At 47.9% G+C, this 288,358-nt stretch overlaps 1 protein-coding gene across 1 annotated transcript; it reads left to right on the forward strand.

Annotated features, from left to right (window-relative positions):
- Window positions 1-45,516: 45,516 nt before the first annotated feature.
- Window positions 45,517-207,918, forward strand: MMP16 (matrix metallopeptidase 16). Its single transcript, XM_033126614.1, is given in 11 exon segments — window positions 45,517-45,967; window positions 124,892-125,040; window positions 133,671-133,793; window positions 141,528-141,832; window positions 158,256-158,417; window positions 160,229-160,274; window positions 160,276-160,441; window positions 179,844-179,982; window positions 188,618-188,768; window positions 194,724-194,839; window positions 199,465-207,918. Coding segments are annotated over 11 exon segments (1,824 nt in total). The 5' UTR covers window positions 45,517-45,835; the 3' UTR covers window positions 199,800-207,918.
- Window positions 207,919-288,358: the final 80,440 nt, after the last annotated feature.

Below are 288,358 nucleotides of genomic sequence, written 5' to 3' on the forward strand. Positions count from 1 at the left end.
CAAATACAAAAGAGAAAGAAAAGTTCCAAGTTGGTTTCTTAATTCATTTGCAACTTTCAGGATTAGAAAAAAGTGCAGCCACATTGAATTCTGGGAGAAAGAAAGCTTACATCAAGTAATTATTCAAAAATATAGGAGATTTCAGGTGGAGGTACTAAGACTGTATTCACCTTCCCTCAGCTACTCATAGGGCAGGGGTCACCTCTGGGAAAGGAAAGTGTGAAGTGCTTGAAAGCTGACCCCCATTTGGAGCTACACTGACCCTCTGGCCATATGTGCCCCGTTTGTTTTCATCACCGATGCGTGTCCTGCCTCTTTAAGTGGGATTCTCCGACCGGGCAGCAGCATCTCATCTCGCGTCTCCTCCATAAAAAGCCCTCTGCAGCTCACACAGACCTCAGAATGCACCCGTGTACGGGCCGATTTGTATCTGGGGCCAGATCCGCAGAGGCACCTACAACTCATTGTACAAGTGATACCAGCTTTTTGCAGAAAGGTCCGTGAACTCTATACAATTTTATGAAAAGAAGCAGTGAAATACGAAACTGTGCTTTACAATATTGTTCCTTTTTGTCTGCCTGTGTTATTTTAACAACACCATTGGCAGCCCTGGGATGTTAGGAAACAAAAACCATGCCATATGTGGTTTGCTGATTTTTGAAGAAAATTGGTGTATGATTTTTACCTAATAATACCTTTAATCAGCCTATAAAAATAGATTTGTGCCCTGGTAACAATGGCACACCTAAGACCGGATCTGGGTTTCTAATACCATTTCTTCAATAAAAGGAGCTTGAGTTCCTCCTAGGAATTGCTGATTCTGGCGGGAGCCTGGAATATCCAAGATGAGGCTGAAGCAGCTTGTACTAGCAGAAAGGAGGGATGTGTACACACACACACACCATACAGGCACACACACACACTCACACACACACACTCCCCACACACCATACATACCACACCACACACAACACATACAGAAACACCACAGACACATACATACAACACAAACACACATCACACATACTATAGAGCAGACACACACTGTACACACATATCACACCACACACACATATACACCACACATACACACCAGACACACCATACACACATACCACACCACACACACACATACCACACACACACACAAACACATACTACACACCAGACACACTACATATACCACCCCACACACACACACACACACACAAATGACACACTAAAAAGCTCCCTTTGGCAAAGCTGGACCAATTTGGGCAGCAAAATAAATAATGTAGCGTTAAATGATAACCCAAAAAATCAGATTAACATCGATGAATCTACACTCATTAAATAAATGATTGAATAAACAAGTGAATGGCGTACAGACAGCTCTCCCACGTGGGAGAATTCCAAATAAGGTATGCAGCTATTTCCCCTCACCTTCTCAGGTGTAGGCCTCACAGAGCGCTTTCCTTCCAGAAGCGGGGCTGGAGATGGGAACCCAGAGCACAGGACCACAGCCAGACTGTGCAGGCTCCGCTCACAGTGCTGGGACATGGCCGCCCCACGCGCCCCTGGTGTGATGTGAGAGGAACAGGGGGACGGCACTGCCCTCTGTGGTCTTCTCCCCAAATCCATAAAGCCTGTGAGACCGTGAGGGAAACACCACACACACCCAAACTGGAAGTCAGGCTGAAATACCTGAGCAGTGCTCAGGACCGTCAGGTCATCAAACACAAGGACAGTGTGGGAATCTGTGACAGGCTCGGAGCCTAGGGGACATGCTGGCTGTGTATCACGCACCCTGCAAGGGGACCTGGGGCAGAAGGAGGAAGGGCGTTAGGAAACTATTGTGAGAATCTGAGTAAGGTACGGGCTCGAGTTAAAATAACAGATCAACAGTGGTTTATTAGTTGTGACAAACGTCTAGACCCACATGTCAACACTAGAGAAACTGGGGCGGGCTATGCTGAAACTGCCATTTTCACAACTTTTCTGTAAGTGTAAAGCTATCCAGAATACTTGGCTCATTAGATGTGTTTTTCTCTGTGGTTATTTATAGAATTAAGTCCTATGTGAAACACCTTGAACTCTTTCAAAGACATTGAAGATGTAATTCAAGGAAAACACCCCCCAAATTTTATGTTATGTCCTCTGGAGAATTCCACATAGGGCACCTTTTAAAGGTCGCTTCGTGTAGTAGTTGAGCATTTGTAACTGTCTTTTCTCTTGGACCTCATTTTTAATTCCCATGCGTTGTAAACTTCTGGGAACCACAGCCTTACTTCTGTAAGCACAAAGATACGCTTGCAGGTTGCCGTGCAGTGAAGGAGACAAATCCCATCTGTTTATCTTTTTCGAAAGCACAGAGAAAACACGGTATGTGGCTGAGCCCGGCTCTTGTTTTCCATTTCCACTGCACCTTAGTTTTATTCATGAGTTGCCAGGCTTTGTGTTTGTTTTTTTCTTAGACGAGACTTCTGCTTTTTATTCCTTCTTAGGATTCAAAGGTACAAACTCAAGCAATTTCTGTGCACTGCACATGGGGCTTTATGATGAGGGGCTCACCTTTTCAGCCAGGGGCATTTTACATCTGAGGGAACTCTGACACTCGGCCAAAGCCCCACCAGAGGAGGTCGCACAGAGATCAGAGGACACCGTCCTGTAGTAACATAGTAACGGCTCCAGGAGCAGCCCTGTGAGTGCCACGTGCATTTTCACAGTTATTCAGAATGGTGACAGCACACAGCAGGAGGCACATACCAAGGGCAGGAAGCTTCTGGAAAGGCAGGATTTCTTTCTGGGCAAATGTACACTTTTCTACCAAGCAGTCCAAGGACTGGTCTCTTAAAAAAATATGAAGAAACTGAAGATATCATGAAACAGTACTTCCGCCTGATTTACGGATTTGGCTGCTGAGAAAACAGGCCTCTAATAAATGGATTTGTAGTTCTGTCAGTGAATGAATGTTGAACAAATTTTCTTTTAACCAAAAGAATAAAACTACACTTATTCATTTAAAAAAATTAATTCTTTATTAGCATTTACTCTCTTTTAATTAGGTCAACTATTATTTGCCTACCATGTATCTTACATCATTTTGAAATTGTGTTTGGTGCTCATAATTCCAAGTTTAAAAAGACAGGCAGACATTGTTCTTTTTTTTGGTTTATTATCTAGCCAGTATCAGAGACCCTGAACACTCGTAAGTGACTGCGCACGTAGGTGGATATTTGGACCTCCAACTGTTTCCATATAGGTGAAGGTTAACAGGTCAGGGGGGACTAACAAAACTGAACACTGCATCCATGAGTAGACGACAGGTGTCTTAGGTATTACAACTCTTAGGAAGGAATCTAGACATAATACTGCCTGTACGTGGGGTCATTAAGAATGTTGCAGAAAACTCATTGCACAATGATATCAATAACCACGCAGACCCCAGCTGCTCAGACAGATGAACGGCTTTCAGTAGATCTCGTGGGATCCGCCCAGCAGCCTGGCTTTCCCAGCTCACTGCAGTGAGGTGCCTGTGTGAGGGGTTCTGTTTGACGGCAAATCACAAGACCTACCTGTGTGTGCCGTATTCAACGGGAAAGACGGACTGTCTCTGATAAGAGAATCGTTAGGTAAGGGGCCTCGACGGGGGTTAGTTTGCCAGCAGCCAGTTTGGCAAATTTACAATGTTCACAATTATTAGTAAGACTGGAGGAAGTTTAATAAGATGAGGTAGACTTAATGGCTTTTGAAAAATGCAGTGTCTTTTTTTCTTTGTGCTCTATATATGCATTTGTGCTTCAGTGTCAGCCACTTATGAATCAGAGTCACACTGGAATAGGTAATAATATATATTTCCTCCATGTAAATAAAATCTGAGTAATTTAGGATTTCTGATGCCCTGAATAGGAAAGCATAAATTTTGACACGCCTCGATCTGAAGTTCAAAGAAACCAGACCCCGTTCCTCCGGCTTTGCCTGTCCACTCCCCCCACTCAACATATTTTGCTTCAAGAGAGACTGAGTTGGGAGACACTGGTGAACTTAGAGTTTTAAAATATTTTCTAAAGCTTTTGCAATGTCTTAAGCCCATACCAGGGCAGTGTTTTCCTGTGACATGGGAAATGTGCAGTATTTTAGTCCTGTCTCATTCTGATCTAAGAGGGGAGCCCTCCAGTGTATAAACGAGATCTGGGGAAGCAGGATGTGGGCTGAGGCTGCATAACCCTTTGGGAGTCTTAGTGTCATTCACATGAGAAGCGACGAGGGCTGAAAGAAGGGAGCAGCAGTGAACTTGGAGGAGAGGGATGGGTTTGAAAGATATCTAGAAGTTGCTGTCAATGGCAGGAGTTGGTGAGGGCATGTGGCTTAGGGGACCGTGTTCCCTGGTGGGTGAGGTTTCATTCCTAGAACAGAGGGCGCAGAGAGTAAACGAGGAATAGACGCACGTGTGTGTGTATGGGGCAGACGTAGGACAACTCTGACTGCTGAGTTTGAGACAGTCATCCATTCAGCAAATATTTACTCCACATGTGCTGTCACACACTGTGACAGAGCATGGGGACGCAGGAGTGACAAATACTGAAGACACATTTATGCCCTCCCAGAAAGTACACAGCCTACCTCAACGTCAGTGTCCAGTCTACAGTTGTATAAAGAAGGCTAGACCCTGGGACATGGGAAACTGATTTATGCTGGAAATGGCAAAGTCGGAGGTATTTCTGTATAGATGAGAAGAATCAGAGAGAATACACTGCTCTACAGATCAAATCTTGCAGCACGCCAGTACAGAGAAGACTGCGGAATAACTTAAAAACACAGACATGAGACAGAGTGAGTTATTCAAAATACTAAGTTAAATTTTCATTCTAACAACAATTCATGACAATGGAGATTCTGAATAAATAAACATGTCTTACACATCTGGGCAGCTTTCCTCAGAACCTCGGAGGTAGCGAACGCAATCAGAACAATGCTAGATCTGTGATTCTCTCCTGACGGATCCAGGCACAGTTTGCTTGCTTATGCGTTTTGTTGTTGGTTGGTTTTAAGAAAAACCTAATGCAGAAAACTGAGAATATGCTGATGGTCCTATTTCGTGGCCCTTTGGCCGCTGTCTCCTCCTACTGTGGCAAGCGTTATTTTGGAGTCTGTTTATCATTATATCTATATGCATCCTGGATAGAATTTGAAAACAGTATGTTATTCTAATCACTCTTCAATTTAGAAATTGTTTCAGTTGTCTTTAAATTGATAAAAAAAGGATATGTTGTATATGACCTGTGGGGAGTTTTTTGTTGTTGTTTGTGGAGATAGTATGTTTTCATTTCTCTTGGATAATGTTCTAACGATAGAATTGCTGAGTCACAGAATAGATATGTGTTTTAACTTGATGAAAGATTGCCAAAAGCGTGGCCAACGTTTTAGAATCAGTGTAAGTTTACGAATAAGCCAACAAAGATTTTGATTAGGGATTACATTGAAGTAATCAATATCAAGAGAACTGACATCTTAATAATATCGACTCATCTAATCCATGAATATGACATATCTCTATTTATTAAGATCTTTAGTACCTCCAGTAATGTTTTGTGTTTTTCAGGATAAGGTTCTTGCACAAATTGCGCTATTTGTAAATATTTTATGTTTTAAATGTCATTGTAAATGGTAATTTTGAAACTTCTTTTCTAATAATTTGTTGCTTCCATAAGGAAATATACTGAGTTATGTATGTTGATCTTGTATCCTGAGATTATGGTACATTCCCTTACCAGTTCTAGTGATTTTGGGGCTGGATTAATGGCTGCCTCTGATTACACAATCATCTCACTACAAATAAGCAGTTTTACTTTTTCCTTTTCTGACTGCATGTCTGCTATGTCTCTAGCTAGCCTTTGGCACTAGGCAGACCCTCTAGTACAACGCAGGGCGGAAATGGTGTGTGCAGACGTACTCTGCCTCCTTCCCAGTCTTATAGGGAAGGCAGGCTCTATTTCATCATTAAGTATAATGTCCAAGTCGGATTTGGATGTCATAGCTGTGTGTGGACCTTATAAAATGAGTCAGGAAGTCCTTTTTCTAAATGTTTTCTGAAAGTTTAAGATTAGTGTGTCTTAAATGATTAATAGGGTTTCTAGTAAAGTCCTCTAGGATGTTTGTCTGTGGAAAAATTTTTAATTACACATTAAAGTTTTTAAATCAGTAGAGGTCTACTAATATTTTCTATTTTTTGTACATTGTGTATTTTAGTTAAGTGTGCTTTCCACGTCTAATATTTCAGTTTTATGGCTTCTCACTCATATGCTATACTGGTAATATCTTCCCTTTTGTCTTTTAAGCTAATTTTAAATTCTTAAGTTTTATAATTTTTTTACATTTCTGATAGGTTCTATAAATCTTTGTGTGTTGTTTGATAAAATGGTTCTCTTCAAATGTCTTTTTATTTGGTTTGTTTTAGCTTATGAGCTCTTTTTTCCTGGGGGTATCAGCTACTGTAATGGGACTGTGGAATAGCGAAACTTAGTCGACTTAGCCCCAAACAGTTTGGGGAATGGGCAATGGATGGCCAATGGATGGTCCTATGTGCCACTGTCCTTGGTTCCAGGGAGCCACCGTCAGCTGCTCTCTACCCAACAAGATTAGTCCATGGTTAGGGTTGCATGCTTTCCCACATCCCTTTTATAACACCCTTTTGCCCCGGAAGGAGGAGAAAACAATCCTGGATGTCAATTCATCAGCCATGGTGCTCCCAGGGCAAGAAGGGGGAGCAACTGTGGGAGTTAAAAAGATTCACCCCCTGACTTTCTCAAGTGCCCTCAAGCACCATCCTAATTTTGTTCCTGAGGACATTTGAGCAAGAGCTTTGAATAACTCGAGAAAAGCATGATTAGAACTTCAAGATGTTTTTCCTACTTTATCTTCATACATCCACGCCAGGCTTTCTCCTGCCTCCAGCCAAGGTCACTGCCCACAAACAAGTTTAAAGATCTGCCATCCAAGGGTTTCTGAACTTTCTATCTTGATTGTCAACCACTTTAACATGAAGCTTTGTCCAGGGAGCCAGTTAAGGCATACATTTTATAAAATGGAAGCTTTAATTTGAATTCAGATTTTGAAAGCCTTAAGAAAATTCTTATCTCTGATTCATATATACTTGACCTTACATATTGGAAATATTCAGGAACTATTGATATCTAAACAACACCATTTAAATAAATGATATATTAAAAAGATTAAATTTTGTTAGTTAAAATTGTCAGAACGATCTGGAAATTAAGCTTATTTTGTGCATTATTATATTTCATTGGTTTTAAATCCATTCTGTTGTTTTGGGGTTTTTTTAATGAGAAAATTTTCAGAGATTTCTTACTCAAATTTAGAATAGAAGTGAATTGTGTTTTCAAAAGCATTTTATGTGAACACGTTTTGTAGCATTTCAAAGGCAATGCAGAGAGAGAAAGCTTGGAGAGCATGTGGGCCCGTTAGTAAATCACAGCATAAGCTAGAGAACAAAGCAGGGGTTGGCAGCTATGCAGATACAAATGATAAAAACAACAGTTACAAACGCCTTGACACCAACTGACAATGCTTGCCTGAGTTAGGTTACATCTGCTTAGAATGAACTTGCGGAATCACAGAAAATGAGACTGAGAACGCACAGACTGAATACTCTGAAGTCTGCTTATGCATTTAGCATCGTGCCCCGTACTTCTGGGTGCCTTGTGGCCCTATTTTCAAGGCCTCCGTATGTCTCCCACCAAATCACTGGAACGGAAATTCTTCTAAACTGTAAAGTTTGGGAATCGTATTTTTCAATTAAAAATTCTTTTTACCAGATTCCTTTGAGATTTTCATTACTTACACTGTATTCTGATTCCTTCGTTGCTTTTGCCAGGCTAGGAGCCAACACTCCTCATTTTTCGTCTTGATCTTCCTCACTCGGGTTACTGCTTCTCCCGGAGTCTGCCCTTGTTCATCCTTAGCCAGCCATGACTGGACGCTTCTAGAGCATCATTAAAACTCAGGTGCCCTGGACAGAGCCAAGGCATAGCACCCGGGAGGACATGGCAGATTTTAGTCACCTGGGTCTGTGGCAAGTGAGCAAGTAAACTGTGTTCTCTTGTTGAAGTATGAGGAGAAGGGTCTGCTCTGTCACTGTGACCTATGGGTAGTTCTTCCCAGTTACATGAATCAGCAGTGGTTCTTCCCACGAGCAGTGTCCACGTGGGCCCCAGACATCTCGGCGTGTTGTAGGGAAGAAGCTGCACACAGTCGGCCGACGTGTGCGTCCCCTCCCTCCACACTTCCCTCTGTCGTGCCTAGAAACACCGGGAATGGTGTGCCCCTAAAACCTCAAGTTCTCTGACAAATCTGCGTCTCCGTGAAAGTCTCAGCAGGCCCTGCAGTACAGGGAAGCCAGAGAGGCTCAGCACTTCCTGATCACACTGCTGTCCTCGTAGAACACCTCAGCCACACGTTTGATTTCCAAAGGACTAAATCTGGCTGCTTACGAAAGTCTGACAATTAAGTCCGCGAACTTGTTGCAACAGTGTTGATAATCTTTTTTTGATATCAGAGGGATGATTCATTATGAATTTGTATCAACGAGACAGTTAACCAAGTTTACTATTTGGAAGTGCTGAAAAGGCTGTGTGAAAAAGTTAGACAACCTGAACTTTTGGCCAATAATTCGTGGCTCTTGCATCACGACAATGCACCAGCTCACACAGCACTGTCTGTGAGGGAGTTTTTAGCCAGTAAATAGATAACTGTATTGGAACACCCTCCCTACTCACCTGATCTGGCCCCCAATGACTTCTTTCTTTACCTGAAGATAAAGGAAATAGTGGAACGAAAACATTTTGATGACATTCAGGACATCAAGGGTAATACGATGACAGCTCTGATGGCCATTCCAGAAAAAAGAGTTCCAAAATTGCTTTCAAGGGTGGACTAGGCACTGGCATTGGTGCATAGCTTCCCAAGGGGAATACCTCGAAGGTGACTGTAGTGATATTCAGCAGTGAGGTATGTAGCGATTTTTCTAGAATGAGTTCGTGAGCTTAATTGTCAGAACTTGTACGTTTTCCCTTGTTGCATCTCTAATAGGCATCTCCAAAAAAATCAGGAAGATAACTGAGAGCATTAAAAGTGGTTAATTTAAATCTGAATCCTCTTTGGGGAGTAAAAATAAACAAAAATCAAACCTAACACTACTTTGGTAAAGACTCAAGGGAAATTGATTATATATGTAACTGTGGCCCAGTCTCTCATTATTTTTGTGTTCCAGTTTTGAAAGTTTAAATACAGGTGTAAGTACAGCTCCAAGATACAGCTCCCTGTCATCTAGTTCTGAGACTGAGTGAAGATGAAAAAAATTACTCTGACCAACCTGTTTTTACTCATTCATATATCAAAGGATTTTACTTCATTATCTCTCATAATGACCATTACTGGACTCCCAGGGCAGGACTAAAGAAATCTTAGATAGCACTGATGAATTCACAAAGGTTCAACACATGAGCACCTGATATTAGATTTTTATAAGTTATAGATAAGAAAGACCAAATGGTGTGGCCAAAGAATGTGAAATTTAAAGACGATTTCTGTCCCTAGGCTGCCACTGAAATTGTAAGTGAGCTAATACCAGGTCCCAGCTGTCTTGGCCCCGCACTCAGCACGGATAGGACAGGGTAGAACTACATTCATCATCGGGTCAGCTTCAGTTCCAAAGGGTCACCGTTAAATCCGAGATGATTGTTATCTGTGTCTATCCCAGGTTATCTGCATCAAATCTCCACACAGTAGGTGCTGTGGGGACTTAGGAACTTTCCTGGCACCCTTGAAATCATACCACATGGTTCGTTGCTTTCTCCCCCAGGGAGTAATTCATAAACAAGATTCTTTGGAACTAAACAATTCTCTTTATCACATAAAACACAATAACAAGAAATGTGCATTGAACTGAGTATATACATGTAGGCATGCGGGCCCTGTCTAACAGCTGTTTCCACTCAGACAAATCACTTAGCCTAAGCCTCAGTCTCCTCATCTGTGAAATGGCAGTGACACCGCAGATATCACAGCACTATGTGAGTTATAAGGATGGGTACACGTCATGTTGTGCAAATGTGCGCACGCCACCTATACGCATGATGACACCCTCGGTTATCAAAAGTACTTTGCTACTTGCAAATTTTCACTTTTTTCCAGCTTGCTTTTCAGGAGTGTTTCATTTCTCCAGGATACCCATTTTTCAACTGAAGGTGCAGCATATAATTTAATAGATCATCTCATCCCGAATAACCCGTTTGCAGTTGCTGTGCACATTTGGCATGGCTGCACAGCGCTCTCCACTATAAACGTCACCTGTGATCGATACTGTTGGCTATGAGGCCGCGGGCAGCTCTGGCCCAGGCAGCAGGTCGTCAGCAGGCAATTTTGCAGTGTCTGAGCAATCTACAGGAAGAACTTACTCAGCAGCAATACCAATTGCTTTTACTTAGAATTTAATTTGTATGATGAGTGCTTAACGCAAGATTTTACTCTTTCCACCTCCTCAATAGCTTCCAAGAAGAAACTTCAGAGGCATAAACAAAGGGAGATGAAGAGGCAGAAACTTAATAGGAGACACAGTTGGGCCATGAAGGGCCAATTCCTTCTTTAGCTTCTGTGGCTGCCAGACGCAGCCCGTGCACACATTTGATTATGGTGGTGGATATGTCATAAGTACTTTTTTCCTTATCTTTTAAAACTACATTCTTCCTTAAAAGTGACAAGAGATACACTCTGATACTGAAAGCATAAGGAATATGCTTAGGACAAACACAGCCAAGGTAAGAGACTAATTCAACTATTACATCCACAAATAAGAAGGCTCTCTGAGCACATCTTCACGAGGAAAGATGGTGCTGTCCATGTAAAGCTTCAAAAGATGTAAAGCGCAGTGTAAAATCATCATGTGACAACACCGGAGTGCTGCAAAGGTCAAGAAGAATGATGATTGGCTGAGGACTGGTACGAGTTATTGCAAGTGAGGCAGTCAGGGAAAGTGCCTACTTTGTGGTCCTGGCCAAATTCTAAACGTGCAGTTCACAAGAAACACGGTGGGTTTGGACGGGTGAACCTGTAGATGTACTTTCTCTCCAGTTTATTTTGCTACTACAGGATTTGACCTGTATTCTAAAGCGTTGTCAATAACATTGTCATTGTAAGAAAACACAATACCACGTACCCCATCTCCCATAACTCTTTCCAGCAAACAGAGAGCTCTGTGTATAACGCAGGTGCTAACATTTAGATTAGGTAGACTGACATCAATTAAAATACAGAATTTTAATTAATTTCCTAAGTCACATTTTACAACCCAAGATTGCTTCCTCACATCTAGGATTTATATTCTAAAATGGGGAACTGGTTTCATGAATGAAGTAGACATATTGCATGTATCCCAATGGTGTTTTAATAAATGTTTGTGGCAGTCATTATTGACCTCACAATATATTTGTTAGAAATGGTGCAAAATCTTATGCCTTTAATTTAGCATATAAGCCAAGAGTTACTTAATTCTTTTAAATAAGGACTGTTTTTTGTGGTCATTGTTTAGGTTTAATGTTCAGGGAAATAAAATAAAGAATGCTTTATTAAATTTTTCTAGTTTTTATGTAAGCTTTCTGTTTAAAAAGATAAGTACTATGTGTCTTTTTTTTGGTTCTAAAAATTATTAAAAAAATAAAAATCTCATACTCTGAATGCTGATTGTAGTCCATAAGGTAAAATGTACCACGTTTTGAGTGCACTGTTCATTGTGTTTTTTGAATTTATTAATATCCCTTATCTGTTCTCAGCATAAGCTTCACAGTGCACGTGTAAATTAATGTTGAGTCTGCTTATCCTATAAGATATTACATGGGTTTTCCAACATTTTTTAAAACTTAGTCTAATAAAACCAATTAAGTCATAACATTACAATCTATTGGAATCTATTCATGACTTGAAAGATAATTCCTTCATTAATTTCATATTATTATATTAAATCTGATGAGCGGAATAGCTAAGGGGACAGAGAGTATAGTAGATACACCAGAAAAAAACACTGATTTCAATGCTATTAAAAATTATTCTTAAATATAGTCCAGTTCCTAGCTTCAGGCAATACTTTTAAATGAACTGAAAATAATCTGTTTCTCCATTTCTTAGTGCCTTGGATGCTTTTTTTCCTCCCTGGATATTATTAATCATACTAGGCAATAATACTAAAATTGTAGAAGATGGGATAATTAAACTGAATGTTTAATTGACACGGAGAATCTGTTTTAAAAATATGTTATTACTGATGGAGACCAAGTGTCCTCTGAAGGTGAGCTCTTTGCCAGTCTTATCTATCACAGAGAGACCTGGTTGAGTGGTAGCAGTTTGGAGGCAGGTGATGCTTGTGGTTGCAGAGGCAGGTGATGCAGAGTTACAGATTTAGAAGAGTGATGAGATGTGAGTTGTCTGGTTGTCCAAAGTACTATGACAAAATAAGGAGCCTGGAGGAAACCAGAGAGGTTAAGGAAAAGCTGAATCACAACTGAGACATCCCAGAGCAGTAGAAAGCTGGTGACCAGAAACACTCGCTCCTGGGAATCCCATGGATACTGCCATGGGCCTTCCAAAAAAGGGATGAAAATGCCTCCGTATTGTCAGATTCTCCCACAGTGAGGGCAGGAGATGCCTATTTGATACTTTGGGAAGGCGAGTGCTGACCACTGTTATGTGTTTGAGGTATAGTGACCTGCAGCCGTCAGGCTTAGTCATCCACGTCCTGGGGTGTGCAAGCCCATTACTCTTGAAGTCTTCATATTTGTGTTGCTTCATTAACGGCCTGTATTCATTTGTTAAAGTCTGTCTTCTTCTCAAGGGTGTCAGGGGCTAGCTTTGTCAATTTTGTCTTCCTCTCTTTCTTAGTTACTAGCATAATGCTCAGCTCACAGAAGCTTTTAAATAAATGCTATTGACTTAAAGAAAGAATGAGTGACTCCCAAGGGTTTTCCTGCTGCTCGATTTGGTGCTGGGGCTTCAGGATATATTTCTAAACCCCTAAAGAATTACATCGAGGGTAGGATTCCCCCAGGTTCAGATCCCCCTTGTGGAAAGTACAAAATAGTTTGCTATTATTTGCTTATTTCAATAATAGTGAATTGTAGATTAAAAACAAAATGCAGCTTATTCAATTTCATGCTGATTAATTGAAGTTTCTTGAATTGCTAGTCATATCTTTAAACTTCAAGGCACTACCTAAAATTAAATGAAATTGTTAAACCTCACTGAGATCTCTCAGAATATTTTACACGCATTATCTCATTTAAATGGGCCTCATTAATGCACTTACGACTTGGCATCTGAAATAAGTGAATGAGAAATGATGCACATATGATATGCACATATCACTTCTCAGTGGGTTCATGGTGCCTGGAAAGCTGTGCAGATGTGTAGGTCATGCGGAATAAAACAATGGCATTTAACCACTGATTGTGAACACACACGGCATCCAAAACATGACACACAATAGGTCCTTGCTCTTCCCATCTCTTTTCTGTGCACAGAATCCTCCTCGAAAATATGTCTAGGAATCTCTTTTATTGTCTCAATCCCTGTTTCACTAATGCCACGTTCTTCTGTGTCTTTCCCTCGCTCCGCATTTTCCTCACCCTTGCTCAGTCCCAGACAGAGCTCTTTGGGACTCAGGTCCCGCTCCCCACATAAGAACGCAGGACATGGTGAGGCCAGAAAGGAACACCCACAGAGCCATAGGTGGGGGAGTCAGACCACTCTATTCTCTCTGGCGGCCCAGCGAGACACACGCAGTAGAAGGCACACTACCCACAGTCCGCCATTCACTTCTCTGCCTGCCAACCAACCAATCAACGCAGCCCCGCAGGTACATCAGCAGCCAGTTGGCTAACCGGTTACAGCTGACGGCCAGCCAATCACAGTCCACGGCCATTCACCACCCGAGCCAGCACCTCCCCACGCGAGGCTGAGAGCAGGGAAACTGCTCTCTGGGACTCTGTCCCCCCAGAGCCTTCTCCGCTTTGTGGAAGGAAACATAGATCTGGCTAAGAGCAGTCTGGGGCATCACAGCACTCCCCCTACAGGAAGGCAATTCCTGTCTTATTGTTAATAGTTCTTTTTTTTTTTTTGATGCACCATTATGCTAAAAACTTCTCCCTAACACTGTACCAGTGACTGACTTTCCATGACAGTAAAATAAGAAAAGGGAGAAAAATGAAGCCAAAAGAAAAAAAAAATTCTCCTATCACACCCATGACACAGTCCTTACAGGAGTCATCAGGGGAGGACGAAACCTTGTGAATGTGAGAAGTGCTTCACGGAGCTCCAGGGTTGTTGTTAGGAAGACCATTGCTCCTCGTGGAAAAGCAGACTCCGCCTAAATTCCTGGTTGTGTGAATTGGCTCACGCAGTCCGTGTGTAGGGATGGCGTGGGCACAGCCACGTGTCCCCAGCGGGCATGGGTCTGAGACGGCGCGGGGTGAACACCAGAGCGCGCACGCACACTGGGTGGTACACGAGCAGTGGGCTGTGCGTGCGGCACTTCCGACGACCGGCACCGCCCCAAACACGGCACCGGATGTGAGCCCGGCGCGCCCCACGTAAGCTTTGATTCCCGGGACACGCACTGCAAAGCGGCACCCACGTGGAGGACGGCGTCACCCATCGGAACAGACACACCACCCACCACTGGGCCAGAGAGGAGTCTGCGCCTCGCCTGATGAGGCACCTGTCGTGGAGAGCTGACACGTGACCATCCGGGATATTTGGCCTTTCCTCTTACCGCGCTTTAAATTCCCGTCTTCTGTCGTGAACTCACCAATGAGGAGCGAGCCCGGGAACCGAGGCCCCACCCCCCCGGCCCGCGCATGCGCCGCGCACATGCCCTCTGCCCCGGGCTTGCTGTGGACCCCAGAGCGTGGCTCCGCTCTCGTCGATGAGTAACACGCTCGCGTTTCTTTCATGTTTCCTAGTGGCGATCGCTGCAGGGCGCTTTGCAAGCGCACGAGCCTCAGGGGCCTGCCAACCAGGGTCACTGCGTTAGAAAGGGGTCCCTGTCCTGTGGGGGCAGCTCCCGCGGGGCGACGCCACAGGCATTTCCGGCTCTAGCGGTACTACCGCCGGACTGGCGAGGGAGACGTGCGTAGGAACGGTGCACTGCGTCAGTCCGCACGCACAGCGCGACGTCCCCACGCTGCGACGGGCTGGGCGGTACGTAGGTTCCAGGTTCAGGCTGGGGCGGTCCGCGGTGACGCCCAGGCCTGTGGACCTGCCAGTGCCGCGCGTGGCGCCCTCAGCGCTGCTTCGCGGCACAGCCGCGTGACGCAGAGCTGACCCGGCCGCGGGCACGGGCTTGTGCCGCCTGCCCTCCCACGCGAGCCCTTCCCAACGTCGTGTTAGGAGAGACCCCCACAGGCCGGCCTCCTCACGCAGCCAAGCGCTTGTTTACCGGTGTCTGGGCCCAGGTCCGTGGTCCTGGGGCCGCCCGAGCCCCGCCGCTCCAGGCCCACCTGAGCCCACGTCCCGCCCCGCTGTGGGCGGGCGGCGGTTCCTCGTGCGCTTGGGCTCGGCCTCGGCTCCTCGCTGGGTGCTGGCCGCAGACACCCCGCCACGTGGGCGCTCCCCAGGGAAGGACACGAGGCGGCGGGGCAGGACGGAGCTGGTGTCAGAAGTGACTTTCGCTGTGTTCTCGTCCGTGGTCCGTGGAGGCAGCTCGCTGGGGGGCGCCGTGTCCAGGCGGCGATGCCGTGGAGAGGCCGCGCTCTGCCAGGCGTGCTCACGGTGTCCCCTCGCCTCCGTTAACGCGCTGGATCACGTCCTCAGCGGACTGCCATCTGCCGTCGCCTCGTTTCACTCTGCACGGTCCTGTAGCAGGACGGGGCCGCACTACCCCGACGGCGGGACGGTCCCTGGAAGGCTTGATGGCTCCGAGGGCCCAGCCCTGCCCAGGTTCGGCCTCAGTGGGGGGAGATTCCACCGAAAACCTTTCCAGGTGGGGCAGGCATCAGGCCTCTGCTTCATGCACTGGGGCGCTATCCAGTGTTTCAGTGGTGTTAGCATTGCGGTTGGTACTTGGTTTTTGGTTGGGCTGTGGTTACAAAGTTGTGTAGATTTTGAGTGATCTACACAAGTCTATTCTTCCCATACACTCGGATATTTTTAGTGCCTGATTTTTCAAAAATAAGGATTTTTAATGTAAAGAATGAGTCTATTTCATTATAGTAGTATTTGTTTCAGGAGAATGACGTTTTCAAATGTTTTGCAAAATAAATTTCTTATGGATGATGAGTAGGCATATGGCAATGAAGGGTCACGATTTTATTTATAGCTCTGTGAGAATAAAATGATTAATTCAGAGAATGTCAATACCTGCTATAATGATTCTAGCAAATATTTTTCTCTTTTTTTTGTTATTTAAGAAAACAAACAAATCTGAGACATAGCAATAGTTGACTTTTCTTGTAACAGATTTACAGCTGTGATTACTTTGGAAAATGAAAGGGCCGAATGGCTTTAAGGCATTTTTCCCCTCTTAGTTTATCTTGTTTTATGTACAAGGTATTTATAATCATCACTCCTTAACAGTCTTTGAAACTATTCTCTTAGAATCTGACATTGGGCATACAAGTGTAAAATTTGAAAGTGGTATTTCTAGTTCTTTGTATGTACGAGTAAGTATCCTCAAGTTATACTGACCCAGGCTTTTTCTGATGGGTGGCCGTCTATGGCAGCTAAATCACTGGAATGGAAATAAATACTGCACTCAACGCTCAGCTCACTTTCTTTTTTAATTTGTTGTGTGACCCTGTTTTAGCCAGCTTGGGCCGGTGTAATAACATGTCACAGACTGGGTGGCTTATAAACAACAGAAATTCATTCTCACAGTTCTGGAAGCTGGAAGTCTGAGATCATGGTGCCTTATGGTCCCGCGAGAGCTCGCTTCCAGGTGGAAGATACCTCATTGTGTCCTCACCTAGTGGAAGTGGGGAGGGAGCTCTGTGGACCGTATCCTTACAAGGGCACTAATCCCATTCATGAAGGTTTGCCCTCATGACCTAACTACCTCCCAAAGGTCCGACCTGCTAGTGCCGTCACCTTTGGGGGTTAGGATTTCAACACATGAGTTGGGGGACAGGGCACAAACATTCAGACCATAACAGAACCTATAAAGTCATTGGACTTCGCTGGGATTAGTGTTGTATTTCTGGAACATGGAATCGGAAAATCGTTCCTGTTGTCTTGATTAGCTTATTAGCCTATACAAAAGGTAGATAGTAGGCATGGGCATGTTAATCAGGCAGGATTTTTAATTTTTTAAATTTTTTAATTTTTGTTTTTTTTTGGTCTTTCTGTGCAGTTACTTGGGCTGGGCAGGCCCAAAAGGGGTGGGCATGAGGAAATCATTGTAGAGAGTATTGATCTTACATAGTAATCACCTGTGAGGATGAGCTAGAAAATTAGGAAATTTCTCTTCATGTGACATCTGATGATTCAGTTTGCTGAGAATTATTAGAAAGAGAAATTTAGAGTATTATAGAAAATAACCTTGCTTTGACTAAAAGCATACATTAGAATGTAACACATATCCACTAAGACATTTATTCTTGTAACACAGTATGAATATTTTTGCGAAATACTTTAAGATAGATCAATTTTCATATACATCTGTAGTACATCGGTCAAATTTATGCTTGTCTCTTCGGCTGTCTCTGTAGAACTTATGTGGTGCCTATGAGGTTGACATGAGGGTCTCTCTAAAATAATTTACCGTTTCAGAAACGTATTACATATGAATTAAAGGTGAGTGTTAGTATGTACTAAGTTACAAAGCTACCGATGTATTTCTGTTGTGTTTTGTTGGAGTTGTTGAACTTAATTTTGCAATTAGTGTAAGGATCATTTTATGTACAGCAAAAAGGAAAAATCCCTCCAGACTGCAATGTCATTACCATTGGTACAAAGAGCTGAGTCAGACAAGGCACATCTGAAAAAGACCAAGCCTAGGATTCGTGTCACCAGTCAGGCCCTGGAAAACCTACAAGGAACATCCTGTGAGGGAGGTGTCCCTCCGCCGACTGCTGCAGTCTCCTTGGTGGCTGAGGGTGACATCTTATGAGAAGCACTTATGGCCGACCTTGAGAGTCAGAAAAATCCAAAGCGTACTTCTGCTGAAATTTTCAGAGTTAAATAGACGATTAAAATACTCTTAAGGTCACCTTCTCTCAGTTACATGGCTAGGTTTCCTTTACGCAGAAGTCAGGCACCGTCTTGTCAGTTCACGGGGAACAGAAAAGCCACTCTGGATTTGAATAAATGAGCGATTCTCCAAACCTTACCATCTTCCTTCTGTGCCGTGGGAAACCCAGGGCTGTGCATTTTGCTGAAACCATGATGGCTGCAGTCATGTGTCTAGATAGAATGATTGAGATTTGCTATAAGAATGTCACAGGCAGCTTCGTGTTCTGGGAGATGAGGGCTGAGCTTCACTTCCTCACAGTGGGGACGTTGGGTGCTCTGTTTAAAATTGGCCTTCTCTGAGCAGAGATCAACTAGATATCCAGACACCAGGCCCTGAAAGGTAGCCTTATGGGACGTGATAAGAATTTTGTACCTTATCTTCCTCGTAGGCTTGAGATAATGAAAAAACGAGTCATAACTGTTTTCCATTATTGAGAGTGCAACACCTAGACTGGGACAAATTACTTTATGGATTGATGATGTCACATGAGCCTAGAGCACATTTTTGAGCATCTAAAGATTATAAAAATGATGGTGATACTTCCTTCACAAATGGATTTTCACTTGTTCACACGCAAGCTAGTTACTCTGTGATATAATTAGGTGTAACTATTAATACATTTTATATGAAGTATTAGTATTGCTTACAGAAAGTTTCAGTAGATGGCAGATAATGTTGGCTTTGATTTGATCAATGAATGGCAAGTATTTACCTACCAGATTCCAATAATACTGTCCTTCTCCTCTGGTTTGCCTTTGCTGTTCTGTTAATAACACCTCTTTCAAACTTCTCACTGGGAATCATCAAGGCTTAGTCTGGGATCTTTGCTAATTTTTCGCCAAATGCTCCTCAACACAGTTATTTGTTTCCTGGCTAAAATCTCCCTCACAGACAGTGCCTTGGGAGCTGGTGCTTTGTCATGATGCAAGAGCCATGAATTGTAGGTGAAAAGTTCAGGTTGTCTAACTTTTTCATGCAACCTTTTCAGCACTTCCAAATAGTAAACTTGGTTAACTGTTTGTCCAGTTGGTACAAATTCATAATGAATGATCCCTCTGACATCAGAAAAGGTTAGCAACATTGTTGTTACAAGTTCGCGAACTTAATTGTCAGAGAGCATATCCTTCCTATAACATGATTGCCTTTATTTCTCATTTCACCCTTAATTTATTAGAACTTAAATGAACAAAGTAAAGTGCTTCAACTAATCTTTAAACTATTGGACGATAGGAAATACGTATTTTCTGTTTTTTTTCTAATAGGATGAACATAGCATGTTTGATGCTTGGCTAGTATTTATTATTAGTTGATCAGTATTTTTTAAAATTACAGATGGCTTCTCCTCAGGAATGGAAAAGTAGAGCACATTTTTTTCCTGCTGTGTTTATTATATGTTTATCTTTACAACTAACACAAAAAGAGCAAGAGGGAAGGGAGTTTGTTTATATCCTGTAATAAGGTATCTTTTAATTAACAGCTTATGGTTATACTTGGCATTCTCTCCTGTGACACTGGAAAAGCCTTTGCTTACATTTGACCTCTGTGTGCTTGTTAATTTAAAGATACTTATAGACAGTACGACAGCATTCTTATCTTCTTACGTGTTCTGCTTTTGCCTCTACTTTTTGACGTGTATCTCATGCCTTTGCTCTCAGTTACAAGACTGCTCATTTCCTACTTTGGCCACCATTTGAGTGAATGAATCTGCCTCTGTCTCCACAGATCCATACAGACAACATTTAGGTCTCTCTTTACCCACCAGCATAACCATAGAAGACTTGACTTTGGTCGTGAACTCCGTCTGAGTTTGTGTAGTAACAGGTACGCATCGATACCTTCCTTGTAGGCGAGCCCCTGAAGCAGCATCTCAGTGCAGACCATCCTCCCGCGCGCCTTATCCGCGTTTCTTACTTATCCATTTCCAACAGGGACAAGTTTTACCGGTCAGCAGCGAGGTCTTCCCGCAGGTCAAATGAAGGCAATGACAGAAAAAAGGAATGTGCCCAAGTAAAAGAAAAGAAGTAAGTCAAAGCATATTGGTAGCTTAGATCTGCTCCCCACCATTACGTGATTGCAGAAAGCTCCCGGGCAGGACTGAGAGCTCACTTTCGAGTTGCTGCAGGGAGACGAGCAGTGTGCTGGTGGTGAGGCGAGCAGTCCATTTCTGAGGGCATAAGACTTGACTGCAATTGTTTAAAAAGCAGGTGTGTGCGTTTCTGAGGGAGGTGACATTCCTGAGGGGTTGATTCCAGCCTTCCTGCTCTAGTTCATACGTATCATTGATGCGTCATGTGAGGATATTTGCGAGAATGCTTGATACACCTTTTTCTAATTAAAAGTAATCTTATGTCCAAAGTCTCCATTTTTCCAAATTATTATTTTCTCCATAGCAAGTATTGAATGCCTACGATGTGTCGGATGGGCAAGTGTCACTTATCTTACTGTCCCTCGCAGTGGTCCCTTTCTTCCTGCAGGGGGGCCACTGCCATCGTGTCCAGGTACAGAGCATGGACCTCGCCCAGATGTTCTGGAGGGAACGTCTGAGTTGGGAATTGGGACGCTGCCTTTACAGGTAGTGAGTATGCTTCCTGGTGCTGTAAAGCTTAAGAACTCCGGGGTTAGTGGCGCAAAGCATGGAGTCCCATTCTATTTACCAGCATGTTGTTTTCATGGGGAAGATCTACCTCTCTATGCTTCAGGTCCCTCAACCTCCATGACAGAAAACAAAAGGATCCAAGTCACACTGTGTGTGTGAGGACGAGGAGACAGTGAAGTGCGAACAGAGTTCCTGGGGTGTTGTGATGCATAGTAAGGCCTAAGATCTGCACTAATTAGCTAGGCCGTCATGGTAAGCTAAGTACACCCAGATTCTCTTATCTGCATTCTGAAATGTAGTGGAATTTTAAAATTTAGTAAGAATTCAACAAATTGTTCCTCCTTTCTGAATGGTGATGGTTACTGAGGCCTAAATAGCTAGAGGGAAAATAAAAACTAAAGTAGGATCCCACACTGTCAGAAAACTATTTTCTAAAGGAAAACGACAGATGGGGGCAAAGGGAAGACTGTTTCTGGGCTCCATCTATCTTCTCTGTGTGCTTCTGGCAAGTTCTTTCTCCCGATAACTTGTTTTTGTACGTAGAGGCTGCTGGATCTCATCATAGTGACCCAGCGATGATAGATTTGGACTGTGCATTCATCCTTTTGAAAGAAAATATGAACACATCCTGAGAGTTTTCAGGTTAGCATAATTACACGGCTGTCAGTTTTCTCAGTAGAAATGAGAGAAATGATGCTCTGTCTTTAGTTTGCCCTTCACAACTTCCCCTTTATTATCTTTCTGCCCCAAAATTTGCGAAGAATCAGGAGTTTCCACTGAGCAGTGATGAGTAGATGAAGCAAGTTGTTCACTGTCACGAGCCTTCTGTTCCAGTGGCTGAGGGTCAGGATGTTACAGAGCAGAAGTAAACACAGGCAGACCGATGAATAAATAGGCAAAGAGGGTGATTTCAGGTTGGCATAAATGCTAAGAACAAATGAGACAAGGTAACATCGTGGAAAGTGATGGGTGAGCTGCTCTAGAGTAGGGCACCGGGAAAGGTTCTGTGTGGGTGACCTGCTCAGAGGAATTAGTACTTGAAGACGCTCACATTAATGGGATGGGATGGGAAAGGGCGTTTCAGACGCGCACTAAGCCCATAAGTGGAAATGAGCTGGTCGTTTGTGAAGAAAACCAGTGGCTAGAACAGTGAGCAAGTGCTCCAGCATTGGGCTCGGAGGGACCAGGCACTGCGTCATGTGGTCCGAAGGCCACACGACGAAGGCCACACAACACGGGGTTTTCCGTTTTCATCCCAGGGTAAGGCACAGTCATTGGAGAGTTAGAGCAGTGGCGTGACATGATCTGACTCATGCTTTAGAAGGAAGAGTGTGGCTGCTGCGTAAGTGGTGCAATATTGTGAGGCCACACTGGAGGTGAGATGCTGTCAGGGTACCACTGGGTGGCCAGGTGCAGGGCAATGGTGCTGTGGGTGTGGGTGGGATTGCACAGGTACGTGGAGGTGCAGCCAGGGAGGTTTACTGATGGACTGAGTGGCTCATGACGGGAAGGGAGGAATCAGCGAGGAGCTAGATTTGGGGAATAAACAAGCGGTCCAGTAGCATGGCCCATTTATTGATCGAGGAAGGCTTATTTTAAATCTGAACAAAGTTTGTGCCTCAGTAGCGATTTCCAGGAACAGATAAATTTGAGAGTCATCTATGCAAAGGTTGTAACTGAAGTCGCGAGACTTCATAAGATGGTCTAGTTAGAGTCTAGCTAGAGGAGGAAGGCGTCTGGACATTGTGACATTTGCCTCTCTGCGGGGGGAGCCCCCAAGGTGCAAACGTAAGTGAGGTAGGAAGGAAATCGGGCCCCTTGGGTGTTGTCGGGGCAGGGAAAGTGTGTCTGTGGAGCAGGAAACTGTCACCACTTCTGTCATGCTGCTAAGAGCCCAGTAAGAGAGCAGTGAATGGACCGCTCGTGGGACCATTTGTAATCTCACAAAGAGCTTTTTCATTGGAGTTGCAAGAAGAAAGGCCTCAGAGGAGTAGGTTGAAGAGAGAATGGGAAGTTAGGAAAGGGAAAGGGTAATAAAAATAGACAACTCTTTCATGGGAAGTTTGCGTGAAAGGGGAAGAGGAAGTGGGGCAGTGACCAGGACCGTGAGGCTATGTGACGATTTGTTTAAAAGAAGGATCATATTAAGTCATATTTGCATGCCAGTTGTCATGATCCAGCAGAGAGAGAAACAGAACTTGCTGATGCAGGAGAAAGAAGACATACGAGTAATTGCAGAACCGATATTCCTGAGAAAAACTAATGGGAATGGAATTCAGGACTCAGATGGTGAGACCGACTTTAATGGGATGGAAATCTTGTCTTGTTGTAACAAGGCTTATCTGGGATGGAAGCAGGTAGGTGGTGGCCTGGGTAGAGGCCTTGTCCAGAGGTGCAGGGTAAGTGAGTCACTGAGCGTGGAGAAGCGTGGACAAGACAGAACCGCTGTCCTTAGAGCGCTGATGACCAAATGCCCATGAGAATCTGTGTATTTGTGATTGCATGAGATCCACATCAGTAATGTTTTAAGTACATATTTTGGCAACTTTACCTGCTTTGATCATCCGGCGTTATGTTTTGGTCCTTGAACTGTGCTGGTGCAGACACACAGATCCAAGTTCATCTTATTACACTCCCCCCTCCCTGTGGTCACATGTTTGCAAGCTGCTCCCACAGACTGATATGGCCTGTCACTTTTTCTGACACCGTTTAAATCATAGCAATGGTTTAATAGTTTCCTAAAAATGACGCTACCATTAATTCACTTCCTTAAGGAGCAAGTTCTATTTTAAGGAATATGTTGTGTTCAAAGGATGTAGAATATTTGTGTATGAATAAGTGGGAGTTATGTCTCATCCTAGGAGACGCAGGGATCTATTCGGGCCCAGATAAGAACATGACAAGAAAAACCGTATGGAGTCGTGGTTACCATCCTAGTCTCAACACCAGGCCGATCCCTCTTCACATCCCAGAATCGCCAGGCTGTCCAAACTTGCGAGCATTTCTGAACCATGTTTCCTAACTTTCCCATTGGAAAATAAGGATCCAAGGAGCAGGTCCAGTCTGCGCAGATCCCTCCTTGGCCGTGTTTTACACTGCATTTCCTCTGCTTTTTCTGAATTCTCCCCAAGGCCTGGAGAACAGCTTGAGATGCTGCATTTACCCTGTAGCTAGAAGGGAATGAAATCTCTCCCAAGACTGCAGTTGTATTGCACAAACAGCTGTTAGAGCTGGGGAGCTGGAAGGCAGCAACTTCTCCTTAAAATCTGAACTTGAGATTGGCAAGCGGACCTCAAGTTTGGTTCCTCAGAAGCAGTTCGCGGTGACATCCATTTGGTTAGTATAGCAAGCCATGCCTTTTTTTCTGTCAGTCTAAGGAGTCAACAGACAGCTTGAAGTGACTTTATAGTCACTTGGGGAAGATCAAAACATTCCACATCGTCTTCCTACTTGTTTTCAGCGGAAAGTTCCAATGCACCAAAATCCCTTACCTCAGAGTAGTCATACTTGAGATAGCTGGAGAGCAGAGCCAGACAGTATTTTCTCGCAAAGACTGCAAGATAAAGATGCTGCACATGCGTGTTACAGTTACATCCCTTAGTGTGCACAGGCTAGGCCCTGCCCATCGGCTGTGAACCAGGCTGCTGGGGGCAGTTCTGGGAACATGGCAAAGAACTGATTAGCATGAGCTTTCTACCGTGTGCGGTCACGTTATGCGTGGGGCCGTTCATATGTCTGCAAGGGCAACAGTAACTATGCCATCAGGCAACAGGTTGCTTGGGACCAGAAACGAAAGTGGAGTCAATCCAGCTGAAGCTCTAGCCTACAGCTGATGGGGCAGGACAGTGGAAACACGCTGACTATGGCTTTCTGCATGAAAAGACCATCCAGGATGGAAATATGATGCTAGGGAGATCATTCTTACTTGGAGTATTTGTGACTAAAATCTCAATCCGTTCTAATATTTGTCCAATTAAATCAGATAGAGGCATTTTGGCCGATAGTCAGCCTTTACATTAGGGAGCAATATTTTTAAAAAGGGTTTGGCTGGAAATGGCAGCTCCAGTGTTTTATTTTATTTGGGCGAAAGGAGAAAAAAAATACAGAAGGAAAATATGGAAAAGATAAATAATTGGACAAAAGGTAATTTTTCTCCCAATAAGCAATGTTGCAATTCATGGAACAATCTCTTGGTCCCATAAAATCTTTTTGTAGGATCCAGATTGCTGTTCATTCATTCATTCATTGAGTCATTGAACAAATGTGTATTGTGTGCTATTTTTGCACAGCATGTCAGTGATGAAGCTCTAGACAAACAGCCCCCAGGAGCTCACACTGAAGATAAACTAAAATCTAAGCGGTATGTACAATGAGCTGTGTGAATACACTTAAAGGCGTTGCGTCTTTGATCAGAACAGTCCAGCAAAAAAGTTGCACCCCAAAGGGCATACAGCCATCTTACCAAGTAGTACTGTTTTTCCCTATCAGTAACTCTTCCACGTTTCCTTCTTTCTCCTCCAATGCCCTGTATTTTTCCTCCTCATTGTCACATTATAGTCTTGACTTTATTTTACATGGAGGATGGAAACCATTCCAAAAGATGCCCATCATCCCCTCATGACCAAATTTTCTTTCCTTTTTTACTGAACAAGTGGGGGACATGTTCTTTCTCTCAGCTGTGGTGGATTGTTCATACGTGCTGCCTTCCCTATGATTTGGCCTCTTTGGTTCTTTCTCTCTTCCTGCGTCATTAATCTCAATAAAGCTGTAACTCTAAGCCACACTGGGGAAAGCCAGTGAGACTGTCCAGGTACTGAGACAGGTACCTCCCCTTTTCTCAGGCCGTCTGCAGCATTGCAGGTGGAAGGTTTACATAATAAGATATAATGTCTTGCATCATATAATCAAACAAACATATAATCAAGCAAAACCCTCCTTTACCCCACACATGCACCTAGTTCCTTTCTAGTATCCTTAACATCTGAAATTCTTACAGTAACTTGCTACATTTTTTTCCAACCACTTCTTTATCTCTCATTTACTCTTGAGAACACTCCAATCAACTAGCCTTCCTGCAGTTGCCATCATCAGAAATCAACAAATCTAATGCATACCTCTCTGCCTCTCATAGAAAGCTCCCTTCTTGGAACTCTATTTTGAATTCACTTTCATGATTGATTTCAGAATTTCCTGGCTTTTTCCCTAAGCCTTCCTGATTATATTATTCCTCAGCCTCCATTGCTGATTCCACTGTCTCTGTTTGACCTGAGAACCAGGTTCTGTTCCCTCTTCTCTTCCCTCTTTGTTCTTTCTCCTTAGGGCATCTTTTCCAGTCACATGATTCTATTACCACATTCAAATTAATAAAGCAAAATTTAAATTCTTAGCCTTCTTGATATTTTCACTTGAATGCTTTACTGGCATCTTAAACTTACTATGTCCAAAATTAAATTCTTCCCCATCTCAATAAAAATTCCACAAGACAGTCAGTTTTGTAGTAACTAATTCAGGAATCATCTGAATTCTTCTCTTTTTGTACCCCCCATAATCTTAATTCCTCAGTAGTCCCATCTTTCACATCCATTAAAATTTCATTTTATTAGCATTTAGGAGTTTCCAGGATAATGGGTAAGACCTTATCCTATTATTTTAAAGCAAAAGCAGTTGACTGTATTTACCTAAATACATAGAGGTCTTCTTTATTGTATTAATTTAAGATATGAATAGATAATCAAACGTCACCCACCACTGCAAGTAGAAAAGAAGGTCCCAGAGGAATCAGAAAATATTAATTATAAAGCAACACTTGTATTAGCATTCTTTGAGTGATTTGATTGGCATTATTGGAGACAAGGAAGAGTTCTAAGAAATTAAACATGAAACTGCAAATTTAGAAATAAAAAGGCAAAAAAAGGAAGATAATTTTGAGAGATTCTCCAAACATGTAGAACAAAAGACAAATAGCAGGGAAATATAATTTTTTTAAAAAGAGGATATAAAGGACATTCAGGAATAATATAGGATGTCCTATATTTGACTGCTTAGCAGAGAGATATAAATTAGCAGAACCTGGATGCCAGGGTTTTGTCATTGAAAGGACATGGAGCAGTCTGAATACAATGAAGAGGAGACTCATACTTAGATCTGTGATTGTAAAATACCAGCATTCAAATATTTAAAACTTGTGAAATATTCTAGATTGAACACAAATCATAATGAGATATCCATTAATAATTGAGGATCTGAATGACAACAGATTTGTTTATTATACTAAAAGCTGAACGGTTATGGAGAAAAACCCTCAAAAATGAAAAAAAAAGTTTCAGTCTTGATTTCTATACCCAGCTAAAAGGTCATCAAACATGAGGGGAAAAAAAAGACGTTTTCAGACCCATAAATGTTATCTCCCATGAACATATCTTGGGAATTTACTGAATTAATGGCCTAGAAAACCACAGCTGGTGGACATAGAGCAGGCAGGGAGAAGGCATTGAGATCCAACTTGGCATCCACGGTGACCTGTGCTGCAGACTAGAGGCAGAGATTTAGATCGGACAAAGATAAGGGAATTTTTGGCAGCCTTGGGGAGATCTTTAAGAAAAATTAGATATGATAGCACAGATATTAAAATAGAAACTTGGAAAACCCCAAAGAAAGATTAGAGGTGCAGAATTAAAAATAAGAGAGAGAAAATAATCTGGATGTTCATGAAGAAATTAGAAGTTATGGGCCAATAAGAATTAAACTCTGATCTCAGCATTTTCGGAAAACCTTTTACTTAATAGAGGTTGAAACTTGGTATTTAGTGCTACTAGGTAATAAGAGTATACATGTTTCATCTTAGAAAATGTCTTTCCATATAAATAAGTATTGTTAAATATTGGTATCAGACCAAAAGCTTTTAATTTTAATTGAACATATTTATCACTTGGAAGTCATTTATAGAATTCTATTAGATTATTCTCTTGATATTTACTTTTTAATATGTCATTATATTGTGGATTAATCACTTCTGTTTGAGGTTAGGTAGAAGTTCCTCAATTCTGCACTTAAATGGATTGTGAATGATGATTTTTTTTTTTTCTGTTTTACATTTGTATCAAGTTTCAGAATACGTATCTGAACCTGTAGTTTGAGCTCAGGAAATAGATCCACTACAAATTTGCATGGGCCTGGAGAGTCCCTTTCTGATTTTAACTTTTGATGGCATGAAATGTGTTTAAAGCAGCTTGACATTACTTGTGATTCATACTACGCGGTTGTTGTTGAATTGACAGTACTGCCAGCATGAGCTCCACATGTAAGCGCCATTCTGCCTTTTAATTTTAGGTTGAATTCATTAAGAAATATTATCATGTCTATAATTGATAGTGGTTGAGGCAATTACATTAATTCAGAAGAAACTGGTTTTGTTCCTGTGCTCAAAAAATCCCAGTGAAATTTTACCACTGCTAAGCCATTTAATCAACTCTGTGAAGTCAGGCAGGTCTGATTATCCAGCTTCCATTTCTAACAGACACTGACACAACTGACAATAGTTAGTTTCCTTAGAGCAAATGAAGCTCATATTTACAACAATAACAAGTTATAGAGGTCAAATGTGTTTTCCACACAGTTCCTGGATGAATATGACAGTAAGCAGCTGTAGGGTTTAACTGCATTCCATTTTCACAAGTTCTGTGACTTTGTCAGATTATACATTCATTGTTATCACCACCTTTGTGATATATGTAACAGACTGCACTTCCGGTTGTGCAGAATTCCTGTTTTCTCAACTTCTTTGAAAGTGTCCTCTTTTGTCTGTCCTCAGGGAATGTCCCCATAGGTTGGTTCTTTAATCACTTCAGACCTGGCACTGATTCCTCGGAGAGACGGCAGCATCTGAGCTGGACCAGTGTCACGTATTGACTCATCAGGAGCTACGGGAAACCACTTGAAGTCGATTGCTATATGTTTTTCATTGACGATCGCTCTTTTACCCAAGTTCTGAAATCTTTGAACTGTTGTTCTCACCAAAAAGCTAGGAGTCTTAATTGACCAGGTTTCTTTTTTCAGGGTACCTTTGTTTGGCCACTGCACTCAAACACAATTTAATGGACTCTCCATCAGTAAATGTTTTTTTTCCCCCTTGAGTTACAAATGAGCCCATCAGAAACTTATTTTTATGAGGAAATTCTGCCATTACTAAGTATCCTTTAAATTTTTTAAATTTCCCTGACACTTTCTGGTGAGTTGAGAATATTGTCATGAATGTTTATGTGACATCGATGTATGTTGCATGGTTTTAGCACAGTTATACGTAATGTCATTAAATAATCAACACAATCTTTCTCACCTAATTCTGTAACAGAATAACTTGCACACCACTCTGCCTTGGAAGTGTGAAGATGCAGTCCACTTTCTTCTTTCCTCATGGTTTGTTGTGATGAGTGTGCACTGGTAGCACACAGGTGCATGTGGCATTCACTGGGATGCCACGTGGTGACTGTGTCCCCATGCTGCCATGCTCTGAGCACAAACAGGGATGTGAGAGCCCCTGTGGCCTGTGCTGCAGGTCCTGGGCTCTCAGTGGAGTGCCGAGGCAGGTGCATGGCAGGTAACCAGGGAGCATAGCCACGTTCTAATAAAACTTCACCTGTGGCCATGGAAATTTGAATTTTGTCTGATTTTTCTGTGTCACTAAATACCTTGTAAAATGTTTTTCAGCTTCTTAATCATGCAGAAACCGTTCCTAGCTCGCAGGCCATGCAGAAGCACGTGGCATGCTGTGCTTGGGGCACAGGTTCACAGGCCATTGTTTGCTGACCCTGATCAGCAGGGGCTGTGTCTACAGGCAGCCATGCCCACTGACCCTGGTTGGGTTTGTCAGCTGGGGAAGGTGGGGAGCGGGGAGAAGGGTGAGGTGACGTTCAACACCGTCACCTTCAGGTGCCGTGTCGCTGCAGGAGTTGTAGATTTATCGTTGAGTCTTCTGTACAAACTGTCGGGGAATAGGCCTTGTGGGTAAGAGATGGTTCTGCCTGAGATCAGTAGAAGCAAACGGGAACATTTGCCAGATGCTGGGGAAGGAACAATGTGTGAAAGCTTATTTGTGCACAGCGTCCAGCCCAATTTGTGTGCACTTTTGTCACCTGATGGGTTTAGATGCTTAAGCTCTGCTACCAAATTACCTCCACTCTACGGGGTTTGATGATACTCTTCTTGGGGGCCACTCCCTCTGGAATGCAAAGGGCCGTGACCGTGAACCTTATTTCCTGCTCCGTGACTTGTTGAGCTTTGAAGGTCCAAGTGACACGTGAGGTGAAGGAATAAAATGAGGAGGCGACGTTCTCACTGTCTCAAGAAGCAGTACTTCCCGCGTGGAAGGCTATTGAGTTTCCTATACAGATCCTGGTTTTTTGAGCCAGGGGGACCGTTAGTGGGAATGGGCGGGTGACTTCTAATCCTCTCTCTGCTGTTGTGTTTCGATTCAGGAACACCAGGTTAGAGCAGTTTTCTCCAATTCCTGCCAGATTCTATCAAAGGGTAGATGCACTTTCCTCCCCTTAGCTGGAGTTGTGAGATTTTATGTCCCCCCACCCAAGGTCTTCTTGGGAATTTTCTTGAAAAATTAGGATAAATTTTATTAGGGGCAGTACTTGCCAAATGCTATTTTTAACCAAAAATAATAAACTAAAATCTTTAAAGAGATAATTTCTGCTTCAGTCAACCAACAAGAAGGCAACTTAGGTTCTCAACACAACTTTGGTATAGCTCAAAATAATCTATAATTGGGTATCACCGATGAGCCTTAGAATTAAGCAGTTTGCCAATATCCATAAGATTTAGGTAGAATACAGTTTGGGCTAATGGAACTCAATGTCTGACAAAGATTTACAGACGTGAATTAGTACATATGAAAACTCTTCGTGATCTGAAAACTTAAAAAAGGGAATTCACCAAGATGGCCTTAACCTCCTCTCAGACTGGCTGCACTGTAGTCAGGTTTCTTCCTGATTGTAGACCCCTGACCTCTCTTTTCTTAGATGCATTGACTTTGGAAAACTTGGAATTGTGAATTCTTTCTCTGACCCTTCAAGGTGTAAGTCTTCTCCCAGTCTCTAGCCATTTTTGCAACCTATAACCAAGGAACGTCTTTCTCAAGGATTTGGGAGCCATTCCTTTGAATTGTAATTACCAAGACAGAGCCCTGTCTCCAGCCTCTGTGTGTGTGTGTGTGTGTGTGTGTGTGTGTGTGTGTGTGTGTGTGTGTTGGGGGGGGGGTTAGGGGCCTAACTTCTCCGAATGCTCAGCAACAAACAGATGCCTAACGCCATCAACAGCTCTCCTCAGTGTCCTCCGTGACTTTCCACTAGCTCACCTCAGCTCGAAACACTCCCACCCTTCATGTCAGTCTCTCTCCCATTGCAATAGTCTTGAATAAAGTCTTCCTTTCCTGTTTAACTTTGTCTGGTGCGAGTTTTATTTGACAAATATGTTTTTACATTTGTCTTTTTTTATAGAGATTGTGGAGACTGTTTTTAGATAAATATGGACTTATTTGTTTCTTAGTTTGTAATTCAGTACTGAAACTCAACATTTTAATTAATATTCCAAAACACTGGAATTTAAGAAACTCTTCTTTCAACACTAAAACAATGAAAAAGAAAGCCCATGTAATGTAGGGAAAAATTAATAAATAACTTTGAAAGAAAGATTTTGTTTTAGAAATATAAAATTTTCCCTCCGTCCCTCCCTCCCTCCCTCCCTCCCTTCCTCACTTCCTCCCTTTTTGTAGGTCTCTCCTCTCAGGTAATTACTGTAACTCAAAGGATGCAATCTGCTTTCCAATTTGTTTGAATTATCATTTATAAAAGTAAAAAAGAAAATCAGTGAACTTTGGGAAATTTCACACAATTCATAGCATTTACACTAAACAGTTTCTGTTAAATTTAGAATGTCTTGATAACATTTAAGAAAAAAGTGTGTCTTAACCTGCTTTTCTTCATTCTTTATTCAGAGTCAAAGAAGACGAGGGGTGATCTTTAACATTTGGGAACCAGGGGTCTCCCAGACTGTACAGGAACTTATCCCGTGCTAATTCCGATTCATCCCTCTTTTCCTTTGGCCTCCTTCCTTCCTGTTACTGCAGTGTGACACAGGTCAGTGCTACCCATGCCGTGGAGGACAGGGCTGTCACTACTAACAGCCTGGCTGCCTCATCCCGAGACTGGTGGCAGTGACGCTTGCTTACACGCGCGAGCAGGTCCCAGTGGGGACAGCATAGACCTGCACATACCTGCCCTCACTTCCAGCAATTCAGATTCGGCTGCCTCTGTGGGGTGAGAATTTGCATTTTGAATGAGCATTTGATTTGTGTAGGAGGAGCACATTTTGGGAAACCTCAGGATGGAGTAAAGCGTCTGAATCTGAGTCACGAAAGTGAAAACGTTAATTGTGGGAAACTAGGAGAATTAGATAGAGGGTACACGTGTGTTTATTAAATGAGAAGAAATGTGAAAAAGGCGCGTGGCTGGCCTGCCCTGTGAAAGCTGCTGCGTGCCCCTCTCCCTCTGCATTCAGTGACTGCCTGGCAGACTGCAAGTGGCCATGGAGGGAGTTTACCGCATGGCAGTGAGCAGGTGTCAGGAAGCTGGGCTGTTCTCCCAGGGGAGCTGATTTAGCATCACACAACTCAGTAAGGACCGGATGTGGTTCTTGCCCTCAAAGAGCTTAGGGCAAGGAGCTGGAAAAGACAAGGAGCCTTTCGTGTTTTCATCCTGAAAAGATAACCTGGTGCCAGGGTGGGGGCGACTGCTGTAAGGATGCGGCTGGAAGGTCACCTCTTCTAAGTGCTCGTGGGGTTAGGTGACTGGTGCTGGAGATGAAAGGAGGAAAGCGACTGCAGGGGGTCTGGGGTGGGCACACAGACTTGTCGGCCATCCATTAGAACACATGAATTGGTCTTCCCCGGCCACTTGTGAACTGAACTGCGACAGGAAGTGCTCTGCTGAACCCGTGCACTGAGCAAACCCTGTGTAAGACGCTGGACAACCTAGCACCTGACTTCTTTTTACGTTCCCAGCTGACACCTACACTGTCAGTGTTTCCTCCTTTTCTGTTTGGATTGCATATTGTTAGGTTGACTTTTGTAAAAGGCAGTTCTCATCGTGTTGTTCTCGTGACCAACAATGGTATCATAAAAAATGATACTGTAATCACGTTACAGGACATTGGACTTTGGAAGCTGTGTCACAGGAAGCGTGTTGGCTCCCAGCGTGTTGTGTTTCCTTGAAGCTGGTCCTGCCAGCATCATGGGGCAGGTCCCAGTGTCGTCCCCTTTGTGCGTTAGAAGGTAGAGGCACTGAGAGAATACTTAGACCCAGGTCTCAGAAGATTGGGCGTTGAAGTTAAAAAATTCAGGCCGTTCATTTGTAGTAGTTAGAACCATAAAATCCACTTTTCAAGAGGATGCTCATTCTTGCCCCTTTCAAAGCCCCCCATGTGTGGACCCCAATATACAACTTCTAAGCCATCTTTTACTGTTTTCTCTCTTGTAAGAGTCCTTTGCCTCATTTGTAAAATGCAGTACTCGCCTCAGAACCTTATAAGGATTGAATCTTGTAAGGAATATTCCGTCCTCACTGCTCAACTTACACTGTGCTCTATAAGTACTGGTTCTGCTGCTTTTCCCCGCCTTCCCTTCAATATTTTTCCTGTTATACCTGTCATTACTACATTTCACGTGAAACTGGCTAATTCTGTTATTCTTTAGGTTCTTTACCTCGATCCATAGAGTCCATTGTGCTGTTTTGTGATATCTCCTGTTCTCTTTTGCTTTAACTTTCATACGTTTCTTGGAATTATACTTCGCGTGTTTTGTATTAACTTCTGATTGGTTACAAGATTCCTGTGCCCTGCATATTGTCGTATGGTGCCATTCGTTGGGTAGATTTATAGTATGTCTACTGGAAAGTGGGCGGCATTTTCAGTTATTTTCATGGATTTTGAGGATGAATTGGAATTTTAAAGGTTAGAGTTTTAAATCAAAGTCCAGCTTTTAACTTCATTCATTAAAGATGCAGATATAAACAATAGGAGGTCAAATGTGATTTCTGAAATCAACTGACACAAAGTGTTTAAAATCAAGATAAATCCCATAAAGATGAGGAGAAGGTAATTAGGTTAAGAAGATAGATCATTTTACATAAATACAAGTAAGCCATGCTTATCTTTGTGCCAAGACCTAAGAAAGCTTGAAGGCGCCATGGGTAATGAATGGAATATGTCATTGCCGTAGATTTAAAAGACAGAAGGATACCAGGCTGAGTAAATTGCAATGAAATATGCAGATATTCTCTTCCCAGGGTGGAAATTGGGATAATGAGTAGTAACCTCCATTAAATTGAACACATTCAGGTCGTGTTCTTAACCAACGTTTATAGTATTCTTTCAACATAGCAGGATATTTGAAAATTAGTCAAAGTGTTTGGATCCATATTATTTCATCACCATGTATATTTTATTAAATGTGAAGTGCTGGTATAAAAATACCCCAAACTACAAATCGTGTGACATACAGATAACGGCTGTGTGGCCTCAGTGGAAATATGCCGAGGATACTTGTTCATGAGCCAGTGGCACCAGCATTTTGTGCATCCACATTCACTGCCTCCCACGCTGCCTGCACCTCTGCCGTGTCCTGGGTTGGTAGCTGCTTCTCACCACTTAAAACTAACATTCCTTATAAGTTAATAACTGATTTTGTTGTGTTTCTTAAATGGAAATATTTCAGCTGTGCATTTGTTTACCAGATTTATGATGTGTAATTGATTACAAAGAACTGCACGTACTAATGGTACAAGTTGATGAGTCTGGACATACACATGCGCCATGAAACCATCTAGGTAGTTTCCATTAGACTGAGATCACCGTAGCGACAGTCTCCTCCCACTGGTTAGTTCTAAACCACCACGCAAGTCACACACCTTAACTGCATTGTTCTAACTCATCTCAACTGTAGTGCGTCTCCCTGCTGCTCGGTTCAACCTGTTGTTGGGTACGATAGTTGTGCTGAGTGGAATGAATACGGGCCTTCTGTTGTGAAACATGGAGTTGAATCCTGACTCGACTCTTTTACTTGCTGTGTGACTTTAGGCAAATTACTCAGCCTCTCTCATACCATTGAAATTTGTAGATTTGTGGTGAGACAGATTTGTATTTTTGGTGTTACTTGAGGTCAAAATGGTTTTGCCCTCACCCTCCTGACTTCTCTTAATGTGGTCCAGAGATGGCCGGTGATAATAGGGCTTTAATGTGGCACTGACGCCCGCCCAGGGTGGTTTCTGGGAATGGAAGACCGACCCACCCTTCCTGCCTGCAGGTCACTGGATCTCCATTCCGGTTACGATCTCCACTCCCATTGCCTTTGCTGAGGCTCTTGGTGACTCCCTTTATCTTGTCTCCATCATTTCTCTTTTGTCCTTTTGGCTCTTCCTGCCCCCTCCCATGTAATTGGCAGTTTGGGGCAGTTATTTGCCAGTGTGAGCGTTCTTTTCTTCCATCTGTGAGCATCATACTTTTCCTCACCTGTGCTCGGTCACCTCAGGTGCGAAATGGTCGCAGGACGCTTCTGCAGCCAGAGACATCTGTTTCCTCTCCTTTCCCTCTCTTTCTCCCTCCCCTGCCTGTTCCCTAGTGGTTCCCACTGTACGTAAGGACATCTAAAGTGTGACTTCCTGAAACTGAGATGGAACTCTATATGACACACGTCATATATACACACATGTAATTTGTATGTAGAGTTCAGAAATAGCTTTAACTGATTGTACATAGTTACACCCTAAGAATAGTTGCCATATAAAATACAGGATACCCAGTCAAATTGGAATTTCAGATAAACAACAGGGAATTCTTCAGTGTATATCCCAAATATTGCATCGGATATATTTACACTAAAAATTATTTGTTTATCTGAAATTTAAATTGGACTGTGAATCCTGTATTTTTATTTGCTGCATATGGAAGTCTTAACTTAAGTATTGTTTTGCAAGCCTGATAAATGGTTTTTCAATCAAGCAATGTTGAAAATCATTTTGTAATTTTGAAAGTTAAAACTTTCAGTTGTTCACTAGGAGATATGAACAACATTTACATCAAGAAAATGAAAAATTGCCAAATTTAACTTGGCAAAATTCTTGTTGTGACAAAAATTGATGTATATTATACTGGTCACCGTAGAACTACCTATTTTCATTTTGATAATAATTGAGTATTATAAATATTACTTATTATAACTGATCTCTAATTCATTTTACTGGAATTAAAGCACAGGTATTTGTTTACAAATAAGTAAATGGCCACCTTTTATTAAATCAATATACTGAATTAAAATAAAATGCTTGCAAATTGTATTGATTTCTTTCAAAAAATAATAACAGAAGAGAAGCCAAATGCCAGCAGTTTGCAATGAGAAGCAGATGCGGGATCCGAAGCAATTGAATGGGGGCTGGGAAACAAAACAGGACTTTCCCCCGCTTTCCGTACAAGCAGTTCTCATGGTAACAACAGTTTCACGTGTGTGCCAACATGAAAGCCGTTTTTACGTCGAAGTTCTCCTTTAAGTCGTAGGGTTCATTCACAAAGTGCGTGTCACGTGTGGCCGGCCCCACGCAGAGAACAAGCAGCAAACCCCACGCTCGGTGGACCGGCGGGCGGAGGCTCGTCCCTCCCGCGGCGCGGCGACCCCTAGTGGCCAAGCCCGGAGTGTGCCCCGCGTGCACAGACACATCCAAATGCAGAGGAGCTTTTCACCCGGAAGCCTCGCGTGGGTGTGAAAGCTCAGCTCCCTGTTCCGTGAAGCCACGTGCTCCTGGGAGTTGAATTCAGGGCAGTCTAAAACTGCGTTCGTTTACCTCGTACAGTCGGGATATGAATCTTCACTCACAGAGAAATTTCGGTTGAATTATATGTACATCTGGTCCAGTGTTCTGACTTCTCAGGTGCTAATTATGACTTTTGAGTTAACATCAATTTGTACACTCACAGAGTTTGAGACATTTAGGGCGCTCAGAAATTATCTAATTCAAATTCTTCCTTCACCACAGAATATATAGAGCAAAGAACGGTTGACAGTCAGCTATGAACTGACACAGGCAGAGCTAAGAATAGTCTCCAGACACCAGCTCGGTGCAGTTTCCAGTGCGCGCTGGTGCATCTGCCAAAAGGCCCCAGTGCTCCCGAGAAGACAGGGACCTGCTGCGCAGTGAGGGAATCTGTCTTTTTGAAGGAGGGTAGTGATCTTATTGTCCACAGAATATATTCATATCCTAACAAGCAAGAAATAAGGTCTTACATTCTTACTAATGGGAAGGTACAGCTGAGTACATATATCAATGCCAAATAAAACTTGGATCAGTTTTTAAAAATTGAATTTAATAACCCTAAGCCATTATCGTATAATAACAGAGAATCAAGAAATATAACTGTACAATACTCTGAAAATATAGATTTCATTTGCATAGACACATTTTATGTCAATTCTAGTATGGCATTTTAGTAAGAGCTCGTAAATATTTAAATAATTATGATATAATAATAGGATTTTTTACCTTGAAAACCTTGCGGACATCGTAGAGAGACTTCAAATCCTGGGTAGGTAACAACTCACTAGTATCTACCAAGTCCCCAGAAACTTTGAGATTTAATATTTCATGGGATTTACAACAATTTATGGATTATTTTGTTTAAACTAACTGTGGGTTCATAGGCAGATTTCAGATATATTTTTCTTCTCCTGGTCAGTATCCCAAGTCATGAATTTTCATGTTTTTTATTTCATTTTTAAATGGAAATGCTTGAATGATTCTGCTCATAGGGTAATATATATTTTAAAATAATTTAAAAATGATTTTAGATATGAAAAACTATCCAATTTCAGTATGGACATTTTATGCACAAGTTGATCAAAGTCCCAATGCCCCTGTGCCCTTGGAGCTGAGTATTTTCTTTGTAGTGAGACACCCATCACTGCACGTCTGCTTATTAGGAATATTTAAAATGGACTCCCAGTGGGGAGAGCGACGAATGAAGCATCCACTCCCTTCCCACTAAACAATGTGTTTCTATAATTTTTGGATTAACTGTTGAGTCCTCACAGTTTTATGACATTTGGTCTCAATCTAGTTTAAATGAAAATTAAAACTTAAGTGAAATGTAAACAATATCCAGCTAACTCCATTCTCTTTCCAAGGTCAAACAAGCACGTGAGTAAAGACTCGTTAAAAGTAGAAAGTAAAAGTTATCTTTAAAGTAAGCTAACCTTTAAAGTGAGAATTTCTGAAAAGTACAAGTCATTACAGTGGGTAAATGCAGATGTAGCTTTGGTGAGGATGAAGTAAAGTTCCAAAGGCCTCAATTGTCTTGTGTGTATGTCCTGTCCCAGATCCGTCCGTCGTGACACTGAAACTGTGTCTCTGGGTCATCCATTTGCTCGTCTCGTGGGAACTAAGGGTCTAGCTGAGGCAGAAAGCATTTTTCTTCCTCCTTTGGTTAGCATGACGGTGATCTTACTAGAAATATCTGCTGGTACCCTGATGTTGAAGAAACTCTTGGGTGCAAATAATTTAGATTTTTTTCTAATTCAGTTTTAAGAGTTTTATTTGGATGAGTCAGTTTTAATCTTATAGAGGATAGTCATATAGTTTACCAAAAAATTAAATTACTACCTGTAGTGTCAAATTATGATTTACTGACACTGATTTATGCTCTTATACTAAAATCAGACTGCTGCCATTTTGATGATATAAACAAAAATTCTGTAACTCTTAGCTCACTTGAAATGACCATAGCTATTTTTCAAAGAAATAAGTCCTTATAAGTCTGCAGATTGCAGACATTGATTGCTTTATAATGTACAATGAACGAGTCACTTGCTTTTGACTTTGTGAATGACATAAAACAAAACTATTCCGAAGCAGGCGGAATCAGGTATTCGTAATGGTATTAGTAAAACAATTGCAACGTCTAACATAGATGAACTTCTCGGGGATCTATAAATGTGCATGAAGAGTAACTCCCTGTCCGACTGTTAGACTGTCAGGACGTCCTACTGTTCAACAGCGAGTCAGACCATGAAAGCTGCAGTAGAAAGTCATTATGTTACATCCCTTAATAATAAGAAGCAACGTATGAATGATTCTACCTTTTCCAGCATTAAGGAAATAGAAGCTAAGAGAGGTTAAATCATTTCAAAATGAGGAAACGCACAAGGCGAGCACTAAATATCCTGGTATGGAGATTATCCAGCATCCTTTCGCACCTTTCTACTACTGTTTTCCCTCTAATTATAACCACACTGATACGGGTTAATTCACGTTTATTTTTGTTCTTTTATGTAGAAAAAGGATTTTCAACTTAAATGTTTAGTTTCTCATTATTGTTGGAAATTAGCACTTAAAAGGTTTTCCATAAGTTTAGATTCCAATTCAATGCCTCCAATTTAATATAAAATACTCACTTCTATATCATACATTTTTGTTGTGATCTTACGGCTTTTATGGATGCCAATCTAATTTCCATTCTGTTTTCCATTTCCTTTTCTTTGCTGGTGAACTGATGAAAAGTACCTTTAATATACTATGTAACAGTTTGAAAGGGTCTAATTATATTTTGATAACAATGTTGAAGATGGCCTTGCTGTAGCCTATTTTGTTTCTAAGAAACGAGAACCTTTATGTTTCCAGTAACCAGTTCAACCCAGAGCACTTGTTACTCTCCGATACAACCTGCTAGGACTGTTCTCCTCCTGTTTCACTCGGAACATTTTAAAATGTTTTCTTTGCTTTTTTTTTTTTTTTTTAACCTCCTTTGTTAGCCAGAGTCCTGACGCGTCTGATCAGCTTGCTTGCTGTGTGGACAGTGTGCAGTAGTCACAAATTATCACAGTCCCTTATGTTCTTTAGTAGTTAAAATGTACAGAACACTTCCAGCATAATATCCCATTTAATCTTCACAACTACCCAGAGAGTATGAAGTCCCATTTTATGGATGAAGAAAATGAGGGTTAGAAATAAGATGATTGTCCTAAAGCTGTACAGTGTCTAAAGGAACTCTCAGTTCCTCTTCTCCATTTTAGCAGCCACCCGTGTCCTTTCTCTTCAGACCTGTCCCCACACGCTGCCCCAGGACAAGTCTGATGAGCCCCCAGGATTCCCCAGTTTTAGTCTGCCGTAGTTGCTTGTATGACGCGGGTAAGACAACAGTGAACTAGTTCTTCAACTGGGTCCTTTGTTCATGGCGTTCTTCTTGCATGTCTAACATGGTTTAGAATGCATCTTTCCTATACGTCAAAAATCAATCAGCTGCAAATCAGAATACTTTTTTTAACCAAATACATGACTTATTTAGCCTTCCTGACCCTCAGTAGCCTCTTTTGAATAATGAGGAATTTGAGGAATAGAACTGTAAAAATTTCCTGCCAACTTATCAATGCCACGCCTTTCTTGAAACTGATATTTAAGATAGTGAAGGGGGTCTGAGTGGACTGGCATGAAGGATAATTGGGGACGGGAAGAATGATGTGGGCACAGCATGTGGAGCTGACAGGAAACGACAGGAGCATGAATTCCCAAGGGACAGTGGCGTCTGGTGCGGGGGAGGGAATGGATTGGAGGACACGCCGCCCCTGGTGACTGCCTCTGCCCGGGGCACGCGTCCATGTGGGAGCAAAGGTGTGACCAGGTGGGAAAGAGTGTCCAGGGAGAATCGGGGGCACTAAGGGCTACACCAGCGAAGCAAAGGAATAAACTCGGTTAGGGACGTGTTGTGTGTTAGGTGACAGCGGTGACATGAATTCTCGCCGATGGGATTGAGCCGAAGACTGGAGATCTGAAAGTCACCAGAGTGGAAGTCACAGATAAACCTGAGCTGAGAGGAATCTCTCCGCGGACGACAGCGTGAGGGCCAGAGTTAGACTCGGAGTCTGTGACTCCTGGAGTGTGTTCTGGCGCATGGACATCCCTGGGGGGAAGACGACTAGTGCCTGAGAAATGGTCTCAGGGGACAGACACAGCTGTGGGCACAGACTGGGCTCCCCCGCCTAAGGCGCGAGGGCTGCGTACCCACTGCTGCTTCTCTCTTGGGGGTTCCGGCGCCCCCAGGCGCCTCGGCCTCCAAACTGCAGGCACTCCACGAGGAAGGTGCAGGAGGCCCTGGGGGCCACGTCCACCCGCTTCTTGTTCTAAAATCTTGTCTCAGCTCTGTTTCTGTGGATGGTAAACCCAGGAGAAAACAGCTGTCAAGTCCGGGACTTGGGTCTGGTCCTCCTTAGACCCTCAGCCACTGGCGTGTCTGTCTCAGCTCACTCCACATCTGTTCGCATCCTCAGCTGCTGGGTGTTTCCCTGTCATTAATGGATGTGAGTGGAGGAATGCGTGAGCAAATCAATGAGCAGAAAAGCACATATTGGAGAAACATTCATCGCACGTCAGTGCAGGAACCCGGACTCGCAGTGTCTTCATGGCAGGGATGGTGGCCAGCGCCTTCTCAGTCCTGCCCTGTGTGTGTGTGAGTCCCAGGGGACCCTGTGTGGCCAGAGTCAGCATTTCTGAGAAGCTCTGCACCTTAAGGGTCCACCAGGGAGCACGGCTTAAATAACGGCCACTGGACGACCATTCCAGCCGTGAGTGACCCTGCTAGTACCACGGGCCTGAGGGGGCGACCGTCGCTGAGCGCTAATTCAGTCTTCTCAGAATTTAAAAACAAAAACAAATATACAGGGCAGGTTCAACGGATGCAAGTAGGCAGGAAAGCACACAAGTTGATACGACGGGAATGAACAAATTATGTAACATTCCAACCTTTAGAACTCATTTGCAAGGCTCCAGTTGATTAAGAAACCTGGTGCAGCGATGGTTGTAGTATAGACTTACCTGCTGTTATTTCCGGCAGCCGCTGTCCCCCACCCACAGTGTGCCGCTCCCCTGCTCTCCTCTAAGGCTGTCATTTGCCTCTCGAGAGCTGTGCACCCCACTCACCTCCTCACACACCTTCTCTCCCTGGTGACGTTTGGTTGATCTGCTGTTAACAGCGACAGTAACTCCTTTCCTTTGGCTTCCTTCACTCTCTGTTCATCTCTTTTGCTTCTCTATTCTGCATTCACATATAATTCTGAGATGTTCGTTAGGTTTGTGAGACTGAGGAGAAAGAAACTCCCTGACAGAAGCGCACGCAGCAGGGCTGAGTCGTGAGGGGAGAGCCCCTCACCCCTGTAACGGGCAGGGTGGTGGCCATCTGCATGTCCACCCAGTGTGTACGGGGCCCCGAGGCCTTGTCCAGGGCTGCCCACTAGGGAGCGAACACTGAGCTCGGCGGGTCGGGACTTCTTCACAATTCTTATAACAAGTGATACGGGATAACAACTCACCTGACAAAGAAAGTGGTCACCTTTCCTCAGGTGCAGCGAAGTCCATATGGGGCGCAGCTGCATCAGGCTTAGTGGACTAGTGCAGACATAAGGTCTACGAAGACACTAGATAGTAAATGCTCGCTGGGACATAGGAAGTATGACATGAGAACTTCTGGAAGATGACTGTCCAGAGTTGCAAGCATGCAGCAAACGTAGTGAAGATTCAGTGGCCTCCTCCAAAGAGTTCCTTTAGGGTAAAGTGTGAAGCTGCAGTGGCCCGTGCCACTCTGCTCGGGTCTCTTACCATCTCGGACCTTGACCTTGGCACACACCTTAGCCTCCAGCCCTGGCAGACCGTTGGTGGTTGTCCAGATGTGTCCACCACACACAGGCCTGGGATAGCCTTTCCCGAGCCACCTGGCAGGTTTCTGCTTTTCCTTCCAGATACACACTGAGAACCACTGCTTTGTGATGCTCTCTGCAAGGGCCTCAGGGAAATCTGCTACTTCTTCCACCCTCCTCAATAGCATTTGCGTATGGAATTACCTGAGTCCTTACAACACTGCTGTAGTTATCAATGGATGTCTGCCCAATATTTTATTTCTGTGTTTGTAGAACCTTGAACACTCATTCACGCACCCATTGCTCATTGAATGCCCACTAAATAATTTAATAAATGTTTGTAAAAATGATGGTCACTCATCACTAACTTGAGATCATCTTCTGAATTTGGTATTCCTTCCTTTCATTTCCCTTCGAGTGGTTCCTTGCAAGCTGAGGTTTCCAAGTGCAGGCCCTGCCTTGTTGGAAGCTTTGTCTCTGCAGCCAGTCCCCTCCCCCCACACCCGTGGCCCCATCCTACCTGTGCACAGCTGAGGGTAATCTCCCCCTGCTCCTGTTTCTGTAGGGCAGGCGTTAGCCTCTTGCTCGCCTATTTGATCGGATGTTAACTCAGTGTCCATTGCAAGCCCCTCGCCATATCCTGTCCTTCACAGACACTTCACGCAGCTCACAGCTTTCCGTTCGGAGCTCAGGGCTGAGGTATTTTCTTTGAGAAATTCCTCCTTGCTGATAGCCCAGCAGCGTTCAACTTGCATGCCACTCCAGATAAAGTCTTCGAATATTCTGGTGCATTTTGCAAGGACTCCAGCATTTAGAACTATTTCCTCATGTACATCCCGGGTGAATTTGTTTTACCTCCCCTCTGGTCAGTGCTATCTCAAGAGTTAGGAAAAGAGTGCAGACTTTTTTCCTGTATCTCTTCTCTCTCTAACCTTGCACTAGGCTAGATACAATGTATACACTTTTTCCTGTATCTCTACCCTCTCTAACTTTGCACTTGCCTGGATACAATGTATACACTTCCCCCCCACACCTCTACCCTCTCTAACTTTGCACTTGCCTGGATACAGTATACACCCTTTGCTAGATTCTTACCATTGATGAATGCCCCCACTACATTCCGTTACTTTCTATTGTTACTTTATATGCAACACCATGTAACTTCTAGAATGGCCTTGCTTTTGCGTTGCCTTCTAATTGTTTCTTTTATGTAAGTTACCTTAACCCATGAGTTACAAAACAGGTAAAAACGGAAATGAATTTCTATATGGAAAGTCACTGGACTGTAGTGGGAAATGTGCTGAATCTGAGGTCAGAGCACTCAGGCTCGCATTCTGCCACTCGAATGGTTTGCGGGAAAGTTACATTTTATGAGCATCATTTTCTCCATCTGTAAAATGAGAAGGAAACAGGGATGTTGTGAGCCTTAACTGAGATACTATGTGTGGAAACATTCTGTGACTTTTAATATACTGTATGATATAAAGTATTTCTCGTGTCTTCCAAATTCTTTTGTGGGTAGGACATGCTGTGCACAGAGCAGAATATCAGGAAAGCCTCCGGAGAGTCTTGGGTCAAATTGGGTGGGTCGTTATTTCCTGCAAAGTCCCATTCCTCAGCTTTTTTGTGGTTCTCCTTAGGATGCAAATTATTATATATAGTCTGATGCAATTTCTGGCCAAGTATTTTGCGACATTTTCCATGGGCTTGCCAAGCATGACCTCTTACAGTCCTAAATGTCCCTTTACCAACTCTCAGGTAGCCTGTGCCTGGTCAGTTCTCTCTTCCGCCTCACTGAGGTCGCTGTCCTACCTGGAGCCGCCTTCATTCCCGGCCGCGCTGCCCTTCTTTCCTGTGGGCCCCTCTTCCCCTCTGCTGGCTGCCTGGGAGAAGCACACTCGCTGGCCGGGCCCCACACACATGCCTCCCTTCCCCGCCTCCTGCAGCCAAACCATCACCTGCCCAGGGCTGTGGGCATCCGAGGCCGCCCACCGCTGCGGCTCCAGTCCCATCGGCAGCCTCCCGTCCCGCCAGCCCCCCGCTGAGATCTGCTCCGAGTTGCTCAGGTGGCTCCCTCCTCCCTTCCAGCGGGTCCCTGCGCGCCCACTCACGCCCACTCGCTCCGGTGTGGTGTGTGTGGACACCTAGGACCACCCTTCCTTGGTCCCAATGTTCATGTGTGTCCACCCGACAGAACACCTTTGAAAAGTGAGCATTTTCTTCCTGCTTATGTTTGACTAGAACCCCGCCCCCAACCCTGGGCCCACTCCAGGCGCCTGGAGGGCGTGGTGATGGTGGAGGGGACTCGGGGAGACCACAGGCCACAGGCTGGGTCGGTGGACCCCAACAGTTGGGATGGTCAGACTTCCATCTCCGGCTTCTCAAACTTGGCCATCCGGGCAACCAACCTGCGCTTCCCTGAGGCTCAGCGCCCCCACCTCCGGGCAGCTGGATGGACGACGTGGTCGTGCCCAGGACCAGGCGGGCCGCTCCCCAGCGCGCCCGGGGTCCCCAGCAGGGCTGGCGCCTGTGCTTCTAGGGGTTCGGCTGGGTGGGCAAGATGACAGGGCCCGCCCGCCGGGGATGGAGTGGGTGTCTGTTCAGGACCTGGTCCCCAGCCGCGGCCCTTGCCGGCCGGCTGCCTCCCGGGCGCCGTGCAGTCCAGGCTCCTCTCCGGGCCGTCTCCCGAGCAGCACGCGCGCCTGGCTGTGAGCGCTGGTGTGCAGACGTGTGTGCGCTCCTGTGAGATGTGTGTGTGGTGTGCGCGCGCGGTTGTGTCTGTGCTCGTGTGCAGATGTGTGTATTGTTGTGCGCGCGTGCGCGCCGAGACCAGGGGCCAGCGGACCCGGAGGAAGACAGGAGGCGGAGTTATGTAGATTACGGATGAACGTTCTGGAGGGAGCGGGAGAGGAGGGACCGAGAGGCTGAGGCTGGAGCTGGGAGCAGTGGCCCTTCCGCAGGAGCTGGAGCGGGAGGCGGCGGCGAGCAGGGCGCACGCGGAGCAGGACGCGCGGGCGGGACGCTGCGCGGGGCCGGGCCGGACGCGGAGACGATGGTGACCGTGGGCCGCCGCTGACCTGCTGCGCTGCTCCGGGCTGCCGAGCGCAGGCCTGCTCCCGCCGCGGTGAACCTGCGGGCTCCTTCCCACCAGGAGTTTTGGAAAGGAAACGGGGAGGGAGGGAGGGAGGGAGGCGGAGAGGGAGGCGCCGGAGCTGGTGCGTGCGCTGGGGCACAGTCCGCTATGACCGTGCTCGCCCTCGGCGCTGGAAGACGGCTGGCTTCCGTGCAGCACTCGGGGGCGGCTTTCCTGCAGACCTTGCTGTGGATTTTATGTGCTGCCGTCTGCGGAGCGGAGCAGTGCTTCAATGTGGAGGTAAGGGAACCAGGCTTTCTCCCTCTGCCCGGCCCGGGCTGCTCCTGAAGCGCTTCGGTCGCCCCCGGGTCTGGGTTGCTCAGAGCGCGGTCTGAGCGGTGTCTCCTCCAGCCCAGACCCGAGCTGAGCTCCCGGGTCTCGGTGACGGATGCGCACAGACCGAGTCCGTTATCCCCGAGGCACAAAGCACGATGCTGTGCGCTCGGCCGTGGCGGCGCCGTCCCCACTCCCAGCGGGAGAGGCCGACGTGTGGCTCGGGTGGCCGCGCGGGGTGCGGGGTGCGGGGTGCGGGGCTCAGTGCCTGGCATCGGGGCGGCTCAGGCATTGTTCCGGGGCCCTTCTCCCGTGCTCCGTGTCAGACAAAGGAGGTTAAAATCAGAATCAGGGCCGGGGTGTGTGTGTGTGTGTGTGTGTGTGTGTGGTTGGGGGGGACTGCTGCGTTTATTGATGTTGCTTTGTGATGAAACACTTGAGTAGACTGAATCTTTTTCTCATTTAGATCTAAATTAATGCGCTGTGACTGAAGCTGGTACAGAGGGCTTGAAAACCGTCTCTTTTTAAGTGTCTTCTTCTCCCCTCCCCCGCCCCGAGAAACCTCAACGTGACTAAATGCAATAGTTCTGAGGTGTGTTTTTAATTTGATTTCACACTCTTTGGCAAAACGGAGAGGGTTTAGACTGCTGTTGGCTTTTTCTGTGGGGACAGACCAGACACAAAGCCAAAGGGAACTTAAGGGTAAGGACTGGTCTCACCTCAGCCCAAGTCTCTTCCCACTCGGCTGGGCGTGGAAGCCCTGATGGGCTGCAAGTCCCGAGCCGAGCCACGGCCACCTGGGCTGTCACACCCGCTTGCCACGCACACGGTGCAGTCCCAGCGCAGCCACAGGGCTGGTGAAATACACTCCTTTTCACTGGCCTCCTGTCTTCTGACATCTCAGAAGAATTAGGATTTAGTCTCTGAAGAATCGTGTGATTTTTACCTTGTGTTGTGATCCTTCAGAGCTTCCTGTCATTTCGGGGGAGAGGGCTGTGTTTACACAATAGCAGGACCTGTTGCACCGTATTTGAGCTCCTAACAGATTAACAGTGTGCATACGTGCCACCTGTGAGGGCAGGTTCTGGAATCACTCTGTTTTTAGAAACCGTTCTTAAGACCCCATGTAAAGAAGTGATGGTTGGTAGAGAAACACAGTATTTGAAAAAGTAACAACCAACAGCAAACGAGCTACAGGACTTCACAGATGTGAAGTATGCTCACGTTATGCAAAAACCCCAACTTGGAACCCAAAACTCTTTAACCCTTTGAAAAATACAACTTAGCTTTTCTGGATAAAAAGAGATGCAAAGGGGCTGAAAGTCTAGGCTGTTCTTGATGGCAGATTCTAACTTTTGGAATTCCATGGCACAGCTGGATGTGTGTATCTACCATGGAAATCAAGAGCTAGTGTGATGGTGAAATGCAGAGGTTTTTAGTTCATAGCTGGAGGAACGAGAGTGGCAAGCTGATTTATAAGGTGCCCAAGAGAAGACCTTGGCTTCAGTGATGACAGTGGTGCTGAGGTGGGAGGTGGCCCCCTGAGCCAGGCTTTCTCTGGTTCACAGAGAAGAGGGCGGGCCCTGCTTTGGAAACTCTTAGATTTGCTTTCAGACATCATTGGAATAGTGTCAGTGTTCTGATGAGGATTAGCTTTCTTTTTGAGGCTAAACATAAATTTAATTGCAGTCCTTCAAAGCGTGAATTCCTCAGTCACTTCAGTCAGATATTATCATGCAAGAAAAAGTTATGACTTTACTGAAAAAAAGGTTTCATTTTGAATTTCCACTATATCTGCTCTTTGTTCAAGATCTATGTGAAAAAGGGTTTGTGGGGGAAAAAAAAGAACCACTTTCCCATTTTCAGAGCATATTTATTATGTACATATTTATTACAGTGCAAAGATTTGATTATGAAGGATCAGAGTCATGTGACATGTGAGACCTTGAAAAGCTGATCTGTCACACAGGCGTCCTTATGTTTCATACTTTGTGTTTTTGCCGAGTAGCTTTTTTAAAGCACTTGAGCATATCCTTGGTTAGCTTTATGTCCTCCTTTATGTAACGATAACGTCCGTCTTCTTCTCTAGTTGTCAGTGCAGCTACGGGTTAATGCAACATTCTGTAAAGAGCATGGAATGCCAGGCTTTCCTCGGCCATGAAGTTCTGCCCAGGTCACTCGTATTAGAGCTTAGTGACGGGAAGAAAAGGCCGTCACATCGTCTTCAGAAAAGGCACTTGCATTGTTTCTTGTGCTTGCTTGCAGAGGCTACCCCAGCACACTTCATGTGATTGATTCTCAAGGACGGTCTTAAAATAAACAGCAGTGGTATCAATCACGCATGAAGCTCGTGTGACCAGCGCGTCTTCCGGCAGGCACACCTGCTGTCATAGTTGGGAGGGAGTGCTGACACGCTTGTTATGTGACAACTGGGATTACAATGCTCTCGTCCTCACTGAACTTCACCATGGTGGGACCCCGCTTCCATCCCTATCCTTCGGGGTTTAAAAACGCCTGTGTTTTTTCTCCTGGACGTGGGGGGCCTGGGTGGGGGGGGGGGTATTCGTGTTAACTCTTTCCCATCTGATTGTTACGAGTATAATAAACATTTGGAGTTTTCAAGGATCAGAGCAGGAGGTGTTTTGTAATATGCTGGTAAAAGTCTGTCACAGAGAGAGGAAGGGAGAGAGAGTGCATTGTGTTGGTGTTGGTTTTTAGGGAGCCTAAGGCAGCAGCGCGTCCTACAGCTGCGGAAGGGTCGGATGCTGCCGTCCCTTTGCTCCTGTCCCTGTGTGTCTCAGGCAGAACCCCTGGAAGGCCCTATTTTCAGCCTGAATTGGCTTCAAGATGTGTGTGTGTGTCGTCGGATCCATTTTGGGGAGCGGGCCTTGCTCTGTAAGCATTAGCGCCATGCAAAGGCCGCACGTGCTGGCAGGCGCTGGCGTCCGCTGCTGCCCTCCTGCCGCCCAGCCCGGAGCTGCCCAGGCTCCGGGGAGGGGCCCTGGTCGCAGATGGGCACCACTGCCTCTCCGAGCCCTAAAATCACCTGTCTCTAAAGCAGTGATCTTCTCCTAGTGGGGCTCTCATGATCCTGGGGCTTTAGTTTTAAATTCATTTATTTTTTCTATACTGCAAGCATTTTTTGTGTTGAAATTTGAGATAGACTGTCGTTCATGACAGTGAGTTTCATCCTCAACGTTGGTAGTTTGTCAAGTGTTAAATCTGTGAAGAACGTTTTTTTATTGTGTTCGAAACAACAGCAGACATTTCTAGTGAGGAAAATTATTTAAAGCCAATTTAGCGGTGAAATAAACGCTGGTAATTCTCTGAATGATGCACATGTCGGAGCATAAGAAGATGATTGCTTTTCTGGTGACAAAAATCTTGATAAGGAAAAATTGATTTTGTTGTTTCTAATTAAAGAAACAAGAGGGATTCTGGATTTCAAAAGAATGTTTAATGACAAATACCGTGACTCGTGAGTGTCACCATTTCCTACACTTTTCTTGCAGTTTGTTTCTTTAGCTGATTTAGTATTTATTTACTTTTGTCAAGTTCCTCTCGATCTGCCTGAAAGGTCAGTGTCTGCTTGGGTCCCTCTGCGCTGCATATAAACTTGGCAGTAATAGCTGGTGAGGCATTCCGGAGATAAAAATTTGTGTTTTACAGATTTTCAAATGTCATGTGTTGGGGACACTCTTTTCCTAGCTCTTGTGTTCTACGTGTGTCAGTAATCAGCGAGCATCATTTCATTTGTTCCTGGGGGGTGCTTGGGCTCCTTGATGAAGGGGCTCTTCTGACTACGCCCCATCATTTCCTATGGTGGCAGTTTCACCTGTTACCGGCGGGTGTCTGCCTGATTCAGAACGGCCTGTGTCGGCTGGCAGAGCCCTGGCTTTTTGGGGCGTCCCACATGTGCCGTTCACATGCTCATGAGGGCCCAGGGCGACGACCAGGAGACCAGGGGACTCTGTGGTCCTCAGGCCTCCCTCTGCTTCTGCTGCGTCCCACCTGACCTGGGCAGCTGTTCAGAGCTGTGTGGCCAGGATGCCCGGATCAGGGATATTCGCGAGACCTCACCTGTGAGCGTGTGCCAGGGCATAGGTGTCTTAGTGCCCCCACAGGAGTGCACAGGAAGCCCCCACCAAGCCCAGCCGGGCCCTTACAGCTGGGCTCTCTCTTCCGGTCTCTTCTCCCCATCATATAAGGATGGAGTTGGGCTAAACAGCCCCCTCCTTTTTTTTTTTTTTATTGTGGAGCAGTGCAGGGATTAAGAGCACATATTCCGGCACCAGATTGCCTGGATGTTAATGCTAGTCCTTCTACTGGCAAGTGAATTATTCAGTCAGTGTTGGACAATTTAATTCATCTCTGTGAGCCTCAGTGTACACATCTGTAAAATGGGGATGCCAACAGTGCCTTCCTCATGGGGTTGTTTTGATGGATAAATATATATATGTACGTATGTATATAGCATCATATTAGACAAATACATAGATAGGAATATGCCTTCACATGGTTAAACACTCAGTGCTTTTTAGATGACATTATCATTAGTAAAAAAATAAATGCTAATTCAAAGGTAACTGGCAGGACAGCATCTAATTCCCTGAAGTCGATCAGGTTGGGACATACCAGCTGGTCTCGGGAGATTTTATTTTAATGCCTTTTTTAGTTTTCAAAGGTGTAACATACTGAAAGCCAACCAAGCTACCCTGGGTCCATTTTCTTCCTGGGGGTCTCTCTTAGACAGTGAGCTCAACAGCGGGAGTTTCTCATTGTGTCTGGTCATCTCAGGGTAGTTCAGCTCACACCTTCTTTGATGAGAGTGGTTTTGCTGAAATCTTTCATCTTTCCTAGTGCTGTGGAAGGAAAGGAGGCCGTTGTGAGTCCGTGGCCTGTTTATTGTCACTGGCTCAAGGCCCACGCGCCTCCCCTCCACGGTGGGCACAGGAGTCCATAGGGAGCTCAGGCCAGCTCCGTATGGGACCCCGAATCCAGACCATGAAAGCGGTTTTGTCCATTTGTTTTGTGTTTTTAAATTGCTAGAGGAAAGAGGACGGAGGGCAGGGAAGGATACTAGAGTGTGTATTGCAATGACAACGGCTTCTTTTTGTTTTAAACTTCTTGTCCATGTAGCCAGCAGCACATTGTAATGGAACCTGGGACACAGGTCAGGGGTGGGTTTTAATTTTGGTTCCTGTACTAATAAGCTTTGATCCTGGACAACTCATTTCTTTACTGCTTTCATCTGCAGAAATGAGACTTGAACTAAGCTGTCACCATAGCCTTTTCCAAATTTGAAATTCTATTCTATTTAGCCTCTAAGCTTTATATAGCCAAAGGGGGAGGTGTACCTATTTACCCTGCAAATTTGGGGGCAACTAGATCACAGAGGTAGAGTGTTCAGATTTCCCCCCACCCCCCGAAATGCATATCACGAAGGAAGACAGAATGCACAACTTCCAGCTAACATTTGTTGTCATCTGTAATGACACGGGGCATTCCATCTTGGAAATAATCCTAGCCTTCTGCTGAGTAGTGAAAACACTGACAGCAAATTATATGTGATTTTTAAAATCAATTTTTGGCCAGGGTAGCAAACTTTAAAAATTTAATGTTGAAAACATGGCTTACTGTTATTTTGAAAAATATATATCATCTACTAGTGGTACTTCAATTATAAAAATGCAATTTGGAATAAGATCAAAATCTGATTTCTTTTTTTTTTGGGTGGGGGAAGGTCTCAATTCACATCCATGTATCTGTAAAAATATAGACATATTTTGTAGGGAAATGAAGTCCTTATACTGTGTGTCCCTTTTGCCCCTTGTGAAAAATAACTTTGGCACGTGGCTCTTTGAGGGTTATTTCTGTTCTTCACAGCACATTTGATTTCAAATGTGAAAAATCAGATTGCATTTGTTTTATAAAATGTGCAGCTGATGTGAACAGCAGAAATACCCCCTGCTAAAAGGAAGAAATCCTAAGTGACAGTATGTGTGATGCTTACGTTTTCTTTTGCCTTCCTTTGCTTTTTCTTGGGAAAGTTACTTATAGATTTTGAGGTTTTTCGTGAAACCATGCTTGGTTGTTGCTTCCTGTCGTTTACACTCTGAATGGATGCTGTTTGTCTCCGTATTTCACCACGGTCGTCTGGCACGGGCTCCCTTGGGTTTGGACCAGTGGGCTGTCTAAGGAGCCACGCAGAGGAGGCTCCAGGCTGGGAGCCAGCCAGAGGAAGGCCTCCTGTCCTGCCCTGTGGCTCAGTGACCTGAGGTGCAATATATGAAAGGAGGCTAGGGGGCGCTGTTGAGCTGCTTAGGGACTCCCCGGAGGGGAAGGTTTAACGGTTTACCATCAAGGACACTGGGGCCGGCAGTCCTGGACGATCCGAGTTTAAGGAAATCAGTGCTCGCAGGGTTTGTGGTTGGAACGTGAGCCACTTGGAACCAGTGAATACATACTGGATGAGCTGGGGACGAAATTAGCCCTTTGCGGGGAGGGTGGGAGCCCCCGACAGGGCAGATGGCAAGGACAGTCAGGACCCTCTGTCAGGTCCTCTGCCTGTGGGTGTGAAATAGGTCAGAGCTACGATGCAGACGCTGGCGATGTCTGTATTCTCCTCTCAGCTAAGACGACTGGTGGGTAACCGGGCCGACAGGAAAGCTGGGTAACGAATTCCATCATGCCTTTTAGAGTGTGTGTAGCAGAAATCCAGTTTTCAAAGCTCGTCCCACTGAAGTTATTTTATTTTTCAGGTTTACCATAGGACCTTATTGAATAAATATTTTTCAATGAAAGCAGATTTGAACATATGGGTCTCACCCATTTCTCTTTTGAAAAAACAAGTAAGAAATGAGTCAGAAAAGTGTGAAACTGTGTCTTTTCCTTTACAAGGAGCCCCAGATATGCTTTCAGTTGAGCGGATTACTATCTGACCTCTGGTGGAGGGCGGGAACAGAAACAACGCGGTCACTGCCGCAGCGGCCGTGCCACCCAGGCGTGATGGCCGACTCACAGGCGCCTGTCAGAGTTTCCGAAGGTGTTTGAATCTCGTCAGGAAAGTGAAATAGGGATAAATGAAGTAAGCCACGGCCTCACAGGCATCCATTTTCAGGAGAGACAGTCCTGAGAGTGGTGCATTTTGAAATGACCAAACAACCCAAACAGCCAGCTCACCGGGGTGGGATTTTACGGTGTTTGCTTAAGTCGTGCTTCAGTTAAGGGGGGACACACTGCACCTTTTTTAGGGGAGCCGGATACCTTTTTGAACTTTCTTTCATGTCCCTAAATCGCGTGCACCTGAGGTGATGTCAGTGCGAGCTGGCGTGTGCTCAGACCTGAGAGCCGTCCGTGGGCTGCGGGCATTTGTTCCACGCGAACGTCTCACAGTTGAACCCACCGTGTGTTAATAGTTTCTTGCCCCTCGTTCATAGTGATGAGAAATTCAGAGTTGTCTGAGGTTCTGATGTCAGGGCACGCATCCCCTTTTTGCACAGCAGCTGGGCACTTCCTACGTATTTCTTCCCGTGGGGTCTGGGGGAAATTTGCACCTCGGTCACATTGCAGGCCACCCGGCTTGGACAGGGGGGACCGTTTTGCGAGAAGCCACATTTCTCCTCCACCCTCTTTCATTGTGAATGAAGTAGAATAGATTCCAGTCACTTCCAGAATCCACTGTGCAGTCAGTGATTTGTGTGAAATGAGAAGAAACCTACAAAAACCACTCCCAGTTACAGGCCCAAGTCCTCTGGAGGGCTGGGTGTCTGCGTATTGCAACAGGTCGGTTCCTACGTATGACTGACCCGTTGGCTCCTGCACGTGGGCTGAGTGAAACTGTCTGCCCCGCGGGTGATTCCCACATGTTGCATACGCAGCCTTTGCCTGGTTTTGACCATTCACGAGTGGCTTTGTGATCTCCATGGCTTGTCTGTGGCCCAGGTCTGTAGTGACAGCACTGAGGCCGTGCAAAGCAGGCCCCCAGGTCACCAGGGAGAGCGTCAGCCCCTTCACTCTTGCTGACGACCCGTGGGTCGGCATTCTATGCTCATGCGATGGGCTCCTAGCCACTGGTCCAATGGAAGCGCCTGGATGGCATGCCGTCCCCGCAGTGCAGGGAACGTGATCCAGCCACGTTACAGAGCAGGCACCCCACCTTCCTCGTGTGTACGGTGGGGATGATACTAGTCAACTCACAGGTGGTAGTAACATCACAGAGGTAAAGGGGGTGGGCCAAGGCAAGTAACAGGCTCCTGTTGTGTCTTCCTCCTGAAATAACTGTGACGTGGACAAAATGTGTGGAACAATGGTTTGCAAGTCACTGGACATCAGGGAATGAAGAGTACCGAGCTCTGTGGCTGACTCAGTTTTCCTGAGAGGCTTTCCGGGCAATAGGAGCAGGACAGCAGGACCCAGGTTGAGCGGGCAGACTCCCTGAGTGATGGAGGTGGAGCTGGGAGGTGGGGAGACCGTGGTGAGTGACGGAGATGGAACTGGGAGGTGGGGAGACCTCGGTGAGTGATGGAGATGGAACTGGGAGGTGGGGAGACCTCGGTGAGTGACAGACATGGAGCTGGGAGAGTAGGGAGACCTCAATGAGTGACGGAGATGGAGCTGGGAGCGTGGGGAGACCTTCACAGGTCAGCATGGCCAAGGACCGAGCCGCCCAGAGCCAAGGAGCAGAGGCTGTAGGGAGATCCCTGTGGTTTCAGGTGAAGGCTGCCCAACCCCTCCTGTGAAGTAAGGGCTGGGGTCAGATGGGAGCAGATGGGACAATGCTGGTGCTTGCACAGGGCCTGAAAAGCAAGGTCTGAAAGGATCAGACGGATTCTAAGTGGCTTTGTGCCTTCCCAGAACCAGCCCAATAGGATGTGCAGTTATACACCACGGCGGCACCCGGGAAGTTCAAATTTGCAATTCTAGCCTCCAATTAAAAAAAAAAAAAAATTACAAAGCATGTAAGGAACCTGGGAACACAACTAAGGAGGAAAAACCTCAATCTGAACCGAGCGAGAAATGGCACAGTGTGAATTAGCAGACCGGGATATTCAAACAGTATTAACTGTGCTCTTTGTGGAAAAAATTGAGACATGCTAGATATTGAAAAGGACTCCAATTAAACTTCTAGACATCAGAATTACAATATGTGAGATTAAAGATACACTTGGAATTTAAGCAGATTTGATGTCACTGAAGGAAAAATAATAGTAAACTTGAAGTCAATAGAAGTTATCCAGAATGAAACACATAGAGAAAAGAAAATTTAAAAAGTGAAAAGAATATCAGTGCTGTATAGACCAGCTTCAAGTGGCCTGATGTTATATGTAATTGGAGTCCTGAAGGGGTAGGCATAGAAAAAGTATTTCAAGATATAATGACTAAATCTTTTCATAATTTGGTGGAAAATATGTGAACTCATGGATCCAAGAAGCATAGTAAATCTCAACCACAAGAAACGTGAAGAAAACTACACTGCAATCAGATTGCTCTGATGAGTGACAAAGAGAAAATCTTAAAAGCAGAAAGAGAAAAAAAACAAAAACCACCTTACATATAGAGGAACAAAGAAACGACAGATTGTTGGTCAGAAGTCATGCAAGCTAGAAGACATTGGAGAAGTATCTTGAAAATGCCAAAAGAAAAAAAAACACTGTCAAGTTGAAATTTTATACTCACTAAAAGTATCTTTCAAAAATGAAGGCAAAAACAGATGATTTTTAGGCATCTGGAAGCTCAAAGATTTCATCACCAGTAAGAAGCGCTGCATGAAATAAATGTTAAAGGGAGTCCCGCCTGGCGACAGCCTGGGCCCAGCTGCCTGCTCAGGGCCAGCCCACGCTGGGTGTGCTCACCGAGGGTGCCACTCAGTAGTGAGAAAGGGGTGAACCGCCGACACGTGGGGCAGCCTGCGCGAATCTCAGCGTCACTGAGTGGATGGGGCCGGACAGAGCAGCACGCACAGCGAGGTTCTGCTCCCCTGAAATGAGAGCAAACGCACACTGCTGTACGGCCAGAGGAAGCAGATCCATGTTTGCTGTGGACCTAGAGGGGAGTGGGGGAGGGGGGTAGGATGGTGGAGGTGGGAGACGTTTGTCCACAACCTGATGGTGGAGATGGTCTTACCGTCCAAACTTATCAAATGGTGCCTTGTAAATATGCACCGCTCACTGTGTGTCAGTCACCCCTCAACAGAGCTGTTACAAAGTGTACGTCATCCAGTTGTTAGCACATAGTAACCGACCTGCTAAGGAGCAGCCGCTGGTAGTGACAGGTAGGCGGTAGCCTGCGATGGCGAAGTGGCGACCTGCCTGACTGTTAAGTACTGGCCGGGTCCAGGCTATGCGCTGGGCCACATCTTACTCTCTGATGTTTACTTAGGCATGTCTGTGGGTTCCTAGACTTCAAATCCTCCGAGAAGACAACTGCCGGGTGTATCTCTAGGTCCCACCCCTTCGCTCAGCTTAGCCTGTGTTGTCACATCTGCTGGCCCTCCCTCCCAGGCTGCCCTGACCGTGTCCGGCGCTGGCGTTTGCTTCTGGCCTCCCCGAGGGTTCCCGTCACTGCGCTGGCACCACCTGGGGGTTTGTGTCTGAAGAGTGGGCACTGCCCCCAGCTCCCTGTCCCGCCCTCGCTAGTCCCAAGAAGCACTTGTCTCCCACTGTAACATGCGTGTTCATGTTGCCCATGTCTCCTGTGTACCTGGCTACACACTGAGCTGAGCCCGGGTCTGCTCTGGACACACTGTGTCCCCCACAGCCGCCTGCCCCTGTTCTGGCCTCGTTGCAGCTCAGAGTTTACGTCCTGCACCTGCAGTGCAGCTCAGCGGTCCTCAGAATGATTGAGGTCACCGAAGAATATTTATTACATGGTTTCTAACCTATATTTACAGCACTAGACCATTAAACATGAGAATGTTTTAAGATACTTACTTAGAAACTCATTTAAAAATAACAAAAATACTGTTAACGTAGATAACATTTTTATGAAAATGAAATTTTATGGATAAAAATGTAAAACAAAAGACTTTGATTTACATTTCCCCAAATACCTTTAGTATCTGGCCCAAGAAAAGAGAGCTGGGTTCCGGTATGTGTTTTGCATTCCCACTTGCGGTGTTATAAATCACGTGTCAGTTGCATGCAAATGAGGGTGACAAGGCAAATGACATCATATTAAAGTCGTTTGGCATCGCAGGTTCCTCTGAGAGTGTTGGGATCCCCCGAGGCCCGTGGACCAAGCTTTGAGAGCCAGTGCTGAGCAGTTAGCAGACACTGCTTTTCCCCGGATGTGCCAGGTGCATCCGCCTGAGGGTCTCGTCCTCAGAAGCCGAATCCCGTCGTTTCCTCCCTCCCTCTCCACGTCCCCATCGGGCCCTCCCCTCACCCCCATCTTCACCCACCTGAAATGAGCCCGTGTGCATTTGTAATAACCTTCTCTGCTTATTCTTGAAAGAACCTTTCATACTTATACAGTGTTTTATGTTTCTTCAGAGTTAGGTACTGACGTTTGTATGTAAGACAAAAAGCTTGCCCTTAAAATTGCTGTTGAAAATCCACTAAACGGCTTATGATGAACGGCTGAGACTTGGCACGTGGACATTCGGACGCCAGGTGTCACCTGTGTCTCTGCCGTTCGGTTTTGGTTTTCCTGTCTGCAGCCATGAGCCGGGGGAGAAGCTTAAGGGGCTTGGGATTACATACGTTCCCCGTCTGTTGCCTGGGGCTTATGGGTGCGTTTGGTGAGGTAGAGGAGCGTAAACGCACGTGCAGGCCGTCTGCTGCACAGACCTTGCGTGCAGTAGGTTCCTGCCCGCCTCCCGCTGTCACTTGCAGCTTCGTGCTGAGGAGACCACGTACGTCTGCCTCGGTCACCGCTGCACTGCCGGGCCTGACGCTGCCTCACACGAGCCAGGCAGCTCAGCGGACGGACCCTGAAGGGGACAGTGGCTTGCATCGCCCCCCCATGCATGGACGTGAGCTTCTGGTTTAACTGGCGTTTCCTTCAGTCACCTTATTCAAAATCTTTAGCTTCTAATCGTGGCAGGTCCCGTTCATGTTACTGACTAATGGTTGACCAGCAAGTAGCTTGGGCTTCTGGCATTTTTTCTAGACTTCTCCCACGGGTTACACCGGTCCTTCTGCTGTGTGTTTTCTGCCTTCCTTCGCCAATAGAACGTTTTTACAAGTACCTGTTGGCTTGGTATTAAAAAAGTATTGTAACATTGGTCACTTTTCAGAGGCGTGTATCAGAACACCTAGGGAAAATATGAAAGAAAAATAACCTTGTTCGAGTTCAGCGACTTCAGTTGTCATTACTACTAATAAACGACACCCTCCCGGTTTTCAGGAAAAAGCAGAAACGATTTCACTGGACGTGTGAAATCGTTTCCGCGCCTCGGGGCTGCGTGGATGAGGCAAACGCTGACGGGCGGGCCACCTTTGCGTCGTTAGCGTGTAATGCCCCAGGGGAGGCGTCACGTGGCAGCTTGCATTTCTCTCCCATCACTCACATTATGTGTGCACAAGCAGGTGTGTCCAGTGTCCTGACGAGCACGGGACCGCTGCTGGACTGTGAGCACCGGGCAGACGGGCCGGGCTGCGACCGGCGGGGCAGGTGCGGGAGACGCCGCCCTCACGCGCCTTTCCGGACGTGCGCTGTCGTCTGGATGACATCTTCCTCCGGAGGGCGACGTGTGTCCCTCGAGCGTGAACAGTCCTTTAATCCCCTTGGCATGACGACGATGGCGGCCCTTGCTGTGCCAGGTCTGGAGGGAGAAGGGAGGCAGCCGTGGGGCCCGGCCTGCCGCTGTGATGCAGGCGTACAGGCTGCTGGGTGGGCTCGGTCACCGGGCACAGAGCACTGGCTGTGACCAGAGGGCCCCCCTCTGTTTCTCAGGGACATGTGAGCGCTTCGTTTTTTAAGTCGTCATGGCAGGGTATGTTCCAGTCTGATAACATGGTTATCCTTCGCCTGCAACTGACTGATTTGGTGGGATAAGGACACTTCGGTTCCCAGGGGGCGAGAGGCTTTAGTCACACGTGGATGGCACCCTCCTTGGCAGGCACGGGGGTCACTGTCACGCGTGTGGTGGGTTGTCTGTGCTGGGGTCCAGTCTCTGAGGCTGAGGAAGAAGTGGGAGGGGGTAGGCCCCTCACTCCCGGGTGCTTGCCCTTCTGGCTTCCTCCTTCCCGGGGATCCAGACCGGGGCTGGTTCATGGGGTTAGCAGTAACGCAGGAGCTTGGAGTTTGGGGCACTTTCATTCTTTGTCTTTTTATTTAAACATCTTACTGATGATACAAATGGATAAGCAAATGCGTGAGCCACAAGGAAAGGAACTGATCTGTTTGCAATGCACCTTCTTCACGTTGGGAACGGTGGGTGGGTAGCTGAGCTGCGAGCGCAGGTAACAGGGCCGGGCTTCCCCAAATCAGCTCAGCCCACTGCTCTGTCCATTATGCCTTCTGCCCCGTCTCCACCTCCTCCGTGATTTTACGCGGTGAAGATACAGAGGAAGTTTGGATTTGTAGTAGGCACGTTACAACCTATAAATATAATATTAGAAGTGAGCTGAGAAAGACAGTTTGACCTGTACGTTGTCCATGCTTAAAAAATGCAGCAGGCCCGTTTAAAATTAATTACAATCATGCATTGAAAGTCCACTTGATTTCGCGTGCGCTCACTCCTGCCACGTGGCGTATGCATTGGGAGAAGTGTATCGGGTGGAAGCCGTGTAGCACCATTTACACAGGCAGCTGGAGAGTAAGTAGCACTGAGCTGAAGGGATGCCACCAGTGCTTAAGTGCTGGGTCCGTCATCTCTTGCTGTCACTTCTTTTTGTGTCATGGAGCTGTGGGCTTTCAGGGGGCAGACAAGTCATCCCTAGGAGCTTGTCTAAGGTGACACCCCGTGGCTCCTCCAGAAGGTCTGTTCCAGGGTGTCTGAGGGCGACCGTCAGGTGCTGCCTTTTGGAAAATGCCTCCCTTTGCCATCGGTGACTTCCTTGCTGCCACCGTTATCTGGCTCGGGGAAGCACGCGTGTAGAGTGTCCCCAAGGACTGGTCTCAGCGAGTCCCACGTTTTCCAGTTCTTCCTCTAAATTGCAGTCAGGTTTATTGGCCTGTAATTCTCTGGTTCATCTCCTGTTGCAAACGTAAACTTGGCAGTTAGAGGCGTACATTTCTCCCTCCTGGTCTGCACTTTGATGCTGAGATGGGTCTGTGTTCTTGGGGTGTCTGGGGAGAGGAGGTAGGGCTGTTTGGAAGCCATGATGAGTTTGAACAGAATGCACTCCCAGTGTCTGCTCTTCTGCTGTGCTATCGGTAACCTTCCCTTGGCTCTGTCCCCTTCTCTCTGCACCTTCTAGTTGCTGGAACAGGTACAGCTACAACGCAGCTACCGTATTTCCCCGAAAATAAGACATAGCTGGACAATCAGCTCTAATGCATCTTTTGGAGCAAAAATTAATATAAGACCCAGTCTTATGTTACTATAAGACTGGGTCTTCTAATCTAATCTAATGTAATATAATATAATATAATACCTGGTTATTTTTACTATAAGACTGGGTCTTATATGATATCATATAGTATAATATTATATGATATTATATAATATAATGCTGCGTCTTATATTAACTTTTGCTCCAAAGGCGCATTAGAGCTGATGGTCCAGTTAGGTCTTATTTTCGGGGAAACATGGTACCTGTCTCACTTTGTCTACCCGTCACTTCCTTTTTCCTCTGCCCTCTTTGAAAGGCCTGGGTCCTTGCTTCATGCGCAGCTGAGCGTACTGGATTCACCTGCATATGGCAGACGTGTAATATTTGGTTGCATTGAGTATTTTTTCTCAGTTGTCACCTTCATAGACTTGGCTTCCTGGCCTTGAAAAATAGCCAGTTTTTATTGAGCACTTCGCAAATGTCCAGGCCTCTGCTAAATGTTATGTATATTACCTTATTCCACTTCTAACTCTCTGGGGTGTATGAAATATTATTACCATAGTCATTTCACTGACAAAAATGGAGGTGCTAGCAAAGATGAGAAACTTGCCTGAGCAGTCTTGCAGCCAATAAATCTGAAAGCTGGGACTCAACTGCAGTCTAAATGCACAGCACTGAGTACTACACAGCACTGAGCTCAGTCACAGTACTGAGTGCTCAGCCACAGTCCTGAGCACTGCACAGCACTGAGTACTACCCAGCCATAATACTGAGTACTACACAGCCACAGTACTGAGTACTATACTGTTATTAACATGACAAAAACTATTGAAAATGCAATTTGATGTCCATTTAATTTTCTTATATTTCCACTCTTTTAATGAATTCACCCTAAATGCTAACTTGAAATGAAAAAACAAAGATGTTACTAATGAATATCCTCCAAAATGCTAGGCTTGGCCTTCCCTTGGACTTTTTTCCTTGCTTCATCTTGCATGAGCCTGTTCACTCGAGTATACGCTCTGTCAGGAGAGAGCTGTAGTTTGCCTCTGCCTCGATCTTCTCTGCCCCTTGCTCTAGACGGTTCCCTCTGTGACCTCTAGTGCAGGCAGGGCGAGCCAAGGCCCTGGGACCCACACTCTGAAGCGTGTGTCCGGGCATAGCGTCCTCCGGCAGGAGGAAGGGCCTTTCCACTTCCGTCTCTCGTCACAGCTCCTGGAGCTTCCAGAAGTGCCGCCGGCTTTGGCACCCACCAGCACTTCTCGGTTAATGAGGGATTTAAAACCCTTTAGTCACATCCGTAGTACAACGTATTCATAAGTCCCTGTTCCCCTTAAAAACTGACCTCGTTTTTGAATCAACTTCAAATGTAAAATTAAACGAGGTGTTGCTTATTTGAATTGGACAATCTCTTCAGTGCTTGAATATTTAGAGGAATTCCCAGTTGCGCTTCTGCAGACAGACGTGCGTGCAGAGGAGATCCAGCTCAGATTGTGGTTGTGTTCTGTGTGTGCTTTTGTCTTCTAGAAAGGTGCGGACGTGGAAGGTGTCCTGCTTCGTTGAGCACCATTCTTGCTTTGTAGTTGGGAGTTGGTGTTTAGATTCAGTAAGAGACAAATTGGGAGTTGTCACCCCCCGCGCACTTTCTGCCTCGGAGGGTCGTGGGTTCTAATGCCTGCTGTGAGGTGGGACTTACTGAGCTGTTGTTAGATAACTAAACTTAGTACTTGTCTGTAAAGTCATAAAACCCTTGACGCAGGAAATATTTAGGCTTGGGAGAACTGCACAGATCCACAGACTGGAGCTCATAAGAAAATTCTGACATTACATGATCCATTTTCTCATTATGCCGGGGAGGAGATGGAGTTCACTATCTTGCATTTTCTCAACCGTGTGTCAGTTCAGTGGACGTCCTGAGCTGACTGCGCCCTTCGGCTTCCCACACATGAGGCAGGCATGTGTCAACTGTGCCCTGTACATGCGTGTCACAGGGGACCCGGCTAACCCACAGCACGGCCTTTCCCGTGTGGCACCATCTCGGCCTGTGCGCTCCATGGTGGCAAACTTACCCACTCTCTCGGATTCCCTTGTGACCGCCACCCCAATCTGGCACTTTCCTGGCCATTCGCACTCCCGCACAGGAAGGTGAAAATGGGTGACAGGGACAAGCACGTTTCCAGCTGAGCACCAACAGCTCTGTGATGAGCAAGGGTGCAGGTGGGCAGGCTGCCAGCCAGGGCCGGGGCTCGGGGGCCGGCTGGGCTGCAGGGGAGGGTCCCCCGACACTTCGGAACAGGGTTTTCTCCTGTCTCAATAAGGGGGACAGAATTTACCTATCTGAGCTGTTGCCAGGGTTTCCGATTATAATTGCTATGAGATGTGTGTGTGTGCTTCCTCTGGAGCCATGATTCAGTATTCACTAATTAGTGATGATGGTGAACTTTGCAGAACATGAAGTATTACTAATAACGAGCAATGACCGTTTTAAAGTAAGAGCTAAAAGAAAATGTGTCGTGTGAAATGACACACTATTGTGCATATACTTCCTGTGTGAGAATGTGTGTGTGTGTGAGACATGTACATGTATTCTGTTTGTTCAACTTTTTGAAATCTCTTTTCTTCCTGACAGGAGTCTTCTGATGTGAGAATCATGCTTTTTGAGTCAACTATATGGGCTATTACAACTCTCTTTATATTTTGCATGCTTTTATAATAGCTTTCAAAATGTTTTCTTTTCCTGAAGAACAATGTAGGCATTTCAGAAACATGGAGACATGTTAAGAAGAAAACAAACGTACCTCATGTTCCTGTGACCTCTGCTGTTTTCCCGTTAGCCTTTCCTCTCTGTGACCTGACACTCTGACCCCTCCTCCGCGTGTCCCCTCTCCGAGCTGCACCATCTGACTGTCCCCGCTGTCTGACTAGCGTTCTGGTTGTCAGGCAGCAGCTTGCAGCTTGGCCACCCGCTGTCTGCAGGAGGCACCCTTCTTCCCCTTCCCCACTGGCAAACAAACCCTCCGGTTTCCTGCGGGCCTCTCTCCTAGACCTGTGAGGGGAGGATTTTCTGTGCCCTCTCTTTCTCCCCCAGAAAGTGTCTAATAACTATTTGCTGAATGAAAAGATAAACGCGAGTGAATGTGTCAGTCACAGAACAGTGAGTGGCCGAATGCCCTTCATCCATGTCTCTATTTCCCAGAACGCAAGTCCTAAAACTTGGAACCTCTACGTCCAAAGCTGAGGTCTTTTAAAGTTCTCGGTGCCTCGTCAGCACGGCTTTCCCGAGAGGCAGCCCCGGTTGCACTCCCCACGGGCGTGTGCGCGTTCCTGCCTCACTGTGGCCCCGACAGCACGCGTTCTGTGTGAAAGCTCTGCGCCCGTCTTGGGGCAGTAAGATGGACTCGACCATTTCCGGCTGTGCCACGGCCTGAATCACCCCGACTCTCCACTTAGTGTGGATGTGACCTCAGGGAGTGGAATTTCTTTGCACTACAGTTTCTTTCCCTGTGAAATAAGACTCCCATTGGTGCCTATCTCAGAATCACTTGGTGACGGTGACACAAAGATGCCTGATCCGTCAAAGCTCGGGCCCTTTTCTGACCCGTAGGACGTGACCAGTGAACGTGGCCACGGCCCGCACAGGCCGGGAACTCAGCAGGTTAGTGTTGAAAGAATGTGCCTCTCAGCACACGTCTGGGTCCAACCGTTCGTTTACCATCCATGTGCCCGTGATTTTGTTCCCTAAATCCGTGTGACGTCCCCGCTGTTCCACGTACTCGGTTAGCGGGAGGAGCTCGCATGGTGAGAGAAGCGGCGTGGTTCCCGCCTCAGGTCACAGGCGTGGAGCAGGTGCACGCCTAGATGAAACCGGAAGATGTTGGTGACGTGTTGGTAGGTGCTGCGACCGAGATGCACTTGTACCTGAGAACTGACAGTGGGCTTTGCTCCCGCTGTGGCGGCTCCTCCGACAGGTGACATCGGATCCGCTGTGGAAAGAATGGGCACAATTATGTGTCTAAACTACCAGGGTGGGGGCCTCCCTGCGGGCAGAGCCACACGGAGGCGGTGGGAGGGACGGAGCTGAGAGCAGGGCTGGCGGGGCCGGCGTGGCTGCAGCTCAGACCGACCCGCGCTGGGTGTGCGCTGGGGCTGAACCGCGCACGGGAGCGCGGAGCTTGCCGGGCGGCGGCGTCCTTCTCCTGTGGGCAGTGAAGCCCCTGCCAGCCTGTGGTGGGCGGCAGAGTGGGGTTCATGTGCAGTGGGGAGACGTCACCCAAGTGGAGAAGCCAGTTCTGTGGCCATCGCAGCGTCCTCGGGGGACACGGTGTCACTGCAGCTCGAGAGGAGAGGTCGGCTAGAGGGGACCGTGAGGAAGGGCCCGACGTGTGTGCTGCAGGCTGTGCTTCCCACCAGCACCTGAGGGCCCTACGGTCACAGACCCGTTCGTGGGGTGGTCTGTTCTCTAAACGGCGCTGCTGACCAGACGACGCAGAGGAGGGGTCCAGTGTATCCAAGTGAGTCCTGGGTTTGGCCTCGTCACAAGGGAGTGACAGTGACATCACTGAGGACATGGGACGGGCACAGACAGGGCTCAGGAGTTGATTTGGGAGGGAGGTGGAGGCATTTGTCGGGAATGAGGAGAAGGCGAGTTTTCCTGAAGCTCAAGGAGAAGCGTGGGCTGGGCCGTCACACAGACGGATCGTACCTGCAGGAGCTGCCAGGCGGGGTGTGAAGAGGGGGCCTCCGAGGAGGGGAAGCGCGTGTGCAGTCAGGAGCCGGCCTGGAGGGGGGCGGAGAAGGAGGTGGAGAAGGAGCGGGCGCCCCGAGGGGAGCCAGGGCTCTGCTGGCGGGGAGTGTGGTTCCACCCCATCCAGCAGTTCTGGGGCTGGACAGTGGTGACGGCTGGCGACAGTGTGAACACCACGGGGCTGTCCACTTAAGAAGAGTGAAAATGCGAGTCGTGTGGTAGGTATACTTTTCCACAGTGATACGTTTTATGCAGAGAAAAAGCCGTGGGAAGGATCTGTCGGAGGCGGCAAGGTGGCGTGGGCACTGAGAGAAGCGCTGTCAGCACGTCTTGTCTCCCCTAAGGCGCGAGGCGTGGGGTCGCACTTGGTCCTGGGACTTGGGCTTCAGAACAAGTCGCACGTCCCTCGTGAGGCGTGAGAGAGAAGGGCGTCTGGGGCAGTAACAGCTTCGGGTTCATTGTCTAGAAGTCCTTGGGGAGACGGTAAAGTGTTGAGAAAGATAAGACAGGCCTCGTCCGTCCGGGATCGGAGTGTGTCAGGGAGACAGGATGAAATAGGCACAGTACCCTGCGTGACGTGCTGTCACAGGGAACACGGCGGCCTCGGGAGCCGGGGGCGTGGCGGGGACGATCGGCCGGCCTCACCACCTGAGGCAGTGGCGTTGAGGTCAGCCTCGTGGCTGACGCGTCGGTCGTGGGAAATGCGGCGTGGAGGCGGCTGTGGGGGGAAGAGGGGCTTTGACGCCTTCTAGAAGGAAGTGGGCCGTCACAGCTGGCTGCAGAGGCGTCATTCTATGGAGCGTGGGTGCCACCGTGCCGCGTCCACGGTGTGTGGCCAGAGCAGGACCGGGGGGCTCTTACCTGCTCCCAGGAGGGACCTCCGCTCACGGCCCCCAGGCCTTGGCACATTACGCACTTCTCTCCCAAACTCAGTGCCGTCAGTGCCCACGGAAGGACTGGGTCACATGCCGCCTCCCACCCTCCCACCGAACACTCGTGCTGGTTACTGCTCCAGGCCAGGCGTGCGGGGTCCAGGCCGGGAGTGCGGGGTCCAGGCCGGGCGTGCGGGGTCCGGGCCGGGCGTGCAGAGGTCCAGGCCGGGCGTGCGGGGTCCGGGCCGGGCGTGCAGAGGTCCAGGCCGGGCGTGCGGGGTCCGGGCCAGGCGTGCAGAGGTCCAGGCCGGGCGTGCGGGGTCCGGGCCGGGCGTGCAGAGGTCCAGGCCGGGCGTGCGGGGTCCAGGCCGGGCGTGCGGGGTCCGAGCCGGGTGTGCTGGGTCCAGGCCGGGCGTGCGGGGTCCAGCTGCGTGTGCAGGGGTTCAGCTCGTGCCCTCTCCAACCCGGTGTGGTCGGGCACCACTGGAGAGCTGCCGAGCTGTGACCACATGGCTGACACGGGCCCATCACCTGTGAGAGTCACCAGACCTGTCACAGCAGCTCTGCGTGGCTCGGGGCCAGCAGCTCTGGGCCGCCGGAGCGCAAGGCCGGGCCTGGTGCCACGTCACGTCACTGTGTCTAAACCAGATGAAGGAAGTATTATCTCAGTGGTGTCGTCACGTAAGTTGTCTGACAAGACACTGGGCGAAAGCAGGTGATGCTTGAAAACATGGTTTATGGAAAGCCATGGACTTACTCTAACTCCTGTCCCTAAGTGTCAGTGTCTGTTTGGTGCTCATACACACATTGTTCGTGCTGTTTCATGCTTTGAACAATACTGTCTGCTCTAGTTCTGCTGCGTAAAGGAAAAAATAACAGGGAAAGAAAGAAAGTAAGCGAAGGAGGAATGTGAGTACAATGGTTTTGTGTCCCAGTGATTTGGCCACAACTGTAATGGAATTGGTCCTTGGGTCGACCCCTGCCCTCTCACGGCTAAGGGAGCCCCCGGAACCCCGCCGAAGAGCAGCGTCTGCCCGGCCATCACATGCGCCGCGTGGACGCAGAGCTGTGGCCAGCAGAGCAGCCACGTACACGACACGTGCTCAGTGGTCAGTGGTGTGGCCAGGTGCCTCGTGTCGGAGCCCACGTCCACACCACGTCACCCGAGGCGTCTCACCGGGAAAAAAACAGTATTACCGACACAGATGGCAGTGGAAGGAGCTTGAGCAGCGTCAAAGATATACTATTACAGCTTTCACGTGTATAAATATATTGAAAGAATAACATTTGGAAGCAAGTGAAACTCAACCCAGGAAATGCAAAGGTTGTTTTAAAATAAGATATGTATTAATACCATGCATGGTATTAACAGAAAACAGAGAAAGACCATATGGTCCTTTCGAGGAACGCCTGAAGGCTTCTGATGAATTAGCTTCCACAGCTATTTATGTTTAGAAAATGAAACAAAACACCTTAGTAGAGTTCAGTCACGTGGCTACTTCCTTAGTAACCTATTTATTTACCAGCGTCAAGAATAATAATGATTCAGTAGAAATATTTGTAGTTAATTCAGGGGCAAATAGCCTAAAAGGGATCACGTTCGCTATTGTTGATGTCGTTCTAGAAGCTCCAGTGTAATTAGGAAAGAAGAAGAAAGAGGCCTATGTCTGTTGGAAAGAATATGGTATATTCAGCATTAATTGTTCACAATATGACTATTTTCCCTTGAAATCCAACAGGTTCCATTGAATAAACATTTACAGCTTTTTTCATTATATTTTTAACTCATTGTTGGCTTATAGAAAAACTCCGGACGTTTCAATATTAATTGTAATTCTTTGCTGGAGTCGGTCAATGTTTCTTTAAAACAAAACGTGTAGCGTTTTAGTTACCAAAGCACAGGCAGGAAGCATTTGTGCAAAACTTCAAACGCTGCTGTGGGCCGTACACAAGCTTGTGGGTGTGGGTGGTCCGCCAGGGGGATGGTTGGAGATGCTCTGAGAAGGAACTCTCCAGGAGAATGCGTAGACCTTCTGGAGGCCAAGGGAAAGGGCGTGGGAAACCGCGGAGAGTGTGGGGAGCACCGCTGTCCGTCCGTCTGTCTGACCCGGGCGCCCTTGCAGGCCGTCCTGACTCCATGCGGGTGGGCGTGTAATCGGGGCGCGGGCGGGGGCGCATGAGCATTCATTGGGGCCCGCGCGGGGGTGGCAGCGGCTCCCTGGTTGAGAGCTGCTCCCTGGAGGGGTCACCCCCAGGTCCGCGGCTGCAGTTCTAACGTGACCGTGGTATCCGCCGCCTGGGCAGTCCCGATGCCCGCCCGTCTCCAGGCAGCTACTGCCCTCCTTCCTCCTTGCCGACGTGGACCTGTGCTGGGTTAGAAGACGCTTTCCCCGTCCTCTGCCCCTTCCCTGGTGCTGGGGACCAGCTGGGTGTGTGTCCTCGTGCCCTGGTGAGCGCCCTCTGAATCCTGCGTGGTCATGACCACGGCAGCGTCAGTGTCCCATTTCCGGTCAGAACCGTGACGTTTCATAACTGTGTACCGAAGTCTCTGTGCTCGCATTTCTTTAATTCTGAGCCATCTTTTAGGCAGCACGTGCCCTGGCTTCCACGGTACCCGAGTGACTTCTGCAGGACTTGCAAGGTGACAGCGCAGCCCGCTGTCTCGTTTGCTTCCCATCACCTCGGGAGCGAGCGACCCACGGGACACACGGTGGCACTGACGTTGCCGTGTACCTGGGTCACGTGGCGTCCATGGGAGTGCGCGGCCGGCACAGCCCCTCGCTGTACAGTGGCACTTCCCACACACAGCCCGGCACAGAGCTCCCAGTTCCCGCCATGCTGTGGGACGCTGTCACCTGTGAGCGGGACAGCGCACGGCTGGAATGCTGGCTTCGGGCTTTCACTGGGCGTGGTGATGGTTCAGAAGACAGACCAGGAGGACGAGCAGATTCAAGGGTTGCAGCGACAGGTCATGCGCCCTTCCTGGTCTTTGCTCAGGCACTTTTGTCCGCCTTGCCTGCTGTTTCCGGCCCATGTGACGGGCAGTAACGTCTTCCCACTGCAGGTGCTCTGAATTCTTTTCGGAATTCAGAGCGGTGTACGGGGCACCTCATAGAAACCCTTCAGCTACCACAGCAGGGGTGGCCACTTGCTGGTGAGAAGGACGGACCTGTTTTATGTAGTTTCTCAAAACCAAAACCAGAGTGTCGTTCTGAGAACTCAGTGGGCCCAGCGGTGATGGCACCGAGCTGGTCTGAGAGTTGGGAAGTGCATGTGTGGAAGACTCTCCTGTGCGTCCCTGGTTTCACACAGAAGAGCCCGGTGGGCGGCCATGACCTCAGCCACCTCCGTCTACTGTCCACAGAGGAGCCAACGCTCTGACACACTGCTCGGTGATACCGGGTAAACCCGTCACCCACGGTGCTTCTGGGTGAGGCTGGGAGTCCCATGGGCGTGAATTCTCATAACAACCGATGCATCTGCCCGGCCCAGGGTCAGCTGTGCTAGGTCAGGAGAGGGGAAAGGACCACGTGGGTTGTTTCCAGTCTTCTCTCTGGACGACATCTGCGGATCTCTGGATTAGCATCTGCCTAAGCTCCAATGAATTTCGTCCTGATAGCACACCTGAGGCTTTGGGACTTGGCCAGAAACGCCTGAATGGAATATTCATAATTAAAGGGTTTTGAAAAAAACACTCCTAATAATAGTGACAAATTAAATATATAGGGGAGATACATCCCAAATAATTAGTATTGAGCTGCTGAGCTTTTCACGGCTTTTGCTCATATGCAAATTCCAAATGTTTTGAAATGGGAGTAAAAAATGAGAAATTTGTATGATGGAAGTAAAAAGTAACAGTTGAACATCTTTAGTTTTACTTTGGTGGCTTAAGAATAGTTAGTTAATATGTACTGCATATGTTCTTTTGCCTAAAGCAGACGTATTTCACTCCTCTTTTAGAGTATGTAGTATAATTCAGATGTTCTAACTGTACTAATATTCAATACTCAGAAAAAGAAAATCATTTATGGTGAAAATTTAGTAAAGTGAGAAAATGTCGAGCCAGCAATAAAGATAACTCTCTTAGTTTGGTGTATTAGAATTGAATATCTGCGATTTCTACATTCAACTGAATCACTATTTAATGTTCTTATTTTAAACATGAAAGCAGAAAGAATGAAACTTGACCTAATTAACATTTAATTAATTTAACCAATGCAGAGTGAGTCTCAGATCTTACAGGGGTAAGATCTGACAGACCTCATATGACAACCCCTGTAAGAAATTAAGTTTGCGAACTCATCCTAGAAAAAGTACTACACACCTCATTGCTGAATATCACTATGGTCACCTTCAAAGTACTCCCCTTGGGAAGCTATGCACCGAAGCCAGCGCCTAGTCCACACTTCAAAGCAATTTTGGAACTCTTTCTGGAATGGCCATCAGAGCTGTCATCATATTACCCTTGATGTCCTGAAGGTCATCAAAATGTCTTCCTTTCAATATTTCCTTTCTCTTCGTGTAAAGAAATAAGTCGTTGGGGGCCAGATCAGGTGAGTAAGGAGAGTGTTCCAATACAGTTATTTGTTTACTGGCTAAAAACTCCCTCACAGACAGTGCCGTGTCAGCTGGTGCATTGTCGTGATGCAAAAATCATGAATTGTTGGCGAAAAGTTCAGATTGTCTAACTTTTTCATGCAGCCTTTTCAGCACTTCCAAACAGTAAGCTTGGTAAACTGTTTGTCCAGCTGGTTCAAATTCATAATGAATAATCCCTCTGATATCTAAAAAGGTTAGCAGCATTGTTGTAACAAGTTCATGAACTTAACTGTCAAACCTTCTTAATTATAATTTAGAGATGGGGAGTGGTGGCTTCCCTTCCGTGACGGGCACTTACCAACCCCTGCATCGTGCTGGGTGAGAACACAGAAATCAGAATGACTGTTTCATGTGCTTCCCTTTATGACATAAGACATGGACTGATGAAGCAAGAAATTTCAGTATTGTAAATCCTACATACATAAAGGAAATTTAAAAAATGTTTTCTTTGGCATCATGGGTACCTAATTCTTGTCTTCAGTTATTGAGGGCAGGTCTCTGGAATATTCTAAGGGCCTGAGCCGAACACTTGTATCAACACGAAGTGATAGTATTTGAGTCCAGAAAGCAGAGAAGCACTTTGATATCCGATTTCAGCTTCTGTAGAGACGGAGGGGTCATCCCAAGGGAAAGGAGTAACACTGAGGCCAGAGATGTGGAGACTGCAGCGTGTTGGAAGAATATGAAAACACGCGTGTGCACACACATGCATGTGCTTATACACAGACACACACATGCACACATACGTACACACTTACACGTGTACACACATGCACTTACACACATACAGACACATGTACACACTTACATACAGACACTCGTGCACACAGTTCCGCAATACAAACACACGTGCACACACTTATTCACATGCACACTCTTATATATGTACAGACATATACATGTCACCACTGGGGACACACGAGGCTACATCACTTCCTGCAGGGGAAGCTGTTCTTTTGTTGTGTGTTTGTCGCCTGTGGGTTCCTCACTCTTGTCACGTTTCCTCACAGAATCTTCATGGCTTCATTCTCTGACTCCATTTCGGCAGATTTTGAAATTTATTTGCCTGTAATTGCTAAACCGCTTAATTTGAAACGTTAAAAGACCTGAGGTGTACTGGGCTTAAAAAAAAAGTGTGCACTGGATCTCAGAAGCACACCCTGCACGCGAGCACGAGACAGTGGGGCTCTGTGACGTCCTTCGGTCCTGCGGTTTGCCACAGGACTGGGGATGCTGTGCGCTGACGTCCTGACGCACGAGGTGTCCGGGCCCCGCTCACGGCCCGTGAGCAGACAGACGCTCATCTCCTGAGAAGATGCCTTTCTTGGTCTGTTTGCAATGTCCCCCGCGGCATCGTTTGTGATGCTGGTGAGCGTGTGTGTGGGAGGGGTCGTAGCTGTCCCTGTGAATGCCACGCCCTTGGGTGCACTCCAGGACCCCGTGCTGGTGTTCCACGTCACGTAATTTATGGCCAGGACTGAGCAGGGGGGAAAACGCCTCATCTAGATGGGAACTGAAATCATTATTCAAAACCTTTTCCAGTAACAGTGGTAAGCGATCTCAGTCTGGAAACATGCTGAGGACGCACGGGCGTGCTGTAACTCCTCAGGCTGAGTCTTGATCAATTAATGAGTAGTACCTCCTTCCAAATCACTCACACGTATTGTCTAGCATGTCTGGCATAACTGTTCTAACCATTTTTAATTATGAGCTTCTGTTCCTTTTGACCCTTATCTAGACTCACACAAAATAATGGGGAGATTAACCAACAGCGTTGATTCTCACGGGTCCTTTCCAGAAACGTGCTGTAAGGCTAGATATTTGTATTCCCCTCTGCTTGAGATGTCGGAATTACCCATCCTCACCCCCAGGACCTTGTCTGGCTGGCCATTACCACAGTGACTTTGTGTTGCCTCTTAGGCCTTAGTGTGGTTCTCTTCCCGGAAGACACAATCTTTTGTAAGGAGGATCAGAGAATTGGGAAATGATGGATAAAAATGCCGTTGTGTGCACATTGAGGATACTTTTCAGGAAAGTTTTAGCGACATATCGTGCCCAGCTGCCATCCCCAGCTTTGCTCAGGACTGTGCTTGGTGGTGTGTTGGTTGCTCTGATTAGTTCCTTTCAATCCAAGCGGGCCTTCCCTGCCTTCTGTTGGTGTGATTCTTTTGTCACGTAGCACCGGGAGGTACTGCCAGTATTAACTCCCTTCCTTTCTTGAAGAGCACAGATGAAGGAGTCTGGTCAGACCTGGTCATTCACCTTTCATAGAGTCCGAATTTAATGATTATGGATTGAAGTCTTCCACATTGGGGCGTGCGGCTGCTGGAATCTGTTTTACGTGAACTTACCTTTTGTCCATTTTTTTTTTAAATTAAAGTTTATTGGGGTGACAATTATTAGTAAAGTTACATAGATTTCAGGTGTACAACTCTGTATCACATCATCTATAAATCCCACTGTGTGTTCACCACCCAGAGTCAGTTCTCCTTCCATCACCATATATATGATCCCCTTTACCCTCATCTCCCACCCCCCACCCCCTTACCCTCTGGTAACCACTAAACTATAGTCTGTATCTATGAGTTTTTGTTTCTTTATTTGTTTATCTTCTTCCTTTGTTGTTTCAGTTTTATATCCCACATATCAGGGAAATCATATGGTTCTTGACTTTTCCTGTCTGACCTATTTCGCTGGGCTTGATAATCTCAAGATCCATCCATGTTGTCAAAAATGGCAGTATTTTATCTTATGGCCATTGTTTTATTTTTTCACACATTTATTCAACACTTTCCTTTTCAGCATCCCCTTAGAGCTGAGACAGTCCCGGTACTAGAGAGCTCCAGATGCAGATAAGATGGGGTCCGTGTCCCCAGGAGCATGTGCCCTCCGTTGGTGAAGGCGGTGAAGGCTGACTGGGGAGCAGCACTGGGGTGGAGGCATGGCTTCAGGAGCGAGGGGGCCGACTGCAGAACGAGAGCTTGAAAGGCAGTTAAGTGTTTGCCAAGCGAAGCACAGGAAGAGAGGGGAGAGAGCCAAGGAACAGCCTCCCTGTGTGTGAAGGCACAGAGGTGATAGAGCAGCTGATAGTTGGGACTTGCAAGGAGCCGATTAGGTCTGCAGACTTGGGGAGTAGAGGTGAGTGAGAGAGAAAATACAGGATTGGAAAAGTCATCAGAAACCAGTCCCGGAGAGCGTTAGAAAACACGCCTGGGTTGGGTGACAACCAGAAGATCATCCTCGCCGCCTCCAGGTCCCCTGCACCCCGCCTGGTCCTCGTCTCGTGCTCAGGAAGCCCCTCGCCCTGGGTCAGCGCCGCTGGCCAGGTCCTGTGCTTGCACTCTAGCACTTGAATGTGGTTGGGCTAAAGCACAAGCTTGGTGACTATCTCACTTTAAATTCATCATCCAAATCCCAGATAGACACTTGACACTGCTGAATATGCTTCTGCCCTCCGGAACGCTTCGTCTTCCACTCTCCAAAACGATGATTTTACAGCTGTTTCTTTTTTCCATAATGTCAGCTCTCTCAAAGGTCAATCCAGTGAGATTTTGTAATGTAATGAGTTAGGACAGTGTCTGCATGCAGGAAGGGGCTAATAAATGTTAGCAGTGCCGGTGATTGTGCCAGTGGAGAGAATAGTCCTGGCCACAAGGGCTCCAGGGCGGTCCTCGGCCGTCTTACCATCAGGACTCTGATCCTTCCCTGCTCTGGCCCCAGCCGTCTGCCCAACACAGCCGTGTCCACTGCAGATAAACAGGCATCCGATACGTGTCCCATGTGTGCTCTCAGCACTCCTCGCCTCCCATGTGCATACCCTAACAGCCAGCTCGCGTGTCCGAGTCTTGCTTGGGCAGAGTCCCAGCGATCGCTGTCTCTTCTCACGTGATTTCTCCGTCCCGCTTGCAGCCCCTTTGCTCTTGGTCCCCACGGCCAGCTGTCCTGGCTCCGCCGCCCGCGCTGGCCTTTCTGACGCCTCCTCCTCCTCTACGTTCTCTCGGCATTAGGACCCTGTCAGGGGCGCGTCTCTTCTGACTTCTTCCTGTAGAGGTGTTGTTGCCATTGGTTTCAACCATCCTCCTTGGAAACGATCATGTTGGTGTATGGGCATTTGTTGTATCGACTGTGTTCAGTTTCATTTGTCGCTCGCTGTGAAGTGGTGCTGTTCTTGTCAGAATTGAGGCATTCTCCATCGTCCGTGCGAGATTAACCCACAGAGAGTTGTCATCTTCCTCACGTGGTCCCACGGGGGACTCGGAACAGCCTCGCATCCAAGCCAGTCCCCTGCTTGCTCTTCTGTGCGAGCGGGCGCCTTCCCCAGAACGGTTTGGTCCGGAGGCTGAGCTCAGGGCTCCATCAGAGTTCTGTTCCACTCGCATTGTCTGATGTCACAGAGTCGTGGCACTGAGATGCTCTGCCTCCGGGGAGGAAACCGCGAGGTCACGTCGCCTCAGCTTCCGGTCCATGTGCCCCGCGTGTTCGCCTCTGGTGGTCATGCGTCCCTTCACGGTGCTGCTTACAAGGCCTCCCAGCTAGAACTTCCGGTCCATGTGCCCCGCGTGTTCGCCTCTGGTGGTCACGCGTCCCTTCATGGTGCTGCTTACAAGGCCTCCTAACTAGAACGTTGCTGGATCGGTGCACCCTGCTCTGCGGTTGTGAAAATCCATCTCCCGCCCACCTTTTCAGCACAGGTTTTCACAAGTGTATGCCTAGTGTGTTACTCCATGTTTCTAATATTTAAAACATGCAAACTGTCTGTAAATGATCAAAATATAGAGTGCTCTGTCAGCTAAATAGTTATAGGCTGCTTTCCCAGGTGTCACACTGACCTGAAGTGATATACACCTACGTATACAAACACATGTCTGATGTATTTGAGTAAATAAACAAGTGTGTACGTGCTTTTTTAGGGAGGTCGTAGCAGGACAGCGTGACGTCAGCATAGCACATTTCGTAGAGCGTCTGTAAGTGCCAGCTCCGGACTGAGCATCCCTGTGAAATCCGGATGTTGAAATCCTCCCCTCTGTCCCTCGGAATGTGACCACACGTGGCGACAGACTTGACACTGGTTATGAGGTCATAGTGAAATCATTAGAGTGGGTCCTGATCCAGAACAACTGGTGTCCTCATAGAGGGGAACTGTGGGCACAGAGCCAGGCGGAGAGGGGAGGTGACAGGAAGAGACCCAGGGAGAAGCTGGCCATGCACGCGCCGAGCGGGGTGCCTCAGCAGGAACCAGCCCCGCCTGCACCTTGACCTGGGATTTCCAGCCTCCAGACTGACAGACAAGAAGCTTCCGCTGGTTAGGCCCCCCGTCTGGGGTCCTTTGTCACTGGCGTGCTGGGTGGGTGGGGCGTCTGTGCTCACGGGGCCGCACTGCCCTGGCGCTCCTGTAATTCCAGCCTGCTTGAAGTAACCCGGGACGGTTGTACGTGCTGTGAAGCTCCGCAGAGGATAGGTGTCTTGCAAATGAAGCCAGGGAAGCTGGATGTCTACAAAGAAAAGAACGGTTGTTTTATTTCCTGTCTTTTTCTAGGAAATGGCATCTTTCTTCGTGTTCTATTTGCTTTTGAACATATTTGCTGGCGGTGGAAAATGACATTATTACAATGTGAGCAGCAGTCCTCATGCTCACAGTAGACTTTGTGGATTTGTAATCTACGTACGAGTGTGGTGGCCAAGGGAGTGCTGGACAAGCCCCCTCTTGAATTCAAAAACTGTAACTCACTCCAAAGCTGCCAATTACCTGAAAAGAAAGTTTTAAAACCAGTTTCAAATGCTTGCGAAGCCCAAAGAAACTGAGCCGTTGAGAAACGAACAGCCAGGAGCCTGTGTAACTGCCACCGCGTGGCTGGGACCCAGCACAGCTGGTTATGTTATATTATATTATATTATATTATGTTATATTATATTATATTATATTATATCATAGCCGGTATTACATTATATTATATTGTATTACCTGTTATTATGTGATATTAAATTGTGACCCAGTATTATATTATATTATATGACCTGGTATTATGTTACATTATACCTGGTATTATATTATATTATAGACCAGGTATTATATATTATATGACCCGGTATTATATTATAGCCAGTATTATGTTATATTATATTATATATTATATTATATTATACCTGGTATTGTATTATGTGACCTGGTATTATATTATTTTATATTAGACCAGGTATTATATTATATTACATTGTATTATATTATATTATGTTAAAAGAAGACGTGGTCTTATATTAATGTTTGCTCCAAAAGATGCATTAGAGCTGATGGTCCGGCTGAGACACCATTTTCGGGGAGACACGGTAGGTGGCGTGCTCAGTGCGTAGGGCACACAGTGTAGACTTACCTCCTCCTCCTCCCGTCTGTGGGTGGTCATGCAGCCTGTGTGTCTAACTATATCTCTGTTACGTATGTGATGTGTGTATGTGCCTGTCTACCTGTATGTGGTCCGTATGGTAAGTATGGCGTGTATGTGCCTATACCAATACCGTCTCTTTCTCTCTCTCTCTCTCATCTGTTTCTCTGTCTCTGTCTCCACCTCTATCTCCATCTGTGTCTCTCTCTGTCTCGACCTCTCTCTGTCTCTAGAAAACATAACTAGGGGAGAGTGTTGGAGGTGCTTCTCTGGCACTGGGTGTGGAGGATGACTCGATGTCCTTCGCCTGATACCTGCTTGTCCAGGGGTTTGTAGAGTCTGAGCTGGAGAAGGACTTGGAATGGGGTGCCCGTGGGAAACCCCTGAGTAGTGAGGTAGAGCGAGAGGTGCGGGCTGTGCGGTAAGAACGGCGTGAAAGGGCAGGGTCCCGCTGTGCAGTGCGGAGACGCTGTGTTCTAAGTGGCTGCCTTTCCCTCCTGAAGCCGAGTGCTGACCAGACAGCAGCGCATGTTCTTGGAATGGATAATATGGTGTCCCTGTGCAAGGACATCTGAGCGGAGACGGCATGTTTGTCTCCTAGATGCCTTCTAATCGTCACACGCTGACTGACCCAAATCAGTGCAGATCTCGCCCAGTGTGCCTAACTGCCCACTCGCGGTCGTGGTGGAACGAGTGTGTACAGTGGTGCCCTTGAGACCAGGGGGCGGTTCTCTGGTCTCAAGGGCACCACTGTACACACTCGTACACTCGTACACTTGTGTACACTGTACACAAGTCAGAATCGGCGTGTTCTGCCTAATGAGGCAGGGCGAGCCACCCACGATTTCAGGAATTCTTCACTCGGAAGTGTTCAGCACTTTCATCACAGCACAGGGCAGTGTGTCCCGTTGCCAGGGACAGGCTGGGCATTAGTTAGCTGAGATCACGGATGTCAGACTTAGCCAGTTAGTGTGTTGGGAGCTATGTGCTTCAAACAATAACGCCCTTCAAATGGGAGTAACTGTGTCCTACTGTATTGATGTATCGGGGTCTGATCGCCAGCTGTTAAAGTACCGGGTGACTGAGGACCGTCGCAGACTGCACTGCTGAAACAGGAGGATTTGTGTAGCTATGTTTGTACTTAATTTATACTCTTTTTCCTAAATTTTAACCAATGCTGTCATTGCTAACTCTCATCTGACTGTCATTGGTTGAAATGCTGATTTTTTCCCCCTAATAGTTTTGGTCTGGGTTGATTGGCTTTCTGTCTTGGCAGAAGTAGAACAGATTTGTATTTTGAATTTTATTTGTAAATTGATTAAGTCATTTAAGGTGGTAGAATATGGAAAGATGATATCCTGTTTTCATTGGTTACATGCACACTCAATTAAGTTAAGGCTGCACAAAATGGAAAACAATATTAACGTATACTTATTTTAGCAAGCTTTTCAGAGACTTTCAATAGTTGACTCTATAAATTAAAATATATATATATATATATAACACACACACACATGCATACACATACATACATTACATACTTGGCATGCATAAAAAATGTATACAAGTGGACACTGGTCAGTGTTGCTCAAGCAGTAGTTCGCCGTCATCAGACGGTCTAGACACCGATGGGAACCACTTTGAGCACCTCTTGTAATTGCAGATGTCAAACGTGACTTGTATTCATCTTTTGTTATCGGTATATATTGAGTATTACCATTTTAATACAGTTTTCCTTTCTTAAAATGTGTATACTTTTCTTGACACTGTGTGTGTGTGTGTGTGTGTGTGTTTGTGTGTGTGTGTGAACCTTTTGGTGAAAAAGTAGATGAATTAATGTCTTCACATGGCAAGGGAAATAGGTCTTTTACCTTCATTATGTTTTCATTCGTTACTTTGTTTTGCAAAAAAAAACATGCACTCATTAAATATTAGTGTTTTATGAGAGAAATATTTCATATGAAGGATTATACAAATAAGAACTAATACTCTTTTTGCAAAGCAACAAAACAATATTATAGAAAAGTAGCACAAAGGTGATAAATGGAACATAATTTTTGTCCCTCTGAGTGTTCTATAATGGTATTTTCAGAGGTGCTGTGGACCTGTTTCTTTCTGCCTCCGTGCGTATGTACGTGTTTTCCATGCACAGTTTTTCACTTAGTCAGCTAAGTTGCACTAGTGCTTTCACCTTGAGCGCTGGTGGTGAGTATAGTTTTTGGATGAAGAACAAGGAGCCACCAACCAGGTCAGCTGTTTCCTAGCGGATGCGGTGCTCGGTTCCATCCAGGAACCCAGCTTCCAGTTCAGACTGTGTCTGTTCTCACTGGCAGACACCGATGGGCCCGGCAGGTGCTGCTGGAGCTGGCCCTGAGGCAGGACCCGCGTGGCCTCGTCCTGCTCCTCCAGCACTCGTCCCAGCAGTCGGCGTTTCCATGGCTGCATGGCATCTTGTGGAACCAGCGCCCCGTTGTTACCAGGCCACAACCCTAATTGTTGGGGGTTTCTTTTTTTATAAGTAACGATAAGGTGGTACAGTTCACTTTTCCACAGTCCTAACTGTTCGTCCAGGATTTGGAGGATTCCTTCTCCAAAGTACTGCTGCTGTTTTCCATGACGGGCGGTGTCGCTGTCAGTGTGAAGTCCCTTAAGTTCCTGTGTGCAAACTGCATCGTTTCCAGGATACAGACTTTACCACCTTCATTTTTGTTCTTCTAATTTAATATGGCGCGAGCTTTTGGCCCGCTCATTGTACTACGTTGTGGAGACATTCCGCTTTCCTGCCTCACCCTGTTTTTCCTGAAACTGTAACTTTGTCTTGGCAGAAAGTTTCCAGGTGGTTACAGAGATACTTGGTGCAGATAGCACCGCTCTGTGGCTCTCCAGTGTTCTGGCTGTGGAACTGGACGTGGGTGGAAATAAGATTTAGCTACTGGGAAAGGCACTTCACCTCTTTGTGTGGCAGTCTTCATTTTCCTGTCTGCAACCTGGGCATGATGGATGGTGGGAGGAGAGGGAGGAAGGAAGGGAGGGAATGAGAGAGGGAAGGAAGGAAGGGAAGGGAAGGGAAGGAGAGAGGGAGGAGGGGAGGGAGGGAGGGAAAGAAGGAGGGAAGGGAGGGTTCTCATACAGACACCACGGGATTCTTGGGACTTTTATGATGGCTCCAAAATGATCACGTTCTAGATGGGAGATGGAATTGCCAAATCAATTGCTGTTAGAGCTCAATTGAATACTTTGATTTTAATTTACTTTCTATCCATGACAGTTCTCTATTTTTTGCTGCAGTATCCCAATTTTTATAGTACGCCTCCTCTCTATAAAAGGAAATGGCAAAACGAAGTTGTTGAGCTGGGAGGACAACGGTGAAATCATTCCTTTTGCCCAGGTCAGAAATGAAAATATTTCGGGAGTTATATGCCTTTTCTCTTCCCTCTTATTGGAAACAGGTATTTCACAATTGCTGTGCCCCAGCTCGTGTGGGGATTCCAGGGTGAAAGACATCCTTTTACATATAAGGCTCTATTTAGTCTTGCTTTCTTTAGTGATTTCCTTTGTCTTAGGACAGAGGGCTACTTAGGACGGGAGATTTAGGGAAGGAGAATGAGGGCTTCGGCAGAGCCTGGTGTCTCGGGTCCGGGAGAGCCCTGATGTGGGCAGACAGGAGCCTCCCACTCCCGGGAAACACACGCTGATAAGCTCGTCAGAGTTTCTGAAATTGAAAACCTAGTTTAGTTCCTGATCCTCAGAGGAGGCTTCTGCCTGCGGGACTTGGAGCATTTTAATCTCCTTTCTTCTCCAAGGCAGGCAAGAAAGGGGTGCTTTGAGGCCAGCAGGTGCTCACCCAGGCAGCCTGCAGGGAGCAGTGCAGGAGGAGGGGTGTGCAGGGGGCCCAGCCCAGGGGCGTCCCTGCTGTGCTGTGCGCGACTCCTGGTGCCGCCCAGTGTGTCTCCTCCTGGAAACACATTTTGTCAGAGAGCTGAGACGGGCCACCCTGACGCCGGTGCTGTCACCTGCTTAACCGTGCACTTCGTTAAGACGCGACGCAGGCTTGCTTCTTTCTATGACCCAGCACCCATACGGGAAGCGCTCTGAACGTTCATAGAAAGCAAATCCAGGTGTTTGTCCCTTTCGCCAGTGTGACAAGTATGTACCCCTGTCCCCATGCTGACCAACTTCAGGGCACAGCAGGGACCAGCAGCCGTTCTGGGTCCTGAGTGTCTGTTCTCGTGGGGATTCCAGACAGGTGTGGACCAGGCTTCCCTGTTAGAGACAGAAGCCCATACACGGCCGCTCCTCACAGGGTGGCTCCCATCCAGAAGAGTCGGTGTTCACAAGGTGCAGGAAATGGGCCAACAGCAGTCGAAACATGTGTGAACGCTATTTAGCTTCTCACTTGTTTGTAGTTTTGATTAGCTAATCAAAGTATGCTCTGTGCGCGTACTTCCAGAGTCCGCACAGACATGGAGGCTGAGTCCTTCCTCCAGGCCCCACCTGGTACAGGTTTTCCCTGTACCCCAGATCGTTGTCTGGGGTGCGTGCCCTGTGTGAGGCTGTCTTCCTAATGCGCCCTGGGCTCCGACAGCGGGGCCGGTCTTGTGCGTGCACTGAGTGAATGCGGGGCCTTAGGTAGGAGGTAACTGCCTTTCCTATGGCTGGAGCGCACGACAGAGAACCAAGGTCAGCCGTGGCCAGTGTTTCAGAAGAGCAAAGTGACAACGAGTTAGACGATTTAAGAAAATTCAATGATTGGATTTGAAATGCGCGACGGTGAGAAGAGACGCTGAGGGAAGGCGTGGCGTGCTCACCGGGGAGAACACGTGGTGGGGCAGGCAGTGACGGCTCCGCGTGCTGATTGTGGAAACTCTGTCTGCTGCTCGGAATCGCCTACATAGGCTCCGCAAGAAAGGAAGGGAAAAGGAAGACTTGGCTGTGGGGACCTGACGAAAGCTTCCAGCAAGGAAAGCAGGTCCTCAAATGTTGCCGTGTGTCTCTCTGCTAAGAAGGCTCGAAGCCAGTGCCCCTGAGTTAAGAGTGTGCTGCGTGTCACTCTTCTGAGGGTGAAGAGATGGCACATGAGTGTGTGTGTGTGTGTGTGTGTGTGTGTGTCTGTGCGTGTGTCATGGGAGGTCATGGAACCACAGAGTGGGAAGGGAGAAGGGAAGAAAGTGAGATGGTGACAAATGAAGTGATAAATAAATATATATATATATATATCATTTGCCTTGCTGCTGAGCAAAGCTGTAAGAATTGGCCATAAGAGAAACTGCCTGTTCCTTTTCCGGAGTGTGAGTTGGTAGCTGGTCCCAAGCAGAATGCAGGGACTCAGGTATGTGTGTCACGTAGAGGCAGGCGGCATGGCCTGACCCTGTGCGGCCTGGCCCTGTGCCGCCTGGCCCTGTGCCGCCTGGCCCTGGCCCGGTTTCTGCAGGTGTGACTTTCTGGATGGTTCCGGAAAGGCCATAAAGGACCTGAGGCCCTAGTCTCCTGGGCAACGTCCAGGGACAAACAAGAAAGCAGCCGGGAGCAGTGTCTGACAGTGGTGCTCGTCCCCACTGACTGTACTCCTCCAACGCTCCCGTGTTGCGTTTCACTGGAGTTAGAAGCGCTGGTTTAATTGACGGTAGGTGGTAGTTTTCCTGTGTGAGCCAGGAGGTACCTGGTCAGATGTTCTCCCCTCTGCTCTGCCGTTTGCGGCTGGATCCAGGACATCTCGCAGCAAACGGCAGGTGCCCAGTCGCTGCTTACAGCGTCCCCACGAAGGAAGGGGTCCGCGTGCTGGAGGGACGCTTTCTGGGATCAGTCGCGGCGTTTGGGTGATAACTGCCAAGCTCTCAGGATGCCTTTTAAGGGAGCTGGAGCCTCATTCATCCCGATCCTTGGACTCCTTCAGTTAGGGAGGAAAACAGATTATGTGTCCAGGCTCTCCCTTCCTTTAATTTGATTTTAGGATTCTACACAAAAATGTTCACTGGACAGAAGGACCGTGGTACAGACAGCACCATCTTACGGTCGGGAGGCCGGGGTCCATCTCGGGGTCTTAGATGGAGGACACTGGGCAAGTTGCCTCATGCCAGGATGGCCCCGTTTTCTCCTCTGGGAAATGAGGTTCTTTTGAGCTAGAATAGTTGACATCTAGGTCCTTTCAGCTCTAAAATGCTAGTTTTACCAGAGTGACCATAAGCAGGTCTTTTGAGTATGTAATGAATATTAAATTTCATTGGCAGAAATTTTTGCAAGGGATTTCTCTGAAAATAAAGCTAAGATTGTGGCCAAATGGAAGAACCGGACCCCCAAACTCCCAAAGTAGCTCACTGAATGGATGGGTTCTCCTAGATCCTTCGTGGGCTCAGTTTCCCCAAATCAGGGAAGCCTGGGTTAGACACCAGCAGTTCTTCGAGAACCTGTGAGGACCAGGCAGCCACCCTTTGTGTGTCTGCTGTTGTGGGGCCAGGAAGAGGCTGTGTTCCAGGGACACATGCTTGTCCCCTCCCACTTCCCGCGTCCCTGGGGGGGAGGGGCACACTGGCCTCAGGCCTCTTCCAGACGGGTTTGAGGTCACAAAGGACACCAAGGTGAGATCCCTTAAACAGCAGGAAGGCTGTGTATGTATCTGAGTCAAACAATACTCTGACGGTGCAACCAAAACACCGGGAGTTACAGACAGCTGTCCCCAAGGGTCACCAGCTGTTTCTGTTGTTGAATTGAGCGTTGTTTAGTTTTTAAGTTGACGCTTAGTTGTTTTCAGTAACTCCAGCCTCCTGTCATCTTTTGCCAGCCTGACATTATTCTAGGAAACTAAGGGCGGGGTTAGAAATCCGCCCGCTTCAGGGCACTGTCTTCTCTGGCTTTTGTTCTGCCTTGAATCCCACAGCTCATTTTCAAGTTGTTAGCGCCAAAGAAACACGGAGAAACTAAACTGAGATGCAGTTCTTCCATATGCTCGCGTTCTGGGACAGCCTGTCCATTTCACCGGTAGTTTCTGTCCTGAGAGAGTCTGTCCATCCAGCACACACTTAGGGAGGCTCCCCCCTCCCGCACTCCTGGGCCCTGGGGGGGGCAGGAGGTCCTGAGGCCCCGCCCTGGCCGAGTGCCTGAGCCCAGGGGACAGAATGCCGGGGGAGGGACAGGGGCCGGAGCTGGACGGAACTCCAGCGCAGCTTCAGGGCTGGTCGCAGGCCCATCTGTCCCTGCTGTGTGAGGTCCCTTAGCGCCAGCACCCCGCCGGGTCCCAGAACTGCCCCTCCCTCCATATGCGGTCGGGCCCTGGCCCTTCATTCTGTCCAGTGGTGCCTGCACCCCTGCTTGCCTCGGTCGACGCCTGTTAGTCGGTGGGCTGGACCCGCTCGTGGGAGTAACGCTCCGTCAGTGACCGCGGCCCTCAGTGCCCCGTCGGCCATGCTGCTGGTGGGGTTGACCCCAGTCCTGCGGTGGCATCGCCTGTCCCCTCTGGCCAGGGTCCTGAATGGAACCTGTGTGTACTGCTCGCTCTCCTGCCCAGCTCTGGTTTTCCTTCAACATAGTGAGAGGGAAAGGTAAGACTAGGAAGGCAAAATACAGACGTCCAAAGGCCCCTGGGTGACTGCCTGGCTCCGTGCACCTGGGTGTCCCGACCCCACCTCCCGGCGCTGGTCCTGACTTCTGTGCGTGGGTGCTGGGGCCCCGCTCCTGTGCTCTGCTCCCAGATGCCCCGATGTCCTCTTGCCGCGGTGACTGTCTCAGGTTTTCCTGGATTCTGAGGGCGGGGCAGTTTGGAGGACTCGCAGTGAGATGTGTTTGCAGACTGTTCCTTAGTGGGTATTTGTCTCATTTTTTTCTCATGATTAGACGGAGGGATGGGTTTTAAGAGGAAGGCCCGGGGGGAAGGGCCCTGTTCATCACATCCTGTCGAGAGCACCTGCTGTCAACATGACCTATCACTGCTGACGTGACCTTGACCACGAGGCCGAGGCAGTGGGCTCAGGGTCCCTCTCGTCCCGCTTCCCACCCTGTGCTCATCAGAGAGAAGCCACTGCATGGCCCACACTTAACAAGTGTGCGGGTACGTTCTGCCTCCAGGAAAATACCTTTTTTACGAGGGATGTTGTGACAACTAATGTATACAAAGCTGAATGTGTTTAAAAGGCTTGGAAAAATATATGGTATTGTTTAATATTAACGATAATGGTAATAAAACGAGTGTCAAATGCATACTGGGTGTGCATTTAACTAGGATCTCTGCAAATAACTGACTACTGTGTTGTAAAGTGGATGGAGTAGATGCAGAGAAAGAAAATAGGATTTTAATTAAGGACACAACAGTCTTCCTAAAGAATTGCCCTATCAGAATTTTCATTTCCGCTCTTCACAACAGTTCTGAACTAGCACAGTTCTGAACTGCTCGTTTATTTTTCAAGTCTGCTACTCAGTTAACAAATGCTTTTTTTTTTTTTTAAATCCATTTGGGTCAAGCCAGATAAATCAAGTTTCCTAACTTGTATTAATCTTTCGTATACCAGCTTTTTACAGACACTTCCTTTATAATCAGTCATCATTTCAGTGTGAGCTAGAGTGAGACAGAAACATGGAGAGAACACAACATATTATGATGTTTTTAGCTACGTCCATTGGATATGGAAAAAAGAACAGGAAGGAAAAGCCATTCTTACAGAGCACGAAAGAGTGACTGCAGCCATCTATCTAGAAGATTGTCCGTATCCTGAAACTTCACTCCTAAGTAAACATCCGTAGAAAATTGCTTTTGGTGTCAAAGCATACTCAGTGTTCATTCAACAAAGCTATAAAAAATATTATAAGAAAATAGTCACATATGTAATTATTATTTATTTAAGACAATAGGGAACATAAAATTGCCAGAAAAGGACCTGTCATATCGTATTCTAGAGGAAAAAATGGAATGACTGGAAAACAGTACTAAAAATCAAAATTGTAAGTTGTCAATATGTACAGATAGAAGTTGGCTGAATCAGCCACTGAATACATTTCTAGATATTTACGTGAAATGTAAAATACAAAGCCTGTATTTTTATTCATGTGCTATTTTATGTGGAAATATATGTAGTATATCACCAATAAAAGTCACTGGTGCCTGCCATTTTTCAAGTGTTTTAGTTCAGCGACTTTTCATTGAGTAACTTGGAGCCCGGGAACTACGAGTTTGCACTGGAGCCGTGAGTGGCTTGGAAGTCCAAGGTCATTTGTACTGAGAGTAACGGGGAATTCCTTAAAATCTGAAATGAGGGCACTGTGCAAGCCCTGGAAGGAAGCAAGCGGTGGTGTGAAGACTGATTAGCTGGGACTGTCAACATGGCATGCGTTGTGTGTTTCGCGGCCACAAATGGTGTCTGACGTGCCCAGTGGGGAAGAGAGCCGTTTGTTGGAATTTGTATCTCGTGCTGCATAAGCAGTTCCATGGCTTTCACTGGGCGAAGTAGTAAGGGTGGGTGTTCTGAGCAGAATTGTAAATTCACCTGATTTTTGTTATGCCCTTGAAAATGTTTGGGGTGTGTAATTAAAAATTGTGGAAGACAGTGTGAAGTGGGATTTAAATTCCTGCAATTCTGTTAAATTTTGTTAAACTTCATCCTTTTGTCAAGAAGCAAGAAAACACTTATTTCTGAAATTTTCTTCTTAAAAATGCTATTCAACTTCATTTTTACCTAGATCTTGATTAGGTTTTGGAACTCTATTCATTCTTTATGTTTGACAGATAGAGATTTGGTCTGTTTTTATGAAGCTATTTAAATAGTTCAAAGGGGAAATAAGTAAATGCGTTTGCTATTCAGAAGCTGAAAGGGCAATAATGAAAACCGTGTACTAACTGCAGTGGTTGGGAAGTCGGTCGGTCGGGAGCTGTCACTGTCCGTCATGAGCTGGAAACAGCACGTGTGGAAGGAGGCAGGTGCCATGTGCCCCGGGGTTCATGGGACACCACGTCACAGACACTGAGGGCTGCTCTGGAAATTGTGGGGGCCTCTTCGTGGACTTTTCACATGTTTCGTGTGAACTTCTCGAGAGACGAAATACTGCCTTCCTTTACTGACTGCCCTTTTTGCATGTTTCATAGTAGGTGGGTTATTGTGGATGATTTGATCACTGCTGCACACAGCCTCCCAGTTTCCCAGCGGAGCTCCCTCAGGCTTTCCCAGAGAAAAACATGTTGATCCCAAAGGGAATAAAATGCCTCATATTTGATTAAGTGGTTTGAAGATGAAATTAGCAGGGTCGCATTTAAACTTTTCATGGCTGTTTATTTAAGGATATAAAAAGGTTTGGAAGTTTTTTATTTCCTAATATTAGGGCTTTAGTAGAAGAATTATTTTGAGTGTCTTCCATATGCGGGCATTGTGTCAGTCACTTGGGATTGAAGACTAAGGAAGGCACGCCACCTGTGCCCGGTCTGTTTTAGAAGAAAGACGGTAATCTTGGGCAGTGCGTGCTGCACGGTGGAGCGTTGTACAGGGCTCTGCCGAGTTTGCGGTTAGGGAGCCACTGCGCGTGGGTTTCGGAAGCGGGACTGTAAACATGCAGGAGGACTTCGTGAGGCAGAAATGGAGCGCTTTGGGCACTGAGCATACGTATGTTTAAGCCGAGGTATGAAGACACGGGATAACGTAGGGATGGGGCACGTTTTGAAAGGGGGGCGGATCGGGGCAGCTGATGGAAAGAAAAGGGAGGTGGTTGCAGCGCTGCAGGTGGCTTCAGAAGACTGTCTGTGGTGCAGATTGTGCCAACACCAGAGAAGGACAGTGTTTTACAAACCTGATGTGCAGTTTACGTGCACACTTCCGTGCTTGTTGAAAAGCAGACAAAAGTCTCAAAGTCGGCTCGGTCGCAGAGCTCTCTGGCTTTGGGAATTAGAAACACGCTTTGCTGGCCGGACACACAGACGCGCCTTCATGCCTGCGTCTTGCTCCGTTTCCTCATAGGTTTCTCTCCGCTCTCGCAGCCCTGACTCTGGTCTGACGTCCTACAAACACTGGGGTTCCTGCTCTCCCTCCTCTGAGAGTCACCCTCTGGGGCAGGAGTTAGCAGGAGGTCTCTGTGTGGACCAGGGGGAGGACGTTCTCAGGTGTCACACAGGAGAATGTGGCTTCCGTTCCTGATCGGCCACTGCCAAGGCCCCCCCAGACAAGGACGGTGAGGGGGCGAGAAGTGGGGAGACCCCAGGACCCAGAAAGGGGAGGCGTTCTCTTTGAGACGAGCAGGTGTCTCCTGTTTTCGGGCTACGGACGTGACATGAGCCTACACGTACTGTCTTAAAGGTCTTCAGTCCTCTCTCCGTGCCTTTCCACCCCGATTCTCGTCACCATTCACCCAGCGCCGTGAGATGGGTGGTGCCCCGGGTCCCTCTGTTGTCATCAGTCCCCATCCCTGGTGCACACACCCCTGGACCAGCAGGAGGTGATGGTTGGGACGCAGCCCGTGAGCGGTGGCGGCCAGTGCCCTGTGGCAGCCAGTGTCACACTTATGAGCATGTGTGTCTTTGACGGCTGTCACTTCTTCATACATCCCGGGTACCTTGTCATCTGTTTCCAAAAACAAAAAAAATGTCATGCGAACAACTTACACTAATTAAAGAGATGAAATTCTCAAAATGACAAGATTAAAAGGGCTTTATAGGAACTATTCTTGTGGAATATTTATCGTTGAAATGTTTCAATATAATTTTGAGAATCTCTTCAAAAACTGTGAAGCTTTCCTAGGCTTTCTGGGTATGTGTGAAGCACGTTGTGGAAACGTCCGCCCCCCTCAGGAACACGCCTGACTGGCCCCTCACGCCTGTGCACCGTCGGGGGCTGGGAGCGTTTTCCTCAATCTGGTCCTTACCACTTCCAGGGCCCTCGGAAGAGCCCCTTTTTCTGGTGTAATAGTTGAAGTAAAGGGCTCTTCCCTCCATTCAGAGTCAGATGAACGTGACTAAATACGCTCTGAGTGAGACTTCACTTGAGGAATGAAAAGTCAGTGCACCGTTCTGAGAAGTTTATTTTTTGACTTGTGGGAAACAATGTTTGGTGTAGAGCTTGTTTTGGAACTATGTCCGGATGGTTGACTGTCTGGGCAGAAATAGTCACTGAAAGACATAGGCTGTCACTTTGATTAGGAGGCATCACACGTGTCCTGACGTGAGGTGTTCCTTGCACAGCAGGAGGCGTCACTCCCGCCCTGCACACCCAGCAATAAACTTTTCTTGTTTTAAACCAGAAGCACACTACCCACTCCTTCACAGACATGCACCAAACATGTCCGTAGCATTCTGTCCTCGCCTCAGAGAAGCTGGGCAGGGCAGTGGTTCTCAGCCGCTGGTCGCAGATGCTGTGCCACCGAGCTGAAACGTTATTTTCAGGCATCTGTACAGGTGATGTGGGATGGTTACACAAAGGGTCCTCAGGGGACAGATCAGCCGCTCTGCTCACCATCGGGCCTGTCACATGCAGTGCATGAGAGACGTGTACGTTAGTGACTTGGAAATGACCCAATTATTTGATGGATTCTAGACATAACACGTGGTGGATGAACAGGTGTGGGGCTGCAGCGTGACAAGTCGTCTGAATGGTAGGTGTTAAATTAGAATATCAAAACATACCCTGATGAATGTGGTCTCCAAATCAGAATCTGGGTATCTTAGTGATCGCGTCCCTTGTTTTCACCAGTGTGCCCTAGCACTGACGTAAAGCGGGCACACTTCACATAGGTCCTTGATTCAAACAGGTCGCTGCAGCCGTCGGTCATGATGTCTAGTAATGCGTGGTTTGCTCAGCAAAACGGACTCATGTGATGGAATGGCATGTTTTGCAGTGATGCCTTCCGATGGGTAATACCCGTGAGCAAAATGAAGTGTACCATTAAACATAAAATACGTTCTCACTGCAAATGGCCAACGTGCCCTCTGACCACTCAAACATTGGGCAAGAAAATATCAGTACTATTAATATTTTAGTGAGAAGCGAAATAGATTGCTTTATACAAGTGCTTATCAGAGGGGTCCCTCAAAGTATCATGTGACCTAAGGCTTTTACGGGTGTGTTTTGTTGGAGCAGGGAGCTGGCAGCCCAGTGACGGAAAGCGGCAGTGTGCTGTGACCCACCCCCCGGGACTCTCCCACGCAGACGTCGGTTGTTATCACACTGACTGGGAAATACCGGCTTAGTTATTGTCAAAGAAGTTTCTATATTCAAGGGAGGCCATCTTTTAAATAAGATTTAAGCAACATTATGTGAAATACCGCTCAACATACAGTATCGAGTCACTGGTTGCTCTTATGTTTGACAATTTCCCTGCTACGAAATAAGTAACTTGACGTGAAACTTGTCCCTGTGGACTTCTTGCACTTATAAAACGTGTGTTAGCTCGACAGTGTTTCATTGAAACCTGAATGTAATCCGTCTGTTTTTGACCAAACTTGATGGAGTGTCTTCCACGTCGACCTCTCCGCCCCCGTTCAGTACAGGCTGTGAAAGAAGCCCTCTTCAGAGCACACTGACCCAGGCAGAACCCCAGCTGCTTGTCTGACGGACGCGACTCTTCCCAGTCTGGGTGGGTCCTGGACCGCGTCCTGCAGTGACGGCGGAGAGTCTCTAGCTCTTTCTCCGTCCTGTGCAGACGTGGTCTGCTGCCTTCCTCTTGGGGTCAGTGCAGGGATATCTCCCGATGTCCTCGCGGCCCTTTCCCTTTGAGGCAGGCCCAGCGGTGAAGTATTTCTCTTTGTTCCTGTACCACGTCTGCCGGGAGAGACTGGCTCAGCTGTCAGTGCAGCCGCCTCGGTGGCCGTGCCTGTCACACAGTGTGTCCAGGGAACATCTGGTAATTCTGGGAACACCTAAGGTCGTCCGCTGACACCACTCTCAGACTCTAACGGTGACGGATAGCTTGGGTCGTTACTGGTTCCCCAGTGTGTGTGGCGGGCTCGTATGGTACAACTGTGATAGGAGAACACAGGCGTATATATTACTCAGCCAGAAGAATTTCCATTCGAATACCGTGTTTCCCCGAAAATAAGACCGGGTCTTATATTAATTTTTGCTCCAAAAGACTTATTAGGGCTTATGTTCAGGGGATGTCATCCTGAAAAATCATGCTAGGGCTTAGGTCTTATTTTCTGGTTAGGTCCTATTTTCGGGGAAACACGGTACTTGTGTATTGAGAGTCACACCTGTGAGGCCATCATTGGCAAAAGAGACACGCGTGGTTGAGAGGACAAAGGTCATATACAACATGGCGGAGAAAGACTCAAGGTTTTGCATTGAAAGCTCAGGGCAGAAAACCCCAGTGGAATGAAATCAGTCCAGCCTTATTGGGCACGTGGCCCTGTGTTGGTGTGGGAGGGAGGGCCGAGGACGTCTCCTGGAGGAGACGGCGCTGTTGTGTGTTCGGAGACCAGGAGGGACCTTGACTGATGACAGCACGAATGTCCATACCGTTCCTGGCCTGTTGTCGTGTCCATGTCTCTGAAAGTCGCAGAAGTGAAGACAGGTGGTATCACAGTAGTTAGGAGCCGTGTTCAGAGTGAGGGTCTGTCTTTTCCCAGCTGTGTGACTTTTAGCAAGCTCCTGAGCCTCTCTGTGCCTTGGTTTCCTCATGGTAGGGTGTGTACACGGGGCTATGGTGAGGCTCAGCCATGCATGTGGAGCAAACACAGGGGGCCTGGCACGTCAAGTAACGCTCACATGTGTTAGCTGCCAAGTCATTTCAGAGGAACTGTGATACGTTCATGTACATGAGAAAGAAAAGGAGGGATAGGGCGCAGGCGAATTGGATCTGTTTCTACCGTGTGGCCGTAAGTGTCTCCAAGCAGGTTTCAGAACCTCACCCCCAAAGTTTGATGTGGCTTTTATATTCAGGTTCAGAAATGCCTTTTGGTCACATTTAAGATCCTGTAAGTGATGCCGTGTAGTTTTATAAATTCACACAATAATAGCACGATTTTGTACTTTTTATGTTTCCCGGTTTATAAGAGGTTTTTTGAAATAGATCAGGCAGGTGTACTGTCATTATTTTTACCTTTAATAAGAAACAGTTGTGGTAACTACGGTAACTCACTTTTGCAGCATACAAAATTGCAGTGTCGCTTTTGCTTTCCTCCTTCCCTCTGGCTTTGGCTGTGGGAGAAAATTCCAGCAGGCTCAGCTTTCCCTTCAGTGCAGCGGGCGTCCCGGGGACAGTCACCAGAAAGCGGTCCGTCACTCGTCTCTCACTGCTCGCGGTTGCGTCAGTGCGTCAGCGAGCGGTGCTGTGACAGGTTCCATCAGCCCTGAGGCCCAAGACTCCTGCTCACCAAACAGTTCTGAGCTCGGGAAAGCTTGGGCCGTCTTCCAACTATTAACATGAAATCTCACCGTATCAGCAGAAAGCAAGCATGTAATGCTCCTCCATCACAAATGTGAGGGCTTTTGCCTAAAAAATGCAGCTTTCTAAGCTTCTGGCATCTTCTTCTGTCTTTCTTCTGATTTGTAGCTTCATTTCCTGAGTGAAATCAGGCTGACTAGAAAAAATCAGGACGACATATGTGACAGGAGTTAGACGATTTAGCTTCCGGAGTGGCCAGCGCTGCTGTCACCTCACCACAGACGGAGCCCTGGCTGCTGTGACGTGGGGACCAGGTGTTGGCCTTTGCTTAGTGCGTCACCACTCCCATAAGCCTTTGCATCGGCTTTCCTGTGGCTCGTGTGGGTGGACGTATGAGCAAGTCACATCTTCTGTCCCAGTAAATCACACCCGACACGGAGGCGTCTGATGGCTTTTAATCCAGAAACAAGCCTTCACAGACATCTGCGTCTGTGACCTTGGGAATCTGTCGGTCTGTCTGTCTGGCCCTCACTGAGCCCCGTGACTTGCATTTCGGGGCCTATCTGTTAAGCTGAAGTTGGGTTGGGAGGAGGCTGGTGGCTTATTGAAAGGACTGAGGGCTCACGGTCTTGGTAACATGGGAGCCAGAAAAACACGCTTGCTTCTCCATTTCACCTCGCCTTCCGAGGTCGCAGAACGTTTGCTTTCATCGTGTTAAGATGTGCGCTGTCCAAGCCGATGAATGGCCAGTCAGCCTAAGGCCATTGCAAGCAACACACCTGGGTCATGTGTGTTGACAGAGGACTCTCCTGGACCCCCTTTGCTCATGCCGTGGGGACGTGGCGGGGACGCCGCCTCCTTGCTCGCCTGCGGGAGGCTGCCCATCTGACTCTCCCCGTGTGGTGCTTGAACCAGGACTGTCCCCGGCTCTCGTTGCCGCCTGTACTGCCCACGAGCGCGGCTCTGCGTTTCCTTTAGTCAGTTCTGTGTGCATGTGGTGCTCAGCTGGGGACTGCACCCTCCCTGAGCGGCAGTGACATGGCAGCTGTGTGGTGCCATCCCATCCACAATTCCCGCGAGCTGGGCATTGCGTGCCCTGCTGGGGCACAATCTGCGTAGTGCTGTGTCCGCACAGAGGAAATATACTTGACTGCAAAGTACCACTTGCTTTCATTAGCGCCTCTTCTACTCTAAGGTTGGCCTGGAAGCATCCAGAAAGGATACTGTCTGTCAGGGGGTAGGACGGCGCAGGGAGGCGGCATCGGAGCCACTCCTGGGCGAGTCCTGGCCACACCGCTGTGGCGGGTGATCACGCCCACGCCTGACGCTTCTCCGTTTCTCACAAATGCAAGCCCCACTGCTGTCAGACCTATGGGATTCAGGGACCCATCCCTCCCGTGGTGGCGGTAAAAGGTGGGGTGTGCACTGTTTCTTTCCAGGGACGTGCTGGTAACTTGGTTTCCTTGCTGGAACCAGCCCGAGGGTGAAGACAGGGATGGACCCACTGCCTCCCGCTCTCCCCGGGGCAGGCTGGCAGCTCGGGCACGTGCAGCCATTAAGAGCTGGGTGCGCAGGCCACAGCTTGGAAAGTTGCAGGGAATCCCTTCCAGTTGTGCCTGCCCCCACCGTGCTGTCCTTGGGGGGGCAGCCGCAGCAACTGTTGTGCCCCTGCCAAGAGCTGCTTCTTTGTCTGCCATGACACTGAGGGGCTCGTGAATTCCAGCCCTGTTGACTTGCTGAACTAGGTGTTTGGGGGGCCCATCACTCAGGTGGGAGCTGTAAAAGCTGGGGGAAGGTGGGAGCTGGGGCCCCCATCTGCATGGTGCTGGGCCCAGGTGGCGTGTGTTGGGAGGGTGTGTGACAGCCTCTCCCACGCCTTCCACGCGAGCGTCTTCCCCATTTCCCGGGGCGTAGGACTCTGTCCGCCGTTCCTGGATCTCAGGGCAACTCTGTCCTGTGTGGTTAGAGTGTGGTGGCCGTCGTGGGCCTGCCCTTCACCCCGCGTTGGCACTCAGAGTTCGTATCCTTCCAGGTAAACTTAAGATGAATTCTTCCATTCTCATGTGTAAAGCCACAGCGAAGGCAGGCTTTCTGAAGTGCCGCTTTGGAGGTGAACGTGCCGTTGGTATCTTTGCATCTCTATCTTAGCTAAAAAGAACTTAGTAATGGAATGTTTTCTGTACGTTTAAAAGTATCTCCTCCAGTTACAATACAATTTAAAATTAAAGATAACTATGTGTCTTGTAAATTTTTGGTGAACACTTTTCTCCCCCCCAAAATAAGTTGACATCACTCACCTCTAGGGTGATATGACTCATCGCATTTTACTCACAGCTTATATTTTCCTTACAACATATATTCATGAAATACAAAGCCTTTTTTCCAACCTTTATTTTATAATAGATTCCGGTGTTTTGGAGGAGCTATGTGGTGTTTGGCAACGCCGTCGAAAACAGGTGTGCGCTGTGTGCCCGACAGAAACCTTACCTGCCTCGTGGCCGCTCGTTACCCTGCAGGTCCCGTGATTCAGCAGGCTTCCGGTGGTGGGCTCTGACCACATTTCTATTTTCTGAAGTGTGATGCGATTTTTAATGCATGTCTTTAAAATCAGTCTTTTCAATAATAATAAAAAATAACCTGGTGGAAAGTGGGAAGCAAAACCAGTTCTCATAGGTTGTTTTGTGAATATAGAAATGTCATGAGGAAGGCAGCTCTTCCTAAGGTGTGTTTCCTCTACGTGACTCCTGGTAAGTGTTTTTCCACATGGCAAAGCACGCCTCTCGAATGACCGGACCGTGTCCCCACAACCTGCCATCTTCTCCGCTGTCCAGTGTTGTTCAGACACGTGAACGGTTAGTTTCCTTACTGGCAAATCCTAATGTTAGTAAATGTTTCCTTCTGAGTTGTTAATATGTAGTGATTAAGTGCAACCTCCATGCGAGCAGGGGCCTGTGTGTGGTTTCTTCACTTCCGGCGCTCAGAAGCGTGGCTGGTGACTGGGGACGGGGCGTAGCAGATGCTCACTGAGTGTGTCAGGATGGGAGACTGACGGGACGGGAGGAACGAGTGACTGAGCATCACTGACCCGGCCGAGCACTGATTGCACGGCCGAGGTGCAGGTGGGGCTGCCCCTTGTCCTTACATAGTGTCCCTACCGTCCCCGCTACAGTGGGGAATGTAGAGAAATCCATAAACTGCACCGTCATTAAAAAAAGTGAAAAAATCATATCTCTTGGTGATACTTTTCTTTAATATTAAAAAATGTCTTTCATTTATTACAACACATTTCATCAAACTTTTTTGTACAAGTTTTTGAACAGAGATTGCGTATTAGAGAATTTATCACTCTTAGAATAACTTGATAAGGTAAACTTGTTTCTTCTTATAATCAAAGTAATTCTAAGTGATCCTATCTAGTTCTCATAGCAGTCAAGGCACAGAATTGCGTCATCTTCCCCTGGGGCTAAAACGGAGCTTATCCACTTGTTTATCCACTCGTGAATTGAGACATTTGTTGAGCACCTTCAACATCTGAGTTATTGTACTAAGGCCAAGAAATGCAGTGTCTCAGACGTCGCTGTCCTGGGCAGGTCCGAGCCCCGTAGGGAGAGAATGACAGAGAGTGACGTGCCCGCTGGGCGCTGTGGGCGCCTGGGAGAGGTATGCGCAGCAATCGGAAGCCGTCGTTTTCTGCAGCAATGCACGAGCTGGCTGATTCTCAGAGAGAGCGCACAGCAGCTGGGGAGTGGCGGTGGTGGCGGTGGTGGCAGCGGTGGCGGTGGGAGCAGGGCACCTGGGAGGGCGGGGCGAGGGGCACAGCCAGGGCTCACGTGCTGGGCGCAGGCTCGCTGGGCGCTCAAACACGCGAGCACCGGAGCAGCGGGAAGGGCGGGTGGCGTCCTCTCCTGTTTTTACCACGTTAAACCCAGTGTCTTCATAATTTCATCCACTCCCGAGGGAAACGCATGTGTTTATCAAGACTGTCCAAGGGATTATTAAAAACCACCATTGGTGGACTATAAAGGTAACTTCAGCTCATTAAAAAAAAATGTTTTGGGCAGAATCCATTTTCTGACAGTGTCATAACTTGGAAGTTAAAAAAAATAACCATGTTTGAAAAGTTAGAAGCATGCTTCTAAACAACTCAGAGATGAATAAAGAAGTCACAGTGGAAACTGTAAAATACTGAATGAAAACATAATTACTACATGTCAGCATATGTGGGATGCAGCTCATTTTAAAAAAAGCAAATTTATAGCCCAAATATTAGAGAAAAAAGAGTGAAAGTTCAAAATTCATTAACGAAACATCCAGCTTAGAAGTTAGAAAAGAATGGACAGTTGTTTCCAAAGAACGTGGGAAGAAGGAAGTAGTGAGGCTAAACCACAACACAAGTTGATGAAGTAGAAGAGCCAGCGCGCGGAGCGGAGCGTCGGAAGGGCGGGCGGTTCTCTGGCAGGATCACGGCTCACGGGAGGCGCAGACACACGGGGTGGCACGGGATCCGTGGCTGCTCCCCAGGCTGGCCGCCGCGAGGACATTAGCACAAGTGTGTGCCGTGAGCGCAGCCGTCTGGGCCTGTCCCGGGTCGCTGCCGGCCTCGCAGCCCGCCCTGTGCACCTGGCCTGGCCTGTGTGCTCCTCACACACGTCACAGATCCCTGCCCAGAGCACATCTCACCCCGCAGCTCCTGCGTCAACAGCAGCCCGAGCAAGGGACTGCCCACCAGACTAAGGAGGAAGCAGAAGCCCAGCGTTTCTGGCAGGAGGCGTCGTCTGGCTCCCGCCCCACCATCTGCGTGGGTCTCTTCCCTGTCCCTCTGTGTTCTCCTGCCTTCTTTCCTCCTAAAGGTGCCGAGCCCTTGTGCGTCGGGACCTCCACCCATGCTGGTCCCCACTGGGACGTCCCTGCATCGTGGTGGAAGTCCTCACGCCCTCCGGAGCTTAGCCCAGTGGCACTTCCTCCAGGGACCGCCCGGGCCCCGTTGTTCCACACTCCGTCGTTCCAGTGCAGCCTTGGCCGGCATTCTGTGCTTTTCCTTGACAAGTCCCGTCCAGTAGGTTGTGACTGTACTTGTGTTGTGCGCTGTGTCCTCCTATGCATTTCGTCACGGCCGGAAGCACGTCTGTGGGAGGGACAGCTGGAATCCGCAGCATATGCCCCGTGGTACATTTTCAGTCCACTCACTCCCTCAGCAGGTGTTTGATGTGCACTGTTCACGTGCCTGGTTCTCCAGAAGGTTTGCCAAGCCAGCCGTGAGCAAAGCAGTCAGAGTACGGCCTGTGGAGGGTGTGGGGGGACGAACAAAAGGGGGACAAAGATGCTGTCAGACGGTGGGGGGTAGGGAGGGCAGTGGGGGCCGTGGAGACGGGAGCCGGGCAGGGCTGAGCTTTGCAGAGCATGGACTGGGAAGCTTCGCTGCGGGCTGACACGGGAATGGTGGTGTGCAGAGCCTTCTGGAATACTTCCAGAAAAAAAGAGAATTACTCCTTCCTCCGGGCTTTCAAAATCGTATTTATAACAACTTCACTGTAATTTGTTGTTTTATTTATGAGGTGTGATCAAACAATACGATGAATGTTTAAATTTTAAAAAATGTATTACAGTAAAAGACACATTGCCATCAATCTCGCTCAAAACACTCCCCCTCACTTTGAACACACTTATCCCATCGTTCTTGCCACTTTCTGGAGCAGTTCTGGAAGTCCTCTTTCGTGAGTGTCTTTAGTTGTGCTGTCGTGGCTGCCTCGATGATAAATCAGTTCAAAACATTTACCTTTCATGGTCATTTTGACTTTGGGGAAGAGTCAGAAGTTGCAGAGTCAGATCCAGTGAAGAAGGTGGATGAGGACACACTGCAATGTTTTTATTTGATGGAAATTGCTTTATACAAAGAAGTGATGTATGACACGGAGCCTTTCCATTGTGATCACAACATACGGTGACTGCTGCTGCCAAGTGCCAAGCGGCAGGGATCTTCAATACAGGAAGTGGCTCGTTGAACCTTAGTAACAGACAAGTTTCACCTTGTTCAGTGCAGTCAGTCGGGTGTGAGCTACGGTTGAGAGAAGGTGTGTTTTAAAGTGTGCCGTAAATCATCTTCCATCATGACCACACTCAGTGTCACCCATCGCTTCTAGTATAAGGCGATTTCTGTCAAATAAAAACATGACAGTGTGTCCTCATCTACCTTATTCACCGGATCTGGCACCGTGCAACTTCTGGCTCTTCCCCAAAGTCAAGATGATTCAGGACATCGAGGCAGCCACGGTAATGCAACTAAAGACACTCACGAAAGAGGACTTCCAGAACTGCTTCAGAAAGTGGCAAAAACGATGGACTAAGTGTGATCGAAGCGAGGGAAGTTAATGGCAATATGTCTTTTACTGTAATTATTATTTTCTTAATTTAAACATTTACCATATATTTTGATCATGCTTCACATATATAACATATATATCTTTTTTTTAGGATGGAAAGACACACAAACTTATAAAAACTTACATCAGTTGCAAAGAACAAATGATGAGCAGATCCAGCGTTGGGACCTGCTGAGAGAGACTCTGAGAGGTGATGATAAGTATTTGTAGGGTCACGTCACCAGATGCCGTCGTGTCCTGCCTGCAGGAAGGGCCGGTTGGGGCATCCACAGTGCAGCTGGGAATGCAAAGAATTCAAAACGTTAAAAGCAGAACAAGTGTAGAGGAGAATGAAGGCAGCCTAGGAAGGAGGGAAGGCTGACCCTGCCGCTGTGTTTGTAGGTAACTGACAATCCCTGGTCGTTGACGGCTGATTCCTAGGCTGAGTACTCCAGGAATGAGAGCTGCTTCACTTGTCCTCACATCTCTTGAAGAGAAGAAAAGATCCAGTGCAGTTAGAGGAGGGCCAAGGAAGAAAAGGTATTTACATGAATAAATCAGGAAGCTGTCATTAATTTTGCAATACTTGCTGGGGAGACCCAGGGAACCCTGAGCCATTAAAGTGAGAAGATTGGGTCTGTGGGTCCCACGGCCAAAGCTGTTCCTGGAACACGAGGGTGAGAAAGCACAGTGTTCGCTGACTTGGGTGATGTCCAACTCGGGCCCAAATTCCTGAGCTTTTAGTAAACGCCCAGGAAACCATGAATGTCACATTTTTGATCTGGCATACCCCAAATTCTAGTTTATATTTTAGCTGAGCTTAGGGCTGCAAGATAACAGACTCACATAAATATACATATTTGGTTAATGGAACGAATTTCTGAGGTATCTGTCTGCTGTTTGCTAATCTGAACACAGGTCTATTTCATGTGGTTTTATTAAGGCTGAGTGATTTAAGAATGTTTTCTAGCTCTAAAAATGAGCGTAAATATGTGTATCTGAGAGATTTATTAGTGCATGTACTCAGTGGAACACTGATTTAATCATTCACTGCCAGGTTTCCTTTTTTTCTTTTCTCTTTTTTCAAATCTTTAATTGAATAATACTATTCTCAAGGCAGAACTAAGCTCTTTGAAGTTGTACCTCGTATGTCAGTTCGCATATTTGGCCATAAAATAGAATCATCACTGTGAAATACCGTGTTTCCCCGAAAATAAGCCCCAGTTAAGATCATCAGCCAGACGGACGCATTTAGTATGTGATGACAATGTTCCAGAAGAAGATGACGTGACTGTATTTGAATAAAATGTTGTACATGCAAAAGTAAGAGATTCCCTGAAAATAAGCCCTAATGGAGCAAAACTTATTATAAGACCCGGTCTTATTTTCGGGGAAACACGGTAACTAGGTGTCACACCCACTGTGGGGTCTTTCCAATCAGTGTAACTGAACAGTATTGGGAAGTCAGTGCTTTTGTATCCTGTGCATTAAATATTTGTTCAAACCTGAATGAACCTTGCTGGAAGAGAAGTTCCGTGTTGGAGAGATGTGCTGTCCCGTCACTTCCTTTGTCAAATCTGTGCGTCATCCATTGAGTGTTATTTCAGCCTTGCTTTGTGCAGACGCTGTGCTGGCAGCTTTGGTCACAGACAGGAAGGCCCTGCCTGACAGCGTGGGCGGACGGGGCCCAGTGACACGTTGGTGTGGATGGTGCTGCAGTGTCCGGCAGGGTGTGCTTCTGGCATCGAAAGGGACAGGCTGCGTGCCTGGCCCGGGCATCGGATTTTCTTGTACGAGAGGCAGCACGGGATTTGACTTTCAGGGGACTGAGCCTGACCGGGGAATGTGGGAGGAGAGGGGCCTTTGGGGCTGATCACAGGAAGTGCCCCAAGGCAGAGGCGGGACGTGAGGAGCACATGCTGCGCGTGTGCCTTAGAACTCCTGTTTCAGCCGACGGGCACCTCGAAAGACCTTTACTTTTGGGGGGCGGGGGCATCTCACAACATCTCGCACTGAGTGACCGTTTCCTGGGTGCTGAGTATTCCGCTACGGGCTTTGACATTACACTGAATCCCCGGGGGAAATGTAAGAGTAGATGTGTTATTAACCCTGCTTAACCTGTGAGTCACCCGTGGCTTAGAGACCTTAAGGAAGTCACCCAGGGTCACTTAGGTGCTGCAGTAGGTGGCAGAGCCAGGATTCAGGGCGTCGTCCCCTTGAGGCCACAGTCTAAGTCTTATTCGCTGTACCGTGATCTGACTTAGGCCTTAGGAAGATGATTGTAGAAACAGCACAGTTTAGGTCACTGAGAGAGGAAATCAGGGATTGGGAAAAAGGGATGGGACCTGGAAACAAGGTCGTAGCCAGAGGACAAAGCGGGGCCTGGCCCAGGTGTCGCTGCTTCTGAGGGACAGCTCGCTTTTCTGGGGTTCCCCTGGATGGGCCTTTAGTGCCTGCCACCACGGGGTTCACATATGTTACATGTCACCGGCTGGTGCCAATGCCCGATCTTTCTCAGGTTGCTGTGTGTGACTGCTTTGTTTTTCTAGGTAGATCATAAATTCACCAAAAAGCCAGAAAATCGCCTCTTATTATCAAGCCGATTCCACTGCTTGGACTGGATGCAAAATATGCTTGTTGCTCAGAAAGAAATGTCACTGTGTGGAAAGTGCATGTGCTGTCTCTGCCACCTGTCAGGCTCCTTTCCTGTGATGGCTGTTGTGGACTTGTATCAGCTCTGCTGCCAGGGACGTATGTTTGCAGTGATCACACACTTAACATTAGATGTGTGCGGGCTTGCGTGTCGTCTCGTACGACCAAAGACGTTTAGAAAGCTTCATAATACCCTGTGACCCTGTGAATGTGGAGTGTCACAGTACAGACCGTGTGGGGTTCCTGGTCTGTAACCAGGCTGGTTAGGTGGCCCGGTGGCATTTCTGTCGAGAACAATCAGAAGAAGTGATCTGACGAGAATAGTAAGAACTCACAAATGCGTGGTCCGTGCAATGTGCACAAACATAGTTCTGTGATATCTGGAAACTCTGGCTCGTTTTACGTCCTCTGAAGATGGTTCCTTTTCTAGGTCCCTGATTCGGGAGAAGATTGCTTGTTTTCCCATCTTTAAAATGGTTTTCTGTGGAGTATGTGGTTAAGTCAGTGCAAGTAAAGCATAGTTTCTTCCAGAGTCACTTTGAAATCCAAGATGAAAGCTATTCGGGGACCCCTCTTTACTTGCCCACCTGTGAACTTTGCGTCTCAGGAAGTAAGTGCACGATAACCGATAACCAGCTTTCCTCCCCATCCTTCCCTCCCCTGCCGTTTGATGTCTGTGCAGCAGAATGAATCCCCAGTGTTAGAATCCCAGGGCTCAGGAAGTAGCGTTAGCACCGTGTGATGTGAGAATGTCGAACATTTCCTCATAGATTTTAGAGAAGATCAGGAATCACAATCTGATATTTTCAAGGTTACCATCTAAGAATACATTATATGTTTATCATATTAAAAATTTTTGGGGAAAAGGTTTTTCAAATGGCCACATCCTAATATAGAACTTGTTTCAACTTTAACATATAACATAAAATAAAGACTTGAGAATCGTTTTGGTGAAGTTGATGACAGGTATAGAAGAGAGGGGACCGGCCAGGTGTTTTCACAGGTGATATTTAGCTGCGTGAGACTTGGGGACCCGCCATATTGACAAGCTGGTCCCGAGTGGCCTCCCACTGACCTCCTCGGCTCTCCTGGGCTTTGGTGGGAGGAGAGAGATGTGTGGTGTAGGTGTGACGTGCCTGTGACTGCTTTGCTGTCTGTCAACCCAGGACTTGTCATTTCTAACTCGTCAGCACCTTGCTCTGCCGACACGGAGCTCTGCCTATGGCGTTAGGTAAAGCGAGGCTAGGTAAGCGTGCACCCCACATTCAGGGGTTCTGGGGAGACAGGCACACAACCAGCCCGACAGGTTGCGACCCGTCTGGGAGTCTAACGCTGACCAGGCCCGTGTGCCCGTCCAGTTCTGAGCGGATGAACCCTCGTGCGGTGGTGACTCCCGTTTTCCCGGCCCGGTAAAGGGTGTGCCGCCCGCTCGCGCACAGCTGTCTTTTGAGATGGTAGCCCCTGGCGACATTCCTTTTATTCTCAGTCGCTCAAAATAACCACGTTCCCAGGACAACGTGGTTCTCGGGCAGTGGCTCGCCACTGAGGTCCCCAGGCCCGCAGCATCCCTTCACCTGGGATGAGTGGGAAGCGCAGGTTCCCGGCTCCACCCCGACCTTCTCAGGGAGCCTGGGGTGGAGCCCAGCCGTCCGTGTTTGGAAAAAGCCCCCTGGGTGACCGAGGCACACGGACATCTGCGAGCCCTTGTCCTGGTCACACGTCAAAGCCATGTGAACGTTACAAAGAGGTGTTTCTGTGGGGAGGGACATTAGCGACACGGGAAGTTGTGGCTTCATGACTGCATTTCGTTTCTGAGTGTTCATTGACTTCTGTTGACAGAGGGGTATGTATTTTGCCAGGATGCTTTGATACAAGCATGGGAAGACGCAACTGCTCTGTCAAAGGGGGACATTCTAGCTGCGTCCTAAGGTGACCGCTTTCTCCACCCGTGTCCCTATATATTCTTTAAGTGCAGAATTATTTGTTCTCTAAGGCATTTGGACTTGGGCACACATCCCTGAGACGTGCTGTCACCGCCCTTGTCGCCACGTCAGTTGGTCTTTAAATTGAGCAGTTCTGCCTCCATCCCTGATTCCAGTCTGTTCTTCCCTTTTCTCCCCACAAGCAGGTCATTAACTCACTGCTCTGGCCCCTAACTGATAAGTGGCCGCCACTCTTCGTTAGTGTATCGTATATAGACAGGTCATTAAAATATCGCTCTGACCTCGTTCTGCCCCAAATAAAAGCAAACGAGACAAAAGAAACTCCTTCTCCCTCCCAGAGGCTGTGTCCCCTCCTGTCTGACGCGTCTCTGGGACCTAGTTAGACCCTGTCCTTCCTCCCTTGCACCCTCAGCCCTCCTCACCTTGTCCGTGTGTCCTGGCCGCACGGAGGTCAGAGAACACATTCCCCTGCATTCCGAGGTTTTATTTCCTGATCGGTGTTTCCTCATGTTTAGTTTGGTCTGTGTTTTCAGAGCGTATGATTGTCTGATGAACTGTCACCTTATTCATCTTTCTCAGCTTTAGTGAGATGTGACTGACACATAAAACGGTCCACACTGAAGGTGAAAAGCACGATGGTTGATACCCATACGTCCCGGGGACTGGGGTCCCCACGGTCACACTGATTAATACTTCCTTCCCTTCGTGGTGTCACCATTGTTTGTATGTGGGAGAACACGTACTATCTACTCTTTGAACACACTGTTAGTATGTGATGCAAAATTGTTAACTACAGTCCGTGTGCTGGATATTAGAGTCCCTGAACTTATTTGTGTTGTACCTGAAAGTTTGTGTCTTTTGACCAACAGCCCCCTTTTTGTAACATGAAAAATTTCTATATATGTAATCTGGGAAAACTCAAACTGTGTACAAAGTATACAGAAGAAAAGAATGATACAATCTTATCACATAGTAACAATTCCATGATTTATGTTCTTCCTTTGTGTTTCCCACAGTGTACCATTATTATGTATTCAATTTCTTTAGATAGTTTTTTAGTCAAGTTTTAGGTTCACAGCAAAACTGAAAGGAAGGTACCTTCCTCATGTACAGAGATCCCCAAGCACCCCTGCCCCCACCCATGCTGTCTCCCCATTATCACCACCTCCCACCCCCAGTGGTACGTGTGTTACAATAATGACACTACACGGACACGTCATCATCCCCCAGAGTCCACGGTTTCCACTGGGGTCACTCTTGGTGTCGTACGTCCTGTGGGTTTGCACAGATGTGTCACGACATGGGTCCACCATTATGGCGTCACACAGAGTCGTCTCACTGCCCAAACATCCTCTGTGCTCCCTCCGACCCCCAAACCCTGACAGCCATCTGTCTGTCGCTGTCTCCACAGTTCTGCCTTTTCCAGGATGTCACAGAGTTGGAAGCATACAGTGTGCAGATTTTTCAGATTGGCTTCTCTCACTTAGTCACATGCATCTAAGTTTCCTCCGTGTCTTTTCATGACTCGATAACTCATTTCCGTCTAGTGCTGAATGACATGCCACTGTCTGGATGGACCCCAGTTTATTTATCCATCACCTACTGAGGACACCTTGCTTGCTGCCAGGTTCTGGCGATTTTGAGTAATGACGCCATGCACCTCTGTATGGACATAAGTTTAATCCCTTTGGGTAAATATCAGAGAGCATGACAGCTGGATCGTACGGTGAGAGAATGCTCGGTTTTATAAGAAACCGCCCCACTTTCTGAAGTGGCTGCAGCATTTGCGTCCCTGGCAGTGGTGAGTGGGTGTTCCTGCTGCCGCTCCTCCCGGCAGCACTGGTGTCCGTGTTTTAGATGTTAGCTGTTCTGATAGGTGAGCAGTGGTGTCTCGTTGCTCTTGTCATCGGCGTTTCCCTGAGGACACGGGATGTGCAGCATCTTTTCATGCGCTCATTTGCCGTCTGTGTATCTTCTTTGGTGAGGCGTCTGTGAAGGATGTTTTCTTTTGCTTTGGTTTAAGAATTCTTTGTATGTTTTAGGTAACGGTTCTTTATCAGATTTGTTTTTTACAAGTATTTTCTCCCAGTCGGTGGCATGTCTTCTCCTTTCTCTTCAGATGTTCAGTAGTGCTTTCCATACACATTGGCAGACGATTAAAAGTTTACCTTTTAAATATAACTTCATTGATTCCGTCATAGCCTCGTAGGAATGTTCCCTGGTTTATCTAACCGTTGCTTTCTGATTGGCAGTGCTCTGTGAGGGAGGGCAGGTCAGAAATACTGACCGAAACAACAGCTCTCTCTGTCTCCTATTTACCCGCTATTTTGGTATTAAGATGGATTCTCAGAAGCCAAGTTATTCCATATAACTTGATAACTATGCAAACAAAAATCACTTGTAATACGTCACTTAGAAGGAACTACACATTATATTTTAATAAATGTACTGTCAGTCCTTTCTTTGGCAATCATTTTGATATGTAATTGGTTCCATACGTATTTTTCTTGATATTTTTCTATTAACATTTAGCATAAGCATTTTACCATGTTGTTAGCATTTATAAAAATCATTGTAGTGGCTGTGTAACATTTCGGTTAATAGAAATCAGTATTTAATCATCTTAATTGCTTATATTTAGTTATTTTGATATCTCTGTTAAAATGATTCTCCAGGAAAATGTTTGTACTAATGTGTCTTTCTGGTTCCCTCATTATTCCTTATAATACTTCCCTAAAAGTGTATCAAAGGGTCTGATCAGAAATTGAAGCTCTTGAAACAGTTTCTGACGTTGTTTGGGGTGGTTATACCATAGCAGGCGGTGTGATTGCTGGTTCAGTGAACCTCTGAGCTCTGAAGATGGTTCATCATTGCTGAGTGTACAAGGGAAAGCAGTCTTTTGTGTTAATTTGCGTTTCTTTGATGGGTTGTTTTGGGTATTTTCATGTTCATTAGTCATATGTATGTCTTCTAAAAATTTTCTGCATGTAGTCATTGCCAGTTTCTAAATTATGATCGTATGTTTTTCCATTTACTGTTAAAGATATTAACCCTTTGTCGGTGAAAGTCGTGTTAAGAAACAATATGACAAGTATTGTTTAAGTTCCTACATACTTTAGGGAGTTTTCTCCTCAAAGTCAAATCAAACAGATCGTTGCACTTCAGATATGAAGGGTCTGCTTACAAAGCAATTGTAGGCCATGGGGCAGGAAAATTAAATTGTGTTCTGTAGGTATTCAGAGTCTTGGAATTCCTTTGTGCAAGAATAGAAAACAGCCAGCTTTAACCATTAGAAAGAACGAACTCGGAGCCTGGGGAAGTCTGCTGGAGTGTGGGCAAGACTGACAAGGGGGTCGTCACTTCGGGTGCTTCCTGGGGTCAGAGGACCAAGCTGCGTGTGACCGTAGGCCCATATATGGGTCAAGACGCACGGCGGAGACCCACACATTCCAGGTCAGGCTTCGGTGACCGGGTTATCTTGGCCCTGTAAAGTTTCGTTCTATTTATATTTGTAACTTTCTGTACCTCTTTTTAGGTTTTGGGGGTTCTAAATTTGATGTTCTAAATCTCTCACTATTTCTGTGGCCATTTTCCAACCCTTTAAGCATGGGAATTGCCTCCCTGGTAGGACATTAAATAAGCGCTCACCATTACTTTACAGAAATATGATTTGATATTTTATATTTGATCCTTTAAATCTCTTGGAGTTAATTATGGTATATGTGTGTTGTACGCATTTAAATCATTTTCCCCCAAGACGTAGCCAATTGTCTGGAAGCAGAGTTACTTACCTGCCTTCGTGAGAGAGACTGAACTCACAATCGTTCCTTTTCATTTTCTCATCCCTTCTACTTTACAGGCTGTTTTCTGTATGAAATACAGTTGTCTGTTTATTCTCTCTGGGTTAGTTCTGTGTGTTTGGAGGTAGGGAGAAGAGACAGAGCAAACCGCATGTTGAATCTCTAGTTATTGTTTTACTGTTTTTAAATATTTTCGTCTGTTTGTTTCTAAAACAATAAGAAAAAATAACAGTAGGCCCTTAGAGTATTCTTGCTTGAATACCAGTTTCAGGAAGTGAATTGCCCCTGCGTGTTTCGGGCCTGGACTGGAGGCCGGGCTGCCAGCTGAGGCCTCCACGGCTGAAATGAGCAGCGGAAGCCCCGGGAGACGCTCTCAGCGCCGCCCTGCCGGGAGGGTCGCAGGGCTGGCTGCTGGGCCGTGAGGGAGGAGACCCTGCCTCCAGGTCGCCTGCGAGTGTGAGGGAGACATTCCACACAGAAGGGTTGGGAGCGAGACACAGGACTAGTGTGAGAACAACGGGAACGTGCTGCTGGACTTCACACAGGAAAGCGATGCAGAAAATCACAGAACGTGCTTCTTGATAGAGCGACTCACGAAATACTGTAGGGTTTGAGAACGATCTCTGTAATTAGAGGGTAGGGGCCGAAATCCAATAGAAGCTTTGAAAACAGAATATCTGTATCTACGTATCTATGTACGTATGCATCTAGGTACCTATCCATCTGCCTACCTACCTACCTACCTACCTACCTATTGACAGATAGATACATGCCACGGACATCATTGAAAGACAAACATAATTAGGAAAACATTTCTGAATTATATGAAAAAACTTTTCAAACGTTAATATATACAAAACACTATATAAGAAAAATGGGGGACACACCAGTAGAAAAATGGACAAATAATGGGCACAGAGCCCCATCTTCCTAAAACCTAATAAATAGAAATGGAAAAAAAGAAGGATGGTGTGAAAGTAAGTGCGGTCTCTGCAATTATTTTTCACCTTTTAAACCGCAATTGCTTTTGCACCAACCTAATATTTTTCCCTATGAAATTGACAAAACAACTATGACTCACTGTTATGAAGAGCGTGGGGAGGGAAACAGTTGATCTCAAACACGGGTTACACAAGTGAGAGACGGTGCACATTTTCTAGAGGGCAACATGGCAGGCAGTCTCAAACTTTAAAATATTTATACATGTTGTTAATTCTTTAGCATTTCCAGGAGTTTCCATATGAGAAAAATCAACATTACACATAAAGCTTCTTTTAAAGTGTTGCTTATAATAATGACTAATTTGAAACAACCTAAATTTCCAGCAGTAGTGATGGTTTAATGGTTGATAAACTTGTACGTAATAATCTTAACAAACCACTACCCTTCACGTCTTGAAGGATTAATGACAGAGAGAAATATTCCCGATACAACATTAAATTGGAAGGATGAAAGCAATTTACACACAGCGTGAGCCCCACGCATAATCATGTGTGCATATGTGTGTGTGACTGTGTGTTGTGTGTGACTGTGTGTGTGTGTGTGTGTGTCTGGAGTGTGAGTGTGTATGGCGGAGAGAGTGAGGGTTAGTAAAGGTGTTGGTGAGTATGTGTGTGGGTTTGGGCAGCTATCGGAATGTGAAGATTTGTGTGTGTGTGTGTGTGTATGTGTGTTTAGGGTGTGTGTATGGGTTTTTGGGCACGTGTGTGTGTTTATGGGTGTTTGCATGTTCCCCAGATACACAAGGAAGAAAACATTCAAAGCCAGAAGACTGAACCAAACATCATAGCTATGGTCAGATAGGCAGGGTTGATTTTCTTAATTACGTTTGCTTCCAATGAGTATTTTTTCGTGCGTTTGTGTGTAGTCATGTATTCCACTGTACTTACAGAAAGATGGCTACAACTAATTAAAACAAAAATATTTTCAGTAATTAAGAAGAAGTATCTCTAAGGATTATAAATAACCCCCAATTCCAATAAATATGGTGATAAATTCTACTTAATATGGATAAAATGATAAACTGGATGAGTTTTGTTTTCGGATCAATTTTAAGAGCAGAAAATGGACAAGCAGCGATTTGTATACGTTTGCACTGCGCCGCGGATACACTCCATGTGAAGTGGGAAGTTTTAATTTGAGCTAAATAATGTTCGTGTGAGCTGCTCTGTTTTCTCTCACACTGCATTTTTATCCACTTTACACATATAAACTATAGCTTATGGATGTTTCACATTAAAGCTAGTTCAGTTATAAATTATGTGCTTTCAAAATGTATTTTTGATTTGAAAGAAAGCCTTTATGCCTCAGTGTGAAATGAAAGCTAGTATTTCAAATATTTAAACAGGTGCTGTTGTTGGTAAGTCATTTGAAGTGTTAGTCAGGATTTATTTAACACCTCAATAAGGAAACAACTGAAAAGATCAGAGGTTAATCTAATCCTTTAGGCCCAGACGTGCTCCAATTGTGTTCAGAGATGTTAATGGGTGTTCTGGAAAAAAACCACAAAATTAAACGTTGTGCGGTCAAAAAAGGTTGGGAAATGCTGTCTGCTCTAATCCTGCTGTGTTGATTTTCAGTTCATATTAGCTGTCTGAGGTCTCAGAAAGAAACCTATTTAGCTTTGTTTAATTCAGCATTTCCTACACAACGTACATTTGACTGTGGAATTCTGTTTCTTCTTTTTCTTTTTTTCCATGGATTGCCTAGGAACATGTCAAGAAAGTAGAGTTCTATAACGTGACAAATGGGTGCTTAATTCTGTAGTTCAAGCGCTGTAACAGATTTCTTTTCAGGTCAGAATAGTTGCCGCCAGTAGTCTTGTATGGTTAATTCATCCAGATCATCATAAAAGTAAGAACAAATTGAGGTAGTAAATAGTAGTTTAGGATGAAGTCATCCAAATTTATTTCTAAGCACTTGTTGCACAAAAGACATAGTTGATGGTTTACATAAACTACCTCAATAAAAATCCTTTTGCAAGCAATGAACATGAACATGTTAGGATAAGGGAAGTACTAGTGGAGAGAAATCAAGCAAAAGATGTTTGCTGAGTTTGTAGCTATTTTTAATGCTACACTGTGTCCTTCCTCCGTGGTTATGCGTGTCTTCCTCAGAGCCCGACTCACGCTTGCTCGCATTTCCAGAATCCTTTGTTAAATCTTGAAGAACAACGACGACAAAAGCGCACTGCAGTTTATTTGTAGCCCGGCGTTGGTGCACGGTGAGAACAGACCGATCTCCCCTCACTGAGACCTGCAGCATTCGGTGCACAGAGCCAACACACGTGTTTTCACGTCTTGAGACTTCTCTCCATCAGGCCATGACAGCACCTCCCTCCCAGCCCTGCCGCTGCCCCACGTCTCAGCCTTCCTGCCCAGCCCCTCGGGAATCTGTCTCACGACTTCTCCTGCCCCAGCCCGGGTACCTTGGGACCCTGTGTCTCTGTCATGTTTCTAGAGCTCATCCCCACTGTCTGCGATGGTCAGAGTCTCTCGGTCGTCAGGTCCATCACACAGGCTGTCCTTCTGGCAAAACATGTTCTGATTGTCTCAAAATTCAGTTAACTAATCTCTTTCTGATGCAGAAATTAATGTTTTTCTAAAGTCTCTCACCTCCGGTTGATTACAAGCTCCTTGAAAGGAAGCCCCATGTCACCTACATGTGTCTCCTCCCCAAACATGGTGTGCGTGGAGAGGGCAGATATGGGGGTGTCTGTTAGGTGGACGCGGCACCTCTGGCCTCCTGTAGTCACTCTGTCCTAAGAACAAAATGTTACTTTGGCACGATTAGCTCTCAGCCATTTTATCAGGACAGGGCATGTTTAACACACATGAAGCAAGGTCATGGTTTTCTTCTTCAAACAGAACGAACAAATCTATAGAAAGATGGGTGTTTTGCAGGGCTTTCCAGACCCTCTGAGAGCCTCCGTGGAAGAAATACGCAGGCTGGTCCGTATTTGGTGAAAGGCCTCTTCCTGCATATAAGGCTCAGTGACACATGGGGTGAAAGTGTCAAAAATAAGGAAAACTACTCTTTTCTTCACTTTCTTCCTGGGTTTTCTTAATTAGTGTTAGCACTTAATTTATCCGCAGATGTTTCAGTATTGTGTATTATTTTGCATTTATTTGCATTGTTTCTTTGGAGGGTTGTTTCAGTTCATCCTGTCGACTGATTATGTTTTATTATAGTTGGCAGGGATTATTATTATTTTTTTTTTATCCAAGGGATTATTTTTCTCATATTTTTGTGTGTATGTATGAATTTTCTTCTCTCTGTGGATTTTAATTATAAGGGGTTTGTTTTGTTTTTGACATTTTTCTCTGTCTGGTTTCTCTGTGATTTTTTTGTAAATATTATGTTGTTTGCTTTTTCCCCAATTCTCAACCTGGAGGTTTTCTTCGGTTATCTGGTGACTTTTACCTGTCTGTACCTGCAAAGACTGCGGTACGACAAGCCTCCTGAATGCCAAGGCCAGACCTGTCAGTGGGGGCCTCACTGCGCCGGGTCCTGTAGCCATCTGCCCCCTCGCCCTCACCGTTCACAGAGCTTTTGTTTGGTGTTTCATTTCTCTGCAGAAACCACCCTGCCGCGGCCCACGAGGGAAAGGGGCAGGGCCTGTCCCTTCAGGGGGCCACTCAGAGCTGCCACTCAGCTCCTCCCAGGAATCACTGGAGCGGAGGGCGGCCCCCCAGCTCCCCACAGAGAGCCTGGGTGGCGTGTTTGCTTAGGAGAGGGTGACTTCTCCAAGTGTGCGGAAATTGGGCAGGCGGGTGGCTTGCCAACTTTTGGAACATTTATTTTTTGGAGGGAGGGGTCAGAGTGGGAAGAAAGGAGTATCAGCGAATACTGTGTTTCCCCGAAAATGAGACCAAGCCAGACAATCAGCTCTCATGTGTCTTTTGGAGCAAAAATTAATATAAGACCCAGTATTATATTATATTATATTATATTATATTATATTATTATATTATATTATAAAGACCCGGTCTTATGTTATAGTAAAATAAGACCGGGTCTTCTATTAATTTTTGCTGCAAAAGACGCATTAGAGCTGACGGTCCGGCTAGGTCTTATTTTCCGGGAAACACAGTAGGAAGAGAAAGAACGATCCGATTTCTTTTCCAATCTGACGCGTATGGTCGATGTTCACTCTTCTAAGTGATTACATCCTTTCCTAGACGGCTTTTCTTTGGTCTGTAGTGATCAGGCTGATACAAACCTCAGGTCACAAAGCTGAGAAAAACAGCTTTCAGGATTAGGACTTGGAAAGAGGCGCAGTCGGGTCTGTCGGGGTGATCTTACCGCGATCGCTTTTCTGTCTCTGCTGGGAATTGTGGGAAGTCACCTGACGGGTGTGAGCACCAGTGCAGGGTGGACAGTGTGTGTCGTCTGGACCCACCTTGCCATTGGCATCGTCTGCTCCTCCCCTAAATGTCAGTGTCCCCTGTTTTGTGGGATGTGTGTCTGTGAGCGACATTCCATATTGCATGAGGTGGAAGGATTTCAAAATGAACACAGGGCTCTTTTCTTCGCTGTCAAGCAGCTTGGAACTGCAGCGTCGGCCCATTTCAAATTTTAATCTGCAATATGTATCAAGTCAGCACAAGATGTTAAGTTAAACCCAGACGAGCAAGGTGTCAGAGTCGGCGTGGAAGACCTCGCCGGTGTCCGCCGAGTCCGTGACCCACGGCATCACTGCAGAAGCGCGGCCCTCAGGACGTGTCGTCAGGACGGGGACAGTCCCTGACAGCAGCTAAAGGGCATTGTTTTGGGCAATCTGGGAAAATCGTGCGGCTGGCATACATTGTCCTGCGCACGGTCGTGTGACGTGCATGTGACTGTCCTGGACTGGCGCCCTTCCTGTCGGCTTTCCTGTCGGGTCCTCGCACGCTCCGCGCCCTGCGCTCCCTTCCAGGTACGGGTTGTGATGGACAGGCTGTCGCACAGCCGAGGGGGCTCAAGCCCCAGCAGCAGCTCTGTTCGGAGGCAGGTCTGTGAGTGGCAGGGCTCAGCCCGGGCAGCTGTGTCTGCAGCCGCTGCTCCGGGGGCGCTGTCAGCCGGCGCATGTCACTCCCGTGCCTGGACGTTGGTGCCGGCCTCTCGACTGGGACTCTCGGTGACACTGTCACTGGGGACGCCTGGCTGTGGCCTGTGCGTGTGGCCGGGACTGCCTTCCCACGTGGCAGCTGGGCTCTGAGAGAGCCGGCAGACGCCATGTCACCTTTCCTCAAGCCGCTCAGGTCCTCTTGATGAAAAGCAGGTGCTGAGACCAGTGGTGACCAAGCGGAGGGGACATTAGACCCCTGCTGTGAGGGGATGTCAGCGAATCGGCCCCGTGCCTCCGGGTGTCGGTGCCGCCGCCTCTTTCCTACGCGCCTCTTTCTTCTGTGCGAGTTTCCCTGTAGGTCAGTTCACGTGCCACCTCCTTCTCTAAACGTCAGGTAGGTCCCTTAGTTACACGTTCACAACACCCCGTGTCCCCTTGAAAGCACTTGTCACAATCTGAAGTGACGTGTATGTAGTGTTTGCCTTCCCAGCTCCAGGAGACCCAGCACTGCTCCTGGGCCGTCACCGCCGGGACCCCGAGGCCTGGCCGCCAACCTGGGCGTCAGGTTTTCAGAAATATTTGGAGCTGGGGCAGCACAAGTGGCATTTTGCTTCAGCCCCTTCTTCCTTAGAGGGCCCCAAAATACTTCCTCTGACCTTTCAGAACCCTTAATTAAGTTCCATTCTGCCCAGAAGCATATGTTTTCTTAAGACACAGGTAATCTTGGGGAAAAAGAATAAAGTCTTCATGTAACAGCCTTTAATCCTTTAAGTACCTTAATTGTAATAGACATTGAACTCTCTCATACCGTGCTCTTCCCCTAAAAAGCAAGTTTCACGTTTCCAAGGACTATATTCCCTCTGGGGCAAAGGATGCCTCTGAGACTTTGGGCTGCAGGATGGCCCCGGGGGAGGCAGCTGTCTGCGAGAGCGCCCGGCGCTCAGTGGGAAGCGTGTCTGTTGCTTTTGAGTGTTCTCCCACTGCTCGCTGCCTTCTGGGGTTCTGGCGGGTGTATCACCCCCACTAGCTCTCCTCCCTCATTTAAACTTGCCTGCAAAGTCCGTGCTTCTGAAACCTGTGTACTGATGAGCTGGGAAGATCAAATCTCTTTCCTCACCGGTTGTTCGGGAGCAGTGAGAACGGGACGGGGCCCCCTCCCCCTGTGCCTTTGGAGGGAGGGCTGTGCAGAAGTTGTGCTTTTGGAGAACTGTGATCATTTCCAGCCTCCTCCTTTCTCCCTGGTGACTGACTGACGGCCGTGGACGCTGCCGGACAGACAGCCACGGTCATCGCGTGCTTACCGGCTCTTCTGTTTGCATTTCATATTTTGTTTTTTCAGCAAATTGGCCCCTCTGCCCAGGGAGGAGACTTGGCTGTGGGATTCGACAGCTGCTTCCTGCCCTCTCGGGGCTTCTGCTCGTCGCCCTCTGTCTGCAGGACGCAGCCGGCACCTGGCGCACGAGGCCCATGGCCTGTTTGGGTGCGTGGAGACTCACGTCCTCGCCCTGCGGCCCTTCTCCACGCGCTTCCTCCTCTGCGAGGTGTGTCCCAGGGCCACCGCCCCGGCTCTCATGGTGTCACGGCCAGTGGAGGAAGGGTGGACACTGTAGGCCTCTGGCATGCCCAGTGCCAGCTCTGGGGGTGCCGCTTACCCGAATGCCAGCAGCGTCCTGGAGCGGTTTCCAGTTGTAAGTCCACGCTGGTGTTTATCTGCGGGTGTGAGGACGGGAGGTGGCCTCTGAAAAGGCAGAGATGGAAACCGCTCTGTGCTTTCCTGCCAGTGCCCCAAACCATCATTCGTGTCTTCCCTCGTCTGTGTTTCCTGGACCTTCCCCAGATGTGCCTGGCGGTCACTCACATGTGCTGTGTTTGCCATGAACTTGCATCTGGGCCCTGGATGCCTGTGGGGCCTCGTGTGTGCTGGGGGAGGTGGGTTTGAAGACCTGGGAGCAGACCCAGATGTAGAAACAGCCAAAGATCACGGCGTGCTTCCAGCTGTGAGATCGCCCGGGCGTTGATGTGTGTGTGCCCCACTCACCAGCCCTCGCGGCTCTGTCACTCAAGCTCAGAAAATGTGCCAGGAACTGTGCTCGGTGTCATGTCTGCCACGTGCAACGAGATGCATGAAGGTAAAGACCAAATCTGTAAATGGACAAAGCCGCCCTGTCGTGACCTGGAGAACTCCAAGGGGCGGAAGCAGGAGGCCACAGGTGGTGGTAAAGTGGAGGCAGGGCAGGTTTCTTCGAAGGAGCCTCATTTGAACTGACACTGAAAGGGTGACCAGAAGCGTTTGTCCATCTCGTACACAGGAAAAGTGAATGCAGTGCCCAAAGCAGGGAGGAATGTGGGTTGTTTCAGGAACACAAAGAAGGTCCACATGCCTGGAATGTCAGCAGAGGGGCTAAGGAAAGGTGCAGATTTACCAGTGGCCGTGCATGGACGTGAGGCCACAGGAAGGAGGAAGGAGTTTGAATTTTGTATTGTCACTGGGTGGTGCTGAGGGGTTGCCATCAGGTGAGCCACGTTCCTTTCTCTCCATTTAAAAAGGACAACTCATAGCACTCCGCACCCCGTAGCATGGCTACTGTAAGAAGCAGGAAATAACAAGTGTTGGCGAAGAAATGGAGACGTTGGGCCCCGCGTGTGGTACTGATGGCAGCGTCTGGAAAATGGCGTGTTAGCACCTCACAAACTTATACCTGGAATCACCGCCGAGTTGGCTGATTCTACTTCTAGATGTACCCCCGGAACAGAGGGCAGGGAACACACAGGTATCTGCAGACCAGTATTCAGAGCAGGACTGTTCCCAATGTCCAATCGATGGGCACAGCCCAGTGCCCGCTGACAGAGCCATGGGCGAGCGCAGTGAGGCATATGCCTGCGAGAGTGTGGTTCCGCCTTAGACCTGTACTGGTGCATGCGGGGACATGGAGGAACCCCGGAGACGCCCGACTGGTGTCAGCCAGACACAGAGGACGCAGTGCAGGTGTGACCCCACATGCACAGGTACCGAGCGCCGTCACGTTCAGAGACAGGAAGTAGAGTGGTGTCTCCAGGGCTGGGAGGCGAGGGTAACGGGCAGCGAGCCCTTAGTGGGTGTGGGTTTCCATTTGGAAGAGGAAGACGATCTGGGGATGCATAGTGGTGAGGGCTGCGTAAAGATGCAAATGCACGTAGTGCCACAAAGTCAAATTTCAGCCACTTAAAAACGGGTAAAATGGTTCAAGTTCTAGGATACATATATTTTACCACAATCATAATAATAAAAACAAGACAACTCACACGAGTGGAGCGAGGACACAGAATAGTGGCAAGCTGGAAGCATGGAGGCCGGTGGAGCCTGGTACTTCTCGGTGGGAAACGATGGTGCCTGAGGCAGAGGGTGGTGGCAGAGACGGGAGTGTGCGTCGGGCAGGAAGCTGCGACGGGATGAGGGGTTCGCTAAGCAGGACAGGGGCAGGGAGACTTCAGGGAGACGCGGGTAGTTCTGGCTTCAGCAGCAGTGTGAGAGCAGAGTGTGGGCCTGGGCCAGGTCGGGCCACAGGGTTACACTGGCCTGTCGCCAGCGTGGAAACGGTGTTTCAGCCATTGATATTAGACGAGATGCCCAAGGAGGAGTGGCCACAGCACCCGGGCAGCGCAGTGGTGAGCAAGTGCCTGGAAAAGCTGGGGAAGTGGGGGAGGGCGGAGCCGCAGGGCCGGGAGCAACTTCGTGGGCACAGGGTACCCCGTGCAGGCGGGCGTGTGGCCCTGGGGGCTCCAGAAGCCAAGCTCGAACTCCTGGTGCCCACAGCTCGGGGCCTTCGTGACGTCAAGTGGGGTGGTTTCCTTGCCTGAAGACTGGACGCTCTCAGCGGTTGTGGGAAGCTTTTCAGACGGTCTGCCCTTTCGTTGTGAACCGTGAAATGGTCCCAGGACTCCCCAGGACACAGACAGGCAGGCAGACCACGGTAACAGATCAGTCAGGTCTCGATTCAGTACTGATCCATCTTCTTACCCCGGTGTGTCCTGGGGCGAGGTGCTTAATCTTTCTGGGGTTTTCTTCTGTCATTTATAAGACAGAGATAATAATGTTTAACTGTCAGACTTGTTAGAGGATTAAAGTTAATGCCTGTGAGTCTCCTGGTCCCCGGTGGGACTGGAGGGAGGGGGCAGCTGCACTTGTCATGGGGTCTGGTGGGGGTGGGCCGGACGGTCCCTGCCGGCCAGAGAACAGATCCCACGGAGCCACGCGACCAAATCCTGACCGACCTGGAAGTCCTTCTAAGGAATTCATTCTACAGAAGCGCAGAGCTTCAGCTGGGCCGGGCAGAAAGGACGCGCTTGGGAATTGGCCCCATCAGAACAGATTGTATGGGTAGCAGTGAACTGTCCGCATGTCCCGTCCATCGGGAGCGCGGTGTGCCGCCTGGACAGAAGGATGGATTTAAGGAGGTGGCTTCCTTTTTAAAAATGTAGCAGTTTTCTTTTTATGAGATCAGTGATCGCCTCACCTTGGATACCTCCAGCAATCAATGTTTTAACATTCACCTTCTTTTACTTATAGTTATATTCATGAGCAGATGTGCTAAACATTATGCATGTAATAAAACATATCAAAATAGAAATGCTAAGATCTAAAAATGACATAAAATTAAAAAATATTTTTTGTGTTTCATCAACATTCCAAAAATGTTGATTTAATAGTTTGAAACACAACAATTTCAAGATCCATATACTTCTAACCTTAAACGTGGCCATCGCCAAAAATGCCATTGCATGTGTCACACAACTGGAAAAGTTAGCGTCATTTGTCATCCACCGGTTACAAATGTGAGCCTCAGTGTCTGATCCCATCTGTCTGTTATGCAGACGTTCCTGGTAATTTTCCGTCTCCCTCCCTGGTGCCTGTCAATTGTTCCTGAAAAGAAATCAGGAGGTGTTGCATTTTCTTATCTTTAACATAACAAATGGGCTTAAAACGCACTGCAGTTACTCTGCATTGGGTTATGTGACAGGTGGAAAATTCTGGGGCTGGAATTGTAAAGTAGGCAATTATATGAGCGTTTTAATAGCTGATGCCTTTCTCTCCCTTTGAGTGGAAAGTCGTGTGATCACAGAAACATTTTCAAGCGTCCCTCTTTACAGCGTTCTCTGCCCGGGTCACCTTTCCTTCAAAAGCAGTTTCTTTCTCCTGCGTTGCTAAAACACCTGTATCTTGGTGAGACAGGTTAAATGTTCTTTTTCTTCATACTCTCAAACGAGCTGTCATGGGATAGCAGACTCTTTGCAGCTACTTGTCTTTACAGAAAAGGGCAACCCTTTCGTTGTTTCGTAAAAGAAATGCGTAACTTACTTACGGTTGGCAACTTTTTAAGCACTTTGTCATGAGATGACCAGGAAGCGTCTCAAACATACACAATATTTTTTGGTTGGTCATTCCCCATCAGTCACAAAGTATTATAATGTTTCTACCTTTTAAGATGATGGAATCAGAAACTCCATGTAATCCGTAGGACATACAGAAAACAGCTGCATGTTGTGAGCTGCTGGGATCAAGTAACGATTGCAGGTGACACTCCAAAGCCCTCCCCTCCCCCGGGGTCCCACCTCCTCCCTCGGACACCTGGTGGGACATGGGTGACACTGCCCAGGTGAGGGCCCAGTCTCTGTCTGTGCATTGAGTGAAGTGAGCTTTACCCTTTCCCGCTCCTAAGATGTGTGTGCCTGCCGACACGCGTGGGTGGCGCCGTATGTGCAAAGCTGGGGACGGTATCCTCCTGCACTTTGAAGACCCTAATTGAGGTTAATTTCCTCATCGTTTTTGCTGTTGCTGACACTCATCTGCCCCCAGGAAATACAGGCGGGCGAGTCGTCCACCATCCCCATGGTTCAGGCCCCAGCTCAAGCCTCTTAGTAAGTGCCCCGTGCGCCACTGGCCACAGGCCCAGGTGTGACGCGGGGGTCACTGTGACGTGATGTGGCAGCACGCGCATGGTTACTCCAAGTACTTCCTGTTTCGGGGGTTGCTTCTGTCCACCTCAGAAACCTGGGGACCGTGGGGTGACCTGCGAGCGCTCAGTGTCGGCGGAGTTTTGTCCTTGGGGTTTTGGTCTTGTTCTGTCAGCATGTGTGTGTGTGCACGCCACACATCCATCTTTAAAAGCCTAGCGGACACTTAGGAAAGACCAGGGTGGCGGATAAGGAGACTGTACCCTAATCCTCTAACTTTGCAGCGCCGTGACTAGCCAGTGCTGGGGTCCCCACGGAGGGCTGCTGGGTTTGGGGAGGTGTTGTTTGTTGTTTATCACTGGGGTTCAGCCCTTACTGTTTGAGGGTTTTGCCCTCAGAGGCTAAGTTCCAATGACAGTTTGCTCTTATGCAGGATGACAAATCTCTCCCTGGCCTTTGCACCCTAACACGCGAGTTTCTGTCATAATTGGAGAGTTTCTTGTTAAGGTGAAGGACCTGCCTCCTGACCACGACAGCTGTCGTCCGCGTCCCAGCTGTCCCCACCGCAATCGTCTCTGGGTCGCTGAGATGTTCACTGGTACAGCTCTGGCTGCCCACAGCTGTGTGTTTATCTAGGAAGCCATTTCAATAGACACAATGGACAGTACAGGTCGAAAGGAATGGAGTTTGTATCTGTGATTTCACACCCAGTCCAGACCCGGTGGGGATGGTGGTGACTTAGGGACGTTTGAATGAACAGAAACGCTAATTTCTGCCCCGTTAACGTATCCTAGGAATGTTCTATGTGACCAATTCTGAATGACTGCTCCCACTCCAGTTTAATTAATCAGTGCGGTTAACAGGTAGTGAGATTCACATCTATAGTCGCTGCAGACCAGAAATGTTTAGGCCCACAGCCCGCCAGTCTTTGTGACCAGTGAATTCATTGTCTTTCAAGGGAAAACGTCCTTATGCTTTTACTAACTCTGCTGATGACACCACAAAATAGAGGGTACTTACTTTAGTTGTCAGTTTTAGTCAGAGACAGCATTCAACAAAAGCATTTAGAAATCTCACCCTGGAAAATGGAAGACAGCCTGTGTGGCCTGGGGAACCTACCAATTAAAAAGGCACCCTTTCAGTCGCATTTTATCAAGAAGTCAGTTATACCAGAATATGACGCTATTATAGGTTTATTTTTGTTAGTAAATATGTTAAAATTTAACATGAAGTCAGTAGCTTTTAGAAACGATGTCCCCAAATAATACAAACATGTAATTGTGTAAACGGAAGCGCTGTCCCTAAGTCAGTGCTGAGAACATACACTGTCACCTCCCCTTCCCCTTACTGAGCACCGTGACCTGGTCCCATGGTCCCTGGGAGCGTGGGACGTCGGTGGCCGCACCGCACGCTCGTGGGACTAAGCCTCTGAACCACCGGCTTCAGAGACAGGCTTCGCGGCCGGGCAGCGACACTTCAGGCCAAACGGAATCCCAAACCCTTCCTCTCTTTTCTGTGACTTCTCAAATGCATTCCTTCCTGGCCTAATAAGTTCTTTAGTGTAATCACTTACTTATTTTTGAGCATCACTGTGAGATGTTCTCCCTGGATGTGGGGTCCGGTCGCATTTGTGGTTCCCCCTCGGTCACGATCGCGGTGCCTTAACTCTACCTGAAGGCGTAGACGAGCCCATTAGCTTTGACCACGGGGCACATGTACTCCTCTGGGTGTCAGCACCAGCCCAGAGACTGCATAAGAAATATCGTCTAAAGGCTCTCTGATTACCTTTGCCAGTCGTCACGGGAACCGCTAGCATCTCTGTTGTTGTGGATACTCGTGTCCGGGGTGTCACCCCGGCAGGTATGTGGGTGTGGACTGCTGACCCCCTTAATACAGGTGCTCACAACAAGGTTCCATAAAGCGTGAGTGACCCAGACCTTCTTTCTTCACGGGTGTCCTGAAAGCGCGTGCTACCGCTGCCCCTTTACGCTGCCGCCCGGGGAAGGCGTGTCTGTCGGCTGGGAGTTTACTCTCTCAGTGGGTGTCTCTTCTCGCCTGCAGAGAACGGGCCCTTCCGGCAGCTCCTCCACGGGAAGTGGTTTTCACGCATGGAAGACGCAGGCGTCTGGGTGTGCGGAGAAGCAGGCAGTGAATTTCAGGGTTAAGATTTTGCTGGCCCGTCTGAGGTTCTGTAGTCGGTGTCCCGGGGATGAGGAGATGGGCTAGGACCCAAGGGGTCAGGTTGCACCTCGAGGAAACTGGTGTGTGTCTCAGTATTTTCCAGTGCTCTCGTGTGCACGTCCATCCAGTGAGCAAACCAAGGCACCCAAACCAGAACAAGCTTGCTGGGCTCATCGCGTTTCCCCTTTCTGTTTCGGAACTGGGGGTGGGGTGGGGGTCGAAGCAGCATGTGCCTCTTTACGCTGTGGTTTGTCTCCCTCACAGCTCAGCCAACGTAAATCTCACCTGCTCCTCAGTCTTGCGTCACCCCAGGGACAGACCTTCATTTGAGCAGGAGCCATTTCACGAACTCAGAGCAATTAGCACAAAATATGACTCACTGGGCGAGTTATGCTGGTGGCTTTGTATATTCTCAACTCTCACATCAGCCCTGCACATTCGATAGCATTTCTCCCGGGTCCACACTGGGAGAACATGTCCCGTAACTGCCCACTACGTGCATTTGGAACGCTGAAAAAATATCGGGGGACAAACCGTCAAGAGGCAATTTGGTATTTTTAATCTTCCAAGAGAAGCAGTATTTTAAAACGATGTTGAAAACAGGGTCTATTTCCAGTAGCAGTGAGTGGCTGAATGCCTGTGGTACAGACTGGAAGGGCAAGGGTACCTTCAGTGTTGGCCTGTGGATTTATTTACGTTTGTATCAAATGCGATAAGTTAGCAACTCAGTAGGAGACATAGAGGAAAGGTGTCCCTCCCTGTCCGTCACTTCTGTCATGTCCCGATTTCCCAGGCTTCTGTTGTGCTCTCCTGTAGGATGATGGAGCACACAGGCTGCCTGCCCTGCTCCACGCGAAAGGTTTTCATTCTGCAGAACAGCAGGTGCCGACCGACGCCGGGGCCTGGGATCACTCCCGACCAGGTGCGTGTGCCTGGCCCTCGCTCACTGGTACCTCCGGTCAGCGTTCGCACGCCGTGGGCATGGGCGGCCAGCTGCTTGTCCGCCACGGACATGACTGTGTGTCCAGTGTGGACCTGGCTGGTTCCTGTCACCATGCTGACCAGCGTGGTGTCCTGCAAGCAGCCTTAACCTGTTACTTAGAGCAATTTGGTACTGATTGCTTTTTCCATCTTACCAAAAACAACCAGACTCACAGAATTCTGTGTTCTCAGCAGGTTAAAGGAGGTGGCCTAACGCAGAAACAAACTCAGGAGAGGGTACCCCTTGGATGAACGGATTATCTGAGCAGGGGTTGGTTCTCATGTGCAGCGTCCACGTTGAGTGGTCGTGTGGACGGAAGCCTTGGGATCCTGTGACAGCGTCTTTGTGGGTGGGCTGGCCTGCTCTGGACACTGAGCTGGACGACGGCCGGCTCAGCGTTCGCGCTTCAGTAAGACGTGCCCTCAGGGCGCGCTGGTTTCACGCTCTGACTTGGAACCGAGGTAGTCATGCTCAACTCGCCACTGTGTGTGGGAAGATGCTTCACAGATGTCCCTGGCCAGGGCATGATGGTGTCACACGCGGTTTCTTGATTAACAGATGACAATGGTCCAGTCCTGGTGACCCATAAGGCTAATGACATTGATGTATCAGCCAAAAGGCCCAACTCTGACCGCAGAATGGTAGATCTCATAGCTGACCTGCTAGTTTACAACGAAAAAGAATTACTCACTTCTTAACCATTTGGAAAAAGAGCTTTTCATGGGAAATGACATAACATAAAAGAGACCTGGAGGGAAAATCACCATTCATTTTTTTATTATTTCAACTCATTTGTTTGACACGCTAAGGCATAAATCAAATGTTTATTTTTTAAAACACGCTGTTTTTTTATGCACTTAAAATTATGTACTTTATAGTCTTTCTATTTGTCCATAAATCACAGGGTTTATTATTAATGGTTTTCTCTTTACTCATCAATGTGATTGCCAGTAGCTTAGCACCCGTGAGTAACCTAGCAACAAGTCAGCTCTCCCACAAGTAAGCAATGAATGCAGATGAAGTGTTATGGAAAAGAGTTCAATTTCAGAAAATCCGTGTGTGTATACTACAGAAAATCCAGATGAAATCTTCTCATTTGGGGAAAGTTGCATGACAGTAGCGATTGAATTTCCTGGTAACTAACACATTGCCAGTGAAATCTTATCTCCTTCATTAAGAAGAAAAATGAAACCTGTTCCAGACCGCACTGCCGTTGGCCAGGTGACTCAGAACGCATGTTCCCTGGCTGCCCCCTCACTCCAGGTCAGGTGAGGTGAGCGTCTGGGCAGGGCGGCGCTGGGGTGCTGGGTTTACTGGGTGCCGTCCCCACAATAAGCCTCCCCGACAGCGATGCTTACGTGCCTGTAGGACAAACATTCTATTTTATCTTCTGGGCGTAGTGCAGATAGTGCTGCCTTTCTGAGGTGATCAGTTTCCTGGAAATACCTCAAATGTTCCCCTTTGTGTTTCACGTGTTAAGATGTTGATGTATTCAATATCGGTTTCTTTGGGTGAAACTTAACTTCTGTAATCGCTGTTTATTTTCATGGAGAACATAGCTCTCCTGCATTTCCGTTGTGGGCGTGTGTCAGGCACTGGGGAAAGCTGCAGCCTCGGGGCTCTACTGTTTCGGTAATGAATAGACAGATGTGGGGAGCGGAAGTTCTGCTGAACGAATGGCTTCCATTAAATGGCACTGCTGCCATTCTGTGCCCGAGGCACAGTCGGTCGGGCAGGCCACTGCACTTGAGGAAATCTTGGAGCCCTGTGGAAGGCTGAGATAAGGGGCAGCGGGATGGGGTGTGCACTGAACGTTTGTGCATTTAAAACGAATGTGAACCCAGAAAGCATCTGCTCTCTGGTAAAGACCGTTTGTCCCAGATACCCCGAGTTGGGGGCACTTTTAAAATCTAATCTAATGACTCTGAAATGTGGCTGTCATCACAATTGGGATGTGAGCCTAACTCCGCCATCTCTGTCTCCCTATCCTCCCCGATTGCTCTTCCCTGGCGAAGAGGACAGACAAATCGTGAGAGTCTTAGAGACAGGGCGAAAGCTACTTAAGATCGTCTGTTTCATCTGTGTGTGGATTGAAGTGAATCACCCTAAATATGAAAGAATAGTCTTCGCATGAGCAGTGGTTATCTACCTTTGAGGACATGGAGTGACAATGGGTAGACCAGTTGCATGGAGTTTGTACCCAAAACGTCGCGACAGACGGTCTGCCTGTGAGCATGCTCTCTTCCCAGCTGTGGGCGCTGGTCAGTTGTTCCAGAAAAGGGCATTGAGAGGCAACACATGCCGTTAACGCCCCCTGGCAGCGTGGACGTGTCGGTGGGTTCAGGTGTGGGAGATACCATCCTTTGATTTGGGAAGCTGAGTTCCTCGAGGGCGGACTGGGCTCGTGATTGTATCCAGTGCTGCAGTACCTCGTGAACCGCGAGCTTGCAACCGCTGATGCTTCTGTTGTTCTCAGTCAGTCTTTGCAGGTATGTTAGAAAGATCCAGAACAACCACTGAAATTATATTAAATAACTTAAACTGTAGAATATATGTTAGAAAGAGATAAAACGCGTACTTAATCTGTGCCCTCGTAGGGGAAATGAAGTTCAAAGATGAACCGCAGACGTGCGTTCGTCAGCATAACCGTGGCTCGGCCGTGTGCTTGTGTTGCAGGTCTGGTTACAGAAGTACGGCTACCTGCCCCCGACGGACCCCAGGATGTCGGTGCTGCGCTCGGCGGAGGTCATGCAGTCCGCGCTGGCCGCCATGCAGCACTTCTACGGCATCAACATGACCGGGAAGGTGGACAGGGACACCATCGAGTGAGTAGCAGCCCCGCTCTTTCTCTTTTGGTCCCTGAGCCAGACCCCGTTGCCCGAAAACTTGGGGGGACTCCGGCAAGCACAGACAGAGCAGCTGCTGTCCGCCTCACCTCTTTAAGCTGCACTCCTTCCTGCGGTCACCTTTACTCACCTGACTTCAGCAGCACGTTTTCAAAATAGGAGAGGAAGTGGGAGCAGTGGGAGTCAAAGCAGATGTACAGCTGCAGTCACGCCAGAGTGTCATGGAGGGGGCTGTGTGGCCGGGGACAGCAGACTGTGCATAAGTGACGTCACATCGTCGCTTCAGATGGGCCAGAGCACAAACATGACACCAAGGGGCATGGGACGCATTCACTCGGGGCTCTTTTGGGGGCGAGGGTGACAGAGAGCCAGTCGCCAGTCTGGTAGCCCCCCACTAGTGACCATTCTCAAAATGCCTAAATCAAAGAGGCTTTTCACTGAGAAGTCTCTGCTTTCACTGTTCTATTAACAAAGGGCCTGTTTTTACTCTGTTAATGTTTGTTCCTTTATTGATCGATTCCTCCCATTGTCCACTTATTTATTCAACTAATCACTCTTTACGGGGCCTTTTACATGTGAAAGAGGCCAATACAGCTTCACAGGACAGTCCCTTTGAAGCGATGGATAGTTCACTGCGTAGCCAGACAGAGTCACAAATCACGTCGGGCTTCAGCCTGGACCAGCATTATTGTCTGGACAGCGGAGGAGGAAGTGGTTCCTCCTCCCAGAGCCGGGGCCGTTTGTGGTTGTTGAGTCCCTGATGCAAAGTAACTCTGTTCCATCAGTTAATGTGATCGTCACACATCAACTCCCCACGAAGGGGACGGCAGGGGGACGTTTTTCTCTCTGTGTTTTCAAGAAAGGGTCTGAGCGTCAAAGGCTCAGTGAGGTCCCGGCTAGCTGCAGAATCCGCACCTCTTCACGTTTGGGTGGGTAACGTCCTGCACCGTGCTGCGTACCTCCACCAAAGACACGTTTATCTCACTTAAACCTTAAGTACCTGAGACGTTTGGGCTCAGACACACAGAATTAATCCTGACACATTAAACTAATTTAGTGTATAATTTTAAGTCGATATTTTGCCTTCTGATACGGCAGACGTTAGCCGTGCTATTCTATTTCTGGCTCATCGAGACCGCAAAGCACATGAGAAAGACTTGAAGATTAAATGTCAGAGCAATTTGAAAAAATAAATGCATTACCTCTCTTCAAATGTTTAGAGACCCATAAATGTTACCTTTGGTGTACAGCTGCGGAAAGAGATTCAAGAATTCATGCATTCTGCAAGAATGAGAGTCAGTACTGGGAACAGAAGGTGGGTGTTTTCACCCGGCTGCCCCCTAATCATTGAGATTCTCTCCGTCACCTACTGTCAAGCTTCCATTTTCACTCCTCATACACCGCTGTTCTGACTAAATGCGGCGTCCGGCGGCAAGCCCAGGCTCCGGCAGCCTGCCTGTGGTGGGCGTGTGTGCACTGTGCCCCGTGTGCCAGCGTCTCACACAGCGCACTCGCCGTTCCCGCCACGGAGCTCTCACCTTCTAGTCGATGCCCGTGGAAACTATGGCTCACTGTTCAAAACTACAGCACGTGGAGCCCTTGGGAAACCAACCAAATTTTTGTTGAAAATCGGCTCACTACTACATAATAAAATGAAGGAACGGACGTCTTATAGAAGGTGACATCTGTGCTTCCTCCCGGTTTTGAGAGAGGCTTCTGGTCTTTGGAAGGTCCCAGGATGAATGGGTGTGATTTCTTCAGAGAGCGAGCGAGAAAAAGGTCTCCGCCAGGAGAAGATGGAGGAGAGGCGTGCGGGATTAGCCGGGGCCCTTCCCGTCGAGAGGAGTCTGCACTGGCCTGGCCACGTCCGGCTCGCGGAGGCTCAGGCCCAGACCAGGAGCCACGCCGTTGGCGTGTGTGGGAGCTAAGGCAGCACTTCTGTGAGTTACAGCGTCGCAGAGAGCGGAGCGACTGCGCAGACGGCCTTTCCCTGAAAACCAGCCCATTTGGGGGCTGCTTTTGTTTTTGCTGGTTTTTGTTTGTTTGTTTTACAAAACTTTGTTCTAATTCAGTCTTTTTTGGATTGGAAATGCATCTTTTCCTTTCAACAGAGTGGTATACCTGTAGTTCTTTCTCGGCGGACCTGCTGAAGCTTTGCCTTCCTAGACTGCCATGCTTCTCTGTCCCCTCTGCCACCGCCACTGTCACTCACCTTGGGGCCACGCTTCACTCGCCTCCTGATGTGGCCGCAGGCTTGTGGTTTTGTTGCTCAGAGTATTCAGCTCGAAGAGCGTACTGTTTTTGTAAGTAAATCCCTACGATCACGCCCCCTAAGCAATGGTCTGTGCTTTTGGATCTCAGATGGGCGTGAGCCGACACTCCGTGCAGAAAGGCGGTCTGCTGTTGTAGGGAGTCACAGGGTCAGGTGTGACTTTTTACCTAAGCCTTTTACAGCAGGTATGGACTACGATTCCAGACCTGTCATGACGCCTCTGTATTCAAATCATGTCTTAGGATTCATTTTCACATGCTACAACCTTCATCTAATTTTAGACTCTTGTCAAGACCAGTTGTTTTTAAGTTACAGCCTGATGCCCTCCTTCGGCACACGGACATGTGGTACATTCAGTCTGTTAATTCTTGCATAATTAACAGTAGCAGTGCCAGTTGTGGGCATCTGCACAGCACGTTGAAGAAATCGACCATTTTCACGCAACAAATGTAGGTATGATGTTAAATGGCACGTTAATCGCTGTCATGCGAATGAGTGTCGGTGTCGGCAAGACAGTAATAACGCTGACCCCCCCCCACGCCGCACGAGCTCATTATCACATATCGCAATAGTTCTTTTAAATTACGGGCTTCTTAGCTAATTTCTGGAAGCAAGCTCACTTAATAAGGGGAGCAGTTTATGTTATGCGTAAAAAAAGATGTATTTAACAAGGAGAGAAAAAGATAGCAAGGTGATAATGAAAATAAACGTAACACGTTCTCATAATGTTAATAGTAAGTACTTATAACGTTTAGTTTGTCTTTTATGTGTGTACAGAGTCAGGATTGAAGAATGCTTCACGGGATATCGTTTGTAAGGTCTCCCTCCACATATATGTATGTCCACACACACACAAACACACACGTGCACACACACACACGATGCATATATTTTGGATGATCTGATTAATTTGACTTAATTTAGTCAAACCATGCCCAGAAATTTATGTTAATTATTTTAATTTAAGACTGTATACGTGGCTTTTTTGGTTCAAAGAATAATTATGAAACTATAGTGGTATTTGGACTCCTAATTTTAGAATTAAATAGATTTAGATATACCATAAGCTTTTGGGCTTAATTATCAGTATGTTCCATGACTTTCCATCTTCAGTCTAACTTGTGAAGTGAAGACTCTTATTTTTCAGTGTAGATATAAAAGGTTCATCCGTGCGGTTCTTTCTCCTTACGTACATTGGTGGAGTCCAAGCATCCCGGTGGTGCTGGGACATGGCAACGTTACAGGGGTCGGTCTTCGTTTTGGGACTGACCCAACAGAGGGACGGTTGGCAGCTGCACGAGCAGGAGTGCAGATTTGCCTCCTGGAAGGTGAAAGGTGGGAGCTCAAAGGCCAGCCAATACTTACTGAGCTTTTGTCCATGGTGCAGGTTGTGGAGGCTTCTTCGATTTATTCCAAGTGCTTTAACTTGGCAGCTCAGTGAGGAACCCTGTGCCCATGTGGGAAGCTCATGAGTGGTACAGAAAGAACCTGGGCACCAGCGTGGATGTCACCCTCCCACAGTGGAGGCCAAGTGACCCATTTTCAAAAATCTTGTAACTGCTGGACGTGGCTCTATGAATCAAACAAAACCTCAAGGTGTTTGAAGGGATAAAAGTAAGCATTTTTAGAAAGATCTAGAAGCTCCGTTGGGAACAACTCTAAATAGCAGACATCATGCTTACGTTTCCGTAGAACTTGGAAAAGTCTGGAAGAGAGAAGCCTCTTTCAGATACGAAGCTGATGAACATTTTTCTTAGATTACTGATTCCTAAGGCACAAGACAGATTTGTGTGAGTCCTTTCTATTCTCTTGGTAAAAGTGGGTGTCTGTACACAGGCCACCGAGAGGTCCATCTCCAGGGGACAGCGTCCCATCCTGCCCTGGTGAGTGCGGACGTGGGCAGCCCCCCTCAGGGCACCGGGCGTGTGGTGACAGCGTGGAGACACCTTGGGGTCGTGCGCTGGGTGGTCCTGTGCGTGTGACATGAAGACCCAACTCGTTCAAATAAGAGATTTACTGAAACCAGTGCTGCTGTTTGAGGTGTGCTACCACTTGTTTCGCAGCTCGTGGCTACGTTACTTACACAAAACGGGGTAGTGTATCTGTTGGTACTTTTATTAACAAAATGCTAGGAATATGCTTGTTTTGAAGAACAGAGTGCTTTGTGTTCGCATGAGGTCGAGGTGAGCTGAAGCTGTTGATTTGCCTGTAACTCCGGCAGCCACGGCCTGATGTTTGTGAAACAATAGTTGGTGCTCTAACCATATGTTAATTATAGCAGCTGCTATCTGCTGAGTGGCCGTGAGGGTCTCACATGATTTCACTAACCGATTCCTGACGATAACTCAATATCTTACCTTTGGTGATGGACGAGGAAACTGAGGAAGACATGGAAACGACAACCTGACCACTGGCGGCCTCTCAGCCGCGGGGCGGACATCCTGACCCCTGGCCCCCGGCCCCCGGCATTGGCGGTAGCTCCGCCCCAGAGCACTGGTGCTAGGCATGTTTCCTTTTCAAGTTAATTGAAATGAAGACATGCAAGACCTACCCAACCGATCTAGAAATGCTTTGGCTTCCAGACATTTAAATCAGTGCTGAGTGCCAGCATTTTGTTTATGAAGCTGGAGGTGATGGCTGCATGTGTACCTTGATTCCTAAAGCTTTTCTCGCAGCTCAGCCTCCCCAGGCGCCCCTTGCCCCCATCTTTGTTTCCCCTGGAAAGGCAGCTTAACACCCGCGCCGAGGTGTCAGTAAAGACGTACAGGCGTATGAGTGCGTGTTGGCACACTGAGAAAGGAGGACGTGTCAGCAAAGATACATCCACGTAGGAAAGTCACGGCTCAGAGTCGACCCCTGTTTCTGTCCTGTGATGTTTGTCCCTCCTTAGACGAGACAGTCAGGTTACTTGTGCATGTTGCACTCTGTGTACACGCACGCAGGGGACTTACCAAACACACGGATGCAAGTAGCATTTGGTTGCACAGTGAATTCACGTTGCTCTCATGGCAACTAGAGGCGAAGGCCCAACTCCTGACTAAACGACGGTCTCACGTCCGTTGTGCATCCCTGTCACATAGCCTCCGAGTCCCTGGTGAGTCCCGTTAACACTCCTGTACTTTATACGCATGGAGAGCTTTAAAAATTGCAGCGGGGAGAACCTGACTGCTTAAGAGATTAAAGCATATTTTAAATTTTGGACTCATGCGAAAAGCCTGGAGACCGAATCGTCTCAGCGACTGTGTGTGCTGCGCAGTGCGGGAATGTTCTTGACTGTGCAGGGATTGGACGCGTCTCGATAAATCACACCTGCTGACAGAGTACCTGTCTGTGCGGGTTCAGTGTGGGCACAAATACTGAGGAGGTCCCGTGGCCCGTTCTCAGCCCGAGCAGCTCCCACGCGGGGTTCTGTGCACTGAGCTGCTCATGGATGTTGTGTCGTGCCTGTTCTCCAGCTGCGTCACTGCCTGGGACTCAGTCTCAGTGCCCGCACATGCCCAGGCAGAAACCTTGTTCGAGCACAGAGCTGGAAAGAGCTGCGAAGGCGGCACGGATCGTGAGGGACAGTGGGGCGATGAGTGTGCAGAGAGGCTTGCACACCCAGTTCAGCGCCTCCTGGGCCTCACTGGGGATTTCACCGGCTCGGGCCCTGGGCTCTGGCCCGCCCGACAGGCCAGTGTGCGTGATAGAGACAGACACATCCCAGCCAGCATCCCCGTCCAACGCTGTCGGGGTGGCATGTGTGCGTGTGAGTTACACAGCGCGGGATGGTTAGGGGTCTCAGCGTGAAGCAGGAGGAAAAGGTCTTCCCCACGAGCAGAGCCCACCGCCTACAGGCAGACACAGGCCTGGTGCTGTGGCAGCCCGACGGCCGGACGGGACAGCTTGCTAAGGACGCCTCACGCTGTCTTTCTGTAAAAGCATGGTGCTGAGAACACGTGGAGGACACCTCAGTGCTTTGGGAAGGTTTTTCGTTAGGCGTGAGAAGGCAGGCATTGCTGAGAGGGAGAGGCAGCCGGGAACTGCTGGAGGCAGAAGCGATCGTGTCGTGACCGCTGGCTGCGAGGGCAGAGCAGTGGACGGTGGTCCGGGCACCTGGCTCGGGCGTGGGAAGGGTGCAGTGGGCGTCAGGGCAGTCGGAGCAGGGTTGCGGCAGCGTCAGAAGTGGTGCCGGGATGCGCGAGGGAGCCCTGAGAGCCCGCTGTCACCACGCACGTCTGACCCGCGGCCTGGAACTCAGCGAGGCCTCTTGCCTGGCTTACCTTTGTATCCACACTGTTTAAAAAAAATCTCAAGCTCAACAGATGTGGGATGAATGGATCGGATGGAATGAGTAAATACATGAACAAGAAAAGCGTAAGGGACTGAACAGGAAGGAACGCCTGCAGCACGGGCCTCACACTCACCGACCGACACACCGTCCTCGGCTTGGCGGGAAAGGTGGCCGCACCCCGCGTCGCGTGCCCGGACATGGGAAGGGTTTTCAACTCCGTACTACCTTCCCCTCTTAATTTTGCGGATTATTGACATAACTTGAGAGAACATGTTCTCACTGAGAATACATTTTATTCTGATAATAGCTAATGCTGTTGTCAAATTTCATCCCACTATCCACTGCAGAATTATTTCTCCTCCTAGTGTTTCCTTAAACATTTTCCTCAGCTAAATATAAGTGTAATCACATCCCACATTTAGTAAATTTAATCATGTTTAACAAGCATATATTGTTTATTGTCCCAGTACTTTTAGTGAGATAAAGCATAAGCACCTGCCTTCGGAATATTACAGTTTTGTTGATGTGATTAAAGAAATACCTGTCTAGAAAAGCCCACCATGAATGCCTAGTGTTTGCTAGTTAAGGCTGCAGGGAGAGCTCACAGCATATAAAGAAAGTAATGACTTTTCCTCTCCACCTCCTCCCGGGGATCTTTCTATGCCAGGGTTGTACAAGGTGCTGGGTATGTTAGATTCCCCCACCCTGACTATTTTTGCTCCAGTTCAGTGGTTCCCGAGTCCCAGGGAGTGGTAGTTAAAACTCAGAGGTCTCCAGCCTCACCTCCCGAGTTCAGTCCCACAGGCCTCCTACGAGGTAGCACTTACAAGACATCTCTTGTGATCTGGACATTTTAATAAATGCAAAGAGTGATTTTCTGAAGTAATTCTACAGTCATTGTAAACTAGGCGGGATTTGTTAGGTCTGACAACTACAATGTGTTCACTTGCTGGGGCAGAATGAAAAGGAGAGAACGGCAGTGCTTATTGGAAATACACCATCTTTCTTAAAAAGTGACTGTCATGATTTCATTGTTGCATGAAATTATTCTTATGTTTATAAAAGCTGAATTGCTGATTTATCCATGTAACATGTAAACTGTTTTATTCATTTTCACAAAATGGACATCTTTAGGAAGTCATCTCCACAGCTAGCTCTATTCCATTTAAAGAGTATAGAAATCGTTAAGTGTTTGGTGAAATACAGCAAAAATTGATTCTTTTCTTATTTCCACTTTCTGAAGCATATTGCACCATAAAGGTTCTGCATTAGCTTTGCAACTGTTAAATTAAATGGGATATTGAACGGTAAAGCCATTTTATGAGTCACTAAAGAAAAACTACTCAAAATCATAAAAATCTTTCTCCTTAGATGAGAAGCAAGAGTATGTAGAAATATGACAATGCTCAAATGAGACTCTAAAAGAAGTTCGACAACTGTATTCGTATTCAAAAGTAATAAATCAATAAAGAAGCATTTTATTTTCCTAACTCAGATATGTTTAAAGCTTGTGTGATGCTGAACCTCATACTCAGAAAAAAATTGTCTTAAGCCTTAAATTCGGTTATTAAAGACCCAAAGCAAATGGCTGCTACTTGGAAGCTAAAGACAAAGTGGAAAGAGGAACAGGGTGCAGAAAGCAAATGTTGCTGAAACAGACAAAGCCCAATGTTGCTTCCTGTGGAAGCAGGAAGACATCAGCCTGCACCTTCGTGACTCTTCATGTCATAGAATAGACTTTAAAAATGGTTGAATGTTAAAACTAGAAGAGACCTTAGTGATAATTTATTTTTAAAGTCTCATTTTATGAGACTCGGTCTACAGTTAACTAAAAATACATTAGAGAAAAATAGCTAAAGGATCTGAATGGTAAACTGGTGATTCTTGATCATCCCGGAAAAACAATATGCTTCCTACTTCGCTCAGGCTGCAAGAACATGGGCAGTTTTCTCCCGTATGTTTTCCCATGTCGTGAGTACGGTCATAGATTAGCGTGTCACTGATTTCCTTTGAACTGCATGACTGCAGTGGCTGGTCAGTAATTGTACCTCCTGCTTTTTGCAGCTGGATGAAGAAGCCTCGATGTGGAGTGCCCGACCAGACCACAGGTAGCTCCCAGTTTCACGTCCGCCGAAAACGATACGCGTTGACGGGGCAGAAGTGGCAACACAAGCACATAACCTACAGGTATGAGAGCCGACGTCGGATGTCCGGCTTTACACTTCCTCACAGCTGCTTATGGGGAGGCTTTCCTTTGGCATCATAAGCACGCTGACTGCACGGGACATACGGTGTGTGGCTAACACAAGGAACGTTACACTGCAATCGAGAACGAGACTAACGGTCCATTTGGGGGCCTCGTACACATTCCTGGAGCCCTCGGTCCCGTGTGACTGACCTCCAGGCTGCTGCGAATGAAAGCCGGTGCTGGGGGGTCTGACAGTATGAGTATTCTAGCACAAGTACCATCAGTCTACGAAAAGATGCAGCTGAAATAGGTAAATAACTGCCGTGTCCAACAGCATGTCTTTGAACCTTATATAACTTGGAGTGTCAGGGTGATTGCATAAGCGTATGGTAAATTACGCTCAGCTTTGCAAAGAAACCGCCAAACGATCAAAGTGCCTGCACCATTTTTGCACATCCCCTGCCATTGATGGATGAGAGTTCCCCCGGGGCTCCATGTCCTCCCAGCACTCGGTGGTGTCCGTGGTTCTGGGGTGTAACCCTTCTGACAGGTGTGCTGTGGTGTCGTGTTGTTGTTTGGTTTCCGTTCCCTGATGGCGTCATGCTGAGCATATCTGAAGGTGCTATTTGCTGTGGGTGTGTCTTCCTCGGTGAGTGTGTGTGAAGGTCTTTGAAGGAAAAGGTGAGTGTCCTCTAACGTCAGTGAGAGTGGTTGACTGATGCTCGTGGGGAGTTCAGCCATGTCCTGCCTGTTTCCTGTCTGCGGGGCTGTCAGTTCCTGAGGGTGTTGAAGTCCTCCACCTAATAGTGTATTTGTCTACTTCTTTGGCAGTTCTGTCAGTCGTTGCCTCGTGTGTTTGCTGTTCTGTCGTTAGGCACATACATGGTAAGGTTTGCTATGTCTTCTGAGAAAAGCAGCCCTGATCAGTATGCAATGCCCACCTTTGTCCCTGCCTCGTCCTTGCTCGGACGTCGGCACGTCTGAAATGTAGTAGTTATTACAGTTTTCTTTTGACAGCGTAGGATGGTGTGTCTTTCTTTGTCCCTTTCTGTTTAATCTTATCAGTGTCTTTAGATGTAAAGTGGGTTTCTAGGAGAGAACATATGGTTGTTTCTTGCTGTTTAATCCACGCCTTTCATCCGTGTGTTTTGACTGTTCACATTTAAAGTGATTAGTGACTTAGTTAATACGGTCATTCTCTGCTGCCTGTTGCTGCAGGACACTTTTTATTTATTTATCTTTTTTTGGTCTTCCCTCTTTTTCTGCCTTCTGGGGTTTTAAATGAGCATTTTGTATACTTCCATTTTCCCTCCTCGTCCCTCTTTCCCTTCCTTCCTTCCTTCCTTCCTTCCTTCCTTCCTTCCTTCCTTCCTTCCTTCCTAATACAGTCTTTTCCTCCATCACCTTAAAGGTATTTTCACTGGACATAGAATTCAGGAGAAGGGAGAAAACTGTTAAAAGCCATTATGCTCTGTATCTCTGAGACTATTTCTGTTTAGTTTGCTCATTTATTCTGTTCTTTAGATTCTGCATATAAGTGAGATCATATGGTATTTGTCTTTCTCCGTCTGACTTATTTCACTTAGCATAATGTTCTCTAGGTCCATCCATATCGTTGCAATGGTAAGATTTCATTCTTTTTTATGACCTAGTAATACTCCATTGTATAAATGTACCATAATTCTTAATCCAGTCATCTACCGATGGGCATTTCAGTTGTTCTATGTCTTGGCTATTGTGAATAATTCTGCAATAAACATAGGGGTGCATACATTTTTTTTATTAGTATTTTGGATTTCTCCGGATAGATACTTAGGAGTGGAATTGCTGGGTCATAAGGTAGTTCCATTTCCAGTTTTTTGAGGAACCTCCATACCTTTTCCATACTGGCTGCACCAATCTGCAATCTCACCAGCAAGGCACGAGGGTCAACTATAATTTAAAATATATATAGTCACGGGATATGGAGTACAGCATAGGGAATAGAGTCAGTGGAACTGTAACAGCTGCATGTGATGTCAGAGGGGTAGTAGTTGGGGGAGAAGGGTCATCACTTTGTGAGGGGTGTGAATGTCTAACTAGCACATTGTTTTATACACCTGAAACTAATTTAAAAAAAAAAGCCATTCTGCTCAGAACCAATCATAACGCCATGTATGCTGTGAACCTATATTTACATTGTCTCGGCCAACTTTGAATCTTCAGGTGACCAGGTGCCTGTCCCCACAAGTGGCCGTCATCTGAACCATGTGGTTCAGAGCCTGGATGTGGAGTAAGAAAGATCTGAGTTTGAGTCCTGGCTCTGCTACCTGTCACGTGTAAAACCAGGGGCAAGTGACGTAGTCTTCTATGTCTCGGTTTCCCTATGTGCAGAGTGAGTATTGTAATAATACCTCCTACTTAAAGCTTGGGAGAAAATTGTCAGATGATGGAAAAAAACAAAGCTCAGCACAGTGCTCGAAGCACAGCTTGGTAAAAGCCAGCTGTCATGTTTAGTGCTTTTAACTTACCAGACACATTGCAGAAGTTGTTGAGTGAATTCTAACAGGATTATAGAAAGGTGGGAGTGAGAGCTGAGGGTATTACAGTTTTAAGTTAATAGATATACAAGGAGTTAAGAAGTTGCCTTGCATATAGTAAATATGGTGTCAGCATTTGCTACTACTTTTTTATTTTAGGATCAGTTTTGCCTCTTGGATAATTAGGTGTTCCTTCAATTAATGCGACAGCTTATGTGACAGCTGGCGATGCACAGATGAGCTGGGCAGGAGTGGAGTGTTGGGTGGGAGAGTGGGTACGGATGCAGACGCAGAGCGGTGTGCCGTGGGTTCCTTCCAGGTGTGGTGCACTTGGAGCTTGGACCTGCGTCATTGTCTCCTTTTCCTGCCCCCAGAGCCTGGGGGACAGCCTGCTACGCATTACGCCCTCAGGAAAGAGTTGTTGAGTAAACCGGTGAATTCTTAGTAGACTTTGGTTACACTTTATTTAAAACAATTTTAGGCACTAAATGAGTCACATCTTTTTTATCAATTACATTTTTATTTCCCAAATATACTAGTATTATATAAAACAGACTTAGCCTAAGTTCCTTTTCTCTGTAAAATCTAAACCCCAGCATAGTATTTTATGTACTAAGTGACCAATGGGATCCATCTGTGAATTGCCAGATGCACCTATTTTTAACGTTGCACTATGTTCATGAGTTTTCATAATAAATCAGCGTGATAATATTATGTTTCGTTGCATTATGTTAGTTAATATTGGTTTTCCCAGTAAATTCGTCCGCTAGCTAAGCTGCTTCTACGTGATTGTTCTGTGACTGCCAGGGACACACGGAAGTTGTCATTGTACTTGAAAGTCACGCAGAGAAGGGACTGAGAAGTCACTGAGGAGTCGTCTGTCCTGCCCACACACGTCTGTCATTTCTCACTAAACCCAGGGAGCTCACTGAACCTGGGGACCCTGTTCACTTCAAAAAGAACTCACGTTTTGTGTCCAGAGGGAACAGACACCATTGAAATAAGACCCAGAGTCATACAGACTCATCCCGCCTGACCTGGAAAGCTGGCTCCTGGGAAACAGTCTCTAGTCTGTGACCATTTCTCGTACCTGAGAAAAAAAGGTGAACTCGCATCAACTGTACAAACAAAATGTGAACACAAGTAAATTAGCTCTATCAAGCTTTTCAAACATAACCCTCATAGTATTTGTTTCATGGCATTTTTTTTTTTTTTTGCAAATGCATATGAATAATGTTGTGTGTCCTGTGTTAGAGTTGTTAAGTGTCACCGCCTTGCTTCCTGTGGATGCGACGGGCTTCTTGATGCCCTAGTTTCAGTTATTAGTCAGCGTGCGCCTCTCAGTGGCATGAAGGTTTCCAAGCCGGTGTTTGCGGGCGCCCAGCTCAAGGCTTGTCGCCAGCGCCTGAAAAGGCACTCGCCACATTTCAGTCTCTTCCTGAAAGTCAAGGGGACATTAACCTCTCGACAGGGCCCTATGTCCCTGCGTGGTACTCATGACACAAGTGGGGAACAAAGTCCCAGCACACAGGTTCAGATAGAGTGAGTAGCACAGCTTTATTTGGGAGCCAATGTCCCTCCAGAGGCCAGTGCTCTGGTCAGCACAGAAGGTTATACAGAACAGAACAGAATTTAACAACGAACCGAGTCCCAGAGTCAGTCAGGATGGAGAGGGTCCCTGGTCCGGGAGATGCAACTGGGCCCACGGTAGGTCTGATGCGAGCTGGTCTTGCAGGGAAGAACTTCGGGGAGTCCCTGAGTGTGGTGGTTTGCCCCTCGCAGAGGGTCTTAGCCGAGCGCCCAGTCGGACCCCTCACAGCAGGGTTCTGGAGTTCTGCTTTTATCCTCTTTTCCTTGGACTTGTTTACTTCTTAGGTGATAACCAGCAGTTGTTTGCCAGGAGTTGTTTACCTCTTAGGTGATCATCAGAAGTTGCTTGGTAAATGTGTTTATCACTCAGTTTTGTTATGCTCAGTTTCACACAAAAACATGTTTACTTTCACTTCACTCTTATCAATCTCATACATGTGCAGCCATCTCCTGTCCCTACTAGTAAGCAACTTGTTTGCAAACCTCAATCCCACATATATAATACCTTTTATATGCTCTGTACGGGGCTCTAATTCTGAAGTGCACACGTGTGTCTCATATTTATGGAAACATCACGGTTAAAACATTTGGGGAGCTAATGAGTCCATAGCCTTGAAAAACATGGCGCCATGTCTTTAAGTCCATATTTATTCCTCTCTATTACATTATATATACATATTATATAATATAAGCTGTCCTTCTCAGAACTATTATGTTCATGTAAATCACGCTAATACGATGTCATTTATTTTCTCTGCTGCACGAGGGTCCTTTCTGGGAAAACACAGTGATTTCTCCATATGCATCACGTGTGACCCCGACTGCCATTGGCGGTGCCCTCAGAACACGCGTGGACACTCGTTCTCCGTGGTTCTGGGATGGGCCCGCCAGTGCTTGCCTCTGTCTTCTGTTGCTTGAACTTCTGAGATGTCTCTTTGCTACACTCTGTGCCCTTAGTCATTTTCCACCGGAAACAGTGGATTTGTGGAGAGGAGTGACGCCAGGACACCCCCAGCTCACAGCGCCCGTGGTCTTTCAGGGGTGCGGCCGTCACTGCCAGTGCCGTGGGCAGCCCACCGCCCTGACGGCACCACTGCGCCCAGCCAGCCCTTCTCGAACTGCCCCGTTCCCACGTGCTGCTCACTGCCCCTCGGGCTGCAGACTCGGTGCCAGGCGTGTGTGGCTCCTTTTGTCACTGAGATCCCCTTGGCATTTACTCCCCTCACCCCACCCCTCACTCAGGCCACCTGCAGGTGTCTCTGTTGTTGTTCCTCATCCTTCCTCTTATCCCTGAAATACGGAAGTTCTACGAGAGTCACTGACTCTTGCACCTGCAGCATCTCTTGCACCTGCAGCACCCACTTCGTGCTACATCCTTTCAAGTCATCTGTTAGAAGGATACTTGCCGACTAACGAGGGTTTCTGAGATCCCATAGGGTGGGGAAAAAAAAACTACTAGGAAAATTCCTTTAGACAATACTCTGAGTTACACCGTCACTCGGTGTGTCTTTTCAGCCATCAAACAGGAGCACTGGAGGCTAACGCACCGGATGGGGGCTGTGCTGCCTCCAGGCGGGAGCTCACGCTTCTCAAAGAGAGTTCAGAGCATCACGCTGAGTGGAAGGTCAAGTGAAAACAAACAGTAAAGTAGAAACAACAGCAAAACGCTGCACCGCACTCACCCTGAGCAGACCTGCATTCTTTCTCTCTGTCCGTCCTTGGGCTCAGATCAAAACACATGGTGTCTTCCAGCCCACGTCCCACCGTCAGTACGTCTTGGCAGCTGTACCCTCACTACAGACCCCAAATTTCACCATTTCTCAGCGTCTCCCCCGGTCCCCCTTTGGCCCTCAACACCCACCTCTTACCTGAGCTGTGCAGGCGTTCCCCGCGGGTCTGCCTGCTTCAGCGATGGACCCAATCGGGGCCTTTTCCACACAATGGCCCTGTCACGTACTTCATGGTACCTCGCAGGTCACTTCTCTGTGTGTTCACTTCTCCGCCTGTCCCATGGAGCAGAAGGCAGACTGCTTCCCGTGGCCCAGGGGCCGGCCTCCTCCAGTGCCCTGCCCCTGTCTGCTCCACCGATTCTGGTCCTCGCTTCCTGCCCAGACCACACGTCATGCCTTGAATTTACCAGCGTGTCTCCACATCGGGGCCTTCACTTGTGGCCTCCTCTCCCACTGCGTTTCCACATGGTTTGCTTCCTCGTTTTCTTTCTACACAATGAATGATATTCACCATCAGGCAGTCAGTGTAAATATGTTCTGGAATACGCGGTAGCATATAGTGAAAACCTGTGGATGCGTGGTCCAGCTCAGAATTTAAGACAATGATTCTTGAGTCAGAACGTCTGGGTTGAAAAACCAGCTGCATCACTCTAATTTTCTCTAAATCTCAACTTCTTTCTTTGTGAAATAGTATGAATACCCATCTTACCGGTTTACCCAAGCCGTTAAGTAAGTTGCTGCGAAATGCTTGCCAGGCTCATAGTTACGTCCAAAGCCACCCTTTACTGTGATTCCTGCCGAATGTTCGTGATTATCTTGACATAGTTACAGTTGGTTAAAAACACAATCTGCAGGTTATTTTTTCCACTGGAGAACATATCTTAAATCTTTCTCCATTCTGCCAGGGGCCTTGAAAAGGCAAAAGGGATGTCGAGTTCCATATGGGATCCGACATCCCCTTGAGACGCCGTAGTTTGGCTGTTGCTTCGTCACTGGGCATTGTCTGGCCCCCACTTCTCCTTCACGGTGGCACTGCAGTAAATACTCACCGGGATAGCATGCCCTCCTTTGTGGATGATGATGTTTCTTTCGTGCACATATACGGATTCATGGATGTAAGATTCTTGGTTGAAGCACTCTGAAATTTATTGATACCTCTTAGGGACGTGCTCATGGCTTTCCACAAAAATGCTGTGAGCTCACACTCCACAGCACAAAATACACGTATGTGTTTGTTTCAGGTATGTGCAATTTAGAAAAACACACGAAACGAACTGAGAAAAGTGAAATACCTGATTAATGCTGCATAGAGAAAAATATTTATAAATTTTATCCATTTGTTGTCAGCACAGACTAATAATGTCCAAGTTAAGTTAGTTCTTTAAATTTATAAAATTTATGAAATTGGCACATCTGCATGAAAAAGCTTTGCTTATTTTATCCGGAACAAATTAAGTGTGTGCTGAGAACTAAGAAATAACTTTGTATCTGTTGAACTGCTATTCATAGATACATAAAGACACTATTTGGAAATCACTGTTACAACCAGAAAGAAATTGAATGTTGTGTTTCTGCTGGAAGGGCTGCCCGGCCTGACCACCAGGAAAGGGGCTTTTCCGGGGCTGTTCTGGGGCCCAGGGCCTGGTGCGTGGACTGACCCTCCGGCCCCCTTCTGCGGAGGCTTCTCACCGACAGCCCGGCAGGGGCGTGTCACACCGCTCAGAAGTAAATGACACCGTGCAGCCACGTCCAGCTCTAGAAACAAGGCGTGAAGTTCCCTTCTTTTTAACACGGCCGTTTTTCTAACGATTCACTCACCTGAACAGCTGCAAATAGTAGTAAGTCAGACTCTGTGTAACCAGGCCATGCGGTCCTTCTTTTCTCTCAATTCCAGCATAAAGAACGTGACTCCCAAAGTCGGAGACCCTGAGACCCGGAAAGCTATCCGCCGAGCCTTCGACGTGTGGCAGAACGTGACCCCCCTGACCTTCGAGGAGGTCCCCTACAGTGAGCTGGAGAGCGGCAAGCGGGACGTGGACATCACCATCATTTTCGCGTCTGGTTTCCATGGAGACAGCTCGCCCTTCGATGGAGAGGGAGGCTTCCTGGCGCACGCCTACTTCCCGGGCCCGGGCATCGGGGGCGACACGCACTTCGACTCGGACGAGCCCTGGACGCTGGGGAACCCGAACCACGACGGTGAGTGGGCCGTCCTCCCGCGCGGCCGGCGCTCCTCCTTACTGCTGGGAGCCCAGTGACTGCCGGATTTACAGACCGCAGGGTCTGATTCTGCATTTGTTTTTAAAGTTGTAAAACAGTCCACGAGGCTTTGAATGACATTTTAGAACAAGAATTCGTATGGGTCATTAGGCACAGATGGTTTTTCCTGTGGTCTTTGGATTAGAGAGTAGAGCTCTCCGCACGGCGGTCTGTGAATACTCTAAGGTGGGTTTTGTTTCCTACACAGCGTCGCTTAAACGACCCCGCAGTATTTAAGGTGTGGGACATGCGTTGAACAAATATCACTGTTTTTCTCCACTTGATTCTAGTGTTTGCACTTGACAGTTAGCCCTGATAGGTGTTTGCGGTGTGGCTCCGACGTGTCTTTTCTGTTATTCCGTCTGCTGTACAATGTTGCCCCCGTCCCTCTTTCCCCTTATCCATTCCTTTGGCCTCTCAATCTCATTCAACCCCATAATGTACTGTTTTGTATTATATCTTTATTTATTTTTATCAAAAACCAGTTTCTTGCCCATCTGTTTCAACACGTCAGTTTTCTAATACTTATAATTATTCTGATAAGCTAACGACATGTAAAAATAAGAAACTCGATGCCTAAAAGAATACTTATTGAGTTAAGAAGCGTGTGTTTCTTCCTACACAACACTCCAGACTTCAGTTTTACACGTACAAAAATATTCGTAGAATTTTAGGATCCTGCAATTACAAGGCTCCAAAGCAGCCAGCTCCGAGAACCCTGTAGATATAATCAAGACGTAGATATTTTCCTTTCTCACCAGAGTAGAATGTCATTGAAAATAAAAGCATGCACTGTCTTAATGACCGGTAACCAGCGAATAGCACCGATCATTCTCCGTGATGAGTTAAGCCGTCAGTCAGCTTCGGTGGTTCGTTAGAAGGCTTAGTGAGCTGGCTGGTGTAATAGCCATGCATTTTTAGAACACGCAGCCTTCAAACACCAGGTAGAATGAAGTAGGTTGAGTTAAACTTAAAAATAACATCAAATTTCAAAGGAAGAAAACACAATAAATAACTAGTTATTCATGTTTTCCGAAAGCAAAGAAAATATCTAACGTTAAACAAAATGATGCTTTGAATTGTCATCAATAGGTGTACTGGCTACAATATTAAATGGTGTTTCATTTTTAAAAGCTGGTTTGGAGACAGCTTGCAGGTGCGTGGGGGTGGGGGGGGGGGGATGTCACCACCGCAGAATGAAAAGCAGGTGCTCCGGGGTCCCACAGCCCTGTGTGCGGTCCCTGCGCCGAGCGCGGGGCCAGGACCTCCGTGCGCTGGTGCTGTGGGGCCTCGCGTTGCGGGGCTGGAGCTGCGGGCCCCAGTGCTTCCGGTTCAGGACTGTGGAACCCACTCCACCTGGGCAGCTAATCAGGAAATACCCACAGCACGACAGGCGTAAATCATGTAACGTGAAATGTGTTTGTTTTATTTGTATCAGCATCCTCATGCATTTCAGTGGAGTAGTTCTGAGGTCCTTAATGGTTGGAATTATTCTGACACTGGGAGGGCCGTGTGCATTCTAAATAACCGTGTAAAGCAGAACTTACACAGTGGTGGGCCTGTGCTGACATGGGTGCCACCAATTTGCTTCCAAGGAGAAGACTCGCTTCCAAAATCCCAGACTGAGAAAATTATATTTCATTCTTATAGTGGAGCTAATTGTTAAGGCTTCTTGAAATCTGTAGCTTTGGAGTTGTGTTCATTTGACTTTATGGCCGCATGCATTTAAAATGATGCTTTAAATCCTACATGGAGGAGACGTGCCTATGAAATGGCCTATATTTCCTCTTAAAATATTGAAATCCTCAAGAAAGCTGCAGAAATGCTGTAGATATATCCTCTCTTAGCTGGTTTTGCTACACATCAATCAATACTTTTTGGAAATAAACAAGAAGTCTTCAGAACAAATCTGAAATAACATAGGGATGAGAATGTTTGCACTGATTTGAGTGTGATCAGTGTGAGGGATGCGTACGTGTTTGGTAGGACTATAAGTTTCCCTAGGAATGTCTGTGTGGAGAAGAATTCTGACATAAAGCCCCGCGCTGACGCTACAGGGAAGCCCCTGGACTGACTGCCATTGTATGCTAAGACATCTTACACTGGAGAAGTCTAATAATTTCTGTACTTCTGTCCGTGGGCTTATTATTAATAACCTAAACAAAACGAGGATTTAATATTTAGTGCTTCATTTGGAGGAAAATATTTCTGTACTGGTCAAATAAGAATATGTTTCTTTTTGAGTGAGCTTAAAGGAAATGATTCTGCAAAATAACAGTGTTCCGGTTTTGTAGGGGATTAGGGAGAAGTTAACTGACTGTTCCAGGCGTAGCACCATAAAGATTTACTGCTTAATTGAAATTCAGACTTTCAACTGGCAAGCAGGGCACCTGGGGGGTGCCATGGGGAGTACCGATCATTATCAGAAGAACAGCCTCTAGCTTTGCTTGTGGTGCTGGGGAACGTGGGGAGAATTAATGTGTTTGTGCATCCCAGATCCTAACCTGGTGAGATGGCCTTTCCGTATCCCAGATACACAAGGCACAGTTCTGATACCTTCTTTGATGAACTTTTTCTTTAGTGAAGTCTTCCTATGCCCCCAGGCTTGCTCACCTGAATTGTTTTCTTTCTCTCCTATTCGCTGCTCTTAGCACCTACAACACAGAGCTGCCTGATAATTTAGCAAAAATGCAAATGAAAGAGCCTCTTGATAAGTTCTCAGCTCATTTTCCACAGCATATTGCTCAGCTAATGAAGGCAATTTGAATTCCGTCTACCTCAAAGGAGATAAACAGTGTCTCCGGCTGCCAGCAACCCTTCATTCCCTCTTCCTCCTTCCAATCATTTTGCTCAGAATCCTGATACCTTTCGAGAAATCAATCTGAAGCCCATTAAGTAAATTACACAATAGTTATATTAAAATAAGTGTGTGCACACACGTGCACACACACACACACACACATCTAATAAAAATGCCCTTTGTAAAGTGGTTTTTTGGTCTGTTTGTTTTTTTTTTTTGTTTTCATGGAGTGGAAAAGGGAAACATGTGCAGAGTAATTCTAAGTAGAAAGTGTCCCTGTGACATGGTTTTTGAAAAGCATGCATTGCCTGAGTGTGCGCTGGAAAATTTAACTCGAGCAAAATGTTAAGATTCATTTTGAGCCTCATTATCATATCGTTTCCTTGGCTACAGCATCGAGTTTCAAAGGCACTATCAATGTAAACACAAACTTGTCACAAAGATTCTTTCTAATCAGACAAGTATCTGTCATAGTACTAGGATTTCAAACTGATCATGTCTAAGCAGAAAGGTTACCTATGAAATTGAATAGAACTATGACAGTGAACCACCTAGACCAGGGGTGTCGAAACTGCAGCCCGCGGGCCAACTGCGGCCCGTGATCCACTGTAAATTGGCCCGCAGCAAATTCCAAAAGTATATTTAGTTTACTTAAATAAACCAGGTGAGGCAATACGTACTTCACCTCAAATGAGTGGCCCGGCTGTCTGGGTATTTTACCGCATATGGCCCTTGGTAAAAAACGTTGAAAAAAGTTTGGAGAACTCTGCCCTAGAGGCATGTCTGAGTTTACCACCTCGCTGCAATTCTGTTAACAAACAGAATGCATTGTGTTGGCTCTGTTTACAGTCACAAAGGTCAGTGCCTAAAGTAAGGTGGTGACCAGGGCTGTAATGGCTTCTGTCTAGAAACCAGGAGAGGGAAACCACAATATAACCTTCATCTGAGACATCCAAGCAGTACATCCATTGCCTCATTGTGATACTTGAGTTTGTGTGTCAGCTTGACGGGGCTGAAGGATGCCCAGAGAGTGGCTCGGTGTTTCTGCGTGCGTCTGTGAGAGTATTTCTGGACGAGGTGAGCATTTGAATCAGCAGACAGTACAGAAGCCCCCCGCCCCCTGAGTGGGCGTCCGCCAGTCCACTGAGGCCCACACAGGAGAAGGCAGTGGGCAGGGGAGCCGTCTCTCCCGAACCGAGACGCACCTCCTTCTTCATCTGTAACCAGCAGCCTCCAGGGTCTGAGGCCTTCGGACTTGCATGGATGGTACGCCCGCTCTCCTGGGTCTGCTCAGCCTCCATGGGCCCTGAGCTCTCTGCTGTAGTAAATCTCCTCTTCTGTGTCCCTCTCTGTTTATCCCATTAATTCTGTATCTGGAGAATCCTTAGTTATCAAACACAAAATGGTCAAATTCTCTGTCCAAGCCCACTCATTCTTTGCATAAACCTGCTTTAAGTTGAATGTCTTCGTGACGTGCTGCTTGACAGTGGACATGTTTTGTGTGGATGGTGTGGAGAGCTTGGTCGCTGGTGTGCTGCTACAGTCAGCGCCTGCCCAGAGAACACTAGCCGTGTGTCACCTCCCACCCTGTCCTGCTACGTAATCTATTTCTCAGGTGCCGTCCGCATTTGGACTTTGATTTCTCAGGACAGGAAAAGTCGGATACCAAACAGATGTTTTCTGAGAGGCCTAGAAGTGCTACGGTCGGCAGGAGTATTTTGTCCATCAGTGTGTCCGGTGCTTTTGGAAGCTGAGGGGAGGGCCGGGTAGGATGGGGCAGCCAAGGCCCTTACGCCACCTAAAACCAGCATACTTGTGGAGCTCTGAAATTCTGAAACTAGTAAGTCTCTGTCACACATTCTTGCCATACCGTGTCTTACCCAAAGTGGGGGGCTTTCTCTCCAAGGAGTTTGCCTTTCAAAATGTCGATAGAGGTTTCTCGTTTGTCTGCTTGTTTTTGTGACCCTGGCTTCCTTCCATGCCTCTTGGAATGAGGTTCGTGTCACTGGGTTAGTTGGCTTCATGGCGGTACCCTGGTGACCTGAGGTTTGAGAGCCCTGGCTTTCCCTAAACCTCGACGACCTGGCATCATGCGATGGCTGTGCATTGTCTACGTGGGTATGTAGTATAATTAGATCCCTGTGTGCCCTTTGATGATAGAAGATGCACTGGTGTCACCACATTTGCAATGTTACTTCATGGTGTCAGTTTTAACAAAGCATACGGAGGGATCGTGAACATTAAAATGCATATAATGTAGATTTCTTGATAAATGAAACAGATGAAACCAGAACTTTCAGTGGCGTAACAGTATAATTTTATTTCTTGCTTGTGTGGTGGGGCAGGGAGCCGTCCCGTCACTCAGGCAGAGACCCAGGGTCGTGGAGGCTCAGCCATCACCAGCATGTGAGCTCCACAGCTGCCCCGGCGTCAGCCTCCAGACAGCAGCTGGGAGAACGCGGTGGGTTTGCTTACGGGGGTGTTACATGCTGGGGCTGCCAGAGGAAATAGCATCCTTCCACAGCTTGTACCAGTCCCATGGCCACACCGCGTCACGGGATGCTGGAGAATGGCGGTGGGTGTGACCAGTGACTGACCATGGCTGCCACACGGACGTGCTGGCAAGTGAAGCGATGCCAGTTTGGCCTCACATAGACTGCACCTGTGGGCAAGGGGCTGGACATGGTCTGCCTAATACGGATACTGACCTATGGACTGTTGGTTTGCTTCTGACTTAGTCTGTGTGGGAATGTTCTTTCTATCAATGAATCATCTTCATCTAGGTTATTTATCATTAAATCTAAGTGGCCACCAACAAGGTAAAATAATGTGGAATTTTCAACTTTAGCCATGAGTTGATCCGTGTAGAAAATCGATTTCTTTAAGTTTTTGAAAAATCCAGTTGGTTGGAATGAATAACTTGATAGTTTCATTGCCTAAATTATCAAGGCTAATAATGAATTTCTACCTTCATTTTGTGCATTCTTAAAAATTTTTTTGCAAAGTTACAACCATACCGTTACGAAACCTGGCGTACTACCATTGTACTAATTTCCGTACAATTTAAACACAACAAAACTATCCAGTAGTTATTACCAAACTGAACTTATCGCTCTCTTCTTCATTTGAAATGAAATGTTGCCCAAGTTCCCTCCTCCGCAGCCTGCCGACTCCACATCAGAGCAGCCCCAGAAGTGGCCCTGTTGTCACCCACAGTGGAAATGGTCGTTGGGCACTGATTTCATGCCCCAGACAGCCAGACTGCGGTCTTCGGGGAGGGTCCACCCCTGTCAGGCAAGTGTGCCGAACAAAGGGATTGGACCGCAGACTGGGGATCACCAGCCTGCTCGCCAAGCTCCATGACAGGTTATTTGAGCAGCATGCAAGAGAAAGGTAGGGACATCAGGAGGTAATTAAGAAACCCTCTCTGCTGGTTATCATCAGGTCCATTCCAAGTTACGTAAAGAAGAAAACAGTAAAGGACGAATAATATTAGGAGCCAAACGTAATTCAGCATTTAGCGTGTCCCAGATGCTAGATGAATTTTCTTTGTGTATATAACTCATTTATTTCACACAACAAGCTTCTAAAGTAGAAAGTGTGATTGCTTCCATTTTGCAAGGGAACCAAGGCACAGAAAATTTGCTAACTTGCCCAAGTTTACCTGGAACAGCAAAAACAGAATGATACCCTTAGAAGAATCCTAAAGAATCAGAGAGAAAGGGTGTTAGTTGGATGGAGACTTAAGAGAAAAGCTTGTGACTGAAAATAGTTTATCAAGTGAACCAGAAAAACGATATTGGAGACGTCCCAGAATACTCAGGAAAGCTCTCTATGGAGCAGGAAATGAGAACCTTTTATTACAGTAAAAGCAGAATCTGTCATGTGGAAGAAAATCTCGGTAAACATTTTCAGAAAAGCATGAAAAGATAAAATGATGTGAAGTTCAGGATATTTATAGAAGCCCTGGGAGATAGCTCCAGCTGAAGAATTATAGGTTGTCCCAGCGAGGGAAGAGTGGAAAAAGTAAAGTAACAGAATCAAGCAAATGAGGAATAGCAACACTGCCCCTTGTTCTAAATTAAGACAGTACCATGCGATTCAAAAGGAGACATCACATGCACTGTAAAATGAACAAAGTCAGATCCATGAATAAGAGTAAGTACATCCTTGCTGTTACCTGAGTAGGTTCTCACTCCCGGGGGCCCTGGGAATGGCTGCGCTGCCTCATCAAGGTAAGGAAGACAGAGATGGAGAAAGAAGATTTTCAGAACAGACAGATGGAAAAGACACTTCACCTACAGCTAGATAAGAAGACATTTTACCCAAACAACAAGGAAATCCAGAAGACAATGCAGTGTTTTTAAATGCTAAGAGAAAATAACTGTCATCCTAGAATTACCCAGCAAAACTATCATTCAAGGGTTAGGATACAATAGAAATAAATAAATAAAAAGTGAGAAAATTGATCATCCATTTAACACGTGTAAAAGGCTTTCTGAGACATGTAGTACAGGATGAAAGAAAAAAGTCCTAGAGGAAGAATCTTAGATGAAAGGAAGAATTTTGATCAAAGAAATTCATAAATATTATATGTATAAAATAATGTATACTCTGTACAATTAAAAAGAAGCTTATTGAACAATAATAACATGTAAACCAGGGAAGGAGAGAATAGAAGTAAGTTATTCTAAAGCTCTTATGTTGTTTAACAGTAAAGAAATAAATCTTATATTATAGTTAAGTGGGGATAGTAAATATTTAAGGATAACCAATAAAACATAAATTTTAAGGGGAGTATAACTTCCAAAGCAATAGTGGGGAAAACAGTAGAAGAAAACAAAAATAAATTTTAAATGGCAACAGAAAAAACCTACAGTTTTTGAAAGCAAGAAAAGAAAAATAATTGTGTAAAACAGAACAAATTAAAAAAATCAGAATGTAAGAATTTAAAAATTCCAAATATAGCAGTAACCTCAGTAAGTGTAAATAGACTAAACTTTCCAGTTACAAAGCAAAGTTCTTAAATAAATAAAAGGAAAATCCCGGTGTCTACAGTTTATAATAATACCCAGAATGTTGCAGCGCATGTCAGTGGGGTGTAAATCAGAAAGAACCATTACACGTGGTGCATACAAGTATAAACTTATCAGGCCATGGGGCAAAAACCTAGTAAAATTGAACATTTCCATTTGCTATGATTGAAAACTTTCATATCTAGATCCATTGATTGTCTAACCCACATGTAGCCCTTGTGTGCCAGGAGAATGTTTTCACACCGGCCGTGCTGGTCACAGCAAAGAAAGAGCCACCTGCATGTCTGTTAGGAGAGCAGATATGGACTTCCTGTTTGTTTGTTTACAAAAGGGAATAAAAGGGAAAGGAAACAAGGTTATATCGCCAGAAGAAAAAGGGTGGTTCTTAGAGAAAAACGAGGGGGGGGGCCAAGTAAAGAAGAGAAAGAGTAGAAACCTTATCAAGGGTGTGTTTCCGACTCAGAAGCGAGAAAAGGGAGGAAAGACACAGGTGCATAAATGTGCCCTGAAGCGGGGGGGAAATGTGTCCCAGTCGGAAGAATAGTGACTAGGCTGAGGGGCCCAGGGACGGAACCTGGGCAGCGTAGGGTATACACAAGATGTCAGGGTTCTGTGTGGACGTCAAGATGATGGATTCCGGGCGAGGTCAGTGTTATGCTTCATAATTGCCATGCATGTTAGGTGTATTGTTTTACGTGTATCACATAGTACAGGTTACAATTACATATTTGGAAGAGGGTCTAGCAAAGAGCATTGAACCCCCAAATGCGATTTTATGTTGATCAAATTGTACCAATCACATTGACATTTCATGCAAAAGAAGCATGTGAATTGAGAATTAAAGGAAACGTATAATTTCGACAGAAACAGGGAGGGGACTATTAAGGCAAAACAACTGTGTGGGGAGACTCGGGGAGAAGGAAAGGATGAGGAGCCGTGCGTCTAGAGCAGGGCTTCTCCACCTCAGCTCTGCTGCCCTCTGGGACGGACGCCGCGTTCCTGGGCAGGGTCGCTCAGTGCAACCCGATACCTGGCCACTCTCAGCCGCTGGCCCTTGACTTTCACACCTTGACTTTCACATGGCACATCTTTTTGTCTTCTTGGAGTTTAAAAATTTTCCCTGTAAAGAGATGCAAAATGTGTTTCTTTATTTCTTCAAACACAGAATGTGTTTAGCAGACAGTATTTTTATCCATTTCCTTTTCTTAAGTTTTTGATGTGAAATAATTGGTTTTCTGAGTTCTTGTAGGCAGCAGTGCTTTCTAATCAAAATGTTATGAAATGCACTCAGTAAGGTTATTAAGACTTTTGAAAAAATATATAAAAATATTATCAAGAACTTAGTTGCATATTCAATATCTTACACAAAATTAATTCAGTAGGATCACATTCATACCAACAGTGGAAACCAGATTAATTTTATCTTCCTTGTTTCCGTAATTGAATACATTTACAGTTTGAGTGGAAGACCACCGGAGCTGTTGTGGGGCTTTGAAAGCGTGTCCGCAGCTTATACACACTGTCCCTGACTCCTCTGCCCGCCAGCATGCGTCCCTTAGTGACTCCTGTCTAATACGTGGGCCGCCGCGGGGGAACCGAGGTCACACAGGGGGCGTGGCTTCTGCTGGGAGCACGCACGCGCTCTCATTCTCTTTCTCTCCCTCTGTCCCCTTATGATGGCATTTATTCTGGTTGGACATGCAGTGGATTATAAATTCTTACTGTGTGTTCCTAAAGCTCGTGCAGACTCCCAGTCATGGGCGGACACTGAAGGAAATGACATTCCTTTTGGTGTCAGCACTGTTTCTCTTCTTTATTCTGTCCTAAGTAAGATTATAGTAATGTTTTCTATTTGGTTAAGTGTACTTGAGACGTGTGTATACACGTGTGTGTGATTGTACGTGTGTGATGCACACGTGTGTACGCACGTGTGTGTGTGTGTGTACACGTTGTGGGGAGGATTGTGAATTCACGGACGGTCATGTTCATCACAGATGAACAGGACCTGGATGTAAATTTGCCAGTGCCGCTTACCAGCTTTTTTTTTTTTTTTACATTTATTAAATTATTTTCCAATTACAGTTGACATTCAATGTTCTCTTAGTTCCAGGTGTACAGCCTAGCGGTTATATTTCTGTACCTTTCGAAGTGACCCCCATACGTCTAGTCCCCCCCACACACACCCTACAGAGTTCTTGCAGGACCATTGACGGTGTTTCCTGTGCTGCACTTTACCTCCCTCTGTTTTGTAACTGCCAATTTGTAAGTTTTTTTAAGTTACCGAATCCAAACCTTTGCTGCTTCAGCTGCTGCTTGGGGCTCAGCATGCCCCTCACGGGGACGTCTTGAGGATTGACTTCTGGGTTACGGCTAGCCCCACCGGGCTCCTTTCCATTCCCCTGCAGTAAAGGGGGCCACTGCTTCATAGGTATTAGGCCTTTTGCAATTTATAGATAATTAGTAGTAAAAGAAATCTCAATATCAGGAATTTACATGCCTTGCTTTTTTTAGAGTCCATCTCTCTAATACATTTTTAAGTCTTCCTTCTGCTGGAAGACATGGTCAAGACTACAGTGAAGGTACTGTATGAATTTATTTTCAGAGACTCTGTAAAGTCATGAAGCATAGGTGCTGTATTCATTGCTTCACTTACAACACACACACACACATACACACACACAAATGTGTCAAGACACTTACGTTACGGTTTTCTTCCAACTCATGTATCCTAGAAAGAAAACATTCTCCAGAACATTTGAAATTCATAAGCACGTTGCCAACAGAATATCCTGCCAATTTCTGAGCTGAAACCCAGACCTTTCAAAGATTTGTTTACAAACGAAAATGAGACAAGCTATTCTGCTACACCTATGTTGAATAAATCATGGCCAGATGAAAGCATTTCTATTATTAAAAAAGAGAAATGTCCTATTATTCTTGCTTTCCTTTTCATCCTCCTGGTTGGTTCACTGCACTAAAGACAAGCGTAAAGAGAGCAGATAAGGAGGGCACTTAGGTGACATCACATCCTTTGAAGAGCCAGAAATACGTTTTACAATTTCCTATGTGAACAGCAGGCCAAGTGTGAGTCTTCTCGTTTTGTCCCTATGTGCCACGTAAATGCATACGTTTAAGTCCACTGCTTGACTAAGTGTAAGAAAGGAGGGTTGCTTGAGATGAGGAGTCGCCTTTAAAAAAATATTTTAAAAATCCCCACCTGTTGAACAAAACAGGTCCTTCTGGGGACATGCTCCCAACAGGGAAAACGTCAGGTCTGAGTGAGTCACTGAACTGGCTCCTTGACCGTATTTGTTGGTGTTTGATTTCTATCTTAATGTTTTATGAAAACACATATGTTTATGATTTGTTAACAAACCTCTCCACAAAGAAGTGGGTACAGAGGATTGTTTTCATTGGTTGCTTTTGCCTTTTTTCCCCTGTAAAGAGGAAATTCTCCCTACCTAAGGAGTCAAGTAGTCAGGTCTGTCACATCACGGACATGAGGTACCAGTGGGAGTGTGGCATCTCACTGGGCAGTTGTGTGTCTGTTAATCGTCGGGGAGGAGCAGGGATCCCACTCGGGGAACGTGGAGCTGTGTCCTGGGCAGTTTGCTGAGTGTGTCACAGACACGGTGGTAGTTAGCCCACCGGCCACCTGGAAGGAGGTGACCTGAAACCCCCTTTACAGATAAAGGCCTGGATCACAGAGACAGACAATAGCTGAGTGAGGGTTTTAAGTCTGCTTTGTCTTACCGGAAGTTAAGAATTGAACTGCCTTGAAAATCACATGTGATGCTGTGCGAATGCATTCACTTGGGGTTTCTCTGATCCCCTGAGGAGCTTGTGAACCCCAAGGAGCTCAGAACTGCTGAACTACACTCAGTTCCCCGATTAAGGACAAAGGACTTAGGTACTTTATCTTTGAAGAGTGCTGGCACTTCCTGTCGCCTGGCAGACAGCACACAAATCGATCACATGTTAGGAAAAGGGTTTATCAGGGGTTCAGTCATTCTATAAATAGTTCCTTGCGCATAGGAGGTAACTGGTCATTTTTAAAAGCATCTCCGTCACATGGCGGCCGCTGGTCTGGGGACCGTGGCATGTAACAGCGGGATTGCTGTGCCAGGAGCGCTCAGCGTCAAGGCGGGATAAGCAGTGCTCACATCCACACACAGGTGGGCATATGGTCCAAATCCCGGCCGGAAAGTGGCCTTGCAGTTTGTTACACTGGGCGTCCCCTTCCCCGGCTGGCATGGAACTGAGTTATTTTAATTCTATTGGTTTATTCTAGGGTGCTTATTAAATGAAAAACTAGAAATGTCGTAGTAGTGTAGCTTTGGGAAACCTCTGCTGATTTTTGGAAGACCTGTTATTAGGTGGGTATTTAGTTTCCTTATATTTCAAGTGCCTGAAAATATCAAAATCTAAGCAAGGGAAAGAGAAATTAAAAACTCAGGTTAGAGAGATCAGTGGAGCTGGTGTTCAAGTAGGTTTATAGGATGATAAATGTTAGAATTATTTATGGCACTTTTTACGTATGAAATATTACATAGTCATTTTTTCACATTCGGGGTATGTTGTCAGCAGAGGCAATAGCATATGAAAATGCATGGAGGGCGGAAAGAGCTTAGCGCAAAGCATAAAAACATAATTATGGCAAGGAAATTATAAATAACGCACTATTTTTCATTATATACAGTTCAGTGTTCTGAAATCACGGTGGAGTATATACAAAGGAAAGAAGATTAGAGATACAATTGAACGCCACAAGCTCAAAACCAAAAACCTTGCCCAAGGAGCAAGTACTGTTTCTGTGCTAAAGAAGGGGGTGGGGCTGGTTTGTCCTCTGCGGTCTGTGCAGATAAGATGAGGTGCATCACAGCAGGACGTCTTAGGGGATGTGAATTTAAGGATAAGGTACAGGAGCCGCTATGGTTTTCAGTCTCAGGAAAGAGAGAAGGCTGCTTCATTTATTTCAGTTTTCTGGCTTTTTTTTTTTTTTTTGGTTGTTTTCTGTTTTGTTTTTTCTCTCTCTTTTTTTTTTTTTGGTGGGGGCTGCTGCATTTTAATTGTCTAAAACCCACTGCATGCCAAACAACTTTTGTTCTTGCCTGTGAGAGATCTGCAATGCTCTTCCCAAGTCAACACGGGCCAGAGGCTGATGGGGACCGAGGGCCCTGCGTCCCTGCCCAAGAGGACAGAGTTACCCTGCCCGCTGTCCCAGGACGCCGTCAGGGCACCTGCTTCCGAGGGAAGGGGACGCGGCAGACAGGAAGGAGGCTATGACGGCTGGGTTTTTTCCTTTGGAAGAATAAAAGGACATGTGACCCCGTAAAGCCGCTCTGGGACTCTGACCAGGAAGCTGCCTCTTAAAAACGGGACTGATGTGGGCTCTGCAGGTGACCTCTTCGGAGCCAGTGTTAGGTAGTAGGTCTGAGAACGCCCGTGGCCGCGGGTACCGCGCGGACAGCCCCCACGGCCCTGCGTCCCATGCAGACTCCGGCCTCTCTGTCCATCACCGTCCTTGCTTCTGTGCGCACCTCTCCTGGGGCTACAACGTGCGTCCTGCGTCATCCCCTAGCTACGTGTTGGCTTTTCCACTCCAAGTAGCATCTTCAAAAACACTCCTGCTTCCCAGTGACTGTGTAGACCTGTGTCCTCTGCTTTCCGCTGTCTGACCTCCTATGACCTACCCTCGCTCCCGCCATTAGAGCCCCTCCTCCACAGCGGTCAGGGAAAGCACACGGGTCCTGCTGTCCCCAGCCAGCCCCTCTGGCACATGCTGGTCATTCCACGTGCACACAAGTGCTGCTGCCCTTTGCTGGGTGGAGCGGGACCCGCGCCCTTGGGTTCCGTTGTCGGAAGCCCTGGGGGAGGCCTGGCCTCCTCATTTCCTTCTTCTCCCCTCATCCTCTTTCCGTAGCAGGTCTTCACACGACGGAAAAGGGTTCTGGGGGGAAATAGGGAGAAGTTAAAGGGCCCGGCCCTTCCGCTGTCAGAGGAATAAGGTCTGAGGGTCTGACGTGTGACGTGGTGGCTGGAGCTGACAGCACTTGTGTAATGGAAGTTCACTAAGAGGGTAGAACTTACACGTTCCCACCGAAAGGAAGTGAGTGTGGGAGGCGCCGTGCTCATAACCTCAGTGAGGGGACCCTGTCCCAACGCACACACGGGTCACGTCAGTGCAGTGCCCTCCGTGAATGCCTTCCAACCCCGACGTGGGCCCTGGGCTTTGCTCTCGCGGGTCTGGGTTTCAAACGCCCCGCTCAGTCCCCCCGGCACCGTGGCTGCAAACATGCTTGTGACCGCGTCGGGGTTTACGAGTTGATCGTCAATTGCTTTTATGGCCTTATCGTGTCACAGACCCCTTGTCCCATGATGTCACCGCTTCCTTTATGGGACATAAATTCCATGCGAGTCAGGGTGTCTCCCTCTCATGTCCCACAGCCCCTTGTCTGTCTCTGCTCCTCTTCCTTGTTTCTGTTGCTCGCTGGCACGGCCGGCTCCCAGCTGAGACAGCTCCATCCTGCGGTGCTCACCTGTGGGAATGTCCCCTCGAGGCCCACAGCGCCGCGGAGTTCCTCATGCATGTGTGTTCATACAGGGACTTGGGTCTCCCGGTGAACATGAGAGGGCGTCTCTAACTGCACACGCAGAGAATGCGCTCCTCGTGACGCCACCCACCGCTCGCAGGAAACAGACGAAGCGACCAGGAACCACTGCTAGGGTTTCCTCCATGTCGGGAACAGCAGCTGTTCTCCCAGGTGCTCGGGTCAGAAGTGTTGTGTTCGAGTTTCCTCTTTTCTCGCCGCTGGCATCTGTGCTTTCTGGATATGGAAACACTCGGCCCCCCCTGTGGTCCCCTCACCCCCCCCCCCCGCGGCCCCCCACCCCCACTGCACGGTCCCCGCGCGGGCCTCCCCTCAGGAGCTGAGTCCCGCGGCCTCCCTGGCCACTGCACCGATGCTCAGGTGTCCGACGCTCAGGTAACCCCGTGTCCTGTTACCATCACGTCACAATGTGTCCCTGCTGTGCTCAGAGCGGTCCGGGGAGCCCGCGCGTCTAGCCAGGCCGCCCAGGTCCCACGCGCGCTAACGGCTCCACGTCCTTTCCGGCCCCTCCTCCGCGCATGATGGCCCCTCCCTGTCGGTCCCCTGCGTAAAATCCAGTGCGTTGTACTTTCCTGCCTTGTGTCTTTGTAGCCTCCCCAGTAGAACTGGATGCTGTGGAACCAGGGAACTTTGTAGTTTGTCCGCTCCAGCATCGTCAGAGCCTAGATCAGTGCCTGCACACAGTAGGCGCGCAACCGAGGGAACGTCCTGAGTGGTGGTGTAATGAGCGGAGCTGTTGTCGCACGGCCACGTTGTAGGACCCGCTGTGCGTCAGGACAGGTCACAGCTGCGTGGCGGTGCGGTGTGAGGTGTGGAACGAGACCGCGGGGCTTGAGGCCAGCCACACTGCCCTTGCAAACTGCATTGGACGTCCCCTCATTTTTAAATGGACATAATAACAGTGGCTGACTCTCGGAGCTGTGGTGAGAATTAAAGCAGAAAACGCAGGTACAATGTTCAAAGTGCCCCAAGCAGAGTTAACCCCAAACTCCTAATAAAGATGGTTAATATGTTGCACTCCGAAAATGCTAGGAGAGGAGGCTTCCTTTTAGTGACACTCACGGAGGTCAGGACACCATTTGCCTTTGTCGCAAGTCACCCGTGGGAACCTTTACATTTATGTTCGAGCACTTAGAAGTGGGATGCTTCTAAGGAATACACAGCTGTATTCCTACGTCCTCGGCTAGTAAGAACAGCGTCTTTGTATGATGCCTGAGTTTGCACAGGGGACAGTCAGTAATATTGTAATAACTCTGTGTGGTGCCCGGTGGGGACTGGTCTCACTGGGCGGGGACTCACTGTGTAAGTTATAAAAATGTTCTAATCACTACGCTGTACACCTGAAACTAACGTACTATTGTGTGTCGACTGTAATGGAGAAAGAAAAGTTTTAAAACGATAATATAAGGAGGAAAACTAATAACACCCTGAGTTCCAGTCTCGACTTGCTCTTCACAAGACGCGTCCCCTGTCCACCTGCATTTTCTCACCTACAGAAAAGTAGGGGTTGCCTCTGGTCTCTACTTTTTACTGTTAGCATTGGGGTCAGAGTGGATGCTGACAGGGCGATGTCGTGCGGCCCGTGCTTGTTCATCGCGAGGGGATTTCGGCAGCCGTAGCCGCGACTTCTGATGCTGCTGCTCTTTTTTTCAACTTTTAGCCCCTGTTCTTCCTTTTCAGTTTCTACATTTCTGTGACTTCATTGTCACCACCTTCCCAGCTGCACCCCCTTGTTAAACTAGCCTGTTAGATTTTGCTGGTGGTAAATGCAATGCGGAAACCATGGCGATCCTTGAAGGAAAGATGTTCTCCTCTCTTCCTCGGGTAGCATGGCGGCCGCAGCAGGGTGTGTGCTCTGTGTGGCTTCTGCACTGGGCTGTCAGTGACATCCGTGTCTCGTCTTCTTCTTTGCACAGGCAATGACTTGTTTCTCGTGGCTGTTCACGAGCTGGGACACGCCCTGGGCCTGGAGCACTCCAACGACCCCACGGCCATCATGGCCCCGTTCTACCAGTACATGGAGACCGACAGCTTCAAGCTGCCCAGCGATGACTTACAGGGCATCCAGAAGATCTACGGTAAGCCACCGCCGTCAGGTGCGTCATCCCGGAAGCCCAGAAGCCCTGCCGCCAGGTCTTCTCCGGGACAGGGGCTCACATGTCGAGGGGGGTTCCTGAATGAAAGCCACCGGGCCTGTTGGCAAGTCTTGAATCAGTCAGGTTCTGTTGGCAACAGGCCCAGGTCCCTTAATGGACAGATTATGGGACAGTCTTACACACTGATACGATTCTCTAATCAAGTTTAGTGAAACCAATAGTTACAGCAAAGACCTGATAAGCTTTAGTGTTTCCATTCAGGTGACAATACAGATGAAACGAATAAAACCAATGGAAATAGTGTGTACGTTGGTACAAACTGACAGATTGATCTCAGGTTATGGTGCTTGATGTCAGATGTTCCTACAGAAATCACTTTTGAAGTCGCAGAAAACACCCTTGTGTGATGGATATAACTAAATCACCTGGAAAGTGTGTGGTTTTTGGACTGAGAGTGACAGGTAACAGTTGGTTGAGTTTACTAGCATAAGTCAAAATGAAGTTCTAGTGCAGCAAAATTGTTTTAATTGACGGTGTCCAGTCAGCGCATGCAAATTGGGGCCAAAGGGAGAGGGGCTGTTCCCGTCTTGACTCTAATCCTGGCTCCCTCCGTGGAACCACTGACCTTTATGAAGACATGTAATTGTTAGGTACTTGGCATTTGTAATTCCTGCACAGAGAAGAGCTTTACTCACTTAATGAAGTGAAGCGTTCATCGTGCACTACAAGTGTGCGCTCTCCGGATGTTAGTTAGTATCCAGTACCCAGAAGACGTCGTTTGCGTTTTTGAGTAGCAGAGTTTAAGTTTCTAACGTGTTTCGCCTTCGATAGTTTCTTTAGTTTCAGTCTCAGTGGTAAGCGCTCTTACAGGGTTTACATAGATTTGCAAACATAAGGTCCACTGTCGTGCTGCTCGTTGCTTGGGGGAAACTAAGGAAAGAGAGATGTGGGGGACGCCGAGCTGGGGAGAGCTGTGAGGCCCCTGTATCTAGAAGCATCCCAGGGGAACTGCAAGGGGCTCCTTCCCGGGACCTCCTGAACAGTGGTCCAGACTGAAGGTCCGAAAAGAATGTTCTTTCCATATCGAAACATTAAGTGAGAGCAGCTCTGTGTTTTTTTTCAGAGACACAAAAGCCCAGTCAGTGAAGTTTTGCCTCGGTACCAACTCCGTTGTGAACTTTGGCTGACTTAGAACCCTCTTTTTAGAGGCAGTTCTTCACATTAATATTTGACTAGTCATGTTTTAATCAATAGCTATCTTAGATTCTGTATTCACGTGAAACACTGTCCTAGCAATTTATCAAAACATCTCATTAGAAGAAAATAAGGAAAGTCGGGAAAGGTTATAAAATATAATTGGAGACCAAGGGTAGAATAAACTTTGATCCGTTTATGTTAATCTTTTAGAAATATTTGCATGGACTCTGTCTATCAAAATCTAGGGTTCACTTTGGTGGACTTTACATACTACATTCCTTTTCGATTATTTATTATTTATATACCACCTACTTCCAAAAAAAGATTTCATAGCAGCTTTTCTGATGAGGACTGTGGTGAAGCTATACAAAAATATAGTTAAAAATTAATCAAGAAAGCCTCGTTCCTTGGATCCGGGATCTAACGTGGTGAGCACGGTTTCTCAGCCTCGGCCACAGTTTGCTGGGAAGACTCCGTGTTTCCCAGAACACACACGGGCTCAGCGACCTGTAGCGCACTCAGCCTGCGCTCTGGAGCACACTTTCCGGCACTGTCCCAGCTTCTCGTGAGCCAACAGCTGTCTTCCTGTTCCCAAGGGCCACCTGACAAGACCCCCCCACCCACGCGACCTCTGCCGACGGTGCCCCCCACACCGCTCTGTTCCTCCGGCCGACCCTCGGAAGAATGACCGGCCCAAGCCTCCCCGGCCGCCCACGGGCCGACCTTCCTACCCGGGAGCCAAACCCAACATCTGCGACGGGGACTTCAATACTCTCGCCGTTCTCCGCCGGGAGATGTTCGTTTTCAAGGTAGGGAGGCCACGGGGTTTTATTTTTATGGTACGTCAAGTGTCTGCAGTGTCACTTTAGAAAACCAGTTCTCATTCATTCAGGCAGTACTTTCCCAGACCTCTCACAGTCAGAAGGTTCCAAAAAAGCATCTTAAACCATAAGCACACACCTGGGCTTAAATGTCTAGCAGGAGATGGCTGGGACCCTCTTATTTGGGGAATGCATTTATGTCGGCAGAAGCCAGAATGCCTGGAAATGTGAGGGCAAGAGAACGCCCCTCGTTGAGAACAGATAGAAAAGTACAGTTTGAACCATGTAACCACTCCCAGGCGCTCTGCAGTTTGCACACCTGCACGGGACCCCCGTAACTTCACGTGACAGAGCATTGTTTTACGGGAGTGCTGATTGTTTCCTTTGGGGTCTGCCGGTAGCCATTTGAGTTAAGTCTCTATGAGGCTGTTGTTTTGATCTTACATATACGTGTTGCTCTTTTCCTTAGTCAGGCATTTGTACCTACCAAATTCATTTTTTTTTAAAGGTTATAAGCTGAAACTAAATGTGTTTTTTATGTCATTGGGTTCTCAGACAATAATACTAATAAACAGTGTATTACAGTAAGTCACATCCTATTGAAAAGTGAATATAGGGTAATACCAAAAGTAATTTTCTCCCTCAGTATTGCTAAACCGATCTTACAGATGAATAAAAAATAAATGTTTTATGCCAGCCTTACAGTATTAAAATAACCACATTTTCCCAATACCACCTATTTAAAATAAAATATGTGCTCTCTTTTTTGGTGGACACAAATCAATAAGTAATTATGGATTTAGTCAATTCTACTTATGCAGAATGTTCCATCTACCAGAGGCTGCCCTTTGAAAATACGGGTTTCATATACTTTGTAACTGGCAAAGTGCTCTGCTTCCTTTATTGGATAATCAGATTTGGATTTGATGTGACATGTACCAGAGTATCGTGCTGTCCAGGAAAGATCGATGCTTTGCTAAAACCCAGGAATAGAGTTTTGGTTCGTGTGGGCTCTCTCTCGGGCTTGGGTTCATGAACGTCGCAGTTACTGAACTAAACTATAGCCAGTGTCCTGTTCCTACAGCGGTGATTGGCCAACGTGGCGTGACTCTGAGTGTTGCGTTCTGCCAGTGGGCTCTTCCTCGCCCAAGAGTTCCATGCGTGGCATTTACTTAAATCCTTCTCGTGTGATTTTTAATAAATAAGAAGATCTCGACATAAGTGAAAGCTAATATCATCAGGCACTATTATTTTCTTATGAGAAAGGCACCTTTCTTTGTAACAGGAGTTTCAACATGAGTCTTTGGCAGCAGGCCTCCTCTTAGGGGATCTGATTTCCTGGGCTTATCCAGGTCCTCACGGATTTAAAGTGACTTCCCATCGCTTCTGGGCCTTTTGGTGAAGACTGTGTGTAGTGACTTCACTTAGATGTGCATTTCTCTATGGGGATGGAAATAAACTATCCCCTAGAGCATATCACATATATGTCCTATATGAATAACATCCCGGCCTTACGCGTGAGAAAGCTAAGCCTTCCATGCAGCTTCACAGTCTTTGGGGAATGGAACCGACCTAGAGCAAGGCAGCGGCAATCAAAACAAATGCCGGGAACTGGAACAAAATCGCAGTAACAAAGGAAGCTTTGTGCTCGCTTTAGACAAGGTGATTCTTATGAGCCGTTCCTCAGAGTGTCAGCTGTGTCTCATGGAGCCGCGGTTGAGACTGAGCTGAGACATCTGATTGTTCAAGTGAAAACTCTCAGAGTTCCTTTGCGTTACAAGATAAAATCATTGAATATTTAGTTACTCTGTGGTGTGAAAGAAAGCAGGATGAGCCAAACTTGTACCGAATACACTTCAGAACACAATATTTTGCTGTCTATAAAAGAATGCAGTGGTAACAACATTCTTCCTGAAGCCAAGCATACGGGGAAAAGAGCAACAAAACAAACAACTGTATCCAACACCTGGAGTTCTTTTAGTGCAGAAATAAAAGGAAAGCTTCCATCTGGCTGCTGACCAGACTCGGCCTTCACTAACAGTAGCTGAATGGTGCCCCACGGACCAAGCCCAGTGAGCACTGGACAGGACCCCATTTCCTCTGTGAGATGGCGGTTCTATTTTATAAAAGAAGAGATTTTCTATGACAGAGACTGATTGATTGATTGATTGATTGATTGATTGATTGATTCAGAGAGAGAGAGAAGACTAGAGATGCTCAAGGAAAAACATAGTTTAGAGGTATAAGTTTTTGTCCTCACTTATATTTCCATCATATTGCTTTGTGACTAACCTCGTCACAATTGATCACAATTGAACTTTGACACTTCTATTCAGTGGCATATTATCTCTTGGTCTTCATTGTCGCCGCGTTTCTCATTCTGTGCTAAGAGTCTCCCCATGGACCGAGGTTTACCCTTTCATTTATTTTATTTGGTTTTAAACACTTTTTCCCCCTGTTGCATATTCCTCTGTTTCAACTCTAGTGTCACTAAGGGGTAGAAACGACCGTGGGTCCGTGTGGTGACTTCCCAACATGCCGTGTGGCTGGTGGGGACGGGGACGGGGAGGCCCCGGGGGTCAGCAGCACCAGGGAGGTGTGTCGGTCAGCTCTGAAGGTCACACACAGACCCGTCTGTGTAGAGAAGTGAGTGAGAAAGCGCAGGAGCGCTACCTGATCAGCTTCCCACGCGACCTCCCCACCCAGAGGCCAAATTCAGCATACTTGAAACTGGGCTCCCGAGCTGCCTCACACAGCTGCTCCGCCTGCTTCTCTCCTTCCATCCAAAAAAGGGCAGCTCTTCCCATGAAAAGGGCGGCTCTTCCCATGAAAAGGGCGGCTCTTCCCATGAAAAGGGCGGCTCTTCCCATGAAAAGGGCGGCTCTTCCCATGAAAAGGGCGGCTCTTCCCATGAAAAGGGCGGCTCTTCCCATTTATGTGGGAAATGAATACATTCTAAAAGCTGGAGCCACGTCAGTTGTCTGGACCTTCGGAGACATTGGAGTCTCGCCGTTTCTCTCCCCGCCCGCTGCTGCAGTCCTCCAAAGGCACCGTCCCTTCCGCCTCCCGCTACGCTGTCCCCCTGATGGGCTCTCCCGCTCCCTCCCTCGCCCTGACCCCCATCCCATCATCAGTCCTGCACACGGAGCGATCCTGTGAAAACACGCATCACGTCTGCTTTGCCAAAAAGCCTCCAGTGTCTGACTCAGAGCAAAGCCAAAGTCCTTATCAGACAAACCCATGCTGGGTGTTTGTCCAAAGGAAGTACGATCACCGTCTCTGCAACCCATGCTCACTGCGCATTATTGACAGTAGTGAGAAGTGGACACAGCGTCAGTGTCCGTGGACGGATGGGTAGATAAGGAGCCATTGGTGTGTGCATGCAGTGGGTGTCACTCAGCCTGACATGTGCTGTGTGCATACAGTGGGAGTCACTCAGCCTGACATGTGGTGTGTGCATACAGTGGGTGTCACTCAGCCTGACATGTGGTGTGTGCATACAGTGGGTGTCACTCAGCCTGACATGTGGTGTGTGCATACAGTGGGTGTCACTCAGCCTGACATGTGGTGTGTGCATACAGTGGGTGTCACTCAGCCTGACATGTGCTGTGTGCATACAGTGGGTGTCACTCAGCCTGACTGTGGTGTGTGCATACAGTGGGTGTCACTCAGCCTGATATGTGGTGTGTGCATACAGTGGGTGTCACTCAGCCTGACTGTGGTGTGTGCATACAGTGGGAGTCACTCAGCCTGACATGTGGTGTGTGCATACAGTGGGAGTCACTCAGCCTGACATGTGGTGTGTGCATACAGTGGGAGTCACTCAGCCTGACATGTGGTGTGTGCATACAGTGGGAGTCACTCAGCCTGACATGTGGTGTGTGCATACAGTGGGAGTCACTCAGCCTGACATGTGCTGTGTGCATACAGTGGGTGTCACTCAGCCTGACATGTGGTGTGTGCATACAGTGGGAGTCACTCAGCCTGACATGTGGTGTGTGCACACAGTGGGTGTCACCCAGTCTTACACAAAAAGGCATTCTTGCCCTTTGTGACAACACAGATGAACCTGAGGACGTTACGTAGGCAGAATAACCAGACACAGATGGGTGCTGCGTGGTTTCATACGAGTGTGTGGAGTGTGAGCAGTCAGACTCACAGTGGCCGAGGGTAGTGGTGGTGCCCAGGGGCCGGGGACTGGGGGGTACAGCGCGCACTTACCAGACGCACAGGTGCTGGAGACCTTCGCACAGCAGACGACTGTAGTGAGGGTGGATCGCCGACTTGCAATTAGCTGAGAATAGGCATTTCACAGTGTGGACTTCTGTCAAAGCTTCGGGCTGTACCTAAACACGCGGAAGGTTTATTTGTCAGCAGCACCTCAGTAAAGGTGGAACAGAAGGTCACGGGTACTTCAGTTGCCCAGGAGGCCACAAGCTCAGCCGATGCACTCCGCCTCTCTGACGTCGTCCCTCTTATTCAGCTCACTTCTCACTCAGTTCCAGCCACACTTGTGTCTCTGTGGGTCCCGGGACTTGTGTTTGCTGCTGGACCGCACGGCGCACAGGCCATGGCAGGAAGTAAATACTAGTAAATGTTTCTGAGCTCTCTTCCTCATCTGTGTGATGGCCGATAACCTGTGTCACAGGTATGCAGGGAGCGCAGGAAGTGGGAGCTGTTCCGTAGCCAGAGGCTGCATCGGACGTACTCGTCGTATTCACTAACTCGAATCCCCTCGCTGTTGGAAATGATTTGGAAAAATCACTTTGAGCTGAATAAAGATCACAGAAAATGGCTCTAATTCTGGAGGTGTCGGGGGAAGGGATGGAGGGGCGTATTGTTCGTGTTCGTAGCATTTTACTCAGGGAAGTGAATACCAACTTTCTGTTGGCAGGGGATCCAAAAAGGGTTTTCCAAACAAAGTACAGTTGGGGACAGTACACAGCCAGGAGACTCTGGACATACTCGGAGCCACGCGTAACTGTCCGCAGCCCGGCCTGCTCACGGTAACGGGACCTTCTGAGCGGGTCCGTTCACATCAGACCACAGGCAGCGACCGCCAAGACCGGAAGCAAGGCGTTGATTAAACATCCCTCATACAGTAGGACAGAATCCTGGTCTTTCAAAGATTTTAGGGAAACATTTAAGGAAGCCGTTAGAATCATGTGGAATACTGCATTTTAATGTCAATATGTATTGACTTTCAAAATATTTGTATTCAGTACTGGTTAAGATTTATTCCTCGAAACCTTCACATTCTTTGATAGCCGTTTCCTGACAGCTGACATGTGGAGTCAAGTGTGCAAGTGTCCGGTAGGATGGATTCCGTCACCTGGCTTTCCAGTTCCCTCTCTAGTTGTTTTATTTTGGGGTGACTTGAAATGTTTTAAGTATGTATATTTGAGCACTAGTTTTGGATTCAGTAAAACTATTTTTGTTAATATTATAAATGAAACACTTAATGTACGAATAGAATATGCTTTGGAGACTAACATACATTTGATCATGTACTTTTATTTGATATAAATTTATAAAGTGAACAGGGCAATTCTGTGTAGTTTATGCAAAACATCTTCTCAACGTATGTTAATTGTGAGCTAATTTGAAAAACCTTTTATTCCAGAGCAATATTAATCTTCTTATTCTGGAATTATTAATAATCTAAATATTTTCAGTGTCAAAACATGCATTTTCTTGTTACGTGTTTGTCATACTCTATATGTTGAGATTTTTACATAGAAAGTTCTTGGACTCACACTCCAGGGTTCAGAGCACTAGTGCCTGGATGCAAGATTAGTAAGCGATGTTCAGTCCAACGTTTGTGCTGCACATAGAAAGCAGTTTGTTTTATTTCAGAAGTTTTGAAAGCAGCACATTTCTAACTTTTCCTCCATATTTGGCGTTTGTGACGCTGCCACTTGGCCCTGCCCTATTTCCGTAAAGCACAGACGAGATTCAGGCTTTCCATTCCTTAAATAAACTTTCACTACGTCCTGTGATGATTGTTGTGCTTTGTGGATCTGTGAAGCGATTAAACATCCAGCCAGCGCTTCAGAATTTCTTAGAAGCACCCATTTATTTTATCTGTTGCAAGAGGGTCTTACATGTGTAAATATTTAAAACTAAGTAGAGGCCAACTACCATTATTTGCAAATTATGTGACAATCTACTTCAAAATTCCGTGAAAATTACAGGAAAAAAATACAACTATTAGCAATGTTAAGAAAGGGGTTATGAGCCATCGTGCTTTTCTAATAAGCACTTACTTTACATAATTGAAAAGTAATTTTCTTGACATAAAAAAATGTAACTCTCAGGATTAAACTTAACTAGTAATACTAGGTCTGTAGGCCGCATTCGATAAGTAATTTATTAAATGAGCACTGTTTTTGCTCCTAACTCTGTCTTTTCTACATTTAACTTCCATTCAGGAGGTTCTGACTGCTTTGTTTATTCTCCTATATGTGCTTCTTATATGACTTTAAAGTTTCAGAGCTTTATGTGTGTGTGTGTGTGTGTGTGTGTGTGTGTGTGTGTGTGTGGTGGTGGTTATTTACATGGTTATTTTCAAGAAACTATAGATAATATCAATAGCGAATGAGTAAGATTGAAAATATTTCAGGTTTAAACTACAGCATTAGTATGTTTTACAATAAGCAGGAAAATGTGCATAGATTCCAAAAAATAATCCATGTGGGGTAATTCATCCTGAAAAAAATGAAGTAAAGCTGAAATGAACGTGGTGTCACTGCAGCTTTCTTGCCAGGAGGGAAGCAATTTGCCAGCGATCTGCATTGTCCAGTGTATGGTCGTCGTTAGAAAGTCCGCCCCGTGGGATGGAATGCAGTCATTTGAACGTTTAATTTTGGAGAATGTGGGAAAGAATGAGGCATGATTATAACGTATACACAGGAAAATAATGCAATATAAAATTTTATGTTTGATGAAGTGCATTATTTCAAGTATGTGTGTTGACAAGGCATAGAAATGATAGAAAATGGTGTTAGGCAAATGTAGAGTAATGGCATTGCGACGGGTTCTCAAAATGTATACTGTTGTGACAACGTCCATACATTTCATAGCTCAACATACAGCGGCGTTAAAAAGGCGTGACCCCTGTGAAGGTTGTGGTACGTTGACGGGGACGCTGTCGCTGTTTCACAAAGCAAAGGTGTCAGGAAGCGTGAGTGTGAGCGCGGGGCTCTCCCTCAGGCTGTGACAGAGCCTGGTCTCGTTCAGACTCACAGGGACCAGTTTCCGTGACGTGACTGAACCTGGCTAGCGAGGCCGGCCGTCCAGTGAGATGGGGGTCTGTGCTCACCCTGCGTTGATCTCAAGCACAAACGGCCTCAGTGATCAAGCTCGTGGGTTGCTCGTCCACAGCCGTGCCATTTTGTGGGCACCGTGGCGAAAACGTATTCCATTCACTATAGAAATACTCTCAAATCGTGCAAATGACAAGCTACTTGGCGATTAATCCAGAGTGTGTTAATTTACATAGCGCCAGGGCTGTCGCAAAGCGGTTTGTTAGCTCAACAAACCCGGGGAGGCCCTCAGCACAGGCGGTTCCAGCCCCTGCTGTTGCTGCCCTAAGAGTGACAGTGTGGTCACGTGCAAAGGTCCCTGTGACTGAAGAGACTGCAAGGGAGGCTGTGACAATCCTCGCTCTTAAGAAACCGACGACTGCACTCTTTTATTCACCCTGTTTATTCTTTAATTCCATCGAGTTTGATGGCCAGCAAATAGCAGCTGGATGCTGAGAAGGAAATGGCATGGGGTGACCCCGTTCTCACCCTTGGGGAGACCAGTGACTGGGCTGGCACGAGGCCTTGCCATGTGCTGTGATGGGTGAGGCCCAAGGCGTGCGGGTGCTGGGGCCACAGACCCGGAGCCACCCCTATGGAGGCTCTCGTACCTGTGCCCCTGAGAACCACACCACGTTAGCCGAGCGGCATGATGGGAAGGGGGTCATGCAGCAGGAGCTGGTGGAGTTCCGTGGACATCGAGGCAGGAAACTGAGATGCAAGGCTGGAGACACTCGGGTGGGGCCAGGTCGCCGAGGATCGGCTGTGCCACGCCAGCAGCCTGCGGCTTTGCTCTGCAGGCCGCTTACCTGCCCACAGAGGCCTGGGAGTGACCGGGTGGGACAGAGCTCAGGAGAAATGCTAAGCGGATGTGGGCTCCTGACAGGTGAGACGCCCCGGACCCCCTGCTGACAGGTAGGGGCTGAGGGTCAGGACAAAGGAGCTCTGAGACCTGCAGCTCCAGGAGTGGCGGGCTGGATGCCGGCCCTCACAGGGCACCGGGTAAGTAAAAAAAAAAAAAAAAAAAAGAGGTCTTGCTTGTGCGTTTCAAGGGCGCTGACGTGGAGGTCAGAGGGGGCCGGATAGCAGGAGGCCGTCCTGCCTGGAAATGGATGAGAACCAGCAGAGCACTGGGATGGAAAGATTGGTATTTACTGAAACTTGCCTCAGAAGGAAGGTGTATCCTAGGCTGAGTGTGCCCTGCTGAAGCATAGGACGTCGTGTGTGCGGGAGCATGTCCCCTGGGACAGTGGCTGGGCCTGTGTGTCCCCCTGCTGCACTGCCTCCCTTGTGAAGCTTGTGCTCGTAGCCGGCTGGTCAGAAACTCAGCTGGAGCTGCGGCTGCAGGAGCTGGGGGCCGAGCTGGCCTCCCGTGCGCCCCGACAAACCGCTGGTCGTCCTCCTGAAGTCCTGTGGAACAGAGACAGCATTTCAGGTTGTCCTCTGCCGGGGCAGTTACTGTCCGAAGGGTAATGCTGAGCCTTGTGTTGGGTCCTGAGACTTCCATGTCATCTCGTAAACTTGTTAAGATGTCTGTACTGTGTGTATCGACCTCGTTTCCCTACTGGTCCCACGAAGACAAGATCAAGTCGAGGATGAAGAATAAGTGCCCTGATTGGAGTTCTGAATTTGCGCGTAGAGGCTGCACGCCAGGATCCATGCTATGGGTTAGAGTGTGAGAAGATAGGTCATTACGGGTAGCTCCCTTATTTCAGCGTTAAGAAAAATTCAGTATTAAAATAACAGGGACATTTATTTTGCTCTGATTATGGTGATTGTTAAAGGATTCATTATTAAGAATCCACATATTTATTATTCATAGAATGAGAGCAAAATAACGGTCATCATTCTTTGAACATCTCCAAGTTTCACAAGTTTAGTTGAAAATTCACTTACAAACTATGGGCAGTACAGGTGTTTTCTGCTCTGCTGTCCTTTTCTTAAGTCAGTGCACATGCAGCATTTCTAATTAGGTGTTTGGTTTTAGGTGTTTTTACTATTTTAAATCTGTGGTCACATACTTTCTCCTTGCAATCGGTCCTCGCTGCGCTGTGAAGTGGCCCAGAGGCGGCCGGCCTTGCGTTTGGCCATGGGGCGGGTCCCGGTCATACCTGAGAGCAGTGTCTGCTCAGGGCGGGGTGGCTGCGGGGATCCCAGTCTGATTTCGCTCAGCTGGGGGCGCCGGCCGCGTGGTGTCACATGACCTAGACACTGAGCCCTGCCAGGCGGGCAGGCGGGCAGGCGGGCGACGACGTGAAGCCCGGGAAGGGCCCTGGACATGGAGGCGCAGGCTGCTGCCCGGTGGGCAGCTCCCCTGAGCAGTCACAGGGCTACCAGTGCGGCGCTGCCCCCAGGACGGGGTACCTCTGCGACACGTCCCCCGAGAGTGCTTCGGCTGGTTTTGGATCTGTATTCTCTCCCTGTAAGAAGCCATACCCCTAGTCTAAGCATTGTCAGCGAGGTTTTGGAGCCCTTCAGATTTGAGGGTGGTTGTGGGTACCTCTGCCCGTGGGGTCGGTGTGAGAAGTGAGGGTGCCTGTGCGGCCCTTCCCTCTGACTCAGCTGGACCCCTGCCGCCGGCATGGGCTCCTTGGCGGTGGGGGCCTGGACGGCCCCCAAGTTCCCCAAATATCCTGAAGTCGGTGAGAGATCACAGTCTTTAGTTTAAATTCACCTTTTTGAAAAATGCCTCCTTGAATCTGAACAAAGCTTGGTAATTCTTTAGAAACTGATCTTACGTTTTCCCCATAATTAATTCTCATTTTCCGAGTGGAAGGGAGTTCCCTTGTTCCCAGCCCCAGGCTGCTCCCATAGTTTGAATGTTCGAGTAGCATGAATCGTACACAGAAACGACCTTTGGCAGTTTCTTTACTGATGATCGATACAGATCGCATTCTGATTTAACTTGAAAATAAGGGTTTTTTCATTCAAATAGTAAAAATTTAAGCTACAATCGTGAAACATTTTCCCCGATTCAGTATATCAAAACTCATATCAGGAAGTTAAACGAGCAGACATGTCACTAAAAGGGCTACGGCAGGTGACCTCAAATAGGAGAACTGCAACGTGAAGGTGGTGGTGAGGGTTGATGTGTGTGTGTGTGTGTGTGTGTGTGTGTGTGTAGGGGCCGGAATCCACACGAGGAGACAGAGCGCATCTCAGTAACGCCCCCTCCCACGGTAATTGTCACTGTGGGGGCCAGATGCCCGATTTCAGAGACTAAGGTAAAACCGCCCTACTGAGCGCAATACACATGGTCACTTTCAGTGTTTTTAAAGTCAGAATTTATAATGTGAGGGAGTTTTCTTATGTTTCTAGTGATGAGGGAATGGGTCTGGTCTGGCTGGGAAATTTAAAAATTAACACACACACACTCACGCGCTGCACATTTAGGGCGCGCTTGCTACAAGAGGGTGCGGCTTTGCGGAGAGGGCTGCGTGTTTTCCAGCCCCGCCAGCCCCCGCTGCCTGCTGGGGGGAAGGTCCGACCCCCTTCCCTCCCTCCAGGGCCTGTCTCTGGACGGAACCCTCAGTCTGCAGCGCGTTGGGTACCCAAGGCCTCAGATAGGAGACCGGGAAGTTCAGTCCTTGCTTTTTAAACCAGTTCTGTTTTCATTGTTGATTTTGGAAACACCGAAAGACACAAAACAAAAACGACAGTGATCCTCTAAAGAAACAAGAAAGCAGGAAATGAAATTCTCAGTTTTGTTCAAAATGCCTTTACCAGTCACATTTGAATTTGAAATACGGGCGCTGAAGTGCTGGTTCCATTTTAATACACGGTGGCCAAGTATGACTTTTTGAGAAGTTTTAAATCAATAATTCAATGTATTGAACATTTCTTCCGTGAGGCCCCGGGGAAGCGGCGTAATCAAACCCGTTCACAGTTCTGCATTGAAACTGATACATAGTTCCGATCCACAGTACTCTAAAATCCTCAGGCTGGTGCACAGTAGGCTCTCTGCCAAATCGCTTTGTTCCAAGCTCAAGGAGCAACTTGCACCCTTGAAGCTGTGGGGATTTTAGAATTTTGGGTAGGGGAGAGCATACACCTGGACACTGAGTGTCATACAACAGTGTAAATACAGCGTTTGACCGGTTGTGCCTTTGGGGGCAGCTCGGAAATGCCCTCAGGTAGTGTTTCGGGGCCTCGGGAGACACGGAACCAGGTGTTGTGTGCTTAAGGGTGGACGGCTACGTTGGCCTTTGTATACTTTTCTATACCACTCTCTGGTTTATCACTCTGTTCCCAATGGCTAGCTTGGCCCCTAGCTGCGGAGGAAAAAATTAAGTCAGTATTACATAAGGAAAGAATTCCAGATAATCTGTGATGTGGGAAGTGTCTTAAATGCTCAGTTAACGGCCTGACACTGTTTTTCAAGCAGACGCTTTCGTGGACACTCTCACCTTTCATGGGCTCATTAGCTAATCAGGCAGAGATGCATTCTCAAGGGCTGCACTCAGCTTCCAGGCCCATTTTCTGAGAGCAGAAAACCGCTGTACAGCAGTGCTCGCTGAGTCATCAGGAAGGGCTTTTCTTTGTTGTTCGTCTTTCAAATATTTGTAACTAGGATAGCTGTTCCTCTGAACTTGCCTGTCAGTTTTAGCACATTTGGAAAGTTGCCAGTGCCCCTCATGTCCCCCCACCTTGATGCCACACTGAAAGAGGCATTCAGATATCCTCCTCTTCTTGTGCCGTGGGTGGGAACTAAGTCACGGAGGCGCCCGCCTTGCCCTGAGGCACAGAAAGCCAAAGCTGGGGGCTGCGACCAAAACCAGGACCCCAGAGCTCAGGCTGGCCTTCCTCCTGTGTGGTGTTGGCGTTTGACTCTAGTGGCAAAAAGCAATGACACGCACAAAAAATGCCTTGGACATTTTAGTCTCAGATTGTAGTGCTTAAACAATAAACTTGCAAAAAACTAAGGCAATTTTGAAGGCAAAATGAATAGAGCTTTCTTCTTAAAGCCCCTCAGCCACGGTCGCCTTGCCCCCACGGTAGCACCAAGGACGACCGGTAGACAAATCCTCCCTAGTGTCCCGTGAAATCTGCGGGCTCTGCCCTGTACTTTGGTGCCTGCTCAGCTCTGCCTATAGTTGTGTGACTGTGTGGCCCACCCTGAATTACAGCTGCAGGCCCTGTGCACTGAATAGTATGGAAACTACCTGGAATGAAATAAGCCTTTGACAGTGGTTAGGAAGGCCAAGCAGGGGAAACTGAAACCCTTTTGACAGGCCGTCTCCGAAGCGGCTGACATGCCTTCACAGGCCCTTTTCACGTCGGCGCGTGGACAGGCTTTGCATAACACGCCAAGCCAAACCCGTTAACCGCCGCTTGTACAAGGGGCGAGGGGCTTCGGGGGCCTGGAGAGGAGATGGACACTCTCCTGTTGCTGGCACTTGAGCTTGAAATTACAGTTTTGAAGTGTTGGGTGCTGGACACGGAGACGGACGTCTTCTGGGATGTGCTGCTGGTCACAGCCCACCTCTCTCGTTTCCTTGAGAGCTGTGTGTTGCAAAGGTCCCATTTTCATAAATTATAAAAATAAAGAGACCTTTTTAAACCCTGGGTCTGGCCTACATAAACTACAGAACATTCAGAACACAGCAAGAGGGAGAAATGTACTGTTTCTTTAGGTTACCTCTTGTTTTATAATTTTGGTCAATAAGCAATTTTGAAAATAAAACAATAAACTATCTTATTTGACATTATAAGTAACGTTACTTAAAAATCAGTTAACCATATCATCAGTTAATATTGGTTTTTCACTCTTCTACTTACTCTCAGTGATTTCAGAAAATCATAATTTCGTTATAAATTAGTCCACACATTAAGAAGTAGCACAGAAATAATCTTAATAAATCATTCTGGTAGTAATAATGTTTGTCAGTAGAATCTGTAGTTATCTTGCGTGGATCTGCTATTTACAAAGATCCTGTTAGGCTGTGTCCAGAAACACACCACAGAATAGTTGTTCTAGACTGAAGCGTGTTTGGGGGAAAGAAACGAATGTAATTATCCTGCAGTAAAAGGAGACTGGTGCTGCCTGGAGAGCCACAATTTGCTCTTATGTTACACGGGACATAAAGAGTTCTTTCTGTTATTTCCAGGAACACACTCCACCTCGGTAGGGCCCCAGACAGACCTGCCTTATACTAAATAAACGGTAGGTTCTTCGTTTCAAAGTGAGAGCCGGTGTGCCTTTGGGCTGACTCTCACAGGCATGGAGAGGATATTTTCCTAAAGCCCTTTAATTCTGCATTTCAAACATGAAACATTTATGGCATCATTGAAACTGCTAGTGCATACTTGGAAATAGAGGGGAAACGCCGTTTAAGGTTGTGTTTGTGTTCCACTGTCACCCAGATGCTTCTGAAGCGGCGTGACCCCGTCCAGGTAGGGACCCAAAGGGTGTCCCTTCGGCTGTGAAAATGCTATTTGGGGGCATTTGTAAAACAGCACCAATCATTCGTGTTATTTTCTTAACTTTTTTTTAACTTTTGCATTAAATTCCGCTTGTAAAAAATATGCAAAGAACAGCTAAAATGTGGATGCAGAAGAAAATTAAGGTGGCGTACGTCTGAAATGTGTTGTGCTGGGCGATGGTGAAAATGGCCAGGAAGGCGGCCAGGTGGGGGAGCCCCAGGTCTCGAGGTCTCGTCCCTGGGCTTGTGGGGCCACAGCTCAGTGGGTCAGGCTATAAAGGACTCGGTTAGCAAACTACAGCCACACAAGCCTGACTAATGCTCGAGCTGAAAAAAATGACAACTTATCAATTTACAGTGACAATTATCATTGTCACGGAGGAAAACGTGATTATTTGTGCCCCACAGAAGTGCAGCACACGCCATATACTGCTTCTGGGGTGGCGGGATATCCTTATCGGTGCCACTGGAGAAGATTCTGATGGCCCTGTACTCCCGGTGTCACAGCTGCACCGGTTGCAGTCGGATGTGGTTACTGTGCTCAGTTTCAGGATTGCACTCCCGGGCCGTGTGAGTGCCCCTGACCGAAATCTGTCTATTTTCTCCCCCTTCTCTAGACAATATACAGTCAAAACCACCCATTCTCAAAGCTTCCACCAGTGCTGGGGGCTTTGTTAGGAGACTTAGGGCCTGAGACTCCCAAGCACGTGTCCTTGGTCAGTAGAAGTGCGTCCACCCCAGTCTCCCCAGGAGGCACCAGTCTTTCTGGAGTGGGTGACGCTGCAGCCAGCCGGTCTCCCCTGTTACAGGCCAGTTCTCAGTTCCCCTCCGTGAGGTACTGACGTGCACAGTATGGGACTTGAAAGCTGCTGTAATCCAGATACAAAGTTTGGAGAGCGTTGAGCACAAAGATCAAGTTAGGAGAGGAAAGCAATTTTTTTTCACTTGAAAAGACGCCTTCTGTGTCACAAATGTGTATTTCTACCATGGATAGCTTTAATCTCCATTTCTTGCCCAGCGCGTTCATTGATTTATTGATGTGATAAATATGTACAAGGTGTCTGCCTTTGCCTGGCAGCCTCTGGGATCTGGGATATTGCCGCAGACACCACACAATCCTGTCCTGTAAGGAGCTTTATTTGACTGAAGGAGGGGACAGTCAGCAATCAAATAAATACACCTGTGTGTAGAGGCCACCAAGCAGTGCAGGGGGATGGGAGTCGGAGGCCGGTGGGCGGGACTGCTGTGCTTTGTTCTCCAAGGAGCCCCCTGCAGGGCGACCCGCTAGCTGGGGTTCAAGCCACAAAAGGAGCCAGCAGTGCAGAGATACCAGGGAAGAACTTTCCAGTTAGCCCGGCAGCTAAAAAACATTAAGTGTTTGCTCCTGAAAGTGGAGGTCATGCGGGGCGGTGCAGACATCCCAGGTTCCTGATAATACTTGTCATGTTTCTGCCAAAGCCCAGCTCCAGAAACACAGGCGCCTCTGCACCGTCTCAGCCACATGTGGCTAATGCTTACCATATTGACAGAGCAGACCTCGAGGATTAATTTTTAATAATTTATCAGTGTCTTAAATCCATATAAATTGATTACTTCTTTAAACTTCTGAAGCCATGCCTTTAGAATATTAATAAGAGGAAAAACCGGAATGTTTCTATCTTAAGTTGTAATGCATTGGTTGAAAGGGTGTCTTAGATACAGTGTATTTATAACAAATTGGTAATGTTTCCCCCACCGCCCTACACATCTGTGTCTTCTGTGGCACAGGCTGACAGTCTTCTGTCCTCTGTGGCTGTGGAGGTGACGGTGTGACACTCTCCGTAAGGACGAATTGAACCAGAACAATATACTGACCTGTTCAATGGGTGAGCAGTAGCCTCTATTCCCCTGATGGGTTTTGTGTTCATATTCATAATATCCACGATTGCTAACTAGTAAGAAATAGCAGTGACAGAATCTGATTGAGGAAGAAAAACACCTGTGAGAATCTTCTGGGGAGAAAATAGGAATTTATGATGTTGTATAATATGAGAGCGAGCGACAAAGTATTTAACAACAATGAACGGTAGCAAAAATGTGTTGCAAAGCAATGGGTGATCTATATTGTTTATTGGTCATTAACCGTAGGAAATAGCTGGTTTTTTATCGTGCAAATTAATATTTTATTTCATTGTGATGATTGATTGCTTCTAATCTTTAAAAAAAACAAAAAAAAAAAAAAAAAAAAAAAAAAAACCTTCAGAAATGGGCTGTGGAAATACTAATGCTCACTGAGCCCCAGAATGGAGTTCCTGTAGGTGAGACGTGCATTTTGGAAGGTTAGTAGGAAAAAGGCAATGAGACTCTCCCAGCGCTAAGATCTTCTGGAAACAGGTCAGATCCCTTTTGCTGTTTCAGGTTGGCAGCTTGAGCTCAGTGTACGTGGCTGGCACTACGTGGTAGATGTTAGTTTTGTATGAACTGGGTCACACGAGACGTATTCAAATCACCAAAGCTAGTAATCATTTCAGTATCAGCAAGGCTGTCTTCCTCGTTCTTCTCAGTGTTCAGCTTTAGTTTTGGGATGAAGGGAACGATGCCTGTTTTGTAAATTCCTATAAAAATGCGTGATGTAGACTCGTGTTGTAGTTGTAACCATTAATATACAAATGATGTTTAAGTTATCAAATAGCTGACAGCCCTTGCTGACGAGCGTTTCCTCATACTCTTCCCAGCGGGCAGGCCCGGGCCAGGAAGGGGTGCCATCCCGGGCCCAGGACGGGGCGAGCGGGATGTCCCCTCTCCGGGGAGCCCCGTCTGTCGGGTCGCACGTCCGGTGGCTTGTGAGGACAGAGTTTAGGGCAGGGCAGGCAGTACCTCTGAGCTCCCTGCACAGGTGGCTAAACCCTGTGTGAAGCGTGCCTCCAAGAGCCGTCAGATGAAGCAGTTCGTGCCCGGTACTGAGGCTCGGCCGCTCCTGCTGTGGCAACGCCTGCCGCTGACCTCTGAGCACCAGTCACTGAGGGATCTCCCAGGGCCTTTGCTTTGTAATTTCTGGGGAATTCTCTGCCCCCTCGCCCTCGTCTCTTAGGAGCAAACCTCTAATTCTGCACAGACCTCTGACTTCTCATTTGTTGACGAGTAACTTGGTGTCCCTTTGAAAGAAAACAAGTGTGCCTGGGGTGCATTCCCTGGGGCCCTCGGCCTCCTCTCGCTCTGAGCTTTCGGCACCGTCCTGAGGACTGTTTCTGTTTCTGTGCGGTGTGTTCTTATCGCTGGTTTTCCGCTCTGCTGTCCGCAGTCCTTTAGCCGGTGACTCTCTGTCCAAATAGTGGGGGCAGGTCTGGGAACAATAATATGACTGATTGGAGAAGAATCTAAAGTAACACTGCATAGCGCCATCGAGCTCTGGGATTCTGCCCAGGTCACGTCATGGGGCTTCAGTGCCTGCTACAGGATGCCATGGGAATACACGCAGGGACCACCCAGAGGGCAGGGGGAGCCCGGGAGTCGGGCACAGATACCCCTGGGGTTGCTGGAGCCTGAGCAGCGTCTTAAAGGACACTCAACATGGAAAGGAGAAAGCAGGGAGGAGACGGCGCCCTGGGAAGGGAGGACGTGCACGGAAGGAGCTGCGCCCCCACGTCTGGTGCCGTGGGAGCTGTGGGTGCTCTAGGGGCCGGAGACGTCCAGTGGGGACACTGCCCGGCTGCTGCCCAGCCAGCCCTGTGTCCGGGCCTAGGAAGAGATTCATGTGTGTGTGTCTGTCCGTCCGTCTGAACGCTTGTTCTGCACGCAGGGGGTGGGGGTGCGTTTGAACCAGACGGGTCTATGCTCTCAGGAGACGCGGGTGACTAAAGAAGTGGGGTCATTTCAGAGAACAGTAGCGATTGTGAGGAAAATAAAAGCTCGTGAGCTGATAGAAAGAGACTGAGGAGACAACACGGGATTGGGTGGTTCAGAAATTAAATGGGATGCAGTGCGCGGTGCACCCGAGCCAGGTAGCCCTCTGCTTTCCTGAGTCAGCAGAAACCTGGATTCCAGTGCGAATGACACCTTTCTCTTCGCGTCAAAAATAAAGGGATGGCCGTTCCCGATAGGGGTGCTGAGGACACAGCTGTTTGCAGCCCCCTACGCCCCCCCAAGTGGTGCCCAACCGTTCCTGGGGCAGCGGTGACGGCCTCCCCAGCGTTCGACTCGGCTGCCTGGCTCTTCCCGCTGGACTGAACACCACCCTCAGAGTTCATTTTTCGGGGTCCAGAACTGCAAGTGCAGTGGGACCGATGGAACCTTTTCTGTTGTTTTTAGCACTCAAGTATGTGACGATGGGGATTGAGATGGAGACCCTGATCCCAAAGGACGGGAGGAAGCAAGCGCCCCAGTGCCGGCTGGTGCAGCCATAGCAGAGTTCAAGGCTCTTTCCCTAACAGTGTGATGTGGGAGGGCTTCAAACCATGCGAGAAAAATGGTTTTAGGGAACGGAGCCCTGAACTCCAGAAACTGTACTAGTTGGATTGATCTGGATGGGAAAAGTTTCATTTTTATCATGTCACCTAAAATCCAAGAATCCTCAGTACATCATGTGTCTGTGTATGTGTGTGCTTTGTGTGTGTGTGCACGTATGTATGAATGAATAACTGACATCCTGGGAAACCTAGTCAGGCTGACCTATTCTTACATTTAGCTCGGGAAAGCCCCACAATAAATCATTTATTAATAGCTCAGCGCGGGGAAGAGAGCAGCGAAGAATTGGAACGGAAGCGTTTTGGGGATCACACTTAGTATCAAGTTGTACAAACGTGTAACCTGCAAATGAAACTCTACGCACTAAAATTTGAAACAAAATGCAGTAGTAAATTTTAATTTATTAGAAACTAATTTCTAAAACGTAGTTTTCTAATATTAAAGCACTTTGGATTGTGTCTAAATTATTCTGAACTTTTCATTAGAAAACAAATTAATGCCATGGGCTGTAGCCTTTTTGGAGTTGTTTTGCCGTTAGTAAGAAGCTACGGTGAGACGCTGGTGTGGGCCACTTATTAACTCACCAACAGTTATAAACACCTGCTCTGGGGCAGTCGTGATTGTTCATGAGATGGACGTGGACACTTAAAGTGTCCTTTGCGGTGACCGCGTGAGGCAGGGACATTGTGGCACAAGCAGGTGACCCCATTGGGACAGGCAGGTGACCCCGGTGGGAGTCCACTCTGATGGCTTTTTTTTGAAGATAAATTTGTTCACTGGGGTGGACATGTAATGTGTCATCCTGCGGTGGAGGGTGAAGGGGCCCCCCACTTGTGTCCCAGGGGCCGGTGGGTGCAGGTGGGCAGAGCAGGCGGCACCCACACTGTCGGCGGGGGTCAGACGCAGGTGTGTGCAGACACTCAGGTGCTGAGCTGTGCCCGCGTGGCTGCTCTCACGTTGGAAAGCTGACGGGCCCAGGGTCTGGCAGGGGCTTCTGCGCTGCCTGCCTTTCTCCACCCGGAAGCCCTGGGTGTAAGGACTGGGCGTTTCTACGTTACCTCGGACCCGCCCGGGGGCGCAGTGGGGAGGGCCACTGCCAGCCCTCTGGTCTCTGTGGGCTGTGGGGCGGCTGCCTGCTGACTCCGGGTGAGTGGATGGCGTGAGGCGGGCCCTCGGGCAGGCGGGGGCCGCCATGCTGAGGCTTTTCTGCTTGCTTTGCAGGACCAGTGGTTCTGGAGGGTGAGGAACAACAGGGTGATGGAGGGGTACCCCATGCAGATTGCGTACTTCTGGCGGGGCCTGCCGCCCAGTGTGGACGCCGTGTACGAGAACAGCGACGGGAACTTTGTCTTCTTCAAAGGTAAGGCAGCCCCACGCTGAGCTGTGTTTGGGTCATCGCGTCACGTGGAGAGCAGCCAGGAAAGCCTGGGCGTGAGGACGCGGCCAGGTCATTTTAAGGAAGGATCCACATATGTGCACCAGAAACGTACATGAAGTAAAATCAGAATTAATTAACCAAATTAATTCTCTGATTTATGTGTTCTCATGTGACATCTCGTGTATAAATCCAATTTCGGAGGCATTGTGGTCTCGTAGAGTTTGCTTAACAGCACCCAAAAAAAGTGGAATGAATGAATGATTTGAAAGTCATTTTTCCATTAACTAACGGATTTGGGGTTTTGTAAGAGTGTTTGGAGTTGCTTGCTGCTGTATGTCCTGAAATCCAGCTCGTTTGTCTCACGCTTTACTCACTTCACCCAGTTTACATTCAATGGTTTACAGTAAAGTAAACTAGGAAATTGCTCATAAAGACAGGTGAAGTTAAGGGTAGAAAAAGTCCCATGGGTCATTTCACCCAGTGAAGTCTATTACGTTTGCTCTTATTTATCTGAGCACCAAGGCTTAATTGCACAGACACTCGCTGTCTGCCATGCAAAAGCGAGGCTACTGGGGCAAGTGGCCTCAGGGGGTGGCACCTCATCCTCCAGACGTGCTCAGATTCAGAACAACAAGCCTGAGGTCTGTGGGCGACTCGGGCGTAAGGACACGGGACGGTGAGCGGATCCAGGCGCACTCCGTGCAGAGTGGAGGGGATCAAGTGCGTTACCCAGGAGTCAAGGGACCGAGAAGGGGCTCCCATGAGATGCCCGCTGAGGGGAGGAAAAGGGCATCTTAACCGGAATAACAAACAAGCACTTATTCTCAGGATTGAAGTAGAAGAGCTTATAGTAAAGATGCAGTAATGAAAACACTTGTAATATTTAAGTGAGGTCCCAACTGTCCATCAAAGGACAGTGTATCCTTGGAATTCTGCCCTTGCCGCTTGCTCCTGGAGAAAGGGGGCACAGCCCCTGAGTTCAGGGACGCGCTGTCCGTGTTTCCTTGTCAGTGTTGAGCACCGACTGGCCGAGTGAACCGAGCGGCTCTCGATCCCCTTTGCCTCAGTTTCTCCATGGGGAGAGTGGGCCCGTCTCACCCCTCAAGATGGGCGGGAGGACTCATTGCTGCAGGGAGGCCCCTGGCACAGTCAGCCCTCAGTAAGCGCCAGCCCCGCTGTCTCGTGGAGATGACACGGAGAAGGACTGGGGGCCGTGTCCTCTGTGGACATGGGAAGAGGACAGCGGAGGGGTCTGGACCTCAGCGGCAGGGCGCGTGGAGGGAAATCACCGTCCTGCCCGCTCCCCTCCGTCCCATGAGCAGCAGTGACAGGGAGAAGGGACGATTATTCACTTGAGGTGGCCTGGGCTAGAGGGCTGTCCCAGGGCCTGTCCCATCGCAGGAGCCACCGCTCTCTGACCACACGGCCTGAGGAGAGGACACGGTCACACCGCGGCTGTCACTGCCCTGCGGCCTCCGCAGCCACCACTCTGCCCGTGCCTCTCACTGGCCGGCTGGCCCTGCCCCGTTGCCCCCGCCCGCCCTGTCTGGCCTTGCACGTGGCACTTGTGCAAGTGTGGGACTCCCCGCACTTTGCCGGAAGCCCCGGAGGGATGGAGCCCGTTTCCTCGCTCCCTGTACCGCTGGCCCTGGGGCGCTGCCGGGCAGGCCAGGCGCTGCACACCCCCCACTGCCAGGCTGGGACCCGCAGGAGCAGTGAGCGCAGTGTGGCCTGGGCGGCTCAGCATGCCGGCCAGGACAGCTTGTCTGCTGTGCGTGTTTCTCCATCGTCTCCAACAACGTGCCTGTCTGCGGTCTCCTTGGACACATGGCAGTCTCAGAAGATGCCACTCTCAGAGCTTTGTCACTCAGGACACTGCCGCGTGTGCCTTCCTCCGTTTACTGCCCGCACGAGCTTCAGACAAGCCTCCCAAGCCAGCTGTGGACACGCAGCGCCCATGCTCAGGCTTCTCCAGAGGGACGCAGAGCCTGGTGCCCAGGGAGACCCCCTTCCCTGCTGTCACCTCCCCACCAGCAGAAGAGGGAAGAGCCCAGACCCGGGCGTCAGGTGACACTCCACCCCGTCCTGTTGCCGCGCGTCACCGTCACATGGCTCTCAGCTTGTCACCATCCCCTTCTGGCCGCTAGCACCTGGAAGGCCCGATGGCCCCATCGTCCCTCACCCTCACACCGCCCGCCCGCCGCCCTTTGCTCCCCGGACCGTGAGGCGACCGCGCTCACCTCAGCCGCCCGCTCTCCTCTGCTCCAGTGTCTGCCGGCTGTCGGGCGGCTGTGTGATTCCCCCTGCATTGCTCGTCTGCCCCCCACCCCACCCCTACCCGCGGTTCCCCAAGGCCAAAGCCTCTCTCCTGTTCTCACTGCGTTACATCCCCATGTCTTAGACCAGGGCTTGGCCAGCTTCTCCTGCAATGGCCAAATGGCAGGCATTTTAGCCTTGGCAGCCCGTGTGGTCCCTACCGCATGCTCTTCTTTGCTTGTTTTATTTTAACCTTTAAAGATGTAAGAGCCCTTCTTACATCCTGGGCCGCACCAAACCAGGCCGGCGCCAATTTGCTGAGCTGTGTTTTAAGGGATGCCCGGAACCCCGGAAACCAGCGGACACAGGATGAGCAAGGAGTAAATTCACGTGCTGGTTGGAGACCCTGGTCACAGCCCACGCGAGCTGCCCCGGCCGTCGGCCACACTGGCCGCCACTGCTGTGGAGTCAAGCTCTTCCGTGGTCACGCTTCCCTGTGGTCGTCCTCAGCGGTTCTCGTCTTTCTCCTCTTTCTCTCCACGGAGACCATCCTTTCCGTCTGTGCACGAGCCCGGGTCTCAAAGGGCCCAGTGACTCCTCGCAGGAGCGGGACTGCAGACCCTCTGCATGCTATTCTCATTCCCCTCGTTTTATTTTTGTTTCTTTTCTATCCATATTTTAACATTTTATTACACATTTTCCTGTAAGAACCCTCAATTTTTTGTGTAATGAAGCAAAATTTAAGTAATGCCTCCCTTCCCTGGCCTAGATGCTACTCGGTGCCGCTGTGTTTGACTGTCAGGCTAGGTGCTCAGTGCGAGCTGGCCTGCCGCTTTGTAATGTGACTGTCACCTGGTACCTGAAAATGTTTAGAGTTGTGATGTCCAAAGAGACACCTTCATCCCTCTGTGTGACATTTGGCAGCTAACATGGTCATTCTCCTTTATTTACGTCCAGAAGTTGGTTTCTTTCCGTAGCAAGCTTCAGAAGTGGAAACTGTATCACATCCCGGGAAGTACGGTGCTTTTCTCCAGCGGCCAGACTCTCTGCACACTTAGTGCCATCTTGCTATCCCCCCGGGAAACCGGCTGTCACAACGGAGGAGCATGTGTGAGCAGTCAGGCCTGGTGCTCGCATTCTCAGTCACGGCCACGTCCAGGCTGAAACGTTATGAGACGATAATATCAGACCACTTCGTTGAAAATGGAGCTTATATAATCTCCCTCAAGAGTTGGAAATAAATTTTAAAATGAAGCTTCCAGTGTTGTCAAAATCAGTCACAGTCAAAATCAAGTTGTCGAAAAGCTTTCTCAAAATTCATATTGATGGTATCACTTAATAACTTTAAGCTGGACTTATCACCCTAGCTGACAGTTTCGTTTCAAGAGGCAAAAATCACTTAGAGAATGGGAACTAAAATATTGAGGCAGAAAAGACGAGGGTGATCAAGTTCGGGAATAAGAAAGGCTCGCAGAAGACGTGTATCAAAAAAGAAGCGCTGTCTACTAAAATAGTGGCCCTGGAAGATGGCGAAGAAGTCAACTATTTGCTTAAGAAATAGTTTGTGACTTACGTTATTACTTTATTTCAAATGCTCATCAACCAGCAATTGGTTTATGTTCTGTACAGAGCATCACCGGAAAGTTTAGGGAGTGCTAAGAGGTTCATCGGAGGGAAAGGTAGATGACACTGTCTCTCACACGGTACCATAGGAAACCTCAGAGGGGTGTTCACTGTGAACGGATGAATGCAGTGAGTGCATATTGCCTTATGGGAGATGAGGGAAATTGATGGCCAAAAAGTTACACTCGATTAAGGAATTTATCTTCAGTGGCCTTGCAACACATGGAGATAGATTTATCACGTGTATATTGTGCGATCTTCTTGAATTTATTCATGTTTATGTTGTATATTGACGTGAAGTGATCATGAAAACCAAGGGACAGACATTTAGTATTTTAAAGTCTCCTTTGAAAATTTACCTCTATTTATTTACGACAATTTGAGAAGTCTATGGTGTGTTTTCATTTATACTTCAAACTGTCTTTTCCCTTCAGTATTTCTAGTGTGTCTAAAAGTTTTCCCCATCTTCAAACATTTATCCCATCCTTTCTTTTGCTGTCAGTTTGAGTTCACCAGGAAACAGACACTGAGATGAAGTTATAAACCTGTGAACGATAGAGAGGGAGGAGGCAGGTCCGGCCTGGACAGCCCTGGGCTGCGCTGCAGACGGGCAGCGGCTTGGAGAACCCACAGAGGCGTCTGGGGCAGAGAGCCGGCGGAGGCCTGTCGCGTGGGGCGGAAGTGGCCGGGGGTTAGTCCCTTCCTGCTGCCTGGGGGCTGGGGGCTGCCTGAGGGGAACACGGCCTTGGCCCAGCCAGAGGCGCTCAGCCGCTCCTGGGTCCAGGGCACTCAGCTACATGCCAGCTCTTCCGGGAAGGGAGATCTAAGCCGCACACTCGGGGGAGCCCCATGTGCATAGATATTCAAAATCTCTGCGTACTTGCTAATATTGTAGAACCTGGAAAAATAAGTGCTAGTAACAAAAAGCCATGTGACTTCCAGAGCTGGATCTTTCCTGACGTTTATGGAGTAACTCACCTCTAAGCAGCACAGAAATGAAACCTGAGTCCAAGCAGTTGATAGCGGCATAGAGCAGTGTGCGTACGCACTTATCATCGACGTTATTTATCTCGTGGGCTGGTGAAGTGCTGTGTTCTTGAATAGGTACCACTTAGCGGGTTCCGTGAGCCGGACGTGCTGCCGCTCTGTTACCCGTTTCATCTCGGAGAGTTCCGGAACTCTGAATGAGGTGTCAGTGTCGGAAGTCCACATTAGAGAAGGAAGGCCCAGCTTTAGTGACCTGCCCAAGATCTCACAGCTAATTACTGATAGAGCGGTCGCCTCCCTAGTTCTCTCTGATTTCAAAGAATCTATGAAAGAAAACATGCTTCCTGACCACCTTTCACCACGCAAAGAACTCGGGACGTGTCGCTCTTGCCCCCTGAGAAGCCCCGTGAGCAGTAGCCGGTGACGGATCCAGGTCTGGGTTCCTTCACAGGAAGCACATCCGGCCTCAAGGAGCTTACGTTCTGATCCTTTCTGTACACGTCACACAACGAGTCCTTCGGCTTCCAGATGTTGTGGTCGTGACGATATGTAAATGGATAGGTGTGGCTGTGTCCCAGGAGTTTTATTCTTGGGGACCGACAGCACCTGGCAGCCCAGGGCACTGGCCCCTGCAGTGGGGCAGACAGAAGAGAAATGTGTGCGCAGACAGTTGTGGGGTCTGAGGAAACAGCCATATGTTGGTCTTTAAATCCGTGAGTTATAAAGGGTGTGTGAGGATACAGTGGACGAGGCATGAGCCGAGTACCGTGGATAGATGAGTGAACACTTCCTCCGTCGGCGGTTCTGGAAGCCGACAGGGTGCAGGCGTGTTCTGTCCGGAGTCCATTTGGAAAAGGAAGCCGGGCACTGGATGAAAAGCCCTGGCCCGGGGCACAGATGTGTCAGCAATCGTGTGCTTTTCTTCAGCACGCGCTGCTGTGACCTGTGAAACAGCTGTCAGGCCACTTCCACGGCCTTTCTGACCCAGCACAGCTGACACACAGGGGTTCCAGCGGTGAGAGACTCGGTCCGAGGCTGTTGGGAAAACGGGGTGACTCAGCCTCCAGGGAGCGCTGTCCTGTTGTCACCGTGTGCAGTCTTTACACCCTTGTGGGGATCAGCATTAGCGTCACAGTTCTTCATGGCAGGGCTGGCTTAGTGTCTGTCCCCTCTGCTGGTCCCTCGGTGCACGAGAGCTGGACCCTGAGCCTGTCCATCCGTCATTGTGTCCACAGCCCGGCTCCGCGACTGGCCGTCCTGGGCTCTTAGGGGACAGACAGTGAAAGGGCGCAGGAGGGATGGTTCTCACTGCACCATCGGGGTAGCTGGTCCCCGGCCCCAGGCGTCCTGACAGCTTGTCCTTTTTACTGAAACAGCTTCTCTGTCTTTAACCAGACCTGTTGGTATTTTCCTCAGCGTTTTGCCAAGTGCAGTGTCAGTCAGGGCGAGTTTTTCCATTTGCTCCAGATGTGTCAGCCTCCTATGAGATCCAGTAAATGCCTTTCTTCTGCCAAAGAGGCAGTATTTCCCTGAGAGCCAGACCGTCTGATGGTAAGGTAGTTAAAAATCCACCCCTCCTATGTAAAAGAAAGAAAAAGAAAAGAGCAAATGTGACTCTTACATACTCAGAATCTAAAAAATAGAAACAAAGTCACTTTAACTTTGTCAAGTGAAAATCTCACCTTATCAAGATACAAAAGGAATTGTGTTTCCTGAGTAAATACTGGAGAATTAAATGTATAATTCGTAATCATTGTTATTTTCTTGAATTCTATGCCACAAATACTCAGCAGGCACGATGTTGTTTTTTCTAATTTAATGTGTACAATTAACTGCTGGGATCTCATCGTGCATCTTTCAGCAAATGTTTGCTGATGAGTTTTCTGTTTTGCTTTGCTTTTTGAAAGGAATATAAGTGCATTTAAAAAAATCCCCTGGGGTTTGCTCCTGACAGAAAAAAAAAAACAAAAAACACATAAAAAACAACAAAAAACGCAAATTGTGGTCTTCTATTATATAACGAAAGGCTGATTGTCCCTGTTCATGACGGAAAACATTTGATCAGCAGTATAGGGAAGTGTTTCCAAAACACATGAAAAAAAAGCTTTTGTACAATAACAAAAATTTCCTGGAAGAACTGTAACCTTTCTTCTTTCACACATCATCCCCTCCTGAGACACCTGGGTGTGTGTAAACTAAGCTTCCCCGAGCATTTCTCATGCGGCCCCTCAGGCACTGGCGGGGGGATTGCAAATGGGTGCAGCCAGCGGGGAAGACAGTGTGGAGGTTCCCAAAACATTAAAAGTGGGACTGCCATATGACCCAGTACGCCCACTTCTGGGTGTTTGTCCGAAGGAAATGAAAACAGTATTTTGAGAAGACGTGTGCACCCCCATGTTCATTGCAGCACTGTTTACAATCGCCAAGACACAAAAGCAACCTGGTGTCCACGACCCATAGATGGGTAAAAACAAGGGTGTGGTACATACATGCAATGGAGTATTACACAGCCATAAAAAGGAACGAAGTCCTGCCATTTGGAGCAACCTGGACGGGCCTAGAGGGCATTAGGCTCAGTGGAATGTCACAGAAAGGCAAACATCACGTGATGTCACTTACACGTGCAATCTAACAAACCGAAGTTATAGATGCAGAGAACAGATTGGTGGGGGCATGGGGGCACAATGGGAGAAGAGGCTCAAGGAGTACAAGTCCCACTTATAGAACAAATAATTCCCGGGGGTGTGCTGTACAGCATGGTGACTACAGTTAGTACTGTGTTGTACGTTGGAAAGTTGCTGAGTAAATCTGAAAAGTTTTCATCACAGGAAAACCAACTGGTAACTTTATAATGTGACAGATGTTAACTGGCCATATTCTGGTGATCACTTCCCACTGTATGCAAATGCTGAACCATTATGCCTTTCGCCTGAAACTAATAGAATGTTAAATGCCAATTACATCTCAATTTTAAAAATAGATACGGGTGGAGAATTTTCTCTGCAAGGCACTGGTGGCCCCAGGACAGAAGGTCCCAGCACACTAGGGATTAAATCAGTGCTCAGGGGCCAGAGAGGAGGTCCCCAGGGAGCGGCGCGTGGTCTGCTGGGGGCGGGGGAGCGAGGAAGTGTGCCATCTGCAGGGGATTTCAAGACACTCAAACCAACTACACTTGACCTTCTTTCTAGTATTGGCCATGCTCGGGCAATGTTGAGCAAGGGTAGACCTAAAATTCTCCTCCCGTCAGTAACCACCCATAAAAAGCGGGACCCCGTAACAGCTGAAAGAGGGCGCGGGTCGGAGGAGGGTGACTTCGTAAGACTGCAGGGGCGTCTGGGGTTTTTCTAGGGAAAGGAAAGCGTCTTAACAGTCTTAACAGAAGTGTCTTAGCAGAGCAGGGGCTGTAACCAGCAAAGCCATCCGAGGACGGAATGTGCAGAACCGGGGCCCAGCGTCCCAGCGGAAGGAGCCTCGGTCCTGGATTCAGAACCGTTTCCTTGTGGCATGTTGTAGATGTTTGCCTTTCTCAAATAACTCACAAGTTCTGGTTGCATTATGCAGTGTGGTTATTCATTGCATCCACTTTTGAAAATAACCATGGTTTTTCCAAAATAACGTCCGTATTCCTAAGGCAACTGCTGCTAAGTTACTCTGTGCATTTCATGCAAAGTCATTGTCAATGCCTCAGGAGCCCTACTGCCCTTTCTGACCTTGCACCGCTGTGTTCTGCATTTGGACTTTCTTCACACAGGTAACAAGTACTGGGTGTTCAAGGACACGACCCTCCAGCCGGGCTACCCACACGACCTGGTCACCCTGGGAAGCGGAATTCCGCCTCACGGCATCGATTCGGCCATCTGGTGGGAGGACGTGGGGAAAACCTATTTCTTCAAGGGGGACAGGTCAGTACACCTTCACGTGAGGAAGCTCTTGGCTGATGTCTGGCCAAGTCGGGGTTGCTAGTTTGTCGCAGGCGTGGCCTGTTGCTGGTGGCAGGATGGTGTGGATGTCAGCACGAGGACTAGTGGAATCGCGCAGGACATCCCGGGTGAACCGTCCTCTGATTCACCCGAATGGCTGCCCTGCTTACGAATGTAAATGTGCAGCGTCCACTCTTATTCCTCTTCCTGATCTTACTTAACAGGCCTTCACGCTGTGTGGACCCTGCCTGTGCCTGTATCCTCCCAGTGCATTTTCTTGTAGTTTTGCTAACTTTATTTTTCCAGTACTTTTCAGCAAAGGCTTTTTGGTTTTGTTTGTTTGGTTGGTTGGTTGGTTGTTTTTTGCTTTGTACCCAGTTAATTGTGAGCATTGTCAAATAATTGCAGTCTGGTCATGAGTTCTGTTTACTTAGGTGGCAGCGGGAGGTGTTGGGAGCTGCCTCTGAGTGGGCGCAGGGCTTGGGCCTAAATGCCGCGTTCCTCCTGTGCTCGTTGCTCCTTTCCTTTCCTGTCAGGACGTCACTCACAGGGCTGGTCAACTTCAGTGAATCGTTAGCCGTGTGACGCACGGGAGCTGCTACATACACACAATTCCAGGCCTGACCACTTTGGTCATATATTACATGTAAAACAGAAGTTGAAGGCTATATCTGTTATTAATTTAATACTAGGTTAAAAAGTAGTAAAGATGAAATGTCAAATTTTAATTACATTATTACTAGCTGGGTCAAAATGTGACTCGTAAATAACCCTATTGGCATGTAGGGCTCACATGTGCCATTTTACAAGTAAATTGACAGCACCCACAAACACGCATGTGAACAACAAGCTTTAATGTCTGACGAGCTAGTATTGAGTCTCCCTTAAAACCTTAGCCTAACATAAACCCGTAAAATGTCTCCTACTGTAGGAGAAAAGTAAGGAAGGATATAAACCTTGTTTATTTTGCAATTTGCAGTTCTGATTGTAAATGATTTCAAACAGAGTTTTGCCTTTGAACAAAAAGGTCCTACAATTTGCCTCCATAGATAAGAACATACATTTTAAATGCATTCTGTTACTTTCTTTACATTAGATCGATATGCATGCCTATAGCAATACGTTCAGACTAACTCACTGTCATGAAGCTACGATTTGGCCAAATGTTTCTTACTAAATCACAAAACAAAAGATCCATCAAGGGAAACTTTTATTAAAGTAGAAGATACCACTTATGGCCACGAAAAGTATGTGGTGTGACTCTCAGGGGACGTGAGTGTGGCCGAGGAGGGACGGAGAGTGGACATTAGCCACATGGAGACCCCGAGGGTGGGCAGTCTGCAGACTGAACAACACAGCCTTTCAAAAGCAGCCCTCAGGCCGAGAGAGCTCAGCCGCTCGCTGCTGTAACTGCCTGGATGTACCTTCAGGACTAGGGTCCGGACAGAGCCGTGCGGGGTCTTTGCGGGTATTTTCTTGGCAGAAAGGGGTGGAAACAGGCTGAGAAGATGCACTGGAGAAGTTAACCCCCCGCAGACACGGCTGCTTACCTTTCCCGTAGCACTATTAATGAGGCTTTCCACGGTAATAAAACTGCCGCTCCGTTAGCAAACAGCCTTGTGTCGCGCATGCAGGGACGACTTTTCAGAATGTTTCCATGTAAAATGTTAGCACTTACTGAAAAATCATGTTTAGAACTTAAACGTGGGCTACCTCAAATCAGGGAAATCAGTGAAGATTAGGTAACAATTTTACAATAGAAGAAAGACTAGTAAATGGGAAGAAGTTTAATGCATCCATTTCCTACTTGAGAAGCTGAGTACAAAATACAACAAAATGCATGGAAGTAGTACCTTGATCTTAAGTCCTGTTTAAATAAGTACTTTATAGGTTTTAAAAACTTTTATAACAGGTTTCCATTTAATTTCCATGTGTGTGATCTTAGATGTTATGAGTTATGGATGTTTTATAAACGGATTACTTCATATTCATATAATTACACGATTCCGATGTCACAGCACTTATCAGTACATTCTTTCTAGATTAAAAGTAGGTGGAGAAGACAGAAGCTCTAACTCAAACATAGAACTGACAGCTGGTTGTCACTTTCATACAAGAAGTCAGGGCGTCTTTCTTCCTTAAAGGCATTGTATATTTATAATACTTAACAGTTTTATATGTTTTTCATGTATATTTTTGAGAGAAAACATACTCACATGTATTTGCCATGACTTATTTCTCCCACCGCCCTCTCTCTGTTTAAAAAAGTAGTGGGAGGTGGGTGAGAGGCACAGGTGAGCATACCTGACAGACGCTGTAGGCACAGGCCCTCCTGAAACCTCCCGAGTGTAACGCAGACGTGCAAACACACAGGAAACTTCCAGCCTCGGTGTCACTCGGTCCCTCAGATTCCCACTCACCCTTTTCTTCATGGGCTGTCATTTCAAACTTGGCTATTCTCTGATCCTCATAGCATTTAGCTCTGAAAGGCTATATTTCTGAATCATCTCTCGCATGTTCTCACAAATATACTTCATTCTAAGCTAACCTTTGAGAAAGTTAAGATGTTTTCAAAGAAAGAAGACAACACATAGATCCAGTTTGGTTTTATTACTATTATTACCGCTAGTAGTCAAACAGGAAAATACATTTATTCTTCCACATTAAGTTGCATGTTTACGGAGTAATTAGTTAATGTATGTGTGTGTTTTTTTTTTTAACTATTTAACAGTATAAGTTGATGTTTTCATTTGTGTTGCATTTTTAAGACTGTTTCTGAAGAGTGAAATCTTGCATGATTATCTGGGTATGAAGAAAAGGAGCAGACCAGTGTTTTTGTGGTAGCTTAACCGAGGCAGGTAGGCTTGACTCTGAGTGAAAAATGAGACGGAGCAGGATGAGGAAATACTGGTCACATCAGTAACCCTGGGAGTGCTTGTTCAGCCGGAGTTCAGTATCCAGCCACATCCCGCTAACACATGCCGTTCCAGCATTTTCTATGCCATTTCTTCCTTCTCACTGAAAGAATTTAAGAAAACGTATAGTATCACATGGACAATTTTTGTTTCTTAGGGATGTGACTCATGAGCCAGTCTAAAAAATGATTAAATCTCATTTCTAATCATTATTTTGAAGCATTGATTCACGATGCTTCTCTCAGAGTCAGCGATTTAACGTCAGCATTGGACAGCAGAGATCACTGTTGTGTCAGAAGAAAAACTCTGGGGTCCATCGTAATAGCCTCGATCGTTTGCTGACACTCCTGAACCAAATCCCCCAATTTTTTCCATTGTAATAAGCTACACTTTCAACCCCCAGATGGTTTATTTATACAGTATTCCATCTGAATATGTTATTGTAATATACTTCTCAATGAATCCATGAGCTTATTTATCAGGGAGGAAAAAAAAATCAGTGGAATGAGCTTTCTTGTTTCCAGCTTGAAATATGGTCACATAGGTTGGAAATGAAAATGCAAACCTGTATTTCTGAAAGAGCCCAGCACCCTTCATCAGGCAGCTCTGCGTGCAGAGGACACGAGTCCCCTCTGGGCTGACTGGATACATAGCAGAGCCGACACACGGCGGATAACCGGACTGCCCAGGCGTGCGGTCAGGTTTTCAGACTGTGCCGTGATCCCATAGTGTAGCGTTGCGTTATCTGCTAGCAGACGTGCTTTCATTCCGACAAATTCACCCCAGAATTATGTTCCTAAGAGAGTACAGGACATGTCACATCGCAGTGATTTACTCCTGAGACGTGACGCCATGAATCTTAGTGCCTGGCATGTGACACAGGTGCTCAGACAAGTGTTTGATGGGTCGACGTGTCAGAACGAGGGAGGGAGGAGGGTCACACTCACACGCAGACATCGGGGATCGAGTGTGGGGACCGAGAGAGATGCAGGTGGACCCACGCAGGACAGCCTCCTCAGGGAAACGTTGGCCATGACCTGGTGGAAGACATGGGCCGCTCCGAGTCCTAGAGCGCTAGTTGGTGTCACCTCTGCAGCATCCAAGGGAGGGAACTGTCACGGGCTCTGAATAATAAGGTGCCCAATGCTGTGGTGAATGAAGGAGTGACCCTGACATCAGACGCAGTAGAAAGACCGCTGAGGGCTGGTAGTGACGTAGGTAAAATGACGTATGCACACAACGACCTCACAGCTAGAGCGCTACGCAGCCCGTAGGTACTACGTGGACATCGTCACCACTTCTTGGAGGGCACACCTGGTTTCTTATATCACATGTGGGCTGTGAGCCCATTGTCCCTGGGATTCTAAATTATTCCAAACTTCTAGGTCAGCAGAACTTAAAAACTCTCTAAGTTGCAGTTCACGGCACCTAAAAATGCCCTGTATTGTAAGATCTGTCACTATTTAATCTGCCACTGAGGGCGCCACCCCGCTCAGTAACCGTGACACAGTGGGGATGGTGAAGGACATGCCAATTTTCAGACAAAAAACGTGAGAAAATGCTTGGCTCTTGGAACACGTGAACGGCCGTGAGTGACCCAAAGTGGAGATGCTCAGTTTGCTCCTGGACCTCGAGCGGTTCTGTGCAGGTGGCGCAGGGGCCCCGCAGAGGGTCGGAGTCCCGGGCCTGCCTCCCGCAGGCTCTGCCAGCGTGTCTGTCTGTCCCCGAGGACCAGCCAGGACGTTCCCTACCGTCCCCAGGCCCAGTGTCGCCTCCCCAGTAGCTCCACCCTGCATCTCAGAGCGTCTGCTGCTCACGTTCCTGACACACCCTCCCACTGCGCAGGCCCCCCAGGCTGCCCCCGCGGCCTGCCCTGCCCAGCGTTGTTCTTGCGGCGGTCCCGGCCCCGACATGCTGGCGTTAAACCCCTTCGTTCTCTCGCACGCTGCGTCCATCCACTGGGAAGCCCTGTGGGTTCTCCCTTCTAAGTAGTGTGCCAGTCCCGGCGTTACCGGGGACCCACCGCCCACACTCTGGCCCACGGGTTCTCAGTGACGTGCTGACTGGACCTCCTTCGATCTGTTGAACTCGCGGCAGGACCTTGTTCCTTGCAAAGCGAAGGCACGTCCCGGGGCCCCTGGGCCCCCGTCCACGCGAGCCCGCCATCTCTCTGAGGGGAAGCCCCGGGCTCTGCGGCAGCCCGAAGGCCTGGCCCCCGGGGCGGGTACCCGTCTGACCTCGGCCCCCGTGGCTCCCTCGGCTCTGCTCACACCCGCCACAGCGAGGACTCTGTCCCGGGTGCCCCGTAGGACCTTTCCCAGTGTCGTTAGGCTGCCTGGAGTATTCTCTCCCCACATGACGGGCTGCTCCCCACTCCTGTCTGCTCCTGCCCAGACGCCCTCCGTGCACTGGTTTGCAGTGGGCGACCCACGTGCCAGATCAGTTTGCTTTGTTACCTGAATGGCTCTGACCGACTACTGATGAGGTGGTTCTTCTGCCTCTGACCCCTACGCAGCCTCGAATGTAAGACTGACGGGAGCCAGGGCGCGTCTGGTCTGTTCGAGGTGGTATGTGTAGCACGTCCAGTAACGCCAGGAGCGTAGCAGGCACTCAGTACTGTGGGATGAATGAATGAATGAATGAATGAATGAATGAAGATGTGCCGCCCAGGAGCGTTTCAAAAAAATGTTCTGCTGCCTAAGTAAGATTTTTGAAAACTGAAAACCTCTGATTTACACAGGTCGGTGCTACCCTTCTGGACTACAAATGTGCTTCGCTTGTATAATACGCTCAGGGAGCATTTTTATTAATCTTGGCAGCCTGAGTAAATATACAGAAACATACCCGTTTTTACCACGCGCAAGAAAGGACACAGTACGTGCCCCGCGTCCGCCATCCTCGCGGTGACAGGTCGCGCAGGGTGGGGACTTCCCCACGGTGGCAGGTGGCAGCTGCCGCGTGGGGCGTCTCTTCCTCCGCCTGCGTGCGTGTGTGTTGTTGGCGTTGTCTTTGTCCCTTGTAGGTATTGGAGATACAGCGAGGAGATGAAAACCATGGACCCCGGGTACCCCAAGCCCATCACCGTGTGGAAGGGCGTCCCCGCCGCGCCGCAGGGGGCGTTCGTGCACAAGGAGAACGGTAGGTGCTGCGTGCGGCTGCGCGAGCCCCCCTCGCCTGAGGCTCAGCCTGCGCTCCCGGGGGTTTCTAAGCTCAGTTAAGTTCATAAGGAAAAACACGGTTATTTTTTTAAAGGGAGGGTGTGGATGCCACTGGAGTAGCCTCACCTAATTGTTTATTGAAATTCATGTAGAGACACTAATGGCGCACACTGGACAGGAGCTGGTCACGGAGAAGAGCCAGGTGTCGCTGGGCCCAGACAGGTGGTGACGGTGTCACCGCCCACGTGGCTCAGTGTCAGCGCGCAGGGAGTGTCAGGTGGCTGCACACCCCCGTCTGAACCCCCTTCTTTCTCCTTGTTCGGGTTAGTGAATAGGACTCCGCCATAATAACAATAATCCAAAGTGAAACCTAAGCACAGTGTCCCAGGGCAGAGGAAGGGAGAGAGGCGTCATTCTGAAACACGGAGAAAACACAGCCCAGCACATGGTTAGTAATAGGAACCAGAAGAAAATAGTTGCCCCCGTGGTCCTGCTAGCGTGAAAAATCTCTCACGTACGTCGACAACAGCAGAGTCAACATCACTTATAGGAACCACAGTGTCGCCCACGTCAAGGTACATTTTGTGAGGAGAGAAGCGGGTTCCTTATATTCAGAATTCAGTGTTTTCACACAGCAGAAAATAAGTTTGTAAAAATACTGACACCGAGAGGAAGCATGTTGAGAAAATGAGTGCTCACGAATGACAGCAGAAGTGCAGATGGAGCGTCCGCACGCCTGAGCCTTCGGACCTCGCCTGGTCCGTCAGTCTGAGCTCACCTTCCGTCGGTCAGGAACTGCGCCGTGCGTCTCCTCCGGCGGCTCCATCAGCCCCCGTTCTGCAGACCCTCCCCACGCAGCCCCGGAGTCACCACCAATACACGTCAGTGGTTGAAATGCATTTTGCCCTGGCCATCGCTCAATGTCCCTCCCTGAGGTCGAGGTCTCCTATTTGTCTGAAACCCTGCTCAGAGCTCGTGCCTGTGGCTTCTTGCCTTACACTCCGATTTTACAGTTTCGTCCCCGTTATTAAGTGAACACATTTATAGTAATAGTTACATTTAGATTCAAAGTCATTCCCTGTAGTTGGCCATCATGCAATCGGCGACCACGGAGCCCTGAAATGCCCCCTCTGCCACCCTTCCACCGACATAGGACTTTCTTCCTTGGACTCCTCCCCTGGTGATAATAATAATATATTTTTTAAAAAGTCCACAGGCTTAAAATCCAGCTGAAGGTTTCTGAGGATGTGTTTCAAGTAAACAGGAAGGGGCCTTCCGGTGTCACCTCCTGGTACTAATTGTGCCTCCGTGCCGTGGGCCAGGAGTACTCGGTGCCAGTTACCGAGTGCCTACACATACCAGTCTGTACATAAATTCACTGTCTCATTCAATGCCCAGCACAAGTACCTCTTTACCTCATTGTTATTTATAAACGAGGAAACCAGTATCAGCTAGGTTTAAGAAACTTCTCCTGATAATGGAAGAGGACTGTATCTGCGGGCGGGACGCTGCAGCCTGCCTGAACGTGTATCTAATACGCTGTATCCCAGGGGAAAGTGGATACGTCTTTCTGTACTTCGTTATCACTAAACTCACTGCCCGGCTGCCCCGTCAGGCTCCGTGTTTCATTCTGCCACACTAGACAAGCCGGGCCTTCTAGGAAAGGAGCTTCCTGAGCTGTCAGCCTCCTGGTTTTCACCTGTAACCGCCATAATTTAACATTTTTCTCATTTTCCTTTTTCCTCTTAGCCCCCAAAATAGCTAGAGCAGCATGATATCTGACTCAGGTAGAACAGAGGGGAGGGACTTGTTCTTGGCACTCCCTTGTTCGACAGTGTGTTAGGCAAAGGCACGAGCTTTGCACTTACACTAAAATTGTGGTAATGAATCTGCATCAGCTGCCTTCAAATCGTCTCGCCCTTAGCTGCTACCAAGCCCCACCTGCTAGGCAGTCTATATTCTCTCCTTAGAAAATGCAATTTTACATGCAGCTTTTAACACCGTTGCATTTTATCTTTCCGTTACAGCCCCTTGTAGCCTGCCACAATAGTTTTGTATTAATTCTCCACCCCCATGCTCACTCTGTTAAAATCTACAAGTGTGATTCAAACAGATATTTCCAAAAGATTTAGTTTATTCATTCACACTTATTAAACCCTAATTAAATTCTTACCAACACACACAAGAATGGAAAACAGAGAAAACACGCAGGCGCTGCCATCTGGGACTGACTGTCTCCTAAGTCGTAACGAGAGCTGTAGGGGAAAGAACCTCACTGCGTTTTAGGAAACTCACCAATAAGGCTCAAATACAAGAGGGAAAAAGTCACCAAATGATACAGCACAGCCTCTGATTCCTTCTCAGAATTTCTCAAAAATGATCATTTAGGAAAGCATTCATCTGAAGTAGCTACTCTTCATAAGCATATCTACAAGATGGTAACCTCTTAAAAGGGAAAGAAATATGAGTACAGAAATATTTTCTCAACCAACTGACATTTCATAAATGGCAAACAAAAGCAAACCTAAATTATTGAATGCGATGGTTTTCGTGGGACAGATATCTACCACCAAGATTTCAGGCTACTTCTCAGATACTTTTATTGTCTAACTCGTACTGCCCAGGCACCTTACCTCCCACAAGTGTGCTCAGTAAACTAGAACCCTGTTCCTGTATTTGGAGTGTTACGTGAAACAGGCCTGCCGAGCTGTAAATATGAAAACAGAAGCTTCTGAACTTCTAGATGGTGCCAGTTGCTTCATACTAATCAGCCTGGACTAGAAATAAAGATGAGAACACTTGGAGCTGCCAGGTCCAGGCTACAAGAAGCAGAGTCGCCTGATCCCAGGGCTGCTGGATTCTGGATCAGTGCCGTCACTCAGCTCTGGTCACTTAACGTCCTGTCGCGTGGCAGGCCCTCCACGGGTCTCCCTCCAAGCTTGTTTAGTCATTACACTGGATTTCATTAGCATGAGCTGATACCGGGTCCCTGCAAAAAAATTTGAACCTACACACACCTGTTTTCACTTGGCAAGTTGCTGTGATTGCAAAACCGACCTTCGAAAAGAAAAGCAACAGCAGATTTTTATGGCGTTGACACAGAGTGATTTCCAACACGACGTGACCCGAAGGGTGGTCTGTCCCAGCTGAGACGGTCTGATGGCTGTCAGAGGGGTGGTTGGTTTGTTCGTTTGTTTGAGGGGTAACAGCTGTCTGAGCCGGTGCTGTTTAACCGAGGAGTATTTGTTCAAAGACACGAGGTCCCCAAAGGGCCCGGTGTTGGGAGATGCAGCAGAGCTCAGGCTGCAGCACCAGACGCGCCTCCCCCAGGATGGGGCCTCAGCCGCTCTGCCTGAAACGCACCGGTGACGAGTGAGGGTTCAGGGATGGCATTTGTGAAGTTTCTCTCACACGCTTCTTGCACAGAACGTGCTCAGTAACACAGGACCACGACAAGCCTCGCTAAGGATTAGTAAGTCTAACGCAGGCATACGATTCCAAAACACATGGCTCCCAAAAGGTAGTTTTTAAGTAATTAGGACATTAAAACGTTTCATTTTTGCTTCTTAAATTTTATCTCAACGTTAAAGTCCAAGGAGTGTAGTCACAGGGAAACGTGATATGAAGGTGTTACGGACAGAAAGACAAAGCAGGATATGCGCCCAAGGAAAACAACAGCATGGAGACTAGGGCTAGAAAACCACACAGATTAGTGGTTCAGTTGTCACAAACCTGCGAAGTCTGGTCTCTGAGTCCATAACGGTTTGGAACATAAACCATACGTGTTGTGACTTACTTGAGCCTCCCACATACCTCCTCCCCCGCCCAGGAAATACATGTTCCTGGGAAGTATTACCAATAGAATTGTGGATTCACTTGTACTCTTCCTTGTTAATTCTTTAGAAGGATTAATATTGGCTTTAGAAGTTCTATAAAATATGGCCAGGTGACATAATGTCACATAAGCTCAGCAAATAAGGGAGGAGAAGGAGAAGAGACGCTGGGCGTGACCCGGAACCCACATGCGGTCAGTGCACGAAACACTCCACACACGTGCCCACACGAGGTTCCCGGCCGGCAAAGGGAAACAGCTCCAGTTCCTGTTACGGTCGGTCGTGACTCCTTGTCCCACGACACAAGGAGACCTGCTGTCTAGTGGCAACATAGGCTTCCCGTAGAACTGGGGGGCCCTTCCTGGGCGGCGTCTTCTTACAGGGACGCCTGCACGCGGTGTGGTGTCCTGGGGCAAATGTGCTGCGACCTGAGGTGTGGCAGCATCTGGCATACAGGTGACACTGTCACAGTCGTGTGTGGCCCTGGGCTGTAGGAGGGCATCTGCCCTGTGTCGGCAGGTGGGTGTGCTCAGCCCCCTGCAGAGAGCACCTCTCGGCTGGGCCTCCGGAGGCGCCAGAGGGCGCAGCTCCTGGACCACAGCAGCCAGAGCCAGACCCTCCTGCACCTGCGGCTGGGCTCAGAGGAGCGTCTGCTCCCTGCACAGACGGAGGGGCTGTCAAATGCACCTCTCACGTAGCCGACTGAGTTAAGCGTCTGTGCACGTGCACTTCCCCAAATGAGTGGTGCCTGTGTGCTGTCCTCTGCCCACAGGCTTCACGTACTTCTACAAAGGAAAGGACTACTGGAAATTCAACAACCAGATCCTGAAGGTGGAGCCCGGCTACCCCAGGTCCATTCTCAAGGACTTCATGGGCTGCGAGGGCCCCACAGACAGAGACAAGGACAGCCCGAGCGCGCCGGACGACGTGGACATCGTCATCAAGCTGGACAACACGGCCAGCACCGTGCGGGCCATCGCGGTGGTCATCCCGTGCACGCTGGCCCTGTGCCTGCTGGTCCTGCTCTACACCGTGGTCCAGTTCAAGCGGAAAGGGACGCCGCGGCACATACTGTACTGTAAGCGCTCGATGCAGGAGTGGGTGTGAAGGCTCGGCCTCCGTCTTCCCCAGGAGTTTGTGCTAACTTGAGGTCCGAGACGAGAGCCGTTGTGTTCTGCTGGTTCCTGGCTAGCAGCAGGCTGGCGCGGCCCGCGGGGCGGCCGGCCCCGCACGTGAGTGGAAGTGCAGCCGCGGGAGGCTCCGTGATGCGCCGCCCCCGCCTTTCTCTGCCCTTGTTCTTCGCCCTTCAGCTGTAGGCCTGCCCTCTGCACGCTCAATGCCCAGTACATTTTCAGGAGTAACCCGAGAAGAGGGAAACAAGAAGAAAAGGTTCTTCTCAGAGGTTTCTAACAGGATTTTCCTTCTGAAGTCTGAGCCCAATTCTTGGGGGGAGGGGGAGGGAAGCAAAACAGAAAACCCACAAAGAAAAGTGAAGGAGGTTACACAGAAAACCCACAACTGAACTTTCAGGAAAGTGTGAAGACCCAAAACAGCTTTGTCTCCAAAGAAGAGAGCTCTGACTGCTCGGGAAAGTCTCGTGTGTGTGTCCTTGTGTCAGGCGGGGTGGGGACGCACAGGAAGCCACTGTCGGGACTGCCGTTTTCCAGAACACAAGGGGCCAAAATCTCTGCAATATAGTAACAGCCTTAATGAGACACCCATTTTTCGTTTTCTACAGCTGGTCTCAGCCATGTGTCCGTGTCCGTACCATGTATACTCAGAGTGAGATTCAGACAGGACCTTCGCATTGTTCGGAAGTGTCTCTGCCCTTCTGCCACCTCGCCCGTGTCACTGTGGTGACCCCCCCCAAGCTGTTTTAGGCCATTGCCCCGGCCTTCCCTGGTCTGTCGGGAATATTCGTTAGAGGGAGCAAGAAGCAGTATGTCCCTGACGTGGTCTGAAGCGCCAGTTGTCTCAGATGGCTATTTGACACTAGTGACACGTCAGTGTAACCCTTTGGGAACTGTCAGACCAGCTTTCGGAGTCGCAGGGTCGTCAGCTTTGCTGTGTGGTGGTTTGCAGGACGGGCGGTGGGGACGCCAGGCACAGCTTCAGGAAGGTCAGGTTTTTAAAGCAGATATCCTATAACCCCATGTAATTTTTAAGTGACTTACGGTACTGCAGAAATGCATTTATGACACACAGAGATGATGTTACTTGCCAAACAATTTCCTGGCAAATAAAAAGGTATTTTATTAAGTATCTTGTAAGAGTGAAATTTTATTGGAACAAATGCTGATAATGGCCTGTCTTGTTCGTTGTTGTTAGATGCATCGCATTTCTGTTTGAAAACCCATCGCATGACAGTTTAGCGTGCCTTGGTCCAGGCAGGGCCCTCGCCGTCTGACAGGTGCATGCAGGTAGGTGTGGCTGGGCGCCCATCACCTGCCGCACGGCCGCCGTAGTTCTCCAAGGGTTGGCATGGCTGCCGACGGCTGGCACCCGTCTGACCGCTGACAGAGCCCACAGGCCGCAGAGCCGCTCACCGTGGCGCTGACTCGTCCCGGCACCAGTGCCGCCACTTTCGCGTGACCTGTGGAGCAGGTTTGTACTGGTATTTTTTCCTAGAGAAAAGCCAGCACCCAACAGACTTCGCTGTTGATTTTCCGAGCTGCTTCTTGCCATGGGAGGCGTCTGGCTGCTGGGCTGTGACCTTGTAGAGACAGTCAGAGGGAGCCCCCCACCGAGGAGCCCCCAGGAGCCAGGCCCTGGCTTCGTGGGGACGCCCGAGTGTGAGGAGATCCTCTGGAGACAGTGAGCAGCTTGCCTGGAACTTGGTTTCCCATCCGCTGGCTGGCTCTTACCCGTTGTCTTCTGTGGCAGTTGTCCTTGGAGAGCCCTGCTCTGTCGGTGCCCTCTGGCCTTGAACTTGCAAATGCGCAGATGGAGGACGCCTCTGCCGCTCCTCCACTGGGTGGGAACTGTTCTCTGAACTCCTGGTGAGTGGACGCTGTTTGCCTCGAGTGGATGGACACATGGACGCTCTGCTGTCACATGCACTCCAGAGCCCCGGAGGGAGAAGGGACTTTTCATTTTCCTATAATGTAATTTCAAGTCTAAATTCATCATTTTAGGACAAATATAAAACTATAAGAGAAAAAAAATCCTCACAATACTTGAATTGCCAGTGTGGCTTTTATGTAAAGCAGGAATTTTATACTGGTGAGAATTTCTTACTCATTTGCTGATGATGCAGATTTCCAGATGATTTTTAATGAGTGTAGGTATAACTTCTTGTTTGGAAGTGGACAGGTTGGCTGCCTTGAATTTGTATTTCTCCTCCACGCGGCATGGAAATGAGAACGCCTTCGGCTGCATGTTATGACTGGGTTGGTTGGCAAAGCATTTGGGAATCAATGCTGGGTGGCACGTGGTGAAGCCTTGCGGACGGTTACTTCTTACAACCTGGACACTACAATGTAAGGCGAAGAAAGGAGTGGGTTTACGGCCAAACATTCTGCGGTGCGCACTGCGTCTGGACGGGCGGGGCAGGTGCGTGAGGGCCGCCACGCGGGGGGCCAGTCAGCCCGCAGCCTCCCTCCTGCTCTGCTCTGGGCGGTGCTGGGAGCCAGCTGTCACCCCGCCGAGCGGGGGCCTGGGCGCACAGCTCATTGACACAGTGCTTGCCGGGGAGGCTTTAATCCTTTTAGGGGGGAAAATGACTGGAAATTTCATTTTGCTAAAGATTCGGATGAGGAACCGTGGCGTTTTGGGACACGGGTGAGTCACCGCGGATCCCGTCAACACTGAGAACTGATGTTCTTTTCTCTCAAATGAGAAAGAAACTGAAGCAGAAGCCATTTGCCTGTTTACTCATTTATCACAATATCCTGACTCATCCTGAGACTGTAAGTATCTAAGGGCTAGAAAAGGACGATGGCTTTCACAGGGAGGGTTGTCCCCTGCGCTTCAACCCTGCACACATCAGGCTCAGCGTTGGGTCGTGTTTACTTCACTGTGAGATGAGAGTCATGGGATAAGAAAAGGCACACGCGGCTTCTCTCTTCACCAGGGCATTTATGTTCCAGCTGAGACCGCGAGAGGAGAAAACGCCACGTGCGACAGTCCGAGCGTGGGGCGCTCGGTGCCGGGCGTCCTCCTCTCCCCTGGGGGCTGGGGCGCAGCTCAGTGCCGTGGGGTGTGGAGGGGACAGGGGACGGTCCATGGGCCAGCCCACGACGGGCCAGCCAGCCTCGGGAGACTCGCGTTGTCCAGCGGCTGTCAGCTCCCGGCGCGGACACGCGGGAGTGCAGACCAGGCTTTCCCCACCAGCATGAACACACAGCGGGACCACAACCCCAATTTTCCTTCTAGGCCGTGGTTTTTCGTTGCTTCGATAGAAACGCACCTGGAAGCGAGGTGGTGATCCTTACGCAAATTGATAGTTTATCATGTTAACCCAAGACTGTCGTTCTGTGTGTGATTGAAGGACCGGAGGAAGCATTAAAGCAGCGGTCAGTCTGCCCTCCTCGGACCAGCACGGCCACCCAGACCTTCGTGCAGGAGCAGGATTTAGCTGTCGCCCTGTCTGGGGGCACTGTCTGCGGACCTGGGGTCAGGACAGGGGTGGGGGTGCCCCTCACAGCTGCAAAGGGAGCAGATAAGGAAGCGGACTCGGTGGCATGAAAGAGGACGAGTCCTGTTACCAGTCACAGGGCAAGGCTTTCCTGAGCCGGTCGGCACCAGTTACCAAGTCATCGTTCACACAATAGTGACTGCGTGATGCAGGCCAGAGACGGGCCGGCTGGATCAAGCAGATGTTCCTTTTACTGTCAGACCGCGTGTAATCTTTTCCTGTCCGCACGCGGTTTGTTTCACACACTGTACGCTTTTATTCCCTTTCTGTGCGTGATTTACAAGTGCGACGCGGATGAGGATGTGGCCAGCTCCACCGTGGGGGTGGGCCGTGCAGACGACACAACATGCCCTCAGTAACACGAGTGACAGACGACAGGAAGCGTTGCTGTGTGCGGCTGACATCCTGCCCCCGCGGCTCCAGCTCCCAGAGCGCCGTGCGTCTAAGTGGCTGGTTCTCGTCACCTGGGAGGCAACCACAGCTCCTCAGAGGAGTGTGACCAGTTCTATGTGAAAATCAGGACCTTATAGATGGAGAACGCAGCACCACACCTCACGCAAAAAAGCTGAATGTGATGCCGGCCAACATCAGGGAAATGGAGGAAGAGGAAGGTGAGTGCTAAGCAGGAAAGCGCGGTGTTGCTCCGGGCCGCTGCTGGGCTGCTTAGCAGGAGTAAGGAGAGGACAGAGGCGGCTGCAGCCTGGCCGCACTGCGCCCTGGACGTCACCAGCCGGTGGGCACGAGGGCACAACGCCCGTGCGCTGCTGTCCAGGCCAACGGGTCACAGGTGGGTGTCGGTAGGCACAGCGGGAAAGATGGTGACGTGGACTCTCCTGAGGAAAGCAGGTCCTGGGACAGAAACCTCCCTCCACCCCCAGAACACAGGACAGTGGCCCACGCTGTCTCGGAGACGCCGCGTCAGGTCCCCGTGTCGCTGACGGAAGCCTTCGTCCAACATGTACTGCGTGGATTGCTTTCCATTCCTTTCCTTTGGTGTCATTCTGAAATAATCCTGAGCTATTTCAGGTCAGAGTAACAACATCCAGTTACAAATCTTTCTTTCAATATTTTATATAGTGTCTCCTTTGAAATTGAAGTGGATAGTATGTAAAGCCTAAGATCGCAGACGATCTGACAAACACAGAAATTGGGTGAAAACCAGATGTCATTTTGTAAAATTTCTGTCAATTTTTTGGTTGAAGACTGAAGTAGCAGCCTTCAATTTTTAAACACGATTGTGAGCTTGTAACGGGACACGACCTGCAGTGGTTTCAGAACAAAGCTAATTCTTTACACGCACTGAGGGTCTGAGCTCCTGAGGGTTGTCACACTGCCCTTCCCAGCTACGCACAGCGGACGCTCTAAGGAAAATGTCTCAGTAGCTCACGGTCAGTGCATAATAAGTATAAAAAGTTAAGAGATGGAAGATGCTGATTTTCAGAGATGTCTGAAGAGCCGATGCCTTTCCAATGTAAAGAGCAGAGTGTCTTAGACTGTATCTTACACTAACTTTGGGCGTGAGCGTCAGGTTTGCACGCACATGTCCTTGCATTCAAGGGCACACGTCAGCCGAGTGTACACTAGAAGGATGTGTGATCCATGTAACTGCCATGTGTGAGCTGAGCTTCAGAGCTGGACTTCAAGCCCGTAAGAAGGGAGGGGAAAGTCAGTAGAAATATGAAAGTGGGATCCCTGCATCGTGGTAAGCCATTCAGCTTCTGAGCAAGAGGTCATGAACCCTCATAGAACCAGGACAGAACGGTGACCCCGAATAAAATGATTAACTTTTTGACTTACAAAGATGTTCCTTGAGTGTGTTATCCTCTTGTTTTTCTCCACGAAAAAAGATCCCTCAAAGAGCAGACTTTTCTGTAGCCTTCAGTCCATAGCTAGACTAGATCCGGGTGTGAGACTTTGTGATGGGCCTCACATGTGACCACGGGGCGCTTTTCCGCGGCTGGGAGACGGCGCTGCTGGCACTGGCGAGCTTTCATGTGAGTGTGTACTTCTTGCTAAGACGTGGATGAATGAGGCTGGGTGTGAGCTGTCTCAGTGTCACTAGGATACATGTGTCAAGTGCTCACGTGATGCCCGTGTGAGCTCGTTTCCTCTCTGTCTCTTGGCAGCCGGGTTGTGAAGGTAAAACACACTTCCCTTGAATGAATGATTCAATCATTAAATCGTGTCCTCGGTTTCGGGACCACTGACATAATACCACAAAGACCACATTATCACGTGTCTCCGCACAGCTCTTCTTTCATACCCTTGCCTGGATACAACGAGGTGTTTAGTTCTGTCACTTCTTTTGTATCTGGCATGGACTCTGTTCGGCCTTTATAGTGTCCCACGTACGACACATCACACACAGTCTTAGCTACTCTGCTACTTCCAGACAGGATGTCCCAGCACGCAGGACTGTGAGCCTGCTTCTGCTGCCCCTCCAATTGTGAAATTATCTGTTTGCTTTGTGTGTGTCACCTGAAGACACCGGTGGCTGGCAGGGATTTGGTCTTTAGTGTTGTGTGCAGTCTGCACCTATATTTGCATGCTTTTCCACATTCTCCTGCTCCTTGTTTTTACCGATTTGATTTCCCTTCCCTCTGAGAAGAGCAGAACGGGGCAGCATGGCACGTCCGACATGGTGCCCAGGACCTAGCCTCCGTCCCTTCAGTTTCACGCGAGGACGCAGACCCACTCGTTCCGCACACCTGTGTGGGGCTCCACCTTTGTCGAGCTGTTCCCTGGAGGATAGTGAGACACTGTTGTCTTTGGGATGCCAGCTACAGAAGTTTGCTTTTGGAGACTGTGTGTACATAATTACACAAAACTAAATACCACAATACAGTGTTGTTTAAGGCACATCGTGAGTACACAAATGCCTGAAACCTCCATCCTTGGGTCTGTTTCTCTTTGTAAAATACGTAGATAGTAAAGAGAGGGAAAGAGAGTGGGGTGTGGGTGGCCGCTCTGTGCTGTGCGTCTGCATTGGCACGTCGATCGACCTCTATTTTCAGGGGTTGGAGACTCACCCGTAAGCATTGGTTTTGGGCTCAAGGTCATGAAAAATTTTGTTCTTAAGTATACAATTTTAAACAAATATATCCTGTTTTTACACTATTGGAGGGAAATAAATGGAGTTTACTGCTAGTTCAATTTTGCGTGACTATAACTTGGAAGAAACTTAGCTTTTCTCGACAACATAAAATCGAATTAGTCCAGAGTCTATGGATGGTTTTTTAAAAGACTCGCTCATTGACTCTGAGCAAACCGCCTGCTCCACCAGGGTGGTGACCTGTCTTCGAGAGGTTTCAACACTCGTATGCCGGAACTGACACCATCTTGGTTCCAACGGTGGATCAGTACGATGATGAAGGCGGTCACGGCCCCTCTACACGCCCTCCGTAACCGAGACTGGGAAATACGCACGTCACTAAGAGATTAAGGGGGGCGGGGGCTAATCCCATTGATTTAGGCAAATACTATATATATATATATTTAAAATTGCACATTTATCTTTCAGAGTCAGAATGAGAAAGAAGAAATTACAAAGGAAAATGGTCTCTTGGGTAAACAATACACATTTTATAGCCTCCTATGAAAATCATTTATTCCATTCTCTGTTGTGGTTGTGCGAAGTAAAGAGACTATAATGCATAAAATTAACGCAGACTTTATTCAAATAACATTGAACTGTGAAGCAGAGAAAAATACTAGAAAATTAAATCTTTAGGCCATTATCTTTTTGTTGTCTGACAATATTTTAACTCCCATGATATGTTCAGTTGTGGAGAGTGTGTTACCATCTAACTTTAAGGTTCTGGGTTCACATCACACTCCACGGTCTCAGTAAGTTGTTGATTAACAAGTAGCCTTTTGTGTGCAAGGAAAGGAAGATGTGAAACATCTGCTGAATGGGCGTTCAGGTTTGTGAGTTGGTGGTCTCTGCCCGCACAGGGTTCTAGACGTTTATACCATCCTAAACCCGGCAGATGTTGTATCCTTTCAGATAGCTTGTACTGACAAACACAGAGCTCTTTTGTGTGCAAATATAAGGCTAAATCAATGGTGCTAATGTGTGTTATGACTGTCAGATACAATCAGGCAAAATTCTGTGGTGCTTAATTAATTTTGTCATTGGTTTTACTGATCACTACATTGAACAGTGTTTGTTATTCACTATTCACAAGTTGTCTTTATCCGTAAAGCAAGGCCTCATAGCACATTGCTAAGTAAACTGTTTGACGAGTCCATGGACCAGCTCCCCAAGCTGCCATCTCTGGACTCCTTGTACTGTTACGTCCTTGAAGGTCAAGGGGTCATGCCATTAACCTCACCGATGTAGACCATCACCAGGACCGGACTTTCCCACAAGTGCTTGTGTTTACAACACGCGTGTCACAGGCTAGGATCACCCGCGTGGTCCCAGCCATGGTGGTCAGAGTGAAGGGCTGTGCCGGGATTTGTTCTGTATTTGTTAATTTATGTTGTTTCCATTCGAGGAGGGGTTGGGGTAGCGCGTTTTTGTCTGCTGTAAGTGTCTTAACCTAGGGAGGGTTAACTGGCTTTTTCCATGATTGCATCATCTGTACTTTCCACCAATTCATTGTGCTGTAATTAAACTGTCAATAAATAAGAGAACAGAGAAGTGGCTCACGGACATGCTGGTCTTACTCCGTGAATGATGCACACACATTTGTGATAGTATTTAGGCTGTGGCTGACAGAGGTGGCCTTTACTACCCTGATCACCATGGAACACAAAAGGAAAACGCTGCAGTGCCTGAGGCCCAAATCTGCTGTGTGTCTGCCTGACTTAGCAAGTATATCCAGCCGGCCATGTCACAGGGAGAACCGTGTGACTGCTAGCTAGATGGCATGGCTGTGACCAAGGACGGAGCAGGAAGCATGACTGCACAAAAGCGGTTTCAGGCAGCTGCCCTGAGCAGGGCGGGGCGTGTCAGGGCATCACCTCTGGGGAAGAAGACAGATCACTTTCTGGATGAGTGAGGACGCTGCCTGGGGTTGGCAGGGGAGACTACAGAGCAGGTAATGCATGAGACAAAGGGGAGGTTAACAGGTGAACAGCAAGCAAGGAGCGTTTTAGGCAGAAGTACGGCTTCTGCAAAGGCACGCAGTGTGACAGAGCACAGCACGTTTGGGAAAATGAATTAATTATTCTGGAACTGGAGCCCAGTGTCCATGAAGGAGATGCGTGAAACTTAAGTTCAAAGGTAAGTCACAAAGGGATTGGATGCCACCCAGTGATTCAGTGGGTCACCCATTACCCTCTGTATGTGCTTGTTTTGGTGACTGTCAGACAGAGTTGCTTTCTGGGCAACTAAGAGCCCTGAGCGAGTGGAGCCGGAGAGCCGGGAATGATGGATCTGTCTGTCCCGCTGAGACTGGGTGAAGTCTCGTCCGTTAAAGAGGCATGTATTTGATAGTTAATGGCACACGGGGACAAAATAGGATTAAACTGGCACCTGGAATAAAGATGCAGTTGCAGGCCAGGCTTTGGGGGGTCCAGGGGCTGGGGCACGGCTGCAGGAAAGATGTGAGGACCCCACAGGCTGTGGGCGGGGGTATCACTTCTACCAATACGTGAGAGCTTAAGGAAACTCACAGCTTACAGCCATGCTTGCTTGGCTTGGGCGTTTGCCGAGAACTGGGGACTGTGGATTTTCTCGCTTTCGCAGACACAGGTCTGAAGAAGCCAGGCGCGAGGCCCGCGTCTGACCCAGTCCGCCGCTGAATTTCAAGGTCCGTTAGCTCACAGCCCCATTAGGTCTCTACTGCGAAACACAGCGTTTGCCCTGGACACACAGGCCAGTGAAACGGGAGGCTGATGGGCTCCGCTGGCCCCACCCCAGTCCCCTCTGAGCTGACCTATCGCCTTTCCCCGTCTGGGGAGGCTGTTTCCGCCTTGTTTAAAGACGCTGTGGAAACTTCTGGAGTTCTCTCACAAAGGAGAAGTTAGCAGAACTCTTGCCTCATTCTTAACACAGTGGATTGTCTCCGGGTGTGAAAACTGCTCTCATATCCCAGCCTACTCTGCAGAGGAGTTAGTTACAATGTCAAACATTGGAAGAAACAGGTACTTTGTGGCACGCAGGCTCCGGGAATCTAAGGGAACGGATCCGGAAGGTGCCAGACCAAAAAGGGAAGAACATAGTTTTCAGTTGGCTAACCTGACCGGTTTGGGTTGTTACCAGCAATTCTGCAGCAAAGCAGCCACGTGGGGCAGCGGGGGGAGGGGCAGTAAACCTGGAGTCAGCGTCGGTTCACGTGACCCAGGCAGACGTGCCAGGCGTCCCCCGGGTTACTAAACAGGGCCCCGGACACTGCTGGGGTGCGGGTGTCTCGGGTCACTGGGCAGCTGCACGGGGCCCTGTCCCCAGGCAGGCCGGAGGGGCCCTATGGTGGGACACGGACAGGACACCGGCCGTCGGTGTTTCGTCCTGAGCGGGATGCAGGTGGGAGGAGGTGCCGGTGGGGACGGCTCCCTCTTCGCGATAAGGCGTCTGGTGCTCAGCTCCACGTAGACTCGCGAGCGGAGATGCCCACGTGGCAGCACCGGCCACTGAAGGCACGGGGTGTGTTCAGGGGCCTTTGGAGGCACAGCCCCCCGAGACCACGCCGAAGAGCGTCCGGTGCGAGCAGATGAGCAGCCTGAGCCGGGCAGCCGCGGCCCGTCCGGCCCTGGCCCGCGCGGGGCTTCCTCCGCCGCCGCATGGCCGCCCACGGCGTCCGCAGTCACGGCCGCCCGCGGGAGCCCCCCGGTCTGCACAGCCGTGGCGGGGACGTCCCGTGACTCCTGCCACCTCCCAGGTGACCGCGGTCTGGCCAGACTCAGGCCTGGCCGGCACCGACTGCCCTCTCACTGCCCCCGGGACGAGGCCGGGTCTGACGGGGAGGGGTGCGCTCCGCGTGGCCCCACGGGGCCCAGCGCCCGCCGTGGGCCCCACCCCGTGGGTTCGCACAGCTGCAGCCCGCGGGCATCGGTCCAGGCAGAGCGAGGGCAGCACGGAGGACCCAGGAAGCTCGCGGGCGCCCTGCTTACCCCCGTGATACCGCCCCCCCCCCGGAAAATGCAGAAGATCAGGGCCGTCAGCAGAGTCCAGACACTGCGCTGCCGGAGAAGGGGGACGTGGGTGGCCACACGCGGGAAACGAGCGCCACAGCAATCCGCCCGTCCAGTTTCCAGGTGCGCAGGTACTCAGGGCGCCCCGGCACATTCTCCACCAAGTAGTAACAGTACATGTTTCCTGAGTCGCTGCACTTTGCAGGTTCCGCCATCAAGAAAGGGGCCGCTGCCCGCGCTGGGTCGCGGCGCTTCCACGCGCTCCCTCCGCGGTCAGGCGGCCGGTCTGCGTGGGACGCGCAGGATGTGCTGTCCCAGTGTCAGGGGTTCGCCCTCGGGCTGGCCTCGCCCAGCGCATCTGCTTATGTTCAAACTCGGGCAGATGCAACACAGAGCCGCCTTTGGAGCTGGGGCAAGAGTCACGCGCTTTTCATCACACAGTTCTTCTCGTTTGGAAAAACAGCTCCTGACGCGCTGCTGTGGCCCCCGGACATCGGCCCCCAGACGCCGGCACTTTCTATGGCCTGACCACCTGGGCCACACGGCCAAGGTGAGGCCGACGCGCAGGGCTCCCCATCAGGTGGGTGCGGGGCGGACAGCTGAGGGGCCGCCGCCCCACGCACCCGCTGGAGAAGTGTCACAGTGTCACAGCGTCACAGTCCCATTTCCCGGCTACAAGGACGCCCCACCCTCGAGCTGCAGCAGCTGCCTGAGGGGCACCATGTCCCTGTTTTGTGGGTCACTTGAAATGACTGTTTTCCTGGTGCTCTTCTGCCCCAGGATTCTACAGTTGGTTGAAATGAGACGATTATTGAGACCAGAAATTTTCATTAAAACCTTCATACAACAACATGGATGAGGTGACATGACAGTCAGGGCCGGGCCATTTTGGGTGAAACAGCTTCATGTCTGGACCTGACATTCTAGAGACTGATTTTGTGTCACACGTCCTTAGCCACAGCGTCACACTGTTTCTCGCAGGTCCACACGGCCCATGACCGTGAACATTTAAGGTGCCGAGGGGCCCTGCTCATTCCTGAGTCCCACCTCAGACTTGCTGAATTAGATCTAACAAACACTTCAACCATTTCTGATGTTAGCCAGGGTTTGCCTTTGCTGGCTGATTCTTTCCTGAGAATATTCTTTGCTTAGCCTCAGAAAGCTTACCGTTCCTGGGAGTGGGGGCCAGGTGAAACAGTCCTGTCACTTCCCAGAATGACCCAAGTTTGTACACAGACGTTGTACGTACCTTGTCAAGGTGCTTTCCATTTAATGAACAAAGACTGTGGAATGAGGCGGTGACCAGAGTCCATTTTCTCCTAAATATAAGAAGACTTTTTATAAATTTGACACTGGAAACGTTCCCGCTTGAGTGTGTATGTGGCTGTGGATCACACAGCATCCGGAGAGCGCTGTCTGATGTGAACGGCGCATTTAATGCCCAGATGCTCACGTGACGTCGCTGCTGCCCCTCTTCTCAGTGCTGATTGCGCTGCTCCTGTTTTCTGGCGGCCTCCTATTTTTAAACAGTCCCTGCAGTGACATAGGGAGGTGTCCTTGTTATCCGTGACTTTCTAGTTTGCAATCTAATTGATATATGAGTGTGGGGACAGAGTCCCAGAGAGCAGTTTCCAGGCTCTCGGCCTCACCTGGAAAGGTGCCGGCTCCGGTAGTAGATGGCCACCAGCTGTAACCAGTTGGCCATCAGCTGTTACCCGTTAGCCATTAGCCACTGGTATAACTGCCAAGGCTGTGCTAGCAAGCCTGGATTACCAAGGAGTTGGTTGGTTGGCAGAGAAGCTGACCGCACATTGTGGATCATGTGGATTCTGCTTCCTGTCTCCAACCCAGCCGCCAGCGAGACTATAGTGGTATGACTCCCCTATCTATGGCTCCGTGGGTATTCCTTTTTGGCCTCACCGTGTCCTGCGTTCTTGTGCGGGGAGCAGGAGCTGAGTCCCTGCATGACACATGGCACAGCGAGCAGGGTATGATGCCGGCCAGAATCCCCAAAGGGGTAATGGAGCAGTTTGTACGTATGAAAGCTCAGTTTCGCGAGCAGGGTATGGTGCCGGCCAAAGATCTCCAAAGGATGGGGAAGTAGCTTGTGCGTATGAACTCTGAGTCTCGGGAAGCCGGTGAGGAGCGGCGCCGGGAACAGGAAACGACCTGCCTGGGAGAAACATGACCCCTCGGTGAATTGGTGGTCCTCTTGAGCCTCCGGATGGCACGCTGCCCTGTTGGCCAAAGCAGGTGTCATCTTCCTCTTGGTGGCCTGCTGCTGCCGGGGACTCCTGGAGTTGTGGATCGTTTACAACGAGGCCTCCACCCAATCGGACGCCTGGCCCGGCGAGCAGGATTCCGGGTCTGACTCTGGGCAGAAGGACGTGTGGCCCCCACACAGTGTGCGGTAGCTCGTAGCCACTGTTCTCAGAGGTTGGACCCCCCGAGGAGGGGTGGGAGCACATGGACGGCTCTCCGGCCAGCGTGGAGAGGGCCCTCCAGGCTCTGGCTGAGCGGTTGCTGGAGGAGGCGAAGGGGACAGCCGGCCGTGTGGGCTGGATGTTCCTCACTGCTTTGCATCGTAACATGGAGGACGGGCTTAATGAAATAGCTCAGGTGCTGGACCAGCAGCCCCGGGGGGAGGCGCTGGAAGCCCAGGACCGCGGGTTAGAAGAGGTTCTCACCGCGGTGCATCGTAACTCGGGGGAAGCGCTTGCTGGAACAGCCCAGGTGCGGGACCAGGTGTCCCGATTGGAGGTGCTGGGAGCTCGGGTCCGCCTGTTAGAGGATGAGCCCCACAGTGGAGACGCTGAGGCAGAGGCGGAGGAAGCCAGTGGAGACAATGTAGCTCCCAACCCCCAAACCCACCCAATCTTGAAGCAAAGGGTGAAATGTGAGCAACCTTTGTGTCCTGGGGGTGTTGCTGCAGGCAACCCAGCTGTGACTGAGTTCACAACCTGCACCCCTTACACTCCCACTGAGTTGCAGGAGCTGGGGAGGCGGTACCGACAGCGCCCTGGAGAGCCAGTCTCGGCTTGGCTACTACGTTTATGGGATGAGGGAGCAGACAACATTCTCTGCTCCCCAGGCGAGATGGAAAAGCTAGCCTTCATGACAGTGCATCCGTCCCTGCGACAAAGGTTACAGAACTGCCATAGGTTGGCCCACGACCAGGGCAACCACTCTCTAATGGAGTGGCTCACTGCTGCGGTACTCACAGTATGGGGACAGGCTGGCGAGCTGCCAGACACTGTGAGTCAATGGCAGTCATACACGGAACTTACGCAAATCATCCGTGAAATGGGTATGAGACACGCTATTTTCAACACTAATATGCAGGGGTCGGATGACGAGCTTTTTACAGCCAGCATGAGAGATCTGGTTTTGGATACTGCACCTGCGAGTGCTTTTGGGTCCTTGGTTGCTATTCTTACACCTTATGTAGGGTGACGGATCCATGAAGTTACAACTGCCATGGCCACTGTAGGGGATGTTGAAAGCTGGAGGCGAAGGAAGTTAAGACAGAAGGTCCGCGCAGTTGAGACCTGGAAGCCCAAACCAAAGGTAAAGGGGCGAGGTCGCGGGCCTCAGAGAGTAACACGTGCACAGACGTGGTGTGATCTCGTGGCAGCAAGGGTGGATCAGAAGAAGATAGACCGGCAACCCAATGCACTCCTGTTGGAACTTGGGAAACAGTTGCTCGGGAACAGCAATTCCGGAGAAGCCTAAAGGAGAAGTCTGGGAAAGCACGACCCGTGTCCCTCCAGGACTTCGTGCGGCCGCTTGAGGCCGACTCCTTCCAGCTTGATTAAGGGTGGGGCCAAGGTACCGGGTCAGAGGGGACGAGCAGGGACCGGAGGCCCCACGTGGAACTGTCCATACATTTGTCCCCTTCTAATGTGCAGAGGGTTTTGGCCCTAGTGGACACTGGTGCAGACTGCAGTCTTATTTATGGGAACCCAGAACTGTTCCCCAGACCAGCAATCTGCATTGATGGCTACGGGGGAAAGACTGGGACTGTGAAAGCTGTTTCCTTACCACTGGGTATAGGAAGGCTTCCCCCTCGTACCTACAAGGTGTATGTCTCCCCCGTTCCGGAGTATATTCTAGGGGTGGACGTGCTACATGGCCTCAGCTTACAGACGTCGGTAGGAGAGTTCCGTCTCCGGATCCGGGTGGTGAAAGCGGTGACACGCGGGCATGCTCACCACCCTCCTCAAGTGTTGCCACAGCCCCGGTGCGTGGTTACAGTGCGACAGCACCGCCTGCCAGGAGGGTAGGAGGAGATTGGTCATACAATATTGGAATTGGAGAAGGCACATATTGTGAGGCCAACGCACAGTCCCTTTAACTCCCCAGTATGGCCGGTCAAGAAGCCAGATGGGACCTGGCGAATGACTGTGGACTATAGGGAGTTAAATAAGGTGACGCCACCCTTGCACGCTGCAGTGCCTTCAATACATGATTTGATGGATCGTCTGACTGTCCGCCTGGGGACATATCACTATGTAGTGGACTTGGCCAATGCTTTTTTCTCCATTGACATTGCACCCGAGTGTCAAGAGCAGTTTGCTTTTACTTGGGACGGGCGGCAGTGGACTTTTCAAGTCCTTCCGCAAGGATACTTGCACAGCCCCACTATCTGCCACGGGCTCGTGGCCCAGGATTTGGCACAGTGGGATCGCCCGTCCTCTTTGGCCTTGTTTCATGATGTTGATGACATTTTATTAACATCTCATTCTCTTTCAGGTTTAGAGCAAGCAGCTCCTTCTCTTCTCCGCCACCTGAAGTCACGTGGCTGGGCAGTGAATGAGGAAAAGGTCCAAGGCCCTGGCTTATCCGTCAAGTTTTTGGGTGTTGTGCGGTCGGGTAAGACAAAGGTCATAACTGAGGCGATTATTGACAAAATATAAGCCTTTCCCCAGCCAACCAAGGTCTCCCAATTGCAGATGTATTATCTGGGTCTGCTGGGGTATTGGTGGGCGTATGTACCCCATTTAGGACAAACGGCAAGGCCCTTGTATAACATGATAAAAAAGGGGGCCTCATGGGATTGGACAGAGGCTACAGAGCAAGGCTTCGTTGCCACAAAACGGGCAGTGCAGCAGGCACAGGCTCTGCAAGTAGTGGACCCCGGCCGCCCATTTGAACTTGATGTTCACATAACCCAAGAGGGGTACGGATGAGGCCTCTGGCAATGGCAGGAGTGTCTCCGGTTGCCAGTGGGATTTTGGTCCCAATTATGGAAAGGAGCGGAGGTCCACTACTCTCTAATAGAGAAACAGCTGGCTGCTGTGTACGCAGCCCTAGTGGCCACAGAAGCCATCACAGGAACGGCATGGGTGTTGGTTCGAACAACCTATCCTGTCCAGGGGTGGGTCCGTACGTGACCCAGGGACCCAAAACGGGGGTGGCACAGACCACCACCCTCGCCAAGTGGGGTGCCTACTTAGAGCAACGGAGCACCCTTAGTTCAAGCCCTTTGAGCACAGAGCTACAACAGGTCCTGGGGCCTTGGAGCTTGTGGCCCAGGCTGAGCCAAGCGCTCTGCCTAGAGGGGAGGACTTGGAGCCCTTGCCCTACATAGAAGGACAGTCCACAGTACCTGAGGATGCCTGGTTCACCGATGGTTCTAGCCGAGGAGCTGCAGCTGTTTGGACGGCTATTGGTGTGCAGCCCAAAACAGACACCACTTGGTTTGATACTGGGACGGGCCAGAGTAGCCAGTGGGCTGAGCTACGGGCCGTGTGGATGGTAATCAGCCACGAGCCCGGGCCCCTAGTTATTTGTACTGACAGCTGGGCGGTGTTCCGGGACCTAACGTTGTGGCTCCCTACGTGGAAACACCAAAACTGGTTGGTAGGACACCGTCCACTGTGGGATCAAGCCATGTGGCAGGACCTCTGGGACCTAGGGCAGAGAAAGGGGGTGACCCTAATGCATGTCACAGGTCACTCCCCCTTAGTGTCCCGAGGTAATGATGAAGCAGATGCCCTAGCACGGGTCCCATGGTTAGAACGGGCCCCCACCACTGATGTGGCCCAATGGCTGCATAGGAAATTGCAGCACGCCGGAAGCTGAACCATGTGGCAGGTGAGCAGACGCTGGGGTCTGCCTTTGAAAGGGCAGGAGATAGCAGATGCCTGTTATGACTGTGCCGTCTGTGCCCAGGACAGCCCCCAAAGGCAGAGGCTCCCCTGGGAGACACAGCAGATTACGCAGGGAGGGTGCCCCTCACTCGCTGGCAAGTGGATTACATTGGACCCCTGCCTAAGGCCCGCAATGCGATATGCGCATTTACAGCAGTGGACACTGCTACGGGGTTGATGTTTGCTTGGCCATGTCCGGCTGTGGATCAGCGGCATACAGTGGTCGCTCTTACACGGCTGTGTGCCCTCTATGGTCACCCCCAAGTCACTGAAAGTGACAGAGGTACCCATTTTACGGGGCAAGAAGTGCAGCGCTGGGCTGCCAGGATGGATGTGCAATGGTTGTTTCACACGCCGTATAACCCACAAGCAGCTGGCATGATTGAACGCTATAGCAGCCTTTTGAAGCAAGGCCTCCGGGTGTCAAAACACCCTCCCACGATGTGTGACTGGGCCTCGCGTTTATGGGACGTCCTGAGAGTCCTGAATGAGAGACCACAGAAGGGAGGGCCCACACCAGTGGAAGCTCTGCTACATCGAACGGCCGCTCCCATTCAATTACAAGTTACCACAAGTGAGACTCTGTTAAATCCAGGCTACGGCAGGAAAGGAAACATTTTGCTGCCAGCACCCACATGCTTGAAAGCAGGGGAACGGCAGCAATGGACTTGGCCCTGGCAGGTCAAAAGCCCCCACTGTCGATGGTTGGGCCTGATAGCCCCATGGGGGGCCGGTTTGACTCATGATTTGCGAGTGATGCCAGGGATGGTGGCCCAGTGGCCACCGCAAGTGACTTTAGTTAGTATACTGAGGTCCCGATACCGGGATGATTTTGCGGGGAACCTATGTGCTCTCGCTATGGCCTATTATGGGGTCCCCTGTTCTGTTAAATGTTGAAACTACGCAAGGGACCCCAAGCACTGCCATAGAGGTCTGCTACCACAAACTGGGAAAGGTGCAAGTGGCAGCGACACTCCTTTCCCAGGACAAAAAGCTAGCGTGTATCCTCCCAGATGGAAGGGATTTGCCATTGTTGGTTCCTACGACTACTGTTTCTTTCCTTCCGTAGGTGCCTATAGGCTAATACGGCACAGGGACCCTCGCAGAAGACGCTTGTCGTAGATTGTGAGGTGAGACCCTGTAGGGGTGGAAAGTGGGGACAGAGCCCCAGAAAGCAGTTTCCAGGCTCTCAGCCTCACGTGGAGGGGTGCTGGCTCGGGTAGTAGATGGCCGTCGGCTGTGGCTGGTTGGGCATCAGCTATTGGCTACTGATACAAGTTCCGTGGCTGAGCTAGCAAGGGTGCATTGCAGTTAGCAAGGAGTTGTGGTTGGCAGAGAAGCCATCGGTGGATTGCAGATCATGTGGCTCCCGCTTCCTGTGTCTCCAGCCCCGCCGCCAGCGAGACTATAGTGGTGTGACTCCCCTATCCAGGGCTCCGTGGGTGTTTTCTTTTTGGCCTCTCCATATCCTGGTTCTTGTGCAGGGAGCAGGAGCTGAGATCCCACATTACAATGAGAAATTCATAGTGCACCATTTAAATCTCCTTTGGTTGAAAAGGTAGTTATTTTTGTCACTTCCTGTTTGCCACAAAGCATGCGCTGTGCCGCGGTTTCAGCGTCAGGGCCGCCTTCACTCCAGTGGGCATATGTCTGGGGATGGGACTGGCCCCAGGCAAACCGTGAGTCCATAGGGTGGCTCCCTCTGCGCCCCCCCAGCACCCTTGGTTGTCGCCCTGGCCCTGTCTCCTGCCTTTCAAGCTAAAGGCTTCTGGATTGTGTTCTGTTTCCAAGATCTCAGCTGTCAGCTGGCTTAGCTTAAAATGCACAAGCCTGGATGTCTCTGAGAGGTATGTGCATTTTGATAGCAACCTTGAAAAATCAATTCGACCTCAGCACCGGAACACATTTATAGAGTAGAAAAATTTTAAAATCACTGTTTAAAAACTCTAGCATTTGCTAAAAGCTTTCTATCTTTTAGGCCAAATGAATTACTTTTATCCTCAGGTAGGAAAGGTTATCAGTTGGTGTTACATGTTGTTTTTCTGGGGCTCGGTTCCCTAACCTGTTAAGTGAAATTATTTAACTCGATTATTCCAAGTCTCTTCCAGCTCCGAAATGTCAAGGTTGTGAGAAGGCAGACTGCTTCCTCAAGGGTCACATGGGACGTGGTCTCACAGGACCTCCAGCTTGTACGAGGGGACTGGCCGTCTGGTCAGTGGAGCGGGGACACCCGAATCTTGATGGCATCTGACATTTGAATGTCTTTCGTTCTAGCACCCGTACTTAACAATATGCAAAGCACTTTATAACAGAAATAATTAGTTGGGAGTGAGCAAAGCTCTTTCTGCAGGAAGCATGGAGTCAATGAAACATTATCTTGAGCTGTCATGGAAATGCACAAACCAAACACACTCAAAACCCAAACAGAAGAGCTTCACTGGGCTGGGTTACAGGTGGCGGTTAGTCTGTCCTGCATTAACCGAGAGGCCACTTCTCTTTGGGGAACTGGGAAACTCAGAGTCATGTTTCGTTGTGTGTCCCATCTTGTGATCCTTCTCCTGGTCGCCAGGGACATAACGGAATCATCTTCTCCTTTCTCAGAACCTGCAACGCCTTGCGCTGTCTCTTCCACTCCCTTTCTCTTTGCAAATGCTTCTAGTTTCATCTGAAATATCCTTTCCCTACTTTCTCTGCTCCAGTTCCATGGGTGCTCGACATCCAGAATCCGAGCCCCTGCGGAACGTGGGCCACTTCTCTGTGGGTCCAGGTGGCAGCGGGAGGGTCTGGGTCAGCACTCCGGCTCGGCCTCGGGCGGGACCAGAACCAACTGTCTGCTGTGCCGTCAACGCCCCTCTTCAATCAAGTCCTACCTGCAGTTTCCGGCCTCCTGGTCTCTCTTTCCCCAGAGTTCGCCCTGGAATAGGCTTTGCCAGTGTTGGACTCACGTACACACCTGTAACAGGCTCCTGAGCCATTAAAGCCAGTCGTGAGAAATGCGCCAGAAATCTGGGTGCAAGTACCGAGTGGTGCTGATACTTCGCTCCGCCCGGTGGGTGCTGGGGGTGGGGCCTGCCGCCACGCGGAACCTCTGCAAGGCCCATGAAACTGAGCATGTGCTGGAGAGAACACATGTGTCCATGTGTCCCATGCTCACCTCCCCCTTCCAGGCTGTCCAGCCAGGGTTTAAAGAAACAAACAGATGCCGCTTCATCGCATAGTCCAGTGAAAGCTTACTGGAACAGGGGTGAAAACATTCTGGTGCCTCGTGAATGAAATGAAAACAGAAGCTACAACGTGATGTGTGTCCATTCTAGTTATGTTGTTCACATTTTAGAGGAGAACATCTTTGGCCTGCAGGAAAAGGAGGAAGTCACCAAACGATGTGTGAGAAAAGGAAGTGCTAGTATGGTCACTTCAGAGCTGCTAGAACCACACTGCAGAGCAAGGTCACTTCTGGGCCAAGAAATGCATTTAAAAACAATTATCACCAGTCATTTTTGAGACCTAGAAAAAGAGTATGCAGTGTGTCTTTTGTCTGAGACGAGCACACAGAGTACCCTTTTCCTTAATCAGCCTTTACCTGCAGAAAGAATGAAGGTGACAGGCATTCAATCCACGTAACTGACTGGGGCCGGGGGAGGGGAGGGCGTGTCTACGGATGGAGGGGTTTGGACACTGAGTTAAATCTCAGTGGCCTGGAATATTGACTTAGAGTCAGAAATCGGGGGTCAGGCTCAAGCTCTTTCAGTGAATAGCTGGGCCACTCTGGAAAGACTGGCATGTGCTGGGGGTTAGATGAAGTCCCAGGATGAGTCTGTGGTCGTTCATATGTACTGACAGACAGGCAGACAGGAAAACACATGTAGGTATGGGGTGTGTATGTATGTACGTACCTCTATCAGCACTGAGCCAAGTGACAGCACTCAAACCTTGTTTCTAAATAGGAGCCACTCAATGGGAGTGGCCGATTCCAGCGGGGACAGGGAAGGTCCAAGAAGAGCCTGGAATGAGGATCGCGGCGAGCGAGACGAGTGACCAGAGGGCACGGCGACAAGCCTGGGAAGCAGAGATCCTCCCGAGAGGGCATCAAACCCGGGCCTTCCTGAGGATTAACAAAGGAATGGATTTGACACCCTAAAATAAACCCCCGGGTTCCTACGAATGTGAGGACCCAAAGGAACAATCTCCCCCATAAACACGGGAAGGAAGATGGAGTTAGAAAACCAATGGATGCAGAAACGGATCATTCGCAGTGGATTAAAGTGAATGAGGTGTAGAATATTCACGTAGGCTCAAGCTGTCTCTCTACCAATTTCTTATTAGTTACAAATGGAAAACAGTGACTTCTGAGTGAAGAGACCTGGAGGCTAACACATGACAAAGTGACAAAGTTCGCGTCGCCAACCTCGGGGAACACTGTGTGTCTTCTCACAGGATGCACAAAGGGAGACCATCGGTGTCCCTGCCAGAAATACATGGCCTGAATCTAACAATGAATAAACGCCAGAAAATCCCAACCTGGGGGCCTGCTACAAAATAACTGTGCTGTGCTTTTCAGTAATGACAGGTCAACGAAAAGCAAGCAAAGCTCAGGAACGCGTTCCAGTGAAAAAGACGCTAAGCGGACATGACCACTGGTGGCAGTGGCTGATCCTGGACTAAGAAAAGAATCGCTCTAAGGAATTTCATCGGGACAGTTGACAAAATGTGAATATGAGCTATGGACTGAACATTGTGCATCAATGTTAAACTTCTTGTTGTTGACAATTCATCAAAAAATATCTAATTTTTCTTAGGAAATATATCACAGAACACTTAGAAAGAAAGGGCCATGACGCCTCCACCCAACTCTCAAGTAGGAGAGAGAGACAGAATTGGTGGAAAAGCAAATGGGACAACATGTAAAACTTGTGAATTTTAATAATTAAGGGCATACAGGAGTTCCAAATATAAAGGGAAGAAAGGAAGGAAAAAAGAGAGGGAGGAAGGAAGGGAGGCGGGAGGCGGATTGGCTATGGCCTGAATGAAAACGGGGGGGCCTCTGGGTGGTGGTTTGCAGGGTCTGGAATGAAGGGGTGAAGGATGGATGGGGCTCCACCACCCACATCTCCTGTGGGGCTACTTACCACATTTGGGGTACTCGGATGCTGTCCTTGTCCTCACTTGTGACCCTGAAAATACAAGAACATACAGGTTACTTCTTGGGTCACCAAGGAAATGCTAACTGGACATGGCTGGTGTAGACATACTATTTGCTACTTTACTGACGTGGACTATGTCTTCTTGTTGCAATATCATGTCTCTCTATATTTCCAGAACCAGGTAAAGGTAGACTTCAGAGGTAAAATGGTTATAAAATGTCTCCACCCCTACTCCCTGAAGCAGTGGCCAGTTCTGTGGCCTGCTCTGTGACTTGTTAGTTCAAACAATAACTATTCATTCTAGAAGAAAAATTTCTTTTTACTGTTGAGAAAATTAAGCCATGATTCTTCAAACATTAGAACATGAAAAGGATGTAATGGAATGAAACCCCCAACGGCCTCTGAAAGTCTAAACTGACAAATGGCATTCTCACTGCCATTTTAATTAAAGCGATTGGATTTGAGCAGTTGAGATAAACAAGGCACTGGAAGCCCTGAGCCCTAATTTATCTCTTCCACAGGTCAGATGATGGAAACTGTGTTTTAAACACCGGTCTCTGTCCGTTGGAGCTGCGAGAACCCCCTCGGACAATGCGCCAGGTCTTTCCTTTAATTGTCGTCCTGCCAGCTGATTAAATAAAGACCTAGGAGGAGGGCAGGCCAGTGCTTGGTCCTCGTCTGCAGACAGATTAATAGAAAAGGAGACTCAGGGTCTCAGGTGTCAGAATCCCAGGGCGCAGTGAAGGCCCTGACCTGAACCTCTAGCCGAGTCCCTGAGCCGTTTGTGTCCGTCCGTCGCTCAAACACCTTTGGGCCGCACGGCGGTCGTCAGGACAATAGGACCCCGCGCAGCGTTTACCTAGACAGCGCGTCTCGTTTCCACAGCTCGCAGGGGACGGGGAGAGCCTGTGTGCCGTGGCCCTCACACCAGCTCCGCGCTGCACACAACACGCATTCACTGACCTTTGCGGAGGTCGGACGTCCCCAAATCGAGGTGTCAGCAGGGCTGGCTCCTGGGGGCTGTCAGGTGGGAGCCGTCTCTTCCCTGTGGCTTGAGAGGCCACCTGTGTCCCCGCGTCCCTGGGCGCACTGCGCCTTCCTCCCTCGGCAACGCGTCTCCCACTGACCGGGGCGACCACCCCTTATGAGGACCCCGGCGCTGATTCAAGGTAACCGCCCTCGTCTGAAGACGCTGCGCGGTCACACCTGCAGGTGCCTCCTGCTGTGTAGGCTCCGCCCGCAGGCGCAGGGATCAGCATCCTCTTGGGGCCGTGGCTCCGCCCAGAACCCACAGGGGAGGCAACTGACGCCCACTGTCTTCCCTCTGTTCTCTTTGGCTTAGAGTCGAAAAGGAGACCCCAAGGGCACACGTGGTTGGAAGGGACGTGACTCCGTCGCTCTGTGACACAGGTGTGGCCCTGGATGGGCCAGCCTGGGAGGCCCAGGCCTCTGCTGACCAGTGAGCAGGCCGGTGAACACAACACAACGAGAAGCAGCTGCCCTGCTTACGTCAAATCTTCAAATCTCCGGCACCTGACTTCAAAGACTCATTTCATCCCACCTCCCAAAGCGCCTTTTTCAACGGCCTCAGAAACTCCTGCTGACACGCTACCTGAAACGTGCTGCAGCGTCACCAGCCCGGGAAGAAAACACACTCTTAGCTGTCCTGTCCCCACCTCCCCCCGCGGCTTCTAGGACTGACAGTGACTTGGCCATTTGTCAGCAGACACCCCTGTGGCGAGCCATGTGCTTCCTCGAGCCTCAGTTCTCCTCTCTGTACAATGGGCACAGTAATCCTTACTGCCCAGCCGTCTGTGGGCTTTCAAGGGCCATCACGCATGAAGACCCCCTGGCACATACTAATGGGTCTGTAAAAAAAAAATCGAGAAACTTCACGGTACATTCATTCTTCTCAAGAAACGCACTCGTTAAATTCCATCTTAAGCTATTGGGCCTAACAATGTGAGGCGTGTATGACAACAGAACTGACACGGTAAGGACAGAAATCCTCTCTTAGTAACTAAACACATCCTGGGGCCCTGCCAGGCACTTTGCTGGGCACGGCTCTCCAGGTCTGCAGCGGAAGACACGTCACTACAGCGCCAGGCAGCATGCTGTGACAGATGGACAGAATGGCAACGGGGACAAGCACAGGCGCTGTGCACTTTCGCCTTCCTCAACGTCCCACAGGAGGGAACGAGCCGGCCGGGCGTCAGCACCAGGAACAGGTTCCGGCCTGAGCATGTGCTCTTGACAGAGAAGCTGCATCCTTTGTTCCCAGGCCCAGGGCAGGGCAGACGGATGGCTTTTCTGGCAAGAGCAGAGAAGCTACAGGTGAACCCCAGGCAACAGGTTCAGCACGAAACCCTCTCTGTTTAGCCAGGTGAGACCTCTGTCCTGACTGCACGACAACAGTACTATTTTGTTAAACCATCTGCATGATTTCTTTGCCAAAAGCAGTCTGGGTTTTTTCTGATTTCCTCTGTACAAGATGGTCCCATTCTGACCGCTCCTGCTGCACAGGGGAGGGTGGGACCCGGCCCCCTTAGTGCAGCCCTTGGTCTCGTTCCCTCTGCCATCGTGTAGCACGTGTCCCCACCCAGGTCTCCCCACTCACATACCCGTCGAGCTCAAGTGCAGGGATCCCCACACCCCCGAAAGGCACGCAGGAAGCAGAGACTCTGAAGGGAGCGGGGAGCAGGGGTGCTCATGGAACGGCACCCTCAGGGGGCCTGGAGCATGTGTGGCTTCCCTGCGTGTCGCACAGACTGCAGTGCCATTTACACACGCGTTACTTGTAGTGAAATCCCACGGGATCGGGACACCTCAGGTGGCTGCGGAGTTGTTTATAATCGGACGTCGTCTTTATTAAAAACCAGCACGGGTGCCAGCTGCTCTTGCTCTGGGTAAAACCACTTTTCATCACTAGCAGGAACGAAATTTAGTTTGACAGCTGGCCTCTGAGAGAGTCAAATGCTGTTCCATGTTATTTAGTTTAAAATTTCTCGTAACGCGAGGAACGGCTACGACGAGGCCTGGCTGCTGACGGCAGAATTTTAGTTCTGATGGCACGGAGGTTGTTAACAAAGCTGGAGAAGTGAAAGGACAAACAAAAGGAACCACTAAGAACTGACATGAAGGAAATCCAAGGGATACCGGCTGGCGTTTGGAGTGTGGCCAGACGTGTAAATAGAAAGAATAAAACTCGGTTCTGTGAGCAGAACTACGTATCACACAAACTAAAACAGCCACAAAGGGACAGGCCCAGCAAATGCAAAGCTACTGTTCGTGCTCTTCCCTTCCCTGTCACTCTGGCTGCCTCTAAAAGTGAAAACAAAAGGAACAAAACAGCGCGGCGATCGCATTGCTGAGCTTGGAGGGTACAGGGCCGTGCAGGGCCTGGGGAGAAGGTAACCAGCCACATCACTGAATTGTGGCCCCGGCTCGAGAAAGCATCTAATTCTACCTCACGCTTTGTACGACACCATGATTCCATGCTTCGTGCAAGCAGAGGCATTAAAATCGCCTCCGCTTCCTTACGGCGGCAGGTTGAGCCGTCCCCTGCAAAGGCACACAGGCACCTGCCCTGTCATTCACGGTGTTGGAGCCCTGGGACTGCACAGCGTTGGCTCAGCCGGCCAAGGCCACTGGCCAGCGTGGGCTCGGCCACAGAGCCGGCTCCGCAGGCCAGAACAGTGTCCGCTGGTTCGGAGTCTTGAGAGACATTATCAGGCAATACTTTAAGGCCCTGGACGTTCCATTATTCTCCTGGCATCGCATTTGAAACCTCAGGTTTTCCAGCCCTTCCTACATAAGCTGAAAGGGCCCAGCTCTCTGTCCCTAAGAGAGACGTGGGGACCGGCGTGCATCCTGGTGGGGAGCTCTCAGCTGGTCTACGAAAGCTACCTGTCACCCTTTCTCCTGTAGTCACTGCCCACTCCTCCATGTGGTCTAAGTAGTGATGTGCGCAGGGTGTGTGCGTGTGCGTGTGTGTGCACATGTGTGCGTGTGTGCATGTGTGTGCGTGTGTGCACGCCTGTGCACGCGTGTGTGTGTGTGTAGTGACAGCCGTCTCCTTTACCGCTGTGGCTATAAGTACTGCTGTGTATTAGGTCATCGAGGAAATTACCCAGAAAGATTCTCATTCTAAAGCATGACTAGAAACTTCAGTATTTAGGTAATTATTACACTTTATACTTACAATAATTAACAGTTCCATGGTCTCTGCTACGTGCAAAGCTCTGTAAAAGGCTGTTCAAAACGAGCAACTGGCTGAAGCATCCGGTGATGAAGATTACTCATAATCCAGAAGGGGGGCAAGAGACGGGGCCATAGAAATGCCAGCAGACAAAGCGCGGCTGACAAACAGCGTCACTCACGTCACAGGGCCGTCACCGTGCGCCGGGCATTGTATTATATGCTCAGGACTTACGAGTACGTCCTCATTTTCTCCTCACACTTCTAGGAGATGGATCCTGCTATGGTCCTCATTTTATTTATAAGAAGGTGAGACGCAGAGTTTAGGGCTTTGACCAACATCACGTAACTGAAAGTCATTCGTTCTCTAATGATTCATCCAGTTATCTTGTTTATTCCATCAACGCATATTGACTGTGCACTTGCTCTGGGCCAGACACTGTCCTGGGTTCTGGTGACACCGACATACCTTGAAAACCCTGGCTGTGCGGCAGCTCACACCCTCGGGGAAACGGGTTGGGAGACAGACAAAACAAAATGAAGATGAAACATGTGACAGGAGGCCATGGTGTGAAAGCAGAGAGCCGGGGCGAGGTGGCGGGCGTGCTGGTTGGTGGTGGAAGGACAGTTTTATAGGCTGTCAGGGACCACCTCGTCAGAGGTGCCATGTAAAGTCTCTTTTTGGTAGCTCAAAAATTCAGTAATTTTATAACATTTTTCTCATGAAAATAACACATGCTCACTCTGAAATATTTACAAATGTAAAAAACAAAACAGAAAATGAAAAGTAATCCATTCAGTAAAACCCAGAACCAAAAGCATCTATAATATTATTCCACCCCCTACATTAATGCAACCTGACCGTGTCGCTAAGATGGCTACATTGTTGTCTAGATGGTTTTCTGGGTAGAGAAACTGCACGGAATTGTAATGTTACTGAAGTCGTTATTGATATTTGGGTGAAATTTGTTTCAAGGCAGCTTTATGATCACGACTTCTACTGAATATTCAAACATTGTCTCTTGCTTAGCAGTGCAAGCCCTTTCCTTTAGTAATGAGGAACAGCAAAAAACAGAATACATTACCCACCAAGGAAAAGTATTCGAGCATCATAAAATGAGTTTACAAAACCTCAAAATATGGAATTCTGCTGTATTTAAATAAAAGAAAATTTGTTTTGTTTCAGTGGCCAGTAATAAACATTAGAGCTAATAAACAGAAGAGCTTTGTGACGACTGAAGACATGTCAACAGTTAAGAGTTGCAAAGTACATCTGAGATTATCTTACCAATATTAATTGTAAATACATGGAAGGATCAGCACATCGTAGGAAACACCAGAAGACATAAGTATTAGAGAAAAGGAAAAACTAATTGGGCTATTTCTTCTGCAAAACATTTTGTCACACAGGTTAGGGAAGAGTTATTTTACAGAAAAATGTTTGACTTATTCACATATTTTTAAATGGAGCTGGCACAGAAATGCAGTTATAAAGTTAAATCTGTATAAATACAATGAATTCAAGAGTAATATACTTGAATGTTTTAAATATAAACATATGAGTAGATGGCCTGTTTGGTTTTGCTTTTGTCTTCCAGAGACTTCTACGCCTTTGAACCTCATGTGAGAGTCACTGAGGTTAAATTCTCGCCTCCAGGACTCATTAGGGCTTCAAGCTGCAGGCAGTCACTGACCTTCTGCAAGCCTCCATGTGCTCACCTGTCCAATGGGACAGGCAGGTGGGGCTGGTGTACTGAACTAGTGCCATTTACTATAATTCCATTTAACACCCAGGGATCCTGCGTAAAGCTGCAGACTTGTTCTCGGTGATTTGCATCTTCTAATACAGCCCTACTTGTGAAGTGTGCATGGGACATTTCTCTAAGACAGAAGTAAGAGTTACAAAACTGGGTAAGATCTATCTGCCATCTCTTAGTCGGGAGACGGTAGCGCTGGGCGATCTGACATCTAAGCCTATCCTGAGCCCTACGCCATGCAATTTCCTAGTTACGGGGCACCATTCAAATGCGAGTTGTCTGTCTTCCCTGTAAATAGGCCCACCTGGAGTCTTTCAATAGGATATCCGTTTTTAAAACACCAAAGGGACGGAGCTGGAGGATAATTTCAGCAGGGGGGTGCCGGCTGCCGGAGGAGTGCTGGTAGAACAGTTCCATCCGATGACACAGTCTGCGGGCTGCCGGGAGATGGCCGAAAATGAATTGGGGTGGGATTGCTCTGACAAGGTCCTGGGTGGGGATGGAGAGAGCTTAAATAATCCTCGGAAATGTTGACAAGGCAAGAAAAGAGAATTACAATCAGTTCAGGTTGGAAAGTAACGCTCAGATCAAGACGCCCTCAGGGTGCCCTGGAAGTGACAAGTGACGTGAGCAGTTTTCAAGTGGGGCCGCGTGGGGCCCTGAGCTGAGAGGGGTGAAGTGCAGCCCAGGGCGAGTGGGCGTGTGCGTGGGCGGGGCGTGGGCGGGGCGTGGGCGGGGCGTGGGCGGGGCGTGGGCGGGGCGTGGGCGGGGCGTGAGCGGGGCGTGAGCGGGGCGTGAGCGGGGCGTGAGCGGGGCGTGAGCGGGGCGTGAGCGTGGCGTGGGCGGGAACTGCTTCAGCCGGTACCGGCTGTTTCGTAGGGCAGATTCCTCAACCTCCCCGTGCTTTAGTGCTGCTTTTCATCTATAAATTGGGGATAATGACACTACTCCTCTGTAGTTTCATCTATTAGATGTGAAATGGCTGGAGTAAGATCTGACAATACAGAAACAGTAAGCACTTGATAAATTTTTGCTGCTCTTATTATTTCTATCGCTATTATTGTATTATGAGATCCTACAGCAGTTACTTTCCTACTCCCTTCCTTGTTTTCGTGTCACCCCTAAAGCTGCCGGGCCAGACTGGTCATCAGCCCTCCACGGAAGCGTCCTTCAGCGGCTTTCCAGGAAACTGCCAATTTCAAAGTCCAAGAAGACTTCTTTAGTACTTTCCCTTTTTGACCTCTTAGTAGTATTTATAATGTTGAATTATTTCTTCTGTTTGAAACTTTTTCCCCTTGGAAATCTATGCATAGACTTGATGAGTTTTAAGGAAACCATGTTACACTTCCTGCCCCTAGCAGTGTAGCTGGTACACAGACATACAATGTGCTAGTATTGTAGTTGGATTATTACTACTGATGATGATGATAATATTTCTTTGTGGGGAGGGTCCATACTTCCGATTGTCTCTATATGCTTCCCATAGGTCACTCCTTTGTCATAGCAGATGTCACATGTATTCTATTACCTGCCACAGAGCTTGCCAGAGAGCAGGCACTCATTATTTGTGTGTTGATGCCACAAATACGCAACAGAAACCTGCACACAGATGCTTATGGCAGCTTTTTTCAGAATTGCCCAAATTTCAAAGCAACCAAGATGCCCCTCAGTAGGAGAGCAGATTAATAAACTGGTCCATCCAGACAACGGAATGCCATTCAGCACGAAACAGAAGTGGCCATCAAGCCATGCAAAGGCAGGAGGAAACTTCGATGCATGTGACTAAGTGAGAGAAGCCAACCTGAAAAGGCTGCACACTGTATGCTTCCAACTGTATGACATTCTGGAAAAGGCAGAACTGTGGAGACAGATGGTTGTCAGGGGTTGGGGGGCGGGAGGGATGAACAGGTAAAGAACACACCTTTGGGGCAGCGAGACGAGACAGCTTGCTAAGATGCTCTAGTGGTGGGTACATGGCATTGTAGTTGGTCCAAACCACAGAAGGTTCACCACCACGAGTGACACTAATGTGAACTGTGGACCCTGGTGATCGTGCTGTCACAGTGCAGGATGTTCATGACCGGGGAGGAGGGCTGTGTCCAAGGGGCTGGGAGGTACGTGGGAAGCTGTACTGTCCCCTCAACTTCGCTGTGAACTTAAAACTTCTATAAAAACAGGTTATTCATTAAAAATAAGTAACCATTATGTCTTAAGAGGGTATGGGCTGACTGGGGAGGGTGTACCTGAGCACACGACATGGGCAACGGGGTCTGAAGTGCTAATAAACACCTCAGAGATGAACGCAGACCCAGGGGACAGCCCGCGAAGCATCGGGAGGCGGGGAAAGCGCAGTGAGGTTGGAAGACAGACGGCGCAGGCAGCTTAGTGCTGCTGAAATATGATTTAGCTAAATAAGTCCTCTTAATGTTTAAAAAAATCACATAATTTGTAAGTCTCTAACAAAGTTCACCTCCTTAAATTAGTCTGCCTCTTTTGATTACTTTTTCCTCCCTAAAAACAGTCACCGATGATAAACACCGGGCAAAATTATTTTCAGAGAGTGACGCTGCTCACTGATGAGCCTAAATGCTTCCGGCCTCAGGTGAGCGGAGCCCTGGGACCTGGTCCCGAGAAGATGGCTCGGGACTCACCCAGCTTCCTTCTGACGCCACAGCCAGCGGCTGAACAGGGCGATGCCCCCAAGAGACACTGCATGTCCCCAAACACAGCCCGCGGCCCCAAACGGGATCCTGAGTCAGTTCCCACAGGGCAGGGGTTTTTCACAGGCTTTGCAGGAGGGCCCTGCCCAGGATGTCATGCACGGGCTGCTGTCACCAGCCCGTGGAGGATAGCGCCATGGCCAAGACCTTGGCCCCCCAGCCGAGGGCCCGCGTATGCCCAGCTGGCAGGGCTCCTCCACAGTCAGACCCGTGGGGGGTTAGAGCAGAACCCACGTGAGGACCCGTTTCCCCCGCAGGCCGCCTCGTGGCTCTTCAGTGTCACGAGTGAAGCCACTGACTGTCCGGGGGGAGAGAGGCCTGAGAACATGAACCATGACGGGGAGTCTGGAAGACGCAGTCCGCACGGGGCTGTGCATCCAGGGGCGCGCCCCGAGCCTGCTCCCTTTGCACCCGCTCTTTACCCACTGTTTCCTCCTTCCCTGCAGAGATGGCTGAGCCTCTGTCCTGCACAGCAGGGGAGGGGTCGGGACAGCCCCGGGAACCTTCTCCCTGCACATGTGGGGAGGGAGGTGGTTACCTGGCACACAGTATGTCTACGTTTACTTTGCATCCGCCTCACACATCAGTCTATGCTAATATATGTAACTGAGAAACGGAGTCCAGAGGTTAGATAGGTGTCCTAAGCGTCCAGAACCATTTGGAAACTGCTAACAAAATAACCGACTGACTACTTTCTGTAAAGAACTTTGTTAACGATAATAAATCACACTTACAAATAACTGCTGGGCCAGTTTTCACGGTTCTGATCCTGTGAGCAGGTACTGACAGGTGTCATCATCACACACAGGGCGGTACAGACCCATCTGGAAGGCTAACTTTAGGTGACAGTGCCGCGAATTTGTCATGCATGTCCTGCGCCACGTTGCTGTCTCATACCAAGACCCTTCCAGTTTTAATTTTTTCCCCTCATCATTAGGAATTTACTCTGGGGCAGAAGGACAAATAAAGAAGCAATAGGAAGGGGGTGGCCAGTTAGCTCAGTTGGTTACAGCGCAGTGCTAATAACGCCAAGGTTGCCCGTTTGATCCCCACATGGGCCACTGTGAGCTGCGCCCTCCCTGGAAAAAACAAACAAACAAACAAAACAATAGGAAGTGGCTAAGATGGGCTGCTGCATATTTAAATAGATAATTTCCTCTCTATGAATAATAATAGCATCCTTTACTTCCCACCTTTGAGAATCCAGATCAGGAGGGTTTAGTGGAAACAGTGGCAGTTTAAGTAAACAATGAATCTTATTACAGATTCCATTTTGTTGACTCTAGACACAGGTATTCATATCGTACATCTTTCTTTTAGAAGATGAAATTGTATGTTACTATGGGGCAAATTTCAGCAACTAAGTAACAAACGTTTGCAATTTCATATATATGAATTTACTTTTATTTCTTTTCAAATACTTCCTGGAATAAATCATAATAATTGGTGAATTGAGGAATATCTAAAACTAGCATCTCCTGTTTTCTGCACACATCTCTTAATCCCAAATGCTGTAATATTTTACGCCGTCCTTCTCCCAGAAACCATTAAGCAGCAATTCCGTCTGCGTATGGTGACAGGTCATCCAGATGGCACTGGTGTTTGTTCAAAAGATCTCTTGGAACATCTGTTGTATTGAGTATTCAAATGTTTTCCTTTCGAGCAAACGCTGCTTTCTGCCTTGTTACGCCATGATAATCTAATGAAACCCATACTTGGGAGCAGAAAAGCTACTGGCTTTTTCTGACAAGGGTCACAGAGAACAAACTATGAATGCACCAAAAATAAACGGAATCTAAACCTAATCTGGGAGTCTTATAAACTCGTGAAAAATAGGAATCCAAGGTCAAGTTTCTGTCTCGTTTTCTATTTTTTTTTTTTTTTTTTTAAATTTGAATTCAGTGCTCAGATTGTGGCCAGTGGTATGCTGGTAAAATGGCATCTGGAGAGAAAATGAAAGCACCAGAATAAACAAGCCCTGATTTGTAATTTCCGTGGTATAAATATTCTCACCATGGCAGATTTGAAGTTTGGGGTGGTTTGACAGCTTTTCAAAATCCCTCGTTTTTCACGATTAGCTCTGTGTGTGGGTAGGAGCCGCTCCAGGATGCCACTCATTGTGTCGGTGAGAGAAACAGCACGCGCTCTGTCTCACAATGGCTCGGACAAGGCCAGTCTGCTCCCCAGCAGAACCACGCCTGCTTCCGTTTACCTTTCACCTCAAGTAGCCATTTTAGTCAGTAGAGACTCCACTGGGGAGGCGACATGCCCATTCGGGCCACGGGCTCCCCACTTGTTCCTCCAGCACATATTCTACTAAATCCTCATTGCGTATTATGGGATGTGGTGCTGGCATGCTCGCAGGGAGGCTGAAGGTTATGAAAAATGCTGCAAAATCGAGGGGCCTCTTGACCTATGTAATTTGTATTTCAGCTTAAATTTTCTACTTGTCCTAACGCGTGACACACTAACCCCGTAATAAGGCCATACAATATCTTATTATTCTGTAATTCAAGGCAGCCACTTTCTTTATGATATCCAGGCCATGTTATTACAGAAGCTTCAACTTGAAAATTCCATAAAACAAGATACCAATGTTGGGAGTGGTGAGCCGTCAGTTATAGTTTGCAAGGACTTCATGAGACCCTCACCCTCCTTTATTTCATTTTGTGAGGGGCTAGATCTTGATGGAGTAACTCATCTGACCCTGGTTATTATTATTATTTATCAAATGGAGTGTATTAGTTACAGAACACAGTACTCCAAAATTTAGCAGCTTCCACTAGTAAAAACCAGTTATTAGCCCCACAGTCCCTGTGGGGCACAGATTTGGGAGCAGCTCCACAGGTGGCTGTGGCTCTGGGTCTCGGGAAGTGGCCGTGGACATGTGCATTGAGACTGCAGTCACCGTGGCCTGTGACTGCCGGGTCGGCTGCCAATGTGACTCTTCTAGGGCTGGCCGGGGTGTGGCAGCCGGCGGAAATCAGTCCCCTGCCTCGGTGGCCGGTTCCACAGGCGCTAGATGGTTCTCACGACGTGGCAGCTTTCCTCTAGAGCACGTGGTCCTAGGGAGAGCGAGCGGAAGAGCCAGTGCTCGTGTGACCTGTGCTCAGAGTTCAAACACTGCAATTTGCACAACCTCCTGGAGGTGACAGGTCAGGCCTGTGGGAGGAGACCAAGGACGGGACGACAGGAAAAGGTGAGAATCACTGCGGTCAGCGTGGAGGCCCACTGCCACAGCAACATGCTGCTCTGTCCTGTTTTGTTGTGAACCAGGTTTGTAGAAAGCTGTCCTGGAAGCACGGACTTTCAGTCAGCGAAGCCAACACAATGATCGGCTAAAAGATTTCAAAGACTCTTCCGTGCCCGCATTCCATTTATCTGTACTGTACAAAAGGTCCACATTGTTAGGAAGGTCCCTCCTTTTTTTTTTTTTTGCCTTGATGCTCATTCCTTCCTGGACAATAAAGATGTGCGTGAGAGACTCAGAGGCTGAAGCGGGCTTGTGTTCCATCCGTGCGACAGCACAGCGCATAGGTCACGGGTGGCCCCACACACCCCATGCCAACTGTCCGCACTCAACACCCGGCTCTCGCACTTACTGGCTGGGGGAGTCAAGGGTTCTCTGCCTCACTCTCCTCACCTGAAAAGCCACTGTAATAAAAGGTACTTTACAAGGTGTGTTCAGGCTTGGACTGTGTAACGCATGTGGAGTGTTCAGCAGAGTCCCCGGCACTTCATTCCCCTCGATTTGCTAGTGTGAGTCTCTGTAACACACGTGTCCCAATTCCTGGAGGAGGGGCACATCTGATATGTCAGGAATCATCCTGTCTAAACTCCTCACAGCAAACGTGCAACATGCATTATCATCAAGTACTTTTGTTTTACACAGGAAGACGCTGAGGTGAATCAAGGTGAGGAAAGCCGGCTAAGACAGGACGTGAGCACTGTTCTGTCTCCTGTTAGGGGGTCTGATCTGGGGCTGCCTCTGAAGGCTGAGGAATGAACAAAAAAGGGGGACCTGTAACCATAGAACCAGCTCAACATCCTCCTGTGCCGTTTAACGAGACCCTTGAGCTGCTTTTCAGAGACAAAAGACCCAAACCACAGACAGGCAGCTGAAACATAAACAGAGGAGAGAACGGTGACCTCCAGCTGTTTCTGGAACCAAAGCCCCCAAGGGACCTCTCAGAAGCAGAGGGTCCGCTGTCCAGGAAGGGCGGTGCTGAAGCCCCTTCCCGCACAAGGCCCTCCCGGGTCCTCCAATGCACACACCCGCCAGGGCCGCACACCTGTCCCCACAAACGCCAAACCCCTTAAACCGAGTCCTGCGAGCAGGTGGGTCTGAGGCCCCACCCACCCTCGGGGCTCCCATGGACAGTGTCTTCTCCGTTAATGACCTTTTCCTCACTCAGAATTAAAAGGACATAAGCAGAAAGAAGGGCTGGGCCCAGGTTCATCTGGTTGTGGGAACGCTGAGGGGTTTCTGGGCTTTAGCACTGAAGATATTTGAGTTCTTGTCAATAGTTGTACACATTAGAACTCCAGTTTTAACTTCCCCATCCTACTGAATAATAGGAATATCTTAGGATGGCCCAAATTTTGGATTCAGCCTCAGTCTGCTATCTATTATCTGGCCCAAATCTGTTTTTCCGCTGCAATTTCAGTCTTTGAAGGTCAAGTAACCAAATGCCTACATCAGTGGTATTTTCTTGGAAACCTTGAACTCTCTCTGCAAAATTGACAATGGGATTGTCGTGGCTGCTCGCTCACGGGTCATGAAAGCATTCACGAGGCACCTAGAAATACAGAAGGAAGATTTATTCAAGTAAGAGGAGGGTCGGCTGGAAAGTACTACCCCAAGTCTTTGTGTAACTGAAGTTTTATATTTTCTAACCAGGATGTAATTGCTTCAGCCTGTAGTGGAATCTTCCGTTGTGTTCGGCTTTGGACTTCTGGTATAATTTGATTTAACAAGTGTAATTTAGCTTGGAACTTTTGAAAGCTTTCCTTTCTTTCTTTTCTTTGCCTTCTTCCCGCCAAAACTAAATGACTCTGTTTACTAAACATTTACTGTGTATGCCAGTTTCATTGGTTCCGTTCACTTCCGCCGAGCACGCCTGGCCTGGTGACTTGGAAGAGGTTTTCGTATCTGAAGCAGTTACATCCTGGTGAGAGAACGTAAAACGTCAGTGACCCAGAGTCGGGGTAGTAATCTCCCGCAGACCTGCCCAGCTGACCCTCCTCTTCCTTGAATACATATTCCTTCTGTAGTTCTATCTGCCTCTTCAATTTTTCCACGAATCATGAGTGAGGAGCCATGACAATGAATTGAAAACCATCTAAAAATTACATGAAGAAAAACTCCAAATTCATGTGTGTGGCCTACAGTAACAACCGTCTTCAATTCAGACACACTGTCTACAAAAGTTTAAAGATAACAAGGAACTATTAGAGAAAATGATGTCCCCAAACATATTTGTTCTTGTGAAACAAACAAAAACACGGACGTTAAAGGATGCTTTAGGAGGAAAATTTCTTAGAGATTGGAAACTACAAATATGAGAAATCCAAATACAATCTTGTTGCAGGTAGTTGAAAGTGCAGGATCTGTGGGACCCGCCAGGCTGATTTTGTCCCTCTATTACGTCACTGTCACTGTTGCTCTGTGGCAGGCAGTGGCTGCTCCTGGTAGGTATCCTGGTTATTTACAAGACAATACAAAGCGTATCACTTTGAAATGGAGTAATTATAACAACAGGCTCAGTGAGAGCTGTGTCCTGTGTGACGACAGGGAGGTTTGCTCTCTGCACGTGGGAAGGAAAAGAGGCTGGAATTCAGGGGTGTCCTCCCGGTCGTAACAAACTCTGGGGGAGAAGACCACTGGGATATGTACCTTATCCCAAATAAGCTGTCCCAAATAAGGGACAGCTGACAAAACTACCACAAGTGGGGATGGGCGTCGTTGGGACTCCCACTCTTCAGCCTGCAACTGGTTTGTGGGGCTTCCTGAAACATGTAACTCGAATCAGAGAATTCAACAGGCCCGTGAGCAGACCATCTCATGTGCCGGTACACACACTTTTTTATAATAGTCAAGAATAAATTCTCTTTAAAAAAATTTCATCCAGGCAATAATAAGTGCTAGTCAAGATTTAATGAGCCTGGTTTCCTCCCTGTGGGGTGGAGGCTCGCCTGAATAAACACTCTGGAGCTGCCAGATTCCTGCAGGGAGAAAGTGGGAAGGAGGAAGCAAGGCTTCTTTCCCACAGGCTCCCCCGCCCCCAGGAAGGGGCTGTGCTTTACCCCAAGGGACAAGGGAGTTGGCGGAAAGGAAAAACAGGGAAAGGAGCACAAACTGTTTTCAACAAACAGCAATGATGTGACCACACGGTAGGAATCTAGAAAAAAATCTGAACGGATTCTACATAAATACAGTATTCTGAACAACCAGGAAAGGATGCCATGTCACAGGAATATGCTGTCAAGGACAGACGATCCTACTCGAAATCCAGCATTGTGCAGAGCCACTAAATAAATGATCTGAGATAAAACACCTAATTTCTAAGCCTTAATTTTGTTGTCTGTAAAGATGCAAATAACGCTTCTGCAGGAGTGTTCTGAAGGGGAAATTTAAAAACCGGTGCTTCCCAATGATTGCTGTCGGCCCTTCAATCTTTCTCCCCACTTATTTTCTTAGTGAGTATAAAAAATGAAAACCAAATACACACGTTTCAAGCATGTTTTAGCTATTCCTTTGCATCTTATTTATTTAGTATTCCCTCAGTTCAGCATTTACTTGATGTGCTTGGCCCTGGGGAAGGGTTGTTCAGATCACAGACACGCTAACAACACAGTTGTAGGAATAGCATGGGCCCCACGTAGAGGGCACCGTCTGGAAACAGTGGACCAGACATGGAGGAAGGGACACTCCCCGCGAGGGCTGAGGGGCCCGCACGGTGGGAGATGCGGACGGCACTGCAGAAAGGAGGCGATGTGACACTCAGGTGCTTCTCCCGCCTCCCCGCCCGCACTGAGGGGGGCCCCGTCTCAGGGGTTACTGGGTAGCCTGTGCCTTCATAGGCTTTATGGGGACCTCACAGGCTCCTCTGCCACCTGCAGGTGTCATCCGTCATTGTGCAGCTGGACGTTTTGTGGGAGGCCCCCAAAGACGCCCACACCTCAATGCCTGGGACCTGAGCATTACTTTACAGGGCAGAGGGGACCTGCCGGTGGATGATGTGAAGGATCCCGAGACGGGAGCTTTTCCTGAATCATCCAGGTGGCCCTACGTGTGATCACTGGTTCCCTGTAGGAGGGACCAGAAGGTCAGAGCAGGAAGGAGTGCACGTGACGATGGGCACCGGGGAGAGGTGATTTCAGGATGGAGTCATGGACCAAGCAGTGCAGGAGGCGCCCGAGCTGGAAAGGCCAGAGATGGGTTCTGTCCTCGAGCCTCCGGAAGGACCTGCCCTGCTCCCCGATGGCTTTACAGCTGCAGATCTCCAGCCTCTGGGACTGTGAGAGAATTAGCTGGTGTCGTGTTGAGCCACGGTGTGTGTGGTAGGTAGGTCGTTACAGCAGCACCAGGAAACTAACGCACATTTCATGCCAACCTTGGGCCCCAGGACATTTTGCCAAGATTAGGGACTAAAAGGTTGGGGCCTTGGTACACCCTGCTCCAGAGAGTGGAGTGGGGATCGCACCTGTTGTGTAAGCAACCCGTTTCTTTCCTGTTTACGTCAATTATTTCTCCCATGACTGCCACCACCAGTGGCCACCTCTTCACAGAGTAATTCTCTACTGGGTCTTTAGGGCAAAGGTTATAAATGGGGAACTGCCAGCTGCAATTCACCTACAGGAATGGTTTTAATTAGCATGTGTTTGAATTTTTCTTTAAAATTCAGATTTCTCCTTGAAATGTAGATTTCGACCTTCTTTTAAAAAATTGGAGAGTGGCAAATGTGGCTTCCCCATGTGGAAAGCACTGTTGGGAGTTGTCCCCTTTCTTTGGGCATAATGGTGTGAAAGAGCAGAGGTCCCTGGGTCAGGGTGGGGGCTGGGGAAGGCCGCCCAGGGGCTTCCACACACAGGACGCACACGCCCTGGCCGCCACGTTTACAAGAGTCGACCTTGGAGACGCAGGTCTTCAGACAGCAGTCACCAGGGACTGTCTACGCAGCTGCAAGACGCGGCTTTTCTTAGCAGCAGGTCTCATGAGACAGGCCGTCTGGAGGGCACATTTTCTAGCATGAAAAGAACCGATTTCCCTGTAGATGTGGTCGCTTTAGGTGTGTGTGGTGGCATTCGTGCAAAGACATGTCATTGGAAGCCCTGACTGGAGGGTGGATTCCTCTATTTGCCAGGCAGGACCCAGATGCCATTTCCTCTCGTGACCAAAGGGACTTCTGGCCGTGGTGACTGAGAACTCGGTGCAGAGGCGCTGGTGGGGCCGTTTTCCTGCCATGGATCCGTCCTCTTCTAAGCCAGCAGATTAGCATTGTTTTGGCTTGAGAAGCAAAGGCCGGCTGCCAAATAAAACTGTATGTGTTCCGATGTTAGTGGCTGACTGGAAAACGTCTTTATCTTCCTCACGGACTGGTCATCTTTTTTCTTTAACCACATGGAAATGTAATTCAGCTGGCGTGCCCATCAGGGGTTCTGAATTTCAAGTGTAAAAAAAAACGCTCATACTGTAACACACCACACTTCATTGACACTGCAATCTGTTTTGTTCTACAAATAAAAGAACTGGGAGCAAAAGAAAAGCCACAGGAAGCAGGAAGAAACAGTTAAACATAAAGGTGCTGGTCGGCATTACAGGTGATACATGGTCCAGGTGATTTGGTTTTCTTCCACGAAATGTGACAAGAAATGTTTAAATAGATGCTGGGAAAACCCTTTGTTAAGGGCACTTTGGAACATTCTGTTACGATGTCCCTTCAGCTGCAGCTTCACCAGCCAGTGTGGAAGTCTTGCTGTGCTGCCTCAGCTGGGGGTTGGTTTTGCTTGTCTGGGCTGATGAAAATGCCCCGAGGCTCCAGCCCACGCCCAGGCCTGGGCCGCCTGGCCCGCCTGGCAGGGGCCCGCAGTGCAGACCTGAGCGCCCACTCCTTCCTCTGACATTGAGTCTCACACCAAGGGCGGCCTCACTCAGTCCACATGGCTCGTTGCTTCAGTGTCTGCCGCTTGCAGCCTCACACTCTGCTCTGTGGACACAGTGGGCGAGCCAACAGGTGGCACCTGCACTTCTGGATCAGACGGGTCTGTCCTCCTGTGCAGCTCGCGCCCCTCGTCTCTGAGCTCAGAGAGCCGCTGCCTGAATGGTGCCCCTTCATTCCCGCATGTTCCTTGCCTTTCCGCCTTCACGGGGCCACGTCCTTCTCCTTGGTCAAAGCTCCAACCCAAACAGCACGTCTTGGATGCGGCTCTGCTCTCTGTCCCTATGACTGAGCCGGGCTGCGATCCTCGTGTTACCCCACAGAAGGAGCTCGTCCCCAGCACGGCAGAGCCAAACACCCAATACCCGGAGCTGCCGTGGAAAAAGGCTGCGTATTTTCCTGTGACCGGTGCCAGCCAGGAGGACCGGGAGCTCCTGCTCAAAAGCCTGAACTCTGCAACCCAGGGTTCTGGCGTGTTTTTAGGGTTTGGGGGGACAGGTGTGCGGGAGCCCTGGTGGGCGCGTGCATAGGAGGACCCGGAGCTGGGCCTTGTACGGGAGGGGGCTTCAGCACCGCCCTTCCTGGACAGCGGACCCTGTGCTTCTGAGAGGTCGGTGCTCACGTTCCTGTCACATCGGGTCCTTCGGTTCCTTGGGGGTGGGAGGGGGTGGGGGGACAGAGGAGGGGGCTTTGGTTCCAGAAACAGCTGGAGGTCACAGCTCTTTCCTCTATTCACGCTTCGGCTGCATGACTGCAGTTTGGATCGTGGTCTCTGACGAGCAGCTCCGTGTCTGGTTAAGCAGCACGGGACCGTGTCGAGCTGGTTCTGCGGCCACACTAGACTCTGTCCCGTGCCCGGGGCCGGGGCTGAGCCCAGGGAACTCCGCGAAGGGCGTGGGGGGCTCCACGCTGCAGCAGCCCCACCACGGCCACGGCTCTGCGGGCTCCCGGCTGGTGTGGGGGGGACCCGGACCGCAGGCCGCCCTCCTCCTCCCCCGGCTCCTCCAGGTCCTGGGACGGGCCTGCCCGGGGCCCTGCACACGTCCTGCATCAGAGGCCGGACGTGGCCCCATCTTCTCCTCACTGCGCCCGTGTGTTCTCACGAAGTCTGTCTCCCTCTGTGGGCTCCCGTGCGACCTGGCCTCCCCGTCCTGTGTCCATCTTTCTGTCTGGAATCATGGTCTCTGACCTGTAGCCACGTGGTTCTGACACTGAGAAGCAGAAGCAAAGGTCTCGCAGCCACCAGAATAGTGTAGTTTAATTTCTCAACTGAATCTCATTGCGTGTCACTCGCAGTCCCACTTTTCTGATTAAAACTGGGCTGACACAGAAGCTGTTCCCAGAAATGGGCGCCACTGTAACAAAACCCTACAACACAGGTCATTAGCTTTCCAAGTAGGCAACCGGAGGGTCTGCACGCCACTGAGGAGACGCAGAAGCCTGAGGGCCGGAGGCTGAGGCCTCAAGGTGAGCAGAAAAATGCCGCCTGGACCTGCAGGAAGGAGGCTGTTGTATTTCCCGGGGGGTGTTGGCTGCTGCAATGTAGACAACAGAAGGTGAGCCTGAGGATGGACGGAGGGCACTGATTAGGGGACTTCCCTACAGAATGCCTCAGTGTCACCCAGTTTCTTGTAGCTGCATATTGTGAGTTACAGATAGAGAATGATGAGCTAAGGGAGGAAACAGTTTTTAAGCAGCAATTAGAAAATATGCAAGGACTCTGAATTTGAAAATAAAACCACTTTGCATCCTTCCTCTCCCAAGCCGAATGCAGGACGGCTCAGGAAAACGCGGCCTGGGGGCAGGCCAGAGAGGTCAGGGTGTGACTGGAATCCCTTTGTCAGGGCTTCAGGGGGATTTAAACTGCTGCCTCACAGACCCTCTGAGATTGTTAAGGTTCAGGCTTAAGGACACGCCTTGCAGTGCTGCTCCTCTGCCTCCTAAGTCTTCTAAGAACTTAATTACAGGTCTTATCCCACTGCAGCCTCGGGAGGACTCCAAGTAGAAAGAGACTTATTTCAAAAACACTTTTGCCTAATGGATAATGTAATATAACTTGATACATTATAAAAAAAAAATAAAGGATCTGTTATCTTGGACAAAAAGGTTCAGAAGCAATAGAAATGAGATGTGACTTTTGGAGCCCCAAATTTCTGTAGATGGTTAAATTTCAGGATGGTTACCGGCCAGTGACTTCTCCTGTGACCACAGAACCAGCTCAAAATGGTCCCGTGCATTTAACGCCACACTGAGCAGCTTTTCAGAGACCACAGATCCAAACTGCAGTCATGCAGCCGAAGTGTGCTCAGGGGAGAGCACGGTGGCCTCCAGCTGCTTCTGGAACCAAGGTCACCCCTCTCCCGCTCCCCCGCAAGGAACCGAAGGACCGGATGTGACCGGACCTTGAGCACTGGACCTCTCAGAGCACAGGGTCCACTGTCCAGGAAGGGCGGTGCTGAAGCCCCTTCCCGCACAAAGCCCAGCTCCGGGTCCTCCAATGCACGCGCCCGCAGGGCTCCCGCACACCTGTCCCCCCAAACCCCTGACCCGAGTCCTGCGAGCAGGTGGGTCTGAGGCCCCACCCTCAGGGCTCCCATAGACGGCGTCTTCTCCGTCAGCTTTCCTTCATCCAAACTGAGGTTTCGAGTGCTGGCCTTTCAAATCCTGGGGCACAGAGCCTGGGTGAGCACCATGCCTTGTTCTGCTCTCTGAAGGGAAGGGGGCCGGCCTCACGGTGTGTGACCTGGGCGTCTGCTGAGGGCCCTGTGGGTAGAAGGGCCGGGCCTTCATTACTGCTCTGCTGTCGCCATCGTTCACGTCACCAAATGTTCATGTCTGGTGGCCTCGCCAGGATTGTTTGGGAGAGGATTTCTATGTGAAAAGGTCACCACATTTATAGATATGTTAGGTCCCCAGCTTCATGAGAACACACGCAGAAGGAGATTGTATCTACACATCCCCCAATGCTGTGGAACGCCTGAAACAAACGGCGAAGGTGCAAACCCGACTCCCCATGTAGCTGCTCCTAAGGCCCCTCTTAGCACAATTTGTCCCCCGTCCCTGCACTGTAACAATATTACCCTTTCAGCCACAGGGAAGCTAACGGGGCCTCCTGTCCCTAGGAAATCTCCTGACTGACCGTCCGTGACGAGCCTGCCGGGGCCATATGACTCAGAGCATGTGAAACGTGCCTCAGGAAGCGTCACGAAATGCCACAGGAGCCCCTGAAGAGCGGGGCAGGAGTGTTGGGGACGACACAAAGGAACGCCTGGTTGCCACTGTTTCAGAGGAAGAGCTTTCACAAGGAGCAAAACTACAAACTCCTGTGTGTCTGATTCAGATGCATTTCTCCCTGTGCCCTGTATCCCTTCTTGACCCCCGTAGCACAGAGTTAATGTATGTTTCCAAATGCAAACTATTTTTCTAAATAGGTAACTATTTCTCCAAGTTATTACCCTAGTTCTTCCAAATCTTCGGTAATGGCACTGGCCTGGGACAGAGGACAACCATAGACTGTTTTCCTGGGGGTGTTGTTTGCCGTAAAAGCACATGAGGAATCAATCCTTCATGTGGTTCATATCAAGCCTTCTATTTGCTAGATTTCCAACAGAATGAGAATAATTGTGATCAATGGCCCCACTACATTGGTCGAGGAAGAAAGGTTTCTTCCTCTTACTCATGACTTTAGCCTCTGAGGCCACAGCGGTTAAATCCTCACTTAGGTATTTCAGGATTCCTTCAAAGATTGGCAGTTCAGTCACATGCGCTTCACGTTCCCGTCCCTTTTCGTCATCCAGACTTCCTTCACTCACTGTGGCAGCAAGGTGCATGTCCACCGGCCACTGGAAATCGCGACCTGCAGTCATCACCACAGGAGTGAACGTCATTTGAATCAGAAAATGAGGCCATGTTTGACTAAGGATAATTAGAGATTCAGGCTCTTCTATTTAGAAAATAAATCGCTTTGTATATTCTAGTTGTACAAACACGTACCCTCAGCTAAAGCCGCATCTTTCCACCCACTTCAGTTACAATGCAGTTTCCTAATACAATACTGTTTTGATAGGATAATGTGCTAATTCTAAAGTCATAAATACACTACAATTTTCAAACAGTAGCAGCAAATTATACGTAAATTGAAAGTACAAAATTATAACCAAAACCTGTTTAAAATTTTGTTAACAAACATCACCTTAGACATCCAAGAAACAGACAGAGATACATTTAAACAACTCCAAATCTTAGCTACTTGCACACACCGGTAACCCAAGAGCCACCAGACTAAGATTTACAGCCCCGAGGACCAGAATAAACCGCAGGTAGAATGTGACATGCGGCACTGTTGTCATGCATGAGCCTCGCACACAGAAGCATGGCAACAATGACACGTGGCAGCTGGCAGTCGGGTCAGGTCAGGAGTCGGAGCTCGTGCATGCCTGTTAAGGAGCCCACGGAGAAGGGAGCGGATCTGAGGTCATTAGAAAATCTTATATTAATATTAAGACAAAATGGAGCGAAAATTATATAGCCTAATTTGGGAAAGAGAAAGATGAGAGGAGTCACCCATTTCTAATTTACTTCCTTACTCCATACAATGTCTGCTGCAGGCAAAATGCTATGTGGACCAGTCACAGCCTCTTGTGCTTCATTCAGCTGAATGTCTGCCACCTGCAGATCGTCTTCTGTGGCGACACGCCTTTTCATGCCTTTTGTGTATTTTCTATTTGAATCTGTTGTGTTTTACTGTTGAGTTCTGGAAATACGTGCATTCCCTCTTCCCGGAAGGGACAGTGTTTAATACCACTGTGTGGGTAAGCTGCACATTCTGAACGCGTGCTTTCGGTTTTCACTATATACATCTACACACGGCAGACTCATCCTCAGACTTACGTGGATGTGGCCAAGACCTCAAAGAGCGAAAACTATTTCAAAAAACAACCGTTGGAGGACTTCCTGTCCTCAGGTGCCGTGTAAGGATCTAGGAGCCACAACTCACTGCGAACACACCTGGTGCTGAAGCAAGACCCGACAGAGAGCGTGCCGGGCCGGGGACGGCCTCGGATGTGCCACGGCCACTCCACACCATTACGGGACCACCGCAGGGGAGGGGAGCCTCTCCAGGTCCCTGCTAAGCAGCTGGCAGCCATGGAGCGTACCTGTGAGCGTCCTGTCCTCGCACCTACCCGTTCATTCCAGAAGAGCCACGGAGCTCTGGGAAGTAACAAAAAGCAAACACACCCGGAAGACGGGTCTCCGCAGACTATTTACAGAAGGTTCTCTCAGTAGCTCAGACGAAAGGTGGTGAGGAATGGAAAACAGAACATCTGAGCACCGGTAGTGGGTGGTGGGTGGAGGGGACTGCAGCGCGGGCTGTGGGAGCTGAGGACGTGGCCTTGTCGAAGGGCCCCGGGCCCTGCCTCTGGGTTGGGAAGCCATTCTGAACATCGCACCAGAAATAAGGGAAGAAGAAGCAGGAATGAGCATGTGTTCACATCTGGATGGGGTGTAAATGCCCAAAATGCCCTAAGGACGTGACGACTGAAGAAAAGTGCACAGATGTCCCTGTGGGTGCAATGGCGGGTCACCGGGGAGGGTTCGGCTCCGTGGACGGCGGTTGGGCTGGCTGATGGATGGCGAGGGGCCGTGGGACTCTCTCCTTGGATCACTGAGAGAAGACGGAGCCTGGGATGAGTGATTGCCAACATCTGGCGAACTTCGGTTAAGACACTTTTCAGTGAGCCAAATGATTTGGTGTGTGTGTTTCGCATGGGTCATCAGGTAGACAAATCAGTGGGGCTACTGAATTAATAATTTTTGAAAGACCCTTTCTTGTTTTCTACGCATCGGTCCTCATCGTGGGTTGATGGAAACACGGACCTTAGGTCAGCCTGCTTCTGCTCAGAGTTTGAGGTCTGTGGTCTCCACAGTTCACAGCTGTGGGTAAAGGAAAGCTCTCACAGGCCCGGCAGACATAGGCGCAGGACACAGGTGGGCAGACTAGGGGCAAACACGTTTCTATCACAGACGTTCCTTTAAAAAACTTGAACACACAATCTTCCAGAAGGAAGATTGAAAATGTTCATTGAAATGTTGTGAATCTGTATATTCCAAAGGAAAATAGGGGTTCATTTTACACAAACATCCAAAACCACTGCCTTACAATACATAACTGAAATTATTTGTAATTTAACTAATTCAATTTTATTTGCTAATTTATTTCCTATGTAGATGAGACCATTCTTTCATGACATAATGACATTTCACTTTCATTACCTTAAAATTAGATACTTTCAGGTGTTTTTAACTTAATATTAAATTACTTCTTCTGAATTCTGAAAGCTATTTTGTCATTAGGTTATTTTCCATTGTCTCCTTTTGTTCTATTTTCCCATTTCCTCCTTCAATTTTGTACTAATAGACTGATGGTCCTTGAAACGAGAACTTAGGTTTTGATAAGTGTAGTCCTGCAAAAACGTCTAATGCAACGTGTTACATAGACAATGTAAATGAACGAATGATACTTGAAACCCATATCAAGCACTTACGGTTCCATAATGGACTTTACTGGAATAATGTATTAACACTATTGTTAGGGTGTTGAATAAAATATTGTTAGTAATTAGTTTTTATTTAATTAATGTCACAAGAAGCGATGTGTGAAAAAAATCATGCTTTTCAGTGATATATCACTTCTGTGTGGTTATAGTTTTCTATTATTTAATCCCAGAAGAAACAGAAATCTGTTCACATAAAACACAAATTTTCCTAAAGTCTCTTTGCTCCAATTTCAATTGATTTTGGCCAAGGTCATTCTTATAGAAAACAAAACAAAACAAAACAAAAACACCAACTAAGAGGTTCTCATAAATACCTTTTGTACATTCTTAGACTCTAAATTTCTGCTAGATGGCTCCACGTTTGTCCTGCCTACACGTAATGACTCTCTCGGTCACTTAGAATTTAGTACATCGAATCTAAATTTATTATTTTCACCTCCAGAAAGCATAGTATTAGAGTTTCTCCAAATTCCTAACTTTTAGCTACGCCATGAATGTTCTGTGCGAGATCACAGAGGTCCTGAGAAACCTTCTTGGAGGAAAGGCTTGCACATGTCTGTGTGTGGTTCCACTTCCTTCCACAGCTCTGGGCACTTTCTAAACCCGCAGCAGAACCTGTAGCTTCCATGACATTTAGGACCCAAATCTCAAAAGCGCAATCTTCTAAGCTTCTTGGATACGTGCTCTACCCAGCCAACTCCAACTGACTGCAGCCTTCCCTCCCCCACGTCTCCTCCGGAGAATGACGGCCAGCTGCAGTGTGAACTGTGTGTCCCACACGTGGCTCAGCGTGCGGGCAGCGTGACCCGTGTCATTTAGTCCCCACGCCACTAGTAGCCATGCCCAGTGGTGTCATTAGAAACTGGCTGCCAGAGAGCACCTGCTGTCACCCTCAGCTCTGGCTTCTGACGTCCCCGTTCCAGCCTGGAGGCGGTGGCTCTGTTGACCCCATCTGTAGGGGAGGGTCTGAGACTTAGAGAAGTCAAGAGATGACCGCACAGCACACGGCTAGTGACAACGGCAGCAGGGACGGAGCTCAGGCATGTTCAGCTACGGAGCTGAGTCAGTCCAGTCATTGCATTTCCACACGCACGGCCCTGCTTTAGCCTTCGCCACTGTAACCTGAGGAACCCAACGGGTTTCTGACCTCTGTCTGCCTTCGATACACAGAGTAGTCAGACTGATACTCCTTATTTTTTATCTCTGTCCAAGTACGGAGAGTGGTTTCTTATTACTTGTGGGATAAAATCAATTTTCCCCTCTTTTGTGGGGCTAAGTTGAGAGGAGGTTTCCAGTGACGAGGAGAGACGGATAATGAGACTTAAACACAAGAGAAGGGAGGGAGGAGAAGACCCAAAGGGAGGAGTCCATCTGCACATTTGTACTGGGCGGTGGGGTTGTGGCACGTACTTCTGAAAGCTCAAGTATGAAGTATCCATCCATCCATCCATCCATCCATCCATCCATCCATCCATCTATCTATCTCAGCCAGCTCGGGCTGCTACAACGAAATACCGAAGACTGTGTGGCCTACACAAGAACAATTCATTTCTCATAGTTGTGGAGGCTGGAAGCCCAAGGTCAGGGGCCCATCTGATTCAGTTTCCTGGAGAGGCTCTGTCCTGGCTTGTAGTTGTCACCTTCTCACTGTGTCTTCACGTGATGGAAAGAGAGGGCAAAGTGTCTCTTCTGGTTCTAAGGACCCAAATATCATCATGAAGGCTCCATGCTCACGACCTCGTCTTCACCTCGTCGCCTCCTAAAGGTCCCAACTCCAAATACGTCCCATTGAGGGCGAGGGCTCAGTACGTGGGTTTTGGGGAGATGCAGACATTCAGTCCCTGACAACAGTATACCTGTATCTCTTTGTATCTACGGATATCTGTCTCTATGTATCTCTGTATGTATCTTAATAAATGAATGGATGCAACGGGAAGATACCGGAAGAGACAGATTCCGGGGTGGCATTTGTAGGGATTACATTGAAAAGCAGAAGGCATACATTCAAGAACATAACAAGTGCACCACTAAAATCTTACAGTTTATCAAAGGCAACTGTTATTTCAAATGTTTTCTTTATGTTATGCATTGTGCTGGATTTATGCGCACGTGATGTAGTCTCCATTTTTTTTAATGGGGAAGTTAATGGAGAGTCAGAGATGTGAGTGGCTCAAAGTTCCAGGGCTAGAAGGTGGCACAGGGGCTTTGAGCCAGTGCCCTGGCGCCTCGTGCAGCGGTCACTCCACTGCACCCACCGAAGGTCACCAGACCGCATGCAGCTCAGGAGTCTGCAGACAGAGGCCGTTTTCATATTTGGCGAGCAGACCACGCCACATGCGAGGCTCATGTCCACTTATAAAATGAAAGTGCAAGACATTAAAAGATGGAGATTTGGGCAGCCAGGCTTCCATTGGCTAGACGGGATTTAGTTTGGTCTGCCCTCCAAACACAGCATGAATTTTGTGAGTGCCTGCTGACTAAACCAGGGACTCACTGAGAAAAATAACCCGTGGAAGGAAACCTGACTCCGCTCTTCTCCAGAAAGCTAAGCAAGGACAGCATAAATCTTAATATGCTTTTTCGGGATTATTTGCATTTCAGTGTATAAAGGGTTTTTTACAAGTTCTGTCATAAACCAAGATGCTAAAAACAAAACATTCCCTCACTATAAGCATTTTTGGAACAAAAAAAACACATCAGTTTTCAAATACTTTTAGATAATTAAAATTCAATTAATTTGAATTTTGTGGGATGTGTAACATCATGGTACTTACCAATAATGACACAACAATGACGTAAATAATGCCACACTGCATTGCTTGAGCCAGGGCAGGTTCCAGCATTCAGCCTGGATTGGCTGTGTCGCCATCAGTGACCTGGCGCGACCTCACCAACACTGGAATGTTGGATTTCTGCTCAGACGTCTATGTCCCATCTTTCCATTTGGCAAGAATATTTTCTGATATATGAAGGATTATCGTACCTTAAAGGTGTCTGGTTAACGTTGCTTAAAGCACTGAGACATAAACACACTCCATGGGCTCTAAGTACAGTCACCTGTGCGTGAGGACGCTGAGCTTTGTGTGGGCTGGGTGGGTAACAGGACTGTGACCGTGACGCCACAACGTGTCACAGTCGTGTCCACTGCAATCTGTATCTTCATCTCCACTCTGCTCTATGTCTTCTTATTGTTACACGTGAACTGGAAGGTAGCTTCACACTCAGCATATAGAACAGCATGTGACCTTGCAATCCCAAGAACAAACGGGCCCCTTTTTTTGTTAGGACCCTTTTACCGATGCCCGTGGTCCGCAGGGCATCTTGATACACAGCCCCGTTTCATTCACACACAAGTTTCACCTTGACCTTCAATTCTGTATTCTCCTGGCTTTTCCACAAATTGTATTTTATCTTAACTCCCCTAGAGGACCGTAACATATTGTTGTACCCCAAAAACTTGAACACGTATACATTTGAAGAGAGCCAATTTTTCCTATAAATCTTTATCGCAGGAAATTCCACTTAAGAGTAGGTGAGGCACGTGAAGTTCAATGTCGTATTACTTACTGCAGGCTTTGTCGAGAGATGATATAAACCGGCATGACAATGAAGGATTTAGTTTAGAATAACTATCTTCTTTAAGTCATAAAGATTCTTGAAAGGATTTTGATTGTGCTGATAGCTTAATGTTTGTAGCCTGAACCTGAAGCAGGGGTCATTCTAAACCTGAGTCCATGCTGATGACTGGGTCCATTCTTTTAAGCAACTGGCCATAAAATAAAGAAAGAAACACAACAACTAACCAGATCGACTCAGATTTGGACAGTGCATAAGAAACTAATCATCTTAATAGTTTACTCTTCAACGGAAACTTTTTGTAGACATAGCCTCGGGCACACGAAGAAGCTTCCAGGATTTTTGCTTTGACTCAGAGCTCTACTCTGACATTTCTCAGCCTTTGTCTAGAACAGAGATACTGGATCACTTCTCACACCGGCCTGCAGCCTTGACTAGGTTTAAAAGCCAACATCTTATTTTCTTCAAGAAAACTATGACTTTTGTGAGATACAGTCTTGGAGTAATGAGAAGTTCCTCATATTTCTTATAAGTTGACAGTGACGTCAATTCTAAAACAGAAGTCCCAAAGAACATTTGGAATAATGTGGGCTTTGTTGGAAAAGCACTTGACACCTGGACTCAACCATCTTGCAAAACAACACTTGCTTTCTTACAGAAGTTCTACCACATCCTTGTTGCAAAACCAAACAGGACGATGCAAAATCAATGCCATCGTCTTAGTCTCCCACCTGTATCAACTGTTGGGAGTCATAGAAAAGTGAAGATAGTGTGTTTTTCCACAAGTTGTTTTGATTGAAGTGTTTTCAGGGAACCGGGCTTGTTAATTCTGGTCTAGGCCGCCTATGACATAAAGCGACAGTGGACGAGAGAGAGTGACAGAGGCTGGTTGAGGAGGCTGAGCAGAAAGGGTGAGACAGAAGGCAGGGGGGCCTTGTTCCCCAAGCCTGGCCTCGCCTGGGTTTATGGGATGGGGTGCACATGTGGGTCCCCAAAGGAACCAGCTTCTGAAGGCAGGAAAGGGGAGACGCGTTGTGGGCAGAGCTCCTGAGAAATACGATGAGCAGGGAGCTGTCCTGGGCTCTGCTGGGGACAGGCCACCGTGGGGGCACAGTAGCTAACGTGGACCTGAGGGTTTAACTCTGTTGTGACTCGTGGTCGTGGGTGGTCAAGTTCATTCGCATCGTTTGCTCTTTTTCTTTTTCTTTAAATCAGAGAAGAAGGGAACCAGATGGAGAAGGGCGGCTGAGTTTTCACCCGGGACCCCGTGTGAGTGTCCCAGGGAACCAGGAATAAGCACCAACAATGTGAGTGCGACATTTCCCGACATGCGCACTACGGGGCCAGTTCCACTTTCCGTGTTTGAGGGAGCAAGGGGCACTCGTCAGACGCTGCCCTTTCCTTCAACTGTCCTCTGTCCCCGATCACGTCCGAGGTGAGACAAGCTCAGGGACAGATCCACAGGGGGCAGCCTGGCTCTGCCCCCCGTGCTGCCCGCGGCCTTACTGGCTGTGAGTTTGGGTAGAAGGTTGCGGAATTAGGGAAAAGGGTGATTCAGAGCCTGCTCCTGGGCTCCTTCACAGGAGATGAGAACACAGATTCAGAAAGAAGGAAACGTTTTAGTAAATGCACAAAGGGAGCTTCTGGGAACAGCAGTGGCACCTGCGCGTGCTGAGCTGGGAACCACCGGCTTTGTCCTCATTCACAACAGTGGGAACGGACCTGATGCGCGAGCTGCACCTTTAAAAATGGTCAGAATGGTCAAGTTTACGAATGGTCCACACAAACTGAGACAGACGGCCTGCTCTGATGACGGGGCCGCTGACTTCACAGCAAAGCAGCACACGGCTCTGACCGCCTGGCGTGTCACTTCCCGGGACAGTCAGCAGACCGGCAGCGGACGAGGCCACTGGAATCCAAGCGTCGACTGGGGGGAAACCTGTAACACTGAGGCGCCGGAGGAGCGGGTTTACCATGGGCCACTGTAGTTACCTAAGTCTGACATGACTTGTGTTTTAAGCTCAATTTTAAATTAACTGATATTCCTGGAAGTGGAGACGGCACATTTGCATTTCAGAATCCGGGTTTTCTCTGGGAAGCGGGTTGGGGTCTGCACACACAGGTGTGCTCTCTGACTGTTACTGCATTCCCTTGGACGTCACTGACCTCATCTTCTCAACCTTGTTTCCTGTTGCTAAGCAACGCATTTGTCGGACAGCCAAGTAGAGCACCCCCCACCCCTCCCTTCACAGATCGTGGGGGAGAGCGGAGCCTGGATTTTCCAGATGGCTATTCATTCACTCTGAGAACAAAACAGAAAATGTCTCCATGATATATCCACGTGGAAGCACCACACGTCCTTTTGGAAGCGTAATTCACATCTCTGGGACACACGTAGACGACAAGGAAGCCAGCTGTACCTGGACCACACCTTGCTCTCGCTGGTTGACAGTGCTTGAGGAAATGACCACAGCACAGGCGGCGTGTCTGGTGCACGTACCCGAGGTTAAACCATTAGGGAGCATGGGTCCACCGGTCACGGAACAGGCTTAACACTGACATTCACCATGCAAGGCTCGCGCCCCCAGGCTGTGACGGCCGTGTGTCAGGCGAGGGACACGTGCGCTGCCGTGTAACAGCACCTCCCTGCGGAGCAGCACACTGAGCAAGGAAACCAGTGTCGGAGGTCCCAGGGGTGTCCTGGCAACCACGAGGGTCTTGTTGTTCCACGGATGTTGACATGGGGAAAGCGCCAAGCCAGGGACAGAGGTGACAATCACTATGTGCCAGGTGCTGTTTGTTATCAGGGGGCTCACTTCTACTACTTCGTTTCCTCCGGTGGACATAAGATTACTAGAGTTTTGGTCAGTGCTGTTTCTACCCCAAATTAACAGAGCTGACGACTGTGCAGTGACTCCTTATGACAAAGCCAGAAGAGTCCCCTAAGTTATATTGCTCAGAACCCCACCCAGGCTTTGGAAACAGCTGTCACCCACACCTGACAGCTGAGGAAAGAGGTGCTCACAGAGCCCGAGGCGCTTCCCCCGAGTGGCACAGTGAGTCCCAGCCTGGCGGGGTCGGGACGCGGGGCTCTGGGAGCGTGAGAACGCCACACCGGCTGTGCAGAGTGAAGGGGATACGGGGTCTGCTGTCTACGAGAGTTCTGTGCATCTCTGCGTCTGCGGGTCACACAGGCCCCAGCAAATCCAGCACCAGTAACACGCGGCCCCTCCTCCAGGCTGAAGGGCGCCTGGGCTTCGTTCACACTTGGCCGAATTCACCTCCCGAGGGAGTGCTTACTGTTGCTGCTGTACTACTGGGATGGTCCCCTTTCTCCGTCCCCTTTACTTTCTTCCTCAGCTTCGGTTCAACACTGGGGCCTGTGGACACATTTCCTCCAGGCTCTGCTAGTCTCCACACTCCCATCCTGCTCAGACACCCGCAGGCTCCTGGGTACAATGATCTCACCTTAGCTTTCGCATTGAAATGAACTGGTGTCAGCCTTTAATCTCTGGCAGTAACTGCCAGTGGCCCACGACCTCATGTTTGTTTACGTAAATGCACAGACTCTGTCTTGTAAAATCGGTCTTGGTCAGCGTGTCCTGATAACTCGCATCCTGCAGAGAAAGAGCTCTGCCTCGGTTGGTCCTCCGGGCAGTCCCTGGGCACCCTCAGGTGTGTGGAGCATTCTCTCCGAGTTTGTGGCCACAAGGATTTAAATGCCTGCCTGACGGACTCCCACACAGTGTCTCTTAAATGAGTAGAAGAGGGTCAGTGACAGTAACTCACGGTTGTTTGCTGTTTTCCAGATTAATTTGGAAGGCGCTACAGGGAACCCACCAAAAGGTGTAAATCAGTGAGCAAGTTTCAAAGAATTAAATATCTTTGAAAAACGGTTCTTTTCCATGTTCTAAGCGATAAGAAGACCACACGCCGTCCCCTGCTTTCGGACTTGAAAGGTTTTCTATCCCAAGGCAATGCACACGGTTTACAAAAACCCACGTGCTCGTGTCTTTTCCCCCTTCTTTTCCCTGGAGTCCATTCTTTTGAAAAACACAGGAATGGTCCTCGCAGCATTAATGCTTTTCCAGAATGCATGTTTAATATGTTTTCCAGTGTGAGATTAGCGGAGAGGAGAGCAAAAAGCCACAAATTATGCAAACCTTCCCACCGCGACTGACAAATTTGGCTGCATATAAAAATTGTCACTGGTAATTGCAGAGTCAGAATGGATTGTGGCCGTAAGCACTTGAACAGAAGGTCTAATGAACTCTGCATCTCACAGAATGGCATAACGCGTGGCCATTAAGTTAAAAACAAAGAATGTCCAGCTGGCCACCACGGAGCCACCAGAGCGGCTAGATGATGGCGGAACATGACCTTGCGGGCTACCCACGCTCCCTCCTGTCACTGCCACAGCGAATTTAGCAACGAAAGCTGTCCCCACAGCCGAGCTGCGAGCCCTGCTGCAGGCACGCTCAGTACTGAGCGACGGACGTCCACGTGCGTATCTGCCCTGATTGCAAATGTAAAGGATTATTTTTTTGAAATCATTTTAAGGTTTTGCCTCCAACTGAACACCTTGTCATCTCACCGGCCGCCGGTTGCTGGTGATTCTGCTGTGTGAGCCCTGAGACTAGCAGACAGCGTCGTGTCCCTCCCCCCTGAAGGTCAGCACCTCCACAGCCGCAGTGACAACCTTCCTGCTCCGTGAGAAGGCGGGTTATGGGCGTGCTACCACACCTCGGGGAAATTCTTCTTCAAGTAGACGAGGCACCAAGCAAAGTGTCATTTAGCTACTGCCAGGATCGCGGGGTGAAATTCCAGAGGACTCGCCAGGAAGGGTGTTAGTTCTGCGAACGTGGGTCTTCAAGAGGAGACCTCAGTAGACAGCGCCCCACCCCACCCCACACCCCAGGATGCAGCCTGCTCTTCTGGAAACTGGCTGCCATGCACGTTTCTACCACTCTCATCATTTCTACTCAGAGACGAGGGAGAAAGAAACACCCAGAAAAAGTACTGTCTTTGAAGAAGAGAGGGAAGGGACGTCTGAAATGCATGCTATTTTCATTGCACTGATCTCCTGGGTCAGAGGGTGACAATCACAGACTAAAACCCAAGTGGAAACTAAAACGAACGCTGGCGGCAGTCCCAGCGCCCACATTACTACCACTGTATTGGCTGAAAAACTCACTCACTCATACAATATGTTTAGTATCATTTTAAGTTTGATTCATTACGTTGAGAAAAATTGTACAGCTTATCATAAGATCAGCTATAGTTTCTACACATTCTCAGTGAACAAAACCACCAACAGATGAAAAATCAAGAGATTAACACTTATGACTGTAGAATGTAAAAATGAGCAGCAATTTCTAGGAACTGAGATCTTAATTGTTTCTAAAAATCCTAATTGCAACATCGTCTTGACTGTTGGAACTAGAAATGACAAGCAATTTGTCGGAGGAGGGTTAGGCTGCCCGGGGCGTCCAATCAGTTTCTTGTGGCCCTGGTGTCACCGACACCCAGCAGAGGCCCCCGGGGGGACTGGCCAAGGCGGCTCGGCCGGGAGAGCTGCTGCAAGAGGCTCGATTCCACGCACACACGTCCTCCCAAGGCTTTAGAGTCACGTGTTATTTTGAAGGACTGATTCAACAAGCCTTTCTGAAGTGACACTTGTGAGTGCGGATTTCATTTTGTCGGGTATTTGCTGATGGGTTTGGTAAACCTGAAGCACAGACGCCGGCAGGAGGGCTGAGCAGGGACGCGGACGTGTGTTTACAGCAGACTGCAGTCAGTCTGCGCAGAAGTGGGCACACTATGTGCGGCGTTTCTCTCACAACTACACTGTCCATTTTAAAGAGAAGGGATTATGGTGGTGCCTCGTGCTCCTTTTTATAAGTGGAGATTAGGGGGAAGCAAGCCGGAAAACGAGGGGTGTGTCAGGCCGGAGCAAACGGACACGATGACAGAGCGCAGAGCAATGGCTGCGGCTCCCAGGATGCTCCCACACGTGCTCTTTTCCACGCGGGTGTTTCCTCCAAGGGAAGTGGATGTGCCCTGTCAGAGGCGGAAGGGTCATTTCAGGGGAGGGACCGGGAGCCCTCGGGAGAGGCTCACTGCTGCCAATCGTCCCCAGACCAGGAAAGTCACCGCTGTGCCACGCCCCTGCACGCCCCGTGACCCAGGCAGGGTCCCCTTCCAGTACAGCCTCTACATACGGCTCGCCTCTTCCTACATCATGCACAGGGGCAGCTACTTTCATCTCCTCCACTGAAAATACGTCGAGAAGCACCCAGAAGCGTACTGCTTTGGACGATGGGCAGGAGGGATGGCTCCTGTGAGAGCTGCGACTCCTCGCACAGACTTGCCAGGTCCCCAAACCTAAGTCACAGGCCGTAACCCCTAGGGGGTGACGAGCAACGGGACAGCCCAGACTGCACCCCGCGGATCCATGTTATCTTAGCACAGGCTGCAGGGTCGCCACGGACAGCCTCCCCGTGGGCCACCAAGGGGACAGAAGGGGACAAAGTGCCAAGAAAGGACTGGACTATCCAGTTCAGCTCAAGGAATTCTAGTCAATTAGCTTAAGTGGCTAATGCTACATTGCAGTCTCATTTGATTGTTGGATCACATTATATTTGTGGACGTGTTTATAATTTGAGTGTTTTTAAGTGTAAATTGCTGTCTACTCTTCTATAAATCTGGGCAATAATTTTTAAAATAAAAATATTCTTCATTTATTCTTATCTAACAATAAAGGAAAAACATATTGACTCTACTAACTTGGAAAAGATATGAAAGCCTGAAAAATAAAAAATCAGCCAACTCATAAACGGAGATAACTGCCTGTAGGAAATTACTAAGATAAGATTGCACACGTATGACAACATATATGGGACAAACAGCTTTCAGGGTTAGCCACACTTGTCGACGTTTGCCAATATGAACATTACAGCTATTTTTCTACGCAAATAAGTACATTTTTAACCCAAACTAGATCACTGTCTTGCATTTTGTGTGGTTGGCCTTTACCGTATCATGTATTATGAACTTCCTCTTTTGAATCGTATTTCTTTCCTATGCTAAGCAACAAACGACCACGACCTAGGGTCCTCAGACAGCACCCGTTTTTATGTTCGTCTCTGCGGCCTGGCGTCCAGGCCCAGCTGTCCTTGCAGGGTCTCCGCTGGAGTCATGGCTGTGCTCCCCTGCCTCTTCCTAGCTCGCCCCGGTTATAAAACCACGGCCCCTAGGTATTTTGCTGCTGGCTCTGGGGTGGCCACGCTCAGCTCCAGGACGCTGCCTGAGGTCCCAGCCACCCAGCTGCCTCTTTTGGCAGCTCACGTCTTCAAAGTCAGCAGAGTAACACTCTTATGCTTTGAAACTCTTATTTTAGAATAAACTCTTATTTTAGCTCTTTTTAGGGCTAAACTGACTCGGGCAGGCCGAGCCAGGAACGTGTCTTTTGATGATTTCAAAGTCAGTTGATTTGGGACCTTATTTACACCTGCAAAATTCCTTGGCCTGGGTCATTTGAAGAAACCTAATCACAGGCGTGAAATTTGTCACAGCCACAGATTCAGGCAACACCCAAGTGAGGGCACTGGGCCGCCTGCCCCTGGGGGGTGGGGTGCAGGCATCTGGGGCCATCAGAGAGCACTGCCGAGCTCTCTGCAATGGGTACTGGTGCCGTGGGCCATACGTGTGGTTGTGCCCCTGCTGGGCCCAGGGGACAATGGCACGCCTCTGACCCCTGGCAGGTAAGTGCGGCTACACGACTTCCTGTGGGTGATGGGTTGTGAGGGGATGTGACACGACACGTCAGGCCTGGATGGAAGTCCTCAGAAGCCATGAAGGATTGAGCGTCGTTTCCCTTCTTGCTGGCACAGCAGCCAGACATGACGGAACTGGGGCTGCTTTGCCCTCAAACACGAGAGGCTGCTGCCCAAGGCCTGTCGCCAGCCTCTCAGGGGCATGAGCAGGGGCAGAAAATAACTTTCTCTGAAAGCATTAAGCAGCATGTCTGTTGTGACAGGAGAGCATCTCCTCTCATCTTGGACACAGTGTCCCTTTTTTAACTGTAGATAGACTGTCACATATATTCCTGCTCAACTTTACTGCACTGCTTTTGGTCCAGTTTTCCAACTTGTTGAAACAATTGTGAATTTGATTCTGTCTTCGCCTTAGCAATGCCTTTTGGTTTGTAGTCACCGGTGTATTTGATAAGTAGACTTAGATGTCGTCACTTGAGTACTGAAGACAGATTTTTGCTGAAGACTGGGTCAGTCCTGAGCCTCTGCCACGTCCCCAGAGACATCCTCAAGTACAAAGAATCATTCATCACACCCCCTGGCACCGCTGTTCAACACTCATGTGTAAGCCACGTCCGTGATTTACTGCTCAAAACGAAAGCATGGTTACTGAAACAAAGATGGTGTGATAAAATAAAAACACAGAATTGTGTCAGAAGTTCTAAAATTCTTCCTTTTTAACAGTTTCATCAGGGTGTGATTTCCATGCCGTGCACTCACTGTCCCGCCCCACGTCCCGTCCGACTTCTTCCAGAGGCGTGAGCACGTCCCGTCACAGTGGGAGGCAGCTGTGCCCTTCCTGCCCCTCTTCTCAGGGGCTGTCCCACGCGGGCTTTCTTCCCACATCTGTGCCTCCCAAGACATCCTCAGGTCACATGTTCTCCAACTTGATGCTTTTCCAGCCCATTCTACGGGGCCCGCCAACAGGACCAGTGCAGACCCGCTCCCTGCATCCACACGGCGTTCGTCCCCCAGCAGCAGAAATCAGTCCATCAGTGAAGTCTGAGGCAGTGTGCATGGGGTTACAAAGACACACTTGTGTCCCCAACCCCTGTCCACACAGGTGACATTTACGGTGACCGGCACTACCGGAGGCCACCTACCACGTGCACCACAGTCCCATCCTGGGTTCCAGCCACAAGGCCACATGAGACCATACAGCTGGCCAGACAAGGGCCAGCACACGCTCGGCAGACACGGGCCAGCATTGGTCCCGGGCAGCCTGACTTCTCTCCTTTTGTCTCGGGATTAGTCGTCGCCTCCCTCAGTCTCAAAGGGGGCCTCTTTGGGGTGACAAGTTACATGATCACCCTAACAGAGGGCTTAGAGTTACAAAGAAAACCTGGTGATACCCCTAAACTGGTCAACAAGCCCGGCCTCAGAGCGGCTCCCCAGTCAGAAGTCCTCAGGGGATGGCAAACCTCCCCACCCCCCTGCTGCACCCCCGGCAAACACCCTGGGGCACAAACAGGCTGCCGGCACTGACTCCTTGGGCTTTTCTTTCATTTGGGATACGCCGGAAACACGAACAGCAACATTTTTCTACACAGGCTGTCACCTGGTAGCTAAGGAAGTGTCTGCAAAGCCTACTGGCTCAGATTCCTCGGGGTGGGGTGGGGTGTCACCACCAGCCCCGCTCACACCTGCACACACAGTGGCTGCGGGCCGCTGGCATTTACAGGAATTGACTTAAGCACAGTCAGATGCAGACCGTCTAAGAACCGTAGCTGCTTTTTCATTAGTAAATGGCCTTTTCTAATTCATAGGATTGTGGTGTGAACTAGAAATCAATCGAGTTTGATGCAGTTGTGCAATCGCCTCTCACAGGACCCAGTACAGCCAACGTGAGACTTTCTCTCTTGTGCAGAGTCTCACGAGCTCCAAGTGGCTTCTGAGAGCACGGTCCCAGGCAGGTGACGAGACCCTCACGGGATGGACTGAGCCAGGTAAGTTATTTTAATTGTTAATGTCCTCGGATATGAAAGGTTTTAAGTTGCTGCTCTCATTTGAACACTTTAAAGATATTATCAAAGGAGCTACATTTTCCTTTCCTACGACAAAGGATCTAGTTTCTCTCCTTCGTGAAGGTGCTCCCGTATGCGAGCACCAGGAGGGTTTAAGAAGCCCGGTGACGACGCAGGACAGAATGATGAGGCATAAGCTGGCTTCTTCTCCGTCTCACGTCAGACTCAGTCTGTGCAAATTGGACCTGAGTGAGTGTCCTTAACACGTCAGCGTTCGGTTTACAAAAGTGGGGGCTCCTTTTGGGGAAGAATCGAAAGTCTTTGGCCAGAGCCTGAGGTCGCTGAAGCTGGCTGTGACATTCCTCACCCGTGGGTTCAGTCCCGCACCAGCCACAACCCCGGTCTCCTTCTGAATCTCTCCCAGTGCCCCCATTCCCAGCCCAGCCCCACGCGCTCACGATACAACTGAGTAACAAGGTCACTTTGGAGAGCGACTTTCATTTTTTTTTTTTTTCCTGTCTGAATGGTCTCAACCCCCAGGACTATTTCTATTTAAAAAGAAGCGAATGTAAAATTCAGAGACAGGCATTGCTAGTGGGAGAATGCGGATTTGCCTAGCAGAGATAACTGTGGCAAGTGAGTCTTCATACCACCTCACAGATAAACTATTCTACACGCACGATTTCTTATCCCTCCTGCCGTCAAGGTTGGCGCTGACGAGAACACTGTGCATTCTCCTTCCCAGTGGCCGCCAAACACACGTGTAAGCCCGTGGTCTGGCCTCGCAGCACCCACCCTCCCCCATTCATCTTTCCACCCTGACGCTCTAGCCCTAAGAACTCCACTGTACTCTAGGGGTAGTTTGTTCCCTCTGATCACTACTGTTTCTTGAATTTTGTCTGTCTCCAACAACCTTCCTTCTTTCTTCCGTCTATTTAAATCCTTCTCATGCTTTAATATTCAGACTGACCCGTTTTTTACACCAATCAAGTATTCACTGAATTTGTCACGGGAGTAAGATATGTATGGTGAATTACATTAATGGGTTCAAAGACAACAGGAAATCATGAGAAAAGAATGAACACGGAATCTGGGATTCAATTGTGTGGGAGACAGAATGACGGGCCTCCACATACATCTGCGTTCTGACCCTCGGGGCCTGTGACTACGTTAGCTTACCCAGCCAGAGGAAACCTGGGGTGTAGACGGAAGTGAGTTCTAATCCAGAGCAGGAGATTATCCCGGCTGACCCAGCTGGGGCCTCAGCTGATGGAAGAGGGAGGCAGAAGCATCGGAGCCCAGCAGGTGGCCTTGTAAGGGAAGCTGGGCCGCCAGTGCCGGCTCTGAAGAGGGAAGGGAGCCAGGAGCCGAGGAAACACACAGCTTCCAGAAGCTGATGAGGCAGCCCAAGGGCCCACCGTGGGGCCTCCAGGAGGAACGCGGCCCTGGCCACGACCTGCTCTTCGGCCACTGAGATCCACAGGATGCGTGTGACATACAGAACAGTGAGGTAACCAAGTTGAGTCATGTTTAGTGACTGAGTTTGTGGTCAGTTGTTACAGCAGCAATAGGAAACTCATACAAGAAGAAAGACTCAGGATTCAAATCAGATACTAACAGGTAAGTCCAAGAATGACTGACTTTGAAAATCTGTCATATTAGGAATCGGTGCAGGAACTGGGAACATTTATTTGGAAAGTGGTAAATTGAGTTGGGCTAATAATAATTACATTTATATATTTTAAAGACATCTGGAAAATAATAATTTAGTCACTAATATGTTTAATGCTATCTGCTAGGCTTTCTTCTAGGATCTTAATACTTATTTGCTCCTCAAAACATCATATGAGCTAGCCACTCCTATTATTTTCCATAAAATACTGAAAGACAGAGAAGTTAAATAACTTGGCCCAAGACAGGATTTGAACAGGTGCAGTCTGATTCCAAAACCGCTCTTCTAACGCATGTGCTATTGTGGAAAAGGGAATCCATTTATTCTGCGATTTCAAAGGCAAAACTGGGATCTGAGAGGTGGAAAGTACAGTGACTTCCACAGTTCTCATGGAAGCAGAAATTGCAAAGCGCAAAGCTGTCAATAGTTAGTGTGGTTGGGACGTAATGCAGGTGGATTTGGTTGCGAAGTCAGGAAGGAGGTTGAGCAAAGCAGGTATCTACTGCTCAGGAAGGGACCCATGGCGACCCGAGTGTGAGAGGCAGGTGACAGTGAGGGGGGTATGCAGGGACGGTGCCAGCTTCCCTTGAAGACGTGGACGGACAGGTCGTGTTCTGGAGTCGGCGGGATAAAACAGTCTGCCCGGAAAACCTGGCGGTAGCCAGGAAATGAGGGGCGGGGAAGGGGGCTGCCGAGGGCTGTGTATTAGCATAAGTAGATACTTGTTATCCTCATGCCGAAACTCCAAGGACTAATCCCATCGTACACCCGACGTCAAAACACGGACATTCATAAAGTCGCATTAATGTGTAGGACAAAAAACGGTTTGCAATACATCTTCCTCCTAGAAGCAGCTTCAGGTCAGAGGAGCTGATTTCTATCTTGAATGCTCAATATTGACCTTGTAATTTGCAATGCTTATAGCTGAAAACGTAGCAGTACATAAAGGAGAGGAACAATCCTTTAAATAACAAAATCCATTAAAATGACTCCCATCCTATGACGTCCATTGGCCACATGAAACACAGAGACACTTTATTGACGGTGGGAGCTGGCGTCTCCCCGGATTAGAGCTAAGCAAATGATTTTTCCATCTCAGCATCTTCCTTTCATTTGGCTTAGAATCTCCACCGGGAGCCTTTTCCTTCCTCTTTATTTGAAAACCCCATATGTGCCAAGTAACAGTCCATTCAGCTGCAGTCCAAATATATTGACCGTGCTTACGAGATTTGGTTTTTGTTCTTATAGCAAATGATACATTTTCCCACGGCATCTACAGTATGTGTCCCAGTATTTTGGTTGGCAGATCATTTTCACGTGGAGAATTATCCATACATTGTAAAATATATTCTAACTGAAACCAAATACTCAGATGCAAAGCCTATGGGGGGCGGGGGTATCTATTTCTCTAAAACAAAGTGCTCCTGGGGCAAAAAAATGTGAAACTCATTTTACATGTCACTACGAATGATTTAGACTTTTCCTAACTTGTTTTTAAAAACCTGTAATTTTTCTTTTTTTTAACTCAGTCTTTGGAAAGTCGTAAGACAATATGACACTCTTCATTTATCGGGGTTTGGGAGGTAACGGGCGTGGGAGTGATAAGGCCGGCACAGAAGGAGTGGGGATTTGGTGTGGGGAAGGAGAACTAAGAAATCTCTGCAACTAAAGTGTGTCTCAGAGCCTTCAGTTCCTGAATTCTGTAGTGGAATCTGGACCTTAGAATTAGCTCTGAAACTTGCAACCAACAGATCCTTACCTATGTGTAAATCAGTTTTCCAAGAGGGTTCTCTCTCTTTTCCCTCTCAGTATTACTTCAGTAACCTAAAGGTGAAATGACGAGGAAACTGAAAGTCACACACTTTATTCCCCGCCCACCTGTGGGAAGACACTGTGAGTGGAGGGGTCCCCTGGCCTCCCCGCCCTTCACAGGGGGTGTCACCCTGTGCTCATCAACACCCGTGATATTTCTGCACAGCCTGCACTTGAGTCTCCTGTGGGTACACCAGGGCCCACCTTGGGGTCCAGGAAGGCAAAGGGCACAGCTGGAGCCTGCAGCTGACTGCCTGTCGAGCAACACTTCCAGGTAGAATTTTACATTTTCATTTTATCAAGAAATTGCTGATTTTCTGTGCTGTTTCTATTATTTTTGTCATCACATATCAGTAGCACCTAGTCTCCAAAAATGGTGTCTAACAAATTCTCCCCGCCGTTTATGCATATACCTCTGCTTAGGTCGGAATGAAGAGCTTCACGGTGCCCACTCCCCCCAATCCCTCCCCACCGGGACTCTGGCATGGCCTTGTGCCTGGCTTTAGCCAAAAGAGCGCGCAGAAGTGACATGATCTGAGATCTGTACCGACACCCTAAGCAGATGAGCTTTAGACCTCCTGACTCGGGCTCTGAGCCTGGAGCTGGGAGGCCCCAGGCGAGGGAAGGGGCCTCTGGGGCACGGCCTCGCAGACCTGCCGGCCACGGCCAGCGCTCGCTGCCACCCGTTCAAGTCACTACCCCGACACAGCGGCCAGCTGAGCCCCTCTGCTAAGGCCACGCGGAGCCGACGGCCCGTGTGAGCTCAGGACGCTCACAGTGCTGTAAGAGCTGAGCAAACGGTGGCCATTCTCAGTTACTGCTCTTGGGGATTGTTTGCCGCACAGGTAACCGAAGCGGCGAGCTCCTTTCTTCTATCACATAAAAACAGCTTAGTTCTCTAATAGCATATGACTTACAGCTCCAAACAGATATTTGGGGTCAAGCGCTGCTCAGCAGACATTACTACATTAAGCTGTCTTCTTAATAGAATATGCAATCACTCCCTTATTAAAATAAAACGCAGACGAAAATCGTTTTCATTATCGGTACTGAATAGTCACAGAACTTGTGAATTTTCCTGTGTGTGCGTGCTGCACATTGGCTGTGGCTGAGGCTGCCCTCTGTCCCCAGTGTTTGATTTTTGGCTGGACATGGAGTAGCTCAGCATGAGGACCACATTCCCCGACCTGCCAGCACGCTGACAATTCTGGAGACAAAACCAGAGCCATCCTGCGCAGGCACGTGGATCGTGCCTGTGGAGGATGGTCCTCTAAAGTGTGAGGGCAGTGGGTTACGTACCATGCACACAGTGTGTCTACAGAATACGGCTGAGGCACAGAGAGGACATGGCTCCTAGCATCTCCACTACTGCAAAGCGTGTCAGTGGTCACTCTGCCTCAGAACTGAGCTAACAGGAAAACCCACAGGAGTGTTTGGGTATAAATGCTCAGAGCCACTTCCCTCACTCATGTCCCCATTGGGGGACACTCTTTCCAGTGCTGACCTTCCAACTGTCATCACCTCAACTGCTGTTTAGCTTTGTGCGTGTGATGGCTGATAAATGCTCTGTTCCAAAAGGCAAGATACGAATGCATGCAGAGGGAGACACAGCAAGGTACGTTTGCAATTATTCCTTAACATCAAGGGATTTTTTTATACTTTTATTTATTTTAAGTGTGGTTTTCCAGGATCCATCAGCTCCAAGTCAAGCAGTTGCTTCAATCAAGTTGTGGAGGGTGCAGCTCGCAGTGGCCCGTGTGGGGATTGAACCAACAACCTTGTTGTTAAGAGCACTGTGCTCTACCCAACTGAGCTAACCGGCCACCCCAAGGGATATTTTTTTAATACCTCAATTTTTTTTTTTTTTAATTACAATACACCCCTACACACACACACACACACACACACACACACACACACGGGAATATATTATCTGGATTTTATACCATAAAAGACTTGGTAATGATTTTCATAAAATAAAAAAGGAAGTTTTCATCCTGTCCATATTACATTTATTTCATAAAGTGGAAGTATACATAATTCTTGTGACTTTTGGTCTACTTAATTTTATGACAAATGCTCATTTTATTTATATATGTGTAAAATTGCTTTTCAGGCCTTCAAAAATATCTTACGGATATCCTGCAGAATTTCAAGGTTTGAGTATAAGCATGTATCTCTTAAAATTTATCTTTCTGACTTACTGAAGCAGCTTCCAGTAAGGGTTACTTCCTACTTAACCCTATTTTTGCAGCTAAACTGTATCTTGGTGGACGTTCACGCAGTGTCAGTTGTACGAGTGGTATACCCGTAGCTGGCCAGAGCTGTTCTCTGAACAGAATGTTCTCTTAGATGAGAAGTATGTGGAAATTTGCCTGGCTGTCCGTATCGTCTTAAGAATAGAATGATTCACAGAAACCTGCGAACAAGGCAGCTGTGATTCAGGAAGGGCAATGTGCAGACGGCTACAGATTCTGCCTGGCGCTGAAATTTCTCCAGCACTGAAGGAAGGCCACAGTGGGAGACCCCCTTTTGTCCTGTGGAAGGGAATTCCCCGCTCCACGCCCACAGAAACACGAGCTGACGTCTGAAGCCTTTACAAATGCGAGCTAATGAGCATGTCGTTATGGCTCCCCTGTTCTTTATTCTACTTTCAAAGTCATGGCTTCTACCGCTCAGAAACCGTGTGTGTGCAAGGGTGTCCATGCAGGTTTTACATGTGAAGGAGGAGGAGAAAGGCAGAGGCACCGGGCTTCCCACGCCATTTACACCCCGACAGAAATCTGAACTTGGTTCCAAGCGCCAACCTGGTTCTCAGGAGCTCACCTCCTGATGCATTTCCCTGCCAGAGATCATGGAAATCAGAGCAACACCAGCCCACACAGTGAGAATTTGTAACTTTAGAGGAAGTTAAAAAAAATAGTCTCAGTGCAGTGAACTGCTTAAGCCATTCCACTGGCAGGTTTTTCAGAAATAACTATGGTTTCAGTATTAGATTTCTTTGTGAAAACAAGATAAGCACAAATCCGCATTTGTAAGAAATGGTCCCAGTGGTTTTGTCCAGCTCTGCTCCCCAGTCAGTCACCTGGGGAAAACAAGGAAGTGTCGCACGGCCACTCCCGTTTAATGACACAAATGGGTCTCTGTCTGCTGGGCACACTCCTTCCGGGACCTGCAGTGCCAGCTTCAGAAAGATACTCTGCCCTCCTGCGAGTGCATCACTGATTCCAGAAAATGCCAGAACGCTCACGAGCACGACACAGCCTCGGCTGATATTATTGTACCAGGTTTCCAGACTCTGGAGATTTGATGAACAATGTAATTCTGAGGGATTTCCCCGCCTTGAAATAGAACCCAATTTACCGTCGCAATCCTACGATGGAAAAGAACAACAACTGATTTCTGATGAGCAAGAGAAAGGACTCAAACATTCTCCCAACACATACGACACACCCGTCACTGACTGGCAGGCACAGTTATTCCCATTTCCTAGAAACTCCCAAACGCATTTTCTATTACTCCTGCTGTGTCATTCCTCTGCCTCAACAGTGCTAGGTAAAACGTAATTTGGACTACAGATTTTCTAGCAAATAGAAATATACATATTTCCTAAGGTCGGATCATGTATTTGGACAGACAACCACGCAGGTTGAACACACTGTACGCATATGTTACGTAGCTGGCCAGAGTACACAATTTTCTCTTCTATAAAAAGAGTTTTCTTGTAAAAAAGTCCCCCTGCGTGATACAGTGAAAAACATACTTCCCCCATGAGTTACAGAATTATTTCCTGAATGCAAAGATCAGTGTGACGATGTCTTTTCTTTGATTCAAAGGCTCATCGCTCTGCACAGCTGAGTGAAATGCCAGTTCATGCATCACAGAACGCTGAGCTGGGGACAGCATGTGTTAAGACCGTGTGTGCGTTGGGATCTGATGCCGGCTACAGTGCTTTGCTCTAGTCTCTCCAGGGGTGGATGCGACATGGACGTGGTAAATGCATGTATATGCACTTGTGTGAAGGCTGGGTGGTCGTCATACCTGGGCGCACCTGCCTCGGTGGTGCGCTCAGAACCGCTGGGGCTGGCCTCTCACACAGAATGAAACGCAGGCCTCCAGGAGACAGCCCCATGAAGGGACTCCACTCTACGTTTTTGTTTCTGTCCTAGAAACTTGGCGCGTTAGCCAGGATGCTGCACAACTCAGCATCCTCTGAACACATCCTCAGTTTCCTGTTTGCTCCTGGTCTGTGCCTCCAGGATGGGATTCTCCTTTCCATCATCTCCTTCATGGCCCAGATCAGCTGCCAGCTCCCACGAGTGTTCCTTAATGCCTTCAGGGGAATGAATCGGCCCTTCCCAAGATTACAAACAATATACCCTTATTGCCAGAAGCTCTCTGTGCAGTAAATCAGTGTACATGTCTGTTTCACTGCTTCTGGTAAGTTCTAAATTGAGGGGAAAGTTGCATTTCCTTTGTATGTAACCTTCGCTTTACCCGTTATAATAGTTTGCATATAGTAGGCACCCAGTAAGTGTTTTTGAATCGGCTTTCTAGATGATGGAATACTTTATAAATTAGCTTTCTGTGTATTCAGAAATACTGGAAATGACACAGGACCGGCTGATTTTTGGGAGTACCACAAGTGGGATGCGATGCACTTATTTAGACCGATCTCTACATTCAGCACATAAATATTGACAATTTTCTGTTTTATTGTTACTGTAAATTTCACCTTTCTATTAATTTCTAGAAAGCTGCTCCTCACTTAACATCAATTATCACTATTGAAAAAAATTAAAGTTATGAAGCAAAGGTTTCCTAATTATACTAAGGACACATGATATATTTCATCTCTTGACACCATTCTTGCAAAACAAATGAGTTATTTTTGTTATCCTGGACACGCCTTTCACCATTTTCAGCCTAACGTTCAGTCATTAGTCAGAGTGACATTGGCCAGTTATACAAATAATTTTTCTCTCAATAGCGCAGTGTTAGTATTCCAAGGGTTTCTTAGGTCAGATCTAAGTATCAGCTCGCAGAACCTCAGGACATTGTTAGGGCTTCTTGGTAGTGGCACTGGAGACGTGGAGATGCAACACAACCCTCCGGATTTACACGGGCCTGTCCGGCTCCCGCTGTCGCGCCACTCCACTGCGATGGCTGGTGCAGATTCTGTCAGTGCTGTCACTTCCCCAGGTTTCCTAACCGCTGAAACCATCCCCTAAATTCACACATCAGTCCCACGGAGATGAAAACACAACAGACACAGCAGCAGTGTGCTGAAAGCAGAACCCAGCGCTTCCAAGTTCATGCACGTAAGTTTCCTAGACATGCTGCTGACCGGTGCCATACAGTAAATTCATAACATTAAAGATACACACCGACATATTAACATGACATATTAAATGATAACCGCAAGACTCACGCTTACCGCTCATTTTTACTTGTCCTTTTCATTCCTAAATTACTTCTGCACAAGACATGTAGTCACAGCATGCTACATTCTTTCCCTTCTTTCTTTCACGTTAAAAGTCTTTTCTGAAGCACATAGAAGCCCCGCATTTTGTGACAAGTCTCTGAAGGACAGAGGGAATGAGAGTCTACCCATCACCTTGATGAAGTAAGCAATCATTTGAATGATTTTTCTGTTTAGGTAAACGATAAGTGATCACAGTTTAGACTTGAACAAAATTCAGCATTTACTTTATCTATGTGTTTCCTGACAGTGCATTATTATAACACAACAAACAGCAAAGCCAAAACAAAGAAATGAGCAAACTCAAAGGGAATCGGCTAATATTAAGAAACTTACTTATCTTCTGGATGAAAGTAGAGAAATATTTGCTGCAGATGCTTCACACATGGTAAGTTTTCAACATACTTTATCAACTGAAATACTAACCACACACCTGTTACTTTATCCTATCACGATTATAGTAAACAAGAGCTAGCTTTACACCAAAAACCGAATTCCTAGAGCAATGTTAAATCTTTGCTTCTCTAATGGCCTGTTTGTAGCCCTATGCCCCAGAGGAGACCCTGTCTCTAACTGTGCTGGTTCCTTGAAAAGACAGTCCAGAGCCAAAGGTGTCACAGCACAGCAGGAGATGACAGGCCCTCAGGGACTATCTCGAAGCAAACGGTGGTAGACGTGAGCCTATCATTCAGTGGGCATGCTGACGCACAGATTACATCCTCTGCTATGTGACTGCGTGCTATTTTCACCTCAAGCAAAAATAATGACATGCAGAAATATAATCAGTCAAAAGTCACCATGGTAACATTGGCAAAGATAAAACAGTAATGCCCAGTGTTGGTGACAGTTTGGAGAAACATGCACTTATACTGCTGGTATTAGTATAATTTGGCACATTTTTTTACAGGGAAACTTGTCATTATGTATCAGAAGTCTTAACATGGGTGTGACAAATGCTCTAGAACTTTTTCTGAAAAAATCAATAGGGGGGTGGAAATATTTATGAGTTATGTTTTCTATAAAAAACAAGAAAATAGAAACTTCTTGTATCATGAATCAAAAGGGGATGATTTAAGCCAATCATACTTCACTCATGCAATGGATTACAATATGTAAAATCAAATCCGTGTTATGGAAGAATTCTCATCACCATGTTAAATATTCACAGTAAAACGAGAGGCTACAAAACAGCGTGGGCCGCAAACGTTTCTGTTAAAAAGAAGCGCCTGTCTTTGCGTGCACGTGGGGAGATGAGGGTAGAGTTACTGGAAAACTCCACACTTACTGCTCATATTAACGGTGACGGAAACTGAAATCTGAGGCTAATGGTTCCCTGTAAATACGTCTGTTTTCTTCAGGCTTTCTGCTCTTCTGGCTTTGATACTTTTTACCTAATAATTTGCATGTGATATTTAGTATATGTGTGTTTTTGACTTGGAGCTGAGACTTGTGACGTGAGCCAGAGCATGACTATGGGACAGAGCCCATGGGTAGGATGAGGAACAGTGACACGGGGAGTTCCCTCGCCAATGAGCTGATGCCTCGCCGTCTGCCAGTGGTAACTCCGTGAACTTCGGGGAAACTGAGACCTTAATGGGAAGATCGCGGCGGGTGTTCCCACAAGGGGACGTGGACAGCGACATGCTGACGACCGAGTGCAGCCCCCGCCCTCTGGGAGCCAGTGTCACGGAGGCCCAAGCCATCGCATCCTGTACAGAAGGACGGCACGTGGAGCTGGGACACGGCTGTGAAGGCCCAGAGGACAGACCTTAATCGGAACCTCACTGCTGATGCTTTGCTGCTGAAGACATACCTGGAACAAAGGGGCGCCTGATTCCTGAGTGACCACACGCACTCTGAAGCTTTCTAAGACTGACTATGCTTGAAAATAGAACCAGCAGTGACTCTAAGGTCTTGAAGTCATAATAATGTGCTTATCAAAGAAAGAATGACTCTGGTTTGACACTTGCGTCTGGGCAGCGAACGCGGCATGAAGACACTTCACAGGCAGATGGTCCAGAGGGAGGGAATGGCAGGATGATGGGAGGATGGCACACTGAACCAGAATAAATTCCTGCTTGAGCCTGAGGATGGAACGGCTCAGAGAGAGACAGAGAAGGAGCCAACCAAGTGGGCTGGGAAACAGACACCGCTTAATATCCCAGTTGGCACAAGAGGCGGGTCCGGGAGGAGCAGCAGGGTACAATGTCAGGGGGAGGTGGTGGCACCGCTGGCATGGCCACGGACCAGCACCCCAGGGAAGCCTTGCAGCCACGTCGCCCGGAGACACCTCAGATAGACTGCAATAAGCACCCCACAGTCCGCCCACCGGGACTGCCTTCCAGATGGCATGTGGGCACGCAGGCCCTTTCCACGTATAGATCCACACGCAGAAATGAGGAGGAACGTGGCACTGAAGAGTGACAGCTGTCCTCTGTGTCGTTCTTCTGCGTGTGCCTGTGAGGGGTGGGGAGCCCGTGGGTGAGAGAGAGAGGACAGAGGGTGCAGCCAAGCAGGGGGCTGGCTGGCTCACTCTCATCTCCTACGTGTGGGCCCGGTTGTGACAAGTCGGGCCTTCGTGGGGGTCCACCGTACCCCCTACTGAAGTACAGGCTACTGGAAAGCAAGCAGCATTCAGCTGTGCAGTTTACGAAACAGCCTAGACAGTTTCAGGGGGCCGAGGGGTGGAGATGGACGTTTCTGCATGACTTAGCATACAATTAAAGATTTTGGACCAAAAATGTACAAAACGGCTATTTGAGATTTAGTTCAGCATGAATTCAACAACTGAACATGACTTAAAACAATGTATTCATTTTATTTAAAAAATCTTTTGGATTTATAGCATTGAGCAATATTGTTTAATTAAAAAAAAGAAATGTGAGGCCATGAGTACCTCACTTCCATTACTTATTCTCCCATCGGCGGCCGTATTTTAAATCATGTTACGATTCTATTCATCAAAATCCCTGATTAAAAAATAAAACATATTTGAAAGTGAAAGATACTGTTATTATTTGAAGAAACTGGAAGAAGAAAAACATTTCAAGAGGCAGAGTCTGACAAAATGAGTCACAAAAGCAATCTGTTTTTAAGTACAAGATGACTTAAAATGCATAAAGATTGGTGAGCAGTGGCATGCAAAAGTGTTAATTGACTGCAGTAAATATTATGTGTACGGCACAGAGCACTAGTGGTGGGAGTGTCAGAAACCTATTCTTTAAACAGTATTTTTCTTGAAGTCCAACATACATATAGAAAAGTGCTCAAATCATAATTATACAGCTTGGGAAATTTTTGGAAACTGGACAATTCCACGTAACCAGCACTTGGACCGAGAGTCAAACTATTTCTAGCCCCAGAGTCCCACTGTGTGTACCATTTAGTCACAACATCCTTTTTGTACCTGAACTCTTGACGCTGTGGGTAGTTTTGCCTGAAACGTGTTCCTTCTGAATCTCCCTCACATTCGGAGTTATCCTCTGGCGCCCGCCAACACCCTAATGTCACACAGCAGCCGTCACACCGGGAGCCCATACGCACTGTGTCCTCCAGGCCTGAAAGCAACTGTGCCCAGCCGAGGCCGTGGTTCTTACCCACACGCGGGGCACGAGGGAAGGAAGCTTCGGGTGCTAAGTGGCACGTGCAGGGTGAGCCAGGGAGGGGTCCTGACTCCACCCCAGGCTTTGGGACCTCACTACGGCAGCCGCCTTAGTGTTTCAATGATTGCCACATGACAGCTGGGGGTGCCAGAAAAAAGTACACAAGTGGACATTTGGACAAGTGGACTTTGGTCAATGTTGCTCAAGCAGTAGTTCTCAGTGATAAGAAGTGTCTGGACACTGGACGCTGATGGGAACCACTTTGAGCACCTCTGGTCATTGCAGAAGTCACACGTAACTTGTATTCATCTTTTGTTATTAGTATATATTGGGCATTACAATTTTAATATAGTTTTCCTTTCTTAAAAGTGTGTATACATTTTTTTGGCACCCTCTGTATTTGTCCTCCTACAAAGCTTTCATTTCCTTGGAAAGAAATATTTCCCCAAGCAAGGCATGAAAGTTAAAATACGATCGTCACAGCAACTGCCTTATGCATGTAGGCGAGACGCCATATCTATGTCTTATGATTAATGTGGCGAGTAAGCACTAGAGGATACCCGACGGAAGACGCCTGAGTGTTGATTGCTGTAAAGAGTGAAGACTTTTTTCCCTAGAAGGCTAGATTTTATTATCTGGAGTTTATATGTTATCTAGGATTGATGTGTTATGAAATTTACTATCAAATGAATAAGAAACCAAGAAACATATTTCCAAGGGAAAGAGATCTTTTCTAAAAAAACAATATTCTTCCTCTGGTTACACAGAAAACAGACGAAGGTCGAAATCATAGCCATTGAATTAGAACCCTACTAAAACACGTCAGCTTACCCTCAGTCTCCCAGATTAAATTATGAAGACTTTAAAAAATCGGATGCTTTGTCAGAGATATGGGAGGAAGAATCCCTTTAAAACAAAACACCTTTTTCTCAACTGTTATAAAGTATCGGTATAATTTATTATTAAATTTGGCAGGTTTTTGTATGGTGTGTGCTTGTGTGTGTGTAAAAGCTAGAAGTAGGATTTAAGAAAACATATTTTAATGTCTTAATTTACTTAATATTTCTATGGTTTTAAAAAAATAGAAACTTTTCATTCCCCCTCCACCAAAGAAAGCATGCTGTTTTACAACATATCTTAAGGAAATGAGATGTAAGATTTTACTAAGCTGATCATCTTGGCAAAATTAGATTTGGGGCACATCCAAGTTCCCACATGCAATCTAATAAGTTCTCCAGACAGATGAGCTTTTCACTTGGAGTCAGCTCTTTGGCGAGTCTGAGAAGTCAGTGGATGAAACCAGAACCACGTGAAGTTTGACGGGCAAAACTCTCCTAAATCGTGATGAAATGACAGTGGATTACTTTGTTCTTAAATTAATTATTGTGAAAAAGGAACTCAGTTTTCTTTTCCTGAAAAAGTATATGCTTTACAGCAGACGTTGTAGCAGCTTCACATAAAATCATAACAGTATTTTTATAAATACAACTGTGTTTTGGGATCGTGTTACTATCAGCGATGGCGACCGCTATTGACCATGACATGACAATGTGCTGGGGTTGGTGCTGGGTACTCTGCACACATTCATATCCACATTTTCATCGGACAATTTAGTGAAGCATAATAATCCACATTTCCAAGATGAGGAAACTAAGGTACATAGAAATTAATCTGCCCAGGGCCACACTGAGAGTATGATAGAAACACTGGTGAAAATCCAGTCTGATTTCAAATGCAATCTACTCTAGACCACAGAGGTTCATGTTTCAACCAAAAGTCAAATATAGAGGGTCTGGGGAATTTTCTATATTTAAAATGAGAAAGGGAATTCTAGATTGAGTAAAATGCTTGAGGATTATTTGGCCAATGTGCAAAATACATACACAGAAGTACATTTAGCTTCCATCATTCAACTGTTCACACTACGCTTTCTGGTTATCTGCAGGCAATCGCTCACGTACAGGCAGACAGAATTTTATATGTGCTTTGGTAATCATCTTTCCTCTTCCGGTGTAGCTATCTAAATGTTTTTATGTATGTGTTTGCACAAACACACTCACAGATATTTAGATATTAAAATAAGAGATGGTGCTATTCATCTTTTGGAATTTTATGAGATCAAAGTGCATTACATGAGAAAGAGAGTAATAAACATTAGTCTGGACTTAGTTTTATTAGAAAAGTATATTTCTTCAAAGATAGTTCAAGCTACCTCTTGGAATAGAAGACATGGCTAAAAGCTAATGTGTCTATCTTATAACAAGAAAGCCCATTTAAAGCAATTTGACGCTCACTGAGTACATTCAAATGACTTTTAATGTGATGAAACCTGCCTTGTCTTGCCAAAGACAAATGAATGGCCTGCTACTCAACCCACTGTGTTGTTCCATATAAGGATTAATATCTCTCTTCCTAAATCATTAGCTCATAAAATGGAAGACAGTGTTTTTGCTTTGTTTTGTTTTGGGCAGAAATTAACCTACCTTTCAGGTAGTGTCTCTCTGCCTTCTTATTAACACGACAATTAAAAGCACGTCTAATAATCAGAAATTATATTAAAAACTAAGTATCGTAGTTGGGTAAACGTCTAGGGTTTATAAGGTCTATGCTTTTCTTGTTCTGATATTAGGGGCACAAGCTTTGTCAAGGGTGTTCTGATATTCATCACTAATATTTTTAAATATTGGTGGCTTTGCTGTCCATAATTCTTCAGGAAATTGTTGGTCTTTTGATACCCTATTAGCACTTTATATTTGTGTCAAGGAAGGAGACAAGCAAAAAACAGTCAAAAGATCTAAAACATTCTATTGATTGGGGGTCTACAGAGACAGAGAACCAACAGGGTATATACACATATGATGAATATGAGATTTACTATAGGTGCTGGCTTCCATGGTTATAGGGGTCAAGAAGCCCCACCATCTGCCATCTGCAAAGTGGAGAACCAGGAAAGCAGGTGCTGTGATTCAGTCTCTGTTCAAAGGCATGAGAATTGGGGAGGGGGCAGCGATGTAAGTGGTACAGTCCCTCAGAGTCAGAAAGCCCGAGAAACAGGGCAGAACATCTCAGCTCAAGCAGAGGGAGCAGTTTCATCCTCCCTCTGCCTGTTTGTTCCACTCAGTCCTCAACACACTGGACGGTCCCACCTGAGTTCTTTACTCGTTTAATGCTAACCTCTTCAGTCACACTCAGAAATAATGTTCATCAGCTACGTGGGCACATCCTGGCCCAGTCAAGTTGACACATAAAATTAACCATCACACACATGTAACTGGAGTATCAGAAAGGGAGGGGAAAGAGACAATGGTGCAGAAAAACATTTGAAGAGCCAAAGATTGAGAATTGTTCCAAAACTTATCAAAGTCTTCAATCCACAGATTCAAGAAATTCAGTACTCCCTAAGAGGAAAAAAAGAAAATAAAAAGCCCAAAACCAAACAAACAAAAAACAAAGAAAACCACATCTAGGCACTTCATAGTAAAACTGCTGAAAACAAAGACAAAGGAAAAATCTTAAAAGCAGCAGGATACACACACACACACACACACACACACACACAATATCTTCAAAGCAGCAAAAATAAGATCGATGGATGACTTTTTAAGAGAAACTACAAAGCGAGAACAATGAAAGCAGATCTCTAGAGTGCTAGGAGAAAACTTTCCTGCATAGAATTCTATACCCAGTAAAAATATCCTTCAGGATAGAAGACAAAATAAAGACACTGTCAGACAAAACCAAAACTGAGACACTAGCGCAACAATTAATTTCAAGGAAGTTCTTCAGGCAGAAGGCAGATTATTCCAACTGGAGGAAGACAATTGAATAAAGTAAAATATATGAGTAAGAGTAAAAAAAAATTGGCTGTTAAAACTTGTGAGGTTTATAATATATGTAGAAGAAAATATCTGACACACAAATAGTGTAAAAGGTGAGGTAGAGTTGGTTGAGTTAAACTATTGTAAAGTTTTTACATTTCTTAAGAAGGGAACATGCCATGCTTAAGACAGACACTAGTAAGTCAAGGAGTACATTAAAATCTTCCGTATCACTCATAAAAATGCACAAGAGTGAGTAACTAAAAAGCTAACAGAGGAAGATAAGTGCAACATTAAAAAAAAATACCTGATTGTTCTAAGAAATAAAGGAGTGATGATCAAAGAACAAGGGAAAGACAAATAACAGGATGGTAGACATAAACCATTTACATCCCACGTAGGAGGACCTCTCCTTGGAGGAAGGGCTGAGTCTAGGCCTGAGATAGGGAATATGAAGATGAGCCTGGACACATCCTCACAATGACAGATGAATGTCAAAGGCACACAGGAGTCAGCTGAAAGAGCTCCCAAAGGCCAAAGCTGGAACAACTGGAGCGACCACAAATGAACTGTAAAATAAACATTCGTGAGACCATATTGATATAAATAAAGAGGAGAGTAAACCAATTTTCGTCACATAACAATTCCAAGTAATTCATGTAGACACTCCACCCTCAAGGAGCTGGAGCATACTCTCTCGGAAAGCCTGAGCTGTGCAGTGACTTCCTTTCTAAGGGTGCACGACGGAAAGAGAGGGAGGGAGAGTAATGTCACTGTGGATGACCCAACAAACACTACTTGGTCAGGTTATCCAGATCAGCATCAACGATCCCAAGTCACGTTGATAGTACGTACCTGTGAAGGATACCATTTTACCTCTGTGGTCCTCCTCCAAACACGAACATAACCCCAGTATAAACATGAAAAAAATCAGATCAATCCCCATTGAGAGACGTTCTATAAAACTGCCAACGTCATAAAAATAAGGGGACTCAGAAGCTGTAACAACTAAGAGGAGCCTAAAGAAACATGACTAATGTGATATCCAGGATAAGATCCTAGAAAATAAAAAGGACATTAGGTAAAAATTAAGGAAATCTGAGGAAAGTATGAACTTTAATAATGTGCCAATATTGGTTCATTAATTGTAACAAACCCATCGTTTTAATGCAAGATATTAATAATAGGGGAAACTGGGTGCAGAGGATATGTGAATTCTCCATACTATCCTTTTAATTTTTCTGTAAATCCAAAGCTATTTTAAAATAAAAAAGATTTAAAAATCTAAATTAGACGTCACAGAAATGGCGGCGTGAGGAGCACTTCTTGAAATCTCCCTTGGAAGTTACAACAAATTGAACAGTTATAAGTATAACTTAAGCAACACACAAGCACATCTGAGACTCATGCATCGAGTCACCTGAAGGTGGGCAAATTGGGCGAGCAGGGGAGGAGGGAAAGGAAAGTGCAGAGACTGGGGCTGCGGAAACACATTGAAAACTCTGGGAATTGCCATGTCTGTGCAAACAAAGAAACAAACAAAGGAGTCTGAGCACATCCTCTGAGTGAGGGTGGGGGTCTCCCCTTAAGGAAACACCCTTCCCACTGTCCTTCCTACTGTGGAGAGACTGGTGTTTTTGGAAAACGGAGAGAAAAGTCCCTTTTCACCTTCTAGGGCTGACAGGTTGAGACTCTGTGGTAAATGTGTGCAGCTTTTCTTAGTGATGTGTGGAGTAGCAGCCAGTTCTCCGACACGTGGAAGCCATAAGGAAATGCAGTGGTCCTCAGCCAAGACCCTGGTCCTGACTTACCACTGCTTTTGCCAGAGAAGCCGCTCCCTTGCCCTGATTATGCAGGGCGATTCCTCCTGACTGATGGACACTCCTCTCACTGCCTTTATCGGTGCTTTACAACCAGCTCTGAGCGTAGGGGCGGGAGCCCTGGGGGGGTTGTATCTGCAGTTTCAGATTCCCACTCTGGCTAGTTTCAAATGCTAAGGGCATGTAGGGAAGGGATGGATGCTGGCAGCCAGTCGAGCCTGCTGGTCTCCTGGCATGAGATGCCCGAAGAGACACAGCAGCCACAGCTGACCCTGAGTGGGAACATTGCTGCGCCCATGGAGATGTGTTCACTCTGAGAAGCCAGATCTCTACACCCACAGAACTGAAGCTGCAGGGATAAGCCCCACCCCCCACACCCTGTCGGAGCAAGTCCCTGAGAATGATAGTTAAGCTGGATGGCTCCTACTTCTATCCATGTCTTCTGGGCACTATCTATGGGTATACAGCTCCATGTAACATTTAATGATTTTGGGTCCCTGTTCTTGTAGCGTCTTATCTCCAAGTCAGTACTGTATGGGTTCTGTCAGAGGTCACTGCTTTGATCTGTCACGCCATCAGTTTATTTGGTAGAACCAGTGGATCCCTTGGCCACGTGCCGACTGCTGCATCTCCTTTGTCATAAAGGTCACCAGAGGGCCTTGGAGTTTGTCAGCTTGACTCAACTTTAGACAGGCTCTAGACCCTGACTTCCCTTTTCTGAGACCATTTACTTCAGAAAACTTGTAATTATAAATTCTTTCTCTGTCCCTTTGACATGTAAATATTTTTTTAAAGTCTCTTGCAAGTTTTACAACCCAGGAAAGTCTTTCTCAAAGCCCTGGAGCCATTCCTGTGAAGTGGAAGCATCAAGGAAGATAGAGCCCCGTCTCCCAGGCTGTGGGACCTAACTTCTATATTCACCAACGTGCAAACACATAATCGCGGAGAACACATTTGCAAACGCATGAATAACTGTGTGTGGGCCCGATGCATCCCCGGACCAGCCCCACTAACATCCTCCAGTGCTCTCCACGAGCTCCCCAAGGCCCTGGAAACCCTCCTGTTCTTTGTTTACACATGGTTGACTTGGGACTGAGTTTGGCTCTCTCTCCTCTGTTGCAATAGCCTTGAAAAAACTTTTCTTGACTGTTTAACTTTGTTCAGTGCAAATGTTGCAGTGACAGTTGGTCTCCTGGTCAAAGCTGGTATTTTGTGAAATGCTGTGTAGGTGAATCTAACACTGAACCGTTAGATCTCAGGGCTAGCTGAGGCTCTAAAGGTAGAAAGGCATATATATCATCCACGGAATAAGATATATCCCTGCTCTTTCCAAGGTAGAATGAGTCTCTTTGTAGTGGATGGTAGGATTCTATTTATTTTTCAAATCTTTCACACTTCTAATTTTTGTTTTCCAGAATTTCTAAAATGTACATGCAATAATTTATATTTTTAAGGGCCAATAAGTATTGTTTTAAAAAATATGGATGTCATGTCCCATAATATCTTAAAGTAGAAGAAAACACAATATTGTAGAAATAAATGAAATATCCATGTCTGCAGCAAAATAAGCAAACCAAGTAAAGATGGATTTCTAAGTTGAAAGAGTATCTTCATGAATCCCAGACACCAGGCTTATTCCCACAACTTTCAGTAGTAAATTAGACACGATGTGATGGGCACTGAGTTGTTCTCTGGCTTTCTGTAGAGTATCTCTCCTTTTGTTAAAAGAATAAAATTACATTGTGTAATGAAGCAGATTTATTACTAGACTATTTCCATAATCTGTTCCATTTTTTTATCCATTCTAAAATGATGTGCTGCTTTTTCCTGAAATGAACTGTTAAAAAATCAGAAACAGATTAAAGTCTGGAAAGCTCTTGTTCCCACCAACTCTTTTCCCATCGTTTTTTTGTGTTTTTTTTTTTTTTTCATATGGAGAATTCAGCCCATGGAGGTTGGGAGGTCCAAGTGTTTCATGGGAGAACTTAGAAATCCTATGAGGTCATCAGTTTATTGTCATTTTCAGAGTCACAAAAACATGGCTTATAATTAAAAGGAAGCTGTAAGGTCCTACTGGCAGGAAAGAATGACAGACTCTACACACTGTAGCCATCTGCTGCATTTCCAGCTTTCCCACATCTTCCAGCCTATGTGAGCTTTACTTAGTTTTATGATCGTGATCTTTCAGCCATTTTTCCCAACTGAAACCTCGTATGTTCTTCTCCACTCTCACAGTCCTGTCAGGTGGGACCTGGTCGGACGACTCTCAGGAGTGCACGCTTCATGCCTTTGGACCACAGTTCTAACAGCTGGATGACCTTCTTCACCGTGAACAGCAAATCCCTCACACAAAACAGCAGTCATTCTGAAAAAGAATCCTTCATACATCCTTCCATATGATCCTTTTTAAATCTGTCCTCCTCCTTAGCAATAGGCTCTGTGGGATAGGCCAAAACTAAAGTGGAAAGTGTTAGATCTTCCTCTATGAAGGGGAGTGAAGCCATCGATGAAAGAAATGAACAGGATTTCCTTGAAATCCTCTCTAGAAAATGTAGCTCAAAACAAATTGATGTCTTGACTTGGTGAACTTGTAGCCAAAGTTCCCCTAGTGATTTATATTAAATCTATCTATTCAGTGAAATTTTACTTGGATTGCCTGCCTGTTCTATTCATCACATAGGCTATTTACACCTTGCAATCAAAATTTGGGGAAAACTTGTTTTTGATGTGAAAAATGACTTGGCTCTTTTATGTAGTCACACGTTTGTATGTGCTCTTCTTTTACTTGTCTGCACTGGAGTGGCCTAGTCACAGCCGTGCCTCTTAGAATACAGAACACCGCGATGTAGAGGTTTTCCTCAAGGTTGCAGTGGCCCCTACACACTTCTTACTAATACTGCAAGGCTAAGATCTAGTGACAATAGTCAATGCAAACTAGCTGGTGCCACAGAAAGGCCTCCCAAGGTAGAAAACAATTCTCATTTGAAGCCAATACGCACATTTTCTTTTTGGTTAGTTTTCAGGGATTACAAAGGCATTCAGGTACTACAGGAAGGGTCAGTGATCATTCGTGTACACCGCATCCAAACCTATCATGTTTGATTAGGTTTCATAGGTCCTGGAAATAGTTTAAGAGATGATTTAATTTCTTGGTTCTCAACCACAATATGACACCGTGTGTGTGTGTGAGTGTGTGTGTGTGTGTGTGTGTGTGTGTGTGTGTGATGATTAACTGAGTGGTTCTGGAACCATTTACTATCTCATGTACAGAGTGGGTTCTAAGTTATCTTTGTAATAGTGACATTCTCATTCATGATGCTCTCTGTGAGTAGAAAAGAAAGAGATGCAATGACAGTTAGGATTTTAGGAATGTCATTTAACCTTGCATAAAGTATATCCAAAAGACTGGTGAGGGAGGAAAAATTATCTAGTCAGTGCATCATAGTTAAGTATCAATTAAAATTATCCATTAAATGGATAAATGAATCTCTTAAATGGATCACTCGGACTGCCTAACCCCCTTATTCGGGAGTGACAGAGGATGAAGTAGTTAAAATCTGCCCAGATCCCATGAGGACATTGTGGATAAACAGACCAGAACCGAAGCCTACCGACTCTCATCACTGTCCTGAAAGCCTGGACCCGCTCTTTTCCTGAAATGCAAAGAGGGAAACCACATCCGTGCGTTGGGTCTGCCACCCATCTTCCTGTGAAACGCCCGTAAAGGACAGACAAGAACACTACGGGGAAAACTATTCCGAATGCCTGCCGTAACCATCTGTGGTTTTCCGTGCAGAGAGAGCTCAGTGTTCCGTCTGAGATGACAGATATTCTCAAGTGGCCCTTATCCCTTCTGTAGTTCCATAAACATGAACTCTCATTCCCGGAGCCTCGTACACAGGCAGCCAAGATGCAAACCCAAGTTAGATTTCCTTGGAAGTAGAAGTTCAATTATTCTCATGTGAACAATGCCATAAAAAGAAACTGCCATTTGGTTTATAAATGTTCCATTTGACTTTATATATTATGTGGACTTCTCAACAATCTATTGATACTGTAATATGAAACATTTGGAGAGTTTCATCTAATTAACACAAGGAATCATACATTTTTTTGATGGTGACATTTCAACGTAACAACCGAACAGAAAAATACAATCTCCTATTTTTAATTGATACATGACTTAAAACACGTCTTTGTTGATCGCACAGTGTGAACAAGACCTTTGTGCCAAGGGTGTAAGGGATTCAAAAATATGTGACAGTAAATTCTTATTCCCAAGCAGGGAAGTTTAAAACACTGAAATGTACTCTGAACCACTCATGTTAGTACAGCATTTTAAAAAATGTGAAAAAGAGAATTATGGATGTCTACTCCCCTGAGCACGTACACCAGAAGTCACGTGCTCACTGCGCACACCACCTCCCTCTTCCCAGAGACGCCATCAGACTCTCAGGGTTCTGTTCTTCCCAACGCTGGCAAACAGTAAGCTGAGCTTAGTCTCATCAACAAACGGTTACAGTAACAAAAACGTGAATGTTAGAAGGACTTGTAATAAGGTGCAAACAGTGATTAACAATAAACCAGATGGGCACTGGACTTATCAGGGAGGACACTTCGTAGGCGGTGTCGGTGCCTGGCCACTGCGCTGCACACCTCAGGCTGAACTGAATAATACTGAACGTCAAACGTCAACGATGATGTCATATATATACAGCCACGGCGTGCAGTACAGCATAGGGAATAGAGCCAACGGAACTGTAACAGCTGTGTAAGATGTCCGACGGGTAGTACATTGTTTCCTACACCTGAAACTAAAAATGATAATTAAAAAAAAGAAGTGGAATGCCAAGCCAATAAATAGTCATTTCAAGTCAAAATTTTAAAAACGTTTATTTGAACACAGTTAATGTAAGGCAAACCCCTCCCTCCCCACCCCTCACACGCTCCGGGGCAGCTCATAGATTTCATTAGAAATCTAAGGGACAGCTTTCTGTTTGAAGCTGAGATTCAGGTTTCATCTGTACTTGGTGGGATCCCCTTTGCAAATGAGAAAATGTGTGGCTTTTTTTACACACAAGTCATGACTGACATTTCTGGTTTCCTTACTGGGAAAGGCAGAGCTTTGTGGGAATGCAGGGGTGGCAGGAGTAACATTTTAGCTTTCCTTTTGTCAGTCAAATCCTGCAGAGTCCTAGGTGAGATGAACAAGCACCTTCTCGTATGACTCCAGGGCAGAGATCGATTCCACGTGCCTGGGATATAAAGGACCAACAAATGAAGGCTTCAAAAGCTGTAATTTAAAGAGCATTTTTAGCTTCCTAATTACTGTATTGAACTTTTTACTTCCTTTTTAAGTAAAGCTTGTTTCTTGTTACAAATGGCTTTCATTAGTTGCATCCTTTTTCCTTCTGTTCTTGGGAAAAACAGACTATTCTTCTGAGTAAATTGGCAGGAAAGAGAACATGCAAACCTGTTATATTGGGGCTGAGTCATGACCTTGGCTTATGTAGAGGATTTACATTAGTACTTGAAGCCGCACAAGAACCTTTAGTAATCTGTTTAAGTCATTAATTACCGAAATTCCAGTTTAGCTCTGCTGTATGCGTGGTGGTTCAGTGCCGTCTTCCTCCGGACTTCCAGCTAATTTTAACTTTTCATATATTCTTAATGGAGGAAAAAAAAAACCACTTTGTCATGTGTGCCCATGGCAATGCCTCATACATTAAAGAACAATGGATAGTATTAAGATATATGATTGCTAATTTGTGTAAGACTGATGTAATGCTAAGTCTCTGTTTAGATATAAAAAATGTGTGCAAATAAACTCACTGCAATTTGACAGGACCAAGCTGATTGAGAAAGATCTTTTGGAACAGTGAGGTGTGGCCAGAGGGCATTAAGGCAATTTTGAAGTGAGGGGCAGCTTCTGTCGACACTCCGTCGTGCTATGTTATTTCTATTAGAAACTATTTTAGACATTTAAGATGCACTGAGAACGTTTTAGGGTAAAGGCTAAGGAGCTGTTACAGAGACAGAACAACAGACGACACAAGCAAGACAAGTTCCCTTTCTCCCGCATATTACTTTTACTACCATTACTGTTACTGTTACTACTGTTACAATTGCTATTACTACTACAAAGCAGCGCTGCGAGCTGGCAGACAGCTCTCCTCATCCCGTCATGCAGAAGGTCCCCCTCCCCACGCTTTGCATCTCCTCTGCGTCTTATGGTGCTGTCCTCATGTCCATGTTTAAAGCCGGGTCAAGGCCACGTGCTGGTTGAAGCCCACTGTAAAAGGATGTGGTGCGCCCCACGGAGGACACGCGCCCGCCCGGAGAGGGGCCTGACACACCTCATTTTACTGACCGTGTGCGGCACACGGCTGAGCTCACTGCACGGGATGTGGCGTCTCTAGTCCTCCATCTGCCTGGCTGAAATCCTTCCCAACAGAGGAAGAGACCTTGGGGGACACAAGCAGCCCCCGACACAGCTAGTGCCATCGACACCCAGGAGCAGCGAGACGGCTGAGGCCCCTCTGTCCCCTCACCTGCGCCTTCCTTCTTCCCCGGGATAGGTGACCACGCTACTGCACTTACGATCATCAGCCACTTGTGTTTCTTCACATGTCACTACATGTGGCTGTGCCCATAAACGACACGTGCTCACACCTTACATCAAGTGAAGACGGGCTGCGTCCACCTAATTTGCGTTACTTCTCAAACTCATGTCTATGAGGATATTTACACAGTCACAAGCAGGTCTAAGCCATCCGTTTTTATTGCTATATAAGACGACATTGTCTAAAATACCATAGACACAATTTATTCATTTGTTTCTGTGTTTTTTATTTAAAAATGCTGCCATGAATACTCTTTTATGGTTTTTCTGTGCACATGTCAAGAGTTTTCTGGAATCTGTGAATATCTGTGACTGTGTGTCCGTGTGTCTGTGTATCTGTGTGTGTCTGTATGTGTGAGTGTGAGTGTGTGTATCTGTGAATGTGTGTCTGTGTGTAAATTCTGGGCTAGAAGATCTAAACACATCCAACCTAAGTAAATACAGGTCTTATCTGAAACTCTTGGGTATGGATGTGTTTGGGAACTTAATTTTTAATTTGACATTAGAAATATAATTTGGTGCAAACACTATGTTACACACCAGTAAAGCGGAGACTTGGGACAGTCCATAATAAACACGTGCACAGGTACATGTCTGCAGTGAAATGACGGTACACGCACCCCCTAACAGGCTTCTAGCAGCATCTTTCCTTGGCAATGGACGTGTTCTCTAAGGCGCTACAAGTTTCCTCCACAGTCCTCTCCTCTGCCTGAGCTCTCGCCCGAACTGCCTTTCACGTCCGTTTCTACCAGAAGTCTCTGTTAGGCAAGCTACGCTTTTCCGTGTGTCCACTCTCAGCCTGGACCCAATTCCAATTCCACAGCCAGGCTGCATTTTTAGGTATTCGTGTCAGCAGCGGCAATGGCCATCTTCTTATGCAGACATCAGCCACCTGGATTAGGGGCCCGTCCACTCAGCACAACACATTAACTCATCCATCTGTAGCAGCATCTGAGTTTTGAGATTCGGGGTTGGGCTCAGACACCCCCTGGAACGAACACAATTCAACCACTAACGATATCTAACAAAGCACTCATACCCAGAACATAGAAAGAACTCTGGCACCACAACAATGAAAGGATAAATAACCGAATTTAAAAATGGGCAAAGTTCTAGAATAAACACTTCTTCAAAGATGAAATGCAAATGACCCATAAGCACATAAAAATATGTTCAACGTCCTTAGTTAATAGGTGAGTGGATGTCAGAACCACAGGGAGGTATCACTGCATACCTACCAGAATGACCGTAACGACGACAACAACGATAATAATAACAGTTACTACTAATAATAATGTGTTTGGGGGTTATTGATGCTACATTTCCGATAGGCGTGTAAAACTGCTACTTTGGCAAGTGGCATTGAGGTTTCTCAGAATGTAAAGTAGAATTGCCACGTGACCCAGACATCCCATTCTTAGGTGTATGCGGCCAAGAGAAAGGAAGTTGTATGCACACAGAACACCTTGTACAAGAATGTTCACAGCAGCATTAGTCTTAACAACCAAAAGTAAAGACAGTGTAATGCCCACTAACTGATGACCGGACAGACAAAACGCGGGCCATCTCATGTTGTCGAAGGAAATGAGCTTCTGGCACAGGCTCCAAGGTGGGTGGACCCTGAAGACATGATGCTGGGTGAACGGAGCCAGTCACCATGCACTGGATGATTTGTCCACACGAAAGGCCCAGAACAGACAACCTTTAGAGAAAGTGGACAGTGGTTGCCTGGACCTGACCTGTGGGCAGGAATGAGGAATGACGGCCTAGCATCGCACGGTGACGAATGTTCCAGAATTAGGTGGTCGTGGCAGCTGCAACGCTCTCTGTGAACACTAAAAATCACTGAACTGTAGACTTTATGTGAGCGAATTTTATGGAATGTAAATCATGCTGCATAAACATGTGGAAAACAATGCAAAAATAAGTCTATTCTTGAAGCCTTGGGAAAGATTTTCAAAACACCTTTTAAAAATATTTAACCTACAGATTATCGGCTACAGATTCCACTACTGCTCTTCTTTAGTGAGACAAAATTTTAAAAGGTGCTAAAAAAGCTCCAACCCTTAGAAAGAAACAAAGAACAGTCCTAGAAAATGAGGCTGAATTTCACTTGTATATTGAACGTCAACATTGGAAACAAAGGTGTGAAAACTTGGACTTAGAAGTGACCAACTTTGTCACAAATTTATTAATTTATACGAACAGCACCCATGCTGTGCTTATGTGTGAGAATGAGCCCTCGTCCTGCACTTTCTAGAAGATGCTGGTGGAGGGAAGGTGGGAGTGGTATAGGGAGTTAGGGGTGCTGTGATTCAGTGCTGAGGAGGCTTAAATTCTTCCTGGGTAATCTACTCGGAGGTGGATTTGTCCTTTTCCCTCCGACACACTCAGGGTCTGCCTGCCACTTCACCTCTGACCACCAGACCCTTCCATCCTTCCTGGGCACTTCTGGATGGTGGCGGAATGAACCTCCCAAGGGACTAACAGGATCAGAGCACTAGGGTGTAGATGTGGGACAAGAGAAAGTGCCAGAAGAGGTAGGGGATACGTTTATTCAAAGGCAAAATTATAATCTCCTGTCCCTGTAACATGAACACAAGTCAAAATCTCATTTAACTTACTAATTAATGAAAGAATCAGTGAGATCTGCAATTCTTTCAAGAGAGATTCAAAGACCGCACATATTTAGGTAATAATAAATGTGGGCATGAATTTACAATGTGATTTAACCAGGCGGCAGTCATCCACTGCATTGCACCAGACAGAATTCTTTGGCATTTCTGAGAACAATGACTGTTTGTATTATGGGTTCTCTACCACTTACAGAGGTGTAAATTACCTCAGAGACAATGTGAAAGGGTGAACTACAGAGAGCATCCAGTAATACCTTTTGTCCATTTCAAAGTATTCCTCAATTTTTCCTGATACTGCAGATATCTAATACAAACACTTTCTGCTTATGCGGGTGAATGTTGGAAAAATGAGAGCATTGAAGTGGTTAAAACATGGAATCCAGTTAAATAAAATAAAGAAGTTACTTCTAGAAACTGGTCTCCCTAAATCATATGCAATTGCTTCAACCTGAAGCAAAGTCACATTAATCAATCAATCACCCATCCATCCATCTATGCTTCATTTACTAGTTTATCTAGAAACTCCTTTCCATGCCTGATTAGGGCCTGAACGCATACCATCTAGGATTACGTCTAGTTCCTAGCAGGTATGAATGCCATCTGAGAAGAGAAACGATGACGATTATAAGTGCTGACGCTACTAGCACGCGTATTGCTCGTTTTCCCCAGCAGTAACAGGGTAAGACGGCCTCTTCACCCGATGGGCTTCAGACAGCCCCTTGCTGGGCTGAGAGCAAGGCAGCCCTTCCAGACGACCCTCCCGGCAGGTCTGGGCTCTGTACTGATGTCACACAGCGGTGGCCTGGGTGGCACATGTGAAAGGCCTGCTGCAGCACATCTGAGCACAGTTGCACAGCCAGTCAAACTTCACACGTCTCCACCCCGCGCACCTGACCGGCACGACTGCCGCGGGTTACCCGTCTCTGGCTTTAACACGGGTGTGAACAGCCGTCAGGCTGTCGGTTGAGGATTTTTATTTAATGCAAGCCCTCCGCGCCCTGCCCCCAACACGATTACTGGGACAACTCCTACGAATCCAGAAGTGCCCTGTGAGAAGAAGGAACTTTTATAGCTGTGGAGGAGGTGAGACTTAACCACTGACTTTTTCATCATTTAACTCCGTTTAGAACTCGATGCTTGGGTCCCTCTAAGAAAGCAGACAGTTGAAGAATTTATTTGAAAGTGTCTGGGTATGTTTTATTGTCCCCAATCCCTCACTCCACAGAGTCTGAAATGTCCATCACACTTCTTCTTTGTGTTGAGTTAATGCACCAAATTAAAGTAACTGCCGATAGGAAAATAACTATTTTAGCTATTAATACCTAGATAAAAACAGCACAACCAATTAGTGAGGTCCTCACAGAATGGCACACAGACCAAGCAGATTTCAAAGGAAACAAAGGAAAAAACGAAAAGCCAAGAGAGATACTTTGCGAAGTGACAGATA

Source organism: Rhinolophus ferrumequinum, chromosome 14, assembly GCF_004115265.2.
Source record: "Rhinolophus ferrumequinum isolate MPI-CBG mRhiFer1 chromosome 14, mRhiFer1_v1.p, whole genome shotgun sequence".
In the NCBI taxonomy this organism is placed as follows: domain Eukaryota; kingdom Metazoa; phylum Chordata; class Mammalia; order Chiroptera; family Rhinolophidae; genus Rhinolophus; species Rhinolophus ferrumequinum.